General features: G+C 43.4%; 1 protein-coding gene and 8 long non-coding RNA genes across 25 annotated transcripts; 4 read left to right on the top strand and 5 right to left on the bottom strand.

Annotated features, from left to right (window-relative positions):
• The first annotated feature begins 69,871 nt into the window (after positions 1–69,871).
• On the top strand, positions 69,872–89,941 carry LOC309329938 (uncharacterized protein). 17 transcript variants are annotated; one of them, XM_081841189.1, is made up of 5 exons: positions 69,872–70,887; positions 71,131–71,184; positions 71,239–71,265; positions 83,471–83,571; positions 88,394–89,941. In XM_081841189.1, the coding sequence occupies exon 5, from the start codon at positions 88,569–88,571 to the stop codon at positions 89,721–89,723; it is 1,155 nt and encodes a 384-aa protein (XP_081697315.1). In that variant the 5' UTR covers positions 69,872–70,887; positions 71,131–71,184; positions 71,239–71,265; positions 83,471–83,571; positions 88,394–88,568; the 3' UTR covers positions 89,724–89,941. The 17 variants fall into 17 exon arrangements, with proteins under 17 accessions (XP_081697315.1, XP_081697311.1, XP_081697310.1 ...); XM_081841185.1 differs by having other exon boundaries at positions 70,996–71,319; XM_081841184.1 differs by having other exon boundaries at positions 69,872–70,941; positions 70,996–71,319.
• Positions 89,942–103,871: 13,930 nt separating this feature from the next.
• On the bottom strand, positions 103,872–107,843 carry LOC309330186. The gene is made up of 2 exons (XR_014151355.1): positions 107,327–107,843; positions 103,872–104,844 (listed from the first exon to the last, which is right to left on the bottom strand). It is a non-coding gene; the product is annotated as an uncharacterized lncRNA (long non-coding RNA).
• A 4,863-nt stretch (positions 107,844–112,706) lies between these two features.
• LOC309330109 lies at positions 112,707–116,743 on the bottom strand. Its single transcript, XR_014151268.1, has 2 exons — positions 116,570–116,743; positions 112,707–114,269 (listed from the first exon to the last, which is right to left on the bottom strand). It is a non-coding gene; the product is annotated as an uncharacterized lncRNA (long non-coding RNA).
• Positions 116,744–122,524: 5,781 nt separating this feature from the next.
• LOC309330179 lies at positions 122,525–232,722 on the bottom strand. The gene is made up of 3 exons (XR_014151349.1): positions 232,593–232,722; positions 219,448–220,132; positions 122,525–122,553 (listed from the first exon to the last, which is right to left on the bottom strand). It is a non-coding gene; the product is annotated as an uncharacterized lncRNA (long non-coding RNA).
• LOC309330123 lies at positions 178,767–181,411 on the top strand. The gene is made up of 2 exons (XR_014151287.1): positions 178,767–178,856; positions 180,416–181,411. It is a non-coding gene; the product is annotated as an uncharacterized lncRNA (long non-coding RNA).
• LOC309330155 lies at positions 194,099–197,726 on the bottom strand. Its single transcript, XR_014151321.1, has 2 exons — positions 197,657–197,726; positions 194,099–195,088 (listed from the first exon to the last, which is right to left on the bottom strand). It is a non-coding gene; the product is annotated as an uncharacterized lncRNA (long non-coding RNA).
• Positions 232,723–257,472: 24,750 nt separating the features above from the next.
• Positions 257,473–259,393, top strand: LOC309330099. Its single transcript, XR_014151257.1, has 2 exons — positions 257,473–257,721; positions 258,798–259,393. It is a non-coding gene; the product is annotated as an uncharacterized lncRNA (long non-coding RNA).
• A 4,887-nt stretch (positions 259,394–264,280) lies between these two features.
• On the top strand, positions 264,281–266,241 carry LOC309330110. The gene is made up of 2 exons (XR_014151269.1): positions 264,281–264,521; positions 265,539–266,241. It is a non-coding gene; the product is annotated as an uncharacterized lncRNA (long non-coding RNA).
• Positions 266,242–278,937: 12,696 nt separating this feature from the next.
• Positions 278,938–281,369, bottom strand: LOC309330128. Its single transcript, XR_014151292.1, has 2 exons — positions 281,275–281,369; positions 278,938–279,938 (listed from the first exon to the last, which is right to left on the bottom strand). It is a non-coding gene; the product is annotated as an uncharacterized lncRNA (long non-coding RNA).
• Between the last annotated feature and the right edge of the window lie 6,989 nt (positions 281,370–288,358).

The following is a 288,358-nucleotide window of genomic DNA, read 5'->3' as shown; positions in this document are numbered from 1 at the left end:
GGAGCAGGGGGTTGGATATTCACTTCCTGATATGCATATCAAGGCAATAGTTCTCCCCCCCCCCCAAAAAAAAGAAGAAGAAGAAGACAGTCATGATGATGCAACATTAAGCTTTATTCCAAAAGAGAGATGGGCAGAGAAGCAGTGGAGGAACAGTATGAGATTGTTACATACAATATACATCTAAGATGACAATCGACAACATGCACAGGAAAAAAATATGCAGGATGTGTGCGTCTTTCCCCACACCCACTCAAAGAGGTAGTTTGCAGTAGCATTGCCAACACTGTTGAGGAAGATGGTGAGTTTTTAAAAACTTCTTTTAAAACTTTTGAATTAACGACGAGCAGATCAAGGAGAAACAGGATAGGAATGTAACCACGCTTGATCATTCAGTGTTGCTGTATAGCTTCCTTCTTCCAGAGATGAAAGGGGGGAAAGTCTGGTGAGCAGTATTTCTGAAATCTCAGCAGAACATGCTCAGAGTTGTAGTTCGGTGTCTTGTTTCCATTTCCATGTAAATCCGTTGCAAGTTTCAGCATTTAACAAGGTCCACAATTGGAAGGAAGGCATTTTCTGCCATATCTTCTCCAGCCACCATAACCACCATAACCACCATAACCTCCATAACCTCCATAACCTCCGTAGCCTCCGTAGCCTCCGTAACCTCCATAACCTCCATAGCCGCAATACCCTGAACCATATCCTAGCCTGCCGTATCCTCCATAGCCACCAGAATATCCCAGACCTGGATAGCTACATGGTGAGATTTGGCCCACAGCAACAGGCTCAGAAGATGAAGACAGGATTGGTCCTGGGATGGACACGACAGAGGGAGGGGGCTGGATCACAACTTCTGACCCTGGGAGCTGACTGCTACAAGCTACGGAGCCATAACCACCACCGTAGCCAAACCCACCACCAAAGCCAGAGAGGGAGCCAGACCCATAGACTGGGACCAGACCACCACAAGATCCTGCACCACCGGATCCTGCACCACCATAGCAGGAGCCCACGCCACAAGGCACACTGCACACAGATCCACAGTGAGTCATCTTGATGTGTCGGGTGAAGATCTGGTGGGAAGAAGAAAATGCAACACAATATCAGTAAATTAGAAGTACATAACAAGAAGCAGGAAGCAGGAAGGAGCTGGAATTTCTTGCAAATTTGAAATCGGTGGAAGGAGATCAAAAAATTTGGAAAGGTCTGTAAGAGCACATATTTTGCATTCAGAAGACCTCAGTCTCGTAAGGACAGCCTGCTGAATCAGGCCAAAGCATTCCAGCATCCTGTTCCTCCACTGACCAACTAGATGACTCAATGGAAAGCTCACAAGAAGGACCTGAGCACTAGAGTATTCTCCCTTCCTGTGATTTCCAGCAACTAGTATTCAGAATCATTACTGCTTCTAACCATAGAAGCAGAGCAGAGCCATCATGGCTGGTAGCCCTCAATAGCCTTCTCCTCCATGCGTTTGTCCAATCATCTTTTTAAAGTACATTAAAGTTTTGGTACTAAGCATCTCCAGGCAAGATGATCTCGAGCAGCCTGACTGAGAAAGACCTTGTAGAAATCTGCTGCCTCTCAGTTTAGTGCTAGATTGAGGAAGAGTTGTATCCAATACACATCCTATTCCTTTGCAATGAATGGACATGAGTAATTTAGGCTCATTGGATGATACTCAGTGCTTGTCCTACTCAGAATAGACCCACTCAAATTAATGGTCATGGATAGGAGCATAGGAATCTGCATTTTATTGGATCAGACCACTGGCACATTTAACTCAGTGCTGTCTACACTGACTGGCAGTGCCCCCCCCCATGAATTCAAACTGGAGACATTCCCCATCCTACCAATCTTGAAGGATTGACCTCGGACCTCCTGCATGTAAACCAGGTGATCTACCACTGAGCTATGACCCTTTCTTTTTAGGTCCATTAATTGTAATTTGCCAACTACTGTAAGTAGAACTTAGTTGGTTACAACTCCAAACATCTGATTCCAAGTAATATACCACAGTATGTAGACTATATAGATCAGTAGAAGCTCAGTAGTGGAGGAAATGTTTTGTACAATGTACATAATAACATTCAAAATTGCCATATGTTGGATCAGAACATTGGTCCATCCAGCTCACTACTGTCTTGCAATGACAGCTCTACCTGGAGATGCAAGGAATCCAACTTGCGACTGAGCTACTGCCCTTCCCCTAAAAGTAAAGTGAGATACTAGTCCTCAGCATTCCAAATAAAAAGGTGATTTTAAATAATAACATAGGAAGCTGCTGCATATGGCATCAGACAGCTGGTCCATCCATCTCAGTATTGTTTTACATTGACAGGCAGAGTTTCAGAGATGGCATACAGCAGGGGAACACCTGGGACATTCCGAGCTAAATTCTCTCTTATGGACAACATGGAGAACATTAATGAGGAAAGGGAAGAAAAGAGAGTAAAATCACAAACACAGAACCTCATATATCAGGAGCAGTTGCAAGAAGAGGGCATCAGATCACACTCACCTGGTTCTCTGAGATGTAGAACGAAGCAAACAGTAGACAGGAGAGCGATCTGCTGCTGGAAGTGTACCGAGTTGCAAGCCCTTTTATACAATTTATTCTGGCTGTGTCTAGGGTGTGTGTACCACCCTCTCCTATGCACTTTGCCCTGATTAGATCTTGGAGGAGGGGGAAATATGCTGATGCATCATATTCCAAGTTGCTCTCAAGTTCTTTCACCTCCCTTTAATTCTTGCACCCATTAGACTATATCCCGTCCCATTGCATCAACAATGTTAACGCCCTGCTGTTTGGAGATGGGTCGCTCTTGCATCAGCAGGGGAAAAACAACAGCAACCTAATACATAAAACCACTTTCATTCCAGTGCCAAGGACTGCATCCAATTCTTTGCCTCCAGCATGAGAAGCTCACTGAACTTTTGAGATCGTCTGCTGTCACGTAGGCAAAGTTGCCAGTAAACTCAGGGTTACCGGCGAATGTTGCCTAAGGTGAAATCCGAAGAGGATTTTGGAGCACTCGCTCTGGCAAATGCACAACATATGCAACACATTCCAAAGAAAGCTAAGACGTTCCGGGGTTTATTTTTGTTTGTTTTTAAAATGGGGTAGCCAAATCCACCAAATATGACTGGAATAATGATGTTTTGGGCAGTTCCCTGGAGAGGCATGTTTGAAAGGAACAGGGCAGGAGAATGCACGAATTGGTGTCAATAATCAAATTTGCTTTGAGGGATTGGAGATCACATCCAGAAAAGGAGTGGTCTGGACAGCAAATAGTGGTTAAAGTGTTGGATTAAGACCTGGGAAAGTGCTGAGGTAAAATCCCCACTAAGCCATAAAGTAGGTGTCTTTAGGTCAATCACTGTCTCTCAGACTAAATGAATAAATGAATGAATAGTTCCATCCCATTTAGGTACCGCTGGAACTTAATCATATATCCTTCTGTCTTGTTCCATCTCTTGGCATGCCACACCATCCCATTGTACCAACTTTGTGAACGCTATTCACATAAAATACAAACTTTTCAGTATATTGAACAGTAGCGATAAGCCCATCTCAGCAATCCCATTTTCCCAAAATTGAAATCCAGTGTTCCCCATTTGTACATCATTGTGTAAATGTACATTCCTTGTGAAAATTCACCTGCACTTCGGTGCGAATTTCTCTCAGCATAAAGATCTTTTGGGACACTTTTGCAAAAGAAATTTCCTTCATTTAATGCAGTATGTATGCTGTTTTCATTATGGTATGCATTTTTATGCATACTTCATCCTAGCATATGCATTTCTGCCCACACTGCTTGGCTAGAGAACTGTACTGCAAAATTCACAGATTTCCAAGGACAGCTCATGTATTGCTTATGAACGTGTGAATTAGGTAGCTTCCCTTCCCATTGAGGCAGCTGGATGACCATTGTGAGAATGGAATGCTGGACTAGATGGGTTTTCTAGGTTTGCCTTTCAGCACAAAGTGACTTGAATTTCTGCCGTTTAGCCAGCACACCTCCCCTCGTGTTGCTCCCTAGGAACCGGTGCTCAAGAAGTCGTCTATCTCTAATCCTGGAGGTTTTATCTAGCCATAGTGGTTAATAGGTAAAGGGACCCCTGACCATAAGGTCCAGTCATGACCGACTCTGGGGTTGCGGCGCTCATCTCACTTTATTGGCCAAGGGAGCTGGCGTACAGCTTCTGGGTCATGTGGCCAGCATGACTAAGCCGCTTCTGGCGAACCAGAGCAGCAGACGGAAACGCCGTTTACCTTCCTGCTGGAGCAGTACCTATTTATCTACTTGCACTTTGATGTGCTTTCAAACTGCTGTGTTGGCAGGAGCTGGGACCGAGCAACAGGAGCTCACCCCGTCACGGGGATTCGAACCGCCGACCTTCTGATCGGCAAGTCCTAGGCTCTGTGGTTTAACCCACAGTGCCACCCGTGTCCCAGGTATGCTGGTTAATGGCTATCAATTAAGGCTTAGCTACTATCACAAAAGGCTCTGCATGTGGCATACCACTCCTGGCCTTTCACCTTTTGGGGCTAAAGAGTACGGCCTCGCGCTGACCATTCCAAAGACCCATGGGTGGAGCTGTGCTTTAATTAGATAGGTTCACCTTTAAACAAGAAACGAATCATAACTAGCCATTTTCACCAGCAAAATACAGATTTTCCTGCATGCCTCTTTTTGTGCACTAAAAGTACACTTCGGAATCTGGAGAAGTGTGCAGTCCAACTGAAAGCAAGTTGGTTTGTTTGACTTATATCCTACTTTATAACCAAGAAAAGCACTTTGACATGCTTTCAAACTGCTAGGTTGGCAGGAGCAGGGACCGAACAATGGGAGCTCACCCCGTCATGGGGATTTGAACCTTCTGATTGGCAAGTCCTAGGCTCTGTGGTTTAACCCACAGTGCCACCCACGTCCCTACTGCATGGCACTAGTTTTCAATAAAATCATTACAATCCTCCTTTTTCTCAAATGTCTAATCTAAGTGGTAGGATCTACAGACACATCAAAGAAATAGAAGCATGGGGAGCAATAAATTTTCAAGGCTTCAGGTGAAGAACATTCCCAGCTCTACTTGAGATTTCATGGATTGAACATGGTACCTTCTGCATGCAAAGCAGATGTCCTACCCCTAGCGGGCCCTTTTCTCTCTACTAGGCTTCAGACTGAGAACACTGCCCTCACTCAGAGCTGGCTTCAGGAACAAATCAGAGCAATGGCAACTTCTACTGCCCTCACTCTGGAGAGCTACATCCCTTCCCTCCACAATGGGCTAGATCCAGGGGACCATTTATCTGTTGTGGGTGGAAGGAAAGAAAAGGCAATGACTTGATGCCACAGGCTGAGAAACAAAACAAGCTTATTTAGGCAGATAGAACAAATATCAAATTATGAGGAATGCCAAGTGATTAAAGCACCCCAGATGCCGACGCTGTTAATCATAAAGGGGATTTAAATTTCAAAACAATCATGCAAATGGATTTGAGAGGCCTTAATTTGAGAGGCGTTGCCGTTGATCAACAAGAGGGTGTATGGCCTTGGGGGAAAGAAACTGGTTTAATTGTATCTCTTTTTTGCATGTACAACAGTGATAAATATTTTTACAAGACTCGTTGCAAAGGCTCCTGCCTGACACCTACCCTTTTGGGTGTAACTTCTCCTTTCATGAGCCGTTAAATGAAGGCACATTAAGATTGGAGCTACCTGGAGTCAAGAAAGAGTCCTGATACACAGACACACCTGCCCCCCCACCCCCGCCGCCACAAGCATTTCATTTAAGCCAACACCATTTCTCATCCCCAGAGTTTCACCTGAGAATCATGCCCCAAATGCCCTAGTCAAAAGTCATCTAGTCTGACCTCTGCAATATAGGAATCACAGGGTGTTTGCCTGGGGTGGTGGAGATGTCTGCTGGAGGAACCTACTTAATCTGCACTTCTTTAAAAAAAATGAATTTTATTTGTTTTAATTTTTAGAAAGTAAGGTAAAGGTAAGATAAAGAACCCATGACTATGGGGTTGCGACGCTCATCTTGCTTTCAGGCCAAGGGAGCCAGTGTTTGTCCACAGACAGTTTTCCGGGTCATGTGGTCAGCATGACTAAACTGCTACTGGCACACGGAGGACCGTGATGAGTGCCAGAGTGCATGGAAATGCTGTTTACCTTCCCACCGCAGTGGTACCTATTTATCTACTTGCACGGGTGTGCTTTGGAACTGTTAGGTTGGCAGGAGCTGGGATAGAGCAATGGGAGCTTAACCCACCCGAAAGTAACAACAAGTGAAATCATTAAGTATGCTGGAGAGCCAGTGTGGTATAGAGGTTAAAGTTTCAGACCAGGACATGAGAGAAACCAGGGTTCAATTCCCCATTCAGCTCATGAAGCTCATATGGTGAATTTTAGACCAGTCTTTCAGCCTAACTTCCTCACAGGGTTGTTGAGGGGATTAAACGAGGAAGAGAGGTTTGCCATGATAATCATCGATCATTTTTGAATCAAATTTTGCTCTCCGCAAAACAAAATCCTGGTATCACAACATTAATGTAATACACCCCCCCCCCTTTATGGCAAGAAGACAGTGGGAAGTTATCAAGATCCGTAAAAAAAATTTTGGTTTCTCCTTCCATCCCATCCTGAGTTGTTACTCTGAAAGCAAGGAATATGAAACATGCGAAGACGCCCAGAGAGAGGTGACTGCAAGTGAGGATTTCCCTGGAACAAAAAACAAAGACCAAAGGAGAAGGAAGTGATGGTATTTCAACGTGTTTCACAAACACTCATCACTACTTCATTATTCATAAAGTAATGGGCTGTCATTATTTTAATGGTTTGTAGACCAGATTGGATGCCTAAGTGATGGGTGGCTGAAATGTTTGCCACACATTCAGGGTACCTGCTCCCATCTGAACCCAAGAAAAACCTGGTACCTCAGGTCTATCTATGGTCCATCTGGTCCAGCACAATTACCTGAGAATAAGTGAGGATTAGTCCTAAGTGTGTGTGTGTGTGTGTGTGTGTGTGTGTGTGTGTGTGTAGAATCAAGACCACCAATCAGATTTGCTGCAATAAAATGTGTTACACACACACACACACACACACATTTACCATGTAGGCCTGCTCCCCTATACAGTGGTACCTCGAGTTACAAATGCTTCAGGTTACAAACTCCGCTAACCTGGAAGAGTTACCACGAGTTGAGAACTTTGCCCCAGGATGAGAACGGAAATCATGTGCCGGCAGTGCAGTGGCAACAAGAGGCCCCATTAGTGAAAGCACGCCTCTAGTTAAGAACAGTTTCAGGTTAAGAACGGACCTCCGGAATGAATTAAGTTCGTAACTAGAGGTACCACTGTATATTTGTCTCATTGCTTGACAGAATAATTGCATGGGAATGTTGCACAGGGGATAATGGGAGCTAGCAAGTACCCTGGGAAGGGAGTCCCATGGCTCATTGTTGGAGCAGAATGGACCTAGCTCAATCCCTGGCATCTCCAGCTAAGAACTTTAGAGCCTGCTGGACAAAGCCATTAGCCCATCTAGTCCAGCTTCCTGTTCTCACACTGACCAACCAGATGCCACAATGGCAAGCAGGAACTGAGTGTAACAGCAGTACTCATCTCTCCCATGGTTCCCAGAAACTGGTGTTTAGAAGCATTACTGCCTCCAGTTATGCTAGCCATCAATCATGGGTAGCAGCCATTGGCAGTCTTCTCCTCCATGAATTTGTCCAGCTCTCTTTTAAAGCCATCTAAATGGGTGGCCATCACTGCCTTCTGTGAGAGTGAGTTTCAGAGTTTAACTCTACATTGCATTAAGAAGCCCAAGCAAGTAAGAAGTCAAGCAGGTAAGGGCTGGCTGAAGGTAGACTGAACTTGTTGGGGCAAATGCCTCATTTATCCTAATCAGCCAACTCCTTCCATGTCTGCTGAATGGGGTCAGGAAATGCAGACCCCACAACTGTCCTGTTTTAAGTCGGATATCCCAGATCACAGAAGCCAATCCCAGCTTCTGTTTGGATCCCAGAATGTATGTCAGGGACTGTGCTGAGGAGGGATGCACTGAGGAAGAATGGTGAGAGTCACCCCCTCCTCCTGATCCTGATCCTGAATCCTTCCAGGTGAAGGAGGACAGTATAGATTTGGAACAGTGGTTTGAAGAGGGGCATAGTTCAGAAGGCAGAAGATGGGAAATACTGGATGGGGAACAGCTAGCAGAAGAAACTTTAGAAGAGAGAGAGAGTTAACAGATTCACAGTCTCTGGGTAGTATCCACCCCCCTTCCCCAAAGTCATGGAAAACTCAGAAAGTGTCAGAACAGAAAGCTCAGAGGCTAGAAACTCAGATTACAAGACGTAGGAGCGACATAGATTAATAGGGATGGAAGAGGGAGTGTCCCTTAATTGGGAGCACCACCATTCTGGGAAGGTGCTTTCTTTTGTCCTTCACTGTGTTTATTAAAGAAACTAACTGGTAAGAATTCCTTTAGTTTGATCTGCTTATTAATGACCATGGGGAAGTAAGCCGATTTCCCGAAGCCTGACAATGTCCCTTTCAAGAATGGCACCCTGGTGTGCGAGACAGCCTCTTGGATCACTTTCGCGAGCATCAAAAGGTTGCACCAAAGCTGCTCCACTCTTGTGTGACCCTTTCATGATTGCCTTCCAGGAAGGCACTTTGGCGATGCCAATGGGCGGTGCCAAAGCACCTCCAAGAGGCCGCAGCGGTGGTGGTGGGTGAAGGTGTGAGGAGGGAGGGGGTGTGCAAATGAGGAGACAGATGTGAGTGGGAGAACGATGGGGGCTGCAGCATGGTGTGTGTGGGGGGGTGCATCCCGATTTGCCCTTCTGAAATGCTGCAGGGCATGGAACTATATATATATATATATATATATATATATATATATATATATATATACTTATTGGAAGAAATGTGAAATATAAGGCATAATAATGTTTGTGTGGACTCAAAAAAACCTGTAGAGTGAAGTGGAAATGTGGAGAAGTGAATTTGGAAAAGTGCGAAACTCCCAAGAAACCAGAATGGACAGATTTGCCCATCCCTTCTTTTAAATAAAAGGTAAGTTCTGGAAGCATGTTGTAACAGAAATTAGTATTATTATTATTGGCAAACAAGTCTCCTTAGAGAGTTAGTTAAGTCTTTATGGTGCTACTGTTGATCTTATTTGTCAACAATTAATTCTATATCTTCTGGTTGCTGCTTGTCTCTCAAGAATGGGAGGATCCATCTTGTTACTCTTTGGACTCATGGTTAAAACAAGTCATATTTATTGCCATCTCTGAAAAACTAACCTCTAAGATATGTTCCATTGGAACAATATGAACCCTTCAGATTTTCTATCTGTTTGGGGACTATTTATGAATTGTATGACCAAACAAACATTCCTACCAGATATGATTTTATCTGGCAACTGTTCTGAATACTTGATGTATAAATATGAACCCTGTATCCCACCATGGAATATACTTTATGCCGTTCATTATTTTAAAACTTCTTCTTCTTCTTCTTCTTCTTCTTCTTCTTCTTCTTCTTCTTCTTCTTCTTCTTCTTCTTCTTCTGTATATTTACTCCTCTTGCCTTACGGCTGCTTTCATGGTTTATTTTATTTTGATGCTAAAATTAGCCAAGGGAAAATAATCTAGTGAATTGCCAGGTTTCTAATTTTTGCTTACCCGGCCAATTCATTTATACGGTTTACACATTCAGCCCTTAAAGATGTTTGTATTGGGAGAATGAGTTACTCTCATTAAACTAAAATAAAGCCAAGCTCCTCATGTACTCTGGGGATTCCAAAACACCTAGCAGAAAAGGTGCTGGGAGGGTTGTTAAATTAAAATAAGAAACCACTCAAATGACAGGCCGTCCATGGGTGTAACTGCATGCCTATTAAAGAAGGATTGCATGAGTTCCTCATAAAAGGCTGTGGGAAAGAGTAGTGGTGAGGCTTCTTCTTATGGGCAAAACAGCAGCTGGAATTTCATTAAGAGCTCATCCCATAGCCTCAAGGGAGCTTGAGTCACCACATAAAAACACCATCTTCCGAACACCATGGCCAAACTGTGTTGCCCCAGCACTACTCCAGATCCTTAGACTTCTCGTGCACCAATGTTATGTTTCCCCACCTCTGATTGGAGCTTGCAATTCCTTCCTTGGAAATGTAAACCTTGGGGACTCAATGGTCCACTCAAATATGAGGCAGATGCTATGGAATAGCTATCTCTTCCAGCATCCTGTTTGCATACTGGCCAACTGTGGCCAATGGGATAGCCACAAAAGCAGGACTTGAGCGCAGCAGTAGTCTCCCCACTTGTGGTTCCCAGTAACTGGTGCTCAGAGCCCTGATTGTCTGCAGCATGTTCAGAGGTAGACTGTCTTAGGACATGGAGGCTCTACTCTGAACGATCATGGTTGTTAACGTTTCTTTGTTGCCTATCTTTAGGTGCCAGGCAAAAATATTCATTTTCTCCCAGGCCTCTGGCTAATTAAACAATCCATGGCCTTTTAAACGGTGTGTGTGCATGTGTGAGGTTTTTGTTTGTTACTATATTGTGTATTTTTATATTGCAAGCCACCTTGTGTTCCTTGGATGAAGGGCGGTATATAAACTATTATTATTATTATTATTATTATTATTATTATTATTATTATTAAAGAAGAAATAATACGTCTGTTGGATCAAGTTAATGTCCCATCTAGTCCAGCATCCTGATCTCACAGTGGTCAACCAGATACCAGAATGGGAAGCCTTCACACAGGACCGGAGCAGAATAGCAAGTCCCTAATAATAATAATTATAATAATAATAATAATAATACCTTTATTGTCAATGTACAACATGTGTACAATGAAATTAACTCTGCACTAATAGAATCATAAAAATGTACAGTAACTGGTCTTTAGAAATGAATTGCCTTTGACAATGGAGACAGAACATAGGCATTTTGGTTAGTTGCCTTTCCTAGCCTTGTCCTCCATGTCTAATCCTCTCTTAAAGGGTAAAGGGTAAAGGGACCCCTGACCATTAGGTCCAGTCACGACTGACTCTGGAATTGCAGCGCTCATCTCGTTTTATTGGCTGAGGGAGCTGGTGTACAGCTTCCGGGTCATGTGGCCAGCATGACTAAGCCGCTTCTGGCAAACCAGAGCAGCACACGGAAACACAGTTTACCTTCCCGCTGGAGCGGTGCCTATTTATCTACTTGCACTTTGAAATGCTTTTGAACTGCTAGGTTGGCAGGAGCAGGGACCGAGCAACGGGAGCTCACCCCGTCGCGGGGATTTGAACCGCCGACCTTCTGATCAGCAAGTCCTAGGCTCTGTGGTTTAACCCACAGTGCAACCTGCGTCCCTAATCCTCTCTTAGAGCCTCCCAAATTGGTGGCCACCATCACTATAACTTCCTCTCGGCTCTTCTGGGAGAATGATGTTATCAATGGCTACTAGCCTTGGTACCTGGTTTCCTTTCCCCTTAAGTGCCCTGAACCCCTCCTCCAAAAATCCCTCCAAAATGTATTCACAGGGTTGGGTCCACTAATTGTGATGGACCTTGTCCACCTAGGGCTGTAGCGGGAGGCAGGACTCACCTGAAATGGGGTGGAAGAATCTTGCATCAGTTGTTGGAATGCAATGTTGGATCCAACATCAGGCTGCACAAGTCCTGCCATTTCACATACTTCAGCTGAGACATATTTTGAAATGGCAATCTGTTTTATGGCAGTTGTTATTGTGGTAGATCATTCCCAGAAGATGAACCAGAACATCAGAAGAACAAAACAAAATAAAAAAATTCCTTCCAGTAGCACCTTAAAGACCAACTGAGTTAGTTCTAGGTATGAGCTTTCGTGTGCATGCACACTTCTTCAGATACCTGAAGGTATCTGAAGAAGTGTGCATGCACACGAAAGCTCATACCTAGAACTAACTCAGTTGGTCTTTAAGGTGCTACTGGAAGGAATTTTTTTATTTTGTTTTGACCATGGCAGACCAACACGGCTACCTATCTGTAATCAGAAGAACAGCCAGCTGAATCAGGTCAAAGGCCCACAATGTCCAGCATTGTGTTCTCACAGTGGCCAACCAGATGGTCCAAAGGGAAGCCCTCAAGAAGCACTCACTCTCCCCCACTTGTGATTCCCAAGGTATCTTGCCCCCCAACACTAGATGGAGAACATAGCCATTGTGGCTAGTGACCATTGGTAGCCATATCCTTCGGGAATAGCCTGGTCCCCTTTTTAGTGTCAAGCTCTAATGCATGGAAGCTAAAATGCTTATATTGAAGCCTCAAAAATATCTCAGTTGTTTTGGGATAGCAGTGGAGCCCATAGGGCCCTCCAGGTGTTGGTGGACTCCAGCTCGCATCTGGCTCAACTAGCTTAACCAATTGTCAGGGGTAATGGGTGTTGTAGTCCAACAGCAGAGATCCTAGGGACTTAATTTCAATACGATTCAGCCAAAGACCTTCTAGTCGTATTCAGAAGCATATCACCTTTGACACTGGCCGTAGCACATAGAACATAAGGATCCATCTATTCCAGCATTCTGTTACTGCAGTAGCCAATCAGATGTCCCAGTGGGAAGAGAAACCCACAATCAGCAAGCTAACACAATAGCAATTGGCATTGGGAGACTACTGCCTCTCTGACAGTGGAGGTAGAACATGGTCACTGTTGGTAATAACCAACCACCTGGTCTTTAAATAAATGGAGAGTATGTCAGTAACAATGGAAGGGAGGAGATCCTGCCAAGCGATCCTTGGCACTAAGAATTAAGGAGGTTAAATGAGCATGACTCTATTTTCACCTATTAAAGCAATATGGGGAACCTCAGGTTCAGGGGCTGAATATGCCCACCAAGACCTTTCCATGTAGCCTTTTGGAACTCTCCCCAGATGATTCCTCCACTGTAGCAACACCCTTCCTTCACCCATGCCTCTCACTGTCCCTGCTTCATGATCTCTCTGAATCCCCCCCCCCCCGCCGCCTAGGCTGGAACATGTCATTGAACTCTGACAATGCATCTTGCTTGCCTGGATTTGGGATTTGAGGATAGTGAGCTGTGTGTGTGTGTGTGTGTGTGTGTGTGTGTGTGTGTTGTGTAGAAACTAGACTGCTGTACAAAGGCGAAATTGGCATAAATTCCCCACCTACTTTTACCTTTGGTTTCATCTGCCCCTGGTATGTGGCCCCTGTAAGCTTAGCAGGAGGGAATGTGGCCCCGGAGCCGGAATTTCTTCCCTTCCCTTGTGTTAACTATTGAAGGATAAGGAAGATAACTGACAGGCAAAAGAAAACCAGAAGGCAAATATTAAGATGCAACGGTTAAGCTTTATTGGGTAATAAGACAATGTGTAATCAGGCAAGCTGATTCCAACAGGACCAATTACAAGTTGAGAAGTAAGAAGGATGAGTTTCTTGTTGTTGCTTTTCGTTATCTCTCTCCCTGCCAAGAAGCAGGTTTAAAAGGGAGTAACAAACATCGCAAGATTGCAGAAAACCTTAAACACATGACATACACAGGGAAATGATAAACTGCAGCCATTGAAAGGAAAGTGGAAGAGGTATATCAAAGGGCTGCATTTCAGAAGACAGGAGCCCCCCCCAGCTTTCAAAGGGTGGTATCCAATGACAGTCCGTCTCATAGCAGACTGATTGAAATCAATCAACAAGACTCATTTAGGTCCACTGTTTTCAATGGGTCTGCTCTGAGGTGGACTTAGTTGGCTACAACACATAGACTTTGGGGGAGGTAGAGAGGTACTCGTTGTTTCTGAAATTACTGCGTGGGGGCTTGGTAGCCCCCCGTGGCTTTCCTAGGATTCCCAGCCATTTAACAAGGTCCACAGCTGCTGTAGCTGCATCGTCGGGAATAACCGGGATAAGAACAAGGATACCCATAACGGGATCTTCTTCCATATCCATATCCACAGCCATAGCCAGATCCATATCCCCCGTAACCACAATACCCTCCATATCCAGTGGCGCATGGAGCATTTTGTGCTACGGCCACCTGGTCATTGCTGGCAGAGAGGATGGGTCCCGGGATGGTCAGTGTAAATGAGGGAGGCTGGATCACCACTTCCGAAGATGGGATCTGCGAGACGCAGGATGTGTTGATCCCACAGAGGGCTGGGCTACAGCTGTTGTATTCACAGAGGGCCATCTTGGAAGAACGGGAAGGAATCTGAAACAGTACACAGGTTGGCAAGTTTAGATCTTGACGGAAGCACAACTTTTCACATGTTCCCCAAGAGTGAATTTTGTGGACAAATTCATGGAGGAACAGAAGGCTGCTCATGGCTACTAGCCGTGATGGCTATGCCCTACCTCCACAGTCAGAGTGTAATACCAGTTGCTGGAAGCTTCAAGAGGCGAGAGTTGCTCTTGGGCTTGGTTGGGTCTGCTTGCTTCTTTCCCACAAGCATCTGGTTACTCAGAATCCTGCACTAGACAGGGCATTGGCCTGATACATCAGATTTTTCTTATGTTCTTAAAATAAGTTTCCATCCTGGCTAATAATGTAGAGGGAGTCCTTCTAGCCCATCTTATCCAGCATCCTTTCCCCCATAAGAATCATAGAATCATAGAGTTTGAAGAGACCACAAGGGCCATCGAGTCCAACCCCCTGCCAAGCAGGAAACACCATCAGAGCACTCCTGACATATGGTTGTCAAGCCTCTGCTTAAAGACCTCCAAAGAAGGAGACTCCACCACACTCCTTGGCAGCAAATTCCACTGTCGAACAGCTCTTACTGTCAGGAAGTTCTTCCTAATGTTTAGGTGGAATCTTCTTTCTTGTAGTTTGGAACCATTGCTCCGTGTCCGTTTCTCTGGAGCAGCAGAAAACAACCTTTCTCCCTCCTCTATGTGACATCCTTTTATATATTTGAACATGGCTATCATATCACCCCTTAACCTCCTCTTCTCCAGGCTACAGTACAGAAGATCTAACAGTACAGAAGATCTAACAGGGCTCTTCTTATCTTTAACTCAAAACTGAGTTATGCATTCAGTGCTAACCTTATTGAGAGCAGACCCATCAAAGCCAATGGACACGACTTACCTAGGTTCCTTAATTTCACTGTGTCTACTCTGAGTTGGCTACAACCCTGAATTCTGAAAGTATTAAGTAAATGCTCACAGAAATGATTTCTGAAATGTTGCCCAACGCTAAGCTTTGCAAGAGCTCCTTTCAACATTGGTCAACAGAGGTTGATTTTGCAATAATGATGGACCAAGATTTTTTGGAAGCTTCTCTAGATACCTAGATGCTTATCCTGGCCTGACTTAGGAGAAGAGAAGGTGTGGACACTTGTTCAGACATATCACCCTGATACCATTGATTCAATATAGTTTAATCAGTGCTGTAGGGACATCACATATAACTGAATGGTTGAGGCAACTAGTGTGGTTGTGATTTTCATTTAAGAGAAAGTTTAGAGTAGGGTGTCCTACAGCTCAGAGGCAATGTGCATAAGAACCTTCTGATCAGGCCAGTGAACCTTCTGGATCAGGCCAGTTGCATGGTGTAACTGTGCACTGCTTAAAGAGGTACATGTTTTGCAGTACATGTTTTTCATGCGAAAAGTCACAGGTTCAATAAGCTTCGCAGGACCAGGACAGAATGTTATCTGAAACCTTGGAAAGCCACTGTCAGGGAATATACAATTCTTATTGCTTCAAATTCAAGGTCACGGGCCAACTACAGTCCAGTATACCATTCTCACAGTGGCCATTTAGACCCCCCTCCATGGAAAGACCACAAGCAGGACCCAAGTGCGAGAGCACCTTCCCTGCTTGACATTAATTAGCACCTGATATTCAGACGCATCCTGCCTCTGACAGTGGGGTAGAATGACGCCACCATGGCCAGCAGCCACTGATAGCCTCCTCCATGAATTTGTCTAATCCTCTTTTAAAGCTACCTAAGATGCCCTCGCAACAAAATTCTCAAAGGACCAGAATTTCAAGGAAGACAGTGTCCCAAGTGAGAAGCAGTGTCCCAAGTGAAGGCAAATATGCTTACCTGACTCCAAGGAGAAGGCAAGATGTAAGCTGTTGGAAGTCAAGGCGAAGCTGTTGGAGATGTCCTCCCACCAAGGATGTTTTTATACCATTTCTGTGGCACATGTGAGCTCTTAGTAATATGATGCCCCCATAATTAAATGCCAATTTCAAATCTGTTATCTGTGCAACTCTTCGAATTACTCTGAAGTTGGTGCTTACCACAGCATTTAGGGTTATATTGGTCTAGCATTGTCATAACAAGGTCATGATGTTTGCTTCACACCCAACAGGCCTTGTAAAAAATTCTGATGTCACAGGCAAGGATGAAGGAGTATCACACTATTTGGTTTAATTGGTGTCGTATTAAATACGTTAATAAAAAAAAAAGGTTCAGTCTCATTCTGTTCCCTGAAGATCCTTTGTTGGGAGTTTCCTTTCCATCCTGGATCTTCCCATGTTTCTTGCATGCTGGTGTGATCTGGTGTGATCCAGAATTTTTTGAACACCAGCTCCCATCATCCCTGGCCATGCCACTGGGAGGATGGGAGCTGTAGTTCAGGAAACATCTGGAGGGCCACCGGCTTACCATCCATGTTCTACACCTCTTCAAGTGCATTTCATACGTGATCCCTGATTGGTTGTGAACATGCTAGGACAGGTGTGGCTGGACTCCAACTCCCATCATCTGCCACTATTGACCTTACTTCTGAAGAGTGATGAGAGCTTGAGATCATCCACATTTGGGGTGCTGCAGGCTCCCCATTCCTGAACTATGCTATACCAAAAACAAATACATAGTTTTCCAAAACAATTTTGTGGAGTCCATGGAAACAACCAAACTTTTGACAATTATAAGGTTGACAAGAGAAGTAAGGAAAGGAGGTTTCTGCTAAAGGAAAGTGTTGGGCAATCTTAATGAAAGATGCAGCTGCTTGTACCTTGAGTAATAATTGCACAGCCGTTTTACATATGCTGATCAGGGCCTTGTACCATCCTCTTTGATATCATTTATCCTAAACAGGGCGGCACACAGCCTACACCCTCGAAGCTATAGTTATTTATTGCTTTACATGCCACTTAACTAAAGGATGACAAGATTACACTCTGTTGATCAAGCGATTGTCCACGAAGAGAGAATGTAAAAGGATGAGGCATTTAACCACCACAATGAAAAACAGGTGTTGCAATTTCGTAACTGCTTAGGCTACTGTTGCAGGAGCAACATGCTCTATAGATTGCAGCTACCTCCTGAGAGGTTGTCATAAGACAATAAGAACATAAGAAGCTGATGGATCAAGCCAATGGCCCATCTAGGCTAGCATCCTATTTTCACAGTGGCCAACCAGAAGCAAGCGGGGGATGACAACCCTCAAGCAGGACCCACGCACAAAAGCATTCTGCACTCTTGCTGTTTCCAGCAACTAGTATTCAGAAGCATTACTGCTTCCAGTGGTGGAGACAGAGCACAGCCATCATGGCTCGTAGCCATCAATAGCTCGCTTCTCTATGAATTTGTCTAATCTCCTTTAAAACCATCCAAGTTGGTGGCCATCACGGCCTCCTGTGAGTTCCAGAGTTTAACTCTGTGCTGCCATGACTAAGCTTTGTTTGTTTGTTTGTTGTTGTTGTTGTTTTAAAAAAAATCTGTCTTGAATCTTCCAACGTTCAGCTCATTGGATTCTAGGGGAATGTAGGTAATGCTGAAAGTCCTTCATGGAATTCTTCACTGAGTTCTAGGTCAGTCTAGGGGACATTGGATGTCCCTGAGTTCTAGTGTTAACCCATAGGCCAGGGGTGCTCTCCATGCATAGCTGAACTCCAGCTGCCACCAGTGCCACTTGACATGACCAACAATGATGTTGATGGGAGTTTGAGTCCAGCAACATCTTCAGGTTGGCAAAAGACTGATCTCACCAACCAATCAACCACATGTTGCAAACCCAGCTGGGACAGGTTTACTTGGAACTCAAGATGTATATTTGGGACTCATGGTGTACTTTGACAATTTTTTTGTTAGCAAACTATGGCAGTACTGAAGGGGAAACCTGTGGTGCTCCAGATGTCAGGCTACAAATCTCAGCATCCACAGTTATCATGGCCAACAAGGATCACAGGAGTTGTTGTCCAGCAATATCTAAGAGGGTAACAGATTGGGGGAAGGTTGATGTAACTGATCAAAGATCAATGGATCTACCTTCCATGTGGGACTCAGGAGTTACTCATGATATTTTCTGGCTAGGAAACTGTGGGAAATGCTGTAGTCCTCCAGATGTTGTTGGGCTCCAACACCCATCATGCTCAGCCAGCATGATCAATAGGGACAACTTGAGGCCCACTGGTTTCCTATGCTAGAGGGGATCCCCCCCCCAATTCCTAAATTCTCCTCGCTCTGCACTTAGATTTCAAGTTCTTATATTCTTGTGGGATTGTGTGGGGTTTAATGAGAATGAAGTAAAACATTATTTGAGGATGAGGTAAACCATAATTTGCAGAGGTGTCAGTGGGTGAAGGTTTTTTTGTTTTTGTTTTTTAATTAGAAGTGCCAAAACCTCGTTGGGTGTTATATACCAATGAAACTGTATGAAACTGTCTGAAAAGCTGTGACTTCTCCTACAGATTATCTTCCCTCTGGCCCACATTCTCATCCTCTGAGATCTAGGCAAGGCATTACAATTTGTCTCTGTGTCCTTGTCCCATTTACTGTAAACAAGTTTGATGCAAATATGTGTGGCTTTGTTTTTAATTGTGGACCATTAAAGGGGGACAGATTCCTGTCACATTTACAGGAACTGAAAGGGCTGAAGCTCAGTGGTAAAGCATCTGTTTTGCATACAGAAGGTCCCAGGTTCATACTCCAGCATCTCCAGGTAGGATGGGAGATACCCCCTGACTGAAACCCTAGAAAGCCATTGCCAGTCACTGCAGACAACACTGAGATAGACGAACCAATGGTCTGTTTCAATTTCAATCATCTAGCTGCCTATTTCTCTATTATATGCCGGCCCACTATTCAGAACAATGAGAATGAGGATCTTATTTACTTTTATGAGAAGGTAAAAGGTAACAGTGAAGAAGGACTGTATCAGTGATAGATCGCTTTCTTTCACGCAGAAAATTCCAGGTTCAGCCTGAAATCTTGGACAGCTTCATGAAACTTCTGGAGAACATCAGGTTGATGGAAGCAACTCTAGCTTCGCTTGACAGGGAAGGCAAAATAACTTCATATCGGCCATGTTACATATTCTAAAGTTTCAAGAGAGGTAATGGACATGTTTTGTACTTCTGTGTACCTGTTGTTTAGGGTACTCAGCTAAGGAGGGCTGTTACCTTTATGGAGGTGAAGTGCACCACTTGCTATTCGCTATTGTATTTAATGGATTACAGTGGTACCTCGGGTTAAGTACTTACCGTAATTCATTCCGGAGGTCCATTCTTAACCCGAAACTATTCTTAACCTGAAGCACCACTTTAGCTAATGGGGCCTCCTGCTGCCGCCGCACCACCAGAGCACGATTTCTGTTCTCATCCTGAAGCAAAGTTCTTAACCTGACGCACTATTTCTGGGTTAGCGGAGTCTGTAACCTGAAGCGTATGTAACCTGAGGCGTGTGTAACCTGAGGTACCACTGTATATATATCCAATGTCAGTGCTATTCAGAGTAAACCCATTGAAATTAGTGAGCACGACTAAGGTTTCTTCATTCCAGTGGGTTTGCTCTGAGAAGTTAGTTGAAAGCTTAGGTTTCAGTGACACCATGCCTGTGAGTTCAAGTTCAAGTCAGTAGGGAGCAGCAGCAGGCAGGGGCTAAAGCATCACAACCCTGCTTCTGGGCTTCCCATTGAGGCACTTGATTAGCCACCATGGGATTCGATGGATCCTTGACTGAGCAGGACTCTCATGTTCTTAACATAAACCCTCAGGACAAGAACCATCTTGTTCCTGTGTTTCTTACAACACCCACTCATGCTCCTGGGACGGAATAATGGTAGCAGTATCTCAGATTGCCGCAGTTTGTCCTGTGGACAGATGTAACGCTTGCCCCAGATTCCAGTTCTGGAGTAAACACTCAACTGTTCTCGTGAGTATTACGCAAACACAGGAGGTACTGATGGAAGTACTGTATCCAGGTCATAAGTAGTAACAGTTTCAAGCTGTTCCACTCAGCTTAGGCTGCCTCTGGAGTACCATTTCCAGTTCTGGGTGCAAAATTTTAAGAAAAAAACATTGATGAACTAAACCATGTCCAGTGGATGATGTCCTGGATGTCACAAGATCTGGAAAGAGCAGCTGAATGGCAAGAAGAAGAAGAAGAAGAAGAAGAAGAAGAAGAAGAAGAAGAAGAAGAAGAAGAGGAGGAGTAGTCTGGACTTGATATCCCACCTTTCACTCCCCTTAAGGAGTCTCAAAGTGGCTAACAATCTCCTTTTATGTCCTCCCCTACAACAAGCACTCTGAGAGGTGAGTGAGGCTGGAGACTTCAGAGAGGTGTGACTAGTCCAAGGTCACCCAGCTGCTGCATGTGGAGGAGCAAGGAAGCGAACCCCGTTCCCCAGATTACGAGTCCACCGCTCTTAACCACTACACCATGCTGGTTCTCTACAGGGGATTGGACTAGTTGATCCTCAGGATCCCTTCCAACTCTACAATTCTATGATTCTATGTCTATCCCAGAGAAGACAGGGTAAAGGGAAAGCATGATAGCTTGCTTCAAATATCTGAAGAGCTGTCAAGTACAAGGGGGAGAAGACTTGTTCTTTGTTCCTCCAGAAGGCAGGACTAGGACCAGTGTGTTGAAACTGGGTGATAAGGCTATGTTCTACCTCCACTGCGAGAGGCAGCATGCCTCTGAAAAGCAGTTGTTGGGAAACACAAGTGGGGATAGTTGCTGTTGTGCTTGGATCCTGCTTGAAGGCTTTCCAGAAGAGGCATCAAGTTGGTCACTGTGAGAACAAGATACTGGGCCAGATGAACTTACACACACAAACTTTTATTGTGTTAGCCAAAGGTCATGGCATCATCCAAAGAAGGGGGAGGGGAGACACATCAGTTGCTACATATGCATAAAACCATGGTCCGTTCCACCATAATTCCTTATCACACAGAATAAAATGTAATTCTCAAATAAATTATGCAGATTAGATCTCAGAGTCCCCTTTGCACTTGAACCAGGCAGAGGGCCTTCTCGGTAGTGGCGCCTGCCCTGCGGAATGCCCTCCCATCTGATGTCAAGGAAATAAACAACTATCTGACTTTTAGAAGACATCAGAAGGCAGCCCTGTATCGGGAAGCTTTTAATGTCTTACCGTGTTTTAATATTCAGTTGGGAGCCGACCAGAGTCGCTGGGGAAACCCAGCCAGATGGGCGGGGTATAAATAAATTGTTTCAGCTTTGGTGATCTTCTTATCTTCTTATTTCTTTTCAGAAGGAGTTTAAAAGACCATGTGTGATAAGGTGCTTGGTTTTGCCCTTCAAAGTCCCAGAAAATCTTGGCATCAGGCTATCTTGAGGTTACTGTTTCCCATATGGTCCACCCAGGTCACTGTGGTCTACTGGAGGAGGCCTTCCTGACTGTACAACACCCAGCAAATTTTGGTTGGATGGGGGTTGGAGGAGAACTTTTTTTGTTGTGATGCATTGCTTGTGGGTGGAGCTTCCTATGGAAATCAGGCAAGGACTTGTTGTGCTTTTGCAGGCAGTTAAATAACTTTCTTTTGACTCTGGCAGTTCTTGACTGTTGGAGGATGTGGCTATCAAAGGCTACTAGCCATCACACCTATGTAAGAAGCCCCCTGCTGCATCTAGTCAAAGGAACATGTAGCTTAGCATCCTGTTCTCAAAGAGGTCAACTAGGTGCCTAAGGGAAACCTGCAAGCAGAACCTGGATGAAGCAGTAGGGTTGCCATATTTCAAAAAGTGAAAATCTGGACATAAAGCTGTTGGGCTCTTTTAAAGTTTTGCCCAAAGTTATTGAGCTTTCTTTGGCAAAATAGCAAAAAAATAATAATCCCACTGCTTTTGAGGACATCAGCAGAAACAACACTGCCAACCACTGAGCCTCTTGGGCTTGCTGATCAGAAGGTTGGCGGTTCGAATCGCCGTGACGGGGTGAGCTTCTGTTGCTCTGTCACAACTCCTGCCAACCTAGCAGTCTGAAAGCACGCCCGTGCAAATAGATAAATAGGTACCACTGCGGCGGGAAGGCAAACGGTGTTTCCGTGTGCTCTGGTTTCCATCATGGTGTTCCGTTGTGCCAGAAGTGGTTTAGTCATGCTGGCCACATGACCCGGAAAGCTGTCTGTGGCCAAATGCCGGCTCTCTCGGCCTGAAAGTGAGATGAGCGCCGCAATCCCATAGTCGCCTTTGACTGGACTTAACTGCCCAGGGGTCCTTTACCCTTTTACCTTACATATGTCCAGATTTTCCCAGACATTTTACCAATTTCCACCCGGACACTACTCCGACTGCAGTATTCCAGGTATATCCGGGAAATTCCAGACATATGGTGACCCTATCAAGAACACCATCCCCACCTACAATTCCAGCCAACTGGATTTCAGAGGCATACAGCCTTCAACAATGGAAGCAGAACACAGTCATTGTGGCTAATAGTGTGGACTTTGCTGGCCACTTTTTGAGGGCTGAGTAGTATTTGAAGGGAAGCCCCTGATTGGACTTTGGGAATGTTCTTCTTGGCAATTCACACTGTTGAGTCATTCTAAACAGATTCCGGAATAGCATTTATTTAGTTTCACTGCATTTTAGTCTGGGCAGTTTGACGATGACTACTTCTTCTTCTTCTTCTTCTTCTTCTTCTTCTTCTTCTTCTTCTTCTTCTTCTTCTTCTTCTCCTCCTCCTCCTCCTCCTCCTCCTCCTCCTCCTCCTTCCTCTTCTTCTTAAATTTGTATTGCGGCAAACTGCCCATAGGTGTCAGTGTAGTTCACAACATAAAATCACAATATAAAAAGACATAATAAATACATAATAAAAACAAAAACAAGACCAACCCAACAATCCCCCCCACACACACATTTTCAAAGTGCACCAGATTGTAATCAGCCAAAGGCCTGCTTAAAAACTTTTTTGCCTGGCACCTAAAGGTCTATAATGATGGTGCCAGGTGAACTTCCCTGGGGATAGCATTCCACAAATGGGGAGCCACTGCAAGAAAAAGGCCCATTCTTGTGTTGAAGAGCTGGTTTAACACCTGAGGCATTACTGGGTTAAGGGCTGTCTTCAGTAGGCCCATGCAGAGGGCAGTTGGGTACATTTCTCCTGGGCCTCAGAGGGCTATCCAATGGGGTGAGGGCACCAGGGATCAGCTTCTGTTTGGGTTTTTGTATAACTTTATTTTATTTTATTTTTGGTTAATATTCTTTATTGATTAAAAAATTTGCATGTCTATACAAACATTATGTACTATCTCTTAAGTGTATTTCTGGTTTTTATGGAAGCCGCCCAGAGTGGCTGGGGAAACCCAGCCAGATGGGCGGGGTACAAATAATAAATTATTATTATTATTATTATTATTATTATTATTATTATTATTATTATTAAAAGGTAAAAAAATAAAATAGAAAATTATATAAAATAGAAAATTTATAAAGAAAGGAAAAAATAAAAAATAAAGAAGTAACAAAGATAAGAAACAAAGAAATAATAAAAAAGAGTTATTTACATAGTAAAAGTACTCGTCGACACAATCCTTCTCATTATACTGTTTGATATAACATTCTTTTTTACAGAGGTTTACATTATATATCATTTCTTTCTGCTTTGTATACATTCCTTTGATCTTTTTCTTTACAAATATCACTCAATTTCTGCTAATATGGAGTTATTTGTACAATAAAGTTTTACATAATTCTTAAATATTATCCATTCTCTAGTTGTTTTTTGTCTCGATATTCCTCTAACTGATCCCATCAATTTTGCTATTGTATAACTTTATTCTAACAGAATCCTGCCCTGAGCCTCAGACAAGTTCTACACGGTTCTGCTCTTTGGACACCTTCCTATGAACAGACTAGAATATTTGGAGGCTGACTGCCAACGTATAATTAAAGTGGGTCCCAAGTGTGGGTAAGTAGAAATGAATGACATCATTGCTTTTATCACATTGCAGGAGCAGGAAGAGGAAATAGAACCAAGCAAAGCATTTGGAGAAATCTCTCTGTGTGGAAATGCTAAAGAGGTTATGGCTATTTAGTTTAGACAGGAAATTATGACAGAAACTGTAAGGAGGGGAAAGCCCCACTGAAGCCAGTAGGACTAAATCCTGAGTAAAAATGCATAAGGCTGCACTGTTGGTAGGCTGAGGTCTTGGTACCATTCAGATACAGTGGTACCTCGCAAGACGAAATTAATTCGTTCTGCGAGTTTTTTCGTCTTGCGAATTTTTCGTCTTGCAAAGCAAGGATTTTGGAAAAGCTTCAAAAATCACCAAAGTCTTCAAAAACCTCAAAAAAGGCTACCACACTGCGTGCTATGAGTTGCTCCTCGAAGTCAAGTCACAACTTCACCCCCTGAATGCACCCTGGGTATTAACGGTTTTAAGAAAAAGGAAACAAACTTGCAAGACGTTTTCATCTTGTGAAGCAAGCCCATAGGGAAATTCATCTTGCGAAGCAACTCAAAAAACGAAAAACTCTTTCGTCTTGCGAGTTTTTCGTCTTACGAGGCATTCATCTTGTGAGGTACCACTGTATATTGGAGTAGAGCTTCCATCATCATCTATGACTGAAGGAGCATCTCCATCATTCAGCCCAGATACTGAGGTTCAGCTCCAAGGGCCTTCTGGTGGTTCCCTCACTGTGAGAAGTGAAGTTACAGGGAACCAGGCAGAAGGCCTTCTCAGCAGGGTACCCTCCCTGTGGAAAGCCTTCCCATCTGATATCAAGGAGATAAATAACTATAAAACTTTTAGAAGACATCTGAAGGCAGCCCTGTGTCGGAACGTTTATAATGTTTTGTGTTTTAGAGCATGGACTTGTAAGGAGGTGGTGATGATGGAAATAAGTTTTCTAATTGGTTGTTTGCTTCCATTTCTAAATCTACTACCCAGAAGCTCCCACTTTTTTCTTATCATATGCTGCCCCCTCGTGCCCATTGTAAGGCATAGCATGCCAGGGAAATTTACATTTGATTGGCCCAGTACAGAAGAGGAGCAAGTGACTTCATGCAGTTGCTCCACCAGGTGTCACACTGATACCTTCATTAGAAAGCCTGACAGCGCAATATGTTCAGATCACAGCAAAGGAGAAAAGGAAGTGTGGTGCATGGGTGTGTGATTTTAAAAGCCAGGATATTTCAGGTCCAAAATGTTTCTAAGTGAAATATTGGATTTTGCTATTGGAGCTCCAGCTGCAGAAGCACATCTCTTATCAGAGGTAGCCCTCCAGATGCTGCTGGAACACAATTCCCACAATCACCCTTGACCTTTGGGCATGCAAGCTGGAGTTGATGGGAGCTAGAGTCCCACAGCATCTGAGATGCCCATCTCTGCCTTAACTGGTGGTCATGAAGGCTTACATGTTAAATCTTTCTTGGAGATATGACTGCAATATAATCTGCATCATCCCGGACCACTGACCATTCAGGTGGGGGGTTATGGGAGCTGGAGCCCAACAACATCTAGATAGCCAGCAGCTACCTACCCCCTTGCCCTCTTTGGCACCAATGTTGCTTGTGTCTCTCACAGGTCCCACCATTGGAAGTCACAATATAGCCTCCACCCTCCATTGTGACCGTTCCAGGGCTGATTCCCTCTGCCAGCTGTGAGGCAGTTGCTGTGGCACCAACATATCATGTTATGGTAGCTGCTTAGCTCTGCCCTGTGGAGGCTACAGTTATGGAGGAAGATACCATTCCAGCTGCTCATCTCCTTGTTATTTCAGGAGGTCGTTGGCCAGCTGCTCTTATCAATGTAATCCATGAGCCACGTGCTAATTGCCTTTATGATTATGATGGTACAGATCAGGACTTGCCAATATGAACCAATCTCAATTGAAGTCGATGGGAACTAATCTCTTTATGGAAATGTTCTTTAACCTTGGTTTCTCAGACATTGGACTACAACACTGATCATCCCAAGTATATCCAATGGCCAAAGATGCTAGGAATTGTAGTCCACCAAGAGGTTCCATGCACACGTACATTTTCATCAGTTGATTACTTTCGTGCAAGGTTTCCCAAACTTGGGTCTCCAGTTGTTTTGGGACTACAATTCCCATCACCCCTGACTACTGGTCATGTTAGCTAGGGATAATAATAAATAATAATAATAATAATAAATTTTATTTATATCCCGCCCTCCCCAGCCGAAGCCGGGCTCAGGGCGGCTAACAACAATAAAACAGTACAAAAGTACAACACAAACAACACTCTAAAATCATTCATTATAAAATTAATTAAATTCAAGCCACTGGCCACCATTGGGCCAGAGCTCCGCGAAGATTGCCGAGGGAGGGAGTCAGGCTGGGCCCTGACCAAAGGCCTGGCGGAACAGCTCTGTCTTGCAGGCCCTGCGGAAAGATGTCAAGTCCCACAGGGCCCTAGTCTCTTGTGACAGAGCGTTCCACCAAGTCAGAGCCACAGCCGAAAAAGCCCTGGCTCTAGTTGAGGCCAGCCTAACTTCTCTGTGGCCTGGGACCTTCAAGATGTTTTTATTTGAAGACCGTAAGTTTCTCTGTGGGGCATACCAGGAGAGGCGGTCCCGTAGGTACAGGGGTCCTAGGCCATATAGGGCTTTAAAGGTTAAAACCAGCACCTTAAACCTGATCCTGTACTCCACCGGGAGCCAGTGCAGCTGGTATAGCACCGGGTAAATGTGATCTCGCAGCGAAGACCCCGTAAGGAGTCTCGCTGAGGCATTCTGAACCCGCTGGAGTTTCTGGGTCAGTCTCACGTAGAGCAAGTTACAATAATCCAGTCTGGAGGTGACCGTCACATGGATCACAGTGGCTAGGTCAGGGAGAGAGAGGTAAGGAGCCAACTGCTTAGCTTGGCGGAGATGGAAAAATGCTGCCTTTGTTATAGCTGCAATCTGCACCTCCGTGGAAAGGGAGGTGTTGAAGATTACACCCAAACCCTTAACGGACGGTGCTGGCACTAATTGCGCCCCCGCAAGAGATGGGAGTCCCCCCCCATCCCATATCGTCCCGTCCCAACCACAAGACCTCTGTCTTCAAAGGATTTAGCTTCAACCGGCTCCCACGTAACCATCCAGCCACAGCTTCCAGACATCTGGTCAGTGTGTCTGGGGCCGAGTCAGGATGGCCATCCATCAACAGATAGAGTTGGGTGTCATCGGCATACTGATGGCAACCCAGCCCAAAACTCCGGACAAGCTGGGCGAGGGGGTGCATAAAGATGTTGAAAAGCATCGGGGTGAGTATCGCACCCTGAGGTACTCCACACACCAAGAAGTGGCGCGATGACAATTCCCCCCCCAAGCGCCACCCTCTGTCCCTGACCAGAGAGAAACGAGCACAGCCACTGAAGGAATGTGCCCTGAATCCCCACATCGGCAAGGCCAGAAGTTCCAGAAGTTCGTGATCGACCATGTCGAAGGCTGCTGACAGATCTAGAAGAATCAGCAGCCCCGACCCGCCTCGATCTAGCTGTCTACGAAGATCATCTGTTAGGGCAACTGGAGCCGTCTCGGTCCCATGACCAGCGCGGAAGCCGGACTGGAATGGATCCAGAGCCGATGTTTCATCCAGAAACCCACCAAGCTGTTCAGCAACCGCTCTCTCAATCACCTTATCCAGGAATGGAAGATTTGAAACCGGGCGGTAATTGGATAGATCTAAAGGATCTAATGATGTTTTCTTTAAGAGCGGGCGCACCACTGCCTCCTTCAGTTCCCCTGGGAATGTCCCCGTGCCAAGGGACAAATTGATGATATCCCCCAGGAGGGCCCGCACCTCGTCTGGACATGCTCTAATCAGTCAAGACAGGCACGGGTCGAGAGGACAGGTGGTGGGCTTTCCAGCTCGGAGGAATCTGTCCACATCGGCTGGGGATATCCGGTCGAAGTGGTCCAATACTGGACCCGAGGACAGTCGAGGGGCCTCCAGTTCCTTTATTGTAAACAAATTGATGATGGGAGTTGTAGTCCAAAAACAGCTGGAGAGAAGTTTGGGAAACCCTGCCTTAGTGTATGTGTGTTTGTGTGTGTGTGTGTGTGTGTGTGTGTGTGTGTGTGTGTGTGTAGGAGACAATGATTGATCGAACTTCCATATCCACTCAGACACCAAGCTTTTTAATGGAATTAACTCACACATTTATTCGTCATTCTTTGTCAAGTTATGCAGTTCAGAAATCAAGTGTACACCAGGAGTGGCCAGAATTATGCCCTTCATATGCTGTCAGATCACAACTCCCATCATCCTTGATCAACATATGAAGAACATAAGAACAGTCTGCTAAATCAGGCCAATAACACATCTAACCATTCTCAAAGTGGCCAGCCAGATGACTCTTTGGGGAAGCCGCACCTAGGATTCAAGAACAACAGCCGTCTCCCCTCTTGTGGCTTCCAACAACTGGTATTCAGAAGCATTATTGCCCTCAACTGTGCATAGCCATCATGGCTAGTAGCCATTAACAGACTTAAACGCCATGAATTTTCCCAGTCCTATTTATGATGGGATGGTGGAAGTTGTAGTCTACCAAACTCTAGAGGGCACCAACTAGCTCAACATTTATTTTTGTCTTGTTTATTGTAGACTCATGGAAGATACCTCCAAGGATGCTGCATAACCCTGCTCAATGCACTGCAGTGTGCAACTGAAGCACAGGTGGTCATCCAGCCTCTGCTTAAATACCTCATGTCAATGACTCCACTACCTCCTGTGTCAGTCTGTTCCACTACAGATCATCTCTGCCATTTAAGGAGCTTTTCTGATTCACGATCTGCTTCCTTGAAGTTTCTGCCCATTAGTTCCAGCCCTGCTTTATAGAGCAGCATAAAAGAAACCTGCCCCAACTCATGATAACTCTTCATCTCATCCCATTCCTAAACTACCATGGGACTTTTCCCGTCACACCAGCTCTCACTTCCCACATTGACACCAGCACAACCAGAACTATGGAGGAAAACTAAGCAATGCCCAAACCATTTCACCTATATGCATTTGATGCTCAAAGAAGTCAAAACTGTGCAACAGTGTGACAAACCCTGTTTTTCAAAACTGCACCCCACATTGGTTATGGGGTGGGTGGGTTGTTGATAAGAGAAGATACACCTCATATTTCATTTTTTAAAAATAAATAAGACCTAAGACCTAATGTGTGCACATGTGTATGTGTTTGAACTGATAAAGTTCCATTGCAACTTCCTTTTCTCAGTTAAAGCTTACATTGAATCATCAACCTTTTGAGATATATAGATGATATAGTTACAGATAGGTAGCCGTGTTGGTCTGCCATGGTCAAAACAAAATAAAAAAATTCCTTCCAGTAGCACCTTAAAGACCAACTGAGTTAGTTCTAGGTATGAGCTTTCGTGTGCATGCACACTTCTTCAGATACACTGAAACAGAAGTCACCGGACCTTTCTATATAGTGAGAAGGTGGGGAGGGGTATTACTCAGAAGGGTGGTGGGAATGGGTGATTGGCAGATAGCTGCGATGAGCCTGTTGACGACTCTTAACGACTGCAATAGGTCTAACAGGAAAAAGCAAGGGGTGAGAAGGTGAAAAATGGCTTTGTCATGTATAATGAGCCATTTTTCACCTTCTCACCCCTTGCTTTTTCCTGTTAGACCTATTGCAGTCGTTAAGAGTCGTCAACAGGCTCATCGCAGCTATCTGCCAATCACCCATTCCCACCACCCTTCTGAGTAATACCCCTCCCCACCTTCTCACTATATAGAAAGGTCCGGTGACTTCTGTTTCAGTGTATCTGAAGAAGTGTGCATGCACACGAAAGCTCATACCTAGAACTAACTCAGTTGGTCTTTAAGGTGCTACTGGAAGGAATTTTTTTATAGATGATATAGATATAGATATAGATATAGATATAGAGAGAGAGATTAACCTAATGGATATATACGGTGGTACCTCGGGTTACATACGCTTCAGGTTACAAACTCCGCTAACCCAGAAATATTGCTTCAGGTTAAGAACTTTGCTTCAGAATGAGAACAGAAATTGTGCTCCAGCGGCGTGGCAGCAGCAGGAGGCCCCATTAGCTAAAGTGGTGCTTCAGGTTAAGAACAGTTTCAGGTTAAGTACGGACCTCCAGAACAAATTAAGTACTTAACCCGAGGTACCACTGTATATGCATATAGTCTATGCATATGTAGTGCCTTAAGAGATAACAGAAATGTATATTAAGGAGCCCCTCCCTTTGGAGGGGGCTCAGACTTTGGAAACTGATTCCTCTGAGTCAGCTTGCTGGCCAGTAAGCCAACATTAAACCTTTTGTTTATCCTCATTCGCTGCATAGAGTCTTTCTTCAGCCCCAAACGTTGATTTTTGCAATGAGGAGCCCTGCTGGATCAGGCCAAAAGTCCATCTAGTTTTGCATCCTGTTTCTCATGGTGGCCAGCCAGATGTCTATGGGAAGCCCCCAGGAAGGGCCCTAAGACACCAGCCCCCCCCCATTTGTCTGCAGGATCTAGCATCCACAGGTAGACTGCCTTATGACACAGAAGTTATGTTCTTAACTATCATGGATATTAACATAAGAGGAGCCCTGCTGGGTCTGGCCCATCTATTCAAGCAGACCCACAAGCAGACTTCAGATCCAGCAGCCCTCTCCTGAGTTGTGATTTCCATCAGTTGGTAATTCAGAGGCATATTACTGCCCCTGGCAGTGGAGCTAGAACAACCTGTATGGATGTTTCTTTTGGCACAGGATTAGACAGCCACAGATAAACACAAAAATTCTTCCAGAGGGCAACTCCATCACATCACCAGCTCCTCCCCATTTTCAGCTTTTCTTTTCATTTCATTTCATTTTAAAACCAAGGTGATTATAACTGCTTGTTTGGTCTACAACTCTCCCTGGGAATCCACTTATTATAGCAGGAAACTGCTTTGACCCTGAAGAAGTTCTACCAGACCTTTTGGGTCACACCTCAACATTCCTGGTATGTTCCAACTCTCCAACTCTCATTTTAGAAATTGCATGCTGAGTGGAATACAGTGGAGAAAAAAGTCTAGTTCAGCAACACTTATGATCGTAGCTTCCTTCCCACATCGCTTTGTGTCACCTGGCCTCACCCCAAGCATGTTTCTATGTTCTAGCCCTTCTTTATAGCCAATTAAAGGAACCCACAAACTTCTCCACCTGCTCTCACTGGCATTCCATATAGTCAGCACTATCACATTTATCATTAATTCTTTTATTATTTTCACTCCACCTTACTAAATAATAATAATAATAATAATAATAATAATAATAATAAATAATAATAATTTTTATTTATATCCCACCCTCCCCAGCCGAAGCCGGGCTCAGGGCGGCTAACAACAATAAAATAGTACAACATTCTAAAAACAATTCATTATAAAAATTAATTAAAATCCAATTGATGGCAACCATTAAGCTTAAGTTCTGTAAAGATTGCCAAAGGAGGGAGTCAGGCTGCGCCCTTACCAAAGGCCTGGTGCAACAGCTCTGTCTTGCAGGCCCTGCGGAAAGATGTCAAATCTCGCAGGGCCCTAGTCTCTTGTGACAGAGCGTTCCACCAGATTGGAGCCGCAGCTGAAAAAGCCCTGGCTCTAGTTGAGGCCAGCCTAACCTCTCTGTGGCCTGGGACCTTCAGGATGTTTTTATTTGAAGACTGTAAGTTCCTCTGTGGGACATACCAGGAGAGGCGGTCCCATAGGTACAAGGGTCCTAAGCCATATAGGGCTTTAAAGGTTAAAACCTTCACCTTAAACCTGATCCTGTACTCCACCGGGAGCCAGTGCAGCTGGTATAGCACCGAGTGAATGCGATCTCGCAGCGAGGACCCCATAAGGAGTCTCGCTGAGGCATTCTGCACCCACTGGAGTTTCTGGGTCAGTCTCAAGGGCAGCCCCACGTAGAGCAAGTTACAATAATCCAGTCTGGAGGTGACCGTCACATGGATCACAGTGGCTAGGTCAGGGCGAGAGAGGTAAGGAGCCAACTGCTTAGCTTGGCGGAGATGGAAAAATGCTGCCTTTGTTATAGCTGTAATCTGCGCCTCCATGGAGAGGGAGGTATTGAAGATTACACCCAAACTCTTAACGGACGGTGCTGGCACTAATTGCACCCCCACAAGAGGTGGGAGTTGCCCCCTCAATCCCATATCGTCCCGTCCCAGCCAGAGGACCTCTGTCTTCGAAGGATTTAACTTCAACCGGCTCCCACGTAACCATCCAGCCACAGCTTCCAAACATATGATCAGTGTGTCTGGGGCTGAGTCAGGATGGCCATCCATCAACAGATAGAGCTGGGTGTCATCGACATACTGATGGCAACCCAGCCCAAAACTCTGGACAAGCTGGGCGAGGGGGCGCATAAAGATGTTGAAAAACATCGGGGAGAGAATCACACCCTGAGGCACTCCACACACCAAGGAGTGGCGCAATGACAATTCCCCCCCCCAAGCACCACCCTCTGTCCCCGACCAGAGAGAAACGAGCGCAGCCATTGAAGGACTGTGCCCTGGATCCCCACATTGGCAAGGCGGTGGTCCAGGAGTTCGTGATTGACCATGTCAAAGGCTGCTGACAGATCTAGAAGAATCAGCAGCCCCGACCCGCCTCAATCCAGCTTCCTGTGGAGATTATCTTTTAGGGCGGCCAGAGCCGTCTCAGTCCCATTACCAGCATGGAAGCCGGACTGGAATGGATCCAGGGCTGATGTTTCATCCAGAAACCCACCAAGCAACCGCTCTCTCAATCACCTTACCCAGGAATGGAAGATTCAAAACCGGGTGGTAATTGGATAGATCTAAGGGATCTAATGATGTTTTCTTTAAGAGCAGGCGCACCACTGCCTCCTTCAGTTCCCCTGGGAATGTCCCCGTGCCAAGGGACAAATTGATGATATTCCCCAGGGTGGCCCGCACCTCATCTGGACACACTCTAAAGAGCTCCTTCTCTTGTCATTCATAGCTTATCTGCTCAAGAATAACAAAAGCTTCCAGTAGTGCAATGGTGAGTTAGAAGTTCAGTGCCTCTTCATGATAATTGCAGCCATGCTCCTTTCTAAATCTATGCAATATAATTATGTAATAATAATAATAATAATAATAATAATAATAATAATAATAATAGAGGCCAGAGTTAGAACCAGACAAACAACTTTAACCTTAGCCTCACAGACACGCAGATCTTCCGTTCCTACTCTGCCGGTGGCAGGAGAAGAAGAGACTGAGCAACTACAGCTGGAAGATATGGCTGCAGGAGCATTAGGTCCAACTCTAGAGAAAATCCTGGAAAAATTGGAAACCTTGGACAAGAAAGTAGATGAACAAACGGCTAAAATTGACCCAAACGCAGCCTGTTTAAACAAAATCACTGAACAAGTGGCTCTGAACGTACAAGCAATTGGACAGTTATCTGAAGCCACTGCAGAGAACTGCAAATTGGCTGAGGCAACTAGCCAAAAAGTTGAAAATTTAGAACAAGAGGTAAAGCCACTGTACAAACAAGTTGGTGAGCAACAGATGTATTTATCTATGATAGAACTGCGGAATCGGGAAAACAATTTAAGATTGAGGTCGATACCAGAGCTTGAACAAGGAAACTTAAGTGAGTTCCTGACCAAAGAATTTTCTAAATTTTGGCCTTTAGAAGAGGAAAAGGATTTCAAAATTGTGTCTGCCTTTAGACTTGGAAAGTTTGCGAGGAAAGACAAGCCCAGAGATTGCTTGATAACCCTGAGATCGAAGGAGGAAAGAGATAAAATACTAGGTCTACATTACGAAAAGTCACTGGACATCTTGGATAGAAGAGCTGAAATTTACAAGGATATTCCGAAACAACTTTTGGACCTTAGATCCACCTATCTTGAATTGGTCAAATTGTTGAGGAGTAATTCAATCATCTTTAGGTGGGAATTTCCTCAGGGCCTATCCTTCACCTTTAGAGGGAAGAAGGTTAAAATTAAAACAGCTGAAGATAGAGACAAATTTTTGATTGCCTACGGAGAGGACCTTCAGAAAGGGATTGAAATACCCTTGGGGCCTGGACCATTAGTCGTACCTCCACCTTCGGAACCTGAAGATCCAGAGAAAAAGATACCACCACCAGAGCAATAACAGATTTATTCAGGATGTCTCTGCAACTTTTGAGCTGGAATATTAACGGATGCAACTCCCCGGAAAAAAGGAGGAAGATATTTCACATATTGAAAAAAGAACAATTGGACATTATTTGTTTGCAAGAAACACACGTGACTAGGCTCCATAAAAAAGTTTTAATAAATAAAAGATTAGGCCAAGAATTTATTTCCTCGGACAGAGTGAAGAAAAGAGGAGTGGTGATCTATGCAAAGGAGAGCCTGTCACCAAAATTTGTATTCAAAGATGAGCAAGGAAGAATTTTGGCAATTGAGATACAACATCAAGGAGAGAAGCTTTTAATATTAGGAATTTATGCACCGAATGAGGGGAAATCGGAATTTTACAAGAAGTTGCATGAGAGTATGCTGGATTATCTGGACTATGACAACATCATAATGATGGGCGATATGAATGGGGTGGTATCAACCAACATGGACAAGTCACAAAGCCAAAATGTTACAAAAGATGGCAGACTACCTAAGACTTTTTTTTGAACTGACTGACAATATGGACTTGATTGACATTTGGAGGACAAAGAACCCCTTGGGAAGAGAGGGAACATTCTTTTCTGAAGCCCAACTGACATGGACAAGAATTGACCAAATATGGATATCTAGAGGTCTGGCACCTAAGACCAGAAAGGTGGAAATCTGCCCAAAGACCTGCTCCGACCATAATGCAGTAAAGATGGATATGAGATTACTACCAGCTGGCTCCTTCAGATGGAAGATGAATGACAATTTGTTTCGAGATCAGGAGATTACTAAGAAGGCCCAAAAAGCTTTCAAAGATTATTTCGAGATAAATTTGAACACGACGGTGGAAAAAAGAATTATCTGGGACGCAAGCAAGGCTGTGATGAGGGGGTTCTTGATACAACAGAATGCTGTTAAGAAAAGGACACAAAATGAGAAAAAAGACATTATTTTGGAGAAAATCAAAGAATGTGAGAAGAAATTAAGATCAAAACCGAAGTCACAGCCGATTCTGAGAGAAATTAAACTTTATCAAACACAATATTCCAAATTGATAAACCAGGAAATAGAGTGGAAAGTTAAACTAATGAAACAAAGAACATTTGAATCGGCAAATAAATGTGGGAAACTGCTAGCATGGCAGTTGAAGAAGAGACAAAAAATGAACACAGTTACAAACTTAGAGATTGAAGGAAGAAACATACAGAACCCTACGGAGATTAGAAAGTGTTTCCAGAGGTATTTCAAACAACTGTATACTCAAGGGCCGCAAGATGAAGCTGAGATAGAACAATTTTTGATAAAGAATGGATTACCAAAATTGTCACAAGAAAACAGATCAATCCTGAACTGCAAAATAACACGACAAGAGATTGAACAAGCCATTCAGAACATGCAATTGGGCAAATCTCCGGGGCCAGATGGGCTTACCTCCAAGTATTATAAGACATTGAAAGACTATTTGATACAACCACTGATGGAGGTAGGCAACGAAATTTTGGAGGGGAAGAAGGCGCCGGAATCGTGGAAAGAGGCTTTCATCACATTGATACCCAAACTGGAAACAGAAAAGACACAACTCAAGAATTACCGTCCCATCTCCCTTTTAAATGTGGATTACAAAATATTTGCAGACATTTTAGCAAGTAGATTTAAAAAAGTTTTAAATGAAGTAATTCATAAGGACCAGGCAGGCTTTCTCCCAGGTAGACATTTGTTTGCTAATACTAGGAATATTATCGACATTTTGGAACTCTTGCAAACAAACATTAATACAAGAGCTGTGTTAATTTTTATAGATGCAGAGAAGGCCTTTGACAATATTTCCTGGAAATTCATGAAGAAAAACTTGGAAGGGATGGGAGTGGGACGGGGATTCGAAAATGGGATAGATGCAATCTATTCAGAACAAAAGGCCAAATTGATAGTTAACAATGTGGTTACAGAAGAGTTTAAAATTGAAAAAGGGACACGACAAGGCTGCCCTATTTCCCCATTGTTATTTATTTCGGTCCTGGAGGTGCTCTTGAATATGATTAGAGGAGACCAGTTGGTTGAAGGAATCCGGGTCGGAGCGAAACAGTACAAACTTAAAGCTTTTGCAGATGACTTGGTTTTGACTTTACAGGAGCCAGAATCTAGTACGAAAAGAGTATTACAATTGATTCAAGAGTTTGGTCGGGTGGCGGGATTTAAATTAAATAAACAAAAAACTAAGGTATTGGGGGAAAACTTGACAGTTACAGAGTCAGAAAGGTTTCAGAAAGAGACAGAGTTAAACGTGGTTAAAAACGTAAAATACCTAGGGGTAAACATAACAGCAAAAAATTTGAGTCTATTTAAGGACAACTATGAGAAATGCTGGTCAGAAATTAAGAGAGACTTAGAAAGTTGGACAAGATTGAAACTTTCCTTGTTAGGCCGAATCGCTGCTATAAAGATGAATGTATTGCCAAAAATGCTGTTTTTGTTTCAAACTTTGCAGATTGTGGACAGAACAGAGTGCTTTCGGAAGTGGCAGAGAGATATTTCTAAATTTGTCTGGCAGGGCAAAAAGCCCAGAATTAAGTTTAAGATATTAACTGATGCGAAAGAAAGAGGGGGCTTTGCCCTGCCAGACTTAAGGTTGTACTATGAATCAGCAGCTTTCTGCTGGCTAAAAGACTGGCTGCTTCTTGAAGACACTGACGTATTAGATTTGGAAGGTTTTAATAATGCTTTTGGTTGGCATGCATATTTATGGTATGACAAGGTCAAGATTAATAAGACTTTCAAGAACCATATTGTCAGAAAAGCAGTTTTTAATGTCTGGACAAAATACAAAGACTTACTGGAAAATAAAACTCCAAGGTGGCTTTCACCATTGGAAGCTAAGGCCCGGAAAAGACTCAATATGGAGGCCAAATGGCCGAAGTATTGGGAAATACTAGAAAAAGATGGTGATAACTGGAAATTGCAGAGTCAGGAGAAAATGAAAGACAAAGTGCGAGATTGGTTACATTACGCTCAGATTAAAGAACTTTTTAAACTTGACAAAAAGTTAGGATTCCAGGTGGAAAAATCGAAGTTAGAAACGGAACTGTTAGAGCCTAAGACTAAGGTACTTTCAAGAATGTATAACTTGCTGTTAAAATGGAACACACAAGATGAAACGGTCAAATCGGCCATGATAAAGTGGGCACAGGATATTGGATATAACATCATGTTTGAGGACTGGGAGAGGTTGTGGAATACTGGGCTGAATTTTACTGCATGTAATGCTTTGAAAGAAAATGTTATGAAAATGATATATAGATGGTATATGACCCCAGTCAAACTTGCAAAAATATACCACTTGTCTGATAATAAATGTTGGAAATGTAAAGAAAATGAAGGAACATTCTTTCACCTCTGGTGGACCTGCCCTAGGGTGAAGGCTTCCTGGGAAATGATATATAATGAGCTGAAAAAGGTATTTAAGTATACCTTCCCTAAGAAACCAGAGGCCTTCCTTCTGGGTATTGTCGGCCAGAAGGTGTTAAAGAAGGACCGAACATTTTTTATGTACGCAACAACAGCAGCAAGGATACTTGTCTCTAAGCATTGGAAAATCCAAGATTTACCCACACTGGAAGAATGGCAGATGCAACTGATAGACTATATGGAACTGGCTGAGATGACTGGCAGAATCCGAGACCTGGGAGACGAGACAGTGGAAGAAGATTGGAAGAAATTCAAGATTTATCTACAAAAGTATTGTAAATTGTATGAATGTTAAGAAGGATGCTAGAATATAAACAACTTGGCACCAATAAGCTAGATGAAGTGAAATATGAGGTTAAGCTAAATTTAAGAAAAGACAAATTTTTGGATAATTTTCAGGTTATATTTGAACTTTTAAGATTTGAATTAAGGATATCTAAAACTAGAGATACAATATTGAAAATTAGATAATAAGAATAGAAATAAGGGGATAAATTTGCTGGATAAAATTTTATAGTCAGGAACGCAGGAGCGGGAGATGCGAGGGAGTCCAAAGAAGTTAAGAAAATTATGTTAACAGATGTGTTATATTGTATTGTTTATTGGCATTGTAATTAAAAAATCTTTTAATAAATATTATTTAAAAAATAATAATTAGGGATGTGTTGCAATGATCAATGCAGATCTCCATGTATTGCCTTTCAACTTGATTTACTATATTTTGTGCATGAATATGGGCAGATGATTTGGAGTTTTCCAATATCTTCTTTTCAAGTGACTTAAGTTGTTCCTTTCTTGAAGTTCCACAGTACATGAGAGAACTTGCACATCATTCCCTTGAAACAGGAGCGCCTTGTGTTTTAACATTCCTAAATGCTCAGCTTTGGAGCACATAGAACAACTCCTCCTTGGTGTTCTTTCAACACACCTTCTCCTGAGGGACCTTAGGAACCCATCTTCAGTGGCCAACTCTCACGCTGATTGGCTGCAATCAGCGCAAAGAGTGGAAAGACTTCTTCTCAGTGGCTAAAAAGTTCCCTTTTGTTCTGATCCCCTGCTGGGGATCTTCGGCTGCCTGTGACCCTGATCCACTAGATCCACTGGACCTCTGAAAGTACTTAGGTTGGTTTGCTGCTATGTGCAAACACACTGATTGCCCCTATCTAATAGGGGTAGTCTCTATGTTTTGGAGGAAGTGAAGTGGCTCAATGGTAGAGCAACTGCTTAGCATGCAGAAGGTACCAGGTTCAACACCCAACATCTCTAGGTAGGGCTGGGAAATACTTCTAACCCTGGATAGCAGCTGCCAGTTGATGTAGACCCCAGCTAGATGGACCCCAGTGGTCTGACTCAGTTTAAGGCAGCTTCCTGTGTTGCTATGCTCCTGGTTACTTGACATACATTTTAATGCCATAACACAGTAATAAAACATCTGCTTTGCATGAAGAGGGCTCCAGGTTCAATCCTCGGCATCTCCAGGTAGCTCTGGGAAAGAATTCCTGTCTGAAGCCCTTGTAAAGTTGTTGCCACTCAGTTTGGGAAATAATGAGCTCAATGGACTAATGGTCCAGGCTGTTATGGTCTGGCTTCTTATGTTCTGAAAAACCACTGCCCCCTTGCCTCTGACCTGCTATAGAGGAACATAGGGACTCTCTTCACAAGCCAGTTTTCCCATGCTGGATTTCCTCCTCTGAAGTGACCATGTCCAAGCATTAAAATCACCAATTGTGGTTCAGCTCAGGAATAGACAATGTGGTGTCTTCTAAATGTCCCTTTGTGGCATGGTGGCAAGGTAGAGATTGAAACCCTTTGCTTCTGTTTCTTATTAACCATGGTTTGAGGTGTTGTCTGAACCCTCTGTAGTTAATTGCTCAGTCTACTTCATTCCACCTAGATGAATCATATAACCATAGAATTGTAGAGTTGGAAGGGATTAATTCATTCTACTGCAGTATTTTCTCCCTCCCTCCCTAATCTTAATCCAATGAGCCAATTTAACAAAGTTAATTAAAGTCCAGCATTTAATTTCCCACTCAACTTCTGTGGACACCTCCGTTTCCCCTCAGTGTTGAGCTATGAAAGCTCTTGTTGCCAATTAAAATAATAGTGCCCCTATTTTCATTAAATGATTAGTGCCTTATGGGTTATTCAAAGCCTGCCTGGCCCATGGCAAGGTCTAGTGGAGTAGCAGAGTCATTGCTACATTCTCAGTCCTACACCACCTGGGGCAGAACATCTGAAACTGTCTTATACCAAGTGAGACCATTGGTCCATTGTCTCTGCTGTCTGGCAGCAGTTCTCCCTGGTTTCACACTCAGGGGAAATTCACAGCCATGCCTGCAGATTCTTGGGATTGAATTTGGGACCTTCTGCATCTAAAGCAGGTGCTCTACCATCATGTTACTGTCCTTAAGGCTCATTCACACTTCTTTTTGGTATGAGATTTCTTTCGCTCGTCCATGACTTCTAGGCATCGGTCCAAGTGGGGGTTATTTGGTTTTGCTGCTTTCCCTAGAACAAGCCTGTGGTTTAGCACTGAACCAGAGCAAAAGTCAATCCACAAAAAAGATTGGCATTTCTTCCAACTCAGCACTAAACTGAGGGGTTTCCTGGGGAAAGCAGCAGGACCCCAAAATAACCCAATACTACTTCTGGGACATGTGGGTTGGTTTTGATCCCAACCAGCTGTGTTGCATGTTCTATCCCCTTGGTTATGTGCTATGGAGCTCAGTGACATTGCAAGACCTGAGTGGGCTCTCGTTTGCATCCCACTTCCTTCATCTGCACATCTTGGGATCTATTTATTAGTCACAATCGTGACAGAATGCTGTGTAGTGTCAGATATAAGCTTGACTTTCTGTTTGTAGTATTTATCCGCATTTGTGTGGAGGAAGGACTAAATGCTAGGTGTGTGGACAATAAAACATGAGAAGACTGGAATTATGATGCAAAGCAAGCTTTTATTTATTGGGTTAGTTATTATTGTTGTCGTTTGAAATTTGGGTCATAAACTGGATTGTATCATTGCAAAACTGCTGGCTTTGATCTGAGTGAAAGGACATAGGCAGAGACCTAAAGGATGTTTCTATTGTCATGTTGGAGACAAAAAAAAATCTGTATCACAATAAGTGGCCACAGCATAAATCGTTGGCTCTGCCTTTAGAGAGAACAGTCCGGAGCAAGTAGAGAGCAGTTTAACAGAAGCAGGTACAGGATTGGTTTGCAGAAGTGCTGAGTACCCACTGATTCCTTCTGGGATTCTTCAGGGCTCAGCATTTCTGGAAGCAGAGCCCGGCAAAGCTTAATGATGCGTTTGTTGTGCCTGCATTGGTTCTTCACGTTCCACTAGAAGGTCCTCTCCAGGGCTTAGCAGGGTCCGCAGGGTCCACAGGGTCCACAGATGCTGTTCCTTCGGACGATGGGGTAAGAGAAGCTTCCACGCCTGGATCCGTAGCCATAACATGGCTGATAGCAGCTAGAGCCACGGCCATAGAGGCCCCCATAACCGCAGCCGCCATATCCGTACCCACCATAGCCCAAGCCACCATATCCGCCTTGTGGGTAGCAACCACGGCCACCGTAACCCCAGCCGCCATAACTTATTGGCTGGTAGCAAATACGTCCGCAACCCTGACCACCATAGCCCCAGCCTCTGGAACCAAAACCGCCATAGCTCAGTGGCTGATAGCAACCACTGCCATAGCTGTAGCCTCGCCCGTAACCTCCTTGCCCGTAGCCACCATAGCCACCATAGCAGCTTCCGGAGCTATAGCGGATTCTGCGCCCAGAGCCTCCATAACAACTTCCAGAGCTGTAGCCATGCCCAGAGCTGTATCCATGCCCAGAGCCTCCATAGCAGCTGCTGGAGGAGGTGGGTTTGCAATAACCTGGGTCACACTGGGATTGGTGCTTGAAGGTGCTCATGTTGCTTGGAGAAGGAGTTGGATCTGAAACAACACAGTGCAGAGCAGAGTCAACTTGGAGGAACTTCAGACTAGGTAGAGCGAAGTTCAGAAAGGGTCAAGTGTTGGAATGGAGTAACACTGAGGGTAGTGCAATATTGTGGGCTGGATCAAACTAAGGCCACATTCTCACCATAGATGTGAAAGCATTGTGGCATCACTTGCAACAATCACGGCTTCCTCCAAAGAATTCTGGGAGCTGTGGTTTGTTAAGGCTGTCAGAAGTCTGTCCCTTATTCCCCTCACAGAGTTCTGGGAGTAGTTTAACAAGCCCTCTTCCCAGGGAACTCTGGGAATTGTGTCTCTGTGAGGGGAATAGGGAGTCTCTTGACAATTCCCAGCACTTTTAACAAACCACACCTCCCAGAATTATTGGATACAATCCTGAAGGTTCCAAACCCTTTTGCCATTAGAGGGTTACAGACAACTGAACTACATTCAGAGTATACCCGCTGAAATTAATAGACATTACTATGTTAACTACATTAATTTACTTCATCTAATGTAGATGGATACAAACCAGGCAGGTATTAAGATGGTTGAAAACTGGAGTTGAGTTTTGTTGGAGAACTGCAACTCCTGCCAGCCATACCAAACACAGCCAATGGCCAGGGATGAAGGAAAATATATTTCAGCAACAGCAGAAGTGCCATATTCCCCAAACTGGAAATCCAGAGAAATTTACTCTAAGGCAAGAGGGAGGAAGTTGGACTCCACCTCTCATCATTCCTGGTATCTGGCAATGCTGACCAAGGCTGATAATTCATTTGTTATATCTCTATTGTCCCCTTTCCTCTAAGGAGTTCATGGCGGTGTGCATGCCTCTCTGCTTCCCATTTTATCCTCACAACAATCTACTGAGGTATGTCAGGCTGAGAGACAGTGGCTGGCCTAAGGTCACCTAGTGAATTTCCTGGCCAAGTGGGGACTTGAAACCTGGTCTCCCAGGTCTTAGTCCAACACTCTTCCTACAACACAACACAGGAGTCCAGCACCATCTGTTCTAAAACCTACAGCCAAGATATTTTCAAATAAGTAAATAGGACTAGGAGAGGAATCATTTGAAACAAAGACAAAGTCAAGTAATGTTCTTCTGAGATCCAACCACCACTGCCACATTAGGAAAACAATAGGGATCAAATAAAGCTCTGAAGCATCACTAAAAGACTGGATCACTGCAAGGACTTACTTGGACTTGTGAACGATGGAGATCAAGTGAGGATGCTGGAGAAGTGTTGGATGCCTTGCCCTTTTATACCCTGTCTGGGGCAATCTTTTGATTATGAGACATCCCTCGTGCACAGGATTTTCAAATCCTAATTAATTATCAGCCCAGGTAGGCCACGCTCACTCACACAGATGCAACATCCTAATTGCTTTAATTGTCTTTTCCTCCCTCCTTTGGGGCTATTAGTTTATCAAAGGCATCTCAGTGTCAACTCAGCATGCAATGCTCGTCAACACCCTCCTTCTCTTTCATATTTTAACAAGCTGGGGGATAGACATAATGCTACCCTTGGATGGCCATTGCTAAATTTTGGGTAGGGATGGTCATGCTGAACTGGGTGAACCCAGCATCCTACAAAACCTACTGTGGAAGAGCTTGACAAATCCAAGTTGGTCAGCCATGCCCTCCTTCTAGTCCACATGTGTCACAATTAAAAGCATGCATCATTTTCCTCATTGTATCTTGGTGTGCTTCATGTTGGTGTGCTCACACTACTTTTGACAAGGGATGTGCCATTGAACAGGAGTGACTTGTGATTGAGGAAAGGGTCCAATTTGGACCCACATGCGTGGGCCAAACCCCCAATGGCCCTTACCAACATAGTGGTATGCCACAAGCCAAGTCTAATTCATGATAGTTGTGGGTTTTTGTAGGCACCGAAAGAACCTTCTGATGATGACAGTGGACCAGATTACTATGGAAGGTGGCGGGCTCTTCTTCACTGGAGATATTTAAACAGATGTTGGATGGTCATCTGTCAGGGATTCTTTAGCTGTGATTCCTGCATTCTAAGGCATTAGACTAAATGGGGGCCCTTCCAACTCTTAGGAGTCCCTTCCAACTCTATAATTCTCTTATTCTGTAATTCTATCTTTCTTTTTCTTTTTCTTTTTAAAGAAGATAATGGTTATAATGGGAATGCCATTTTCTGGAATGAAATCCCCTCCACTAGATTTATGTTAAAGTGATCAGACCACACTACCTACCTTTAAACTACACCAACAAGATGGACTAAACCGATTCAAGCTCAAAGCTCTTAACAGAGCCTCCAAGTGTCCCTATTTTCCAGGGACAGCCCTGGATTTACAAACGCCATCCTGGTTTCTTATTTAATCCTGGAATGTCCCACTTTCCCCTAGGATGTCTCTATTTTCACCAGAGAAATGTTGGAGGGTATGGAGTTCTTTAACCGCCGAGCCATCTGAAGGCAGCCCTGTATAGGGAAGTTTTTTTTTTTTTTTAAAAAAAAATGTTTAATGTTTTATTATACTTTCATATGTGTTGGAAGCTGCCACTCAGTCAGATGGGTGTTATATAAACAATAATATTAATAAGATTATTATGGAATAGGGTGCTCCTATTTTCATCAGAGAAATGTTGGAGGGTATGCACCTAACACTAATGAAGAGTGAATTTAATACAGTCAAATTTGAAGTCTGGAAGATGAGAGATAGGCAATGTTCATACATTCGGCAGCCATGACTTATCTGAAGATTTTATAAAGATCTACCAGCTTCAGCCGATGAATGCAGTGGGGAGAGGAGGAGCTCCCTATCATTTGTGGGGTGGCCCAGCAAGGCTGCAGCAGGAGCTCAGGGCTTCTTCCTAAAACCAGCTTGCCCTCAGACCAAATCCAGTTGCCATATTATAGCATGGAGCTCAACTCCAGAAGAGATCCTATCATCACCATCATGTCTGATCAGTGCCCATCATAAACTTGGTACCATTTATGAGCAAACCATTCCCAATGTTGACAAGTGATGCCCAGGGATTACTCTTATACATTATATTAACATTGTCTCAATGTAGGTACATCTACATAGTGCATGCATATTAGATATCAAATCAAATCAGAGGTGTTGACTTAGGTGGCTTTAATAGGACTTTAAGAGGAAGAAGAGAGGTCTATCAATGGCTCTTAGCCACACTGGTTAAAAGGAAGCTCTGTATTCACGGTGCTCTTCTGAATACCAGATGTTGAAGAGGAACAACCAGATGGAAAGGCTGTTTCCTTCCTGCCCCACTTGTGGGTTTCCCAGAGGCATCTGATTGGCTGCTGTGCAAAAACAGGATGCTGGACTAGAATAGACCTTCGGTCTGATCCAGCAGGGCACTTCTTATCCATCCAGAATGGGATTAAAGGGCCCTTCTTTGTCAGCACCACAGGACTGGGAGAAATGTCTCCTCATTCAGTGTGTGTGTCTCCTAAAGGATGCAGCAATGCCCGTGCATCCATTGGGCTGGCATGGATAAGTCTAGCCATATCTTACAACCGTGATATCTCAATGGGATTCTCTACATTCAGAAGCAATCCACCTCTGAATATTTAATACTGGAAGCAAATGGAAGGGAAGGATATGTGCAGTCTTGATTGGCTTCTGGGAATCATTGTGCCAACCACTTTGCAATGCAGGATGGGCCTTTTGTTCTGATTCAGTAGGGATATTGTGTTTTTTTATGTGACATCGTTCCTATTCCCTGCTCCATTTCTCTTTTTTAAAAGAAATATAAGGTTGTGTCCAGATATAACCTACTGAGAATAGATGCACTGAATTCAACAGCTGTGGCTGACTGATCTCAGAAGCCCACTCCACAATAACCCAAAGCAGGGCTGATAGTGTAGCTGCCCTTGTTCTGTGGAACAGCATTCCTGTCAAGATATGTGAGGCACCCATAAGATCTACTGTTTCCAGGGGGTGAAAATCGAAGGCATTTTTGTTCAAACAGCCTTTTCCAGCTGGATAAATGGTTCCTTGACATTGGTGTCTATTTTGCATTGTTTTAGATTTGTATTGGGGACGCAGGTGGCGCTGTGCTCTAAACCACAGAGCCTAGGACTTGCCCATCAGAAGGTCGGCGGTTTGAATCCCCATGATGGGGTGAGCTCCCGTTCCTTAGTCCCAGCTCCTGCCCACCTAGCAGTTTGAAAGCAAGTCAAGGGCAAGTAGATAAATAAGTATCGCTCTGGCTAGAAGGTAAACAGTGTTTCCATGCGCTGCTCTGGTTCACCAGAAGCGGCTTAGTCATGCTGGCCACATGACCCGGAACCTGTCTGCAGACAAATGCGGGCTCCCTCGGCCTATAGAGCGAGATGAGTGCTGCAACCCCAGAGTTGTCTGTGACTGGACTTAACGGTCAGTGGTCCCTTTACCTTTACCTTTTAGATTTGTATAAAGTGTATCAGCTGTTTTTTTGTTTAAATCTTTTTCTTTTCTTTTATGTTTCTACTGTACATCACTTTGAGGCAACTGTAGCAGGTAATTCATTAGGAGTTGGACCTTTGGGTCCCTGGCAACTCTCCAGTTCTATGGAAGACTATGAGTCATGGGGGTGGGGGGAGAGATAGTGTGTGAATTCAGCAGTGCTTAATTTGTTTTTTTGCTTGTTAGTTTGTTAATGTTCTTAATATTGTTTTGTGGGTTATGAGGGCTGTAATGCTTTGTGAATTTTATAATAGTACTTGTGGTTGTGCCGTTCAGCCTATTTTCAAAACGTTCTTTTTGTTAATAGTGCTTTATAGAAGGTGGCTGTTTTACTGATGACTTGCAATTGTTTTACTGATTGTTTGTTAATTATTTTATATTATTTATGTTGTACCTAACTGTGATGCTCTACTATGTCGTTATTTACTGTATGGAAGCTGCTTTGTCACTTGTGTGAGCGAAATGTAACATACCCTCCAACATTCTTTGGATGATAATAGGGGCATTTCTCACTCTTCCCCAACTGACCCTCCTTGACCCTCCATTTTTTGTCCCCCCACTCACAAAGCATTTCCTATCAGAATAATGGTGAGTATCACCACCACTTCACCAACGAGAAACAGTACACATGCCCTCCACTGTCCTGAGAACACCTTTTAATCCTTGTGTTATTTTATTCTTTAGTAGATTTACAAAATAAAGCACACACCAATAAATACATTTTAGAAAGGGGGCAAAATTAGACTCAGATGCAGAATCAGATGCTGATGCTGATTTAAAAAGACTCATTGCACTCGACTCTGCTCCCATGCTCAATGTGTGTGACTTTTGGCCAATCACTGCCTTCCAGCCTAAGCTACCTCACAGTAATCTTGTAGGGATTAAATGAGGATAGGCAGAGCCACGTATCTATATGCAGTAGATTTTATATAGTAATAATTTATATAGTAAATAAATTATATATATATATATATTATAATTGCAGGTTTTGGTGTCCTCGGGTGTCTTCCCGTGTAAAAGTTGGGGTGTCTAGGCGACGTTTCGACGAGGTCTCACTCGTCATCTTCAGGCTGGTGCTTTCGGCTTCTTGTTACTGGAACAGAGCAGGATCTCAGTGTTTGAGTTCCTATAAATACTGTAGAGGGGGTGTGGTGTATAGCCTCCAATGTTCTGGGCAGAGAGGAAGTTCCCAGGCTAGTGTGCCTTTTCTTCTTTTGTTCCTTAATTACTTGAGAGATATCTTGAGTGATTTCTTGAGTGATATCCTGAGTACCACTTAGGTGGGTCATTAGGTGTGGATTAGTTGTTAAAGTCTTTGTGTCTTGACCTCTTGAACTTTGTGAAGAGTTTTCCTGAGAAGATGGCTGTACTGTACTTAGTTGTGCTGTACAGTACAGCCATCTTCTCAGGAAAACTCTTCACAAAGTTCAAGAGATCAAGACACAAAGACTTTAACAACTAATCCACACCTAATGACCCACCTAAGTGGTACTCAGGATATCACTCAAGAAATCACTCAAGATATCTCTCAAGTAATTAAGGAACAAAAGAAGAAAAGGCACACTAGCCTGGGAACTTCCTCTCTGCCCAGAACATTGGAGGCTATATACCACACCCCCTCTACAGTATTTATAGGAACTCAAACACTGAGATCCTGCTCTGTTCCAGTAACAAGAAGCCGAAAGCACCAGCCTGAAGATGACGAGTGAGACCTCGTCGAAACGTCGCCTAGACACCCCAACTTTTACACGGGAAGACACCCGAGGACACCAAAACCTGCATTCCTGTACCCGTGAAAATCTACGAAAGCATATATATTATAATTATATATACCATATAAATTATATAGTAATTTATATATACGATATAATTTATATAGTAATAGTAGATATTATATAGTAATAATTTTATTTGTATGCCACCTTTCCACAGTTCAAGCTATGCTCAAGGCAGCTTACAACATTTCGTTTCATTTTTTATTTAATTACATTTGTATATTATGCTTCATCCAAAGATCTCAGAGTGGTTCCCATGGCATAAAAATACAAGATAAGAACACAAAATGCATAATGAAAACACAACAAAACAATAACTTGCCATCCCACAAACACATTTAAAAGGATATAGGATGTTAATCGGCCAAAGGCCTGGTTGAAGAGGGACGTTTTTGCTTGCCACCTATCACGAAGGCGCCAGGTGGGCCTTCCTGGGGAGAGCATGCCACAGATGGGGAGCAACTACAGAAAAGGCCTATTCTCTTGCCATCCTCCTGACCTCTCGTAGAGGAGGCACATGAAGAAGGGCCTCCTATGATGATTGCAGGGTCCAGATAGGTGAAGAAATACATAACTGCCACATAATAATAGTAGTCATAAACAATAAATAGAACATCACAATTGGACTGAATAATTTCCACATGAATCTCAAGATCTAAAATAAAGATAATAAAATCCAGCAACAACCTCCCTCAAGCTACCTTGAGCACTTTGTATATGCTACCTTGAGCTTTGTGGAGAGAAAAGCAAGAAATAACTAAATTCAATTTCATTTATTTTAAGGGGTTTCCTCTGAGTAGGTCTTACCCGGATGCAACCTATACTGCTCATTCTTTCAAAGAAAAATGCATAATTCAATTTCAAATGAGGATTGCTTTGAGTGATTTGGAGGCCACATTTTGATACGGTTGTGATGTACCCTTGGCCCTTAGGCAGATATTAAATGCACTAAAGAAAAAGAAAAGAACAAATACATAAATTAAAAGGAGAAATGGGGTGGGGTGGAGTAAACCTATCAATATTTCTTGCAAGGTGAAAAAAATGCCACTTCTTGCCTTAAATCAGGCGATCTCCACAGGGGTTGTCAGGGCAAAATGCCCCCTGTGTTCCAGGCTGCCAGTCCCAAGTTATTTATTTATTTATTTCACAAATTTATAAATTGCTTGATTGAGGGGGAGGGGAACCCTCAAATAAATATATTGCTTAGCGTGTTGGACTAGGACTTGGGAGAGGCGATGAGACCTCTCAGCCCAATCTAAGTCGCAAAATTCTTTTGAGGATTAAATAAGGAACAAGAGAACCATAAACACCCCATTGAGCTCTCTGATGAAAGAAAGAAAGAAAGAAAGAAAGAAAGAAAGAAAGAAAGAAAGAAAGAAAGAAAGAAAATCTGTGCTATAGAACGTGTCGTTGCACACCATCAATATTTTTTTAAGGTCAAAGTTGTTATATTGCATTGAAATGTATAAATACAAGTTAACAACTGGTTCTTAATACGATATTTTGCACTGCCAGGGCTTTGAGTATCATATGATTCATGCACCGGAGATCTTTGAAGTCTTGGGGCCACGCCCTTTAATCAGGTAATCCCTGCCGCGTGTCTAAATCAGCGGGAACATGTGAAGTTGATCTTCCTCAAAGTGAACATTGACTCCTTGCTGACTCATCTGGTAACAGGATGGAGGAGTCCAAACTTCTAAAGTGTTGTCATTAAGGATGGAAATACTGACAATACTGACAATATATTATTTTTTCTTGCAACATTTTGGGGGGGTTATTATAGAATCATAGTTGGAAGTCATCTAATACAAGAATCACAGTTAAAGAATCCCTGACAAATGGACATCCAACCTCTGTTGGATGAGAGAGAGAGTCCAAAACCTTCTGAGATAGTCCATTGTACTCCTGAACAGCTCTTACCACCAGAAAGGTCTTCCTAATGTTTAGTTGGAATCTCTGTTCTTGTACCCTGAATCATAGGGATGCGGGTGGCACTGTGGTCTAAACCACTGAGCCTCTTGGGCTTGCCGATCGGAAGGTTGGCTGTTCGAATCCCCATGACAGGGTGAGCTCCCATTGATTCGTCCCAGCCCCTGCCAACCTAGCAGTTCGAAAGCATGCCAGTGCAAGTAGATAAATAGGTACTGCTAAGGTGATTCTGTGTGCTCCGGTTTCCGTCATGGTGTCCCATTGCACCAGAAGCCATTTAGTCATGCTGGCCACATGATCCAGAAAGCTGTCTGTGGACAAACACCGGCTCCCTCAGCCTGAAAGTAAGATGAGCGCCGCAACACCAGTCGCCTTTGACTGGACTTTACCATCCAGGGGTCCTTTACCTTTTACTTTTACCTTCGTTGAATCCATTGGTTTGGATTCTACCCTCTAGAGCAGTAGAAAACAAGCTTGCTCCATCTTCTATGAAATGTGACAGAATTTGGGACAGTATACTAGCATAAAGTTATTTCCTGCTGTTTTCATGGGGGAATTATAGGGGAACACAAACAAAGGGTGGCCAGTGATGATTGTTGTGCCACACCATACCCACTGGTTAGCACAACATGCCGACATATTGATCAAAAGCCACCCTTCCATAACACAACAGGTACTGCCATGTGAAAGGAATATTAGAAAACAGGACAGAAGAACTAACATTATAATCAGGAAAACTAATATAATATTCCCTGAGTCTCTATGCACCCTATGAGTCTACTTAGAATAACTCAGTTGGATACAATGCAGAATATTTAGAAGGTGTAAAGTGAAATTATTTGGCATACCTGTATGTTAGACATGCTCCTTAATTTCAATGGGGCTACTCTTAGTGGACTAAACGGGGCTACTCTTAGTGGGACTAAAGTTGGACACAACCCAAAGTGTCTACTTCCTGTGTCTTGTGTTCTTCCAAAGTCAGGTGTGTTTAATAACCTAACCACGATGACTTTGAGGATAGGGGAAATAAACTTGATCTGCAAAGACTTAATCTCCCCCTGCAATCTTCTTGGGCTTATTACAGAATAGCTGGGTCTCAGTACACATTCAGCATCATTTGCTATCTAGATAAGAAGTCATGGGTTGGGGAGAAAAGGAGGTAGTGCTCTAGTAATTGATGTTCAAGCAGCCAAGCAAGCATCAAGGTGGCTTCAGCTTGGAACTGGTCCCACGAGTGGAAAACAAGGAAGAAAACCTGAAGTACTGAGGAGCACCAGCACAAGTACAGTTGTCCCCAGACCTGTTATGCTGTTTAACAGTTCAAAATCAACCACCAAACCTGTGAAATGGGAGGTTGTGCTAAACAGAGTGTGTGCTCTTGTTTTTGCATAATTCCATCCATGCATTTGTAGTAGAGTGAGGCTTCGGTTCATGTGCTGTAGACTCAAGATATGGCTCCCTCCTCCTGTTGGATTCAACCTATGGTGCGTGAGGGTCCCTGAACCTATTATGAAAAGAGCCCTCATCCAGTTTTGTAAAGCTCAGCCCTCAAGAACAGGGAGAAAGAGGTTCAAACCTATCAGAAAGACTTGCAGAGCAGTGTCACTCATGGAGAAGATGTCGACCCAGTGTGAAAAAGGCAAATTCCATGCTACGGATCATTAGAAAAGGAAAACAGAACACTGATATTACAGTGCTATTATGCAGATTACGATGTTACCACGTTTGCAATGCTATGTACTGTTCTGGTTGCCTCACCTGAGACTGGATATTGCAGAGTTGAAAAGGTTCAGGAAAAGGCAACAAAAACAATCAAGGGGATGAAATTCACATATAAAGAAAAGTTGCAGTGTGGGGGACTTTTTAGTTTAGAGAAAAGGTATATAAAAGGTGAGGGATGCGGGTGGCGTTGTGGGTTAAACCACAGAGCTTAGGACTTGCCGATCAGAAGGTCGGCGGTTCGAATCCCCGTGATGGGGTGAGCTCCCCTTGCTCGGTCCCAGCTCCTGCCAACCTAGCAGTTCGAAAGCACGTCAAAGTACAAGTAGATAAATGGGTACCGCTCCAGCGGGAAGATAAACGGCATTTCCGTGTGCTGCTCTGGTTTGCCAGAAGCGGCTTAGTCATGCTGGCCACATGACCCAGAAGCTGTACGCCAGCTCCCTCGGCCAGTAAAGCGAGATGAGCGCCGCAACCCCAGAGTCGGTCACCACTGGACCTAATGGCCAGGGGTCCCTTTACCTTTATATAAGAGGTGACATTATAGAAGTTTATAAAATTATTCATGGCCTAAAGGAGGTAGAGACCTCTCCCACATTGCTAGAAGTCAATGCAGCTGAATGTTGGAAGATTCAGGGCACATAAAAGAAACCCCTTTTTCATGAAGCACATAGCCACATTTTTGAACTTGTTCTCACAGGAGGCAGTGATGGTCACACATTTGGATGGCTTTGGAAGAAGACTGGACAAATACATGGTGAAGGAGGCTATGAATGGTTACTAGCCAATGATGGTTATTCTCTGCCTCCCTGATTGGAGGCTGCAATGCTTTTGAAAACCGAAAAGCTGGAAACCACAGGAGAGAGGAGGTACTTTTGTGGTTGGTTACTGCTTCCTGGTTTTCCAGAGGTATCTGGTTTAGCCACTGTGAGAGCAGGGTGCTGGACTAGATGGGCCATCAGTCTGATCCTGCAGGCTCTTCTTACATTTTAATGTCAGCTGTTTTGCTGACAGACCGGCAGATGTACTGCTGTTACGAAGCTCAGAGAACTCAGTGGAACTCCAGGTCCAGTTTCCAAGTTGGGCTTGGAAAGACCCCTATTTGAAACCTTGGAGAGCACCTAGAGGTCAATATTCAATTTCCCAGTTCAATATTTGGCCAGTCATATAGTTCTTTATTCATGAATTCCTGGGGGCAGTGCTGGGTGTGTGTGTGTGTGTGTGTGTGTGTGTGTGTTTTGTGTGTGTGTGATTCTGCTATTATTTCACTGCTCCAAGTGTCTAAAGTGTTTTTAAACATTTTTGAGCAGTTTTTAATCTGTGGGGTTTCAAGTTTTAGCTGTCTTGTTTTGTTTTAGTTAGGTTGGGGTTGTTTTTAATGCTTAAAAAGGTAATGGTAAAGGACCCCTGAGAATTAAGTCCAGTTGCGAACGACTGTGGGGTTGCGATGCTCATCTCGCTTTACTGGCCAAGGGAGCCAACGTTTGTCCGCAGACAGTTTTTCTGGGTCATGTGGCCAGCATGACTAAGTCGCTTTTGGCGAAACCAGAGCAGTGCATGGAAATGCCATTTACCTTCCCGCTGGAGTGGTACCTATTTATCTACTTGCACTTTGACATGCTTTCGAACTGCTATGTTGGCAGGAGCTGGAACCGAGCAATGGGAGCTCACCACGTCGCGGGGATTCGAACCGCTGACCTTCTGATCGGCAAGCCCTAGGCTCAGTGGTTTAGACCACAGATGATTTTAATGCTTAATCTCTCTGTAATTTTAATTTTTTTTCTCCCTGTTGGTTTGTTTTTCTCCCTATTGGTTTGCTCTTTGTTCTGTAGTTGTTATACAAAAACTTGTTTTTATGGGATAGGTTCAGGACTGCCCTTGGAGTGGGCCTTAGCCAGCAGAATGGCTGGGGTAGGTTCTACACGGGGGGGTAGGGGGTGGGGTGTTGATACTCTGGGACACCTGATCTCAGTGATCACGGGCATGAAACTGTCATCTGAGCAGATGCAATGACTCCCTCAAATGTACACACCTTATCTGGACTCCAGAGTGAATGTGGGTTATGTTTTCCAATTGAATGGAAGCTGTTTTAGGGAAAACACAACTAACAGCAGTACAGTGGTACCTCGGGTTACATACGCTTCAGATTACAGACTCCGCTAACCCAGAAATAGTACCTCGGGTTAAGAACTTTGCTTCAGGATGAGAACAGAAATCGGGTGGCGGCAGCGCAGCAGCAGCAGGAGGTCCCATTAGCTAAAGTGGTGTCTCAGGTTAAGAACAGTTTCAGGTTAAGAACCGACCTCCAGAACAAATTAAGTATGTAACCAGAGGTACCACTGTATAGTTTAAAAAAACCTACAGGGGTTGGGCTGTGTCTAATTTCATGTGTACACAGCTTAAAACACCAGCAGCGGCAGCACACTGGAGCAGGAGTAAATGTTAAAGTGTAAACAAGCTAGCTATTTGAGGAAATGAATTTGATGCATGGATGAATGGATGGGGAAAGCCCCACAAAAGTGCAATTATAAGTGACCTATCTCCCAAGGATTTAGCCAAGCGGCGTTTTACAATCATGTATGTAAGTGATTTCTTCACAACTTCCTGAGGCAAGGAGTACCTTGGAGGAATGGTGTGTTGTGAAGAGAGGAAAACATTCCAGAGCACTGTCACACTCAGTCCGGGATCTTTTACCTGTCAGTGGATGATAATTATGTTTTCATAACAGCCTCATTTCAATCTCAGTTGGTTTCACTTGAAGCTACTCAGCCAATTGGAATCTGGAAGGTACCAGCATGGGCTCTGAGTGGTTCATGTGCTGGTGGTCCAAATCAAGAATGAACGTAACCGGTGAGAAACTATTGAAGAATGCCAAATCCACATGTTCTTATGTTCTGGATCTTTATCTCTTTATCTTTCACTTTCATCTCTCTCTGAGAACATCTTCCAGCCTTGCGTCAGGAAACTGGAACAACCTTCCAAACTGGAACAACCTCCTGAGGTTACTGTGAGGACAAATTGCACAGAATGTGCTTTGCATATTCAATTTATTATTGTCATTCCTTTTTCTCTTATCATTTAATGCCTTGCTGACGTCTTCATCCAGGCAATATCGAAATTGTTTGGCCTATTTTATCCTTACAGCAACCCTGTCAAATAGGTTAGGCTGAGAGACAGTGACGGACCTAAAGTCACCCAGTGAACATCATGGCTGCATGAACCCTTGTCTCCTAGGTACTAGTCCAACACTCAAACCACTTCACCACCTCTGGCTCTCATTCTATGTCTTCTACTGACTTAAATCCATTGGGAAATGCCTCTAAAAACATCAGTGTTTCAATAACTTGAGTACCACTTCATGTCTGAGTGGGAAATTGAGCTCTGGCCTCTCCCAGGTCTTAGTCCAGCCCTCCAACAACTACACCAGCTCTCACTTACCCAGTAAGACATATGGATGGTTGGATATGTGAATATTTATTTCGCCAGTCCAAAACTAGACGCTCACATGCCTGCACAAGTAATGACCTGGATGCATGTGCAAACTTCAAAGCCTTGTGAATAATACCTCGATCATCCACTTTAAAACTTGTTCAGAGGCTATCCCATTATATTCTCACAGCAACATGAGGTGGGTGAAGCTGCAGAGAAGTGTCTGATTGGTTCGTGTTCACCTTGCGAGATTATATAGATGGCTGGAGAGTTGAACATAGCCACAATTGACACTTTCAGAACTGATGTGCATACCACGCTTAGCACACTCATATACATGACAACGCACCTCACGGACATGGCAATAATATAATTATTACAATTATAAATGAACTGGCTAATGTTATAAATGTAGCACCTTAAAGACCAACTGAGTTAGTTCTAGGTATGAGCTTTCGTGTGCATGCACACTTCTTCAGATACACTGAAACAGAAGTCACCGGACCTTTCTATATAGTGAGAAGGTGGGGAGGGGTATTACTCAGAAGGGTGGTGGGAATGGGTGATTGGCAGATAGCTGCGATGAGCCTGTTGACGACTCTTAACGACTGCAATAGGTCTGACAGGAAAAAGCAAGGGGTGAGAAGGTGAAAAATGGCTTTGTCATGTATAATGAGATAAGAATCCAATGTCTTTGTTCAAACCAGGTCTCTCCATAGTTTTAAGTTTGGTGATAAGTTGCAATTCAGCAGCTTCTCTTTCCAGTCTATTTCTGAAATTCCTTTGTAATAGAACAGCTACTTTGAGATCTTGTATAGAATGTCCTGGGAGATTGAAGTGTTCTCCTACTGGTTTTTCTGTCTTGTGGTTCCTGATGTCGGATTTATGTCCGTTTATTCTTTGGCGTAAGGTCTGGCCTGTTTGTCCAATATAGAGAGCTGAAGGACACTGTAGGCATTTTATGGCATACACAATGTTAGACGATGAGCAATTAAATAGTCCCGAGATGGTATGTGTGATGTTGTTGGGGCCAGTAATGGTGTTGTCCGGGTGTATGTGGCAGCAAAGTTGGCATCTGGGTTTATTGCAGGCTCTGGTGCCAGTGTCTGTGTTAAGTCTGGTTATAGTATTATTGTGGGTTAGGAGTTGTTTAAGATTGTTTTGACCATGGCAGACCAACACGGCTACCTATCTGTTATAAATGTAGTACAATTATAATGGGATATGGACATTGCAGTATTTCCCTGTTTGCAATTACTGGATGTCCGATCACTGGAAGGTATTAATTGATTCCAGTAGGAAGCATGACCCCCTTCATGGATCACTGCCTTGCTGTGGTGAAGGGGCTTGAATAACTCAGAGAAGCTATGAGCTATGCCATGTAAGGCCACCCAAGATGGATCCATAGAGCCAAAAACATGGGGTGTATTTATTTCTCTGGTGATAACAGGGGCATGTTCTCCTTGATGTTGTGGTCATAAGGACTATAACAAGAGCCTGATGCCTCAATACAATGGCCCACCTAGTCCAATATCCTGGATGGATAATGAATAAAGTTGAAATATAGTAGGTACAAATGCAGACAATTCCAACAAGAAAGAAAAGTGGGAGACATTTAAAGAAATGACTGTGTATGCATAAGCAGATTACAAATGAGCTGAGATTTAAGAAGGGCATGTATAAGAAATGGGGGAAAACCATGAAGGAAGAGTATACAGTGGTACCTTGGGTTACATACGCTTCAGGTTACATACGCTTCAGGTTACATACGCTTCAGGTTACATATGCTTCAGGTTACAGACTCTGCTAACCCAGAAATAGTACCTTGGGTTAAGAACTTTGCTTCATGATGAGAACAGAAATTGTGCTCCGGCAGCGCGGCAGCAGCGGGAGGCCCCATTAGCTAAAGTGGTGCTTCAGGTTAAGAACAGTTTCAGGTTAAGAACGGACCTCCGGAACGAATTAAGTACTTAACCCGAGGTACCACTGTACATGATTAGCTAACAGTTGTAGAGAGAAGGCAAGGTGGGCCAAGGCTCAGAATAACCTCAGGCTTGCAAGAGAGGTTAAACATAATAAAAGGGTGTCTGCAGCTAAGTTTGAAGCAAGAGGGAAAACAAGAAGAAGACAGAGAAATCCTAGTGGGTGAGAAGATGGAAAGTGGAACTGATCCAGTGGGGCTCTTCTTATGTTCTTAGGTTTTGTACAGCCTCTAGAATGTTGGGAAACCAGAGAATAAATGTTAAATAAATATAGATCATCCTTCATCAGTGATGGAAAGTTAAATCAACAACTGAGGTGTCATTCCAACAGCACACCAATCTTATCATATTTGCAAATGACACATCTGGGGATGTGACAGGAGATTAGGAGGCTTCCTGATGGGGCAGCTTCATGAATCACCACAATATTAATATGGAGAAAGAGATTCCAACAACATCCTCTTTATATGACATTGCTAAGAGTGCCCTCGGGGCTGTATTGTACTGAAAATATCTCACAGCCCCCACCAAATCCTTGGTGTGTCAGTCTCAAGGTGGCAAAGGGAGTCTAGCTGACACACCCTGGAAGAAGAACCAGTTGCTCTTCTGAGGTGTCACTAGAGGGCAACTGTGCCTTCTAGTGTAGAGAATGAGATGGGAGAGGCTGTCTCTTTGGGAAAGGAGCAGAAAGTGAAGGAAATTTGGGTCCTACTTCAGGGATATGTAATAAAGCACTAGTTTTCAACTGCTGCGCCAGGATCCACTAGTGAGTCAATTAGAAAAGGAGCACTACCGCCAAGCAAATATATGGTAAAAAGATTAAGAATTGGGATCCCAAATGTATGTGTGTTAAAAGAGGGCCCTGGATCTGAAAAGGCTGAAGTTGCCTGCAAATTACTGAACTGTGCTGGTGGGGAAATTGTATGACTCCTTAATCTTCATCATCATCATCATCATCATCATCATCCTGGCCTTTGGCTTGGAGCCAATTTCATTCCCTCCCTCCCTCTCTTTTTTTTTCTTTTCCTTCTCCTCCTGCGATGAGGCTACATTTTAATATTTTAATGTTCCATTATTTTAATGTTGTATTTTATTTTTGTTTTTAAGTTGTAATCATTCATCTTGTTTTTATTATTGCTTGTAAGTCGCTCTGAGCCCGGCCTTGGCTGGGGAGGGCGTGGTATAAATAAAATATTATTATTATTATTATTATTATTATTATTATTATTATTATTATCTATAAACTTGATGTAGGGGAGAGGAATCCTAGCTTAGTGTTCTACCTCACATACTGGGTTTCCCCTGAGTGATCCACCCCCCTATCAAAAAACCAACTGCTTAATTCCAAGTCTAATCCAGAAACCATTGTTCTTCAACAATACTTATCCTTCAATACCAGGGCTGGATAACCTGTGGACTTAATGAGTCCCTCCTCATCTGGAAGCTGCCCTGAAAACTAGGGCTCATGGGAATTGGAGTAGAGGAACATTTGGAGGTTTTCTATCTCTGGCCTAAAACTTCATCTCTTGTCACCACCACCTGCCACACTCATCACACTACTAGAACTCAATAGGGTCATCAAAAGAAGTTGAAGAGTGGGAGTCTGAGGACAGACAAAAGGAAGCTCTTGTTCACAGTGCTCATTCATAAATTTAGTGCCACAGGAAATAGTGGTGGCCGCCAATTTGAATGGCTTTTAAAAGGGCTTAGAGGGACACGTTTGTCAGATTTGGCCACTGACAATTCAAGGGTCCTTGTAGTTGAGGTTTGCCAACATTTCTTAATGCTTTCAAGCATTTAAATGGGAGGTGGCCTTTCCTTTTTGGAATCATTTGAAGCAAGAAGAGCCTACTGGATCAAACCAGTTGCCCAGCTCTGTTGGTTAGCGCATGGTGATCATAATGCCAAGGTTGCAAGTTCGCTCACTGTGTGGGACAGCTGCACATTCCTGCATTGCAAGAGATTGGGGCTAGATGATCTTCAGGGCCACTTCCAACTCTACAGTTCTATGATTACATGATCTAGTCCAGCTTCCTGTTCTCACAGCGGCCAACCAGATGAATCTGGGGTGTCCACAAGCAAGAGCTGAGAACAACAGCACCCTCCTCTGACGGTGGAGGGAGAACAGGTTTAGTAGCAATTGGGAGCCTTATCCTACAAGTACAAGCATGGTGTAGTGGTTAGGCTTTCGGACTAGGACCTAAGGAACCAGTGTTCAAATCCCCACTTGGCTACAAAGCTCATTGGGCCACCTTGGGCCAGTCACTATCTCTCAGCCTAACGTACCTCATGGGGTTGTTGTGGGGATTAAATTAGGAGGTGGAGAACCATGTGTTCCACTTTGAGCTCCTCAGGGAAGATGGGATATAAATGCAATAAAAAAAGAATAAAGAACATGAATGTTTTCAGTGTCACATTCAATAGACCTCTGGGCAGGGTAATAATAATAATAATAATAATAATAATAATAATAATAATAATAATGGAAGCAATCTTGGGATAGGAAGGAATCAGATTTTTGTGACAGTTAGCAATTGTCATGTGCATCACATTTTCACATATCTTGCTGCTATTCACACACCGCAACCATATGTGGAACAAGCAAGTAGAAATGTAGACATGCATTTGCAATCCAAGCCCTGAATCATTTACATTTCTTTATTTCAGCTCTTATCTCTGCCTGTGCTTTTTTAATAAACTGTGCTGCAGAGATGCTTTGAAGATTACTGTGCTCTATTGACTATAAAGTTCTTTGATACCTTCTGGTATTGCTTTGAAACCGAGAAGTTTGCATTAAATCTGTATGGGGTGTGACCAGAATGCTACATTACGCAGGGCTTGGATGATCAAGTAATAATTTCAAATGAGAAGGGAAAATAATTACAGCAGTTTGAGAAGTTACACGTAGCATCTTCTGGTTGCCTGGATAATTAAGAGTTGTAGAACAAAGAGGCTGCTTCACAGCCCCCTAAGGGTGCATTAGGAACGTATATAAGAGTGTCAACTATGATTTTCACAAAAAAACCCTCTTCCTCTCAACTTCATCTACTCCTTGAAGTCGGTAAGTGCAATTTGACTTGATTTATTGACAAAAGATTTTAAAATGTTGCTTTGCTGTCTGAACACCTTGGGTGGGGAGTGGATTATGAAGACAATGTCCCTGAGATGTAGGATTGAATTGTACTGAAAATGGGTTGGCTTGCTCAAAAGTCCTCCTTCAGGTCTCGCCCACAGAGTAATCTTCATGTTACGTTGCAACAAACTCAACTATCAACCCATGGCTGTGTGGAAACCTTACCAGAGAAACTTTTGCTCGTCTCATCAATATTCTCATTCTGAAAATAAAATAAAATAAAATCCTCAGTGTTTCATTTGAGGGTGGTCAGATGGAAAAGAGGAGAGGGCTCCTGAACATTTTTGTGTTGAAGAGGGAGTTTCATTGAGAAGCTACACCTTATTCTAGTCCACCATCAAAGGTACAGAAGCCCTGTCTTCTAGCCACCCTAGGAGGAAACTTCCTAATTGCCTAGAATTTTGCTTTAGGGGGAAATGGAGTGTGAATTCTTGGATGACTGTAGAAAATGAAAATGAAGAAATAGACGAGTCCTCCAATTTCACACCATGACCTGAAGCCAAAAGGAGGGAGACCCATATATCCCCATGGTGTGATTTGAACTGAAAAGATCACTAATGATCTTCATACCGGCTTCCTGTGTACTTATTTATAGCGTTTTATTTATTTGAAAGCATTTCTAAGCAATGTAATGTTTCAAAAAAATTCTAAGTGGTGTACATCATGTCAAGCAAAACAAAAATCCATTATGAAAACAGTAAAGAAGAAAGTATAACAGTATTGAAAAGAAAATGAAACAGACTTGGGGGATTCAAAAAGATAACAAACAGTCTAATTTTATGGATCAGAGCCACTTGTACCCAAAGTTTGCTGTTTGTAGCCAATGGCCATTGCAATATAAACATAAAACACATACGTGTAAAACACAGAAACAAAGAAAAGCATAGGTTCAATAAGAGAGGGATAAATGCAGGTAAACAGGACTTACAGAAATGTTCCCTTACTGACTTACTGGGAAATCTATTATGGATCAGAGGGAAGAATATTCCAAAGTGCAGGGCCAAGTGTTGAAAATCCCAATTTTGGGGTCGCTGCCATTTGATATTCTGCAGGATGCAGTGCCCCCAGTTGAATTTCCACAGGTGATCTAAATTGTCCTATAGGTCTGTACAGGGGCAGGAGATCTTGCAAATACTTAGGGTGCACAATACAATCCCATTCCCATATATGGAGAAGTGGGTCCAATTCAAGTCAATGGGACTTACTCCATGGTAAGTGTGTCTTGAAGCTAAAAGGAAGTCCTACTGAACTCAATAGGAATAACCTGCCAAGAAGCCTTGTCAAACTCAGTGGGACTAATACCTGAGTAGACATGTATAGGGTTACACAACGCATTTAAGAAAGATTGTACTTCACATGTTTGGAACCATAACCAGAAATTTTACAGTGAGAGGGGAGCTCCTAAGGAAATCATTGCAAAATAGGTTAAACATAAACTGTAGAAGCTTGGCTTGTTTAAGATGCTTTAATTGCATTTCTACAATTGCAATTATAATGAGTAATAGTGGAGACTCCTGCTTGTCTGCTTCACCATATATTCATGTGGTGTGTTTTTTAAGGACCAGAATGACAGGGTCTTCAGGGAAGTGCAGGAGTAGAGCTGTAGTTTGCTGTGGGTTTGCGGAGTTGTTAGGCAACCTCTATATTCCCCTCACGGAGCTACAATATCCAAAATTCCCTGGGAAGAGGGATTGTTTGCTAAAAGACTCTAGGAGTGGTTAACTCTCTGAGAGTAGTAGGAGCCACCAAACAACCTTCAGCACCCTTATCAAACTAAAATTCCCAAAATCCTTTTGGGGGAAGCCACAATTGTTTTTAAAGCATCATTATTGTGCTTTGAATGCATTGTGTGAGTGTGACCTACGTTAGATGCAACCCAGACCTATGTTAGATACAACTGATTTTATTATTTGATTGTATGTATCTATTGACGTAACCTGCCATGAGATCAATGGACAAGGGCGGAATATAAAATATATTCAAAAATGAATTAAGCACCACCCAAATTAATTCTGTTGACTTTCTCCCTTCTATTACAGACCCACCTCCCCATTTAGAAAGATGATGCTCTATAGGCAATCAAGCTGCTATCAGCCTTGTTATCAACCATGCTACCAACCTTGTGACTATGGCAGTGGCACTGGCTATTCCAGTGGCACAAGCTGTGGCTATGGTTACAGTTCTGGCTGCGGTGGTTCTGGTGGCTATGGCTATGGCCCAGCTTGCATGCCACCGTGCAGTTACGGTTACCGGTACAGTCGCAGAGGGGGCTGCTATGACCCCAGTGCCTACAGGTTGGGGTACGGAGCTCGGCTCAACTCTCCTTCAAGAAGCTATGGCAGAAGCTATGGAGGAAGCTGTGGTGGAAGCTATGGAGGAAGCTATGGAGGAAGCTGTGGTGGAAGCTATGGAGGAGGTTATGGAGGAGGCTATGGAGGAGGCTATGGAAGAGGCTATGGCGGAAGTTGTGGATGGCCCTGCTAATCCCAGCAAGAGCACCCATGGGATCAAAGGCAGAGCAGCAAATCCAGGGCTAAACATGGTTTCAGAAAGGCTGAGGACCAACAAACTCCTTTCATTGGTTTCATGAGTGGTTTGGGCACTCGGCACTTCTGAAACACTGAGCCAGGACTCTCTTTCCCCCATGCTAAGGGAACAAAACCTGACAGCCATCATTTTCACCCAGTGACAATTGCATCTTTTTCAAGACTCGAGATGAAACTGACCCTTTTGCCTTTTTGACTTGTGACTCTACCTGGAGGGGTGGGCAGAAGCTGGTTGAAGGAAAAGGAAAGGCGGGGCTGAAAAGTTGCCCGTGTGGAATGATGAAGACTTCTCTCACTGTTACACTTTCATGTGCCATTCAATAAAACTCAAACTTACCAGCAAATTAGTAAAAATGCTTTTTTACTGTTTGTGTATACTTGATATATGGTTTCTCATTTTGACACAGGGCAGGGATTGTGGAAGTGCTTTTTTAAGCGGGGAGGGGTCAAAATTATAATCATGTTGCTTATTTTCCAGAAACACATTTGCCTATGCCATAAAGACATGGGATCGGTAACTTATCAGGACAGCGAGGAATGCTTCTGTTCAGGGTTCAAACCCAACAGATAGGTAGATGCCCTCTTCCATGAAACTCTCTCTCTCTTTTTATTTATTTATAAGGGATTGCCCCTAACTAAGTCCTACCCAGAGTAGACCCACTGAAGTTAATAGACATGACTAATTTAGGTTCATTAATTCCAATGAGTAGACATTCTACTGGAGTAGAACGTAATTGGATGCAACCCAAGATTTCTTACCTGACCTTCACCACAATGTCCCCAGGAAGATAGGAAGCTGCCTTGTTCCATCAACACTGACTGGCAACAGCTCTCCGGGTTTTGTGGCAGGATATATTTCCCAGCCCTTCTTGGAGACACCTGAGATTGAACCTGGAGCCTTCTCTTTGCAAAGCAGATGCTCTGTTTCTGAGCTATGGACCTTCTCCAGGGTGAGTTCCAATAATATAATTGACAATTATAAAAACAAATGTAAACAATTATATAAGAAACGTGAATGGAACAAAACAGCAACCGTATGCTATATGTGGTCAAATGCCCATCTAGTCTACCATCCTATTTCCCAAAGTGGTCAATGAGATGCACACAAGCAGGGTACTAACACACAAAAAACTCTCACCCCTTCTTCACCCTGAAAATAATATATACGTAGCCTTCTTGGCTAACCATAGTCATTTGATAGCTTTATCAACTTCCCTTTCCATTGTTCTTTAGTTGGTGTTTCTCCAGTCTTCCAATTTTGTGCAATCAACATTCTCACAGCTGTAGTGGCATCCATAAATAGAGTCCTCTTTTCCCACACAAAGGATTTTTTATTTCTCCCTGAATTCCAATCACTGGGAATCACAAGTGGGAGGACTCAGTGCTCAGGTTCTGCTTTCGGACTGACCATTAGGTATCTGGTTGCCCATTGTGAAGCCTCTGGCCTGACCCAGCAGCAGGGCTGTTCCTACCTAGATGACATTTGAGGTGGCCTCCAACTCATCATGATTCTATGATCAAGCAATTTAGTTAGATTTGTGGAACCCGCTCATCAATATTGTCATCTCGATGGGGTGTCAAATGCTCTGCAACTGAGAGGAAAGCAACAAAAGGAAAAGTTGAGGGCATGATGGAAAACAAGATTTTGTTTTTGTTTTAATTTTAGAGGAAGGAAGCTCAGGTAACCTCCTACCCAAACAAGTCTGTTATTACATGTGTGTACGTGCGGAGCACACACACACACACACACACACACACACACACACACACACATTGTGGCTAATGTCTACCCATTGGAAGTCTGCCCCTTCCAATAATGCCTCCTCTTGTATTTATAATATCTGTTTGTGCTGTAAAAGCCACAGGCAAAAGCTATCCATCTTCATCTTGAAAGGCAACAACTAATTTGTTTAGTATGCTCCTGGATCTGCCCCAGCACGTTGGTGCTGTTCCCACAGCCCCTGGGGCAAAGACACTCATGTTTACTTCAAAGTTCAGCATTATTCATTTGAATGCATATTTTACAGAAGCACAAGAACACAGGGTAGAGGCAATTATTCTACTCTTGTTCTCTCTCTTTTTCCATTTGCCCATTATATCCTCAGTGTCCTTGACTTCGTCTGCCCATTATTCTCCTCATTGCTGTCTGTCTCATTGGCTCATTGTGGCCTTTATTCCCTTCTCACTTTGGTTTCATAATATTTAAGCGTGTCTGCCAAGCTAGTGCTAAACATATTGCTCTGCTTTCCTTTGGTCTACATCAGTGAGGCCTGAATGTGGGGTCTTCAGCCAACAAGCACATGCCTGACTTTGGGGGAAAGGATCATAGAATCATAGAATCATAGAGTTGGAAGAGACCACAAGGGCCATCGAGTCCAACCCCCTGCCAAGCAGGAAACACCATCAGAGCACTCCTGACATATGGTTGTCAAGCCTCTGCTTAAAGACCTCCAAAGAAGGAGACTCCACCACACTCCTTGGCAGCAAATTCCACTGTCGAACAGCTCTTACAGTCAGGAAGTTCTTCCTAATGTTTAGGTGGAATCTTCTTTCTTGTAGTTTGGAACCATTGCTCTGGGTCCACTTCTCTGAAGCAGCAGAAAACAACCTTTCTCCCTCCTCTATGTGACATCCTTTTATATATTTGAACATGGCTATCATATCACCCCTTAACCTCCTCTTCTCCAGGCTAAACATGCCCAGCTCCCTTAGCCGTTCCTCATAAGGCATCGTTTCCAGGCCTTTGACCATTTTGGTTGCCCTCCTCTGGACCCGTTCCAGTTTGTCAGTGTCCTTCTTGAACTGTGGTGCCCAGAACTGGACACAGTACTCCAGGTGAGGTCTGACCAGAGCAGAATACAGTGGCACTATTACTTCCCTTGATCTAGATGCTATACTCCTATTGATGCAGCCCAGAATTGCATTGGCTTTTTTAGCTGCCGCGTCACACTGTTGGCTCATGTCAAGTTTGTGGTCAACCAAGACTCCTAGATCCTTTTCACATGTACTGCTCTCAAGCCAGGTGTCACCCATCTTGTATTTGTGCCTCTCATTTTTTTTGCCCAAGTGCAATACTTTACATTTCTCCCTGTTAAAATTCATCTTGTTTGTTTTGGCCCAGTTCTCTAATCTGTCAAGGTTGTTTTGAAGTGTGATCCTGTCCTCTGGGGTGTTAGCCACCCCTCCCAGTTTGGTGTCATCTGCAAATTTGATCAGGATGCCCTTGAGTCCATCATGCAAGTCGTTGATAAAGATGTTGAATAAGACCGGGCCCAAGACAGAACCCTGTGGCACCCCACTAGTCACTCTTCTCACTCTGGTGAGAACACTGGCACCTCCTTCCCTTCTCTCTTCACTGGTCTTATGAAAAAAAAGGTTTAGCCTCCCCTAACATTCTGCAGATGTTTTGCCCAAAGGAGGAACACCCAAACTAGCTTTTCAAATCTCCCTTAAGGTGACATCTCAGTGCCAAATGTAATTCCAGTTCTTGTCTGGTAGGTGTAATAGCGTGTTTCTTGTTTTTAAGTGTATAACCCCTATATAAAAAGGTATGGGCAAATGTGTCAGTTCCAGTTTTGCTCCATTGTTCACCCCACTCCCCTAACCTTAATTACAGTTTGCCCAAAATTCAACATAAATTTGTATTTAAAAAAAAATCCACATGGAAGTCATGCACTTTGGGGTCTGCATACCAATACTGGCTGGGTTCATAATAAAAAGTGGGTGGAGCAATATATATGATTTTTTTTCTTTCATAAATAGGCTGGTTTGTTCATGCACCTCTAGCCTTCATGCAGGCAAGCAAGACTGTGTTCAAGGACAATTCCAGCCAGGCAAAAGCACTAAAGGAAGGTGTGAAGCAGGGTCAATAGAGAGTGCGGCCTGGATAGAGAGGGTGCAGTGTGGGGAGAGTTTTGGGGGCAAGATGGAAAGGCTTAGAGGACCACATTCACACCCCTGAGGCAGTGATGGTCAACAACCTGGGTGGTTTTTAAAGAATATTAGACAAATTCATAGAGGATGAGACTATCGGTGGCTACCAACCACCATGATTATGTTCAGCCATGATGCTGCTGGGATGTCCGGGGTCATGCTGAAAAGGGCTGCACTGAGGAAGAATGGTGGGATCCACCCCCTCCCCCTCCTCCTGATCCTGAATCTTCTCAGGAGCAGGAGGACAGTATAGATTTGGAACAGTGGTTTGCAGAGGTGCAAATTTCAGAAGGCAGAAGCTGGGAAATACTGGATACGGAACAGCTAGGTGAAGAAACATTGGAAGAGAGAAAATTAACAGATTCACAGTCTCTGGACAGCATTCCTCCGCTCAGCCCAAGCTCAAGAAGAGCTCAGAAAGTGTCAGAAGAGAAAACACAGAGGCTCCAAGCTCAGATTACAAGTAGGAGTGACGTATATTAATAGAGACGGGGGGGGGGAGGAGTGAAATGAATTGGGAGCACTGCCATTCTGGTTAGATCAGGGGTCAGCAACCTAAGGCCCATGGGCCACAAGCAGCCCATGGGGGTCGTTTAAGTGGCCCATGGACCCCTGCCACCTGCTCGAAGACCCCGCTGCCCACTTGGTTGGTCCCATGAGTCATGCTAAACTGGCGCAGAGCAGGGAGCGCATTCTGTGATGCTGGCCAGCTTCCCATTGACTGCAGGAAGCTCTTGCAGCCAATGGGAAGCTGTGCATGCCTCCTCCACACCAGAAGGAGTGCCAGAAATAGTGTTTGTGCATGCATGCACATGCACGTGTGTGTGCATGGACTCCGGCCCAGTGCAGCGTCTGCGGGATCGTAAACCGGCCCAAGCCACAAAAACTTTGATGACCCCTTTGTTAGATGCTTTCTTTTGTCCCTCGCAGTGTTTATTAAAGAAACTAACTGGCAAGAATTCCCTTTAATTTGATCTGCTCATTTACAGCCACGGAGGATGAAGCCGATTCTCCAAAGACTGACATGGAAGCAGTGTGCCTCTGAGTGTCAGTTTCTGGGAATCACAAGTGGGCTGTTGCACTCAGATCCTGCTTTCAGACTTTCCAGAGGGATCTGATTGGTCACTGTGAGAACAAGATGTTGGAGCTTGTGAAGCAAGGCTGGATAGGGGTGCGACCAGGCCAGAGGGAAGGTACCGTATTTTTTGCTCTATAAGACTCACTTTTTCCCTTCTAAAAAGTAAGGGAAAATGTGTGTGCGTCTTATGGAGCGAATGCAGGCTGCACAGCTATCCCAGAAGCCAGAACAGCAAGAGGGATTGCTGCTTTCACTACACAGCAATCCCTCTTGCTGTTCTGGCTTCTGAGATTCAGAATATTTTTTTTCTTGTTTTCCTCCTCCAAAAACTAGGTGCGTCTGTGGTCTGGTGTGTCTTATAGAGCGAAAAAATACGGTATGTGGTCTGGTCCAAAGGGTTAGATGAAAAGGGAACATTCAGCCATGGTTCCTGGGGTCCTCCACCCTGGTGATAAAAGATGAACACAGGTAAATGCTTCACTGCATACTTTAATGATAATTAGAAAGTGAGGAAAGAACTATTCATTACAAAGCAGAAGACGTAATATCAAGGATACTTAAGAACATGATGTGTCATGATGGATGAGACCAAAAATATTATGAGCTTATTCAATCCATCACCCTGTTTCCTACAGGCTCACCATGTTCCCCAGAGAAATACACAAGGGTTGTGTGGAAAAGCAGAATACACTCCCTTGTGGTTAGTCTCCAGGAACATCTATTAATCAGAGATATGATGGGTTGCACACAACTAATTCCTACTCATAGTAGGTGGATTGATTTTGATGTTCATGCTCATTTATTTCAATGGGTCCACTCTTAAGTAGGAGTAAACTGAATACAGCCCATAGTCTCTGAACATAGAGGTGCAATTCTTAGCTATTCTGTTGAACAGCTGTGGCTAGTTCTCTCCTCCATGGATCAATCTAGATGTGCTCAAAATGCCATCTAATCTTGAATGGCCATCTCCTGACCTCTGGAATCCTTCCTTCCTTCCTTCTCACATACTGACCTATCTAACATGCACAGCCACCCTACCTAACTAACATACAAAGGTCCCTCTTGTGTCCTATAAATCATTTTCTTTCCAACAGTAGCCACTTGTCTGGATCATGTTGAGGGCTTCTTCTGACACCCCACCCTTTGTTCCATGATGAACAATCTCAACAAGCAAAAAGGGGGGGATTTCTTTCCCTCTTAGCAATACATATCTTCCTCATACCACCATTCACTGGCCTAAACCACATTCTAGCTATGTGGTTTAGGCCAGATGGCATATATGCAAATTGTTCTGGCCATTGTAGGATCTGCCTTCACCAGAAATTCCTGTGATAAACTCACGTCAGCTAAAGATCTACACATTACTGGCTGGATGCGGAGCAACTACAAAAGCTGCCATGATCCTGCTACTCAATATAATGTGCAAAATAGCCCTAAGCTGGTGGCCATCCCAGAAATGGTTTTGTGAAACAGTGGTTTTCATGGTTCCTATGTTGGGGAGAACACTTTCAAATAGTTTTGGAGGAGCAGATGTGAGCAGTGGAGACAGCTCACAGTGGAGCAGTGGAGACAGCAACAAGAGCATTCTTCTAAATGTTGAGCTGCAATTATATTTTCACTGTCCCAGCAGAGTGCTTGGAGTGAACTAATTCTGATTTAACCAATTCATTGAAACTAGTTGAAAGGAAATCTCTGAATTACACACTGTGTGTGTGTGTCCATTGCATTTGTCATTTATAACTACATGAAAAGTGCTGCTGCTGTTTCAGTGCAAATGTCATAGTTGTTGGAGGGAAATAAATAAAGCAAGTGTTCACATCACACTGTGTGTTTTGATGTTTCCTTACTCTTCTTAACTATATCTTATCCTTTGGCCACATCCACACCTTACATCTGAAGCACTGTGATACCACTTTAAACAGTCATGGCTTCTTCCAAATGATTTGCGGAAGTGTAGTTACAGATAAGTAGCCGTGTTGGTCTGCCATAGTCAAAACAAAATAAAAAAAAATCCTTCCAGTAGCACCTTAAAGACCAACTAAGTTAGTTCTAGGTATGAGTTTTCGTGTGCATGCACACTTCTTCAGATACCTTCAGATACCTTCTGAAGAAGTGTGCATGCACACGAAAGCTCATACCTAGAACTAACTTAGTTGGTCTTTAAGGTGCTACTGGAAGGATTTTTTTTTATTTTTTTGGGGGGAAGTGTAGTTTGTTAAGGGTGCTGTGAGTTTCTTGGGAGACCCCTATTCCCCTCCAAAGTCCCCTGGGAAGAGTGAATGATTGTTACGTTGCTCTGGGAATTGTACCTCTGAGAGTGAGAGAACCTTCCACAAACCATACATCCTGGGATGCTTGGTGGGGGCATGACTCTTAAAGTTGTCTAGCAGTGCTTCTAATGTGTGTTGTGGAGATGGCCTTTAGCACAGCAGCTTGTGAAAGCGGGGGGGGGGGGGATATGCCAAGGAACATGTGAATGAATTGTGAATCGAAATAAAAGGGGTGTGTGGAACTGGAAATGATTTTTCTTTTTAGAATGAGATTTCAAAGTATTGGTTCTTCAGTGATTCCCTGTCCTCTTAGCTCTGCTCACAGAGGTTGATGTTGTGTGTTGCTGTTTTTTAAATGCCCGCAAACCCCAAGTATCCTCAGAACACAGTTTGAAAACCACGGTACAATACTTATTTCCCCCTCCCGCAAAAAGAAACAAGCAGAATAATTTATGGGCATCTCTGGGATGCTCAAGACTAGTAAGGAGAAAAATGTGTATATACGGTATTATATGCAGTGGCTATATAATAAAGAACATCTAGAATAGCCTTCAGCAACCTGATGCCCTCCAAGTGTTTGGGAGTACAATCCTCAACAGTCCCAGCTGGCTAGGACTTATGGGAGTTGTGGTCCAAAACATCTGGAATGCACCATGTTGGCGAAGGATGATCTAGAACCTGTCCTCCATTCAAAGGTGCAAGAAACTTAATTCTTGACTTTCAGAAGTACTGAAGACACACACAAAAACTGACTTCATTGAAAATAATCTGGGAGCCCATGTTCTTTGAAAGCTGTTCTCAGTCATTACAGATCGTTTGTTCCTATTTGTGTTGTGTCTTCCTGTCTTGAGGACAATCCTGTCCCAATTTAGCATGGGGAGGAGTTGCTACGGCGGTATCTCCGGTATCCACCAGAGTGGCAGCAGCTTCCTGAAGAGCAGCCATAGCTTGGTGAGCAACAGCTGGAACTGTACCGAGGCGAGCAGCAGCTGGAACTGTAGCGAGGTGAGCAACATCTGGAACTGTACTGAGGTGAGCAGCAGCTGGTACTGTAGCGAGGTGAGCAACAGCTGGAACTGTAGCGAGGTGAGCAACAGCTGGAACTGTACCAAGGCGGGCAGCAGCTGGAACTGTAGCGAGGTGAGCAACAGCTGGAACTGTACCGAGGTGAGCAGCAGCTGGAACTGTAGCAAGGTGAGCAGCAGCTGGAACTGTAGCGAGGTGAGCAACAGCTGGAACTGTAACAAGGTGGGCAGCAGCTAGAACTGTAGCGAGGTGAGCAACAGCTGGAACTGTACTGAGGTGAGCAGCAGCTGGTACTGTAGCGAGGTGAGCAACAGCTGGAACTGTAGCGAGATGAGCAACAGCTGGAACTGTAGCGAGGTGAGCAACAGCTGGAACTGTAACAAGGCGGGCAGCAGCTGGAACTGTACTGAGGTGCGTAACAGCTGGAACTGGAGTTATAGCCAGTAGGGCCACAGCTGAATCCAGATCCACAGCCATATCCAGGGGGGTAGCGGCAGCCAGAACTATTCCCCGAGGGGCGGCAGTAGCTTCTCACCCGGTTGCCTCCCCAATTCGAGCTGTATGGATTCCAGCAATCCTGGGGTCTGTAGCAAGTCATCTTCTTGGTTTGGAGGTGGATCTGGAATGGTGTAAAAGAAAGCGAAATGAGAGGAAAACCCTTTGCTTGTAGAAACAGCATGGACAGATGTCTCCCACATTTCTAGTTCTTATGTTCTTGTTGTTATTAACCAGAATAACAACAACAAGAAGAGGAACAACAGGAGCAGCAGCAATCAAGCCCACTCCCATTTGCTGTGCAGGTTCACCAATTACTTCAGGGCTGAGAAGGAAGTGTCTCTGTCAACTCTTAGACTAATGTATGCCTTGGAAATAAGTTATCCACAAGGTTTGGTTTATCCAATTGCCTTGATGCAGTTCTCAGCTCAGTGAGATCAATAAATACAGAGGTCTAGTTATCTAATATATCTATTTTCTTTCTTTCTTTCTTTCTTTCTTTCTTTCTTTCTTTCTTTCTTTCTTTCTTTCCTTTCTTTCTTTCTTTCTTTCTCTATAAGAGCAAAAGTGAGGTATGTAGAGTTGTAGATAGATGATATTAAGGCTACCATATTTTAAAAAGTGAAAATCTGGACACTAAAGTTGTTGAGCTCTATTTCCCCCCACAAAGTTTTTCTTTGTTTTTTTCTTTTCTTTTCTTTTTTCTTTTGCCAAATCAATACATCCAAAATGGGCTGCCATACACTCAGGCTCTCCTGGACATTTTGACTGATTTTCGTAAATTTCGCCCGGGCATCATTTTTGGCAGATGAATCCTGGGTATGTCCAATAAATTCCTGACGTCTGGCAGCCCTAAGATAGTTCTGTAGATCTACTTATCATCTACCTAGCATCTAACTGCCATCTATCAATTATTACTCTATTTAATTAAATGTGGAGTTAATTGAGATTATTGCAAATGGGGACAGCATGGGTTTATAGCTGAGCCAATGTGGAAGGACAGGGACAAGAACCAGACTGTGATAGCCAACTAAATTCTGCTCACAGTAGATGCACTTCAGTTAGCCATCTCTATTCATTTCTGCTGGTCTACTCTAGATGAGACAAAGGACTTGTCCACACTTAGTTTTTGCTCTGCTCTTTCCAGGCAAATGTCTGCACTTTACAGCTGCATGTCCCAGCATGCCTTTGTTTGTTTGTTTGTTTGCCCCAAACTTTCCCCACAAAAAAACTGCAAATGTCAATTAAAGCTGAATTGAAACAAATGTCCATTCAGGTTTTCCACAGATTCGTGTTTGCTCCAATTGAGCTTTAAAGAGTGGGTTTCTGCAAGAAAAGCTCTGGAGCAGGGGTCAGCAAACTTTTTCAGCAGGGGGCCAGTCCACTGTCTCTCAGACCTTGTGGGGGACCAGACTATATTTTGAAGGGGGGGTGAACGAATTCCTATGCCCCAGAAACAACCCAGAGATGCATTTTAAATCAAAGGGCACATTCTACTCATATAAAAACACATTGATTCCCGGACCATCTGTGGGCCGGATTTAGAAGGCGATTGGGCTGGATCTGGCCCCCGGGCCTTAGTTTGCCTACCCATGCTCTGGAGCAAAATAAAGGGCACCTGGATGCAGGGCTTTAAATCATGGACCATGCCTGGAAAGAGCAGAGGATAGGTAAGAGTGGATAAGCCACAAGGTAAAAGGGAAATGTAAAGGACCCCTGGATGGTTAAGTCCAGTCAAAGGTGACTATGGGGTTGTAGCACTCAGCTCACTTTTAGTCCAAGGGAGCCAACGTTTGTCCACAGACAGCTTTCTGGGTCATGTGACCAGCAGGACTAAACTGCTTCTGGCGTAACAGGACACCATGACGGAAACCAGAGTGCAAGGAAACACAGCAGGGGTATCTATTTATTTACTTGCACTGGCATGCTTTCGAACTTCTAGGTTGGCAGGAGCTTGGACAGAGCAGCGGGAGCTCACTCCTTCGCAGGGATTTGAACTGCCGACCTTCTGATTGGTAAGCCCAAGAGGCTCAGTGGTTTAGATTACAGCGCCACCCGCGTCCCATCAGATAAGCCACAACATTGCATGCAGCTCTGAAGCTGCAATCCTACACTCACTTACATGAGAATAAAGCTCAATTTAGTCACATTAGCTTTGAGTAAACACACTGTGATTTCCCTACCCCATATCTTTCTTTGAGTTTGTTATCTGATGGTGTTTGTGTTTGTTGTTCATTAATGTATCAGACACAATGAGGAGGAGGAGGAAAATGACAACAATAAACAACAGCAACAGCAACAACAACAACAACAACAACACAGGCAACTGAAATTCTCTTGTTTTGAATTTCAAATTTCCTCCCTTAATTCCTCGCCACAATTCCATTCATCCTTGACGGTTCCCCTTTCCCTAAAATCTGTTGGCCCCACTGCCTCTTAGCTGATTTCAAGAAGGTATCTCACTATGGTGCAAACTTAGGTCCATTGATTTAGTTAAATATGTTCTTCACGTGTCTCTGTGTAAGATAAATCAAAAGTGGACTTACCTGGATCACGGTTGATAGAAATCATCGAGATGTTTCTGAGAGTTCTCAGCGATGCTGACCTTTCTTATAGAGTTTCCCTTGGGTGTATAGAGTGTACATGTGGATGGTTAATAAACCGGAAGGCCAAAATTAGCACCCACATATTTTCCCTTATTTTCAGAAAGATAATTTGGTTTAGGCTGGGCTCACCATCACACCCTTGCAGTCTCTCTAATTTTAAGAAATTAAGTGTCATTTGTGTTCCAGGAGTCCATATATTAGACTTATGAGCTGCATTAGCCAAACAGATGGCTGGCTCCAAGGTATATGTGACCCACATATCATGCCTATTGGGCTTTTTACTACTGGAGAGGCTTCCAGTGAGGATCCTTGTTTCACTGAAATGGAAGTTACCCATAGCTCCAAAGGCTATGTGTGGTGCTCCATAAAATGGTGGACTACATCTCCTATTGTTTAGTGGCCATTGGTCAAGGGGCTTAGCGGAGTTCCCGAAAGTATCTGGAGTGATACCATATGTTAGCTACCTCTGTTTTGACTCATTAATTACATGCTAAAACTTTATAATATTTTAACTAGGATTTATATATTGTAATGTTTGAAATACGAATTTGGTATTGTTGATTATTAAGTGTTTTTTCTCTTCTTTCTTTTTCTTGTTTCTTTTCTTTTCCAGTCTGCATTTTGAAGAATGCATAGATAAATATTTTTATGTATTTTTATGTATTGTTTCTATTTCTTTTTTCTTTTTATATTCTTGTAATATTTAATACAAATTAATTTAAAAATTAATTACCGTATTTTTCGCTCTATAACATGCACCCGACCATAACATGCACGTAGTTTTTAGAGGAGGAAAATCCGTAGGCATGCCACCCATAGGCATTCCCTCCATAACACACACAGACATTTCCCCTTACTTTTTAGGAGGAAAAAAGTGAGTGTTATGGTGCAAAAAATACGGTACATGGTGACATTTGAGGAACCTAAGAAGTCACAGAGAGAGAGTGAGAAGTGCCCAATCAGAACCAAATACCTCCTATCTGAGTATCATGTTCCTTACCGAGGTTAAGCAAACATCTCAGGTAAGCTCACAAGCAGGATAGGATGACAGTGGAAGCTGGTTCATCAGGGCAAGGGGCCACTGCCCCGTGAACCTCAATTTGCCCTTAGCCAGCTCCCACAAACTGTCTGCCTTCTTACTTACAATCAGTCCAGTGAATGGTCTGCCTGCTGGCTCCATCCTCCTTAGTGTCACTGTTGCCCTTGTAGAACTCAAGAAGAGGAAGGTGGGCACAACACTCAGATCAGGTGGGTCCACCTGTCATTGGCTCTGGCTCCAGAATTTGTTGGCTTCCATGCATTCCACCCCACCAGTCTCAATAGACACCAACCGCCACTGAATAGCCTTCAGCTGCTGTTCCCCTCAGCCCCCAAATCCCTGGTATTAAAAAATTAAATAAAAATACACTGCCACCAAACACTGAAGTTCATTCATTCTTTATTATTATTATATACACCCCACTTTATCTCCAAGGACCTTTAGGCGATTTCCCCCATTTTGTCCTCACCACAATCCTTTGAAGCAGGCGAAGACTCAGTCCATGTCATATACAGTGGTACCTCGGGTTAAGTACTTAATTCTTTCCGGAGGTCCTTAACCTGAAACTGTTCTTAACCTGAAGCACCACTTTAGCTAATGGGACCTCCTGCTGCTGCCGCACCGCCGGAGCACGATTTCTGTTCTCATCCTGAAGCAAAGTTCTTAAGCCAAGGTACTATTTCTGGGTTAGCAGAGTCTGTAACCTGAAGCATATGTAACCTGAAGTGTATGTAACCCGAGGTACCACTGTATTTAAAACATTGTAATACCACTTTAAACAAGCATGGCTTACCCCAAACAATTATAGGAGATGTAGTTAAGCCATTGCTGTTTAGAGTGGCACCTTACTACTACTACTAATAATAATAATTTATTTATAGCCCGCCCATCTGGCTGGGTTTCCCTAGCCCCTCTTGGTAGCTTCCAGCAAAATATTAAAATACAATAATTCATCAAATATTAAAAGCTTCCCCAAACAGGGCTGCCTTCAGATGTCTTCTAAAAGTCAGATAGTTGTTTATTTCCTTGACATCTGACAGGAGGTTGTTACACAGGGCGGCTGCTACTACCGAGAAGGCCCTCTGCCTGGTTCCCTGTAGCTTTGCTTCTCGCAGTGAGGGAACCGCCAGAAGGCCCTTGGAACTGGACCTCAGTGTCCGGGCTGAGCGATGGGGGTGGAGACACTCCTTCAGGTATACCGGGCCGAAGCCATGTAACTGTGGATGTTGCATAAGAGATAGTGAACGACTCAAGGAGACCCAGTGAGCTTTGTGGCCGTGTGGAGGATTTGAACCCTAGACCAACACTTTAATTACTGGCTCCATTTAGCCAATGATCATTGATAGACCGATACCCCATAAATGTGTCAATTCTCCTTTTAAAACCAGGCCATCTAAGCTTGAGTCCATCACATTAATTATGTGCTATGTGTGAAGATGTTCTTCGTTTTGTCTAATCTTTGGGATCAGTTTTGAGAACATTGACCTTTTTCCTTCTGGCAGGATTTGCTAGAATCTGAATTTTACCCTAAATGTATGTGGACCAAAGACCAAACAGCTTTCCCAACCCCACCCCCCAGACTTGAGCATTTACATTCCCATTACTTAAAAGAAAACTTTCAAAGAGAACTAGAAGAGAGAACATCAGGACCTTGTGCCTCACAAATTGCTGCTGAAATTAGCAGTTTCTCGTTTCAAATTGGTAGCTGCGTGTATGCATTTTGGTCACACCTGCAGTGCTTCATGGGTTATGTAGTCATTCCCTTTAGCTTCTCTGATGACCCCCTCCCACTTCTTTATTGATTTGATCATATTGACATGTACCTTTTCAATGAAAATAGACCAACATTTGGTGCTTGTGAAGGAAGGAGAACTGCTGTCCCACCCATGCCCTGTTTGTGGGTATCTAATATTTATTTTGGGAGAAAAGCAATGACAAACCTAGACAGCATCTTAAAAAGTAGAGACATCACTTTGCCAACAAAGGTCCGTATAGTTAAAGCTATGGTTTTCCCAGTAGTGATGTATGGAAGTGAGAGCTGGACCATAAAGAAGGCTGATCGCCGAAGAATTGATGCTTTTGAATTCTGGTGCTGGAGGAGACTCTTGAGAGTCCCATGGACTGCAAGAAGATCAAACCTCTCCATTCTGAAGGAACTCAGCCCTGAGTGCTCACTGGAAGGACAGATCCTGAAGCTGAGGCTCCAATACTTTGGCCACCTCATGCGAAGAGAAGACTCCCTGGAAAAGACCCTGATGTTGGGAAAGATGGAGGGCACAAGGAGAACGGGACGACAGAGGAGGAGATGGTTGGACAGTGTTCTCGAAGCTACCAGCATGAGTTCAACCAAACTGCAGGAGGCAGTGGAAGACAGGAGTGCCTGGCGTGCTCTGGTCCATGGGGTCACAAAGAGTCGGACACGACTAAACGACTAAACAACAACATTTATTTTTATTTGGCTAAAAATCACCTCATTTTTAATAATAATAATAATAATAATAATAATAATAATAATAATAGAGTGGAACCTTGGTTTCCCAACTCAATCTGTTCTGGAAGTCAGTTTGACTTCCAAAACATTCGCAAACCAAGGTGTGGCTTCTGATTGTCTGATTGGCCCTGGAACCAATACCGAGAGCCGAATCGGACGTTTGGCTTCCAAGAAACTTTTGCAAAGCGGAACACTCACTTCCAGATTTGTGATGTTCGGGATATGATTTGTTTGGGACCCAAGCCATTTGGGAACCAAGGTACCACTGTAATGAAACATTAGATTGTGGGGTTTAAGAAATAAATGCATGTACATTTGCTTCTGATATTTGTTGATCAACCAGTCCCCAGTGATTGGTTGTTCTGCAGTCCTAAGGCAGAGGTTGAAACGTCATTCTAATTAAATCTTGTGTCTCCATTATTGACTGGAAAAGGCAGCCAACCTTCATTAGCGAGAACAGAATTGAATCCCTGGATTATGCTTCTGAAAGGGCCAGACATTTACTTTGTCATTTTGACCATGCCAAATATCAACTAATTACCACTTCAGTGGGTGAAGGTTATGAAAAGATCCTCTTAATACCACATGTCTAGAAGGCATCGCCCCTGGTGATGCTCCACATGTGCAATGAACTGTGTTATTTCACTAATAGCTGGTTCCATTCCTTTTGTACACCCGCTTCAAATTATATGATGGAAGACTATGAAAAAGGTTGTTCTACCCAAACCATCTCTCGTCCTTCCATAAACCAGGCCACAATCGTCATGGCGATCTTCCAGATTTCCTGAATAAAACTTAAATGGGAGAAATAAGAAAATATCTTAATCCTTAGCCTTCTATCATCTTAAAGTAAAGGCAACACATTACATTAATTGCTGCCATTAATGTCATATTGGATTAGGACTTTTCCTTAAATCCCCATGGATATTTTTCTTCTTCTAATGCCTATCTCACTTTGATGTAAAGGAAAGATGTGTTTATGGGATTTCTTTGCTGGCTCCACTATATGAACAGTTCTCAACTATCAAATGCATTCTTATACATATTATTATAGTATATAATACACTCTGGAATTCCTAAATTAGCAAACACATAAAATATATACATGCAACAATTTCATGTTAATATAAAATTATGCTGCAGAAATATAGGACTTTTTTTACAAAATATGTTTATTTCTTTTTTATTATTATTAAGGTTGCAGAAATATATATATATATATATATATATGGATAAATTTATTGTTTCCCTTGAGTATACATTGATTCATGGGTCCCTAGAGTTTTCAGAAATACGTTCCAAATATCATTAAATTTATCCATGCATAATCTTTGTCTGAAAGTGATCCATTCATTGTCACAAGAGTTGCGACAAGAGTTGTTGTCGCTGATCGCAAGAGTTGTCATGTCATCTATTCATTGATTGAAGGGGACCATATTTTTGTCCTTCCAATGTATCAACATCAATCTTTTTGCAGATGCAGAGGTTCAAAGAATCCATTTGTGTTGACTGATTCTCAAGCCACATATACTAGATAGTTTAAGATGTTATCTTCAACAATTTTCAACTCTTTCTCCACAATAATATTTATACATCCCAATATTCCCCCAAATTTACCAACATTGTATAAATATATATGTTTCAAATAAACATTTTCCTTATTACATACACCTCCAACACCATGTCATCATTGATAGGCCCTGTGTATGCAATTATGATGCAGTCCATTAACTCAAAATAAAATCTTTCGCTATATGAGAAATAATTTATATATGCATCATTATACATATTATTATGTAATATATAATACACTCTGTGATTTCTAAAGGACCAAATACATACAACAATTGTATGTTAATATAAAATTATGCAGCAGAAATATAGGGACTTTTAGACACAATGTTTTTATTTCTTAATGTTTCTATACAGCTTGATTTTAACAAATGAAGAAGCACTCAAAGCAATTTACAAACAGAATAACACTGAAAATATCAGTAAAATAAATAAATCTCGGTTATAAACAGCAATTTAAAACCTTTAACAATAATTAAAGTCAATGCAGAGCAAACAAAAAACAGATTAAAACACATGTAAACTTTCTAGATATCTAGGCAGGCTAGTTTTAACAAAAATGTTTTTAACAGATGCCAAGAAGAGTGCAGTGAAGGCATCTGCCTAATGCTAATTTTCAGGTTGTTCTGAAGAATGGATGCTGCCGCCCTAAATGACGAATTTCTTGCAAAGGCAAAATGGATATCATTTGCAACCTGGAACAGTGCCAGTTCTACAGTGGTAGAATGGGACAGGTATATTGGGTGAGGGGATCTCACAGGTAAACTGGTCCCAAGCTGCTAACATCTTGATAACATCTTGAACTTTGAGGATATATGTGATTTTCTGCATATAATTCTGTCACATTCTACTAGTCATCCATTTTAAAAATAATACAGTGGTACCTCCGGTTGTGGACGGGATCCATTCTGGAGCTCCGGTCGGATCCCGAGGTTTCTGCAACCAGAGGGACCGCTTCTGCCCATGTGCACACGGCAAAACACTCCTGGGTTTGCTGCTTTTACAACCCGAAGTTAGCATTACGTAGGCCGAGGTGCTACAGGCATTGAAAAATGTCAGTGAATTTGGATATAGGCAGACATTCAATAAAATAAGTGGTCTACTGCAAGCAGAGCCCAAGTAAGTCAAATCGCTCTACGATTCTGCATTCTTTAGCTGTGGTTCTTGCATTGCAACAGGTTGGGGTCCCTTCTAACTCTAACAGTTATATGATTCTGGGTTGGAAGAGTAAAGTTCCATGTGGAAATCTGCTTAAAATGGATTCCTCTTCCAACCTTCATGCTGGCCATATGTGTGACAACCTCCTCTTCTGAGGGATGGGGAAACATGCTCGTGCACCACTGTTGTGTATTTCTTTCTCCCAGTTCCGGGTCATTGTTGGTTGCCTCCAGCCATCTAAAGTGGTGGCTGGCCCACAGCAGTATGGCAGCATTCAGAGAACACTTTGTTCCATTTCCCCAACATTTCCTTACCCATATGTGCCAGCTCCTAGGGGCTGAGACACTGTTGCCCACCCCAATGGTTGTGGTTTTTTGAGGGTCTGGGCCCCTTAATGTTCAGAGGGTGTTCAGTTCCATCTCCTGGCTCCTTGCAACATGACACACATGATGTCAGGATGTTGCCTTAGGCCCCTCTCAATCATCTTGAGAAAATGGCACCTCTGTCCTTACCTGCTATTATTATTATTATTATTTTGCATTCGCACAGTGTAAAAGCCACTTCTGGAAATGTAGCAGCAGTTCAGCACTCCTTTCTGTGTTAACTGCTTCCAGAAAAACAAAACAAAACTGTTTGCAACCCCATTGCCCTGGAAAACCATGGGGTGGAATTTGAGGATATTTGAAGACATGCAGTTATTTCCCACCACTTTCATGGGTGAATCATGAGGAAGTGTTCCTATGTATAAAGGGTGGTGGATGGTGACATGTCCAGAATGACACCTGCTGTTGTGTCTCACCACGTCCACTGCTGTGAATGACATGACAGTACATCGATTGGAAAGCCACACAGCTTCATTATGCACCAGGTAATGTAGTGCGGATGTTCAAAACCAGGACAGAAGAGCTAAAATTATAACCAGGGAAACTAACACAATAATCCCCACAACTAAATGTGCTCTTGGTCATTGATACGGATGGGCAGAATAGCCCTTTCTGTTCTGTTTTGTTGGTGCTCAAATTTAAGTCTGTTACATCCCATTTTTCTTACTGATCTTTCAAAAAACAAACAAACAAACAAAAAACACCCACACACAAACCACCACAACCTGCACAAGGCCCATTTTATGTTCAGATGTTCTTCTGAATACAGTGGTACCTCAGGTTACAGACACCTTGGGTCACAAACACTTTGGGTTACAGACTCCACTAACCTGGAAGTAGTACCTTGAGTTAAGAACTTTACCTCAGGATGAGAAGAGAAATCGCGTCCCAGTGGCGTGGCAGCAGCGGGAGGCCCTGATTAGCTAAAGTGGTACCTTCAGGTTAAGAATGGATCTCCGGAATGAATTAAGTTCATAACCAGAGGTACCACTGTACCAGTTCCTGGAAATTGCAGGAGAGCAGAGTGCTCTTATGTTCAGGTCCTGCTTGTGGACTTCACCCAGGGACACCTGTTTGGCCACTGTGAAAAGGTAAAAGGTAAAGGTAAAGGACCCCTGGACGGTTAAGTCCAGTCAGAGGTGACTATGAGTTTGCGGCACTCATCTCGCTTTCAGGCTGAGGGATCTGGTGTTTGTCCACAGACAGCTTTCTGTGTCATCTAGCCAGCATGACTAAACTGCTTCTGGTGCAACGGGACACCTTGATGGAAACCAGAGTGCACGGAAATGCCGTTTACCTTCCCGCCACAGTGGTACCTATTTATCTACTTGCACTGGCGTGCTTTCAAACTGCTAAATTGGCAGGAGCTGGGACAGAGCAACGGGAGCTCACCCTGTCATGGGGATTAGAAGCGCCGACTTTCTGATCAGCAAGCCCAAGAGGCTCAGTAGTTTAGACCACAGCGCCATCCATGTCCCTATTGTGAAAACAGAATGCTGGACTAGATGGGTCATTGAGCTGATTCAGCAGGGCTCTTAGGTTCTTGTAATGGCTATGTTCTGCCTCCACTGTCTTCTCTTAAACAAGACACCAGAAACATCCAACTCCACCCATCTACAACTGAGTCGAGTGCCACCTAGTGAATAAACTATTTACTAATGTAGAATCATAAAATTGTAGAGTTGTAGAGGTATCCCAAGGGTCATCTAGTCCAACGCCTGGCAATGCAGGAATCACAACCAAAGCACCCAGGGCAGAAAGAAAGTCCACAACTCCCTTCCTGATGCTGAATTGGAATCTCCTTTCTTTTAACTCAGAACCATGATTTCAAGTTCATCAATCACCAGCATCTCCGCCTAGGGCTGGGAAAGATCCTTTTTGAAACTATGGAGAGTTGTTGCAAATCAGTGTAGGCAATACTGAGCTATATGGACCAATGTTCTGACTAGATATAAGACAACTTCCTAGGTTCCTATATTACATCTTATAGAATGCCCTCCCCATAAAAGCTAAAGGTAAAGGGACCCCTGACTGTTAGGTCCAGTCGTGGCCGACTCTGGGGTTGCGGCACTCATCTCGCTTTACTGGCCGAGGGAGCTGGCGTTCAGTTTCCGAGTCATGTGGCCAGCATGACTAAGCGGCATCTGGCGAACCAGAGCAGCGCATGGAAACGCCGTTTACCTTCCCACCAGAGCAGTACCTATTTATCTACTTGCACTTTGACATGCTTTCGAACTGCTAGGTTGGCAGGAGCTGGGACCGAGCAACGGGAGCTCACCCCGTCGCGGGGATTCGATCCACCGACCTTCTGATTGGCAAGTCCTAGGCTCTGTGGTTTAACCCACAGCACCACCCATGTCCCTCTTGTTATAAACTATAATGTCCAGGTTGTGGCTTTGAGGCTTACCTTAGCATCAAGCTAAGAGCTTTTGAAGAGATGCCTTCCAAAAAAAAAAAAACTTTTGAAGAGATGCCTTCAAAAAAGTTACCCTCTTGTTTTCTTTACTTTATTTGATCTCCTTTGTGATACCTGGTGCAAATAATGCATGTTAGCCAGGGATACATCTCCCAGAACTCCTGTCTGTTTGCATGGATTTAGGGAAAGTATTAATAACATAGTGCAAATACCTTCTCCAGCGAGTCTAAAATTACAAGGGTAGAGAAGCATGTTAACTGCAAATTAATAAGGTGCAAAAGCACTAAACCAGTATATGAGATTAGTATGAACACTGGGTTGACATCTAATTAGATTTTCTTTTTGTAGATGAGGTCCCTTAGGCTGTGTGAAGATCTATAAAAAAGAACTCCTGGGTGAACAGTATTTCAGAAAAAGATCTCATCTGAAATATCTCTTCAGACATCAAGGTAGGCCCAAGTTGATTCATGCTTTTAAAATTTGTGAACTGCTTCTGTGCATATATATATATATATATATATTTTAACTGGGGGTGGGAGCCAAGGTTAATTGGGGATGGGTCATAAGTTAGTAGCAGAGCATATTGGCATGCTTTGCACAAGAGATATTCCGGCCTTCCATTTTTTATTTTTTATTCTAAGGGAGCAGGTAGCAAGAAAGACCTTGGATGGAGACCCTAGAAAGCTGTTGAAACTGCAGGGATGTCAAAGAATTCTGACAAAAAGAGAAATAGAAGCAGATGATATAAAAATAAAAATAATAAAAATTGTCCAGTAGCACCTTATATAGACCAGCTAAGTTTGTTCTGGTATAAGCTTTCATGTGCATGTACACTTCTTCAGATACTCTGAAACAGAAGTCACCGGACCCCTATATATAGTGAGAGGGTGGGGAGGAGTATTTCTCAGAAGGGTAGTAGGAGATGGGTGATAGGCTCAATGGGTATGGTAAACCTGTTGATGACTGTTAACGACTGCAATTAGTCCTACAAGAAAAAGCAAGGGATAATATGCAAATGACCAAAAATAGCTTTAGCATATGTAATGAGACAAGAATCCAATATCTCTATTCAGACCAGGTCTCTCCATAGTTTTCAGTTTGGTAATAAGTTGTAATTCAGCAACTGCATCAGATCAACACGGCTACCTACCTGAATCTAGAAGCAGATGACGTTTGCTTTATCATCCTATACAGTGGTGCCCCGCAAGATGAACGCCTTGCAAGACGGAAAACCCGCTAGATGAAAGGGCTTTCCGTTTTGGAGGCACTTCGCAAAACGAGTTTCCCTATGGGCTTGCTTCGCAAGACGAAAATGTCTTGCGAGTTCCTGCGGGTTTTTTTCCCTTCCGCCCCCTTTTTCTAAGCAGCTAAGCCACTTATCAGCTGATCCGCTAAGCTGATAAGCCGCTAAAAGCCGCTAAACCGCTAATAGCGCTAATCCGCTAAGCTGTCAATGGGCTTGCTTCGCAAGACGAAAAAAACGCTATACGAAGAGACTCATGGAACGGATTAATTTCGTCTTGCGAGGCACCACTGTATCTGAAACAGAGATTAATCCAGGGAATAGGATTGATATTCGTTATTGTTGCTGCTTTCAAACCGTGAGCAATTCATAATGGATTAGGTTTCTCTTTCCCGCTTGCCTTGTGTTTCTCTTGCATTGAAATAAAGGGGGTGGAATAACGTATGGACAATGTAACTTGCGTAATTAATGGTGTGCATCATGTAATTCCACCGCAGTGGACAGTGAAATGAGTAATGTTGGCTTTGACAGAAGACAAATGGCAGAGGAATGGTAATGGTGCTTTGCCCGGAATATCATGTCCAGTTCTGGGCACCACAATTTAAGAAGGATATGGACAAGCTGGAACATGTGCAGAGGAGGGTAACCAAGATTATCAAGGGTCTGGAAATCAAGCCCAATGAGGAACGGCTGAGGGAACTGGTTATGTTTAGTCTAGTAAAGAGGAGACTAAAAGGAGATAGGATAAAGGTAAAGGGACCCCTGACCGTTAGGTCCAGTCATGGCCAACTCTGTGGTTGCAGTGCTCATCTCGCTTTGTTGGTCGAGGGAGCCGGCATACAGCTTCCGGATCATTTGGCCAGCATGACTAAGCCGCTTCTGGCAAACCAGAGCAGCACACGGAAACGCCGTTTACCTTTCCGCCACAGCGGTACCTATTTATCTACTTGCACTCTGACGTGCTTTCGAACTGCTAGGTTGGCAGGAGCAGGGACCGAGCAATGGGAGCTCACCCCGTCGCAGGATTCGAAGATGATCAAGGGTCTGGAAATCAAGCCCAACGAGGAATGGTTGAGGGTACTGGTTATGTTTAGTCTAGTAAAGAGGAGACTGAAAGGAGATAGGCTAGCCATTGCCAAATATCTAAACAGCTGTCACATGGAAGATGAGTAAGTTTGTTGTTTCCTGCTCCAGAGGCTAGGAACTAAACCAATGGATTCAAGTTAGAAGACAGGAGTGTCTGGCTAAACAGTAAGAGTTGTTCAACAGTAGAACATACTCCCACAAGAGGTTGTGGACTCTCCCTCCTTGGAGGTTTTAAAGCAGAGGTTGGATGGCCATCTGTCTTGTATGATCTAGTTGACATTCCTGCATTGTAGGTTGAACCACATGATCCTTGGGGTCTCTTCCAATTCTACGATTCTATGATTCCATGGAACACAGAGCAGAAATGGAAGCAATGCATCCTTACATTCTGGTTGCCAACCAGAATAGATGTACTAATGAGAGGATTAAGTGCAAAGTAGCCGCAAGTGCTCATGTAGAAGGTTCTAGGCAATTTAGTAGCAAGTCTGTTAATCCATTGGCTGCCTATCTTGTGGATTCATCCTTCCCTCCAAGGCTGAAGGCTTTGGAAGGTAAAATGTCTCATGGAGAATCACAAGGGAATGAAGCAAAGTGAAGTGTAGAGCAGTGTTTTTGAACCACTGTTCCGCGGCACACTAGTGTGCCACAAGATGTTGCCTGGTGTGCCGTGGGAAAAATTGAAAAATTCAAAAGATTTAAAAATAAAGTATTTCATAATTTTTCATATTTCTGTTTACTTACTATTTCATAATAAAGTAATTATAAAATACTTTCTTTGTGTTTATTTGATTCCTATTCAAGAGAATTACTTTATATATAGGCACAGAGTTAATTTTTTAAAACATTTTCTAATGGTGGGGTGCCTCGTGATTTTTTTCATGAAACAAGTGTGCCTTTGCCCAAAAAAGGTTGAAAAACACTGGTGTAGAGAGTCCTCTCAAAAGTGAAAGTGCTGGTCAGCTAAACTTCACCGACAGCAAATCTTTAAGCACTTTTATTTATTTGTTTATTTTTAAAATGCTTATCTTGGCCACTTTCCCCTCTAATGTAGATCTTCATTCTCTGAGCTGGAGAGCTGATTAACAAGGTACAGGTTTTTAGCTGCTCGAAACTATACTGTCTTACTTGTTTTTAACTGACCCCATGTTTTAAAACAACTATCTGCAGCTGCTACTTCAATCGCCTCATTTTAGTTTGAATTGTATTGCGATTGTATGCTATGATATGCAAGGTTCCTTGTGCGGTATATGCATCTCCCCCAAAATATTGTGGCCTACGTACACATTTATAAATACTGTTGCATGCGTCCTCATCTCAGAGCTGCGAGAGAGTCCATTGGTTCCAGCACTTACCCAGAGTTCAGTTTCCTTGGAACGAAGGTCAGCGGAGACTGTGGTGCCTTTGGGGTATAGGGTTTTATTTACACATATACAACCTGAACGTAGGATAGAGGGGCTCACAGCATTAGCCCGCCACAGATCTTGCCTCCACAATAGGTTCCCAGGGACTTCCCACAGCTTTGGATTCAGCACAGAGCAAGGCAAGCTTCTGTGTCTCCAGTTTCCAGCATCACACACCAAAACTAGGTCCCCTGGCCTATTGTTCTCCTTCCTAGGATGATACAGCATCCAGTCAGGTCAGATGGGAAATGCCTACCCCATCCTGGAAGCATGTTCAGTTGTCCCCAATCTCTTCTTAGCTAACTCTTAGAGATGCTGACGAGGCCAGCCAAGGCCAAGAACTGGGCTGACTGGTTCACCAGGTTTCCACTCATAGATGCTAAATTCACAAACACATAATCAAAGGACTGGAAGGGGCCCATGGATATCATCCAGACTGACCCCCCCCAAAAGCCCCACCTATAATACTATGTAGAGTTGTATTCAGTGTTCATCCTATTTAGTGTAAACCCATTGAAATTAATGGGCCTGATTTTTATGGGTAATAGGGCAGTTAATAAAAACTTTTTTTAAAAAAAAATGCCTGCTCCAAAGTTCTTATCTTACTAGACTAGGGATTATATAGCTGTATCTGAAATTTCATGCATATCAGTTAATATATTGACCCTGCTCCACTGAATTGAAAGTTCGGCTTTCACAACATAGGAAAATGGCCAAGTAAACAGCTATTTTCATGGAGGAGGGTCAATATATTAAGTGATATGCATGAAATTTCAGATATCGCTATATAATCCCTAGTGTAGTAAAATAAGACCTTTGGAGCAGGCATTATTTTTTTTAAAGAAAAAGTTTTTTATGAACCGCCCTAATGGGTACATTAATTTCAAGGCAGCCACTCAAAGGGTGAACAAGAGCATAGATTTTTATCTGTGTGTGAAAGAAGGAGGAGTGGTGGTGACTCCAAGGGGACTCTTGCCAATGCTCTCTGGCCCCCACTAGTGTGCGGGCCCTCAGAGGCTGCCTGGCTGCAGTAGCATGGCATGGGTTGCCAGTGCCTGGGACCATGTGGAATTGAGGAAGGGAAATGGACACAGTATGCATGCGCATTCAACTGCCTAATGACATCCGTGTCACCCAGGAGATCACAGCCGTGGAGATAAGAATAGAGAAGTCATTATGTTGTCTGGAGAGGTCACTTTCTGGTTCACATGGAAGAAGCCGTTTTCAGCTGAGCTCAGCGACTGAAGCACACAGCTGTATTGAGGCAGTACCGGGTGTCGAAATTTTGCACCCCTAAGAATTTTGCACCTGGGGCAACTACCCCAGTGCCCCCCACCATGCTATATCTCTGTCTGGCTGCGCCAGTAGTTGCTGCCAGTTCTGAAAAATAGGAAGTTCTTTAGGAGAAGGAGGTGGAGGGAGTTAGAAGTAAAAAAAGGAAATTAATCAGGCGGCAAAGAGGAGCACAACGACTTGTTGCTGGTCCTCCCCTGAACTAGATAAGTCCCACCAATGATTTGTTCTGCTTTTTTTGGGTTTCAGGTGTGCCTCTTTCCAAGAAAGATGATTGGCATCAGTCTTCTAAGCAACTACCCACCTGGTGGCCTTCAAATGATCCACACACCACAAAGCATCAGTAGCTCAGGCCCTAGCATCTCTCATACGAGCTGCTACAGACCCTATCACGGTGGCAGCAGCTGCTACAGACCACAAGGTTATGGTTATGTCTCTGGCTATGGCGGAAGCTGCAATAACCCTTGTGGCTACAGCGGGCAATCTAGTTATGGAGGAAGCTGCTACAGGCCACAAGGTTATGGTTATGTCTCTGGCTATGGCGGAAGCTGCTATAACCCAAGTGGCTACAGCTGCCAATCTAGTTATGGAGGAAGCTGCTACAGGCCACAAGGTTATGGTTATGTCTCTGGCTATGGCGGAAGCTGCAATAACCCTTGTGGCTACAGCGGGCAATCTAGTTATGGAGGAAGCTGCTACAGGCCACAAGGTTATGGTTATGTCTCTGGCTATGGCGGAAGCTGCAATAACCCTTGTGGCTACAGCTGCCAATCCAGTTATGGAGGAAGCTGCTACAGGCCACAAGGTTATGGTTATGTCTCTGGCTATGGCGGAAGCTGCTATAACCCAAGTGGCTACAGCTGCCAATCTAGTTATGGAGGAAGCTGCTACAGGCCACAAGGTTATGGTTACATCTCTGGAAAATCCTGCTATGGACCACGTGGCTATAAATCCCTCTGCGGTTATAGCGGAAGCTGCTATGAACCGTGTGTCCATAGTCCCCTCTACAGTTACAGCAAAAGCTGCTCTGGGTCACATGGCTACGGTTACAGCTCTGGCTATGGCGGAAGCTGCTGCGACCCATGTTATGGCGGAAGCTGCTACAAGCCACAAGGTTGTGGTTACCTCTCCGGCCAAGGCAGCAGCAGCTGCTACAAGCCACGTAAATACAGCAGTGTCTGTGGTTATGGCGGAAGCTGCCACGAACCACATGGTTATGGGTACCGCTGCGGTTATGGCGAAAGTTCCTGCGACCCGTGCTATGCTCCCAGCTGCCACCAGCCACACTATGCCTACCGGCGCCGTTACAGCTGCCGATCTGCTTCCAGTGACCCATGTTACTACGGCTCATGATCATCATACCCATCCAGTCACTGGAGGCATGACAGTGGCAGCTCTATTGGTTGTGGGCCATGCTAAATCCAGAAGAAGAAAAAATCTCCAGGAAGACCAAGAAGACTCAAGATATTTGAAAGCATTGCTGAGCTTAGTACATATTGTTTCTTCTGAGAAATGCTCATCGCCTCCGAAACACACACGCACACCTACAATTCAAGTTGGAGTGAACCCAAAGTTTTGATGTCTGGAACCTTTGAAAATTAAGTTTTTTTGTTTCTCAAAGTTCCCAGTCGCATAACCTTACAAATTGCTTTGCAAATCACACCTTGGTGAGCCAAACTTTGTTATCTGTATGTCATTTTCCTGCATTCTTTTTATCCACACCCTGTCAGTAATGTTACGAGCAGCTACATTCTACATTCCACACCCTTGTTTCCAATAAAGCTTTGCATCGCATAAGATTGCTTGTCTTCTCCTGGATCCTTTCAATCATGTGTGGGGATGAGATTAAGAAATGCCATTGACTTGTTTATGAATCAATAAAAAAAGTTAATGCAGGGCACAGTTGAAGTATGGAATTCTTTCCCACAAGAGACAACACTGGCCACCATTTTGAATGGCTTTAAAAGAGCAGTAGAAAGAATAATAATAAAGGAGGACAAGGCCATGCTCCACCTTCATAGTCAGAAATAGTTTCCTTCTGAGTACCAGTTTCTGGGGCTCACAGGTGAGGAGAGTTGCTGTTGTAGTCAGGGCTTTCCACTGACATCTGGTTGGCAACTGTGAAAAGAGTGTGAGACTAGATGGACCATTGACCTAAACCAGCAGGTTCTTATTTTTTCCCCAGTCTCAAAATGGGGATGAGTGGGATTTGCTTCAATTCACATTTCAATGTGTGCCCGCCTAATGTGTACTTCCCAAATGAATATCTGAGCTAAAAAAAACCTATAATTAGAAATTCACACTTCCACAAATTTGGTTGGCAATTTTAGTCTGAGCACTCTCTTGACAATCTTGCGATACTAAGGGTAGTAGACCAGTGGGTTCCTGTGCCAAATCTGTAATTCAGCAGAGGGGAATTAGCGTCTAAGTGCAATGAAGAATTTGGAACACAGGATGGAACAGGAAAAAAATTGCCTTAGGAATTTAGATTGAACAGCTTCTGTAGATCCAAAGTGAGTGTCTGGCCAAATCTGAGCCCCATATAATAACTAAGCTAGGGGTTTAGCTTTAAACACTTCAAGGGGTGGTGGTAGGTGACTGACACCTCTTTAGAAGAAATGATCAGCAAAATGCTTAAGACTGATTGCCATAAGCTAAGTCATGCCCATTAACATTAAGGGTGCTATTCTGAGGATGGCAAAGATTATAGATAGATGATTAAGAAATTAGTGAATTGTACTGAAAACTAGAAAAAAAGAAACTGAAATGGACAGAGTGCTGTATGCAACATTATAGTGTATACAACATTATAGAGTAGACCCATGGGAAAGGATGGACTTGAATTTCAATGGGTCTACTCCAGGCATGGCCAAACTTGGCCCTCCAGCTGTTTTGGGACTACAACTCCCATCATCCCTAGCTAACAGCACCAGTGCTCAGGGATGATGGGAACTTTAGTCCTAAAACAGCTGGAGGGCCAAGACTGGCCATGCCTGGCCTACTCTGTGCAGGATGGAACTTGGATACAACCTAGATTCTCCCATGCACGGCAGAAGCACCCAGAAGCAGCAAGAAGGACCTTTTCTGAAGAATCAGGCTAGAAGTAATTAATTTTGTTTCCTCCTGACCCATGACAAGCCACATGAAAGGAGCAAGCAGGGTGTTGTCCCTTCTATTACACCGAGATTGTGATCTGGCATTGTAAACAAAGAAGCCTGGGTAATTACAGGGATTTCAAAGCATGGCCCTTCTGACAGCCTTGGGTCACCGATGAATGAGCAGCTTCAACCACAGTTCATTGCTAGGTGTTTACCTTGCAATGCTGGCATGGAGACTCCAAATAAAAAGGGGGCAGCATTTTGGATTTAGGACAATGGCATCAAAGATTCCATGACTACGTGATATTTCTCAATATGGAGTCAGACTATTGCTCCATCTAGCGCAGACCTGGGGCACCTGAGTTCTCCAGATGTTGGAAAATGCAAGTGGATGGATGGCATTTAAAATATACAACAGCTAGCTCATAAGGAGGAACGTCTCTTACTGATGAGTAAATGCAGCAGTCTTCCCCCTCTCCAATGGGAAAGGGAAGCTATTTAGATCAGGAGTGGATAATCTGGTCCCACTAGATGTTTTTCTTAGACTCTAAGACTCTAACTCCCATCAGTCCCATCCAGAATGCCCAATCATCAGGGTTGGTGGGGACTGAAGTCCAGCAACATCTGGAGGGCCACAGCTTCCCCATCCTTGCCATAAACAGCTTGTGGTGGGATTATTTAAAGGGCCACCTATGTCTATATGAATTTGTGTGGGCCCACAGGGATCTTTCTTATAGGCTAATCACTAGAATCCATCCAATCCATGGTAGGCACAAGAGACATAACCTTTTCAGTGGTGGCCCCATCCCTATGGAACTCTCTCCAATGAAAGATATGTGTGTGTCCCTCTCCAATTATTTTTGAATAGGTCTTAAATACCTTGTTTCCCCAAGAAATTCATATCCAAATATGGTTGCTGGTGTATACCAGTTCTGGAAAACCTGTGGCCCTCCAGTTTTGGTTGGTCTCCCAACTCCAATCAGCAAGCATGCCCAATGGCCAGAGATGGTGGGAGTTCTAGTTCAGCAACATCTGGAGAATCAAAATGTTCCCCACATCTGATCTATACTTTTATGTGTTGCTGCCTTTACCTATGGTAGCATTGTGTTAGATGGTTAATGTCTTGAATTAGTTCTGATGGTTGCACAAGGAGAAGGTGATGACAGAGGATGAGATGGTTGGACAGTGTTATCGAAGCTACCAGCATGAGTTTGACCAAACTGTGAGAGGTAGTGGAAGACAGGAGTGCCTGGCGTGTTCTGATCCATGGGGTCACGAAGAGTCGGACACGACTAAACGATTAAACAACAACAACAATAACGTCTGCACCAGATTGACACCAAAGAATCACCTTTCCTCTTAAAGAGTTTATCAAAAGCAGAAGACGATTCAAGGAACTGCTGTGTTTTGGATCAGTTGAAGTTCCTGAGTTGTCTTCAAGGACAGTCCCACACAGTCAAAACAAAAAATTCCTTCCAGTAGCACCTTAAAGACCAACTAAGTTAGTTCTAGGTATGAGCTTTTGTGTGCATGCACACTTCTTCAGATACCAACCTGTTACTGCATGCACACGAAAGCTCATACCTAGAACTAACTTAGTTGATCTTTAAGGTGCTACTGGAAGGAATTTTTTGTTTTGACTATGGCAGACCAACACAGCTACCTATCTGTAACTAGTCCCACACAGAGCACATTGCAATAATCCAGTCTGGATTATTTTGAGGGCAGTTGGAGAAATTTCAGATAGAATCTCTTAGCGATTCCATGCAACTTTATCCATTTCCACTGGACTTAGTGCATCAAGTATGGGTGTTCCCAAGTCGCAGTTGCTAAGCTTCTATTGAAAGCACAAAATTAGTGTGTTTCAGAGGAGTTCACCTGCATTGTCTCATCTGAAAAAAAAAAAAAACTGCTCAGAGAAGCTCAGCTGCCTTTGCAATTACTTCTAACTGCTGTAATTATGCTTATTAAAAATCCCAGTTTCTTTGTTTGAGTTGGTTCCTCCCCTGCTCCCACCCCAGTGCAAGCTACCTGGAGAAGTAGTTTCATACCATGACTCTCTTGTAGAACATGTCTGTGTGTCAGTGTCATAAGACACATAAAACCTCCTGAGGATTTCTGCTTGTTTGTTTGTTTAAAGGGGGAACTAAAGCCCAGAGCTGTGTTGTTGTTTTTATGAAGTTTTTATGAAGTTAAAGCTGTAAAAAAATGTCAGCTTTGATTACACAGTTTCAAAGCCTGCATGGGTCCAGTTTTAAAGCATCTGACTTGCATGCAGAAGGTCCCTGGCGTCTCCAGGTCTGGTTGGGAATGTATCCAATCTGAAACCCTGGTGAGTTGCTGTTGGCCAATACAGACCAAGCTAGATGAACCAATAATCTGACTTTGTATAAGGCAACTCCCTAAGTTTCTCTTTAAGTCAACCCTTCACCCAGAACCCTGGGGGATGGAATCGTACTGTATTTCTAGAAGAAGGAGTGTTTTCCATGGGGTAGAACACATGCTTGGCCAGCAGAAGGCTCCAAGCCAGGTCGAATCACCTGTAGGGTATCTCCAGATAGGGCTAAGGATGTCTCTATTCTGAAACCTGGAGAGCAGCTGTTGGACAGTGTTGGGAATACACATTGGATGGACCAATGGGCCTGAGAAGGCAGCTCGTGTTGGCTTCTTACCCAAAGTTCACCTAGCTGGAAGGACATAATCTCTTCCCCGTCTTTTACTGGGGAGCCACCACTTGCCCAGGCATCTAGGCATGAATCCTCACCTGCCTGTACTTTTTAAAATGGGGTAAAGTTGGTTAGCAGTTCCTCCAATTATATATCAATAAATAAAACCATTTCCCCAATGCTTGGGACTCATGAGTCTGCTTTGCAGGTGTGTGGGCAGTAGGCCTTTGGTTTTATCCAGCGGAATTTTGGGGGAACAGGGAATTCCATATGTCAGCCTTGAACTGGTGGCTTCCCCTTCGCTTGCCTTGGGCTTCGCTTGCCTACCACCTTCATCAGGAGATAATGACCCCATCTGGGAGAGGTTTCAATTTCTTATTCTTTAGAACAAAGGAATCCCATGAAGCTTCACAAACACTCATTAAGGTTACACACATGCAAAGTGGCGCATTATATGGTGAGAGAGATTGTGGCCACACCTTCCTGCTGCATTGCTCAATATGCCCCATTTTACAATATTTTATAGCATAATCCTATATTCATATACTGAGTAAGTTTAATTGGACTTCCTCCCAGTTGACTATAGCTTGGTTTGTGTTGTTATTTTTTTGTTCTTGTTTTTAGTATGTTTTTTGAGTTTTTAAATTACATTTTTATGCTGTGAACCACCCTGAGATCTATGGATGAAGGGCGGTATACAAATTTTAGAAATAATGAACAAAGGTGTGGAATAGGAGGTTCGCATTTCATCGGAGCAATGTTGGAGGGTATGGGCTCAGGACACATGGCTGTATTGTGTTCAGGGATCTGCATCAGAATACACAGTTAGCTGCCCTCATACTTCTTTGTGTCAATGGAGTCCTCAGAACCCAGGGAAGCGTCCTAACCCAAGTCTCTGCAAACTGGGGGTGGCTAACCCGTGTGCCTCTAGATGTTGCTGAGCCACAGGTGCCATCATTCCTGACCATTGTCCATACTGGATGGTTCTGATGGGAGGTGGAGTCCTAACCACATCTGGTTGGTTACCCATGAAATGATAGTTCAGAGATAAACCTTCCATCACTACTAGGCTGCCTCAAGGTGCCTATCAGCCTACGCTGTGCTTCTCCCCTGATAACCACATTGAACCAATGACCCGATTAGGTGCGCCCTCAATTAGCCAAATCATCCTCAGTTAAGTAATAGAATTTCTCTAATCCTGTTTTTTTAAAAAGCCATCTGATATATATTGTCACTACATTTTGTGGGACTTAATTACGTAGCACATGAATGCAGTATTCCACATGCCTAGCCAGAGCTAAGTCCCATTCAATTAAATGCGGGATACTCCCAGGTAAGTGGGACCGTAGCTGCAACTTTCATCAGCTTATCAGTAATACCACTGAAGTTGCTTTGAAGTGGTTGAAATGCTGATGTGTAAGTGTAAATATTTCCCAATGTATTCAAGTCAATGGAAGGACATACCATGAGAGACAGTGGTGGTGCAGTGGTTAGAGTATTGGACTATTAGCTCGGAGAGCAGAGTTCCAATCTCCACCCAGTTATGAAGTTCTCTGAGTGACCCTGAATCAGCCAGTATCTCAGCCTAAGCTATCTCATGGGGTTGTTATGAACATAAAGTTGAAATAAAGAGAGTCATACACACTTCCTTGAGCTCCTTGGAGTAAAAGTGGGACAATCATCAGCATTATACTACTACTGGAGAAAGAGAGGATAGGAACATTGTCAGGAAAGAGACAACAGTGGATAGAAGGCCTCTTTCTGTCAGGAGTCCAGGTTCCCAGCTCGATAACGCAGTAAGCATAGGTAATTAAAAAGGAGGATTTATTGCAAAAACAAACAGATAGCTCAGGACGGCTCCAACAAAGCCTCTTGCATTATTACTCAAGATGACCCTTCTGAAAACTATTTCTGGAGTCTACGGAAGATATTGAACTTACGACCCTTGTGTTTCTTCTTTTGCTTCCTATCTAGCAGCCCTCCCATCCACTGACTCTTCAGACTTAATGGATCAGCTCCAACCTCTTCCTGTTCTCAGAGGCTGTCTCTGAGTTTGTCCGTGCCTTTTTGTGCTTCCTGTGAGCTTTGGCTGTGTTCTAGCCTGCTCTCAGCTACTGCCTTAGCAGCCTGCCCATCAAGGTCAGTCAGAGCTGAAGTCTGCAGCTGTCGGCTTTCCCCTTCCTGACTAACATCTAAGCCTCTCTGTTCCAGGCTGCTTTCTGCAGTCGGCTGCAAACCTTCGCTAGGAGTTGGCTCATTCCTGACACTTTCTAAGGATCATTGTCAGATGGCAGTGCATAGATTCCCCTTCTAATCAATGCACTCCTCCTATTGGAGCAGAAAAGACAGTGCACCAGAAGTCCAACGTGACCCAAAAGGCAAAATCTAAATACATATGATATCCTTGCTCAATTTTTATCTTGTGGCGTGCATCTCAGAAGGTAAACACTGGCAGCTGGGAGGATTTGTTCTTTCAAATAGATTTAGGCCGTAAGACTATCAGAATAGTTCAGCTGGATCACTCTACAGGGGGCAAGAAGGCAGTGGGCTCTCCCCCCCCCCACTGCATTCTTCTCAACAAGTGGAATTCAGAGGTAGAGTCCCCCAGAAACTGGAGATTTAAGTTACCATGTCCATGTGGCAGACCTGTCCTTATCCACAAATTTGTCTCATCTCCTCCTGACTCCGTGTAAGTCAATGGTTATACCTTCCTCACCACCATCAACAGCTCATCTCTTCTCTATCAACAGGGTTGCTGTGGGGGGTTAAAGGAGGAGGAGGAGGAGAGGCATGTATGCCACGTTGAGCTCTTGGGGGAAAACAAATCATAAATATATGTGAAATTTAAAACAAACAAAGAGGATCCAATCTTATGGGCCTGGCCAGCATAAGGAGGTCCACCGATTGCCTATGTCGCCTTAATTACTCAGTAGCTATTATTTGTTCCTTTCTCAAAGCTTATAAGTCACAGAGCAACTCCTTATTCCCTGGGATGCTAGGAGGGAGGAAAAGAGATGTCACAAACAGGCCAGTGAACAAAAGTTGCTGCAAAGTATCTATGGCCCAACCCTCTGAGGAGGGAATACCTCAAGCCAGGTATCTCGCAAAACCTCATTATCACAGGTGCTCCGCTCTCGATATTCCAGATCATTTGCTGTTTGGCAGATAGGCATTAAGCACAGCGATGATTCATTCACCCCCCCCTCCCTCTCTCTGTCTCTCTCTCTTTTAAAAATGCTGTCATCTGACAAAGCCGGGGCAGGCATCTGAACATGACTTGATAAGCTGCTGTTGACAGGCATTCATATCCCATGACAAGGAACAAACCATTACAGGGATCTTGCGAAAGCACTTCAAAGATCCTTCTTTCCCTTTGCTGGGAATCCAACCAGTACCTCTCCCTGCCTCGAGGGTGTAATTATATCCTGCTTTGCATGCCTTGCAGAAAAAAGGGCAAGCAGTAGTTATGACAATTACTCAAGGCTAATACTACAAGGCTTGTTTTGAAGAAGCAAAGAAGAGTGGCAGAGATGAACGCTCTCTCTCTCTCCCCCCTCCAGTCCATCTCACCCCAGAAAAATTGAGTCCATTGAATATTTTAAGAAACTGTCGTAATTTTAGCCTCATGTTGCTTGGCTGCTCATTCCACACTATGAATAAATGCAGACATCCCCCCCCCAAAAAAAATGTTCTTATTTTCCAGGCACACTCCTGGATTTACATAAGCTGTCCCAGTTTCTGACTTGATCCCAGAATGCCCCACTTTTCCTTAGGAGGTCCCTAGTCTCATCAGAGAAATGTTGGAGGGTATGGAGATATGCAACCCCCGATCCAACTTTAAAACCTTTAGAAAACATCTAAAGATAGCCCTGTTTAGAGAAGTTTTTTAAATGTTTTATTATGCTTTTATATGTGTTGGAAGCCCCCCAGAGTGGCTGGGGCAATTTGTTCAGATGAGTGGGGTATAAATAATAAAATTTATTATTGCTGTTATTATTAGGGAATAGGATGTCCTTATTTTAATCAGAGAAGTGTTGGAGGGTGTGTAAGAGAGAGAGAGTAGCCATATTCACACCATACATTGAAAGCACTAATATCCCCTTCAGACAATCATAAGGTAAAGGTAAAGGGACTCCTGCCATTAGGTCCAGTCATGGCCGACTCTGGGGTTACGACACTCATCTCACTTTATTAGCCGAGGGAACTGGCGTACAGCTTCCAGGTCATGCGGCCAGCATGACTAAGCCGCTTCTGGAGAACCAGAGCAGTGCACGGAAACGCTGTTTACCTTCTCGCCAGAGTGGTACCTATTTATCTACTTGCACTTTGACATGCTTTAAAACTGCTAGGTTGGCAGGAGCAGGGACCGAGCAACGGGAGCTCATCCCGTCGCGGGGATTCGAACCGCCGACCTTCTGATCGGCAAGTCCCAGGCTCTGTGGTTTAACCCACAGCGCCACCCGGATCCCTCAGAAAATCATGGATTTCCCCAAAGAATTCTAGGAGCTGTTGTTTGATAAAGGTGCTAAGAATTGGTAAGAGGCCCCTACTACCCTTGGAGAGCTATAGCTCCAGGAATTCCCTGTAAAGAAGGGTGCTAGCCATGATGGCTATAAAGGTAAAGGGACCCCTGACCATTAGGTCCAGTTGTGACCGACTCTGGGGTTGCAACGCTCATCTCACTTAATTGGCCGAGGGAGCCAGCGTACAGCTTCCGGGTCATGTGGCCAGCAGGACTCAAGCCGCTTCTGGCGAACCAGAGCAGCGCACGGAAACGCCATTTACCTTCCTGCCAGAGCGGTACCGATTTATCTACTTGCACTTTGACTTGCTTTTGAACTGCTAGGTTGGCAGGAGCAGGGACCGAGCAACAGAGCTCACCCCGTCGCAGGGATTCGAACCGCCGACCTTCTGATCGGCAAGTCCTAGGCTCTGTGATTTAACCCACAGCACCACCCGTGTCCCATGATGGCTATAGTTCACTGCTATCGTTCAAGAAAGTTTCCTGGGAATACCAGCTACTGGGACTCACAACTGCAGAGAACTACTGCTGTGCTCAGGTTCTGCTCGCAGACTTTCCAAAGGCCACTGTGAGAAGACAATGCTGTACAAGAAGGGGTCAGCAACCTTTTTCAGCTGTGGACTGGTCCATTGTCCCTCAGACCTTGTGGGGGGCCGGATTATATTTTGAAAAAAAATATGAACAAATTCCTATGCCCCACAAATAACCCAGTGATGCATTTTAAATAAAAGCACACATTCTACTCATGTAAAAACACGCTGATTCCTGGACCGTCTGATGGCCGGACTTAGAAGGCAATTTGGCCGCATCTGGCCCATGGGCCTTAGGTTGCCTTCCCCTGCTGTACAAGATGGGACCCCTTTCACCTAACCTAGTAAGGATTGTCTGATGTTCACCTGTTAAGGATACAGTATCATCTTCGCAATAATTCGCTATACTTAAAATTAACCTGTTTTAAAAGGTTTATCTAGAATTACAAAACCATACAGAACCTCACTGAGCCTTGTCCAAATCTGTCAAATCAAACGCAGTCATCCAGATGATTAAATCAGTATTACAGGCTTCGGGCTGTGACTTATTTGTTTTTCTTTCCTAATTGGCCTTCCGATACATGGGTTTATGTCAATTGCGCAACCTGGCATTTCAGTTTCCTTACTCGTACATCCCAAGATGATTTAATTATTTCCTGGGTTCAGGTGTGTGTGTGTAAGGCTTGAAAGTTTCAGCAGAAAGAAAGAGGAAACCACACCATGATATCAGTATTGTAGTCCTCACAACCATAGCATAGCATCCAGGGACTCAGCTACGTTAGTCAAAAGCAACACATTGAATGCATTATAAACATGCAATGCCAGATGGCACCAGAGAGCAAACAAATTTTCTATGCGATTTTTACATAGATTCCCCTCCTTTCTTTTGTGATAACTATTTAATTTCTGACTTATTTATAGCGGGGGGGGGTGTTCTGTGTGTAAATCCACCCCAGGCCATTCCTATCATTTGGAATGTCATGGGGTTCTCCATCCCTTAGAGAGGTGGCCTCACTCACAATGTAAAATTGTAATTATGGTGAAATTAGCACATCATTTAAAATCTAGACAAGGACTATAATTTTCAGCCTACTTTTTTGTAAATATAGCTTAGCATCATTTTATTACTTATACAGCCAATAGTACATTTTCCATACAACCTCACATATTAGGCATTTGACTTGACTGACATGTAATATTCTGGCGCTTTTTAAAATTTCAGATGTCACTCCTGATGTAGCCAGTGTAGACTATGGTGATCTAGATGGACCCAAGGTCTCACTCAGTTTAAGGCAGCTTCTTGTGTCCCCAAATATCTAATCAACCAAATCAGCCAGTCCTTCAGATATTCTCATACTGTCTCAGACCCTGCCATAAATAACCTAATAGTGGGAAGATAAAAGACTGTTTATGTATGCAACAACTGCAGCAAGAATTCCTTTAGCCCCAAAATGGAAGCAACGAGAAGTACCAATGAAAGAAGAGTGGCAGATGAAGATGATGGACTTTGCAGAACTGGCGAAGCTGACAGGGAAAAATCCAAAACCAGCAAGATCAAATATTCCAAAAGGACTGGAGTAAATTTATACGATAGTTGAAAGATTGTAAGCAATTAACATCACTAGCAGGGTTGTCTGAAGACTTGTAACGAGAAATTTTCTGTTTTTCTATTTTCATTTAAATTTTGAGCCATTTTGTAATGAGTGCAATTAGAATTGGGAAACGTACAAAATGCAATGATATAAAGGTTAATTTTGAAAGCCGTGAGGTGGGAGGGAAGGAAGTTGATAGGCTCTAAAGAGCCAGAGTATATATAACACTAAATAGTATACAGGCAACTCCCTGATTGTGTGAGGGTTGCGTTCTGGATCATTGCGTGTTTGTGAAATCCCGCGTAATCAAAATACCCATTGAAGAAGCCTGCAAGCACCCCATTTTGGCCCTGCCCCATTCTGTCCCTTTTTGTGATGTTTTGGGGTCACTTTCAGGTTTAGTCTGATGTGTGTGTGTGTGTGTGTGTGTGTGTGTGTGTGTGTGTAGTTGTGCACATATCAGATGCACCTAAAACGGTCACTGCCTGCATTTGTAGTAGTCGTAGTATTGATGGTAATAACAAATTCACTGTCAATTATATCATTTTTTACCCAAAAAATCCCAAAATTGGGGAGACACCAAAAATCTAATCGGAGTTTCTGTTAAAGCAAGATGGTGAGTGGTTGGTTGGAAGACCCTGAGTGAGAGGCAGGGAAGGCAAGGTCCCAGGGTGAGAGACTGAAAGAAGAAAAGGAAGGTCCTAGGTGAGAGCTGGGAGGGTCTACGTCTTTCTGTGCATAGCTGTCAACTTTTCCCTTTTTAAAAGGGAAATTTCCTTATTCCGAATAGGATTCCTCACAAGAAAAGGGAAAAGTTGACTGCTATGTTTCTGTGTGTGACAAGGGTTAAGGGCTATCTTTGAGAGAGGACTCTGTATGTTCTTTCTTTCTTTCTTTCTTTCTTTCTTTCTTTCTTTCTTTCTTTCTTTCTGTTTTTGTTTTGTTTTTATGTAGATTAGCTCCTTTTATTTCATTGTATTAGGAAAAACCTTTAATAAAATATGGGTGAGGGAATAAAATAAAAAAAGCAGGTGTGAATAAACTTGACCCTCCAGATAAGGGGTAGGCAACCTAAGGCCTGGGGACCGGATGAGGCCCAATCACCTTCTCAATCCAGCCCGCAGACGGTCCGGGAATCAGCGTGTCCTTTTATTTAATGTGTCCTTTATTAAAATGTGTCCTTTTATTTAAAATGCATCTCTGGGTTATTTGTGGGGCATAGGAATTTGTTCATTCCCCCCCCCCTTCAAAATATAGTCCGGCCCCCTACATGGTCTGAGGGACGGTGGACCGGCCCACAGCTGAAAAAGGTTGCTGATCCCTGCTCCGGATATTGCTAAACTACAATTCCAATCATCCCCAGCCATTGGCCATGCACGCTGTGGTCGATGGGGATTGTAGTATACTAGCAACAAGGAGAAGGTCCCGCTCCTGTAGCAAAGCTTTAAAAAGTGGAAATGTGCTGCTACCTTGTGGAAGATGAGAGTACTCCTCAGCACTTGTATGTTTATTATAAACACAAGTGGGACCTGTAAACAAAGCGTCACGCATACAGTGTGTGTGTGTGTGTGTGTGTGTGTGTGTTTGTGAATTTTCCAGGAAGCATTTCCGAAGCCCTCAACCACCGTCCCTGCCTTCCCACACTTCCTAGTCTGAAAAAGCACAAATGGAGGGACTGCAATGTTTTGCTTTTCCCAGTTTTAAGTGAAGCAAAGACACCCAGGAAGGCTAAAGCATACAGACCACTGCTTAGATGATTTCTAGAACTGAGTTAAAACAGTGAAGAGGGTTAGAGCATCTTCACTGTCGAGGGAAGACTAAGGGTTGTATCCCACCAGGTTCTACTCAAAGCAGACCCACTGAAATTAATGAGTCAATCATGCCCATTAATTCCAACCAGTCTACTCTGAGTAGGACTAGCATTGCCTACAACCCTACATTCTCCAAGGTTTTGGGGGGTGGATACTTAAAATTGTGCTATAAAACAAAGCATCAGAATTTGGAGGATATTAGAAGTTATTGCAGTTTATGGCCACCAGGAGGCAATGATGCCTACCTACTAAGAACTTGATGTTATGGATCAGAGCTTCTAAGAGTCTGAGGGATGCTATGGAGCCAAAAGGCTCATCCGTCTCAAAATCTGCCTTGTGTGTTACTTGCTCCATCGTTTTTTGCAGATGAACCGCAAGATTTTTCTACGGCAGACAGATTTATGTAAGGCAAAAACCCAACTTCCTGCTAATTAGCAGTAACACAAAAAAAGGTTTTTGGAATTGGTTACATGGCAACTTGCCTGGCAGTGTAGTGACGTAAGATATGATAGCCACCCTCAAGCTGGTGCCTTCCAAATGTTGTTAGACTACAGCTCCCATCAGCTGAAGGCTGAGGTACAATCAGGCAGATGGCTTCTCAACAGCCTTGGGGGTAGCTGGTGCAAATGTCTTTGTCTGAGAGGAGGAGGACCCTACAAACAGTGGTACCTCGGGTTAAGAACTTAATTCATTCTGGAGGTCCGTTCTTAACCTGAAACTGTTCTTAACCTGAGGTACCCCTTTAGCTAATGGGGCCTCCTGCTGCCACCATGCCACCGCCACACAATTTCTGTTCTCATCCTGAAGCAAAGTTCTTAACCCGAGGTACTATTTCTGGGTTAGCAGAGTCTATAACCTGAAAGCGTCTGTAACCCAAGGTACCACTGTATTGAGTTGGGATGGCTTCCCATCCCCCCTATTCTTAAGTGTAATACCATAAGAAGGGCCTGATAGATTGGGCCAATGGTCCATCAAGTCCAGCATGCTGTTCTCACAGTGGTCAGCCAGATGCTTGTGGTGAACCCTCAAGGAGCACCTGAGCACGAGAGCACTCTCTCCTCCAAAAACTGGTTTCCAAAAACTGGTACTCAGAAGCATTACTACCGCTAACCGTGGAGGCAGAGGAAGGTCATCTTGGCTAGTAACCATAGATAGCCTTATTCTCCATGAACTTGCCCCACTTTGTCCACTGTTGCTTAGTCCGAGTGTCTTCCCTAAGCCTTTTAACCAGGGAAGACTTTAGCAGAATGCACCATAGATTCCACTTGGGCCCTTTTTTCCCATCCTGTGACCACTTAACTTGGGAGAAAACCCAACAGAACACAAAAAGATTTGCTTCTGAGGGAACATCTGTAGGATCCTGCAGTTACCATAATGTGTTTCAAGCTATTGCATTGTATCAAACACCAATAGCATAACTCCACTCCCTCAAATTGAAACGAAACAAGGGCATGTCACTTATCCCAGTACTTGTCATTCACAGGACAGAACAGAAGGAGGCAGAAGCAAGCCTGTTTCTTTATTATTCTCATTTATTTTGAATCAGCTGGTGCATTTATTTACTTCTGCTAGGGATGTGCACAGCCTTTTTCAAAGGACAAGAAGGTGGGGTCTCTATCCTAAGCACCTTCCCATCTAACATTCAGCACAAGGGCCACAAAAGACAACTTGAAGCAATCCATCATTCTTGCGTGCTTCATTGTATATCTTCACATGAGTAAAAAGCCCAGAAACTTTAAAATCCAAACAAGGAGTCTGGAATATCCATGGGATGGTGGTGGATAGGTTTCTCTGTGGCTACACCTCTGTACATATATTCTTCTTCTTGTCCCACTAACCTTGTGGTTCCCAGTGAGGACTATGGCTCAGTGGTAGAACATCTTTGTAGCTTGCAGAAGGTTCTGTGTTCAGTCTCTGGTATCTCCAGGTAAGGCTGAGATTTGTACCCTGTTTGAAAACCCCTGGAGAGCCGCAGGTGATAAACATAAACAAAACCAAGCTTGATGGACCTCGGTATAAGGCCAGGCCAGATTATTTTAAATAGCACACTTTCAATTTGAATTTTGCATGGTTAGCATTTCTGGTGGGGAGTGGGAAAGAAGACTTTAGAAAGATTGTCCTTTATAGCTTGTTTTCACTGGATGTTCCTGCCCAGTTAGACTCTTGTATACCTGTATGAGAGGAGAGGTGGCTTCCTTCGAAGAGTGTAAGATTTTCCATGAGTGGCTTTTCTTCCCTTAAAAGACTCAGAAGTCGGTAAGGAGGAATGAACAGCCCTGCGTGGCCAAGAACTTATGTCACACAGGGAACCATAGCAGGGTTGATGTTTAGCGGTGGCTACCTCTTTGGAAGCATTCGGAATTACCGGAACAACCACATGGATGAATGGCGGTGTTAACATGACATCTGAGTTGCGAAGCCGGGAGGAATGCGTGACACTGAGTCTGTAGCGAGCCATGTTGGTGGAATAACCAGAAAAATCTACAATGACAGCCACAACAAAAATGCAGAGAATTAGATTATATCATTTCTATAGTGTTTTTCTTTTAAAGTATTTTTTAAAAAGAAAAGGTTGTTTAAGATGAAGAAAAAATAGAACACAATAGAGGTGACATGATAGAAGTTTGTAATATTATGCATGGCATGGATAGAGAAAAGACACATCTCTCACTCTCTGATTCAGGGACATCTGATGAAGTTGAACACTGGAAGGTTTGGGACAGATCTGGCTTCTTTGATTCCCATAGAATCATAGAAAGCCACTTCCGAACTTGAGAGGAGGTGGGGTTGCAGGCCCACCCCCTCCCCACGCACGCGGGGGCTCGCTCTCAGCCTCCGCGAGAGCAGAGGAATCCTTAGGCGCGTCACCGTCCCGGCCAGCCAATCGGTGGGCCGGGGAGGCATGGCCTTGCACATTTAAGGCTGGCGTGCCTGGGAACTTTCCTCTCTTCCCCGTTCCAGCTGCTGCGGTTTCCCATCCCACCCTCCCTTAGTTTTTTTTAGCCCTGACCTTGCTATGGAGTCCGGTTGGTCGCCGCAAGGGGCCTGGTAGGAATTTTTCCACTTGGCAAATTTCCAACCATTTGGTTTTTTTCGCCTACCTCGTAGCAAACGTCACAACTTTCCCGGTATTGGCGGTTAGGCATTGGCAGGGGTAATTGCTATGCAAATGAAGGGGGGAAGGAAGCACCATCACTTTCCCCCTAAGTGAAGGGTAGTCCGGTAAAGGACTCTGGGGGGCGTTGCCCTGTCCGAAGCCTATGGAGGTGTGGGCCTAAGGCACGCCCCCAAGCGGTGACACCCAAGGGATCCTAGTTGGCGTACTTCAGCAGGACTCCCCCGGCTGGTGGTTAACCCTTCCCGGTCTTCATGCAATTGGGCTGAAGCTGGGTAGTCGATAGGAGCCAATGCCTAAGGCCGATACCTCTCAATTCCTGTAATCAATAAAGTTGTAGCCTTTTATGCCCATTAACCTTAAATAATGTGACCTGTGTCTTCATTTCTCAAGGGGGGAGGGGACTTGCCACGCAACTGAAGAGTTGGAAGGGACCCCAAGGATCATCAAGTCCAACCCCCCGCAATACAGGACTATGAGGTTGTCCCATACGGTGATCAGACCTGCAACCTTGGCACTGGTTAAACTTTGGAATTTGCTCCCGCAGGAGGCAAGAGTTGGCTCCAACTTGGAAGGCTTCAAAAGAGGATTAGACAAACTGATGGAGGCAAGAGAAGGATATCAGTGGCTACTGGACATAATGGCTAAGCTTTGCCTCCACAGGCTCTTCATATGTTTTGAAACACAAACAATGGGCAAATTGCCCTCACACATTATGCAGGTTCTCAGTCATCTGTGCAATATAAGCTGTTCACCAAGCTGAAATGCTATAAATCACCAATGCTGTTCTTTATTCCTTTCTGCTCTTTCATGCTATTTCTGTCTGGGGTTTACCACTGCACAATTATTTATTATTTATACACCACCCATCTAAATGGATTGCCCCAGCCACTCTGGGTAGCGCTCGCTCTCTCTCTCTCTCTCTCTCTCTCTCTCTCTCTCTCTCCCCCCCCCACACACACACACATTAAAAAAAACTTTCCTATGCAGGGCAGCCTTCAGATGGCTTGGTGGGGGGGTCACATAACTCCACATAACTCCATAACATCCAACATTTCTCTGGTGGAAGTAAGGATGTCTTGTCAAACCCTCCCGCTTTCATTGAAAATTTCAATGAAAATAGGGACGTCCTAAGGAAAAGCAGGTGGTGTTGTGGGTTAAACCACAGAGCCTAGGGCTTGCCAATCAGAAGGTCAGCAGTTTGAATCCCCGCAATGGGGTGAGCTCCCATTGCTTGGTCCCAGCTTCTGCCAACCTAGCAGTTCGAAAGCATCCCAGTGCAAGTAGATAAATAGGTACCACTCCGGTGGGAAGCTAAATGGTGTTTCTGTACGCTGCTCTGGTTTGCCAGAAGCGGCTTGGTCATGCTGGCCACATGACCCAGAAGCTGTACGCCAGCTCCCTTGGCCAGTAAAGCGAGATGAGTGCCGCAACCCCAGAGTCGTCCGCGACTGGACCTAATGGTCAGGGATCCCTTTACCTTTAAGGAAAAGTGAGGCATCCCAGGAACAAATCAGAAACTGAGACAGCTTCTGTAAATCCAGGACTGTCCCTGGAAAATAGGGACCCTTGGAGGGTCTGCAATAACTAAACAGAGTCCTGTTGGATCAGACCAAAAGCCCATCCAGTCCAGTATCCTGTTTTCATAGAGGTCAAGTGGATGCTTGTGGGAAGCTGACAAGCAGGACCAGAGTACAACAGCGCTCTCTCCACTTGTGATTCCTGCCAGCTGATATTCAGAGACACATTGCCTCTGACAGTGGAGGGAGAACAAGGCCATTTAGTCAATGTTCATCCTTGACCAGCTCTAAAGTGCAGGCAAGAAAGAAAAACAATTTAGGGTCTTACCTAGTGATTGAAGAGAAGCGGGTTACATCTGTTCCAGCCAAATTGCTTGCTGACTTAGGAATGACAGACACATATATACAGCCTTGAATAATAACACACCATCCAAAGGAGGGCTCTGAGCACAACTCAAATTGCTCTAAATTAATGTTTTCATCTTCTTTGCTGCTGTTAGCTCATCCCCCGCAGAATGATGTTTAGACTCCTGCCCAATGTGTATAATTTTGTAATGGAATGAGCCTGGAAACAGACCAGCAACCTTCAGTCTCCAAACTCCAGGGTGCGTTTAAGTCAGTGATCTGTCTCTGACCTTAGATACTGCCTTCAACCATGAAGGATGAACATAGCTGTCATGACTGGTAGCCATTGACAGCCTGGTTCTCCGTGAATAGGCTTACCACCCATGAAAAATGTACACAAAGGTGACTTGCACCCAAATGTGTGTGAATTTCCTAAAGGTATGTTGGTTGCAGTGGCATAGCGTGGTTTGCCAGTGCCCAGGGCCACACAGAGGGGTGGGTGGGTGGGAAACGGATGGAGTACACATGCACATTCTTTTTTTATATATAATAATTTTTATTCATTTTCCAAACATTTTTATACAATCAGCTCATATTTAATCACTCATTCATCAATTTTTGACTTCCCTCAGTTTCTCTGCCAATCTTTCGTTAAAATTTCTATTGTTAATGCATTTCTAAACTTATTATTGCCTTTAACCCTTCCTCTTCCATTCTCCTACTTTCTTTTTTACAATATTTCTTAATTTTTCACAGAGTCTCTTCAAAACCAACAAGCGTTGTCTGTACATCACATATGCTTTTCAGATATTCTGTAAATCTCCCCCAGTCTTCAATAAACTTTTGGTCTTTCTGATATCAAATCTTCCCAGTCAGTTTATCCAATTCTGCGTATTCAGTCAGTTTCATTCTCTATTCTTCCACTGTTGGAATTTCTTCCTGCTTCCATCTTTGCGCCAGAAGTATTCTTGCTGCTGTTACTGCGTATTGGAAAAGTTTACAATCTTTCTTGCTAATTACCTACCAATCCTAATAGGAAGGCCTCTGGTTTTTTAACAAATGTATATCTCAACATCTTTTTCAGTTCATTATATATCATTTCCCAGAAGCCTTTCACCCTTTTGCACTCCCACCACATATGATAGAAAGTTCCTTCTTTTTCTTTACATTTCCAACACTTGTTACATGTTTTATACATTTTAGCCAATTTAACTGGCGTTATGTAACATTTATAAACCATTTTCATTACATTTTCCTTCAACACAGTACACGCCGTAAATTTTAACCTCTCATTCCATAATTTCATCCAGTCATCGTATTGTATTTTATAATCGAAATCTCTGGCCCAATGTATCATTACCGATTTTACCTCTTCATCTTTTGTATGCCATTCCAGCAACATTTTATACATTTTAGACAATTTTTATACTCATTATTCAGTACCTCTATTTGAAATTTTGATTCTTTTCCTTCATATCCACACATTTTACAATCTTTTTTAAACATTTCATTAATCTGATAGTAATGCAACCAATCATAAACAAATTCTTTCACCTCTTCATAAATTTTCATTTTCCATTTCACCCCCTGGAGTACACATGCACATTCAACTGCCTAATGGCATCTGTGTCACCCAGGAGATCATAGCCGTAGAGATAAGAAAAGAAGAGTCGTTCCATTGTCTGGAGAGGTCACTTCCTGGTTCTCATGCAGAAGCCATTTACAATGGAGCCCAGCGATGGTAGTGAACAGCTGTATTGAGGCAGCGCCGGGTGTTGAAATTTTGTACCCCTAAAAATGTTGTGCCCAGGGCAACCACCCTTGTGGTCCCCCACATGCTACGCAACTGGTTGGTTGTGTGAGCATCTGGACCCCACACATTTGGGTCTGACTCTTCACAGTATTGTCCAGTGACTTTTTTCTTCTTCACAATATGGTCACTCGTGTGAACAAAATTTGGCACAGCGTGCCGATATATTGATCAAAAAGCCATCATTCAGTAACATGTACTGCAATGTGAAAGAAACAGTAGAAGATGGGACAGAAGCGTTTTATCAGGAAAACTAATGCAATATTCTGCATGTCTTAATGCACCCTTGGTGCCATGCATTGTGTTCTTGGGGGATCTAGAACTTGAGGAGTAGACGGGGGTGGGTCTCATGATGCCAGTGCTGAAGATAGCTTTGAGGGAGCCTCTGGTGAGAGGTCTCCTCAGGAGCCCCTACAGCTGCGATATGGGGCTGCCTCTCTCCGTCTGGATGATTCCCACATTAACAATTCAGTTCAATGTCTGGGATTCAGCTGGATCTGGTGAACAGCCCTATATGTGATGCATATGGTGCTATAATGTGTTCTATCCTGCAGTAATGGATATTTGAGTTCTCACATATCGTGCCGCATGGGCTCTGTACTTCGGCAACTGTGCTGTGCATCTTGGGCCATTTCAAAATGATTTCTTCCTGTTGTTGTTTGTCTGCATTTTTATTTTCTAAGAGCTATAATCAGCACGAGGGACAGCAGTTTGCAGCAACAGTGGAATTATTGGGCGAGGGATTGCTGGAAGGTCTGCTCCAAGGGAGGATGAAAGAATTTCATAATATATATATATACTTAATTCCACACACCCACAACACCCACATCCCAAAAAAAGTTCCTGTTTACAGAATGGATTGGTTAAAAGTTTTTATTAAAAAAATGTTTATTGGGGGAACAAGTTAGTATCAATTGCTGCTAACCATGGTGGATATAATTTCCCTTCCTGTTACGGTCTGGTCTACAGGCGATCGAAGTCCTAGCTGAGGACGTCAGGACCGAGGGCAAGATGGTGGGGTGGGAGCAGGAATGAAAGTCCAGAAGCCAGGGGTCTGAGGGTCAGGAAGCAGGGAGTCACGAAGTCAAGGGTCCGAGGGTCGAGAAGCAAGGAGCCAAACGCAGCAAGGCAGAAAACATGTTGCTGTGGCAAAGAGCTGAAGGGAAACGCTGACCTTATATCTCTTCCTGGCTCTTGCCACCAGGTGCAGTGAGTTACCAAGTGGCCTCACCTGTACGGCTGTGCCTTTCCTTCCCAGAACAAACTTAGGAAGCCCCCAGTCCTGCAAAGTCCTATTGGTCCCAGGGCCTGGCTCCTGCAAGGCACTCCTGACACTTCCCTGTTGGAGGGAGACTGTCTCTGAATACCATTCTCTGGGAATCACAAGGGGGTAGGCGTGTCAGCTCTAGGGGAAAAAGGTATCAACAGCTGCCTCGATATTCCTTAGCAGGGGGCTCACCCTCCTTTCCTGCCAATATTGAGGGGGTGGAGGGGACCGAACTGCTGAGCCAAGTGTGGTGCAGCCTCAAAGGCAGGGTCCTCCTGAGCGCAAGAGAGGAGGAGCTGCAGCTATTGAAGCTGTGCCTCTGCAAGGCCTCCTCCCAATGATGCAGCCCGACATCACGGGCCACACCACATACTGCGCTGCTGTCCCCCAGTCTTCAGCCCAAGATGGTTTCTCTGCAAACGGAAGAGGGGGAGAGAGCCAGTGTGGTGTAGTGGTTAAGAGCGGTAGTATCGTAATCTGGTGAACCGGGTTCGATTCCCCACTCCTCCACATGCAGCTGCTGGGTGACCTTGGGCCAGTCATACTTCTTTGAAGTCTCTCAGCCCCACTCACCTCACAGAGTGTTTGTTGTGAGGGAGGAAGGGAAAGGAGAATGTTAGCCGCCTTGAGACTCCCTAGGGTAGTGATAAAGCGGGATATCAAATCCAAACTCTTCTTCTATTGCATTTAGATTCTGCTCCTGGGTTTCCCACAAGCAGCTGGTTGGCCACTGTGAGAACAGAATACTGCTCTAGATGGCCTTTGGCCTGATCCAACAAAGCTCTTCTTGATAGAATCATAGAACTGTAGAGATGGAAGGTATGCCAAGAGTCATCTAGTCAGGGCCATCTTTAGCATATGCGCCGCCAGGGTGCAAAGATCTGCCCAGCACCCCCAAATTAACTTATATTGAGCTTTTTGGGGGAGGAGGGGGAAGCCAAAGTTGTTGACCTTTCTTTAGGGGGAAAATCACTCAACTGTAAAAATGACACAGAAGGGAAAAAAACTGCTTTTGTTTCCTGACTCGTCGGGAATATTTGATGCTGCAGAGTAACAGAGCGATGGAGGGGGGGGGGGACTTCTGCTCCATTGCTTTTCACTGTCGCTGATCGAGAGGGACCAGTATACAGTAAGTATACATTTGGCGCCCCCCAGAATTTGGTGCCCGGGTGCCCTGCACCCCTTGCACCCCTGGGTAAAGACAGCCCTGCATCTGGTCCAACCCCCTCTTAAAGGTAAAGGTAAAGGGACCCCTGACAATTAAGTCCAGTCGCGAACGACTCTGAGGTTGCGGCGCTCATCTCGTTTTACAGGCCGAGGGAGCCGGCATTTGTCTGCTCCGCAGACAGTTTTTCCGGGTCATGTGGCCAGCATGACTAAGCCACTTCTGGTGCAATGGAACACCGGCACCAGAACAGTGCACGGAAATGCTGTTTACCTTCTCGCCGGAGCAGTACCTATTAATCTACTTGCACTTTGAGGTGCTTTCGAACTGCTAGGTGGGCAGGAGCAGAGACCAAGCAATGGGAGCTCACCCCATCGCAGGGATTCGAACCACTGACCTTCTGATCAGCAAGCCCAAGGCTCAGTGGTTTAGACCACAGCGTCACCCACATCCCTACCCCCTCTTAATAGTATCTTAATATATCTGTCCCATCTTCTTGAGATGCATTTCCAACACTTTCCGCTTGAAGACAGTGTGATGAAACCCATGAATCTTCAAACTTGCTAATCCTGCTAACCAGGAATGCACACTTTGCTTAGGGCACATTAGAGTATGGGGAAGAACATAAATGCATTTGACCCAGTGCCAAGTACAACATTGCTATTGCTTCTAGCTGCTGGAGAGAATGAAAATCACTGCCATCCTCATGCCGCAACCAGCTCCTTCCTTACTGTATCCTGCAGCTTGTAAAAAAAACTGGACAGCAAAGTTCTTGCCCCAGGATCCACACAGCACTTTTATAGCTGATACTTTGGCAAGATATTTCTCAGTTGCTTCATACCTCCATTCAACACTGGTAGCTGCGGCCTGCAGCCATTATTGGACTCCAAATCCCCTTGGCCACATCTGCTATGGCTAATAACCAAGGATGATAGGAGATACAGTCAAGAGCCGAGTCCAGTTCATGACCAGCAATGGGCCATGATGCCTGTTAAGAACTTTGTGTTGTGCTCAAAACCATTACATATCTCTTTTCAATAACCAGAATATGTCATCCTTCCCTCAATGCAGACTATAAGATTTGCAACATGTTGTAAAGTAAAAGCCAAAGACCATGTGAATGATGCAAACATACATTTTAATATAATATTTAGGCTTGGGATAAACACCAGTTCGGTAAGAATGACATATGGGATAGAGAAGGATCAATGAAATACAATATACACAAAAGAAAAACCAAAGAGAGGGTTCAGCATCATTATTGATAACAAAGTCTCCTGCCAGGAACCAAGAGTCTGTAGGTAACTATTGCTCAATAGCTACTTCAGAGGACTTCTGATAGCATTATAGGTTCTCTTCAAGACAGTACATTGGCTCTGGCCCAGACTAGGTAAACTCAGATTCCAGTCCAAATTCCATCAATTTGTAAGACAGGACTGATCCTCAAATCTATGTGGTTTCATCTACCTAAGTTAGACAAGTTCCATTGCAAAGTCTTGTGTCCAAGGCAGTGCTTGGTGTTGGATCTGTGACAGTTGTTTCACACAAGCTTGATGTCGAAGTCATTGAATGGTGAATCCTGACTGGTCTTGGTTTCTGTTTTCAGTGGGGATTTATTCCAAAAGTGAGCACAGTTACTGAAACTTCCACAACTTTCTGGTTAACAGTCATATGCATGGAAACCACATAGCTAAATGCTGCCATCAGATTCTTGGCAGGGGCTCCATTTTCACAGTATCATGAAGTCAGAAGAAAAGCAAAGGGTTGCATCCTTTGTTAACCCTGCTCAGAGTAGGCCCATAGAAATAAATGGGTTTGACCAACTGGTCTATTAATTCCAATGGGTCTATTCTGAGCATGATTTGGTTAGATCTAACTCAACATCTCTTATCATGCATTCAGGGATGTTGGGCTGAGCTCATCTTGGTGGGTTAGACATTGAGCCTATCAAAACTAAGACAAAATGGAGATGGGTCAGGACTTGGTCAGGAAGTCTAATCCATGACTAGACTTCCTCAAAAAGAACCTGAACTGCATCCTTTTGTCAACCATTAGAGCTCCTGTCTACCATTAGAGCAGCACTTAATTTCATTTGCCTGACGTTACGGAATGAAGAATTTAGCATATTCAACTGTGACAGAAAACAGGGGAACTGAATCAGATACGGAGGAGGTGTGGAAAGGGATATATAGCTCAGGGGAAGAACTTGGTCAAAAAGACAACTGGGCATGATTCCCACCCCCCACCCAGAGCTACTGAGCACCCATAGCTCACTGCAACAAGTTGGGTGCTCAGCATCTCCAGGATCTATGCCCGTAACCATGGGTTGGTATCTAGCCATTCATCTTCCTGCTGGCTCTTCTTCTCATAACCAGTTGGGAGCATTCTAATACCTTCTGTAACTGTAGGAGCTGAAAGGACGGCTGGAGAGACCTGGCAGGTTGTATACAGAGCCAGACTCGGAGGCCTCTGAAGGAAGAAGGGCTGGGTATCTGCTCCCACCTAGCATGCCGTAGCCAGCACATGGGTTGTATTGCTCAATGCCGAAAACTTGATTGGGGCAGTACATCTCTGGTCCTGGGATGGTCACCACGAAGGGTGGAGGCTGGATCGTCACGGTTGATGGTGGGCATTGAAAGGCGCAGTTATTGTAGCCAAAGGAAGACATCTTGAGGTTCAGGTTTCTAGAAGGCATCATTATTATTATTATTATTATTATTATTATTATTATTATTATTAATCTGTCACATATACCAAATGGCTTTCTAGTGGTTTAAAACTCTAAAATAGGCTTCCTCAGCCTCAGTCCTCCATATGTTTTTGAGACTACAATTCCCATCATCCCTGACCACTGGTCCTGCTAGCTAGGGATCATGGGAGTTGTAGGCCAAAAACATCTGGAGGGCCGAGGCTGACGAAGCCTGCTCTAAAATCAATCCATAAGTAAAATATACAATAACATTAAAACAACCTTAATTATAACATCCAATACTAGGGGCTGTCTTCCTTGCACAATCTTCTCATCAACCACACCTAGCCCTTTGCCAACTGCTGTTTTCCCAGACCTTTGATAATATTTTTTATTAGTTTTCCATTTCAATCCAATAATAGCCTTATTATGACAAAAACGGAGGTATAATAAAATTACTAATACCAATTGTTCAAATACCGAATTATATCATTTTTCATGCTAGAAATGATGATTTGATGGTTTTCTTTATTTCTGCATTCCAAAATCTTGCTAATTTCAAAATCTTACTAATTTCAATTACATTCTGGTCATAATAATAATCCCTTATACAACAGCTGCAATATCAATAACTTCTATTTGTGGTGACACATTAAATGATTTATAAAACTACAAGCGAGGAACTAAAACTATATCCTTGTTCTTCCTGTGTGTGTCCCCACACCTGACCAAACCACTTTCCCTCTACAGCTCACCCATCCCCTCAGTCCCTCCCCCTCTCGCACAGCTCACCCAACTCTCATACCTTTTCATGAAGGGGGAGGTTTTGTTTTTTTATAGTGACTAGCTAAACCACTGTGTAATGTGCCTCCCCCCTCCATTAAACAGTGTGCCTGGACCTGCCCATACTACTTCCCTTGCCCACCCGTCTGCTTGCCTTCCTGCCATTTGCCACACTGTGATTGGTGTAGCCGCCTGCTGGCACCCAAGCAAACTGCAGTGTGGCAACATTTTGCACTTTTATGTTTATAGGAAGAAAACAATCCATTTGAAAGGATAAAACTCTACCACTGAATTACAGTCAGTGCTATTTTTCTAGAAAGAGAGGCGCCGGAACTCACAATGAACGCCTCCCTTGTTCTCTTATAATGGCGCAATGGCGCCCTCCTGAGAGACGCCAAAATTGAGTTCCGGTGAGTTCCAGCTGAAAAAAGCCCTGGTTACAGATGCTCCTCTCAAAATAAGGAGGCCAATCCTCCTGTTTCTCAATAAAGGACTGTTTTAAATAGGAACATAGCAAGCTGCCTCATGCAGAGATACAGCATTGGTTCACATAGCTCAGAATTGTCTACAGTGACTGGCTGTAGCTCTCCAGGGTCCAGATAGGGACCAATCCAAGCCATTTCTGATATAGGTTGTGCTGGAACCTTCTGCATGTTAACCACAGAATCACAAAATTGTAGAGTTGGAAGGGACCCTGAGGGTCATCTGGTCCAACCACCTGCCATCTCAGCTAGAGCATCCATGACAGATGGCCAACCAAGCTCTGCTTAGAAACCTACAGTGTCAAACAACTTCTACTGTCAGAAAACTCTGCCTGAGCTTTCTGTTTAGTCGAACTCTCCTTACTTGTAGCTTCAATCCATTGGTTCAAGTTCTACCCTCCAGAGCAGGAGAAAACAAGCTTGTTCCCTCTTCCATGTGACAGCCCTTGAGATATTTCAAGATGGCTATCATCTCCCTCAGTCTCCTCTTTTCCAGGCTAAACATACCCAGTTCCTTTAACCGTTCCTCATAAAGCTTGGTTTCCAGACCCTTGATCATCTTGGTTGCCCTCCTCTGCACACATTCTAGCTTGATCATGACACAAGCTGCCCTATATCAAATCAGATCATTGGTCTATCACTGACTGGAAATGGCTCTCCAAGGTTTCAGAAAAGGGACATTTCCAACGCTACCTGAAGATACCGTGGATTGAAATTGACCTCCTGCATGCTCTGCTATAGCACTTCCCTTAAGCAACATATTTTACAATACTCCATTCACTGTTATCTTTCAGGTGAGCAATGAAGAAAAGGAGACTGTCTTCTCCAAGAGCCCTTCAGACCCCAGAGATGAGCCTGGCTCTGAATTTTCCTTCAGATGAACCTTCACCATCAACTCTAAATATATTTTAAGAGTTACAGGAGCTCCTTCCGATGGCACAAAGCCAACTGAGAAGGACACACACAGAGAGAGCGAGAGCGAGAGAGAGAGAGAGAGAGAGAGAGAGAGAGAGAATGAAATTTATCTTACTGGGTTCTCCAGAGACACACGGCAGAGCAGAGGGGTCGAAGCAATGGAAGGAACTGATGGCTGAGTCCAAGCCTTCCAGCAACTTTTATACTGTTTCTCAGTTAGCCCAGAGGGCATGAGGCATCCTTTCTTCCCTCTATGCTATGCCAATTAATTGCCAATGATATGTCACTTAGTGTGTCAACACACCCAAAATGACTCCAATTATTTATTGCTTACATCTGATATTTGATTTGCCCAACAGGAGAAAGGAGAAATTTTTTTTGTCATGCATGCTGCTTTTTTCCATTAAGGGATAAAGGTCCCAGCAATGACACATAGATGGACTTAAGGTGCTTCTTTGGGTGCCCTTGGATGTTGCTGGAGAAATGCTGAGCACGGACATATTTGGGAAACTAGAGGATTAAACTGGGGTTGTGCATCTGTGGGGGAATTGGGAAGCAAATTAGAGAAGACTAAGGGACATGATAGACCACATTTGCAATGGTAAAGGTAAAGGTAAAGGACCCCTGGATGGTTCAGTCCAGTCAAAGGTGACTATGGGGTCGCGGTGCTAATCTTGCTTTCAGGCTGAGGGAGCTGGCGTTTGTCCACAGACAGCTTTCTGAGTCATGTGCCTAGCATGACTAGACCGCTTCTGGTGCAATGGAACACCGTGACAGAAACCAGAGAACATGGAAACACCGTTTACTTTCCAACAGCAGTACCTATTTATCTACTTGCACTGGCATGCTTTTGAACTGCTAGGTAGGCAGGAGCTAGGACAGAGCAACGGGAGCTCACCCCATTGCAGGGATCCGAACTACTGGCCTTCTGATTGGCAAGCCCAAGAGGCTCAGTGGTTTAGACCACAGTGCCACCCGCGTCCACATCTGCACCCTACATTTAAAGCAGTATGATACCACAGTCACAGCTTCCCCCAGGGCAGAAGCATCAGCTTCTCAAGAGGATCAAGGGGGCAACGTGACATACTGACATCACATGCATGATGTCATGTGATGTCCTCTGAATACTGAGGTGGCCTGGCCCCCTAAATATATATATATATTTGGGGAGCTGAAACTGCCTCAGCCCGTATGAGTCAGTGCCCTTGTTCCTGGGAACTGTGTAGATTGTTAAGTGTGCAGAGAGTTGTTAGGAGGAGAGCATCATTTGTCTCCCAGATCTACAATTCTCAACATTCCCTCTGAAGATGGGTTGATTCTTAAAGCACTCTGGGAATTGTAGCTACGTGAGGGAGAACAGGGACCTCCTAACAACTATCAGCTAGATGGGCCATTGGCCTGAACTGGCTGTCTGTGTCCCTATTTAGGCAGTCCTCTTTTCAGAACCATGAGGACCGGGTACCTTGTCCTAAAAAGGAAGAAAGATTGTAGCTCAGTGGTAGAACACCTGTTTTGCATGTAGAAGGTCCCAAGTTCCTTCCCCAGCATCTCCAGGTAGGGCATGGAAAGGCTACCCATTTGAAGCCTTGTGGAGTCACTGCCAGTCAGCAGAAATAATAGTTAACTAGTTGGCTATGATTCTATGATTACTGTTCTGATTTGAGTCCTACATTGATTGATCCTGTAGGCATCCTACTGTGGTACCAAAAAGGGTTTTGAGGGAGGAAGCAAAGCCCTGAGTGTCTCTATCTCATCGTTCAGATCACACTGAGGTCCACCTCTGAGGGCCTTCTGGTGATTCCTTCACTGCAAGAAGTGAAGTTACAGGGAAACAGGCAGAGAGGGCCTTCTCGGCAGTGGCACCTAACACCACAATGCCTTATTTTGTTATACAGTGGTACCTCGGGTTACATACGCTTTAGGTTACAGACGCTTCAGGTTACAGACTCTGCTAACCCAGAAATAGTACCTCGGGTTAAGAACTTTGCTTCAGGATGAGAACAGCACTCATGCTCTGGCAGCACGGCGGCAGCGGGAGGCCCCATTACCTAAAGTGGTACCTCAGGTTAAGAACAGTTTCAGATTAAGAACGGACCTCCGTAACGAATTAAGTTCTTAACCCAAGGTACCACTGTACAATGTTTTGAAGAAATCTGAAGGCAGCTCTGTATAGGGAAGTTTGTAACATTTGATGTTCTGTTATGCTTTTATATTTGTTGGAAGCCACCCAGAGTGGCCGGGGCAAGCCAGTCAGATGGGTGGGGTACAGATATATTATTATTATTATTATTATTATTATTATTATTATTATTATTATTATTATTATTATTATTATCATCCGGGGACATATGTATGTGCATTCCATTGCTGATCATACCAGTGGTTCAACCACACCAATAGCACACTTCAGCCAGTGGTCAGATAGTATAACCAGGCAACACTATAGGATTTAATTAGATAATGGTTTGTCATTTCCATATCCCATAATCACTACCACAGAAAGGTGATGAGCTGCTTGCTGTGCAAAGTTTTCATTTGCCATCTAGCTGAGTTTTTAGCCATCCCATATTGCTACAGGGAAGGTGGGTTTGGCAAAGATCCTGATGTCCTTACAGAAATGCTTTGTTGCCAGCTGTCAGGGACTGGACGGAAGGGGACAAGATGGAGAAGGAATGGTGGAGATCGCACCTCCTTCTCCTGAAGCTGCCAGAGAAGAGGGAAGCAGTATTGAATTACTGAAGTGGTTTGAGGAAGATCACAGCTCAGAGACAGGTGAACAGAAGAGCTGGGAGGTGTTGGAAGAAGAGATAAGGAAAACTGAGAGATCAGCCAGCTGACATGTCATCACTGGAGAGTATTTCTGAATCCCCTACTCCCAGAACTCGGTGGTCGTTGAGAGTGCAAGAGTAAAGGACTCAGAGACAATTAACTCCTGTGGGCTGCTCTAAAGGGAGGTGCTGTTACTAGGAAAGGAAGGGGAGAGGAGCTCGGTTGGAGCAACGCCATTAATGGAGACAAACTTCATTCCTTGTCTCCTGCTGTGATGATTGAATAAACTCATTAGTAAGATTTCTGCTTTGATATCTCTGCTTCTTGCTTCCACCAGGGATGAAGGAAAGAATTCCACAAAGCTTGACACCAGCACACCAGAAGGAAGACTCAAGACGAAGATTATGGGGAATGGGTTATATTTATCAAATATAACAAATTAGAGCAGGGGTCAGCAGACTTTTTCAGCAGGGGGCTGGTCCACGGTCCCTCAGACCTTGTGGGGGGCTAGATTATATTTTGAAGGGAAAAAATGAATGAATTCCTATGCCCCACAGTTAACCCAGAGGTGCATTTAAAATAAAAGGACACATTCTACTCATGTAAAAACATGCTGATTCCCAGACCGTCCGCAGTCCGGAGTTAGAAGGAGATTGAGCCGGATCTGGCCCCTGGGACTTAGTTTGCCTACCCATGAATTAGAGGGTGTGTGCATACTCAAACCACATTTGTTGTTTAGTCGTTTAGTCGTGTCCAACTCTTTGTGACCCTCTTGGTATACGGATGGAAGATTGAGGTGAAATTGTGATGTTGTTGTTGTTTAGTCATTTAGTCATGTCCAACTCTTCGTGACCCCATGGACCAGAGCACGCCAGGCACTTCTGTCTTCCACTGCCTTCCGCAGTTTGGTCAAACTCATGCTGGTAGCTTCAAGAAGACTATCCAACCATCTCGTCCTCTGTCGTCCCCTTCTCCTTGTGCCCTCCATCTTTCCCAACATCAGGGTCTTTTCCAGGGAGTCTTCTCTTCTCATGAGGTGGCCAAAGTATTGGAGCCTCAGCTTCACGATCTGTCCTTCCTTCCAGTGAGCACTCAGGGCTGATTTCCTTAAGAATGGATAGGTTTGATCTTCTTGCAGTCCATGGGACTCTCAAGCGTCTCCTCCAGCACCATAATTCAAAAGCATTGATTCTTCGGCGATCAGCCTTCTTTATGGTCCAGCTCTCACTTCCATACACTTCCATACATCACTACTGGGAAACCACATTAACCAAATCAAATATGTCCAGGCAGGAGCATTGCAATGAGAGGCAGGGATTCTTTGCCTCCCATCTCCTAGTCCTGCACATAATGACATGCTGTAGCCACACAGCAAATTTGGGCAAAAAATCACCCTCCCATGTTGAGTGTGTGCTGAGTGTATGGACCAGACAGGCACACTGGTATTATCAGTCACAAAACCACAGTTCCGTAATGCAACAGGTACTGTAGTGTGAAAGGAACATTAGAAAATGAGATAGAAGCACTAACATTTAAATCAGGAAAACTAACACAACAGTCCCCACCTCTGAATGCACCCAGAGAGAAACTCATCTTAAACCTTCCCCCAAAATCCATCAAAGAACTCTCCTCAACAACAAGCTAATGGTTTTGCCTCGAATTGCACTCGGGGGGGGGGGGGATCAGTTGTTTATTTGTTCATTATTTTTAAAATTTCTATACCACACTTCACCCAAGAATCACAGGATGGTTTACAATATAAAAACAGAAAAATACACACTGCTTTTTTTCTGGGGGGACGAAAGGTGATGCATACTCCTGAACATTTTGTGAATCTTTGTACTTTGTACTTTTGTCCATTAACTGTATTTATTTTTCCCAATTTGAACTATAAAATGGTGATTTTCTTGAGTCAAAATGAGAGTACCCTTAAATATATTTTTTTAGAAAAAAATTACTGAAAATACATAACAGTGACAACAAAAACAATGATTTCCCACCACACACACACACAGAGAGAGAGAGAGAGAGAGAGAGAGAGAGAGAGAGAGAATTTAAAAGGCCACCAAAGGTTATTTGTGGGGCATAGGAATTCATTCTTTTTTTTTTTCTTTTCCAAAATATAGTCTGGCCCCCCAGTAGGTCTGAGGGACAGTGGACCCGCCCCCTGCTGAAAAAGTTTGCTAACCCCTGGCTTAGGTGAAGAGGAATGGTTTTGCCCTGTTGTAATGTAATGAAAGCTACCAGCATGAGTTTGACCAAACTGTGGGAGGCAGTGGAAGATAGGAGTGCCTGGCCTGCTCTGGTCCAGGGGGTCATGACTAAATGACTAAACAACAACAACAATGTAATGAAAGTGCCTGGCAAGCTTCCCTGGGGAGAGTGTTTCACAAATGGGGAACAAACATGGAAAACGCCCATTCTCATGTTGCCACCCTCTGGAGGGGCACACAAAGAAGGTGCTTTGATGATAATGACAAGGTCCAGGTCAATTCATGTGGAGAGAATTTCCCCCCTCTCAAATGAAGCAAGGAATTGGCAACTGCACTACATAGCAGTTTCAAAGCTGCAACCCAAGTGTGGATTTTGTGGGGCAGTTGGACAAAATACCTTCAAAGGCATTTTTAAGCTAACATTCCTCTTTGAGGTAGAGCAGCCAGTGATGCAATAGGCTTTGCTAATGCAAGTCATTAGCAGCTGCTTGCAAAGCACTCAATGCAAAACTGCCTTTATCAAGGGATCCATCTTTGCCTCTCCCTCTAAATCACATCAGTTTTCCCCCCATTGTGATATGCTCTGATAGGTGGAACCCTTTTGATGTCTGATTTGCATGTGATGCTTCTGTGGATTCCATTCAAACACCCTTTGATATTTAATCTGAATGTATCTGATTCCCCAGCTGTGCTGTAATACTGCTTACAGCAGGCATTCTCCAGTGCTGGTGTGGAAAATAGGGACATTCCAGGATCAGCTCTGAAGCCAGGGAGGCTTTCATAATTCTGGTGGTGTCCCTGGAAAATTGGGACACTTGTAGGGTCTGGGAGTTCAATGCGCTATACTTAGGTCTAACTCTGAAGACAGTTTGGAAACTTCAGCTAGTGTGGAATTCAGCAGCCAGGTTGTTCTCCAGAACAAGATGGTTTGAGCATATTACACTGATCCTGTTTAGGGAAGTTTAGGGAAGCTTTTAATATCTGAAGGACTATTGTATTTTAATATTTTGTTGGAAGTCTCCCAGAGTGACTGGGGAAACCCAACCAGATGGGTGGGGTATAAATAATAAATAAATAAATCATCATCATCATCATCATCATCATCATCATCATCATCCTGGTCCGACTGCACTGACTACCAATTAGTTTCTGGGCCCAATTCCAAGTGCTGGTTTTGACCAATATAGCCTTAAACGGATCAGGACCGCAATACCTCAAGCACTGCCTCTTTCCATATGTACCTACCCGGACCCTGAGATCATCTTCTGAGGCCCTCCTTCATGTGTCTCCTCCTTGAGAGGTCTGGAGGGTGACAACTCTTGAATGGGACCTTCTCTGCAGTAGCTCCCCATCTGGTGGAACTTCTCCCCAGTGAAGTTCACCTGGCGTCATCAGAATACACCTTTAGGCCCCAGGCAAAAATGTTCCCTTTTAACCAGGCCTTTGGTTGACCTGATTGGCATCCTATAATATTTTGACATTTGGCTCTTTTGTGGTGTGTGTTTGTTACTGGGTTACTGTTTTTAATTTGGTTTTATATATTATGATCTTTTCTTTGAACTGCCCCGAGACCTCTGGTTATATAAATCCAATTAACAACAACAACAACAAAAACAACTTTTGGAGGGCCACGGGCTCCCTGTCCCTGATTTACATCTCTGTAAGCGTGAGTGGCACTGTGGGCTAAACTGCAGAGCCTAGGGTTTGCTGATCAGAAGGTCGGCGGTTCGAGGCCCTGCGACGGGGTGAGCTCCCATTGCTTGGTTCCAGCTCCTGCCAACCTAGCAGTTCGAAAGCACGTCAAAGTGCAAGTGGATAATTAGGTACCGCTTTGGCGGGAAGGTAAACGGCATTTCCGTGCACTGCTCTAGTTCGCCAGAACTGGCTTAGTCATGCTGGCCACATGACTGTACGCCGGCTCCCTCGGCCAATAAAGCGAGATGAGCGCCGCAACCCCAGAGTCATCCGCTACTGGACCTAATGGTCAGGGGTCCCTTTACCTTTAATTGCATTTAATATGTGACCCCTGATTGATTGTGATATATTCCTACAGCAGTGATGCAGGGAGCTGGTTCCCAGTAGAAGGTCCTGAACTAAACCTCCCATCCTCCATGACTAATGGCCATGCTGTCGGGATGTTGGGCATGCAACATCATGCGCCATGCAATGCCATCCACCCCCTTCTCCAGAAGCTGGCGCCTCTTTGAACTGGTGTGATTCTTACCCCAATCCAATTGACGGCACACAATGTATTTTGGAACTGTGTCAGCTACACTGAGAAACGTTGTTGAGAGACTTACTGCTGTGCTTACTCCCAGAGTTTGTTTGCCTGCACAGGTGCTGCTTGAGTGGGCGTCAGTTTATGGTACAGAAGCGAACCTGGTCCTGGGATGCTTCAGTCGTTTGGAAACCTCCTTATGAAGATTTGATCCACGTAGGAGTTTAATCGAGGTGGATCCTGGTTTCAGGGACTGTCGGCCGAGGGGTAGGGTTCACAAGCCCTCAAGGTTCCTTTGTTCTGCAGAAGTAATGCAATGAATCACTGCAAAGTGTTGTTAATTAGTCAAACTGCAATTAATTGGGATTAAGTAGGGTGAGCAACCATTTCTGATTCTCCTAAACCGGTGAGGAAAATCCAGTGGCGTAGCATGGGTTGTCAGCGCCCGGTGCAAAGCAAGTAATTTGCGCCCCCTAGAGTGAGTGAGCCAGGTAGGGGCAGAGAGCTGCGAGTGCGAGTGCCCCCCCCCCGATGTTGCGCCCGGTGCGGCCAGCCCCCCTGCACCCCCCACGCTACGCTACTGGGAAAATCACCAAGAGGTCCTGGATGAATGAAGAAAGTTGAAATCTGTGAACAGAAATTTTCTGTGTACCACCCTGAGACCTCTGGGTATAGGGTGGTATATAAATTCAATAAAATAAAACAAATCCACCTTACGTCGAGTTGGCACATTGGCCCAGCTTCCTGAGTGTTTTCTGCACTGGACAGGTGAGAAATTAATACTGGTTAACATTTTAACTAAGGCAGATATACTGAAACTATATGAGAATTGGAATGTAGCTATCCTTCGATACGTCACATGTCTCCAAGTTCTGCATTGAAGCTCTCCAACCCCCCCCCCCAAAAAAAAAGAATCCTAGGTTGCATCCAAAGTTGGTCCAGCTTAGAGTAGAAATGAATTGAATTGACTCACTTAGGTCCATTGATCTCTACATACAAAATACCCACTGTGGACAAAATACACAATTTTATTACCTACTGTTATTGCTGCATTTCTATCCCACCTTTCCTTCAAGCTCAAGGCGGTCCACATGGTTCTCCCTCCCTCCCTCCTTCCTCCCACTCTATTTTATCCTGTGAGGTAGGTAAGGCTAAGGTACTAATGTTCATGTAGGCATCTGTATAGGACTAGCATTTATAGGCAATATGTTAAAATGTAGCAAGGACAATGAGTTCCTCAGACCACTGCCTAAGAGTCGTTGGGTCTTTATCCTTTCAGGCTCAAAGTACCTGATTGACTACAAGGGCTCACAAAAACCATTTTTGTTGTCCTGGTTCTGATAGAAATATAGTTTAAAAGCGCATGTTGTTTAGTCATGACGCCATGGACCAGAGCACGCCAGGCACTCCTGTCTTCCACTGCCTCCCGCAGCTTGGTCAAACTCATGTTCGTAGCTTCGAGAACACTGTCCAACCATCTCGTCCTCTGTCTTCCCCTTCTCCTTGTGCCCTCCATCTTTCCCAGCATCAAGGTCTTTTCCAGGGAGTCTTCTCTTCTCATGAGGTGGCCAAAGTCTTGGAGCCTCAGCTTCAGGATCTGTCCTTCCAGTGAGCACTCAGGGCTGATTTCCTTCAGAATGGAGAGGTTTGATCTTCTTGCAGTCCATGGGACTCTCAAGAGTCTCCTCCAGCACCAGAATTCAAAACATCAATTCTTCGGCAATCGGCCTTCTTTATGGTCCAGCTCTCACTTCCATACATCACTACTGGGAAAACCATAGCTTTAACTATATGGACCTTTGTTGGCAAGGTGATGTCTCTACTTTTTAAGATGCTGTCTAGGTCTGTCATTGCTTTTCTCCCAAGAAGCAGGCGTCTCTTAATTTTGTGGCTGCTGTCACCATCTGCAGTGATCATGGAGCCCAAGAAAGTAAAATCTCTCACTGCCTCCATTTCTTCCCCTTCTATTTGCCAAGAGGTGATGTGACCAGTGGCCATGATTTTTGTTTTTTTTGATGTTGAGCTTCAGACCATATTTTGAGCTCTCCTCTTTCACGCTCATTAAAGGGTTCTTTAATTCCTCCTCACTTTCTGCCATCAAGGTTGTGTCATCTGCATATCTGAGGTTTAAAAATACATGAACATCTGCAAACATCAGTGATTTTGTCGGTACAAAATTGATATGGACAACAACTTTTGACTCAGTTAGGCATTTTCAGCATTAAGCCTCCAACATCTATCAGTATTGGACAATGCCTTCCTGTAGAGACATTGTTAGAGTCTAAGATACCCAAAGCATTATTCTTTGCTAGAGCAACCATGTCCGTTTGTGCTGTAGTTTGCTCCCATTAAGTCTTCTTCTTTGGTTAGCGTGTGGTGCTGATTAACGCCAAGGTCACAGGTTTGGCCCCCGTATGGGACAACTGCATATTCCTGCATTGCAGGGGGTTGGATGAGATGATCCCCAGGGACCCTTCCAGCTCTCCTCCTCCTCCTCCTCTGCCATGTCACCATCATGCTTTGGACTCCAGCTCTCATCATCTCTGTCTATTTGCCATGGTGACTGAGGATTCTGGGAGTTGTAGTCCAACAACATAGGGAGAGCACCACATTTACTTACTCTGGTTAAAACAATCAATGGCTTCCTGGACGGTGCTTCCACTAGACAGCCATTAGCAGCCTGAAAACTCATTCAGAGTGAGTTACCAATGGTTTGGTTGGAGGACAGGTGATAGAGGCATGGTGATGATATTATTATTATTATTATTATTATTATTATTATTATTATTATTCAGGTAAGAGCCTGGCAATTTTGGAACTCAGATGGAGATGTTGGCTTCTTCTCAACATTCTGGGCATAGGGGACTTTTAGCCCTCGAGATGTTGCTGAGGTACAACTCCCATCAGCCCTACCAAGCATGGCTAATCGTGGTGGATGGAGATTCAGGGACATCTGGTGGACCAAAGTTTCCTAACACCTGATTTATGCAGGCTCCTTGCCTGTGGATAATTTTCAGCCCTTTGGTGCCATCTGCTGCCCACACTGGGTCATTTTTCAGTGGTAGAGCAACTGCTTTGCCTGCTGAGAACCAGAGGTTCAACCGTCAGCATCTCCAGGTTGGACTGAGAGAAGATGATCCCGAAACCCTGGGAAGCCATTGCCAGTCAGTGTAAATGATGGATAGTTAGATGAATCTTCTTCTTCTTCTTCTTCTTCTTCTTCTTCTTCTTCTTCTTCTTCTTCTTCTTCTCCTCCTCCTCCTCCTCCTCCTCCTCCTCCTCCTCCTCCTCCTCCTCCTGCTCCTCCCCCTCCTCCTTTTACAATGGCAACAAAAGAGCAAGGGAGGAGACTGGGAAAGGGGAACAGGGAATAAGAGACTAAGAACTTATCCCCACCATCTCAAAATGTGCCTTGTAGGTTGGCTTTTCCTTCATTTTTAAAAGGCAGGAACCACATGACTTTTTAACTTATTGGATGTATATGATTCTTTTCTAGAATAAAATCCAGGTTTCAGCTAATTGGCAGCAATGCAAAAAAGTTTCCTAAATTGATTACATGTCACTGTGCCATGTAATGTATATCTGTATATCTGAAGGAGTGTCTCCACCCCCATCGTTCAGCCTGGACAGTGCTGAGGGCTTTCTGCCAGTTCCCTAAGAGCAAGAAGTGAAGTTACAGGGAACCAGGCAGAGGACCTTCTCGGTAGTGGCGCCCGCCCTATGGTACGCCCTCCTGTCAGATGTCAGTGAAATAAATAACTATATAGCTTTTAGAAGACATCGGAAGGCAGCCCTGTATTGGGAAGTTTTTAATGTTTGACGTTTTATTATGTTTTTATATGTGTTGGAAGCTGCCCAGAGTGGCTAGGGAAACCCAGCCAGATGGGTGGGGTACAAATAATAAAACTTGTTGTTATTTAGGGTTGCCATTTGTATGGAATTTGCCGGACATATCCAGAATACCGCAGTCTGCAGCGGTGCCCAGGTGGAAATCAGCAAAAATGTCCATGGAAATCCGAACGTATGGTGACCCAGGTTGGAAGTTTTGTTTTTGCCAAGTTCCCATAAAAATAGCACAAAAACGTCTTTTTGTGTGTGACAACTTTTCTGTCTGGATTTTCACTTTTTGAAATATGGCAACCCTATTGTTATTGTTATTAGTTCATTGTTTTGCTATTGTTATTATTGTTATTTAGGTGTTGTCATCTTTCCCTACACCTCATTCTTAAATACTGTGGTTTCCCAGGTTTCTGAATATGCTCCCCTGGACCACAAAATATGGGGGATGCCTGTCATCCTATATATAATATTATGGCAAGATTGTTCAGTTCGTTTAGAACGTTCTTATCTATCCTCTGAATAAATGCTGTGAAATGAGAGTTTAGTAGAAAATCCTCTCAATTAGTAAATCTCTCTCCAAACAATGAATCATATTAAAGTCATCTCAGACATTGACAATTTGTCTTTCCACCCAAGATGTTTTAACAACACACAGCTATAAATTCCAAACTTGATAGAATTGCTGCAGTAAAAAAACCACACCAATGTCAGGTTGCCTGTCCTCAGACGCTCTCTGAAATCACAGTGCTGCACGTATTGTTCTTTAAGAATTTAAACACCTTCCATTCTTGAAAGGAAGTGTTGTGTAGTGGTTAGGGTGTTACTTCAGAAAGGAAGGCATCTGGATTCAACTTCCCACTCAACCATAAATCTTGCTGGGTAACAATAGCTAGTTACCCTAAGAGCCCACCAACACTATACATTTAAAGCAGCATCATAACACTTTAGATAGTCATGGCTTTCCATAAAGAATCCTAGGAACCTGCCATTTGTTCAGGGTGCTGAGAATTGTTAGGAAACCTCATTCCTCTCCCAGAGTTCCCTGGGGAGAGAGGTCATACCCTCCAGCATTTCTCTGATGAAAATAGAGATAATCAAATTACTTTAATAGTGGCTGAATTTTTGAGTGATGTCCATGTAGAAAGACTGGGCCATTATAAAGAGATTTAGTGGTTCTTAATTGATTGGTGATATAGTAGCAGTGGCGTAGCGTGGGTTATCAGCACCCGGGGCAAGGCAAGTAATTTGCGCCCCCTAGCCCATGGATTTGCGCCCCCTAACCCGTGGATTTGTGCCCCCTAACCCGTGGATTTCCCTAACCCCCAGATGTTGCGCCCGGTGCGGCCGGCCCCCCCTGCACCCCCCATGCTACGCCACTGTATAGTAGTATTGTATTGTATTACTTATGTAAATTGATTTTCTCTGGAGTTTAAGATCTGACTGGGACAAACTTTGTTATGTTGAGCTTGTATTTTGCACAATTTGTATACAGTGTCTGTTTGATAATATGTGGTTTGCTATGCCTAATAAAGGATGTGTTGTTGTTGGAAATAGAGATGGCCTATTCCATACCCTCCAACATTTCTCAGATGAAAATAGAGATGGCCTATTCCATACCCTCCGACATTTCTCAGATGAAAACAGGGGCATCCTAAGGAAAAGCAGGACATTCTGGGATCAAATCAGAAACTGGGATAGCTTCTGTAAATCTGGGACTGTCCTTCGAAAATAGGGACACTTGGAGTGCTAAACCACTGTTGGAATTGTAACTGTGAGGGAAATAGGGGTGTTCTAATGCAGGGCTGCTATACGTCCAGATTTTCCTGGACATTACCAGAATTTCAGAGGTGGATGTCCAGGGAGAATTTTATTTCTGAAAGGTGGTGATCTTTTTTGGTGGTTTCCTAAAAAAAGGCTCAACAATTTTGGGGCCTTCCTAAAAACAGCTCAACAACTTTTGGGGTGTCCTGGTTTTAACTTTTTGAAATACGGCAACCCTACCTAATAGCTCTCATCACCACTAACAAACTACAGTTCCCAAGGTTCTTTGGGAGATACAATGACTGTCTAAAGGGGGATTATCAGAAAGAATGATACTTTTAGGCTCAGCAATTAGCTTTTCAATGTCTAACCCAATTCAAGATGAGTCAGCAACTTTAACCGCCCCCCCCCCCCATTTAGATGTAATAACAAATAGTAAAATAAAATCTGAATATGTGAGATGGACAAATCAGTCAATTTTGGTTTCTTTCAGTTTCTCATTTTTCCAGTCTAAAATTCAGCTATTCACATTTCCAGCAGTTTTGTGGCACTTAAAAAAATAATAACTTTAAAAAATCTTGTGAAAATTCACCAGCAATTTATTGCAATTTTCTACCAATGTACACATTCTCACTTGCAGTTTTTCCTAACCTATGCATATTTTTTGCAAGGGGTTCCCCCCCCCAAAAAGAAAATATAATGCATTTTCATAGCTTATTTATTTAAATAATTATAGACTGCACTTTATATTTAAAAATATGGTAAGGTGATGTGCAACAGACAAAGTTACTTTGATCAAACCCTATGGAAAAACATAAGAAATTGCATCACAAAATAAATAAATAAATAAATAAATAAATAAATAAATAGCATAAATAAAAACTGCTTGGGGATTCGTGTTCCAATGCTCTGTTTTAATAACACTGTTGTTCTTTAACATTATTTCATAATACATGCATTTTATGCACACTTTCCCCTAATATACACATTTTGGTCTCCATTCCTTGGCAGCAGAAATGGGTGATGGACTAAACCATGGGCAGGCAACCTAAGGCCCAGGGGCCGGATGTGGCCCAATCACCTTCTCAATTCGGCCCGCGGACGGTCTGGGAACCAGCATATTTTTACAAGAGTAGAATGTGTTCTTTTATTTAAAATGCATCTCTGGGTTATTTGTGGGGCCTTCCTGGTGTTTTTACAAGAGTAGAATGTGTTCTTTTATTTAAAATGCATCTCTGGGTTATTTGTGGGGCCTTCCTGGTGTTTTTACATGAGTAGAATGTGTGCTTTTATTTAAAATGCATCTCTGGGTTATTTGTGGGGCATAGGAATTCGTTCTCCCCCCCCCCCCAAAAAAAAAATATAGTCTGGCCCCCCACAAGGTCTGAGGGACAGTGGATCCCCTGCTGAAAAAGTTTGCTGACCCCTGGACTAGACAAATCCATGGAGGAGAAGACTATCAGTGCCTACTTATGAATGGTGCATTTTGAAAGATAATTGCTTGTTGGCTCACTTGTTGGTTCCAGAAGTGTGAATTTGTTAGTTTCCAACTGAAATTCATACAATACTCAATTTATTTTGCATTCCTATTTCAAGAAATGGGGAAGGGGATGTGATCCTCCATTGCCTGGGAAGCAAGAGATCATAACTCCTTCTTTTGGGAGCAGGTTGAACTTCCCCTGACTCTGTTGACCTCACCGCTGAACCACCATTTAAGAATCACAAGCAATTGCACACCCAGGAAATTGGGCTGCGATGTGACGAAGGCTGTTCTGACTCTGACGTGGACAAAAGAATCACTTCGGGAGCATTCGACCCGCAGGAAGGACCCCACCTATGGGGTGCACGGTGATGAAGAGCCAATGAGCAAAGGAAGGTGAACAGCTACAAATAATGAAATCACTTCTTGAAACAACTTTTGGGTGTTGCATGTAGAAAAATGTTGTTCGCAGCTAATTAGAGCTTAATGAAAAGAAAGTGCACCTCCCCTCTAGGATGATATAAAAAGCCAGAAGATCCTGAGCAAAACTATCAACTTCTCTCGACTCTTGAGATATCCCACTCGAGTTCTTCTCATTGCAGAACCTGGTAAGTTTCGCTTATATACTTCCTAACTTTGCACAGAACCTCTTGGTGATTTCTCCCCTCTCTAAATTTGCCTTTGCCTTTCTTTCCTCCGGGTTGCTGTTGGTTCATCGATTTTGAAAAAATGGCTTTATCCCATGTTTGTCCTACTCAGAATGGACCATTGACGATCATGGACATGAGCCACTTAGGTTCATTAATTCCAGGGGGTCTGATCTTAGATGCAACCCAAAGTCATCCATATTCTCGGCAGAGGATCTTTCCTATCTTTTGCTAGTTGCCAAAGGGTAGAAACTAAATGTGCATTTTGGAGAGTGGAGCTCTCTTGTGCTGGGGTCCTGCTTGCAGGTTTCCCATAGGTATCTGGGTGACCACTGTGTGAACAAGATGCTGGACTAGATGAGCTATTGGCCTGATCCAACAGTGCTCTTCTGGTTTTTCTTATAGGAGTAGACCAAGGATGTCTAACTGGTCGACCACGATTGACTGGTCGATCCCTGGGAGGTTTGACCTGAACCCCCCCCCCAAAGGGATAGATCACTGCCAGTTTTATTCTGTGAGTAGATCACAGTCTCTTGGGAGATGGACGTCCATGGATTAGACAAATTCATGGAGGATAAGCCATAATGGCTGTGTTCTGCCACCGCTGTTGGAGGCAGTATGTCTCTGAAAATGAGTTGCTGCGAATCACTAGTGGGGACAGTTGCAGTTGCATTCTGGTCCTGCTTACAGGTTGCCCGGATAAGTTGGGCCTCATCCAGTTGGCCAGTGTGGTGTAGTGGTTAAGAGTGGTAGACTCGTAATCTGGTGAAGCGGGTTCGCGTCTCTGCTCCTCCACATGCAGCTGCTGGGAGACCTTGGGCTAGTCACACGTCTCTGACGTCTCTCAGCCTCACTCACCTCACAGAGTGTTTGTTGTGGGGGAGGAAGGGAAAGGAGAATGTTAGCTGCTTTGAGACTCCTTTGGGTAATGATAAAGTGGGATATCAAATCCAAGCTCTTCTTCTTATTATTATGTTCTCTCAGCAGTTCCTAATGTTCCCATGATCTGTATTTCTCAGATCCTAACTCCCACTCTAATCTCTTCCTTTAGATCCAGGCACCACTCCTGCAAAGATGTCTTGTGGAAGGAACGAATGCTATGCCAGCTGCCCTGCCTCCACCGTCACGATTCAGCCACCTCCCTTTGTCCTGACCATCCCAGGGCCAGCTCTCTACTGCCCTGACCAACCACTTTGCATCGAGCAGTGCAACCCTTGTGCTGCCATCCAATCCAGTGAGGAGGTAGCTCGTGGTGGATACAGCTCCGTCTCCACTGGTTACACCTCCTCAAGCCGCCAGTCTCAGAAGTCGCTGCCCAGAACCCAGAAGGAAAGCAGCTCTAGCCGACGTTTCTAGACCCAGGAACCACAGGATGAAGATGATGGAAAGCGGAGAATTTGGAACCAAGAGACGGGATCTGTTACAGATATTGGGTTGTCTCCAGTGATGTTCTTCTCAGAGTAAACCCATTGAAATTAATAGATCTAAATTTGTCATGTCAGTTTATTTTAATGGATCTAAGTTAGCCATGTCCATTAATTTTAATGAGTCTACTTTGAGGAGACCTTACGTAGGGCACGGCCCATTGATGTTAGAAATCCATGCTCACCATGTATAATGTGTGTGTTACAGGCCTTTTTTAAGTTAAAGAAAATCTGTTTCTGGGAACATTGATTTACACCTGCCAAGGAACATCAGTGTGTCACAGAGAGACTCTGGATCATAGTCTAAGCATTGCATTCAGTTCATTTGGGGTACTGATGAGACTTTTTTTGTTCCATTGTTGCCTGAGCTGAGTATGTACTATAGAAAACACCAACACTGTGGCAGAAGAGTATGGTCAGAGATGGTTGAGCAGGCCATACTTGAAGGACACGTTCCCACAACTACTGATATTCTCACTGAGAGATCCCTGATAAGCTTCTAAGGGACACCCATGTTCCTCAGAAGACAACTTCTTGCAGTCTATTTCCTATGTCATAAAAAAAAAAGCAGTCTCAACTCAGCAATGTGCAGGCGGACCTCCAGCTTGCAGCAGCAGCAGCAGCATGCTCAGTGCTTTCTGTGTTTAACAGCTATATCTGATTTTGTACCCCTGTGGTACCAGATGTTTCACTTTTCTTTCAAAATAAAGTCATTTCCTGCATCAAAAACCCAGTATTTCCTCCGACGGTCATTTTCTCTTACTTACTTTTAACCCAGGATATCATCTTTCCTGGGGAAATGAATCAAGTTCAGGGCTGAAGGACATAAGCATGGTCTTGTTCTCTCAGATCAAGGATTCATGCACTGTCAGTGTCCCATAATGCAGTGGTGGCTGGTGCCCAATGGGGCGGCAGAGAGACATAGATGGAGCCAGAGACAATGAGAGGCAGAGCCACCCCATAAGTAAGTTTGCAGGCAGTTGGGGACTGGGTGAGGGCAGACTGAGGTTGGTGGGGCAGTGCCCTGATTTTCCCTAATGGACCAGCCACCACTGGATGCATTGAAAGGTGGGTTCTCCTTCGCTGGAGGCATTTAAGGAGAAGCTGGATGGCCCAATCCATCAGGGATGCTGAAGTAGAGCATTTACTGCATCCAAAGAGATTGTCAGGGATTGGACTCAAGAGGGAGAGAGAGAGGAGGAGGAATGGTGGAGATCACCGCCCCACTTCCCCTGACTCTGCAGAAGGAGAGGAATGCAGTATTGAATTACAGCAGGGCTTTGAGGAGTTTGAGGGAAGTCACAGCTCAGAGACAGGCGGACAAAAGAGTCGGGAAGTGCTAGAAGAAGGGTGTATGTGTGGAAGGTCAACCAGCTGACACATTGTCACTGGAGAGTATTTCTGATCCTCCTTCCCCCAGAACTTGACAATCATTAAGGGTGCAGGAACAACAGAATCAGAGACATTTGACCACAGGTGGCCAACGTAAGGGAAAGTCCTGCTGTGTGGCAAGGTCCCAAACCTTCCCGGGAAGTGGAATAAAGACACATGAAACAGTATTTTTGGTTAATGGGGGGGAAAGGCCACAACTTTATTGGTTACAGAAAGTGAGTGGTATTGGCTTAGACATTGGAAACCACACAACTATATCGGACTCCTCCCCGTCTGCAGGAGTCTTGTCAGGGTTAACCACCAGCAGGGAGAGCCCTGATGATGCACATCAACTAGGGACTCCCTCAGGGCCGTGCCATAGTCCTAGCCCCCGTCTGGGGCTTTGGACGGAGACCACGCCCCCCTGAATCCTTTAATAGACTACCCTTGAATTAGGAGGGGTAGGTGATGGCCACTACTTCCCCTCCCCTTCAACCGAATACTCCAATGCCTAACCGCCAAACCTTACAAAGCTGTGACGATTTGTTACGAGGTAGGCGAAAAAAGCAAATGGCCAGTGCCAATTTGCCAAGTGGAAAAATTCCTACCAGGCCCCTTGGACAACCAAGACAACCAACCAAGGTCCATAGCAAGGTCAAGAAATAAAAGAGCCTAACCTAAGGGAGGGAGGATGAGATAACTGGCAGAGCAGGGAGAAAAACAGGGGCGAGCCCTCAGCCATGGGCAGTTTAAATAGCCCGCGCCACACCCCCGGACCGTCCAAACTGGACGGCCTAAGGCTGATGTGGCCGAGGACCATCCAATAGCGAAGGGGCGATCCTGCTCTATGCGTGTGGGGAGGGCTTGCTCCCAACCCACAACGACATCTTCCCAGAAGCAGGAAATGGCTTTGCTAGGAAGCAGGGGGGTGGAGCCCAGCTTTGAGCAACACCATTGTTAAGGCTTGTTGCGCTCTTTTGTCTCTCGCTATTAGGATTGAATACAAATCTTTAAAAAGAACTCTATTTTGTTTTCTCTTAAAAAAAAAAAAAATATTAAAGTTTTGAAAGTTACAGAAAGAAAAAAGAAAAAGAATCAAACATAACAAAACCATACAATACAATATAAAAACAAAAATACCACATATACATAACAAAAATAAAACAAAAGTAATTAAAAAAAGAAAAAAGAAACACAACCAATACCTTCAATGTTATTAACTTTCTTTTACTTGTTTCAGCGACCTCCTCGCACCTCCCTTTTTTTGTATTCCACTTCGATTAATTGTTTCAGCAAATCCTTTCCATCTTCCTCAAACTTCTGTCCTATCATTTAACTTAACAAATTCTAACATTATTTTTTCCTTTAATCCAATTACAATCTATTATACTTAATTCTTTATAACATTTCTGCTAAAGCCATGTAACTTCATTCCAACATCTTTCTAACATTCCTTAATTTTACAATATTTCTGTAGATAATCTTTAAATGTCTCCCAATCTTCTTCCACTGACTCTCTATTTTGTTTTCTCTGCTCTTGCTACAACCGGGGGCTGGGGGGTAGCTTTCCTGAAGCCTTGACAGAGCCTTGACAGAGACACAGGCACCTAACACCACAGTGCCTTAATTGGTTATACAGAACAGTGAGTGGTGCCTCTTGGAGCTTTTAAGGCACAAGCACTGGGATATGGCATGTATTTTGGATGTGCCCTAAAATTAGAAAATGCTGGGAAGGAACAACACTGGAAATTGAAGTAAGAATGGACTGCATTTTCCTTGGGTCATCTATTTTTACTATTTGTAGATGCTAAAACTGATAGAACACAGGGAACTGATACATCTCTTAACTAATTGGTTTTGGTGGGCACTGTCCCACTGGGAGACTCATTAAGAAGACTCCTTGAGCTATATTAGCATCCCACCCCTCAAAAAAGGAAGGAAGGAAGGAAGGAAGGAAGGAAGGAAGGAAGGAAGGAAGGAAGGAAGGAAGGAAGGAAGGAAGATGGACCCAGAACGAATGGCAGGCTTGAGTTTTGTTCCTATCCTCCTCCTTGCTGAGTCATAGGGCAGCAGTGAGCCTTTGATGGCAGGTACTAATTGGGACTGAGGGTTGATAGAGCAGTGTTCCATTTCTTTAAATGGGCAAGTCTCCACTGATGTAGCCAGAGACTGCTGGGGCTCATCCAGAATCTCTTTTGTACCCTATCTGTAGGCATAGGTCCAGGACCTAAAGCTCCATGCCGGAGCATTGCTTGTTTGTTTGTGGTTTGATTTTGATTATTTGATATATATATATATTGTCCTGGAGCTTTCCTCAGGTTTTGCAGTGAAATGTGGATTTTCCCAGGAAACAAACAAAAACAAACAAACAAGCAAACAAACAAACAAAAACACTCAGATACAGAACTTTAAAGTACCTGGGCCTGAAAAGCACAGTGGAAAAGGAAATCTGGATAAGCCCTTAGATCATGGTTAGGCAAACTAAGGCCTGAGGGCTGGATCCGGCCCAATCGCCTTCTAAACCCAGACTGCGGATGGTCCGGGAATCAGTGTGTTTTTACATGAGTAGAATGTGTCCTTTTATTTAAAACACATCTCTGCATTATTTGTGGGGCATATGAATTCATTCATTTTTCCCCAAAATATAGTCCGCCCCCCCCATAAGGTCTGAGGGACAGTGGACTGGCCCCCTGCTGAAAAAGTTTGCTGACCCCTGCCTTACATACAGCATTCTAGAATAGCCCTTTGATCCAATTGAACAAGACGGTGCCTATGTTCCTCAGCAGGGATAGCCAATATGGTGCCCTCCAGATATTTCCTATACTACAACTCCCATCACCCACTGCTGTTGACCATGATGGTTGGGGTTGGGGATGATGGGAATTGTAGTCCACATCTGGAGCTCACCCCATTGGCTATCCTTGTTCCTCAGCATTTAAATGTATCGCTTCCATTTTCCCAGAGGAGACCCACTTTTCGATTAAAATTAACATGAGCATATGTAACAATAAGGAAAACAGGGATGATGATGATGCAATAAAAGCTTTATTTTGAAAGGGAAGGGAGATCCACAGTTTGAAGTCTCAGGTTTGCACAAAACATCAAAATCAAAAACAGCTATACATTGAACTCATGGAACAGTTATAAGACAGTACATCACCATGTTGCTACATGGAGGACCATCTGCCTTCAGTGGTTTTGAAAGTGCCATGTGCAATGGAACTTGCTTTCCAATTTCTGGTTGTTGTTTTTAAATTTACATAAATAGCCCACAACAGTGGTTTACAAATGGTGACATCCTCAAAAATTTAATCAGGATTTTCACAAGGAGATCTATAGATGCTGGCATCTATAGTTTACCCATGTTTGTCTCCCCACATCTGTAGCCATTGAGGAACATTGCCTCCATGTGAGCCCTAGCAGAGCAACAGGACCTCATCAGGGCCCAAGAAGAACCGAAGAAGAATGCTCAATGATGCAATACTTGTTCTTGACAGATGCACAGGCAATTCACAGCAAGGTAGAACAGGGCCCTTGAAGGTTAAAGGTTTTGAAAACCTCTAGCTTATAACACAATGGTTGTACATGTTCAACATACATTTCTAGAAACTATGCCTACAAAATCAGTGGAGCCATTCTCTTGATTTCTTAGTCCATGCTCCTCAACACAATCATTCTGTGGATAGAGGTCTTCAGAGCTTCAATATCACTGGCAAGAGTTGCATCCACCCTCAAATCTTTTGGAATAGATGCTCGTTGAGCTCAGACCAGAGGCTGGACCACTGTAGAAGGAGCTGTATCCACCACGCCGTGCCCCCTCGTGGTATGGAATCATACGAGCGCAAGGGTTGTATTGCTCAATACCAAAGGGTTGGTCAGGGCAGTAGAGAGCTGGCCCTGGGATGGTCAGGACGAAGGGAGGTGGCTGAATTGTGACGGTGGAGGCAGGGCAGCTGGCGAAGCATTGGTTCCACTGGGCAGACATATTTACTGAACTGGTTGTGTGGATCTGAAAGAAGACATCAGGGCGGGGAGTAGATAAAAGTGTACAAGGGTGAATTGAATCTCAAAGAATCCATGTTCAAATTTCCAAAAGACATTCAAGAATCAACAGCAGTTGGGAGGTATACAGGAAACATTGGGGAAGGAACTGGTGACCGGACTGCAATAGTGCATAATTCACTGATGGAAGAAAAATGATGAGCTGTAGCCAACAGTTCTACTTAGAGGAAATCCATTTTAATTAATGGAAATGATTCTCTCAGGTCCATTAATATCAGTGGACCTACTTTGAATATAACTTAGTCGGATACAGCCCAACAAAAATAAAGAAAATAAACTGGAATATTATGTTGAATATTAGAGGGGACCTAATCAATATTTCAGTACAATCATAGATCTTATTATTGAGACCCGCTCTGGGACCATTTTCTGAATAGTAGATATGAAATCTATTAGATAGATAAGCATTAGTATTCTCTCTCTCTCTCTCTCTATCACGCACACGCACGCACGCACACACACACACACACACACACACCCCTTCAGTTATTCTGAGGCTACAATTCTCATAAGCCCTGATGGCCATGCTTGCTAAGACTGATGGGAGTTGTAATCCACAACTCCTAGAGGGCAAAAGGTTGGCTACCCCAAAAGAGAGGGAGAGAGAAAACCAGGTAGATGACAAATCAACACATTACTAAATGATAACTTGAGAAAGAAAAAATCAAAACCACCAATACGATTTGCCCAAGTATCTCAGCTAAGCTTACCAGTTTCTGCAAGATCTCAAATGGAGTGTCTCTGTGCTGAGGGAATCTGATGAGGTTCCTCAGTGTTCTCTGGGTTTTTATATGGTTCCTGAGAAGATGATGCATCAGATTCTAATTAATTTCCATAGACAATTTTTCCTTGAGTAACACTCAACTGGTTTCAAGGAGTGACGTCGTGATTCGTAACTCTTCCTCCTCATTGTTGATGTTTCACCCCATTGCCTCATAGGTGGGGTCCTGTTAGTGTTATGGGTCAAGTGTTTCAAAGGTGATTTGGGGTGTTGGTTTTATTAGTTCCACAAGTACAACTGCAAAAAAAATACACACAAGAAAAACAAAACCCAACAACATTTTGTGGTTCTTTTGTTGGAGTGGGATGGAATAACACCTGAAAAAATCTCAAGAGGAGAGGAAAGTGTTCTGTGAAGACTAAATATATTTATTGCAGGTGATGGCTGCACATAAACATAGCCAACAATGTGATTGTATCAAAATGGTTATAAAATCAGACTCTGCACCAGATCTAGAGACTTAGCTTGACTATGTGTATTTATATACAAGAATGGCAGAACACATGGTTCTTCCTGATACAGTTTCAGATCTTTGAAGAAAATAAAACAATCAGTGATATGGATAGTAGCAGTAATAGTAAATCTCTCTCTCTCAACACAGATATTTTTGATTGCTCACTTACGCAATTGGTTGTTCTCAGCGCACATATTATTATATCGTTTGTAATTGTCTTGTGTTCCTGTGTGTGTGCACATGTGTGTGAATTCTTTCCACTTTCCCCCTTGTTTGTTGACATTAGCAACTGATAGAGATTAGGGAACAGTGCTAGTCATTTCCCCAGGGACATCTGGTTGGCCACCGTGAGAACAGGATAGGCCTTTGGTTTGGCTGAGAAGGGATAGTCTTATGTTCTCAATGGTCTAAAGATAAGGCTACCAAAAATTGTGGAGCTCAAATCCCCCATCTGGTGCAGGATGAAGTTTTCAATGTCTACTTGCCATGATCGCCATGCCCCCTCCTCCACAGCTGGAGACACTATGCCTCTGAATATCATTTTCTAGGGAGCTTGAGTGGGGAGAGTGGGCTTCTCATAGGAGCAGCTGTATTTCCTCTCCCTTTCTCTCCCTTTTCTCCCTTCCTTTTTTCCTTTGTCCAGTCCTCCTTCCTTTTCTACCTCTCCCACTTTCCCTTCCTTATCTCCTCATTTCTTTACTCTTTCCTTCTTCCATTTCCTCTTTCTTTCTTCCTCTCTTCTTTATTTCCCCTTCCCTTCATCTTCATTTTCCCTCTCTATCTACCCTTCATTTTCCCTTTCCTGTTTTTTTCTTTCCTCAGTTTCTCCTCTTACCTTTTTTCTTCCTTTGTTCTTCCCCTCCTTTACTGATTCTTCCTTCCTTCGCTTTCTAATTACAGCAATTGTTTTCTGTTCAATTACATTTCATAAGCAAGGCAAAATATATCACTGTCATCTATCTCTATCTATCATCTATATCTATCTATCAATCTATCTCTCATCTATCTCTATCTATCTATCTATCTATCTATCTATCTATCCATCTATCTAGAGCTAAATGGGAAATCTTACACATTTCCTAAAGAGTGCAGAGGCTGTAACTCATTGCACATATTCTCATGAGTTGAGGCCCTGGAATGCAACCAGGTCTTCCTACATCAAAGCTCAGAAACCATGAGGGTGACCCACACGTTTTGCTTTTGGGGAAGTTGAGGTGCCTGAAACTTACTCCCAAGTAACTGGGTAAAGGCGGTGCAATCTTACACTGCAATCCTAAGCATATTTTACACAAAAGTAAGTCCCACTGAGTTCAGTAAGATTTACTTTCTGGTATATTCCTGATCATTCTCATAGTTTCCATTATTATAATTATCATCATGGTCACTATCTTTATTATCTCCTGCCTTTTCCCTTGACAGGAACTCAAGGCAGCACACAGCTGAAATTTTATTTCAGTCCATTTATCTATTGAAGGTGTTGTACACAACCCTTTCCCTCACACATTGCTTTCTTTACAACAATCCTGTGAGGTGGGTTAGGCTGAGAGGTTTTAATTTGCTCAATGTGACAGGTGTATAAGTGTATTTGACCGCAGGAGAAGCTCTCTGATGTGAAACAAAATGTCCCTATTTTCACCTGAGGAATGTTGAAAGATATGGAACATAGGTCCTTCTTGCTTTCTCATGGCATGAATGTGACCTTAGAGAACCCAAAATGGACATATTTGCCTGTACCTAACTGCACAGGAAACACGAAATGAAACCATAGATCCCTGAAGTACTGTATCACTGGGGTGTTCCTGGTACACACCCACATTCCATAGATCAAAAGAGGGACTCCCTTGGTATTTGCAAGACTTTTGTGCGCATACCATAAAAGCCTGAAACACCACCTCTCAAAACTATGACACATGGCTGAAGGCCCTTTCTCCACCCACAGCACGTTGCATGGATTTTCTTTCCAATTTCTGTTTCTCTCACATCTCTGTCCTCTTGACTTGCCTTCAATGGGCGCCAGTTTCCGTAGGAACAGAGGAACAGTATTGTCTACATTGACTGGGAGTGGCTTTCTGGGGCTTCAGGCTGGATCCTTTCCCCAGCCCTACCTTGGAGATGCCAAAGATTGAACTTGTGAACTTGTGCGTGCAAAGTAGATGCTCTACAACTGAGCTATGGCCCTTCCCTGAAGCAGCATGTATTGCGATACAAGCTTTGAGGTACCCTCCCTTCACTGTTATTTGCCAGGTGAGCGATGAAGACCATTTATACTATGCAGAATTTTTAGCTTTCAGATTTATTACCTATCAGTTGCTATTTTTAAAAAAGCACACAAACCCTCCTAACTGTTGAAGGTCATATCAACACCACACATTTTAAACAGCCATGGCTGCCCCAAATAATTCTGGGAACTGTAGTTTATTACAGTCAGTGAGAGTCATCAGGTTATTTCTATTCCCCTCACATAGCTACAATTCCCAGTGCAGTGGAATGATAAATACTGCTTCACCAGGAACTTCTGCAGGCAAATGTACTGTTCTGCTTTGCTTTGGACCACATCAGCGAGGCCTAGAGGGGGGTCTTGTCTTCTTGGCAGCCCAGGACCTCCATACATTGGCTCCCAGGATGTTTCCAAGCACAATTCAAAGTGTTGGTGCTGACCTTTAAAGCCCTAAACGGCCTCAGTCCAGTATACCTGAAGGAGCATCTCCACCCCCATCGTTCTGCCCGGACACTGAGGTCCTTCTGGTGGTTCCCTCCCTGCGAGAAGCCAAGTTACAGGGAACCAGGCAGAGGGCCTTCTCGGTGGTGGCACCCGCCCTGTGGAACGCCCTCCCACCAGACTTCAAAGAGAACAACAGCTACCAGACTTTTAGAAGACATCTGAAGGCAGCCCTGTTTAGGGAAGCATTTAATGTTTGATGCATTACTGCATTTTAATATTGTGTTGCAAGCCACCCAGAGTGGCTGGGGAAGCCCAGTCAGATGAGTGGGGTATAAATATATTATTATTATTATTATTATTATTATTATTATTATTATTATTATTATTACTTACAAGAAAGGAGATTCTGACAAAACATCAGGAAGAACTTTCTGAAACAAAGAACTGTTTGACAGTGGGAACGGGCTCCCTTGGAAGGATGTGGGCTCTCATTCATTGGAAGTTTAAGCAGAGGTTGGGTGTCCATGTGACATGGATGCTTTAGCTGAGATTCCTGCATTGCAGGGGGTTGAAATAGATGATCCTCAGAGGTCCTTCCAGCTTGACAAGTCTTTTACTATGATTCTATACCCTTCTCTGAGTTCAAGAACACATTGCAGCCAACGTGTGTGTGTGTGTGTGTGTGTGTGTGTAGCAGGACAAGTGAGGGCATGTGGTCAGGGGAGAGCCAGATAGTGAGACCTAGAAAGCTGCATTCACACACACACACCAGGCTTGAAGTGCACCAATCTGACCAAGAGGAATTGCAATAATTCCTTTTCAGTAGACTCTTTCTGCTAGCCTCCAGGGTGTTCTGCGTGGAACTGTATTTAGCGAACCACAACAAATTGCTAGGGCTTGAAATGGCTATAATTACTCCAAGTCATTTTCTGCGGCCATTGCTTAGTGAATAAATAACGTTCCACCTCAAGCCAAGAAACAACGTTATTCCCCAAGGTTTGTTTACTTTCTGATCCTTCTGTTTCCAGAGAGGGTTGATACAAGCCTTGTCAAGAGCATCCAGTTGTGACATGCTGGGTCATTTATGCAAAACTGATGGCAGGTACACATGTTTAACTTCCATTACGTCTCTGGCATCAAAGGGGAGACTCGATGGGCCACTTGCCAGCCATTATTTGTAACCATCATTAGCAAACATCATTTGTAATCACTGGCCTGCTTCCAGAGGGCTGTTTCAGACATGCCCGAGAGGGCTAGACTGGCCCGGTTAGATTTCTGTAAGACTATGAAACAATTCAAGAATGTGTATGGTACATGTGGTACATGTGTTGAGTTAAGACCATATGGCACATCAAAAGAGGGAGAGAAAAAGATCATAGTGGGTTTTCTCAGGGTGTGAGGCTGAGGAATGTGGGAAACCTCTCAGGTGAGAAGAAGAAGAAGCATTTGGATTTGATATCCGCTTTATCACTACCCGAAGGAGTCTCAAAGCGGCTAACATTCTCCTTTCCCTTCCTCCCCCACAACAAACACTCTGTGAGGTGAGTGGGGCTGAGAGACTTCAGAGAAGTGTGACTAGCTCAAGGTCACCCAGCAGCTGCATGTGGAGGAGCAGAGACACGAACCCAGTTCACCAGATTATAAGTCTACCACTCTTAACCACTACACCACACTGGGGGAATCAACTCTTGGTATATGGATGGAAGATTGAGGTGAAATTGTGGTGTTGTTGTTGTTTAGTCATTTAGTCGTGTCCAACTCTTCGTGACCCCATGGACCAGAGCACGCCAGGCACTTCTGTCTTCCACTGCCTTCCACAGTTTGGTCAAACTCATGCTGGTAGCTTCGAGAACACTATCTAACCATCACATCCTCTGTCGTCCCCTTCCCCTTGATCTTTCCCAACATCAGGGTCTTTTCTCTTCTCATGAGGTGGCCAAAGTATTGGAGCCCCAGCTTCACAATCTGTCCTTCCAGTGAGCACTCAGGGCTGATTTCCTTAAGAATGGATAGGTTTGATCTTCTTGCAGTCCATGGGACTCTCAAGAGTCTCCTTCAGCACCATAATTCAAAAGCATCAATTCTTTGGCGATCAGCCTTCTTTATGGTCCAGCTCTCACTTCCATACATCACTACTGGGAAAACCATAGCTTTTACTATACAGACCTTTGTTGGCAAGGTGATTTCTCTACTTTTTAAGATGCTGTCTAGGTTTGTCATTGTGAAATTGTGATAGAGGGACATATATAGACACATAATAAAAAGAAAATATAAAATACAATATTCATGAGGCTTAAAACACAATTACAGTGGTACCTTGGTTCCCGAACGGCTTAGCTGACAAACAAATTGGCTCCCAAATGCCACAAACCCAGAAGTAAGTGTCCCAGTTTCTGAACGTTTTTCGGAAGCCAGACGTCCTATTCGGCTGTTGGCATTGTTTCTGGGGCCAATCAGCCAATCAGAAGCTGCACCTTGGTTTTTGAATGTTTTGGAAGAAGAACGGACTTCCAGAACGGATTGAGTTCGAGAACCAAGGTACTACTGTAGTTACATGAGGATCATGAATGTTGCATTATATATATATATATATTACATTATTCTTTTCCTTTGATATGTTGTTTTTAAATAGTTTTGAGTTTTATTGCTTAATATGTTAAAAACCTTTAATCAAATTCTATTTAAAAAAGAAAGAAGAAATTAATACATTTAAATTCTACATAAAAATTAAAATACATCTTAAACTCAATTACACTTCTATTAAATCATGCATAGAACAATGTTGTGAATTAGTATCTTTGTTGTTGTTATCTTTGCTTGAAAAATTGGAAGTTAAAACAAAGAGAAGGTAAAGCCAAAATGAACTTATTGCCCGTGTTCCATGAGTGGAAAAGATCTATTAGCCGAAGAGTAAGCCTTTTGCCTTTTGATATCTTTGAATCATGGAAATCTGGCTTCTCCAGATCCTGATGAGAATTATGTCTGAGTCTAGATCTATGTTAATCACAATACCACCTCCTTAGTCATTGGATACATAAGTGACCCCCAAGGCACAGTTTGACCCCTTCTCTCCTTTGGTAATCCTCACAGACCTCTAGCCCAATGGTTGCCATTAATTTGACTCTGAATTGATTTTAGAATGAATTGATTTTAGAATGTAGTCCAATTAACAGATTGTGATTTTATGTAAACTGTGTTATTTTTACTGTTGTTAGCTGCTCTGAGCCCGGCTCCGGCTGGGAGGATGGGATATAAATGAAATCATCATCATCATCATCATCATCATCATCATCATCATCATCTGTGAGTTTTGTTTCTTTTCAAAATCCTTAGCTGTTTTTCTCCATCCACCTCCCCACCCAAAAAATAAGAATAATAACCGGCCTGGTCATCTCTGCTTTGAATAAGATTGAACTTGGAAAACAGCAACCCCCCCCCCCAAACCGCATTTGAAAAAAAAATGACCCATAGCAATTTCCGCAGACAGAACCCCACCTAAAAGCTGAAACATTAACAGTCATGAAGAGAATAGTGAAAACACTCCTTGAAACTACTTGGGTGTTAACTCACGTGGAAAACATGTATTTGGCAATGGATTAGAACTTTGTGAAAACAAAACGCATCATCTTCTTGGAAACCGTCTATAAAAACCCTGAAGAAACATAGCAAGAACACTCGATTCCTTCAACACAGAGACACTCCACTCGAGTTCTTTTCACTGCAGAGTTGGTAAGTCATGATGGAATACGTTTTAAGTTCTATGAAACCTATGGGCAATTTTGGGTTTCCTTCTCTCCAGCTTGCCTTTTTGTTAATTAAAACATGAATAAATTCTGACTTATCAGAATAGTTCAGCACCTAATATTTGTTCTCTCTGCTGGTTAGTAAGCGGAAATGAAGAAGAAGAAATAACTCTATCAGAGCCACTTCTTTTTCTGATGAGGTGCTCTCCTCTTTGTTCCAGATTTATTACCCATTTTGAGGAGGAAGGTATCAATACTCACAGAGTATTGATGATTAGATGCTACTAGTAATACCTTAGGATGGTGGTGATGCTCGCACAGAGTCTAGGGTTAGTTGTCTATCATTGAGTGGAAGGTGAGCATCAATGAAATGCACTCAAGGGAGTGTAGATTTACCAATAATTATTAGAAATAGCTGGTCAAGTTCTTGATGGCAGGTTTCCAATAGGTAATAATAATAATAATAATAATAATAATAATAATAATAATAATAATATTTATACCCCACCCATCTGGCTGAGTTTCCCCAGCCACTCTGGGTGGCTCCCAATCAAGTGTTAAAAACAATACGGAATTAAATATTTTAAAAAACTTCCCTAAACAGGGCTGCTTTCAGATGTCTTTTAAAGATAAGATAGCTGCTTATTTCCTTCACATCTGATGGGAGGGCGGTCCACAGGGCGGGAGCCACTACCGAGAAGGCCCTCTGCCTGGTTCCCGGTAACCTCACTTCTCGCAATGAGGGAACAGCCAGAAGGCCCTCGGCGCTGGACCTCAGTGTCCAGGCTGAAAGATGTGGGTGGAGACACTCCTTCAGGTATACAGGACCAAGGCCGTTTAGGGCTTTAAAGGTCAGCACCAATATTGTGTTCGGAAACGTACTGGGATGGAACATGTGCTCCAGTAACTTTTCTTATTTTTATTTTTTTAAAATAGATTGTATCTAATTAAGTTATATTGAAAATAGGCCAAATGAAATGAATGGACCTAAGGCAGGTGTAGCCTTTGGATTCTTTGAACTACAAGCCCCTTTTCCTTGGCAATTGGCCAAGGTGGCTTGGGTTGGTGTGAGCTGTAGTCCGCAGCATTAGAAGGACACCATCCCAGACCTAAATTGTCCCTGTTAGATAATCAGTGGGCCTATGCTGAGTAGGACTAAGGTAGACTGATGTTGGCTTTGTGGAGGATAATGGTATCAGTGGCTACTGGCCACAATGCCTATATTCAGCATCCATTGTCAAAGCCAATATACCTCTGTGTGCCAGTTGCTGGGAACCACAAATGGAGTGATTTGCTATTGCACTCAGGTTCTCCTTTCCAGCTTCCAATTGCCAGCTGGTTGGCCACTATAAGAGCAGGTTGCTGGATGAGAAGGGCCAATGGTCTGAAACAACAGGGCTCTTCTTATGTCCATTACCTATTTTGTTTCATCAGTACTATACAATATAGGGATGTGGGTGGCACTGTGGTCTAAATCACTGAGGTTCTTGAGCTTGCCGATCAGAAGGTTGTTTGAATCCCTGCAATGGGGTGAGCTCCCGTTGCTCTGTCCCAGCTCCTGCCAACCTAGCAGTTTGAAAGCACGCCAGTGCAAGTACATAAATAGGTACTGCTAAGGTGTTTCTGTGTGCTCTGGTTTCCATCACAATGTCCCATTGCACCAGAAGCGGTTTAGTTATGCTGGCCACATGACCCAGAAAGCTGCCTGTGGACAAACACCGGTTCCCTCAGCCTGAAAGCGAGATGAGAGCCACAACCCCATAGTCGTCTTTGACTAGACTTAACCATCCAGGGGTTCTTTACTATACAATGTGGCCTTAACCCCTTATTAGATTGTTTGTTTTTTCACCTCTGAAGATTTGCACATACATAAATGCCTGTTGGTGAACCTGAACACTGTGAAATTCATTCATTTCTTAATCATGTGCGCTTCATCCATTCCCTACTTGTATGTGTCCCTTCAGATCCACGAAACCAGTTCAGCCAAGATGTCTGCACAATATAACCAATGCTTCGCCAGCTGCCCTGCCTCCACCGTCACGATTCAGCCACCTCCCTTTGTCCTGACCATCCCCGGGCCAGCTCTCTACTGCCCTGACCAACCCTTTGGCATTGAGCAATGCAACCCTTGTGCTCGCATGATTTCCTACAATGAAGGTGCAAGCCGTGGAGGGTACAACTCCCGTCTGAGTTCTGCAAGCATCTATTCGCAGAAATTCCAGTCTGGACACCAGAGTGGATGCAGCCCGTGCCAGAGATTCTAAATCCCAAAACCGCTGTCCACAGAATGTATATGACAAAGAAGACAGAGAAAGAAATGAATATGTTACATCCACTGAATGTATAGATGTGCTTTCTAGAAATGCATGTTCAACTTGTACAACCCCTGAGTTGCAGGCCAGGGATGAAAACTTCTATCTTCAAGAACCCGTTTTCGCATCTACTGGGAAACTCAGCCACACCTGTCATCCACCGTAGTCCAACACTTTGGATTCTGAGTCATGCTCTAAGGGCAAGAATTTCACTGGTGTGGCCTCACTCCTGTCCTGTTTGAGCTGAGAAATGTGGCATACATGAAATCCAATGCTCCTCTGTAGCTACAGTTGTAGGGGAAGGTGTGTGGGCAAGCCTTCACCATAGAGACTTGTCCATTGCTGCTCACCTTCTCAGTTCCAAAACAACCATTGTAGGCTGTTTATTAAAATGTAGTGACATTGTTTAACAGGCTTTTCAAATAGTACACTCTACTGAATGTTTGCAGGTGTTAGTCCTCTGTGTTGTTACAGGTTGCTTCATGTTACCATAAAAAACACCACCACCACATTTCAGTGTCCTCATTGTCTTGTTAACCTGCCTTGCTAACCTTTGCACATCTGTATTCAAACTGTGGGATTGTGTGCCTCTTCTCTTTCAAAATAAAGCCTTTACTGCATCAAAATTCCTAGTTCCCTGCTCTTCTTTTTCATACAGTGTTTCTGAGGTAAAGCAGGGCTACTACCACAGCCCAAATATAATCTGTCTGTGTTGTGTGTGTGTATAAATTCCTGGGTGTGTTAAAGTAGGTACTTTTTTTTAAGCATCTAAGAGCTGATCTAAGAGCTGAATATAGGGATGGGGGTGGCGTTGTGGTCTAAACCACAGAGCCTAGGGCTTGCCAATTGGAAGGTCGGTGGTTCGAATCCCTGTGATGGGGTGAGCTCACGTTGCTTGGTCCCAGCTCCTGCCAACCTAGCAGTTCAAAAACACGTCAAAGTGCAAGTAGATAAATAGGTACCGCTCCAGCGGGAAGGTAAACAGAGTTTTTGGTTTCCCCATGCTGGCCATATGACCTGGAAAAACTGTCTGCAGACAAACATCGAAAGAACAACAGGTCTCCCTTCAAAAACAATAATTGAAACTAATGGCACCTTTAGAGACACACACATAAAAAGCTGGTCTCAGAACCTGCCTGGATGATACCACCAAAATTGAATAAAAAGCTATGAATAAGGTTATAATTAATGAAAAAAACCTCTAAGGAAATTTTAAAAAGAATGCAGGCATTAAAAATTAGGTTAGAAGAAGCAGAAAATAAACATTAAGGCAATATGATTGGAGTCTGCATTGAATTAAAGAAGAGACTGAAGCAGAATACCTTTTAAAAAAAACTTTGGCAAATTTGCTTAATTCAATAGTACCAATTTTATATATTATATTGTATGAGATAGAGAAAGCCTATAGGGTCACAGTGGATGGATACCACATTACGGCCTCACCCAGATACATTGTTCAGTGCTTCTCCCACTTTAACAAAAAATGAGGAAATAACACAAAAGTTTTGTCAGCTTGAAACAGTCACATATGAAGATCCATCAATAGTATTACTGGAGGAGCTGCATTGCACCTTGGCCAAAAATAAATTACTGAGTAATATGTGATTCAGAGGTTAAACAAAATTGCTGTCTCTTGAAGAAAATTGGTCACTGTAGAAGTATTAGTTTGGCCCTTGGGAACGTTCAACTCTACTTCACCTTTCCGTCTGGTGCTGGGGCAGTGGATGTGCTGGACTATTGCCCTATCTCAATAAAGGACTGGATGAGAGCCAATAAACTGAAGCTCAATCCACTAAGACTGAAGCACTGCTAACGTGTGGTTCCCCAGACCAGATGGACGGGAGGTGGCCTGCTCTTGACAGCAGCGGAGCAAGCCGATCGGGCGTCTGGGGCGGTGTGCCCAGGGGCAAGGGCAGATGCCCATGGGGCCAGGCCAGCTGGGTCAGTACGCTCCACAGGGCCTCCAAGGAGTCTGCCTGCCTCCTCCCACTGAGCCGCCCTATAGCTAGGGAGGAGGCAGCAGGCAGACCACTTGGGGCAGCACAGAACCTGCGGGCATCCAAGCCACTGCATCACTCCCAGGAGAGATGCATGGCTCGGGCACGTGGCAGGCCCCATGGTGAGTGCCGCCCAACATTTTGTCACCCCCCTCAGTGTTGACACCCGGGGCGGCCCTCCCTCACCAAACACCCCTTCCTCCGCCCCGACTCTTGATGGTGTTTTACACCCTCTGAAGAAGAATTGAGCCTATAAAGCCTCATGGGATTATTGCTGAGTCTGGATAGGTTCATATGGAGAGAGGTGGCCCCAGAGGTGCCTTCCTCTTTTAACACATTTCTCCCTTGTGTCCTGAGCTTGAGTGTCTTCAAAGCCCATGACACCTTTGGTAAAGCCTGTTCTCCAATTGGAGCATTTGCAGGCAAGTGTTTCCCAATTGTTGATGTTTATACTACATTTTTTTAAAAAAAATTGCCTTGAGAGAGTCTTTAAACCTCTTTTGTTGACCACCAGCATTACGCTTGAGACCCCTAGGACAATAAGAACATAGCTTTTTGCATTGCCCCAGTGGCCTAGTACTTGGCTCCTTGTTTCTCAATGGCTCTGCACTTAGCTAGCCAAGCCAGCTTGGTTTGCAAAATCCAAGAATTTCTTGCCTGGCACAGTTCTACAGCTTGTATTTTCCCTTCATATCCCAAATGTTATCTAAATTCTACCATTTATTAATTTCTACCATTCAGTAAAAAGACTCTCCTACCCCAGATCTATGAAATGACAAATAACGTATAAGGAGAAAATTATGGAAAAGTATGGAATTAAATCAAATCAGGTTATTACAGTGGTGCCCCACAAGACGAATGCCTCGCTAAACGAAAAACCCGCAAGACGAAAGGGTTTGCCGATTTTTTAGTGGCTTCGCAAGACGAATTTTCCTATGGGCTTGCTTCGCAAGATGAAAGCCCATAGGGAAATCTCCGGGGACAGCGGGGAAGTGCAGCACCTGTCCTGAAGGCTTGCGGTGGGAGGTCTGGGAACAGAGGAGAAGGCGCGCAGCGATTCTCCTCTGTTCCCGGGGCTTGCGGTGGGAGGAAGGTTTTTCCTCCCCACCGCCAACCTTCAGAACAGCCTTCTGAATGTTGGTGGTGGGGAGGAAAGCCCTCCTCCCACCACAAGCCTTCAGGACAGGTCCGGGAACAGAGGAGAAGGCGCGCAGCGATTCTCCTCTGTTCCCGGGGCTTGCGGTGGGAGGAAGGTTTTCCTCCCCACCGCCAACATTCAGAAGGCTGTTCTGAAGGCTGGCGGTGGGAAGAAAAGCCCTTCTCCCGCCTCCAGCCTTCAGAAGAGTTCCCCGCAGGGCTCCCCAAGCTGTGAATGTCTGCCCCGCGCGAGGGGCGCTCTGCTTAAGAGTGCCTCTCGTGCGGGGCAGCAGGCTGCTATCCGCAGCTTGGAGAGCCCTGCGGGGAAGTCCTGCAGGGCTCCCCAAGCTGCAGATGTCTGCCCCGCGCAAGGGGCACTCTGCTTCAGAGCGTCCCTCGCGCCGGGCAGCAGGCTGCTATCCACAGCCTAGGCAGCCCTGCAGGAACTCTTCTGAAGGCTGGCGGCGGGAGAAGGGCTTTTCTTCCCACCGCCAGCCTTCAGAAGGCTGTTCTGAAGGCTGGCGGTGGGGAGAAAAGTCCTTCTCCCCCTGCCAGCCTTCAGAAGAGGTCCGGGGACAGACTGTCCCCGGATCTGGTCTGAAGGCGGTCTCCCTAGGAACGGATTAATTGATTTTCAATGCATTCCTATGGGAAACTGTGCTTCGCAAGACGAAAAACTCGCAAGAAGAAAAAACTTGCGGAACGAATTAATTTCATCTTGCGAGGCACCACTGTATATTCATCCCCCCCCCCCCAGTTATGGCTCCCAATAAACAACTATGTAAATATGTAAATGGAAAAACAGTCACATTTATTTAGTTTTAATGCTAAACGTTTTAGGATTTAGAAAAGAATGGGTTTTAAAAATTAGCACAGAATGCAGGATGAGTACTTCAATCAGATGACTGCATCATCTGATTGAATTTATGAATGAAGATTCCAGACAGACAATAGATACTTTTATTTAGTGTGCTAGTTCATAAAATGTATACACTGCTTCACTGTAAAAAAAAAACCCTCTCTATGCAGTTTACAAGAGATAAAATAATAAAATTATCAATAAGAAAAATTAACAACAATTTAAAACTTTCAAAAAGTTAAAATAAGAATTAGAACAACAAGTCGTGAACTCAACCCCACTAACAATGTGTCATTTTTAAAACAAACAAACAAACAACAACCCATAAATTTTATTACCTGTGTTGGATTGAAAGCAGTTTTACATCAGCATTTTTAAAAGTTATGTGTAAAAGGAGCTAAGAAGTAGCCCCACGAATTTCCCCCTTATTGCTGTTACAATATCATCCAAGGGTTTTTAAAAATGTGTGTGACTTATGGTATAGCTCACTGGAGGGAGAAAAAGTTATGCAGCCTAAAAGATTTTAAATCATAAGGAGAACCTTTAACAATACCTAACAATACATGAGATTGAAAAGGAAGTGGATAATATTCTGATACCATGCTTCCCAGGAAACCAGATTCAATCTTTAGTGTCAAAGATTGTTATTAAAGATCAAAGAAATAGAAACTTAGTTAGATTTGAACAATTGCTTATGGAAAACAGGAGAATTGCAAAGGGATGGTTTCAGTAATTTATAAGTTATTGTTAAACCTTGGAGGGAGGGCCGCATCCACCCCCTGCAAGCTTGAAGTTAACCAGTCTAGTAAAGAGGATTTGCAAGAATTCCTCTTGATCAGACTTTTTAAAATAATAGTAATAATAAGACCTCTTAACTTTTTCTGCCTGTCTCCCAAGTGTGATGAACCAATTCTCTCTCTCTCTCTTCACACAATAATTAAAGAACGACAAATCTGGAGGACCCTGAAATTACAATAATTATTCTTAGTCATTTCCCATGTCCATTACTTAGCTAAGCATATTTAAGAAATAATGTTATGCCTCAAGTCAAGAGTCATGCCTCAAGGCTTTGCTTACTTCCTAATCTTCCTTCCAGGAAGAATTGATGCAACCTTTGTCAAGAGCATTCAGCTGCGGTGTGCTGGGTCATTTATGCAAAACTGATGGCAGGTGCGCCTGTATAATTGTAATTAAGTCTCTGGCATCTAAGGGGAGACTGAAAGAGTCACTTTGCCAGGCCTTATTTGTAACCATCCTTAGCAACCATCATTTGTAATCATTGGCCTATTTCCAAAGGGCTGTTTCAGGCAAGCCCGAGGTCTGGACAGGCCTGGTTAGGTTTCTGTAGGACTGTGAACCAATACAAGAATGTTTCATTGGTTAATCATCACCTGTATTTAGTTTATGGCATCTCTCTCTGTCTCTGTCTCTCTCTGTGTGTCATGAAGACTATGGGCTACATCAAAAGAGAACAAAAGAAAAACATAGGATCACAAAGCCAATTCAGAGGGAAATCTTTTTTCGCCCTCCTTCAGACTGAGCCAGCACTTTTTACCAATGCTGCTTCAGAAATCACCAAAGGATGCTTTCATAATCCTGAAGAAAGATGTCCTGAGAAGCTCACCCTTCTGACACAAACCCAATATACAAGGTGTGACCGGAAAGTTCAGTGCATAGTCACAGAAATCGGACAGCAAGAAATATTCAAACATACAATCAGCATCAGAAACCCACAAAACACTCACAATTGTGTACAGAGATGAAGCTGTAACTTGAAAGACAGTGTGTGAGTGGTTTATGCGTTTCCGTGAAGGACAGCAACCATCGATGATGACCCTTAGTCTGGCAGAACGGTGGCAAGCAGAACGGCAGCAAATGTAGTCAGAGTTTGTGAGTTATTGATGCAGAATCGGCATTTGTCCGTCCGAATGATGGCAGAAGAATTGCATATTCCACGTGAAATCGTTACCGAGGTTTCTGAGTTGTCCCACCCTCCATATTCTCCCAATCTGGCCCCACCGGATTTCTTTCTTTTTCCAAAACTGAAATCTTCACTGAAAGGGCACAGATTTTCCAACATTTCACATGTCCGAGCTGCTGTGATGAAGGAACTGAAAGCAGTACCAAAAGAGGACTTCTCCAGAAGATTCCAACAGTTGTACGAACGTTGTCAATGGTGCATTGTATCATAGGGGGCCTACTTTCAAGCCCTGTAAGGCATGTATGTTTGAATATTTCTTGCTGTGACCATTCAATTAACATTGCTGTCACACCTTGTATATATTGGTCTGAAACATGACACATTTAGAGCCTCAAATAAACATTTAGCCCTTGGCACCTTGCTTGTTAAGTCTGTCCAACATAGGCATTCCCTAAGATGTGGTAATGTTCCCGGGAACTCACATTCCCTTCCTTCCCAAAATGATTCCAGCCAATTTGTTGCTATTCCAGATTCATCCATTTCCCAAACAGGCATATTAAGCACCACACATTCTTTTCATATGACCAACCCACCTCCCTCTTCAGTAAACCATCTTCCAAACTAATGGGAGTGACAGAGACATTTCATGGCACAATTGATAGCTTCCGTTCTGTGGAATATCTGTTTCCCAATATATGAGCCATCCGGGCCAAGACTGCAATTAAGGCAAACCCAGTATTTGTTGTGAGTTATTTCAAATGATTACCCGAAAATATTAGCCCAAGAACTGAAGTAAGACCTCAGATCAGAAATGTCCATGTTAGAACATTTCTATTAAGTCACTGGGATCAGATCCCCCCCCCCCACCATAGGAGTCATTTAGAGCAGGGGTTGGGAATTTTTGGCCCTCCAAAAGTTGAACTACAGCATCAACATGCCTAGCCATTGGCCATGCTTGCTAGAGCAGATGGGATTTGTAGTTCGGCAACATCTGGAGGGCCAAAGGTTCCCCACCAGTTTCAGAGCTTCCTACATGGTAGAGTATGGAGATTAAATAATCATCTCCATTGACTTTCAACCAGAGAGTAACATGGTGCAAACCTGTGTATCTATAGCACCAGAAAACTTTATTTGTCTGATATTTGACATTCTCAAGAACATTTACTGCTTGGGGGAAGGACAAGTGTGCTCCAAAAGATTTTTATTTCCTTTATTTACTTTCATAGGTAAAGGTATAGGGACCCCTGACAGTTAAGTCTAGTCGCGAATGACTCTGGGGTTGCAGCGCTCATCTCGCTTTCCTGGCTAAGGGAGCCAATGTTTGTCCACAGACAATTTTTCTGGGTCATGTGGCCAGCATGACTAAGTCACTTCTGGTGAAACCAGAGCAGCACACGGAAACACATTTACCTTCCCACTAGAACGGTACCTATTTATCTTGTACTTTGACGTGCTTTCGAACTGCTAGGTTGGCAGGAGCTGGGACCGAGCAATGGGAGCTCACCCCGTCGTGGGGATTTGAACCGCTGATCTTCCAATTGGCAAGCCCTAGGCTCTGTGGTTTAACCCACAGCGCCACCCTTTACTTTCATATCCATGGGCAAATTACAGGATTACATCCCTGGATTCTTAAACCCCTGTTCATCATTTTAATGTGGCTTCTAAAGTTTTATTGCAGATCATGTTTCACCTCCCACACACTTGAGTGTGAATGATAAACAAGCAGGTCCTCCTCCTCCTCCTTACAGATGTACAAGTGACTGACAGGGCTGGAGAGCAGTTTTAGTTTTCCCCCGTGCCATTGCTAGCTATATTTGATGAGCAAAATTCAGATGCAGCGTGTAAAGCGATGATCACAATGCTATCAGCTACAGCTAGATGGGTGGTAGCAAGAAATTGACTATGAAGGAAGAGTTTGAGAACAAACACCAAAAAACAGCATTATGCTTTCATGGAAAGAGTGATAAGGCAAAAACAAGCAAATGTGGAACGTGATTTTGTAGGACAGTGGTATGGATTTGTTCTATGGTCAACAGCTAGTAAAACTTGGATCTCAACACCAGCTTCACAATAATTTTCCTAAAAAGTCTTGACAGGCTAAGAGGAAACAGTGGTATATAAACTATCCCCTAAGTACCGTATTATTAAAATAAGAATAATGACACAAAAGGTAGTCTTGTATATCAGACAAACCCAACCAAATATGACTTGTATGTACTGATTTATTTTTTTACATAATGTTGTTGTATATTATAAATAAAAAAAGGTTTTTTGTTGGGGTTTTTTGAAGATGTTGGTGCTGACCTTTAAAGCCCTAAACAGCTTCAGCCCTGCATACCTGAAGGAGCATATTCATCCCCATTGTTCAGTCTGGACACTGAGGTCCTGCTCTGAGAGCCTTCTGGTGGTTCCCCACTGTGATAACTGAAGTTACAGGGAATCAGGCAGAGGGCCTTCTCGGTAGTGGCGCCCACCCTGTGGAATGACCTCCCATCAGATGTCAAGGAAATAAACAACTAATTGATTTTTCGAAGACATTTGGAAGCATCCCTTGTATAAGAAAGTTTTTACTGTTTGAGGGTTTTTAATATTTTGCTGGAAGCTGCCCAGAGTGGCTGGGGCAACCCAGTCAGATGGGTGACAGAAGAAGAAGAAGAAGAAGAAGAAGAAGAAGAAGAAGAAGAAGAAGAAGAAGAAGAAGAAGAAGTGTTGTTGTTGTTTAGTCGTTTAGTCATGTCCGACTCTTCGTGACCCCCTGGACCAGAGCACACCAGTCACTCCTGTCTTGCACTGCCTCCTGCAATTTGGTCAAACTCATGTTGGTCAAACTCATCATCATCATCATCAATTTATTTATTTAATTTAGGCTACCATCCAAACTCACCACCAGTACCACCACTGGAGCTTTATTGAGTGGTGGAGTGATTGCCACATCAATAGTCCCAATAAAATTGCCATTCTTGAGTTGATGCAACAAAGGGGCCTGGTGCCTATACATCACAACTCAAGATCCAATGGAACCCAGGCCAGTTCTACCCCACCTCCAGAATGCCCATTTTGGAGCCTTCCCCTCCCTGCTGGCAGCAGGCATCCTGCCAGCAACACTCCCATCTACCAGCTTAGCCAGGAGAGCAGGGTGGAGGGCAGAGTTGGGCAGATCTCTTGATTTTGGTTTCAGCTTTGCATTCTTCCAAAGATTACAGGGCAATAAAGCTTTAAACCTTTTCATTGTTGTATAGCACTTGTCCTTTTATCATCCCTGAAGAATGATCCTGTGGTTTGTCTAGAGCCTGAACAGCCCTTTGCACGTGCTTGAGGTTGATGCTTAAAAGCTGCAAAGGATTTCCATCCTGAGAAATAGTTTTTGTAACATCCTGGCAGCAACACTCCCATCTGCCAGCTTAGCCAGGAGGGCAGGAAAGGGCTAATCAGTCAATTTTGTTTTCTCTCAGCTTCATGTTAATCCAGTCTTCAGTTCTCCACATTTTAACACCAGTTTTGCATTATTTTTAAATGTCCTGGGGGGGGGGGAATCATTATTTTTAAGTGATTTTTTTTCATAATACAGTGGTACCTCGGGTTACAGACACTTCAGGTTACATAGGCTTCAGGTTACAGACTCCACTAACCCAGAAATAGTACCTCAGGTTAAGAACTTTGCTTCAGGATGAGAACAGAAATCGCGCGGCAGCAGCGGGAGGCCCCATTAGCTAAAGTGGTGCTTCAGGTTAAGAATAGTTTCAGGTTAAGAACAGACCTCCGGAACGAATTAAGTATGTAACCAGAGGTACCACTGTATACAAATGTCTATATGGAGTTTTGTCTAATATGCACAGTTTTGTGGAACAATTTTCTCCAATTTTCTGCTTTTTTCTATGCTCTTTTCACTAATAAAAACATTTGAACGGGTGGGGGTGGTGAATTGTTTTGGTATATGCCACTTATTTTTAGAAGAAAAATCTAAGCAGCTTACAAGTATCATAAAACATTAAAAATCAGGAATAATAAATACATTAAAGGATATGCAAGACCCGGAAGCTTAAAGAAATGAATTCATGAAATAATATGCATATGAAAAGAAATGTCATTATTACAAAATCCACAGTTGAAATCACAGATTCTGTCATCTTGGCATATAATATATCAATCAATTAGTAGTTTATTACAGTCAGGGTAAAATATAGAGCCCAACTGACATTATACAGGAAATGCAGTTTCCCCAGATAAAGCAATAAAATTGGTCATTTCATTTCTTACGTGCCTGATATGCTTAGTGATATATGAGCTGATATTAAATAAATGATGCATTAACAAATTTTCACCTGAATACCTTAGCAAACTAGTTAGAAGTGAGTAAATTATATGGCATGCCATACCACAATATTAGTTACAATACACGTGTCAGAGTCTCAGTGCCTCCTACATTACATGGACACAATCTATTAGAGAATGGAATTATTGAAAAACTGCTCTGAAATTTGGAAAAAAATGAAATCTTTCTAGTGTAAATACTTTCCAAGCTCATATTCTTACATAAATCAAATAAGAAGCTGGACGCACCATAACTCAGCAAAATCCCATGTTCCATGGGGGAACAAGTTCTACTAGCCAAGGAATATGTATATATTTTGTCTTTCAATATTGTATAATGGTTGACAGCTGGTCAAGCAAAATCTCCAAATTTGGACCAGGGTTGAACACAATCCAATTCTATAATCCAGGCATAGGCAAACTGAGCCCTCCAGATGTTTTGGGACTACAACTCCCATCATTCCTGACCACTGGTCCTGTTAGCTAGGGATGATGGAGGTTATAGTCCCAAAACATCTGGATGGCTGAGTTTGCCTATGCCTGCTGTAATCCTCTTGATGAAGCCACCTTGGGTTTTAGATATATGGGAGTTGTTGGTTTTTTCCTTAGTTTCCATATATCCTTCTCCTACGCTTGAAATTCCTCATCTGTTATATGCACCAAAGAAGAGTCACAAAAGACTCGGTCAGTTCTGTTTAGCATAAGATTGAACTCAAAAAGCACCAACACCCAAAAGCGCTTTTGGAACAATTGACCCAGGGCAATTTCCACACGTAGGACCCCACCTATAGGGTGAAACATCAACAATGAGCAAGAAGAGTTATGAATGGTGAAAACACTCCTTGAAACTACTTGGGTGTTACTTGTAGCCCAAACATTTTTTTTAGCAATGAATTAGAACCTTATGAAAATAAAAGGCACCACCCTCTTGGTAACCATGTATAAAAACCCCCAAAAGACACAGCAGCATCACCAGATTCCTTCAGCACGGAGACACTCCACTCGAGTTCCTTTTACTGCAGAGCCTGGTAAGTCATGCTACAATAATTCATGCAATTATTTTGCATGAATTCTTGAAAAATATCTATTGATACTTGCAATACCTCCTGACAATCTTATATTTACTTTCTTAGAACCTGCCATTTGTTAATTATTCAGCATTCTCATGCCTTGTTACGCTGCCTTTTCTACGGGGATATACGTTCGGTATTTATTACCCCTGCTATGCAAAAATCTCCAAATGAATCTGAACTTCAATGTCTAAAATCCCTGGTAGAGGACAAGGATCCTGAGATCACATTAAGGGTAGTCAAATTCTGTGTGATTGACATAAAACTTAGGGAACAAGCTGTGCTATCACAATGATTAAGGCCTTAAATGATAATTTTAGGTTATATCTTAGTGACTAAGTTTTAATTTATATATTTTTAAATATATATATATATCTGTATTGTCCCTGTTGTACCTAACTGCAAATTCAAATGTATCCCTATCATGTTTTATCACTTCCTTGATATTGTATGTGGGCTGGAACTGGTCTGTGACCGAAATAATAAATTCAATTATTCAGCATTACTGTATATATTTGCGATCTTTTCTGGCTAGCAGAACTAGAAGTGGAAATTAAGAAGAGAAATAGACCATAGCAGAGCCATTTTTCTCAGTTGACATGCTCTGTTCTTTGTTTCAGCTTTCTTACCCATTTTCAATTTGTACAAAGGGAAGATTAAGCTGTAGAATGTTGTTAATAAGCCCATATAATGTTTGGAATGTCTTAGGATGGTGGTCTAGGGACAGTTTTGTATTATTGGGCAGAAACTGAACACTGATTCAAGGTAGTGGAGGGGGCGTAGATTTACCAATAATGATTAGAATTAAATGTCCTTGCTCTTGGTGGAAGGTTTCCAATAAGCTGTATTAAAAATAATGATGTTACTGCTATTTTAATTTTTTTTATGGGTTGTATTCAACTAAGGGAGAGTAGACCAACTATTATGAATGGACCTAAGGCAAGGGTAGCAAACATATTGCACTCAAAATGGTTTGTACTACACCTCTGATTGTCCCTGGCTATTGGTCATGTTGGGTGGGGATGATGAGAGTTGAACTCCACAACACCTGAAGGATACCATATTGGCATTCCCAAACAAAATTATTCATGTCCATTGATTTCCATGGGTTTACTCTGAGTACAACTAACATTGGAAACCTGGAAGATAACTTTATTAATGGCCAGAAGCCACAATGACTGTGTTGAACCTCCACTGTCAAAGGCACTTTACCTCTAATTGCCAGTTGCTGGGAATTGCAAGTGGGGTATTATACAACCTGGCTCCCATTCATCACTATATTTTTCTGCCCACCTCTGAAGTTTCATATGTTTTTAAAGGTCTGTTGAGGGACCTGAACACTGTGAAATTATATTATCATTGACTATTGTACACTTTGTCAACCCCGCACCTGATGTTTCTCCTCAGATCCACACAACCACTTCAGCAACGATGTCTGCCGAATATAACCAATGCTTTGCCAGCTGCCCTGCCTCCACCGTCACGATTCAGCCACCTCCCTTTGTCCTGACCATCCCTGGGCCAGCTCTCTACTGCCCCGACCAACCACTCTGCATTGAGCAATACAACCCCTGTGCTCGTATGATTACCTCCAATGAAGGAGCAGCCTTTGGTGGATATGGTGCAACCTCCCGTCTGAGCGCCACAGGCATCTATTCTCAGAAAATGCAGTCTGGAGGCCTGAGCGGATGCAGTCCATGCCAGCGATTCTAAACTCCAAAACACAGAGCACAGAACGAATATTGTGAAGACCATGGAATAAGAAATCAAAATGTTAGATCCAATGAAAATTCAAGTTGTTGAAATGTGTCTCTTGACTCTTTCAAAATAAAGTATTCACTGCATCAAAACTTCCAGTTTCCTGCTGTTGTCATATATTTCACATATATACAGTGGTACCTCGGGTTACATATGCTTCAGGTTACATACTCCGCTAACCCAGAAATAGTACCTCAGGTTAAGGACTTTGCTTCAGGATGAGAACAGAAATTGTGCTTTGGCGGCACGGCAGCAGCGGGAGGCCCCATTAGCTAAAGTGGTGCTTCAGGTTAAGAACGGTTTCAGGTTAAGAACGTACCTCTGGAATGAATTAAGTGCTTAATCCAAGGTACCACTGCATCAAGCTTCTGTTTAAAAGTGAAACAGAAATAATCTATTTGTAGGGAACTAAATGCTAAAATACACAGTTTCTTGGAAGCCCCTAAGAGCTGATAGCAGATTGTAGAGCTGGCCCTTTCGTTAGACAGCAAAGCAATTGCCTCAGGGGAAAAGTGGTGGTTTAAAACACCATCAGAAGTTTGAATAAAGCAGTGATGAAGGAACACAGAGGAAAACCATGGCTTTAAACAATAGCAGAGATCTGAATAAAGCAGGGATGGAGGACCATTGCAGAACTTTACAGAATTAAACAATAGCAGAATTTTGAGTAAAGTAGCATGGAGTAATTGAGGATTCTGCAAACTTTATTTCTCTCACACATGTGTGCTAGAGATGCGGGGACAGAGGTAATGAGGAAATAAACTGTCCCCTTTCTCACACTTCAAAACTTTGTTGTTGTTTAGTCATTTAGTTGTGTCCGACTCTTTGTGATCCCATGGACCAGAGCATGCCGGGCACTCCTGCTCTGGTCCATGGGGTCAGACATGACTAAACGAATAAACAACAACAATTTGGAAGTAAGTTAGCGTTCATCTCATCTGAATGTCTTTAAAAACAAAATTGCAAACTAATGTGGAGACGTGTTTGGAAGGATGAGAACCTGTCAGGCTTCCAGGAACTGGCTTCCTACCCCATGGCTGTAGATAAGCAGAACAAAGGAAAAGGAGTTTTCTTACCAGTTAAAAACTTTAATAATCACAGCGAGAGGAAAAAAACCACACATTTCCTAGTAATGGCGGTGCTCTTAATTCCCACTCCCTTCGGTCCCAATGAACCTATGTCACTTCTATGTCTTGAAATCTGAGCTTGTCCCCTATGTGCTTTCTGTTCTGCCACTTTCTGAGCCCTTTTAGACCTTGGGGAGGGCCGTGGAGGAATGCTGTCTAGAGACTGTGAACCTGTGAACCCTTTCCCTTCCAGTGTTTCTTCTCCTAGCTGTTCACCATCCAGTATATCCCAGCTTCTGCCTTCTGAACTATGTCCCTCTGCAAACCACTGTTCCAAATCCATACTGTCCTCCTGCTCCTGGGAAGATTCAGGATCTGGAGCAGGAGCAGGGAGAGACTCCCACTATTCCTCCTCAGTCCAGCCCTCCGCAGCATGGTCCCCGAAAGAAACAGATCTGCTCATTCCTGCCCTCCAGCCAGCTTTGCTGGCTAAACCTGCAGGTGGGCGTGCAGCTGGCAGGGTACTTGCTGGCTGCAGGGAGCAGAAGGCTCCAAAAGAGGGCATTCTGGAGGTTTTCCATAGATTCATAGAATCGTAGAATTGTCAAGTTGGACGCCCCACGAGGGTCACCTAGTCCAGCTCCTTGCAGTCCAGAAATCTTTTGCCAGTGGGGAGAGGTAATGTGGGCTGAAGCCCAGTGGGTCTTGAGCCAGTCTCACTGGTATCACAGTGCCAGGTTTGATTGCTGTGCCAGCTCAAGGATGGCGGAGTTACTGCCCCCTTCTCAACCTCAGTGCATTTGGATGGCAGAGCGACACTTACTCCACCAATCAGTAAAGCCTGAGTGGTAGTAGTGTGGTTTAAATGGCAGGCTAAATTATCTGAGTAAAATAATCTTTTCTATCCATATTTGAGATAGACGCTTCTTTTATGATTGTTGTTTCATTAATGTTTGAGAAATTGCAGAAATTCCTGAAATAACCACTGAAGTCTCCAGAATTAGCCCCGTTAAACAAGGTGGATTGTCATTTCAAACCTCTGACTGGTTGTCATCTTGCAGCTGCCTGGCTTGCTGTTGCACAATATCGGAAGAACGTAAAGGGCTCCATGTAAGCTAATTGTTATAAACTGGTTTGGTGAGTTGCTCTGGTGGAAAAATGAGCAGTGAAACTGCATCTGGCTAAAGGAATGAAATAAAAAGATTCTTTTGAGGCAGAGGGGTGCTGATATATTGTGTATGCAAGCAAAGAGGAAACAAAAGACATCTCCCAGAAGCATAGAAAACTTTCTGCCTGCTATAACATTGCCATCTTGGATTTTGATACTTCCTAAACTGATGTTTTTTTGTTTTGTTTCATTCATTTTACCTTACACTCACTTTGTATCCTCTCTGATATGAGGAGGGGATAGTTCTATGCTTTTAAAATTGAGTCAACATGTTTCTCTGGAGCAGTGATGTTTGTATCTGGTATTAGTAGCAGTACTATTTAGAAACTGCCTTTAGAGAGCTTTTGGTAGCATGCATACATTTTAAATGAAAAAGCAAATGCCAGTGTCAAATTTTAAAGAGGGGGAAATTGCTCTCTAGGGGTATAAACTGCTTAAATTGATCTGGGTTGGAGAAACATGATCCACAATGAAACTTTAGGAGCCGTGTTGAAACAATGAATAAGAGTTTAAGGATCCAGGGCTGTAAATCTTGTAATTTGAACGTGTATCTGAGAGTAAATAAATCTTAATGAACACATTTGGCACTTTCCCCAAACAGCCAAAATGCTTAAGATTTAAAGAAAGAAGAAGAAGAAAAAGCTGAGATGAATAGAGTCTTTTGATGCCAAAAAGACACCCAAGTAAGCACCAGGTGATATTTCCTGGAAATAAGTCAATGGGTTGAACTAGTTACTTACTGTATTTGATCACCATCCTCTGCCCCATTGGAAACTCTAAGACAATGCTGGGGAATCTTTGCCTCTGCAATTGTTGCTAAACTACAACTCCCATCCACTGTAGTAAGCAGGGACAAAGGCTAGGGATGATGGGAAATGTAGTTTGGCAACACCTGTCCTAATATGATCCCTTATTAGACAAAATATGATCCCATTGACTTAATAGAAATAGCAATCATATCCTGGGCTAATCTAGGAATAGCTCAGCTGTGGTCTTCATTCAGACCTTTCCTCAGTATTGTTGGTATTCATCAGAAATCACATGAGACAAAAAACTGGGGTTCCCTTAATTGCTGTTTTGTCCTAGATAGCTCATACCTTGGGAAACAGAGTTTCCAAAGAACGGATTCTACCAATTAATGTGATGTCACATAAAACAACTCTTTTGCACCCATTAGAAAATACTAAATGCAGACCCTCCAAGTGTCCCTATTTTCCAGGGACAACCCCAGATTTACAGAAGCCGTCCTGGTTTCAGATTTGATCCCTGAATGTCCTGCTTTTCCTTAGGATGCCCCTATTTTCATCAGAGAAAAGCTGGAGGCAGTGCTAGTGCGAGAGCCAGTGTGGTGTAATGGTTAAGAGCAGTAGACTCCTAATCTGGTGAACCGGGTTTGCGTCTCCGCTCCTCCGCATGCAGCTGCTGGGTGACCTTGGGCTAGTCACACTTCTTTGAAGTCTCTCAGCCCCACTCACCTCACAGAGTCTTTGTTGTGGGGGAGGAAGGGAAAGGAGAATGTTAGCCGCTTTGAGATTTCTTCGGGTAGTGATAAAGCGGGATATCAAATCTTCTTCTATATTCATCAGAGAAAAGATGACGGTAGTGCTATTTTTTCTAGAATTTTTCAGATTTGATCCCGGAATGTCCTGCTTTTCATTAGGACATCCCTATTTTCATCAGAGAAAAGCTGAAGGCAGTGCTATTTTTCTAGACAAAGAGGTGCTGGAACTCACCATCATCCCCCTTCCTTTTCCCCTTAGAATGAAAATGGCTCCTCCCTGAGAGGTGCTGGAACCGAGCTCCAGTGAGTTCCAGCTGGAAAAAACAACCACTCTGGTTGGAGGGTATGGAGTTAAATGACCACCAAGCCAAGGAGACAAGTAACTATGCAATCTTTACAAGACATCTTAAGGCAGCCCTGTCTAGGGAAGTTTTTTTTTCTGGTTTAATGTTTTATTATGTTTTTATTAATGTTGAAAGCCACCCAGAATGGCTGCAACAACCCAGTCAGATGGCTGGGGTATTATTATTATTATTAAATAAGACACCCCTATTTTCATGGGGGGGGGACAGCTTAAATCAGCCTTAAATCCAGAACCAACAGAATTAGAACCTTACTTTGCTTTTTAGGAAAGGGTCACAGCTCAGTGGTAGATGTAATGCAGAAGGTCCCAGGTTCTATCCCGGACTGGGAATGTCCTCTCCTTGAAACCCCAGAGAACATCTTCCACTCAGTGTAGACAATGCTCAGCTAGATGGACCAGTGGTCTGACTCAATATGAGGGAGTTCCCGTGTTCCTGTTATTGCTGTTCTGTGTTGTGGTTTATTCATTTTCCCAGTGGAACACCTTCTGGGATGGAAACCAGAAAGATCAAATGACACCACCAAGAAACTGCAGGTGTTGATACAATAGGAAGTTTTATTATTGTAATTGAGAAGCTGAAGCAAGGAACCATTCCATAGTATCAGGTGGCACCCAAATGCCAATCCAGAGATGGAGGTTACTTAAATGCAAACATTACTAATGAGAAAGCAAAAGATTGCAGCCAAAAGATTGGGAGACATATGAGAAGTCCATCAGATATCTGCAAGTGACGGAGCTACATAATTTGTTGGGGGTTTTTGTTCCTTTTTTATAAAGGAAATGGCACACAATAGTGCTTTTCAGATTGGGTGGAATCTTGGGTGAATCAGAAGCTGAAAATGATATCACCTGCTCTGTTCTGGCTAGGAGTAGGATTGGATGCATGTGAACTTATGCTGACAAACTCAGAAATTCTTAACATCCCAGTTATGAATGCAATTTTATGATTTTTTTTCCATAGTCGTCTTCGAATGTTCATTCTGTGCCTGAGTTGAGGGTCCTTAGAATCTTCGGCAAGGGTTGCAGTCACTTCTGGGTAGCGACAGCGGAGAACATAGGCTGGGGGAGATGGCTGCACCTGCGGAGATGGGGGCAATTCCCTCGCAGCACAGAGCGGGAGCACAAGGGTTGCATTGATCGATGCAGAGAGGCTGGTCAGAACAGTGGAGAGCTGGGCCTGGAATGCATATAGTGAACGGTGGTGGCTGAATGGTGACGGTGGAGGTAGGGCATTTACTGTAGCACTGGGTCTTTCCACAAGACATATTTGCTGAATGGATCTAAAGAAAAGCATTAAAATAACATAAGAAGAGTCTGCTGAATCAGGTTAATGGCATATCTCGTCCTGCGTCCTGTTCTTCCAGCGGCCAACCAGAAGCCCCTATCTGTATCCCACAAGCAGGGCCCAAGCACAACAATATCTTTTTACTTCAAACAGTCATGACTTCCTTCAAAGGATCCTGGGAAATGGTGGTTTGTTATCAGGTTCTGAGAGTTGTTAGGAGCCCTCTCTTCCCCATACAGTACTATAATATTATAAGTGATTTGATTTTCCTCTTCCCAAGAAATGCTGGCAGGGGAAAATGTTCCCCCTATTAACTCTAAGCACCTTAAAAAGTACAGTTCACAAGTTTCCTTATTTTTCACGAGATATTATAGTGCTATAACTGTATAGTGCTGATAATTTAGGGTCAGATAATTTCATTGGAACTAATATGAATAGGGTTTAGTTGACTGAATTCTAGTACTTTGCAATGAACAGTTTGCAATGTGTTAAAAGTTATTGTCATGGGATACCATCCCCCAGTGACCTGGTTATTAACGAGTTATTGCTACTCATTACATGACAGTGTAAACCCCACCCATTTGCTAAACTACCTGAACCAATATTCTTGAATTTCTGCCCTCCCTTCCACTCAACAGTACCCAGACTCAGGTGTCCCCTGGCTCCCCATGGGCACCAATACCAACCAGAGGATGAGATGGTTGGACAATGTTCTCAAAACTACTGACATGAGTTTGACCAAACTGCAGGAAGCAGTGGAAGACAGGAGTGCCTGGCATGCTCTGGTCCATGGGGTCATGACGAGTCGGACACGACTAAACGACTAAACAACAACAATCCAAGTCATAGGGGATTCCTTACAGGGACTCCCCAAAAAACTTCAGACATTGAGCATGGATACATTAAAATCAGTACATCAAAATCTAGATCACCTTGCCCTCTAAAACAAAGTAATCCTGCTGAATCCCTGCCTGCTTTGACCTCAGCATACATCTTCACATGTCCCTCCTAGGTCCTACCACCAATTTCCATCTTGCAGTATCCCACAAAAGAACCACCAAGAAAATTATCATTCAGTGACTAAATTTATCCCCAAAAGCTCTTGGAATTCAAAGATTCTGAATATGCTAGAATGCATCTTGGTTAAACTTACCTGATTCTTCAAAGAGCAGGATTCAACTGGAGTGTCTCAGTGTTTGGGGAGGCTGATGTTGTCTCCTGACATTTCAGGGCTTTTTATACCATTCCTTTCCAGAAGGTCCCAATTAACTGCTAGCGTCATGTCCTATAATATAATACCCATCCTGTTCCAAAGTCTGAGTTCACCATCCATACTCATTTGTTCTGCCTGGTGTTTCATCCCATAGGCAGGATCCTCCCTCCGGAAATTGCGAGGATCCAAATGCTTGCAAACCTGACTTTGGAGAATACTGAGCTAAAACAGCCTTCCTAGCTCAACAGCTGAATTTCATGGAATCATCCCATTGGAAATGACCCCAAGACTCATCTAGTCCCAAACCCTGCAATGCAGGAGTATGCAAGTGGCCCAAAATAAAGATACATGCCCATTCACAGTGATGGGATGTCTCCCACCACAACCACGGGTTGGCATGAGACAGGCCAGCTGGCACTGCATAGCTCTAACCTCCAACATCATGCTCCACCAATGCATCCCCTGCCTCAACCACCTGAGCCAGACACCTCCCTCTGCTTAGGGATAGGACCGACTGTTCTCCCTGGTATATCAGTTTACAGTCAGGATCCCCCTCTGAAAATTGCTAGGGTCCCCTGCCTTAACCACCTGAGCAAGACATCTCACTAGGGGTAGGAGCAGCTATGAACATGCAGAAATTCACCTTATTTGGTGGAACTCCCCCATTGACACAAGTAATGGCAAAGATGATGTTGGGAAGCTTTTTGCATCCCATCTCGGTTGATTAGAGTGCAGTGCTGATAGCCCGAATGTCATGGGTTTGACCCCCATACAGGCCACGTGCATGTTTTTGCATTGCAGAATGTCGGACTAGAGGACCACTGTGGTCTCCTCCAACTTTAAAATCCTATCGTTCCTTGATTCTATGAAATTGGGCTGCTTTAGCTCAGTTGCACCCAAAGTCACGTTTGCAAACATTTGGACCCCAGCAATTTCCGGAGGGAGGATCCCGCCTATGGGCTAAAATACCAGGTGGAACAAATGAGTATGCAGAGTGAAATCACACTTTGGGAGAACCTGGATATTGTATGATGGGACAAGATGCTAGCAGTTAATTAGAACCTTCTGAAAAGGAACAGTATAAAAAGCCCTGGGGTGCAAGGAGACACCATCAGTCTTCCTCAACACTGAGACGTACCAGTTGAGTCCTCCTCCTTGAAGAATCAGGTAAGTTTGGTTAAGATAAATTACAGAATGTTCAAAACCTTCGCATTCCAACAGCTTTGGGGGGAAAGTAGATTTTAGTATTTATACTGAGCACAGAGGAGGCAGGGGTTCAAGAGTATTATTTATTCTGTACTCTGGAATGTCTATGAACATCCCAACAATGCTATCATACCAAATTTAAATTTGATGAATCTTGAGAATGTGGTGTTTAAAAGGTGCTTAGAGTTACTAGGGGGTCCATTTCCTCCTCTCAAATTTCCCTGGGAAGAGGAATTGATTGTTGAATCTTCTGCAATGTACAGTTACACCACTGTCACACCATATTAAAAATAATGACTCTTGGGAACTGTCGTATTTTGGGAGTGGTTAGAACTGTTGAGGCAGCCATTTCCCCCTCACCAGGTTCCCTGGGAAAGAGGGACTGCTTGTTAAATCACCCTGAAAACTGAAGCTCAGTGAGGGGGAGAATGGTCGCCTAAAAATTCTCACTAAATAACCATTTCCCAGGTTACTTTGGTGTTAAGTAGAAATCTGCAGGTTGAAATGTATACAACTGATGGGGCCTTAGCCATGCTCCTTAACTTGAATAGGTGTGCTCTGCATATGACTGGCATGAGCAACTATCCATGGTAGTAGGTTTGTCTATATAAATAAAAAAAGTAGGACTAGATGGACCATTAACCTAATCCACTAACCAGATCTATTGTTATTTTAATTTCTTCAGATCCATTCAGCAAAGATGTCCTGTGGAAAGAGCCAGTGCTACAGTAAATGCCCTACCTCCACCGTCACCATTCAGCCACCACCGTTCACTATATCCATCCCGGGCCCAGCTCTCCACTGCTCTGACCAGCCCTCCTGCATTGAGCAATGCAACCCTTGCACTCCCGCTCTGTGCTGCGAGGGAATAACCCGCATGGGATGTGCCTCCATCTCCACTGGTGCAACTCGCACTTTCATCTCCCCCAGCCTCTGCTCTCCACTGTCGCTACCCAGAAGTGACTGCAGCCCTTGCCGAAGATTCTAAGTGCCTGGCATGAGATGCAGAACGTAAATTGGAAGAAATTCATGGAACCAGAAATCAGGAAATGTAATTGAAAACGGGGATATTTATAATAGTTTGAATTTGTGGGAATGGGGTTGTATGTCCTGCTCAGAACAGTCTGGCTGAGATTAATTGACATGGTGTACTTGGCAGCATTAAATTCAATGGATCAATGCATATTAAAATAATTGTGGTCATTCAGTTCATTTCTATATTGCTTTATATTTTGAAGGGGGAGAAATCAAATAGTTTTACATTGAAATATAATATCAATCCATTCAGAATAAATAATTGCAGAAGAAAATCTGATATAACATACACATTCAAAGAAACATAAATAACAGCAAAGTCATGTATTAAATATTTCAAAGAAAGCATTATGAAAGGAAGTTAGATATACAGTGCACCATTAAAAGAGCAGAATTGGCCTGGGAATAAAATATTATCTCAAGTATGAAGCACACTTGCTGCTTTTGCTGCCAGTCCTGCCAATGCCTGTTCATGGTGGGTGGTGGCTGTGGAAGTTCAGGTTTGATGTACCGGGTTCTTCACTCAGAAATAGCCCAGATGGGCTCTCACCTCTTCAGCAGTCTCAACTTTTGTAGCTCTGTCCATCAGGGCCACACCTTCCTTAGCTGAGTGAAAAAATTCTTCTTCTTTGGCGATCACTTACAGCCGACTAAGATTTTCTTCCATGAATACAGTTTTAACAATGAGTCGATAAGTGACTGTAGAGGCCAATTCTGGACCCACATGGCCTTCCACAGTGGGGACATTGGTTTTGGGGTGGGGGTTGATCACAGTGAAGATTTGCCAAGCATCCCTTCCTCTTTGCACTTTTCTCCCTTGCGTCCTGAGTTCGAGTGTCTTCAAAACCCATGACACCTTTGGTAAAAGCTGTTCTCTAATTGAAGAGCTCACAGGAAATGTTTCCCAGTTGTTGGTGTTTATAGTACATTTTTAAAAAAGATTTGCCTTGAGAGAGTTTTTAAACCTCTTTTGTTGACCACCTTAGCAGGGTGAAAAAATTCTTGCAAGCTAGGGAGCAGGTGTTCCAGATGTTCTCTTGATAACAAGAACAGAGCATCAAACTGCCCTGAAAATGCTGAGACAGTTTCAAAAGCCCTTAAGCCATCATAGCTTCTCAATATGTTGAGTTCCGAATTCCAAATTTAGCGTAACTGCAATTTTGCACTTGGGTCCTTTAAGAGTAGCTTGGCTCCCCATCTTCTGTCCCTGTCCATGGATACAGTGTGAAAAGGGGAGGGGGGCTAAGACACTCCTCATCCACTTGGAAGGGTGCATTATCTCGGCTTTATGTATTTCCTTAAAACAGACTCGTTCATTTTCATATGCCTGCATCAAGGTGTTTGGAAGGGAGACCTGCAATTGAATCTGGGGAGGAAGAAAGTGGTGGAGCCCCAGCCTAACCCAGTTAGTCTTTTCATCTGTCCCTGTAATATTCAGAGGGTTTGAACTCAGTGGGCCTTACTTCTGAGTAGACATGTATAGGATTGTATTGTAAGGTGCCCAGCCTGCCAATTTGCAAACCAACAAGGTTTATCTCAAACTGTTAACAACAAAGCATGGATCAATCCTGGGTGTTTTCTATCACTCCTTTTATTTAAATTATGCCGGTTCTCTTGGTTTTTAAAACAGCACAGCAGGACCTTTGGAGGTGTCATAGAATAATAGAATCTTAGGGTTGGAAGGGACCCCAAGGGTCATCTTGTCCAATCCCTTCAATGCAATAATTTCAGCTAGAGCCTCCATGACAGATGTCCATCTGACCTCGGCTTAGGAAGGAGAGTCCACAACCTCCAAAGGAAGACTGATCCACTGTCAAAAAGCTCTTACTGTCAGAAAGTTGTTTTTTTTCTGTATGTTTATTCAGAATCTCATTTCTTGCAACTGAGTTTGCAATTGGTTTGAGTCCTACCTTCCAGAGCAGGAACCATTTATAGTAGATCATGATGGAAAAAGAATCTGCAGTAAATTCAGGTGTTTGGATAGTGATATTTAGAATTGGGATAGTTAAAGGCAAGACCCTTCATAACAGCTGCATTATCAGGAGTTTGTGTTCCGGCCGTGTCACCTAAGCAGTTAGGAGGTTTATAAATTTACAGTAGCACCTTGGAAAAAGGAGCTGCATACTAAATTTCTCTGAAAATTTGAAATGAACACCACCGGTATTTCTCATATATATATCTTCTGTGGGGAAAAATATCCTTTCCTACTACTGATTGGGTCAGGCATCAAAGAGTGCAAAGATTTGGTGCTGAGAAATACTGGATACACTTACTAAATTAGTGAATGGCAGGCTTGCAAGAACAGGAATCAAGATCACTTGGGGAAATTCCCAAAAAAGGCAGGGGATTTGTAGCCAAACTGCACCTTTCTGCAATGACAAGAGATCCAACTAGTGTGTGTCATCATCGAGGCAATCTCTTTTTTTTTTTTTTTTTTTTTTTGCATTTTGAAAAAAACTTTATTAAATTCAATTATATATACAATGTATTCGAAGTTTATCCTTTCTTATACAGTTTGAACTTCCTTCAGCGGTATTGACATTCATTCGCATTTAAATCTTATTGTCACATTTCCTCTTTTATATTGCCATTCGTACCTCCTTTAAATATTATTTCAGCTTAAACAATACTTGTTGACCCTTCACACAGCCTCTTTGAACCCCACTAACGTTGTATTTACTGAACATTTATTTTCCAGGTAACTTACAAATTTTCCCCAGTCTTCAATAAACGTCTGATCTTTTAAATATCTTATTTTCCCTGTTAATTTATCTAACTCGGCATATTCTGTTAGTTTTGTTCTCCATTCTGCCACCGTTGGAATTTCTTCCTGTTTCCATCTCTGAGCTATCACAATTCTAGCTGCCGTAACCGCATATTGGAAGAGTTTATAATCCTTTTTCCTAATGTCCTTTCCAATGATGCAAAGTAAGAAGGCCTCTGGTTTTTTCACAAAGGTGTAACCTAACATCTTTTTTAATTCATTATATATTTCTTCCCAGAAATTTTTAACCTTTTTACACTCCCACCATTGATGGTAGAAGGTCCCCTCCTTTTGTTTGCATTTCCAGCATTTGTTATCTACTTTAAACATCTTGCCCAATTTCACGGGTGTAATATACCACCTGTATTGCATCTTCATCACATTTTCCTTAAGTAACATACAGGCCGTAAATTTTATATTTACTTTCCAGAGCCTTTCCCAGTCTTCCATTAATATATTGTGCCCGAGATCTCTTGCCCATTCCACCATCACTGACTTCACCTCCTCATCCTTCGTATGCCACTCTAGTAGTATTTTATACATTTTGGAAAGATTCTTAACTTCACTACTTACTATCTCCTTTTGAAATATAGATTCTTTTTCCTCATATCCCCTTTCTTTCATCTCCAACTTAAAAAATTCGTTTATCTGAAAGTAGTGAAGCCAGCCCTGAGTAAATGATTTTATCTGGTCATAAGGTTTTACTTTCCACTTTCCCCCTTCCTTTATAACCATATCTTCAAGCTTCCCCCACTTTTCTTCCATGTTAACTTTTTTAACACTCATTAACTCTTGTAGGGAAAGCCAGTGTGGTGTTTTCGGCTCTAATATGTTCTTATATCTGTCCCAGACCTCTATTAGTGGACCCTTAAAAATGTGACTGGTAAACCCCTTATGAACCCTCTTTTTGTCCTTCCATAGGTACGCATGCCACCCGAATTTGTTGTTATAGCCTTCCAAATCTAACAACCCTCCGTTTTCCAGCCTAACCCAGTCTTTTATCCAACAAAGGCATGTCGCTTCATAATAAAGTCTCATGTCTGGGAGGGCGAAGCCCCCTCTTTCTTTAGCGTCCGTTAACAGCTTATATTTAATTCTGGGCTTCCTCCCTTCCCAGACATATCTTGAGATGGTTCTTTGCCATTCTTTAAAATTCTTTGTTCCCTTTAAAATGGGGATTGTTTGAAACAGAAACAGCAATTTAGGTAACAGCATCATCTTCACCATGGATATTCTACCCCATAACGATAATTTCATTCTGGCCCAAACCTCTAAATCTTTTTTGATTTTATTCCAAACCGGGACGTAATTATTTTTGTATAAGTCAATATTTTTGTTGGTAATCCAAATCCCTAAATATTTTATCTTTTTAACGACTTCAATTCCGGTTAATTGTTGTATTGTTACTGCCTTGTCCTGATCCATATTTTTTACAATCATTTTTGTCTTAATCTTATTCAATTTAAAGCCTGCAAGTTTACCAAATTCCTCTGTCTCAACCAGAAGAGCTTTTATACTCTCTAAAGGTTCTTCCACCGTAATAACCACATCATCCGCATACGCTTTGATTTTATATTCGTTTGCACCTAATGTTACCCCCTTGATTTTTTTACTTTCTCTTATTACATTTAATAGTACTTCCAAGACTGTTATGAAAAGTAACGGAGAAAGTGGACAGCCCTGACGGGTTCCTTTACTAATTTTTATATCTTCCGTAGTGACTCCATTAACTATTAATTTCGCCTTCTGCTCTGTGTAGATTGCCCCTATACCATTTAAGAATTCTCGGCCCATATCCATACCTTCTAGATTTTTAAGCATAAAATCCCAGTTTACATTATCGAAGGCTTTCTCCGCGTCTATGAATATTAAACTCGCAGGTTTGTCACACCTATCAGATAGAAATTCAATAAGATTGATTATATTTCTGGTGTTATTCCTTATTGACCTTCCCGGGAGGAAGCCTGTCTGATCTTCGTGTATCATCCTTATTAATATCTTTTTGAGTCTTTTAGCTAGGATTCCAGCGAAGATCTTATAATCTGTGTTCAGTAGGGAAATAGGTCTATAATTCTTGACTAAGGTCAAATCCGTGTCTTGTTTTGGAATGATTGTAATGAGGGCCTCTTTCCACGACCCGGGCAATTCTCCTTCTTTTAAGATATTATTCATTACTTCCATCAGTGGCGTAGTCAAAATATCTTTCATTTCTTTATAATAACTCGATGTAAACCCGTCAGGGCCTGGAGCTTTCCCTCTTTTCAGGTCCTTAATCACTTCTTCTATTTCTGATCTTGATATTGGGGCATTTAACTGTTCTTTTTCCTCTGTCGATATTTTCTTTACCATCTTTTCATTTAAATATCTTTCTATCTTTTTTTTGTTATTTTTTTCCTTATGGCTGTACAGATGTTTAAAGAAGTCTGAAAAGCCTTTTCTGATTTCTTTCGGATTGGTTGTTTCTTCTCCATTTACTACTATTTTGTTAATTGTGTTTTGTTCTTTTCTTTTTTTGACTTGCCACGCTAGCCATTTACCTGACTTGTTGGCAAATTCAAAGCTCTTCTGTCTCAGCCTTCTGATATTCCATTCAATCTCCTTGTTTATTATAATTGCGACTTGTGTTTGCAGATATTTTATCTCCTGTTTTACCCTTTCATTATTCGGCTTTTGAATTAATTTCTGCTCGTTCTCTGTAATCTGTCTCATGATCTCTTTTAATCTCTTTTCCTTATTCTTTTTTTTCCAGACACTTTGTTGAATAAGTAGACCCCTCATTACCGCCTTGCTGGCGTCCCAGACCATGCTTGTTTTTACCCCTTTACCCATATTGTCTAAAAAGTACTCCTCTAATTTTTTCCTGATTCTTACAACAAAATTTTGATCGTCCCATAGACTGTCGTTTAATCTCCTGGATACACTTACTTAATTAGTGAATGGCAGGCTTGCAAGAACAGGAATCAAGAGCACTTGGGGAAATTGCCAAAAAAAGGCGGGGGATTTGTAGCCAAACTGCACCTTTCTGCAATGACAAGAGATCCAACTAGTGTGTGTCATCATCGAGGCAATCTCACTTGGGCTGCTCTGTGCCTACAGTTGAAAGGATGATGCATTTTCTTGTCACAAGGCTCTAATTAAACACCCAAAGTGTTCTCCAGCATGCAACTGCCAAGGCTTTTTAAGCAGTGTTTTCATTTATTTAGCCATTCACCCTTACAGTATGTCCCTGTTTGTTCTTCCTCATCTTTCACCTCGTACGTGGAGTCCTCCCTTGGCAAGTTGCTTTTTGGCCAAAGGATTCCCAGAAGTGACTTTGAGCAGGGCTGAATCAACGCAAACTCTGGAATGTCATGTGCCATGTGAACGCAAGTCGAGCCAAGCTGGAGAGGGCTGTTGAGCTTCTACTTTCAGGCTTCCCAAGGGGAATTGTGTTGGCCACTGGAGGAACAGCGTTCTGGACTTGATGGGCCGTTGACCTGATCCAGAAGATTTTCCTTACATTCTTAGGAACCAGTCCAAAAGCCCCTTTGTTCCACCTTCCTCTTCTCACTTTGGCCAGCCAGATGCCTCTGGGAAGCCTACACACAAGGCATGAAGTCAACGGCCCCATCCCACTCTTCTTCACCAGCAACTGGTAGGCAGAGAGACCTACTGCCTCTGAAGCTGAAGGTCATATGGCCATGGCGGTCAGCAGCTACTGATGGTCTTCTCCTACACACATCTCTCTAATCCAAATGTTAATGGGATGTTACAAATTCCTGGAGGATAAGGCTTCCAATAGCTACACATTACAATGATTATGTTCTACCTCCACCATTGCATGCAATATACCTTTGAATGCCAGTTCCTGGGAATCCCAAGTGAGGAGAGATGATGTTGTGATGAAGTCCTGCTTCTAGGCTTCCCATAAAGAACATAAGCAGCACCCTCTAGGATCAGGCTAATGGCTCATCCAGCAGCCTGTTCTCACAGTGGCCAAGTAGATGGCCCAATGTACGCTCGTGCTCCACTTCTGTTTGAGAGTTTCCCACAGGAATCTGGGTGGGCACTGAGAGAGCAGTATGCTGGACTGAATGGGCAATTCATTTACACAATGAATTACATCCCCCAACACAAATGAAATGTATGGCCATATACCTATTTTTTAAGCGTGCTACACAGAACTTCACCATACTAGACTAGTGTGAGTTTCCCCACATTGCCCAAACACCTAGGCAATGCCCGATCTCACTCAGGAAAGAAGGACAGGTGCCACAACAAAGAAGAGTAAAATGTTTGGGCAGATGCCGCTTATAAAGTCTGGTCCTGTTCTGTTGGCCTCCATGTGGCTATCCCTGCTCTCCCCCTAGGTAAAACCATTCAAGTGGCAAATTCATTTTCTCTTGAGGGGTGGGGAGAAGCTTTCACAGCTGAGACACTAAACAGAGGAACACACACACACACACACACACACACAAACACACTGAAAATGTGTGTATCAATCTATGATGACAGAAATAAATCACCCCTCTTTGGGTATGACTAAGTATACTTCTGGCTATACTTGCCTACCCACTCTGACACACTGGCAAAGTTGGCAAATGCTGTACGACTTGTCATTTATTTTTCCAATCATCCAATTGCTATTTGGGGGGAAAAGCAAACCAAACCGGAAGCACTATGGAATGTTGAATCAATTGTAGTCACTGTATCAGTGCTGTATCTCTTCGCATTTATTCCGGAGGCAGAATTGGCATCCCTGCAACAACAGAAGAAAAAATATTTCTATTAGAATTCCCAAGTAGCTCCCTACCTCTCCTCAGGAGGCCTTCATCTCCTTTCTCAGTTTTAACAATGAGCCTTGTTCCTTCCTCAATAGAACAGATCAATATTCAACTAATTTCCCAGTTGAGGAGCACCGGGGACTTAAAGAATATCAGGTATGGAAGGTTCTACCTGCAGAAATAACATTCAAATATTCAGATCCACTGGAATTAACGGACCTAAGTAAGTCATGTTCCTCAGTGGGTCTACTCTGAGTAGGACAAAAAAATGGATTAAACTGAAAGTTATTATGAATCAGTTAGTTAAGTCCATTGATATCAATTGGTTTACCTCAGAGTAGTCCAGTATGAGAAACAACCCATAATTGTTATGATTAAGTTAGTGATTAGTGCCGGACCTGAGTTCCTGTGAGTTCAACCTGAGAAAAGCCCTGGGTGGGACTGACATTGGATTCAGCCTACAATCAATTTCTTAGCTGGATGCCCTGGCAAGCTAGTCAGAAGAGGGGAAATAATATAGCTGTCAGGGACTGGGCAGAGGAGGAATGGCGGAGACCACCTTCCCAGCCTGACCCTTCCAGAGAAGAAGAAGACGGTACAGAATTGCAAGAGGGGCACTATTATACCACTTTACAGAGTCATGTCTTCCCTCAAAGGATTCTGGGAGCTGTAGTTTCATGAGGGTGTTGAAGGTTCTTAGGAGAACCCTATTCCCCTCATACAGCTGCAGTTCCCAGTGTCCCCTGTGGAGAGGCATTGCTTGTTAAACCACTCCACAAAATGTAGCGCTTTGCAGGAATAGTGGTCTCCTAACATCTCTCAACTCCTTTAACAACTCTCAGCTTCCCAACACTTCAAACTCTTTCAGCTGTTATGCCACTCAGGAAAGGACAAGAGGCTTTGCCAATTCTGCTTCGGGGGATATCAAACTCAAGAGGCACCAACACCCAAAACCACTTTTGAAATGCTGGACCCATAGCAATTTCCAGGGAAGTGACCCAACTATGGCGTGCAACATCAATAACAAGGAAGAAGATATGTGAATCATAACATCACTCCTTGAAACTACTTGGAAGTGACTCAAGGAAAACTGCTATTAGGAATTAATTGGAATCTTGTGAAAATAAAACTCATCATAGTCTCAGGATACATAGATAAAACCCCCAAGCGGACACAGCAACATTGCCAGATTCCCTCAGCACGGAGACACTCCACTCGAGTTCTTTTCACTGCAGAGCTTGGTAAGGTATGCTATAATTCATTTTAACTCAAGGTCTTTTGGTAAACTTGAAGGTGGAAATGAAAAAGAAAAAGAAACTCTGAAAGTCCATTTCTTTCCGGTTAAGATGCACTGCTTTTTATTTCAGCTTTTTAACCCGTTCTAAATGTTTAGGATGAAGCTTAAGGCACAGAAAGTTGGTGATCAGTGCAGAAGGGACACCTTAGTGTGTTGGTGATGCCTACTCAGAATCTATGAATAGTTTTGTATCATTTAACAGAAGGTGAACAAGGTAGAAGAGGGGCTGTAGATAATAATATTAAATAATAATAGTTTTATTATTTATACCCCAGCCATTGGCCAAGATCTTGATGGCAAATCTCCAATAAGCTATCTATATCTATATCATCTATATCTATATCTATATCTATATCTATATCTATATCTATATATCCATCTATCTCTATCTCTATCTCTATCTCTATCTCTATCTCTATCTCTATCTCTATCTCTATCTCTATCTCTATCATCTATCTATCTATCATCTATCTATTGTGCTACATTTAGTTACAGTGGTACCTTGGGTTACAGATGCTTCAGGTTATGCATTTTCGGGTTGCGCACCATGTCAAACCCGGAAGTACTAGAACGGGTTACTTCCAGGTTTCAGTGCTCACGCATGCACAGAAGCACTAAATTGTGCTTTGCACATGTGCAGAAGTGACAAATCACGACCCGCAGGTGCTCAGATGTGGCACTGCTGGTTGCGAATGTGCCTTCCATACAGATCACGTTCGCAACCTGAGGTTCCACTGTATCTTGTTTTGTTTTTTATGGGGTTTTATCCAGCTATATACTATATAATCATATTACTATATAATAATAGTTTTAATATTTATACCGCATCCACTGGCCAGGATCTTGTTGACAAGTCTCCAATAATCTAGCTAGCTAGCTAACTAGCTAGCTAGCTAGCTATCATCTATCAATCATGTTACATTTAGTTACCTTGTTTTATTTTTTTAATGTGGTTGTATCCAGATAAGTTATATTCAAGGTAGGCCAGTTGATATAAGTGAACGAAAGGCAGGGGTAGCCAATGCAATGTCCTTCAGATGCTTTGACCTAGAACTCTGATCTTTCCTGGCTATATTGATCAAGTTGGCTGGGACTGATGGGACTTGTAGTCCCGAACACCTGGTGCAGACATTGCTGGCTATCCCTGAACTAAATTATTCCTGCCCATTGAATTCAGTGGGCCTATGCTGAAGGAGACTGAAGCTGGACACATGGAGGATAATGTTATCAATGGCTACTAGCCACAATGACTAGGTTCACCCTCCACTGTGAAATGCAGTATAACTCCGTTTAGCAGCAGCTAGGAATCACAACTGGAGAGACTGGCTATTGTAATCAGGTCCTGATTGTGGGCTTTCCATTGGTGCATCTAGCTGGCCACTACGAGAAGCTGGCCTGGATGGGCCTTTGGTTTTAAAATTTCTGTTGGAGAACCTGAACACTGTGAAACTGCATTACTGTTTACCCTTGTACACTTTGTCCACTCTCCACCTGATGTGTCCTTTCAGATCTATACATCCACTTCAGCCAAGATGTCTTCCAGATGGAACCATTGCTACGCCAGCTGCCCTCCCTCCACCATCCAAATTCAGCCACCTCCCTTCCTCCTCACCATTCCTGGGCCAGCTATCCATTGCCCCGACCAACCTTTCTGCATTGAGCAACACAACCCTTGTGCTCGCATGATTCCCTACCATGGAGGGGCACACCATGGTGGACATGGCTCAATCTACAGCCGTCCAACCTCTGGTTTGAGTTCAACCAGCATCTACTCCAAAAAATATGTGTCAAAAAGTGAGGGTGGATGCAGCTCTTGCCAGTTAGAATAAACCCTGAAGCCACCAACCACAGAATGAATATGAGGAGGACCACGGAGCAAGAAATCCAGATGTTGGCTCCACTGTAGACATGAGTTCTAGAAATTTATGTTCAAATATACAACCTTCTAACTTAAAGGAACCCCTTTCACATCTGCTTAGGCAGTCACCTGCGCATGTCCTCAACGTGAGTTCAGCACTTTGGACTCTGAATCACTTTCTAAGCCGGGAACATTGTATTCTCGTTGGGCATTGATGAAACCTGTGGTGCCTCACTATTGCCCTGTTTTAGCTGAAGAGGTGCCCTATTTTAAATGTAATGTTCCACTGTGATTGCAATTGAAGGAGAAGAAGAGTGATAAAGTCTTCATCGTGTGGGATTTGTCCATCAATACTCATCTAACAATGTTAGGCTATTATTATTATTATTATTATTATTATTATTAAAAAATGTAGTTGTGTTGTTTAAGTTCTACTCAATGTTTGCACGAGCTAGTCCTCCATGTTGTATCATGCTGGTCCATGTTTCCATTTAAAACAAACAAACAAACAAACAAACACACTATCTGTTTTTGATACTGCATGTCTTCATGTGGAGTCTGATTTGGCACTCTGTGTTACCTGAAATTCAACATGTGGAATTGTGTGTCTCTTCCCAATCAAAATAAATGCTTTACTGCATCAAAACTCCAGTTTCCTGCTGTGTTCATGTATTCCTTTTGATATCCAGATTCTCATGTGCCGATACTTTTAAAGGTGAAAAGTAACAACTTGATTCCCCTCCCTCCCCCCCCCCAAAAAATTAACAATATGTGAAGTCCTGTGAAGAACAGTGTAACGACCATCTTTCTGTTGGAAGTCGCACGGGAGATGGGAGACAGATGTTGATGTTACTGGTTTCCTGTTTCTTTGTCCAGTTATTCACTGACTCTCACAGAGTGCAGATGCATATTCTTTTCTGTCCTGCGTAGTTAGAAATAAACATAGCAAAGTAGCTCATATTTCTAGCTGGTCTTCTGCTGTCAGGGTACTCTGCGTAATGAGGGAACGTGCCTGAAGCCTCATTAAAGGCTTAGGGCCTTAATCACTGTCGGAGGAGAGCTCGATAGATTCCAAAGTACGTCATGGGGGAGAGCCATTTCAGCTCAGTCGTGAGGAACCTCCGACACTTTCCTGGTCCTGGTTGGTGTCATCTGGCCTCCCACTCGCTGCATAACCCTTTCCTCCCTCATAAGACATGCTGCTCATCACAACACAAGTCTTATTGGGATATGCCACTGTGCCAATATATCTTCTGCAATAAAGAGTCATTTTAGAGTTTCCTATGCAGCAGAGTGTGATGGTTTAATAAGGAGGGAGGAGTTCTTCTCCAGGGAATATAATTTGATACTTACTTAGAAGACCTTGCTTATCCTGCAATGGAGGGTATGACCCGTACCAATGGATTCAAGTTCCAAGGAAGGAGATTACGTCTAAACATTAAGATGAACTTTCTGATCGTAAGAGGTGTTTGGCAGTGGAACGGTCTCCCTCGAGGGGTTGTGTACTCTCCTTCCTTGGAGGTTTCTAAGCAGAGGTTGGGTGGCCATCTGTCAGGGATGTTTTAGTTGAGATGCCTGTGTTTCAGAGGATTGGACCAGATGATCCTTGGGGGGGTCACTTCCAACTCTGCAATTCTATGATTCTAAGATTTCATTAGGCCAAGCTTCTAAAATTCTCCAGCACGTTCGCCATGTGGAAGAAAGAAGAATTCCTCTTGAGCAGACTTTTTCTGCACGTCTCCTGAGCGCAATGAACCAAGTTAGTCTCTCTCTGTGCAGTGCTGTAATTTGTGAATAGTAATGCATTTGCCTGGACCTGTAATTACTATAATTATTCGAAGTCATTTCCCATGGCCATTACTTAACTCAGCCGAGTTAAGGAGTAATGTTATACCTCAAATTTAGAGTCATTAAATAATGTTATACCTAAAGGCTTCACTACTTGCCTGATCATCCTCCTTCGAGGAAGGGATGTTGCAAGCTCTGTCAATCACATCCAGTTGCAGCATGCTGGGTCATTTATGGAAAACTGATGGCTAGTGCACATCTATAATTTTCATTATGTCCCTGGCATCTAAGGGGAGACTGAAAGAGCCAATTTGGCAGGTGTCATTGTAACCATAATTAGCAACCATCATTTGCTAATCAGGTCGGTGGGTGAGCAAAAGAGAGGAACCTGCAGTGTGCAAGAAGCACCAAGATTGGGTGGGCAAAGGAGCAAGAGCTGGAGCACTTGGGGGATACTGAAAGCAGGCGGGTGGGATGGATACCCTGCTTTCTCCTCCCAGAATGTTGCAGCATATGCTCTTCACTCATCTCATCTCCCTCATGGCTGGGAAGAGGAGTTTGGAAGTTTTTGCTTTTCCTTCACTGTGTTTGTGTCAGGGATTTGACAGAGGAGAAATGGTGGAGTCCGCCTCCCCAGCCTGAACCTTCCAGAGAAGAGGAAGACAGTTCAGAATTACAACAGGGTTTGAGGGAGGTCACAGCTCAACGGAAGGTGAGGAGGAAAGTTGGGAAATAATGGGAGAGGAGGAGCAGGAGGAAAAGCAGCTGGCCGACACATTATCACTAGAAAGCATTCCAGATCCACCCTCCCCCAGAACCCAGCTAGCCTTAAAAATAGGAGAACAAAAGTATCGGAGACAAATGGCCCTAAGTGGCCACCGTAAGGTGGCTGGTGGTGTTGAAGATTGAGGAATTGGAGAGAAGGGGGAAGGAGATTTATTTGGAGCAACACCATTACTCAAAGAGGCTGCATTTCTCAGTCTCTCTCTGTGAAGATTGAATAAAATACTTTAGTAAGAACTTTCACTGTCTTATCTGTTCCTGGCAATCTACTGTGTGGGGATCGGATTCCCTGATGCCGGATGGAACATCTTCCACTCAGTGTAGACAATGTTGAGCTAGTTGTGTGGGACCCTGAGTGCAACAGATGGACCAGTGGTATGATTCAGTATGAGGCAGCTCCCGTGTTCCTGGTATTCCTGTTCTGCATTGTGGTTTATTCATTTCCCCAGTGGAACACCATTTGGGATGGAAACCAGAACGATCAAATGACACTACCAGGAAATTGCAGGTGTTGATACAATAGGAAGTTTTATTATTGTAATTGAGAAGCAGAAGCAAGGAACATTTCCATAGTTTCAGGTGGCACCCAAATGCCAGTCCAGAGATGGAGGTTACTTAAATGCAAACATTACTAATGAGAAAGCAGAATATTGCAGCCAAAAGATTGGGAGACATATGAGAAGTCTATCAGAGGGGTATGATGTTCATCAAATATCTGCAAGTGACTGAGCTACATAATTTGTGTGTGGGGGGGGTTTCTATAAAAGAAATAACACACAATAGTGCTTTTCACATTGGGTGGAATATTGGGTGAATCAGAAGCTGAAAATAATATCAGGTGGCCTGTTCTGGTTAGGACTAGGATTGGCTACACGTGAACCTATGCCGACAAACTCAGAAATTCTGAACGTCCCTATTATGAATGTCATTTTCTGATTTTTTTTCCCACAGTCGTCTTCGAATGTTCATTCTGTGCCTGAGTTGCGAGTCCTTAGAATTTTCGGCAAGGGTTGCAGTCACTTCTGGGTAGCGACAGCGGAGAACAAAGGCTGGGGGAGATGGCTGCACCAGCGGAGATGGGAGCAATTCCCTCGCAGCACAGAGCGGGAGCACAGGGGTTGCATTGATCGACGCAGAGAGGCTGGTCAGAACAGTGGAGAGCTGGGCCCGGAATGGATATAGTGAACGGTGGTGGCTGAATGGTCACGGTGGAGGTAGGGCATCTGCTATAGCACTGGGTCTTTCCACAAGACATCTTTGTTGAATGGATCTAAGGAAACAGATCAAAAGAATGTAAGAGCCTGCTGCATTTGATTATGGCCCATCTAGTCCCACATTCAGTTCTTCCAGTGGTCAACTACTTTCCATCCTGCAGTGTCCCACAAAGGAACTGGCTAGTACATCAGCATTCAATGACTGAAGTTTCCCCTAAAGCTATTAGAATTCAAATATTTTGAATACACTAATTCATATTGCCTAAACTTACCTGATTCTTCAAAGAGCAGGACTCAACTGGAGCGTCTCAGTGTTGAGGGAGGTTGATGGTGTCTCAATGCATCTCAGGGCTTTTTATACCATTCCTTTCCAGAAGGTCCCAATTAACTGCTGGCATCATGTCCTATAATATAATATCCATCCTGTTCCAAGGTGTGAGTTCACCATCCATACTCATTTGTCCTGCCTGGTGTTTCATCCCATAGGCAGGATCCTCCCTCCAGAAATTGCTAGAGTCCAAATGCTTGCAAACCTGACTTTGGAGAATACTGAGCTAAAACAGCCTTCCTAGCTCAAAAGCTCAATTTCATGGAATCATCCCGTTGGAAATGACCCCAAGACTCATCTAGTCCCAAACCTGCAATTCAGGAGTATGCAAATGGCTCAAAATAAAGATATATGCCCATTCACAGTGATGGGATGTCTACCACCACAACCACGGGTTGGCATGAGACAGGCCAGCTGGTACTGCATAGCTCTAACCTCCAACATCATGCTCCACCAATGCATCCCCTGCCTCAACCACCTGAGCCAGACACCTCCCTCTGCTTAGGGATAGGACCAGCTGTTCTCCCTGGTATATCAGTTTACAGTCAGGATCCTCCCTCTGAAAATTGCTAGGGTCCCCTGCCTTAACCACCTGAGCAAGACATCTCACTAGGGGTAGGAGCAGCTATGAACATGCAGAAATTCACCTTATTTGGTGGTGGAACTCCCCCATTCACACAAGTAATGGCAAAGATGATGTTCAGAGGCTATTTGCATCCCATCTCAGTTGATTAGAGTGCAGTGCTGATAGCACCAATGTCATGGGTTTGATCCCCATATAGGCCACGTGTATATTTTTGCAGTGCAGAATGTTGGACTATAGGACCCCTGAGTTCCCTTCCAACTTTAAAATTCTATGATTCCTTGATTCCATGAAATTGGGCTACTTTAGCTCAGTTTCACCCAAAGTCACGTTTGCAAACATTTGGACCCTAGCAATTTCCGGAGGGAGGATCCCGCCTATGGGCTGAAACACCAGGTAGAACAAATGAGAATGTGGAGTGAAATCACACTTTGAGACAACCTGGATATTGTATGATGGAACATGATGCTAGCAGTTAATTAGAACCTTCTGAAAAGGAACAGTATAAAAAGGTCTGGGATGCAAGGAGAAACCATCATCCTGCCTCAACACTGAGACAACTCCTCATCCTCGTTGAGTCCTCCTCATTGAAGAATCAGGTAAGTTTGGTTAAGATACATTACAGAATGTTCAAAACCTTTGAATTCCAACAGCTTTGGAGGGGAAAGTAGATTTTAGTATATATTTATTGAGGTCAGAGGAGGCAGGGGTTCAAGAGGATTATTTATTCTGTACTCTGGAATTTCCATGAACATCTCAACAATTTAAGCAATATCATACCACATTTAAATATGATGACTCTTGAGAATGTGGTGTTTAAAGGGCGCTTAGAGTTACTACGGGGGGGGGGGGCATTTCCTCATCCAGTTCCTTGGGAAAAGGGATGATTGTTGAATGAATGAATGACTCTAAGTTAGGCCACATTAAAAATAACGAATCTTCGGAACTGTAGTACTTTGGAGTGTTTAGAATCAGTAAAGCACACAGTTCCCTCTCAGAGTTTTCCATTAAAAAACTACCATTACCCAGGATTCTTGGGGGAAAGCCATGACTGTTTAAAGAAATAAGATGCAGCTTAAAATGCTCAGTATTGATGCGGCCTTACTCATGTCCATTAGCTTGAATGGGTGCGCTCTACATAGGACAGCCATAAGTGACAATCCATGGTAGGCTTCCCTAAAGGAAAAAGAAGGTTTTCAGCAGGTGCCAACAACAATACTGCAAAAGTTTTTACCATCAAGGTGCAGGGATTTCCAGAGTCATTGACCATGCTTACTTTAATCTATTCTGTTCCACACCCTGATATTCTGAAGGAAAATGCTATCAATTGTGTTGAACCACAATGGCTGTCCTCAGCCTCCATGACTGAAGGTGGAAGTCTTTCTGAATATCAGTTGCTGAAAACCGCAGGAGGGAAGAGGTCTGTTGTGCTTGGGACCGGCTTGTGGGCTTCCCAATGGGGGCAACTGGTTGGCCAGTGGGAGAACAGGATTAGATGGGCTATTAACTAATCCAGCAGGTTCTTCTTATGTTCTTCTGATGTGTTTCTTTAGATCCATTCAGCAAATATGTCTTGTGGAAAGACCCAGTGCTATAGCAGATGCCCCAACTCCATCGTCACCATTCAGCCACCACCGTTCACTATATCCATCCCGGGCCCAGCTCTCCACTGCTCTGACCAACCCTCCTGCATTGAGCAATGCAACCCTTGTGCTCCTGCTCTGTGCTGCGAGGGAATTGCCCGTGTGGGATGTGCTTCCATCTCCACTGGTGCAGCCATCTCCCCCAGCCTTTGATCTCTGCTGTCTCTACCCAGAAGTGACTACAGCCCCTGCCGTATATTCTAAAAACCCGCACCCCAGGCACCATGGGGCACCACATAGAACGAACATTCAAAGAAGACCGTGCAAAAAGAAACCAGAACATGGCATTCAAAATTGAGATATTTAGAAATGTTCCATTTGTAGGCCTAAATTCATATGCATCCAATCCTACTCTGAAGAGGCCAGCTGATATTATTTTCACCTTCCGAGTGACCCAAGATTCCACCCAGCCTGAAAACTACTATTGTGTGCCATTTCCTTAAAATAAAGGAATGGAAAAACCCAACAAGATATGTAGCTCAGTCACTGGAAGTCGGTTGATCAACTTCACACCCCTGTGATGGACTTGGCATATGCTTTCCCATGTTTTGGCTGTATTTTTTTTTTGTTTTGTTTTGTTTTGTTTCCTTATTAGTAATATTTGCATTTAAGTAACCTCCATGTCTGGATTGGCATTTGGGTGCCACCTGAAACTATGGAATGGTTCCTTGCTTCTGCTTCTCAATTACAATAATAAAAAATTTCCAATTGCATTAACACCTGCAGTTTCCTGGTGATGTCATTTGATCTTTCTGGTTTCCATCCCAGATGGTGTTCCACTGGGAAAATGAATAAACCACAATGCAGAACAGCAATACCAGGAACAGGGGGGCTGCCTCTTCTTGATTCAGACCACTGGTCCATCTAGCTCAGTATTGTCTACACTGAGTGGGAGATGTTCTCCAGGGTTTTAAGGAGGGGACATTCCCAGATTCAGGTAGGGAGCTGTGTTGGTTTGACGCAGTCTATATATATACATATATATATGTTGGTCGGTTTAAGCCTTCGTGTGCATGCACACTTCTTCAGATACACTGAAACAGAAGTCACCAGATAGATATATAAGTCACCTTATATATAGTATTAGGATGGGGTGGGGTATTTCTCAGGAGGGTAGTGGGAGATGGGTGATTGACTCAATGGGTATGGTAAATCTGTTGATGACTGTTAACGACTGCAATTAGTTCTACAGGAAAAAGCAAGGGATAGTATGCAAATGATTAGCATATGTAATGAGACACCCTGCCCTCTCACTATATATAAAGTTTGGTGACTTCTGTTTCAGTGTTTCTGAAGAAGTGTGCAGGCACTTGAAAGCTTATACGCAGAACAAAGTTAGGTGGTCTCTAAGGTGATACGGGACATAGAACCTGGGACCTTCTGCATCAGTTCTACCACTGAACTATGACCCTTTCCTAAAAAATAAAGCATTTCAGCTCATTGTCAGGATCCGCCCTGTGGAACTTGCTAGGTTCCGAACATTTCTACAAGTGATTTGGAGCAGCGCTGAGTCAAAACAAATTTTGTATGGTCACAGTCCAATTTCCTTCTCTGCAAAAACACCTTTGCCAATGCTTGGGAGAGTGGGGTGGGTGTGTTCAACCTAGTCAGGCAAAGTTCCACATGTGTACAGCCAGCCCTGAACTCATCATGAAAATTCATCAAGCTCTTCAAATAAATATTTTTGCATGCAATGTCACGTAACCTGCTGAGAGCATATAGTTGACCATAGAGTCAGGTGCTACAGAGGACTAGTTCCATGCAGTCTGCATAAAGATAATTATTTTCAGGTGCTTTTACATTCCCCCCCCCCCATGGCACTTGCCTTTAGAATGTTGTAAATGATTTAGAACAGTTCTTCTTTCTTTTTTTAATTGTGCATCTCTTTGCCACCCTTTGGGAAGATGGGCAGCATGAAAATTCACTAAAGAATGATAAAATTATTATTACTACTACTACTAATAATAATAATAATAAACACAACATTTTCTGGAAAGCAATTTCCCCTTATAGAGTGCATGTTTGTGTTATTTTCAGCAATATGTGCATTTATAGGAACATTCTATTTTCACATGGGCATTTCTGTGCACATTACTCAGCTGGCGAACTGGATTGCCAAGTTCAGGGAAGTGTGAATTTTGATGGATTGTTTTGTTTCAGATCATATATTGTGATCATAGTAGGTTCACCTTTAAATGTGAACTGGAATTTCCCGCCCATCCCATGAAGTATTATTTTCAAAATGTATAAACATGACACATTATTAGGGGCTGTGCCTTGCCCACCTCACTTGCTAACACACTACTTTTTTTCAGTTTGTTTTTACAAAAAGTCCTCATGGAAATTCATCAGTAGTTTGTGGTAGATTTCTCCAAATATGCACATTTTTGAAAGGCAATATCCTATAATATAATTCCTTTTTGCAAGTTAATTTCAGTAAATCAACTCTAAGCATAATTTAGAAAATTTTCATGCAGGTTGTTAGTTGTTATGAGTGCGAGCTGCCTTTAAATGGAAAGCTTAAGCCCCCCCCCCATAGATACCTTTCATAACAGCTGCATTATCAGGATTTTGTGGCCTAACCGTTTCACCTAAGTAGTTAGAATGTTTGTGGATATTCCATAGCATCTTAGGAATTGGTGCTTCCAGCTAAATTTCTCTGAAAATTTGAAATGTACACCATATATATATATATATATATATATATATATATATATATATATGTGCTTTCGTAGATTTTCACGGGTACAGGAATGCAGGTTTTGGTGTCCTCGGGTGTCTTCCCGTGTAAAAGTTGGGGTGTCTAGGCGACGTTTCGACGAGGTCTCACTCGTCATCTTCAGGCTGGTGCTTTCGGCTTCTTGTTACTGGAACAGAGCAGGATCTCAGTGTTTGAGTTCCTATAAATACTGTAGAGGGGGTGTGGTGTACTTTAACAACTAATCCACACCTAATGACCCACCTAAGTGGTACTCAGGATATCACTCAAGAAATCACTCAAGATATCTCTCAAGTAATTAAGGAACAAAAGAAGAAAAGGCACACTAACCTGGGAACTTCCTCTCTGCCCAGAACATTGGAGGCTATACACCACACCCCCTCTACAGTATTTATAGGAACTCAAACACTGAGATCCTGCTCTGTTCCAGTAACAAGAAGCCGAAAGCACCAGCCTGAAGATGACGAGTGAGACCTCGTCGAAACGTCGCCTAGACACCCCAACTTTTACACGGGAAGACACCCGAGGACACCAAAACCTGCATATATATATATATATATATATATATGCATGCTGGGTGGGATATCCTTTCCTACCTCTGATTTGGTCAATCCTCAAAAAATGCAAAGATTGGTTGTTGAAGAATCCAAATTAGGATTAATAAATTAGCGAATGGCAGGCTTGCAAGAACAGAAATCAAGATCACTTGGGGAAATTGCCCAGATTTCACAACAGTAAGAAAAAAAGGCTTTGTAGCCAAACAACAGCGTAACACCGTTCTGCAATGGCAAGAAATCCAACTACTGTGTGTCATCATTGAGGCAATCTCACTTGGGCTGCTCTGTGCCTTCAGTTGAAAGAATGATGCATTTTCTCGTTATGAGGCTCTAATTAAATGCTCAAAGTGTTTTCCAGCATGCAGCTGCCAAGTTTTTTCAAGCATTGTTTTCATTTCTTTAGCTCTTCATCCCTACGTAGCTGTTTGTTCTTCCTCATCTTTCACCTCGTACGTAGAGTCCTCCCTTGGCAAGTTGCTTTTTTGGCCAAAGCATTCCAGAAGTGAATTTGAGCAGGGCTGAATCAACACAAATGATGGAATCTCCCACGCCATGGGAATGTAAGAAGAGCTAGACTGGAAAGTGCTCTTGAGCTGGGAATCCCAAGTGGGGAAAAAGATGCTGCTTCTGGGTTTCCTATTAAAAATATGAGAAGGGTCCTGTTGGATCAGGCCAATGGCTAGAGTAGTATCCTGTTCTCAAAATCTCCACTCAGACACCAATGGGAAAGTCTCAAGCACAACCTGAGCACAGTTGCACTCTGGGAGATCTGCTTGGCCTCTCTGGCAACAGGATGCTAGACTAGGTGGGCCTGGTCCAACAGGGCTCTTCATATTTTATTTTATTTTTTACATATATACATCCCAGCGCACGAGAAATGTAGGGCCATGTCCCTATTTGTGCTACATGGAAGCTTCACCATTCAGTGTGAGTCTTCCCAAATTGCCTAAACAACTGGGTAATGACTGTTCTCACCCAGGGAGAAAGGGTTATTGTGGGGATTAAATGAGGAGGGAAATTACCATGTACCCCACCTTGAGCTCCTTAGTGGAAAAGGTATGATATAAATGAAATAAGTAAGTAAGTAAGTACAGTGGTACCTTGGGTTGCAGACGCTTCATGTTACGTGATTCCGGTTTGTGCACCGTGCTGAACCCAGAAATACCGGAATGGGTTACTTCTGGGTTTCGGCACTCGTGCATGCGCAGAAGCACTAAATTGTGCTTTACACATGAATTGTGACCCGTGCATGCGCACACGCGGTGGTGCAGGTTGCAAGCGTGCCTCCCACACGGATCACATTCACAACCCAAGGTTCCACTGTACTGTAACTCATCCTGGAAACTCATGGTGAAAGGCAGGTAAGAAATCTAATGAACAATAATAAAAGTGTGATAGTTCTGTTAAGAAAAAGGTTTTCAATCATAACGATAGTAATAGTACACATTAATACAGAACTGAAGCAAATGAGAGTTTTGAAAAATGAAAAAACTAGAAGAAACCAAGACTGATGGATCTACTCCCTATGAGAATTAGGATTGATGAAGAAGGAGCGGAGGTTACTTTTATTACTTTAGTGAGAGAGTAATATACTTTCTCACATTTCCTGGGCATGTTTACAGACACAACCTGTAGCCTTGCAACAAAGGACTTGAAGAAAACTCCTCCCTGTTCTAGACACCGTGTTCTAACTCCATGGGTCCTTAAAATCTCTCTTTCATCCAGTGTTGCTGGTATAACTCAATAGTCCCTTGTACTCTGAAACCGTGTGAATCAATCTATTATGACAGAAACAGATCACCACTCTCTAGCTATGACTAAGTATACTTCTGACTATACGTGCCTACCCACTCTGACACACCCACAAAGTTGACAAATGCTGTACGACTAGCAATTTATTTTTTCCAATTATCCACTTGCTAATGAAAAAAAAAACACAAAACAGTAAAGCACCACAGGATTCTGACTCAACTGTACGCAATGTATCAATGTTGTATTTCTCAGCATTAATTCTGGAAGCACAATTGGGCATCCCTGCAACAATAGAAGCACAATACATCTTAGATATATTCCTATTCTTTTTTAGATATGACCTGTTGTCTTAATTCAACACACGAAACTCACAAAATACACTAAATACACCTTCTTGAATTGTTTCATAGTCCTACAGAAATCTTTCTGGGCCTGCCCAACCCTCAAAGGCTTGTCTGAAACAGCTCTTTGGTTGTTGGCCAGTGATTACAAATGATGGTTACAAATCAGGCCTGCCAAATTGGCTCTTTCAGTCTCCTCATAATGAAAATAATGAAAATTATAGATGTGCACTAGCCATCAGTTTTCCATAAATGACCCAGCATGCTGCAACTGGATGCGATTGACAGAGCTTGCAACATCCCTTCCTCGAAGTAGGATGATCAGGCAAGTAGTGAAGCCTTTAGGTATAACATTATTTAATTACTCTAAATTTGAGGTATAACATTACTCCTTAACTCAGCTGAGTTAAGTAATGGCCATGGGAAATGATTTCAAATAATTATAGTAATTACAGAACCAGGCAAATGCATTACTATTCACAAATTACAGCACTGCACACAAAGAGACTAACTTGGTTCGTTGTGCTCAGGAGACGGGCAGAAAAAGTCTGCTCAAGAGGAATTCTTCTTTCTTCCACATGGTGAACGTGCTGGAGAATTTTAGAAGCTTGGCGTAATGAAATCTTAGAATCATAGAACTGCAGAGTTGGAAGTGACCCCCCAAAGCTCATCTGGTCCAATTCTCTGCAATACAGGCATCTCAAGTAAATCATCCCTGACAGATGGCCACCCAACCTCTGCTTAGAAACCTCCAAGGAAGGAGAGTACACAACCCCTCGAGGGAGACCGTTCCACTGCCAAACACCTCTTACGGTCAGAAAGTTCATCTTAATGTTTAGACGTAATCTCCTTCCTTGGAACTTGAATCCATTGGTACGGGTCCTACCCTCCATTGCAGGATAAGCAAGGTCTTCTAAGTAAGTATCAAATTATATTCCCTGGAGAAGAACTCCTCCCTGCTTATTAAACCATCACATTCTGCTGCATAGAAAACTCTAAAATGACTCTTTATTGCAGAAGATATATTGGCACAGTGGCATATCCCAATAAGACTTGTGTTGTGATGAGCAGCATGTCTTATGAGGGGGGGGAAGGATTATGCAGCGAGGGGGAGGCCAGATGACACCAACCAGGACCAGGAAAGTGTCGGAGGTTCCTCACAACCGAGCTGAAATGGCTCTCCCCCATGACGTACTTTGGAATCTATCGAGCTCTCCTCCAACAGTGATTAAGGACCTAAGCCTTTAATGAGGCTTCAGGCACGTTCCCTCATTACGCAGAGTACCCTGACAGCAGAAGACCAGCTAGAAATATGAGCTACTTTGCTATGTTTATTTCTAACTACGCAGGACAGAAAAGAATATGCATCTGCACTCTGTGAGAATCAATGAATAACTGGACAAAGAAACAGGAAACCTGTAACATCAACATCTGTCTCCCATCTCCCGTGCGACTTCCAACAGAAAGATGGTCGTTACACTGTTCCTCACAGGACTTCACATATTGTTATTTTTTGGGGGGGGGGCGGAGGGGGGAATGAAGTAGTTACTTTTCACCTTTAAAAGTATCAGCACATGAGAATCTGGATATCAAAAGGAATACATGAACACAGCAGGAAACTGGAGTTTTGATGCAGTAAAGCATTTATTTTGATTGGGAAGAGACACACAATTCCACATGTTGAATTTTAGATAACACAGAGTGCCAAATCAGACTCCACATGAAGACATGCAGTATCAAAAACAGATAGTGTGTTTGTTTGTTTGTTTGTTTGTTTGTTTGTTTTAAATGGAAACATGGACCAGCATGTTACAACATGGAGGACTAGCTCGTGCAAACATTGAGTAGAACTTAAACAACACAACTACATTTTTAATAATAATAATAATAATAGCCTAACATTGTTAGATGAGTATTGATGGACAAATCTCCCACGGTGAAGACTTTATCACTCTTCTTCTCCTACAATTGCAATCACAGTGGAACATTGCATTTAAAATAGGGCACCTCTTCAGCTAAAACAAGGCAAAAGTCAGCCACCACAGGTTTCATCACTGCCCAATGAGAATACAATGTTCCTGGCTTAGAACATGATTCAGAATCCAAAGTGCTGAACTCACGTTGAGGACATGCGCAGGTGACTGCCTCAGCAGATGTGAAAGGGGTTCCTTTAAGTTAGAAGGTTGTATATTTGAACATAAATTTTTGAACTCATGTCTACAGTGGAGCCAACATCTGGATTTCTTGCTCCGTGGTCCTCCTCTTATTCATTCTTTGGTTGGCTGCTTCAGGGTTTATTCTCACTGGCAAGAGCTGCATCCACCCTCACTTTTTGACACATATTTTTTGGAGTAGATGCTGGTTGAACTCAAACCAGAGGTTGGACGGCTGTAGATTGAGCCATGTCCACCATGGTGTGCCCCTCCATGGTAGGGAATCATGCGAGCACAAGGGTTGTGTTGCTCAATGCAAAAAGGTTGGTTGGGGCAGTGGATAGCTGGCCCAGGAATGGTGAGGACAAAGGGAGGTGGCTGAATTTGGATGATGGAGGGAGGGCAGCTGGCGTAGCAATGGTTCCATCTGGAAGACATCTTGGCTGAAGTGGATGTATAGATCTGAAAGGACACATCAGGTGGAGAGTGGACAAAGTGTACAAGGGTAAACAGTAATGCAATTTCACAGTGTTCTGGTTCTCCAACAGACATTCTAGAACCAAAGGCCCATCCAGGCCAGCTTCGTGTTCTCGTAGTGGCTGGCTAGAGGCCCCAGTGGAAACCCCACAATCAGGACCTGATTACAATAGCCACTCTCTCCACTTGTGATTACTAGCTGCTGCTAAACAGAGTTATACCGCATTTCATAGTGGAGGGTGAACCTAGTCATTGTGGCTAGTAGCCATTGATACCATTATCCTCCATGTGTCCAGCTTCAGTCTCCTTCAGAAATCAATGGGCAGGAATAATTTAGTTCAGGGATAGCCAGCAATGTCTGCACCAGGTGTTCTGGACTACAAGTCCCATCAGCCCCAGCCAGCTTTATCATTATAACCAGGGACAATCAGAGTTCTAGGTCAAAGTATCCGAAGGACATTGCATTGGCTCCCCTGCCTTTGGTCCATTTATATCAACTGGCCTACCTTGAATATAACTTAGCTGGATAAAACCCCATAAAAAACAAAACAAGATACAGTGGAACCTCAGGTTGCGAACGTGATCTGTATGGAAGGCACGTTTGCAACCCACAGTGATCGCAACCAGCAGTACCGCAACTGAGCACCTGCGGGTCGTGATTCGGTGCTTCTGCGCATGTGCAAAGCATGATTTAGTGTTTCTGTGCATGCGTGAGCACTGAAATCCGTTCTGGTACTTCCGGGTTTGGCGCGGTGTACAACCTGAAAATGCATAACCTGAAGCGTCTGTAATCCAAGGTACCACTGTAACTAAATGTAACACGATAGATAGATAGATGATGATAGATAGATAGATATAGATAGATAGATAGATAGATAGATAGATAGATAGATAGATGATAGATAGATATAGATAGATGATAGATAGATAGATAGATGATAGATAGATAGATAGATGATAGATAGATGATAGATAGATGATAGATAGATAGATAGATAGATAGAGATAGATAGATAGATAGAGATAGATAGATGATAGATGATAGATAGATAGATAGATGATAGATATAGATAGATAGATAGATGATAGATAGATAGATTAGATAGATAGATAGATAGATAGATATAGATATAGATAGATGATAGAGATAGATAGATAGATAGATAGATAGATAGATAGATAGATAGATAGATAGATAGATGATAGATAGATAGATGATAGATATAGACAGACAGATGATAGATAGATGATAGATAGATGATAGATAGATAGATAGATAGATAGATAGATAGATAGATAGATGATAGATATAGATGATAGATAGATAGATAGATAGATAGATGATAGATAGATAGATAGATAGATAGATAGATAGAGATAGATAGATAGAGATAGATAGATGATAGATGATAGATAGATAGATAGATGATAGATATAGATAGATAGATAGATGATAGATAGATAGATTAGATAGATAGATAGATAGATAGATAGATAGATAGATAGATAGATATAGATATAGATATAGATAGATGATAGATATAGATAGATAGATAGATAGATAGATAGATAGATAGATAGATAGATAGATAGATGATAGATAGATAGATGATAGATATAGACAGACAGATGATAGATAGATGATAGATAGATGATAGATAGATAGATAGATAGATAGATGATAGATATAGATGATAGATAGATAGATAGATAGATAGATAGATGATAGATAGATAGATAGATAGATAGATAGATAGATAGATAGATAGATATAGATAGATGATAGATAGATAGATAGATAGATAGATAGATAGATAGATAGATAGATAGATAGATATAGATAGATAGATATAGATAGATGATAGATATAGATAGATGATAGATAGATAGATAGATAGATAGATAGAGATAGATAGATATAGATAGATAGATAGATAGATAGATAGATAGATAGATAGAGATAGATAGATAGAGATAGATATAGATAGATAGATAGATAGATGATAGATAGATAGATAGACAGACAGATGATAGATGATAGATGATACATAGATAGATAGATGATACATAGATAGATGATAGATAGATAGATAGATGATAGATGATAGATGATAGATGATAGATAGATAGATAGATGTAGATGATGATGATGTAGATGTAGATGTAGATATAGATATTGATTATAGATAGCTATTGGAGACTTGCTGTCAAGATCCTGGCCAATGGATGGGGTATAAATAATAAAACTATTATTATTTAATATTATTATCTACAACCCCTCTTCTACCTTATTCACCTTCTGTTAAATCATACAAAACTGTTCTTAGATTCAGAGTAGGCATCACCAACCCCCTAAGGTATCCCTTCTGCACTGATCACCAACATACTGTGACTTAAGCTTCCGCCTGCCAGATTTAGAACAGGTTAAAAAGCTGAAATAAAAAGCAGTGCATCTTAACCGGAAAGAAATGGACTTCCAGAGTTTCTTTTTCTTTTTCATTTCCACCTCCAAGATTACCAAGAGGCCTTGAGTTAAAATGAATTATAGCATACCTTACCAAGCTCTGCAGTGAAAAGAACTCGAGTGGAGTGTCTCCGTGCTGAGGGAATCTGGCAATGTTGCTGTGTCCGCTTGGGGCTTTTATCTATGTATCCTGAGACGATGATGAGTTTTATTTTCACAAGATTCCAATTAATTCCTAACAGCAGTTTTCCTTGAGTCACTTCCAAGTAGTTTCAAGGAGTGATGTTATGATTCATAACTCTTCTTCCTTGTTATTGATGTTGCACGCCATAGTTGGGTCATTTCCCTGGAAATTGCTATGGGTCCAGCGTTTCAAAAGTGGTTTGGGGTGTTGGTGTTTCTTGAGTATGATCTCCCCCAAAGCAGAATTGGCAAAGCCTCTTGTCCTTTCCTGAGTGGCATAACAGCTGAAAGAGTTTGAAGTGCTGGGAAGCTGAGAGTTGTTAAAGGAGTTGAGAGATGTTAGGAGACCACTATTCCTGCAAAGCGATACAGTTTGTGGAGTGGTTTAACAAGCAATGCCTCTCCACAGGGACACTGGGAACTGCAGCTGTATGAGGGGAATATGGTTCTCCTAAGAACCTTCAACACCCTCATGAAACTACAGCTCCCAGAATCCTTTGAGGGAAGACATGACTCTGTAAAGTGGTATACTAGAGCCCCTCTTGCAATTCTGTACCGTCTTCTTCTTCTCTGGAAGGGTCAGGCTGGAAAGGTGGTCTCCGCCATTCCTCCTCTGCCCAGTCCCTGACAGCTATATTATTTTCCGTCTTCTGACTAGCTTGCCAGGGCATCCAGCTGTGAAACTGCTTGTAGGCTGAATCCAATGTCAGTCCCACCCAGGGCTTTTTTCAGGTTGAACTCACAGGAACTCAGTTCTGGCACTAATCACTAACTTAATCATAACAATTATGGGTTGTTTCTCATACTGAACTAATCTGAGTTAGACCAGTTGATATCAATGGACTTAACTAACTGATTCATAATAGATTCCAGTTTAATCCATTTTTTGGTCCTACTCAGAGTAGACCCATTGAGGAATATGACTTACTAAGGTCCATTAATTCCAGTGTATCTGAATATTTGGATGTTGTTTCTGGAGCTAGAACCTTCCGTACCTGATATTCTTTAAGTCCGTGAGCTTCTCAACTGGGAGGTTAGTTGACTATTGATCTGTTCAACTGAGGAAGGGACATGGCTCATTGTTAAAACTTTGAAAGGAGATGAAGGCCTCATGAGGAGAGGTAGGGAGCTCAAATTCCAGTCCGCTACTTGGGAATTCTAATAGAAATATTTTTTCTTCTATTGTTGCAGGGATGCAAATTATGCCTCTGGAATTAATGCTGAGAGATACAACACTGATACAGTGACTACAATTGATTCAGAATCCTATAGTGCTTCCAGTTTGGTTTGGTCCCCCCCCCCCCCCCACAAATAGCAATTGGATGATTGGAAAAATAAATGACAAGTCGTACAGCATTTGCCAACTTTGCCAGTGTGTCAGAGTGGGTAGGCAAGTATAGCCAGAAGTATACTTAGTCATACACAAAGAGGAGTGATTTATTTCTGTCATCATAGATTGATACACACATTTTCAGTGTGTGTGTATTCCTCTGTTTAGTGTCTCAGCTGTGAAAGCTTCTCCCCACCCTTCAAGAGTAAATTAATTTGCCACTTGAATGGTTTTACCTAGGGGGAGAGCAGGGGTAGCCACAGGGAGGCCAACAGGCCAGTCTTGTAGGACCAGACTTTATAAGTGGCATCTGCCTAAACATTTTACTCTTCTTTGTTGTGGTGCCTGTCCTTCTTCCCTGAGTGAGATCAGGATTACCTAGGTGTTTGGGCAATATGGGGAAGCTCACACTTATCTGGTATGGTGAAGCTTCAATGTAGCACATTTAAAATATAGGGATATGGTCATACATTTTCTGTGGGGGGTGTATTTATTTGAAAGAATGGCCCATTCAGTCCAGCATTGTGCTCTCACAGTGCCCACCCAAATTCCTGTGGGAAACTCTCAAACAGAAGTGAAGCACGAGAGCACGAGAGCTTGGCCTCTGTGAGAACAGGCTGCTGGACCAGGTGAGCCATTAGCCTGATCCTAGAGGGTGCTTCTTATGTTCTTTATGGGAAGCCTAGAAGCAGGACTTCATCACAACATCATCTCTCCTCACTTGGGATTCCCAGGAACTGGCATTCAATGGTATATTGCATGCAATGGTGGAGGTAGAACATAATCATTGTAATGTGTAGCTATTGGAAGCCTTATCCTCCAGGAATTTGTAACATCCCATTAACATTTGGATTAGAGAGATGTGTGTAGGAGAAGACCATCAGTAGCTGCTGACCGCCATGGCCATATGACCTTCAGCTTCAGAGGCAGTAGGTCTCTCTGCCTACTAATTGCTGGTGAAGAAGAGTGGGATGGGGCTATTGACTTCATGCCTTGTATGTAGGCTTCCCAGAGGCATCTGGCTGGCCAAAGTGAGAAGAGGAAGGTGGAACAAAGGGGCTTTTGGACTGGTTCCTAAGAATGTAAGAGAAGTCTTCTGGATCAGGGCAAAGGCCCATCAAGTCCAGAACGCTGTTCCTCCAGTGGCCAGCACAAATCCCCTTGGGAAGCCTGAAAGCAGAAGCTCAACAGCCCTCTCCAGCTTCGCTCGACTTACATTCACATGGATGTGACATTCCAAAGTTTGCGTTGATTCAGCCCTGCTCAAAGTCACTTCTGGGAATCCTTTGGCCAAAAAGCAACTTGCCAAGGGAGGACTCCACGTACGAGGTGAAAGATGAGAAAGAACAAACAGGGACATACTGTAGGGGTGAACGGTTAATAATCATAATATAATAATAATTTATTATTTGTACCCCGCCCATCTGGCTGGGTTTCCCCAGCCACTCTGGGCGGCTTCCATAAAAACCAGAAATACACTAAAATATCACAGATTAAAAACTTCCCTGAACAGGGCTGCCTTAAGATGTCTTCTGAATGTCAGGTAGTTATTTATCGCTTTGACATCTGATGGGAGGGCGTTCCACAAGGCGGGTGCCACTACCGAGAAGGCCCTCTGCCTGGTTCCCTGTAGCTTTGCTTCTCGTAATGAGGGAACCGCCAGAAGGCCCTCGGCGCTGGACCTCAGCGTCCGGGCAGAACGATGGGGGTGGAGACGCTCCTTCAGGGGGTGGAGACGCTCCTTCAGGTTAAAGAAATGAAAACACACTGCTTGAAAAGCCTTGGCATTAGAGCCTTGTGACAAGAAAATGCATCATCCTTTCAACTGAAGGCACAGAGCAGCCCAAGTGAGATTGCCTCGATGATGACACACACTAGTTGGATCTCTTGTCATTGCAGAAAGGTGCAGTTTGGCTACAAATCCCCCGCCTTTTTTTGGCAATTTCCCCAAGTGCTCTTGATTCCTGTTCTTGCAAGCCTGCCATTCACTAATTAAGTAAGTGTATCCAGGATTTCTCAGCACCAAATCTTTGCACTGTTTGATGCCTGACCCAATCAGAAGTAGGAAAGGATATTTTTCCCCACAGAAGATATATATATGAGAAATACCGGTGGTGTTCATTTCAAATTTTCAGAGAAATTTAGTATGCAGCTCCTTTTTCCAAGGTGCTACTGTAAATTTATAAACCTCCTAACTGCTTAGGTGACACGGCCGGAACACAAAATCCTGATAATGCAGCTTTTATGGTCTTGCTTTTAGCTATCCCAATTCTCCTGCTAAATATCACTATCCAAACATCTGAATTTACTGCTGATTGTTTTTCCATCGCGGTTTACTGTAAATGGTTCTTCCTCTGGAAGGTAGGACTCAAACCAATGACTTCTAGTTGTAAGAAATGAGATTCCAACTAAATATACAGAAAAAAACAACTTTCTGACAGTAGGAGCTTTTGGACAGTGGAACAGTCGAGATAATGCACCCTTCCAAGTGGTTGAGGAGTTTTCTAACCCCCCTCCCCTTTTCATACCTTATCCATGGACAGGGACGGAAGATGGGGAGCCAAGCTACTCTTAAAGGGGCCATGAGCAAAATTGCAGTTAAGCAAAATTAGGAATTTGGGACTCAGCATAAGAGTGAGAAGCTATGATGGCTTAAGGGCTTTTGTTGCTGTCACAGCATTTTGGGGGCAGTTCAAAGCTCTTGTTATCAAGAGACATCTAGAACACCTGGCCCCTAGCTTGCAAGAATTTTTTTAACCAGGCTAAGGTGGTCAACAAAAGAGGTTTAAAACTCTCTCAAGGCAAATCTTTTTTTTTTTTTTTTAAAAAAAGAAGTATAAACACCAACAACTGGGAAACATTGGCCTGCAAGCTCTCCAATTAGAGAACTGCTTTTACCAAAGATGTTGTGGGTTTTGAAGACACTCGAACTCAGGATGCAAGGGAGAAACGTGCTAAGAGGAAGGGATGCTTGGCAAATCCACACCATGATCAACTCCCGCCCCGAAACCAATGTCCCCACTGTGGAAGGATGTGTGGATCCAGAATTAGCCTCCACAGTTACTTATGGACTCACTGTTAAAACCGTATTCATGGAAGAAAATCTTACTCAGCTGTAAGTGATCGCCAAAGAAGAAGAATAATTTTTTCACTCAGCTAAGGAAGGTGTGGCCCTGATGGACAGAGCTACAACAGTTGAGGCTGCTGAAGAGGTGAGAGCCCATATTGGCTATTTCTGAGTGAAGACCTGGTACATCAAACCTGAACTTCCACAGCCACCACCCTCCATGAACAGCCATTGGCAGGACTGGCAGCAAAAGCAGCAAATGTGCTTTATACTTGAGATAATATTTTATTCCCAGGCCAATTCTGCTATTTTAATGGTGCACTGTATATCTAACTTCCTTTCATAATACTTTCTTTTGAAATATTTAATACATTACTTTGCTGTTATTTATGTTTCTTTGAATGTTTATGTTATATCCGATTTTCTTCTGCAATCGTTTCTTCCAGATGGTTTGATATGATATTTCAATGTAAAACTACTTGATTTTTCCCCCTTCAAAATATAAAGCAATATAGAAATGAACTGAATGACCATAATTATTTTAATCTGCATTGATTTATTTAATTTAATGCTTCCAAGTACACCATGTCAATTAATCTCAGCCAGAATGTTCAGAGCAGGACATACAACCCCATTCCCACAAATTCAAACTATTATAAATATCCCCATTTTCAATGACATTTCCTGACTTCTGATTCCGTGAATTTCGTCCAATTTATGTCCTGCTTCTCATGGTGCCTGGTGTTGGCACTCAGAATTTTCGGCAAGGGCTGCAGTCACTTCTGGGTAGCGACAGTGGAGAGCAGAGGCTGGGGGAGGTGAAAGCGCGAGTTGCACCAGTGTAGATGGAGGCACATCCCATGCGGGTCATTCCCTCGCAGCACAGAGCAGGAGTACAAGGGTTGCATTGCTCAATGCAGGAGGGCTGGTCGGAGCAGTGGAGAGCTGGGCCCGGGATGGATATGGTGAACGGTGGTGGCTGAATGGTGACGGTGGAGGTAGGGCATTTACTGTAGCACTGGGTTTTTCCACAGGACATCTTTGCTGAATGGATCTGAAGAAACACATTAAAATAACATTAGATCAGGATAGTGGATTAGGTTAATGGTCCATCTAGTCCTACATCCTTTTCTCACAATGGCCAGCCAGATGCCTCTTCTCTCCTGTGCTTTTCAGCAACTGGTATTCAGAAGGACCACTGCCTCCAGTTAAATAAACATTGGTCAATGATGCTTGCACTCCCTGCCCATTGGTGTTCAGAACATCTACTATATTGTTTTTGACACATGATGAAAAACTTTTTTTTATTTATATAGACAAACCTACTACCATGGATATTTGCTCATGCCAGTCATATGCAGAGCACACCTATTCAAGTTAAGGAGCATGGCTAAGGCCCCATCAGTTGTACGCATTTCAACCTGCAGATTTCTACTTAACACCAAAGTACCCTGGGAAATGGCTATTTGGTGAGAGTTTTTAGGCAACCTTTCTCGCCTTCACTGAGCTTCAGTTTTCAGGGTGTTTTAACAAGCAGTCCCTCTTTCCCAGGGAACCTGGTGACGGGAAAATGGGTGCCCCAACAATTCTAACCTCTCCCAAAGTACTGCAGTTCTCAAGTGTCAGAGCCACCCTGGGTCCCAGCTCACAAGAGACCAAAGTCCAGTCCAAGCTATATACAAAAGGTTTTATTGAAGATCATTGTCGTCATTACATCCAAACTCCGTGGCTCCGCATCTGTTACCCTTAGATGTTAGAAGTCCCCTCTGAGTCCGTCCCTCCCCTGCACCAATTTAAGAGGCTTGTACTGCTCCACCTTTTCCTCTCTTTCCTTTTCCGCAGGGTCTTCCTGCCCCCCTGTCTTCCCTCTTTCCGGGACTCCCCAGAGGCTGAGTCTTCTCCCGCCTGCTCCCCCCTCCTTCGTGCTTTGGCACCAGGCTCCTCCTCAGAGCTCTCCTCATTTCCGCGCGCCTCTATATTTGAACTTGGCGCGCGTACGTTGCCTCTGACCTTCCTTTCTACAGTTACGCTGCTCTCGGTACTACACTCCTCCCTTTCAGGCAGGACGTCTTGCTCCGAACTCCTCCCCCTTCCTCCTTCCTGTCCTGCTCTTTCTGACACACTGGCAACTCCCCCCCCTCTACTCCGTTCCGACGGGGGAGCTGGTCCCGCTTTGCCACTCCCACTGGGGATTCCCTCTTCGTTCCCCTCTCTCTGACTGATTCCCTCTCTATTGCCCCTTGGCCTGACCAGGGGGGCTCCCTTCTGGGAATCCTCTGATTCGCTAGACGGACTTTGGGACAACCTCGGCTCGTTGTCGTCCTCTTCCTCCTCGCCCTCGCTCTCTGTCTCCTCTCTCCCTAAAACCCTGACATCCATCCCCCCCCTCGAAGCCCCCCCTTCCCCCCTTCCGCTCATCGGGTGCAGGTTGTGGAAGCTGCCGCTCTTCGGAGGCGGACGCAGGATACAGATTCTGCACCTCCATCTCCTCTGTTTGCAGTTCGTTGTACGAGTGTTCGAATTCGGGTTCTTGACCCAAGGTGTTCTCTTCTCCCTCCTCCATTGGTACCTGGTCCGGTGCTGCCTGCCAAGGTCCCGTCAGCCATTTCCTGCGCCAGTCCTCCTCTGGTTGCTCGTCCCACCAATAAGAGGGTTCTGTGTCCACCCCCGAACACGATCCCCTGGGCGAGTTGGAGTCCGGCGACCTTTCTTCAGCTGAAGAAAAGCCGTGGAAAGTGCTGCCTGAACATGTGGGCGTAAAGAGCCAGTCATCAAAGTACTCGGCTGGCATGGGTCTATGAGGGAAAAGGGCATGGAACTCGTCTTTTAAAAGAGGTTCGTCTAAGGCGTAGCCCGGCACCCAACCATTGGCACTGACTGGGGCACCCTCTCTGACTAGAAAATATTCTACTCCCTCTTGCCCCCATCTCGAGTCCAGGATCTCTGTGACCTCGTTGAGTGGTTCGGCCCTAGGCGCCCTCTCCCTCTCCTGTGACTTAGTGTGTTGTTGCGTGACTGTGTCAGACTCCTGAAACCTGTGCGGTGCCTTGTAGGGAGTGAGCACCGATCTATGAAAGACCGGGTGCACTCTGGAACCTTCGGGGAGGGCTAGTCGAAAGGCTACAGGGTTGATTTTAGCCTCCACCTGGTACGGCCCTAACTGCCTGTGCCCCAGCTTCTTCTTGGCCAACGACTTGGCTGGCATCGCTTGGGCCGCTAACCACACCCAGTCCCCCACCTGGATCTCCTCTCCCGCTCTCCTGTTTTTGTCAGCCTGCACCTTATATGCTTGCTTGGCCAGCTCTAAATGTCTCCGCAACTCTTCGTGCACCTCCTGCAGCTCCGCTGCAAACTGGTCGGCTCCTTGCGGCACCCCCTCTCCCGGTGCCACGAACCCCGGGAAGGTTCTGGGGTGACGACCATTGTTCGCGAAAAATGGCGTCACCCCCGTGGACGCGTGCTTCGTGTTGTTATAGGCAAACTCTGCCATCGGCAGGTAGTCCACCCAAACTGCTGGTCGCTGGTTGGCGTAACATCTCAGGTACTGCTGCATGATCGCGTTGACCCTCTCAGCTTGGCCGTTGGTTTGTGGGTGTCTCGCCGACGTGAGGTTGATCTTGACGTTCAGGATACCTAAAAGCTTCTGCCAAAAATTGGAAACAAACTGGCGCCCCCTGTCGGACAGGATGGACTGCGGCAGCCCATGCACCTTGAACACGTGATCGATGAAGAGTTTGGCAGTCTGTTCCGCCGTCGCCACCTTTGCGCATGGAATGAAGTGCGCCATCTTGGTGAACAGGTCCACAACCACCAGTACCGCCGTCTTCCCCCTGGAGCTGGGCAGGTCAGTAACGAAGTCCAGAGCTACCCTCTCCCACGGTTGCTGTGGCGTTTCCAGCGGTTCCAACAGCCCCGCTGGCTTCTGGTGTACTGGCTTGAACCTCTGACAAGTGTCACACCTGGCGACGTAATCCGCTACCTCTCCACGCATCCGGGGCCACCAAAAGTCTCTTGCCACCAGTTCTATTGTCTTCTCCTTACCGAAGTGGCCCGCACTGGGGGCGTCGTGCAACTGCTGCAGAACCTTTGCGCGAAGCTCGTCGCTTGGCACGTAGAGGGCACCTTTGCGAGTTAGCAGCCCGTCGCGTAGTTGGAACTCTTCGCCACTCTGCACACCTCTGCGCAATTCCTCCATCTTGGACTGTGCGAACTGATCCACTTGCAACGCGCGTCGCACCGCGTCCAGATCTACTGTGGCGGCAGCGCACGACCACGCCTGCGGTGCGAAAATGTGCTTGGCTGCTACAGGCGCCGCTTCATCGAGATATTGCGGTTTCCTGGATAGCGCATCGGCTATAACGTTGGAATCTCCTGGGACGTACTCTATCCGAAAGTCGAAATCCGCGAAGAATTCCGCCCAGCGCATGTGCCTCTGGCTTTGGAGCTTCGCCGTGCGCCAATACTCTAGGTTCTTGTGATCCGTGCGGACCTGTACTGTGTGCTTGGCTCCTATGAGGAAGTGTCGCCACGCTTTGAAAGCTGCGTGAATGGCTAACAGCTCCCTGTCCCATATGGTGTAGTTTTGCTCCGCTTTGCTGAGCTTTCTGGAGTAAAAGGCACCGGGTCTCCAGTTTCCATGTGGATCTTCTTGCAGGAGTACGGCTCCAACCGCTCTGTCTGACGCGTCGGTCTCTAGTCGTATGGGCTTGCCTGGATTCACGTGCAGCAGCTGCTCCTCGGAGGCGAAAAGGCTTTTAAGCTTCTGAAAAGAGCGCTCCGCCTGTTCCGTCCACACGAACCTCTTTTTCTTGGAACTGAGAGTGTCCGTGATCGCTGCCGTCTCCTTTGCAAAACCTCTGATGAATTTGCGGTAGAAGTTGGCGAAGCCGATGAATCTTTGGACTTCCTTCCGATTGCGAGGGCTCTTCCAGTCCAACACCGCGCGGACCTTGGCGCTGTCCATGGCCAGCCCCTTGTCGGACAGCTTGTAGCCTAGGAAATCCACGTCCGTCACATCAAACTGGCACTTCTCTAACTTGGCGTAGAGCTTGTTCTCCCGTAGTCTCTGCAGGACTTCCTTTACGTCCTTCTCATGGGCCTCCTCCGTTTCCGAAAAGATCAGGATGTCGTCGAGGAAACACACGCATTTCTTGTAGAGAAGTCCCGCTAGCACGTGATGCATAAATGCTTGGAAGACGTGAGATCCATTTTGGAGACCAAATGGCATAACTCTGTATTCGTACGTGCCCAGAGGCGTGAACATGGCCGTCTTCCACTCATCGCCCTCCCGGATGCGTATGAGGTTATACGCTCCACGCAGATCCAATTTGGTGAAGATCTTCCCCTTCCTTACGGTTGCCAGGAGATCATCTATCTTGGGCATGGGGAAGGCCTTGGGTTTGGTCTTACTGTTTATGAATCGATAGTCCACAATGAGTCTTTTCTGGGGCGTGTCTTTCTTCTTTACAAAGAAAACAGGACTGCCCCCCACCGCTTTCGATTCTCGGATGAATCCGCGCTTCAAATTGTGCTCTATGAACTCCCTGAGTTCTTGCATCTCGTCCTCAGACATGGAATACAGCTTTGCAGTCGGCAACTGCGCCCCTGGCACCAGGTCGATGGCACAATCATAAGGCCTGTGGGGCGGCAACTGGTCAGCTTCCTTCTCGCAGAAAACCTCCAGGAACCCCTCGTACTTGCGGGGTACTGCCTGCACCATGCCAAGTTGCAACTGCTGCTCAGCTCCCTCCTCCTGGCTGGACTGGATGCAATGTTGAGCACAGTACGATGAGCAAAAGGTGATCTGCCGTTGGTACCACGCTACAGCAGGACTGTGTCTCTCCAGCCAACTCATGCCTAATACTATAGGCGTGTCTGAAAGGCGGGTGACATTGAAGCTGATGACTTCTCGATGATTTCCAATCCTCATCACCATGGGAGGCGTCTGTTGCACAACTTGTCCTCCTAGCAATTTCCTGCCATCCACCGTGACTACGTTCAGAGGTGTTGTCGCTGGCAGAAGCGCTATGCGATGCTGCTTGACAAAGTGCGTCCCCACAAAATCTGCGTTGCTCCCAGAATCAATCGTGATGGGGACTTCCAGGGTGGTTCCATTCGGCAACTGAAGTGTTGCAGTGAGCTGCACCGCTGGCTTGGGTGGTAAAGGGTCTGTGCGTTGCAAAAGCGCTGGGGACTGCTCTACAGATTCGCCTGGCTGAGCCCCAGCAGCTCTGCTTCCAGCCAGGCACTGTCGTTTCCCTGAGGTTGCTCTGCTTGCATCATTTCTGCTGCAACAGTTGCTAAAGCTGCAGTGTGTTTCTGCAGCCTCTGGGGACACTCTTTCGCCATGTGCTGTGCACTGTCGCAAATGTAACACTTCCTGGTCCCTCTAGGAGGCTTTGCCTTCACTGCACCGGAAGCTGGGGCTCTGGCTGTTGCTTGAGCCTTAGCACCACCAAGTTCCATGGGCTCCTCCCCCTGCCTTCCCAGTGGCGAAGGATGTGACTGACTGAACTCCCTGGGGATGAAAGAAGACGTCCTCGCTGGTGGACGCACCTGACGTTCTTCCTCAGTGTGCCAAGGACGTCCCTCGTGCCGTATCCCAATCGCCAAAGCCCTCTGCACAAGCTCCTCCAGGGTCTGGGGTCTGTCTCCCCTGGCAAGTTCATCCTTAATGGGACCGCTGAGCCCCTCCCAGAACAAATCCCTCACAGGTGCACAATCCTTCTCCCAGCTTAGCGCAGTCAGTAAAGCAAAAAATCTAGAATGGTACTGACGCACAGTGGCTTTGCCTTGCCGCAATCCAAAAATTTCCCTGCGTGCAAGATCCACATCTACAGTAGACTGGAAGCAGGCATCCATCGCTTTAATGAATTCATCTGCATCGCGGCGGGCAGGGCCATCTTCACGCCACAAATTGCGCAACCAGTCTCTGGCCGGCCCATGCAAGTGAGAAACAATAAACCCCACTTTCTCCTCCTCATCTTTAAAGTCATGACGAAGCAAGTGCAATGCATACAAAACGTCTGCTCTGAAACTGGGGTAGTGCTTCAGGTTCCCATCGAAGTGGGTGACTAGGCTGCCCCCCCTCCGTCCAAGTCCAATCCCCTCTGATCTGGACCCTGGGAACCCTTCCCTGCTTGCACGTTCCCACCTTGTTTGCAGGTCCTGGCAGCGCTTCTCCATTTCGTCATGCTTCTTCTGAGACGCAAGGACTGCAGCAGTGAGTTCGGAAACTGTAGTTCGCAGCGCTGTCAACTGCTCCTCCGCAGTCATGGCTGTCACCGTTCGTGAGCTTTGCAAAAAAAAAATTTTGCGTTCTTTGGAGGGGACTTTCTGTCAGAGCCACCCTGGGTCCCAGCTCACAAGAGACCAAAGTCCAGTCCAAGCTATATACAAAAGGTTTTATTGAAGATCATTGTCGTCATTACATCCAAACTCCGTGGCTCCGCATCTGTTACCCTTAGATGTTAGAAGTCCCCTCTGAGTCCGTCCCTCCCCTGCACCAATTTAAGAGGCTTGTACTGCTCCACCTTTTCCTCTCTTTCCTTTTCCGCAGGGTCTTCCTGCCCCCCTGTCTTCCCTCTTTCCGGGACTCCCCAGAGGCTGAGTCTTCTCCCGCCTGCTCCCCCCTCCTTCGTGCTTTGGCACCAGGCTCCTCCTCAGAGCTCTCCTCATTTCCGCGCGCCTCTATATTTGAACTTGGCGCGCGTACGTTGCCTCTGACCTTCCTTTCTACAGTTACGCTGCTCTCAGTACTACACTCCTCCCTTTCAGGCAGGACGTCTTGCTCCGAACTCCTCCCCCTTCCTCCTTCCTGTCCTGCTCTTTCTGACACACTGGCAACTCCCCCCCCTCTACTCCGTTCCGACGGGGGAGCTGGTCCCGCTTTGCCACTCCCACTGGGGATTCCCTCTTCGTTCCCCTCTCTCTGACTGATTCCCTCTCTATTGCCCCTTGGCCTGACCAGGGGGGCTCCCTTCTGGGAATCCTCTGATTCGCTAGACGGACTTTGGGACAACCTCGGCTCGTTGTCGTCCTCTTCCTCCTCGCCCTCGCTCTCTGTCTCCTCTCTCCCTAAAACCCTGACATCAAGAGTCATTGCTTTTAATATGGTGTGATAGTGCTGTAATTGTACAACACAGAAGGGGTCAGAAATCTTAATGGAAGTCCTCTGAGTAGGATTTAGTTGACTAGATCGCATTACATCACAAAGAATACAGTATATTATGTTAAAAGTTATTGACATGGGATATCTTCCTCCATAGCCTGGTTATTACTGAGTTATTCCTATTCATTACATAGCAGTCTAGACCCCACTCACCTGTGAAACCACCTGAATTATTAGTATTGCCTCTCTGCCCACCCTTCCACTCAGCAATACCCAAACTCTGCTGAGCCCTGGCTCTCTGTGGGCAGCTACACCAACCTGAAGCTTAACATAATCTGCATAGCCGCCACATTTTGTGTTCCTTCGCCTCTACATTGCTAGAATGTTCATGGACATTGCAAAGTACATCATAAATAATCATTTTTGACCCCTGTCTGCCTTGACCTCAATCTATATTATCCAATATAAAAGAAAAAAAAATTCCTTCCAGTAGCACCTTAAAGACCAACTAAGTTAGTTAGTTAGTTGGTCTTTAAGGTGCTACTGGAAGGAATTTTTTTTCTTTTATTTTGTTTTGACTATGGCAGACCAACACGGCTACCTACCTGTAACTATATTATCCAATATACATGTTGGCTCTGACCAAACCCTCTATCCTGCAGTATCCCTCAAAGGACATGCCTAGATTCTGTCACTGGACTTCTCCCCCCCCCCCGGCAAGCAATTAAAATTGTCATTGATTGCCATTCATGCAAGTCTTATGCAGAGCCGACCTGTTCAAACTAATGCACATGACTAAGCTCCCATCAATTCTATACATTTTAACTTCACTACTACTTTACTACTTTAAGCAGTCAAGGCTTTCCCCATGGTAGTTTCTTAATGGGTGCAGAGAGTTCTTAGGAGCCTAACTTCCCCTCACAGAGCTTCAATTTTCAGAGTGATTTAAAAATCAGCTCCTGTTCCTAGAAAACTCTGAGGGGGAAATAGGTGCTCTATTGATTCTAAACACTCCAAAGTACTATGGTTCCCAAGATTCATTATTTTTAATGTGGCCTAATTTAGAGTCATTCATTTATTCAACAATCAATTCCTCTTCCCAGGGAACCTGAGGAGGAAATGGACCCCCTAGTAACTCTACACCTTTTAAGCACCACATTCTCAAGATTCATTAAGTTTAAATTTGGTATGATAACATTGTTGAGATGTTCATAGACATTCCAGAGTACAGGATAAATAAGGCTCTTGAACTCCTGCCTCCTTTGAGCTCAGTATAAATACTAAAATCTACTCCCCCCCCCAAAAAAAAAGCTGTTGGAATTCAAAGGTTTTGAACATTCTGTAATGTATATTAACCAAACTTACCTGATTCTTCAAGGAGGAGGACTCAACAAGGATGAGGAGTTGTCTCAGTGTTGAGGCAAGATGATGGTTTCTCCTTGCATCCCAGGCCTTTTTATACCGTTCCTTTTCAGAAGGTTCTAATTAACTGCTAGCATCATGTTCCATCATACAATATCCAGGTTGTCCCAAAGTGTGATTTCACTCCGCATACTCATTTGTTCCACCTGGTATTTCAGCCCATAGGCGGGATCCTCCCTCCGGAAATTGCTAGGGTCCAAATGTTTGCAAACGTGACTTTGGGTGCTACTGAGCTAAAGCAGCCCAATTTCATAGAATCAAGGAATGATAGGATTTTAAAGTTGGAAGGGACCCCAGGGGTCCTGTACTCCAACATTCTGCAATGCAAGAATAGGCAGGTGACCCTTATGGGGATCAAACCCATGGCATTGGGGCTATCAACACTGCACTCTAATCAACTGAGATGGGATGCAAATAGCCTCTGAACATCATCTTTGCCATTACTTGTGTGAATTGGGAAGTTCCACACCAAATAAGGTGATTTTCTGCATGTTCATAGCTGCTCCTACCCCTAGTGAGATGTCTTGCTCAGGTGGTTGAGGCAGGGGACCCTAGCAATTTTCAGAGGGGGATCCTGACTGTAAACTGATATACCAGGGAGAACAGCCGGTCCTATCCCTAAGCAGAGGGAGGTGTCTGGCTCAGGTGGTTGAGGCAGGGGATGCATTGGTGGAGCATGATGTTGGAGATTAGAGCTATGCAGTGCCAGCTGGCCTGTCTCATGCCAACCCGTGGTTGTGGTGGGAGACATCCCATCGCTGTGAATGGGCATGTATCTTTATTTTGGGCCACTTGCATACTCCTGCATTGCAGGGTTTGGGACTAGATGAGTCTTGGGGTCCTTTCCAAATGGGGGATTCTATGAAACTGAGCTGTTTTAGCTCAGTATTCTCCAAAGTCAGGTTTGCAAGCATTTGGACCATCGCAATTTCCGGAGGGAGGATCCTGCCTATGGGATGAAACACCAGGCAGGACAAATGAGTACGGATGGTGAACTCAGACTTTGGAACAGGATGGGTATTATATTATAGGACATGACGCTAGCAGTTAATTGGGACCTTCTGGAAAGGAATGGTATAAAAAGCCCTGAGATGCACTGAGACACTATCAGCCTCCCTCACCACAGAGACACTCCAGTCAAACCCTGCTCTTTGAAGATCAGGTAAGTTTAACCAAGATGCACTCTAGCATATTCAGAATCTTTGAATTCCAACAGCTTTTGGGGATAAATGATCGAATGTTGATTTTCTAGATATTGTTGTGCTTGGGGCCTTCTTGTGGGATACAAATAAGGGCATCTGGTTGGCCGCTGGAAAAACAGGACGCAGGACGAGATATGCCATTAACCTGATTCAGCAGACTCTTCTTATGTTATTTTAATGCTTTCCCTTAGATCTATTCTGTAAAGATGTCTTGCGGAAAGACCCAGTGCTACAGTAAATGCCCTACCTCCACCGTCACCATTCAGCCACCACCGTTCACTATATCCATTCCGGGCCCAGCTCTCCACTGTTCTGACCAGCCTGTCTGCGTCGAGCAATGCAACCCTTGTGCTCCCGCTCTGTGCTGCGAGGGAATTGCCCATGTGGGATGTGCCGCCATCTCCGCTGGTGCAGCCATCTCCCCCAGCCTTTGTTCTCCACTGTCGCTACCCAGAAGTGACCCTTGCCGAAGATTCTAAGGACCCTCAACTCAGGCACAGAATGAACATTCGAAGACGACTATGGAAAAAAAATCAGAAAATTGCATTCATAACTGGGATGTTAAGAATTTCTGAGTTTGTCAGCATAAGTTCACATGTATCCAATCCTACTCCTAGCCAGAACAGAGCAGCTGATATTATTTACAGCTTCTGATTCACTCAAGATTCCACCCAATCTGAAAAGCACTATTGTGTGCCATTTCCTTTTTTTTCTTTTTAAGGAACAAAAAAACCCCAACAAATTATGTAGCTCAGTCACTTGCATATATTTGATGAAAATCATACACCTCTGATGGACTTCTCATATGTTTCCCAATATTTTGGCTGCAATCGTCTGCTTTCTCATTAGTAATGTTTGCATTTAAGTAACCTCCATGTCTGGATTGGCTTTTGGTTGCCACCTGAAACTATGGAATGGTTCCTTGCTTCTGCTTGTCAACTACAATAATAAAACTTCTTATTGTATCAACACCTGCAGTTTCTTGGTAGTGTCATTTGATCTTTCTGGTTTCCATCCCAGATATTGTTCCACTGGGGAAATGAATAAACCACAATGCAGAACAGCAATACCAGGAACATGGGAGCTGCCTCGTATTGAATCAGACCACTGGTGTATCTAGCTCAGTATTGTCAACATTGAGTGGGAGATGTTCTCCAGGTTTTCAAGGAGAGGACATTCCCATTCAAGGATAGAACCTGGGACCTTCTGCATCAGTTCTACCGCTCAGCTGTGACCCTTTCCTAAAAAGTAACATAAGATTCTAATTCTCTTGTTTCCCGATTTAAGGATGATTTAAGTGATATCATGGGAAGGGAAAGCTGTTTTTTCCCCCTGGTGAAAATAGGGACGTCCTTAATAATAATAATAATAATAATAATACCCCAGCCATTCTGGGTGGCTTTCAACATTAATAAAACATAATAAAACCTTGTTGTTGTTTAGTCATTTAGTCGTGTCCGACTCTTCATGACCCCATGGACCAGAGCATGCCAGGCACTCCTGTCTTCCACTGCCTCCCGCAGTTTGGTCAGACTCATGTTTGTAGCTTCGAGAACACTGTCCCACCATCTCGTCCTCTGTCGTCCCCTTCTCCTTGTGCCCTCCATCTTTCCCAACATCAGGGTCTTTTCCAGGGAGTCTTCTCTTCTCATGAGGTGGCCAAAGTATTGGAGCCTCAGCTTCACAATCTGTCCTCCCAGTGAGCACTCAGGGCTGATTTCCTTAAGAATGGATACGTTTGATCTTCTTGCAGTCCATGGGACTCTCAAGAGTCTCCTCCAGCACCATAATTCAAAAGCATCAATTCTTCAGTGATCAGCCTTCTTGATGGTCCAGCTCTCACTTCCATACATCACTACTGGGAAAACCATGGCTTTAACTATACAGACCTTTGTTGGTAAGGTAATAAAACCTTAAACCTTAAAAAATAAAAACTTCCTTAGACAGGGCTGCCTTAAGATGTCTTGTAAAGATTGCATAGTTACTTGTCTCCTTGGCTTGGTGGTCACTAAACTACATACCTTCCAACCAGAGTTGATTTTTTCCCCAGCTGGAACTCACTGGAACTCAGTTCTGACACTTTCATTCTAAGGGCAAGAGGAAGGGTGCTGATGGTGAGTTTCAGGACGTCTTTGTCTAGAAAAATAGTACTGCCTTCAGCTTTTCTCTGATGAAAATAAGGATGTCCTAAGGAAAAGCAGGACATTCCAGGATCAAATCTGAAACCAGGACTGCTTCTGTAAATCTGGATTGTCCCTTGAAAATAGAGACACTTGAAGGGTCTGCATTTAGAATTTTAAACTGCATGATTAAAAAAACAAAACACCAAAACAAAACTAAGTCCTTTCCACCTTTCTTATGAAGCCTTACCAACATACACATTCCCAAATATGTGGCAAAGTTCCTGGGAACTCACATCCCTTCCTTCCTGAAATGATTTTGGCCACTTTGTAGCCATTCCAGACTCATCCCTTTTCCAAACATGCATGGTTCTCATCACACCGTTTTCCATACTGCCAACTGCCCACCCCAATAAATGATCTTGCAATCTAATGGGTGCAAAAGAGTTGTTTTATGTGACATCACATTAATTGGTAGAATCCGTTCTTTGGGAACTCTGTTTCCCAAGATATGAGCTATCTAGGACAAAACAGCAATTAAGGCAACCCCAGTTTTTTGTCACATGTGATTTCTGATGAATACCAACAATACTGAGGAAAGGTCTGAATGAAGACCACAGCTGAGCTGTTCCTAGATTAGCCCAGGATATGATTGCTATTTCTATTAAGTCAATGGGATCATATTTTGTCTAATAAGGGATCATATTAGGGCAGGTGTTGCCAAACTACATTTCCCATCATCCCTAGCCTTTGTCCCTGCTTACTACAGTGGATGGGGGTTGTAGTTTAGCAACAATAGCAGAGGCAAAGATTCCCCAGCATTGTCTTAGAGTTTCCAATGGGGCAGAGGATGGTGATCAAATACAGTAAGTAACTAGTTCAACCCATTGACTTATTTCCAGGAAATATCACCTGGTGCTTACTTGGGTTTCTTTTTGGCAACAAAAGACTCAATTCATCTCACTTTTTTAAAAAATAAAAAATAAAAAATAAAAATCTTAAGCATTTTGGCAGCTTGGAGAAAGCGCCAAATGTGTTCATTGAGATTTATTTACTTTCAGATACACATGCAAATTACAATATTTACAGCCCTGGATCCTTAACCTCATATTCATTGTTTCAACGTGGCTCCTAAAGTTTCATTGTGGATCATGTTTCTCCAACCCAGATAAATGTAAGCAATTGATAGCCCTAGAGAGCAATTTTTCCCTCTTTTAAAATTGACACTGGCATTTGCTTTTTCATTTAAAATATATGCATGGTACCGAAAGCTCTCTAAAGGCAGTTTCTAAATAGAACTGCTACTAATACCAGATACAAACATCACTGCTCCAGAGAAACATGTTGACTCAATTTTAAAAGCATAGAACTATCCTCTCCTCATATCAGAGAGGATACAAAGAGAGTGTAAGGTAAAATGAATGAAACAAAACGAAAAACATCAGTTTAGGAAGTATCAAAATCCAAGATGGCAATGTTATAGCAGGTAGAAAGTTTTCTATGCTTCTGGGAGATGTCTTTTGTTTCCTCTTTGCTTGCATAAACAATAAAGCAGCACCCCTCTGCCTCAAAAGAATGTTTTTATTTCATTCCTTTAGCCAGACACAGTTTCACTGTTCATTTTTCCACCAAAGCAAAACCGGTTTAGCTCACAATTAGCTCACATGGAACCCTTAACATTCTTCCGATATTGTGCAACAGCAAGCCAGGCAGCTGCAAGATGGCAACTGGTCAGAGGTACGAAATGACAATGCACCTTGTTTAATGGGGCTAATTCTGGAGACTTCAGTGGTTATTTCAGGAATTTCTGCAATTTCTCAAACATTAATGAAACAACAATCATAAAAGAAGCGTCAATCTCAAATATGGATAGAAAAGATTATTTTACTGAGATTATTTAGCCTGCCATTTAAACCTCACTACACCTAGCAGTTCTGAAGCAGAGCTGGCTGAAGGGCGGGAATGAGCAGATCTGTCAATTTTGGCTGCACTGAGGAGGAATGGTGGGAGCAATTGTTAAATCTTTGCTCTCTTTGCTGGTTAGCAGAATTGGAGGTAGAAATGAAGAAATAGACTCTAAAAGAACTGTTTTTTCCCCTCCTGTTGAGATGCTCTCTTCTTTGTTTCAGATTTATTGCCCAGATCTTCAGGAGGAAGATTAAGCCACAGAATGTTGACAATCAGCACAGATGCTGTTGGAGGTACCTTAGAATGGTCCTGATGGCCACACAAAATCTGGGGATAGTTGTGCATCACTGAATGTAAAGCACTGATGGAAGCTAGCAGTGAGTGGGTGCAGTTTTATAAATAACAATGAGAAATAACCTGCCAAGGTTTTCCCCAATAAACCATAACGTTTAACAAAGTGTTTCAGTTAATTATGTTGCTCTCTTTTTATTGGGTAGTATCCAACTGAGTTATAATCAGAGTAGACTGACTGAATGGACTTAAGGCAGCGGTAGCCAACATAATGCTCTTCAGATAGAATCATAGAATCATAGAGTTGGAAGAGACCACAAGGGCCATCGAGTCCAACCCCCTGCCAAGCAGGAAACAAAACAAAGGATACTTTGGCCTAAAACTCTGATCATCTCCAGCTAGTGGCCATGCCGATGGGAGCTTTAATCCACAACCCTTGGCTCTGTACAGCCAGTAAATTGGGACTCCCAAGGCAGAACCCTCAGAAAAACTCGCACCCCCCAACCCTATGCTTGCAAGTTCAAAGACTTAAATTGGATCGGATTTACAATTTTACTAACAACAGTGATTTTCACCCTTAACCCACAAATCCTTTATGGGTAGTTAATAGATGCAGCTTATATTCAAGTATTTTATTTCTCTCTCTCCCCCCCCCATGAATTTTAAAGGTGTGGCTTATTTGTGGGCGTGGCTTATATTCGGGCCAATATGATATATTATAAGATGGGCAGGGTTTTCTCAGTGCATAAAGTATTGATCTGATGTGCAGAGATTTTTCCTATTCTGATTAATTCAGGGGTGTTCTAGAAAGGTTTCTTTCTTTGTGAAAGAAGCAAGCAGAAGATTGTGATGTTTTGGTTATTTCTGTTGGGAAGCTGAGTACAGCTGGTTTAGACTGGTTCTGTTATCTCTTTCTATAAAGTTAACTATAATAGTCAAGCCAGAGGTGCCTGGGTCTTACTCTCTAGCTCACTTTCTTTGTTCTAGTGTTGTTTCTGCATGCTATAGTGTTCAGGTTTAAGTCTTACTATAAGTTCTTGTCAGTTTTATTGTAAGTGCTGCAACTGGATTTCTTACAGACTGTGGCCAATCCTGAATGTATTGGGTATGTGATCGTTCTGCTCATTTCGCCTTCAGCAAGTAAAAGTTCTGCTAGATGAAGTACAATTGCCTCTGGTCTATTTTCTTGGGAATCTCTGTTATGTATTTCAGATTTTTTCCTCCACAACGTATGTCAGGGTATAAATATTATTATAAGAAAATATATTTATACCCTGCCCATCTTATAATAAATATATTATTAGATGGGCAGTGTGTGTGTGTGTGTTTGTGTGTGTGTGTAAATAATTGTCCAAGGCTGTTGAAGAAGAGAAGAATTTGGATTTGATATCCCGCTTTATCACTACCCGAAGGAGTCTCAAAGCGGCTCACAATCTCCTTTCCCTTCCTCCCACACAACAAACACTCTGTGAGGTGAGTGGGGCTGAGAGACTTCAGAGAAGTGTGACTAGCCCAAGGTCACCCAGCAGCTGCATGTGGAGGAGCGGAGACGCGAACCCCGTTCCCCAGATTACGAATCTACCACTCTTAATGACTACACCACTGTTGAAGCTGTCCCCCATGGCTTGGAAGCACAGCTCATATCCAAAAGAAGCCATGTGTATGTTTATTAATTTTCCCAGTGGAACTCCACCTGGGATGAAAACAGAAGAGATGAAAAGACACCACCAGGAAACTGCAGAGGTTGATGAAATAGGAAGATTTTATTGTTATTATTCAGAAGCAGAAGAAAGGAGCCCTCTACAGTCTGAGGTTTAAGGTAGCATTGAAATGCAAATCCAGACATGGAGGTTACTAAGATGCAAGCATTACTAATAATGGGGGGGGGGCAGATTGCCACCAGAAGATGGGACAACATACTGCAATATCCTCAGAGGTGTGTGATGATGGTGAACAAACATATTCAAGTAACTGGTTACATATGGGGTTTTTTGGGTTTTGGAAATAACATACCAAGGGGGTAGAATCTCAGTTTCTCCTTGCGGTAGATGTTTGGCTTTGCAACATATGGGTTGCACATATTGTGCATGGAGTTCTAGAATCCATGGATTTTACCCAACAAAATTTTATGCACACTTTCAAGAAACAGTTGAAGAGAGGTGGGGTCTTTACCAAAAGTGTCCACTAGGTAGGAATATAATCTTTTTTAAAAAATGTATTGCTGCTGATTTAAAGGACAATTAATACATCATCATCATCATCTTTCTAAACTGAATGGACCCATTGAACCTAATAGTGCTAAGTACATAATGTAAATTAATTTCATTTGGCCTGTTCTGTGAATTTGGATAGCTCTGTTTGTAGAGCATGAGAATCTCACTTCTGTAGTTTTGAGCCCAATGTTGGGTGAAAGATTCTTGCATTGCAGGAGCTTGAACTATGTGACCCAAGTGGCCCCTCCAACTACAATTCTAGGATGCTATGAGCAAAACTAAGATTGGATAACATACAACATCATGCATACAAGTCGAACAATTCTGAATATCTCAGTTTTGAAAGCCATTTCCCGATTTCTTTTTTCATGTTCTTCTTTGAATGTTCATGTTGTGGCACCTGGGGGTTGGGGTGCTTAAAACTTGCGGCAAGGACTGCAGTCACTTCTGGGTAGCGACAGTGGAGAGCAGAGGCTGGGGGAGGTGAAAGCGGGAGTTGCACCAGTAGAGATGGAGGCACATCCCATGCGGGTCATTCCCTCGCAGCACAGAGCAGGAGCACAAGGGTTGCATTGCTCGATGCAGGAGGGCTGGTCAGAGCAGTGGAGAGCTGGACCCGGGATGGATATCATGAATGGTGGCGGCTGAATGGTGACGGTGGAGGTAGGGCATTTACTGTAGCACTGGCTCTTTCCACAGGACATCTTTGCTGAATGGATCTAAAGAAACACATCAAAAGAACATAAGAAGACAAGGATTAAATGTAAGGTATTGGTTGTGTTTAGAATAGATTTATGAAAGATTTAGAAAACTTATTTTTTTAAAATGAATATTTATTAGGATTTTCAATAGCAAAACCAAAACAAAAATAAACAAAAAAGATGACAAAAATACAAAACTTAAAAACAATTAAAAACACATAGAATTTCAATTGCTTATTTTCCCTAAACTTGTTTCTCAGACCTCCTCACACCTCCCCTTCTTGTATTCCAATTTAAATTATTAGCTCAGCAAATCCTTATTACTTATTTCTCAACTTTACTTAATAATTTATTTTAACATATTATTATTTTACTTTTCCTCTTTCTTCCATTTCCTTGATTTATTTTTGCAAACCTTATCTTCAGAGACCAGTTTTAAGTTATCCAAACTTAAACATCAATACTTATACATCAGTACTCATTCTTAAACATTTTTCCTAATGTCGACCAAACTTCCCTTCCATGACTTTTCCAGTTTTCATACCAATAGCAAAACAATAGAAAACTTATTGATTAGAATATTTGTGTGAGATTGTATGGGAAAAATACAGAATAACAGATACAATCTTGCTTAAAATGTATATAGGAAGTGCAGTATAAGCGATGGAAGTCAACCAATGATTTTTAAAATTCTCTTCATATTGAGATATTTGTAGAATAAACTTGGAAGAAATTCTTCCAACTTTTCTTCTTCTTTTCTCTCTATTTTTTCTTCTTCTCTTCTCTTTTCTTCTTTTTTCATATATATGTGCTTATTTGAAATATGTATGTATGTATGTATGTATGTATGTATGTACAGTATGTATGTATTTGCAATATTTTGCTTATATTTTGTAACAATTATGTTAAATAAATTTAAAATTTAAATTAAAAAAAGAAAATAAGAATAGCCTCCTGAATCAGTTTATGGCCCATCTAGTCCCACATCCCATTCTCCCAGTGGCTAGTCAGATGCCCCTATGGCAGTGGTTTTCAACCAGTGTGCCATGGCACCCTGGGGTGCCTTGGAAGATGGTCAGGGGTGCTGTGGGCAACACTGGCCTCTGTCCCTCTTTCCCTCTGCCTCCCAAAGGCTTGCACAGCTCTTTGTTGCAGCAGCCCTGGCTATAAGCTCCATAGGCAAACAGTGCCTCTCGGAGAGCCAGTGTGGTGTAGTGGTTAAGAGCGGTAGTCTCGTAATCTGGTGAACCAGGTTCGCGTCTCCGCTCCTCCACATGCAGCTGCTGGGTGACCTTGGGCCAGTCACACTTCTTTGAAGTCTCTCAGCCCCACTCACCTCACAGAGTGTTTGTTGTGGGGGAGGAAGGGAAAGGAGATTGTTAGCCGCTTTGAGACTCCTTAAAGGGAGTGAAAGGCGGGATATCAAATCCAAACTCTTCTTCTTCTTCTTCTCTGGGGTGGCTGAATGCAGCTCAGAGAACAGGGACGGCAGCAGTGGTTGCCCAGAGGACTCCCAAGGAGAGAGGAGAGGAGAGGAGGCCTCCGCAAGGGAGGGTGTGAGGAGGCCTCCGCAAGGGAGGGTGTTCAAAAAAGGGTGAGGGGCTGCCAGTTCTGCAGGCAAGGGGTGACATAACTGGGCTCTTGAGCTCCACTGGGGTGCTGCAGAAAGAATGTAGTTGGTCAAGGGAGCCATGGACTCAAAAAGGTTGAAAACCTCTGCCCTATGGGAAGCCCACAAGCAGGATCCAAGCACGATAGCTCTATTCTCCCCTGTGCTTTCCAGCAACTGGTATTCAGAAGACCCACCATCTCCAGCCATGGAGAAAGAGCATATCCATTGCGTCTGGTCAAAGTTGATAGTCCTCTCCTCCAGACAGTGGCATCACAATGGGGGGTGGGGTGGTGGTGCGCCCCGGGTGCCATGTCTGCAGGGGTGACAAGAAGGCACCCCACAGGGGCTTGTGGGAGAGCGAGCAGCCATCGCACCACCGCAGCCACATGTGAACGATCCTCCATTCATGGCTGCAGCCACGAGCAGAGGATCCCGGCGCCGGTGGCAAACCACTATGTACAGCACATTTGTGGCATCGCAAGCATGCGCTGTATGTAGAGACACCGCACATGCACTGTACTTAGTAGTTTGCCATCGGCACCGCTCCAGTGCCATACGGACAGTGTCTGGATCCCTCCATCGCCACTTCAGCCGTGAATGGAAGATCCTCCGTTTGCAGATGCAGCCGCTAGCAGAGGATCCTGGCATGGTCCGTACGGCGCTGGAGCGGCACTGCCGGCAAACCGCTAAGTACTTCGCTTGTGCAGCATCAAATGCATGTGCTGTACAAAGTGACACTGCACATGCGCTGTATTTAGTGGTTTGCTGCCGCTGCTGCTACAGCGCCATATGGATGGTGCTGGGACCCCTCCATCGCTGCTACAGCGGTGAATGGAGTATCTTCCATTCACCGCTGCAGCTGCGAGCAGACGATCCCGGCACTGTCTGTACAATGCTGGAGCGCCACCGCTGGCAAACGCTATTATGTACAGCGCATGTGCAGCATCACTACATATGGGGCATGAATTGTATGTCGTGACACTGCATATGCACCCTACGTAGCGAGTCTGCCCCGGGTGTCACGACACCTTCATTCGCCCCTGCCTCCAAAACATCGGGGAGAGGAACAGAATAGACTTAGATAAACATGGATTATTGACTCTGGAACTCACTGCCCCTTGATGATATTAACCTTCGCTGTATTGTTTTTGGCACCAGCTGAATACCTTCTTTCTTTAGCCAGGCCTACCATGGATTGTCATTCATGCCAGTCCTATGCGGAGCAGACCCATTCAAACTAATAGACATGACTAAGGCCTAATCGGCTCTATACTTTTAAAGTTGCATCTTACCACAAATATTCATGCAATCCCCTGGCTCTCTGTGGGTACCAACACTAACCAAAAGCCTAATATAACCTGCATAGCAGCCACATTTTGTGGTGCTTCCCCTTACACTGCTGGAACCTCCGTGGATATTCCATCATCGTGTCTTTTTTTATTCATTAAAAAAAGTACATGGCTGCAGAAATGGTTTGTCACATGGAAATACTTAATTATTCTTTATTAAAATCATTTATATATTGTTTCACTACTGTGGTCTTTAAGCCATGTCCAAAAACTGCAATACCACAAAGGTAAAAGATATTTAAAAACTGTAAATTTTATTTGTTGATAAATTTGCCTGCTGGAATTTTTAGACTGTGTTCAGTGAGCGTCACAGGTTCAACAGGGAAGAAGGCTCTTCTGGTCTCAACTGAAAGGGAGGAGCACAAAATTCAGCCCATCATACTGCAAGTATAACTCTTGGGATATATGAGCTGTGGATCCAACCCATGAGATACCATTACAGTGACTCCACCAAAGACTACAGTGATACTTTTCTTTAAAAAGGCCAGTCACTATTCAATGTGCTAAAATCTAGAGCTCCTTGCCCTCTAAATTAAACAAAGTAAACCTCTTGGATCCCTATTGGCCTTGACCGCAATATATAACCTCAAATGTCCCTGCTGGATCCTACCATAAGCCCCATCCTGCAGTATCCATCACAGAACCTGCCTAGAAAATCACACCCTACGGTTAGCCCTTCCCCCAATAAAGCAATTACAATTCAGAGATTTTGAATATTCTGCAATGCATCTCAGCCAAGCTTACCTGATTCTTCAACAAGGAGAACTCGACTGGTGCGTCTCAGCGTTGAAGAAGGCTAATGGTGTCTCTGTCCATCCCAGAGCTTTTTATACCAAACCTTTTCAGAAGGTTCTAATTAACAGCTAGCAACATGTCTCATTATTTAGCATCCAGATTATCCCAAGGGGTGATTTCACTCTGCGTACTCATTTGTTCCACCCTACAGGCACGATCCTCCCTGAGGAAATTGCTAGGGTCCCAATGTTTCCAAAAGTGACTTCGGTCAGCGCTGAGTCAAGACTGCCTTCCTAGATTCACAGCCCAATTGGATGGGCTGTGAAATGCTTTCCCAGCCTCACCTTTGCCATTGCGTGTGGGGGACAGCGGAGTTCAACCAAGTCACGTGAAGTTGCGCATTTGCACAGCCAGTCCTTAAACAGAGCCAGTGTGGTGTAATGGTTAAGAGTGGTAGACTCATAATCTGGTGAACCAGGTTCGCTTCCCCGCTCCCCCACATGCAGCTGCTGGGTGACCTTGGGCCAGTCACATGTCTCTGAAGTCTCTCAGCCCCACTCACCTCACAGAGTGTTTGTTGTGGGGGAGGAAGGGAAAGGAGAATGTTAGCCGCTTTGAGACTCCTTCAGGTAGTGATAAAGTGGGATATCAAATCCAAACTACTACTACTCCTCCTCCTCCTCCTCCTCCTCTTCTTCTTCTTCTTCTTCTTCTTCTTCTTCTTCTTCTGAGGGAAGCAGCTGGCTCAAGTGGTTGAGGCGGAAAGATACCTTAGTGGAGCATGATATTGTAATATAGAGCTGCACAGTGCTACTTCACCCATCTCATGCCAACCAACGGTTGTGGAAGGGGTCCCATCACTATGAATGGGCATATCTCTCAAATTTGGGTTCTCGCAGTCCCCACCCTTTCCCAATCTTTATTTCATTTTTCCACATCAGCTTGCAAAGTTCTTTTCTTTTCTTGCCAAATGTCCTCCTGAAAATTCATCAGCATTGGGGTGTGCATTTCTCTTCATATAACCATTTTGCAGTTTCACCTAATGCCTCCTGAGAGCATCTTCTTCTTCTCTGGCAATCACTTGTAGTCACATAAGATTGTCTTCCATGAACACAGTTTTAACAATGAGTCCATAAGTGACAGTGGAATCCAATTCTGGATCCACACGTCCTTCCACAGTGGGGACATTGGTTACCGGGAGGGAGTTGATCACATTGTGGATTTGCCAAGCATGCCTTCCTCTTAGCACATTTCTCCCTTGTGTTCTGAGTTTGAATATCTTCAAAGTCCATGACACCTTTGCTAAAGGCTGTTCTCCAACTGGAGTGCTCGCAGGCCAGTGTTTCCCAGTTGTCGGTGTTTATACTACATTTTTTAGATTTGCCTTGAGAGAGTCTTTAAACCTCTTTTGTTGACCACCAACATTACACTTTCCATTTTTAATTTCAGAATAGAATTCCTGAGAGCACAAAGAGGATTCGTCACTATTATTTTATTCGTACTCGTATTATTTCGTAAAGATTGTATACATTGCTTGATTGTAAAAACAAAAACCCTAAAAGCAGTTTACAAGATGAGAAAACAAGAAAATCAAGGGGGGGAATTATGTCAGTACTTTAAAACATACAAGATGATTTTTTAAAAATGCATTTTCACCTAAAGGCTGCTAAATGGAAAGACAGATGCTTGTTTATTTTTACTTCATAAATTTTATATATCGCTTCATTGGAAAAAAGAAAGAAAGAAAAAGAAACGCAAAAGTGGTGTGGAAGAAAACAAAAGAAGAAATTCAGGGAGGAAACATTTACAACGGACAAAACAATGAGTGGAGCAAACTAGTCTGCAGTCCCTGGTAAAAATGGCTTATTCATTTACAGTGATACCTCAGGTTACAGGAGCTTCAGGTTGCCTTTTTTTGGGTTACAGACCACCAAAACCTGGAAATACCGGAACTGGTTACTTCCGGGTTTCGGCGGTCGAACATGCGCAGAAGTGTTAAATGACGCTTTGTGCATGTGCAGAATTGCCAAATCGCAACCCACACATGCACAGACACACTGCTGTGGGTTGCGAATGTGCATCCCGCACAAATGACATTTGCAACCTGAGCGTCCACTGTACAGTGGTGCCCCGCAAGACGAATGCCTCGCAAGACGGAAAACCCGCTAGACGAAAGGGTTTTCCGTTTTGGAGGTGCTTCGCAAAACGAATTTCCTATTGGCTTGCTTTGCAAGACGAAAATGTCTTGCGAGTTCCTGCAGGGGCTTTTTCCTCCCCCCCCCCTTTTCTAAGCTGCTAAGCCACTTATCAGCTGATCTGCTAAGCCGCTTATCAGCTGATCCACTAAGCTGCTTAACAGCTGATCCACTAAGCCGCTTATCAACTGATCCGCTAAGCCGCTAATAGCACTAAGCCGCTAAGCCGCTAATGGGCTTGCTTCGCAAGACGAAAAAACCACAAGACGAAGAGACTCGCGGAACGGATTCTTTTCGTCTCGCGAGGCACCACTGTATTTGGAAAATCAAATGCCATGGGATGAATGAGAAGTTCATTCCAGTTCATGTTTTGCTATTTCTGAAAACAATATGTGATCGAAAGCACAGCAGTTCTTTGAGATTTGTGCTTCTTTGAATTTTGCAATGCAGTCCACCAGCCAAGTGATGTGTGCAAAATTGTACACACTAGGGTAAAATGTGCCTATAAATGCATGGAGAGTGTCAAACAGAATTTTGTGAATATATAGTAATGCCAAGACTCATGGCAATGATAAGAGGACAAACAGAGCAAAAATTGATTGAAGAATGAGAATGTGTAAAGGAATATATGAAAAAACATTGTTCTGGGATACATATATCAATATGCAATGAATGACGTTCACAGGGTAGAAAGGAGGAGGAATTAGATATAAGTGGGTAAAAACAAAATAATACTAAGAACACAACAATTAAAATTAGATTGAGAGAAGGAGGTCATACATGGGTGAGGGGAAGTCTTTATGTACTTTTTCATTTTTTTCTGCTTTCTGTTTTCTTTTTCTTTTCTTTATTTTATTACCTTTTCTGTATATTTTGATACTGTTTACTCTGCTTGTCTGATGTTATTGTAATTAACAAAAATAAATTTATTTATTTTTTTTAAAAGAGATCCCTTCATTGGAGGGAATTAGATGCCCCTTCCAACTCTACAAGTCTCTGATTCAATGGTTTCAAGTTGTCATGCTCCCCTAACACATCCTCCTTTATCAACCACTTGAGATAGCCATCTCCCTCTGCCTACTCGAGTAGGACCCTGGCAGGGAGATGGAGGCTGGCTGGGACCAAAAATGGTTTCCAAGCCACACATCTGACCTGGAGTCCATTTTTGGTCCTGGCCAGCCTCCATCTCTTTGCCAGGGTCCTACTCGAGTGTAGGCTGACCTCCTGACAAATATGACCTGCTGTGCAGAAGTTCACCTGACTTGGTTGAATTCCACCAGCAAGGGCAAAGGGGATGTTGGGAAGCATTTCACAGCCCATCACATTGGGTTGTGGGACTAAGAAGGCTGTTTTGACTCAACGCTGACCCAAGTCACTTGGAAACATTTGGATCCTAGCAATTCCCACAGGGAGGATCCCACCTATGGGTTGAAGCACCAGGCAGGACAACCGAGTACTCAGAGTGAAATCACACCTTGCAACTACCTGGACATTAAATGAAGGGACGTGATGCTAGCAGTTAATTAGAACCTTTTTGAAAATCAATGGTATAAAAAGCCCTGAGATGCAAGGAGATGCCACCAGCCTTCCTCAACACCGAGACGCACCAGTTGAATCCTCCTTGTTGAAGAACCAGGTAAGTTTGGCTGAGTTGCATTGCAGAACGTTCAAAATGTTTGAATTCCAATTGCGCTTTTTTTTTTTTTTTTTTGCGGGGTAGAAGAGGTTGTCATATAATGCTATTGGTCTAGGTAGTTGCTGTGAGTGATCCTGCAGGATATAAGGTGGTGGTAGGAACCAGGAAGGACATGTGGAGAGAGAGAGAGAGAGAGAGAGATCAAGGCAGGCAGGGATCCGAGAGGATTCTTTTCTTTATTTTGGAAGGCAAGGGATCTAGACTTTCACATACTGAAAAGCCACAACTGCCCAAAGCCTTTTGTCAAAGCTTTCCCTCATATTACTGCAGTCATCGGGGGAATCTCTGTAAGGGAGCCCCATGACTTGGAAAGCTTATATCCAGAAAGGGTCATACATTCATTATTACGGTCCCAATTAGTTTGAACTCCCTTTCAACTGAAGTCAGGAAGGCTTCCCTTCTGGTAGAGCTTCTGGTACCATAGGAGCCAACTCCTAGGAGTGGAGGTCCCACTGTGCCCCCCCCCATAAAATATTTGAGGGAGTGCCCACCACAAAGTTGATGGCCTTTGCCCTTCAAATGGTGTGTGTATGCTGTGATCAAATATGTGTAGTGGAATTTACCTGAAACCCCCCCCCCCCATATTTTATTCAAGTTGGCACCCCAGCAGTCTTTTCTTATGATGTATTGATGTGTTTCTCTAGACCCAATCTGCAAAGATGTCCTGTGGAAAGGCCCAGTGCTACAGTAAATGCCCTACCTCCACTGTCACCATTCAGCCGCCACCGTTCACCATATCCATCCCGGGTCCAGCTCTCCACTGCTCCGACCAACCCTTCTGCATCGATCAATGCAACCCTTGCACTCCCGCTCTGTGCTGCGAGGGAATGACCCGCATGGGATGTGCATCCATCTCCACTGCTGCAGCCATCTCCCCCAGCCTTTGCTCTCCTGTGCCAATACTCAGAAGCGACTGTAGCCCTTGCCGGAGATTCTAACCAGCACCGCGACACAGAGAATGTATATTTGAAGAAGACCGTGGCGAAAGAAATCAGGAAATGGCATTCAAAATTGAGATATTCAGAACTGTTGAGCTTTTATACATGAGGCTGTTTGTATCCTTTTCCCATCAGAATACACTAGCTGCAATTGATTGTCATGATGTACTTATCATTAAATTCAATGCGTCAACTTAATAATAATAATATTTCAATTAATTTATTATTTGCCTTTTAAACCACCGTATCAAGGCAATTTTTATACGTGTTAATGGAAACAGTTAAGAAACACAAACAGAACAAAAACAAGGCTGAATCCCCAACTAGTGGACTCTCATGGTAAATGCCCATTTATCCAGGTGGGAATGCCAGCCTCTCTTCAACTGTTTTTCGAAAGTGCTGATGTAATTCTGTTAAATACAATCCATATTTTTCGGAACTGTGTGCTCAAAATGTACAATGCATATGTTGTAAGCTAGTGGTTAATTTCTGCCCCCATCCTTCTGCCTTCAGAAGAACCTTATTACCACGTCTGCCATGGGACACTATTGTGTTCCTGACCGTTCTAGGTCCTGCTATAGGGGAAACATGCAGATCACATACTGAGAGTTGTGCAATGATCATATGACCTCACAATTGCCCCAGCTAAGTTGAGGCTGATTTACAGCAAATGGGGAAAACACTGCAAGTTACAAAAATGTGTGAGCTGGAATAATTATGGATGTTTTTCTCCACTCACCTCCTCTTTGAGAAACTCCACGTTTAAGCTTTTGAGAGACTTGAGGTTCCACCAGATCTGAAAGCTCCCTTTGTTTGTATTTCCTTTAGAAAAACCCAGCACACACGTTACTCAGTTAATTGAAGAGGTCCGATAACCATTGCACACCTTTGAGGATCTTGCAATATGTTTTCCCATCTTTTGGCTGTTCTCTTTTATTTTCTTATTAGTAATGCTTGTGTTTAAGTAACTTCTGGATTTGCATTCGGGTGCCGCCTGAAACTTCATATTGTGGAATGGTTCCTTTCTTCTGCTTCTGAATTATTATAATAAAGCTTCCTATTTCATCAACCTCTGCAGTTTCCTACTGTCATTTCATATCTCTCTTTCAGCCAAGATGGAGTTCCTATGGGAAAATGAGTAAAGCACAATGCAGAACAGAAATATTAGGTGTTGTCTTATACTGAGTCAAACAAATTGGTCCATCTAGCTCAGTTCACACAGAGAGGCAGAGGCTTTCCATAGTTTCAGGCAGGAGATATTCCCAGCCCAAGCTGGAGATGCCAGAGGTGGAACCTGGTACCTTCTGCATGCAGAGAAAAAGCTCTATCACTGAGCTATGGCTCTTTCCGTTAAAAAATGAAGTAAGATTCTAGTCCTCATGGTTCTGAATTAGAGGCCAATTTATATAGGAGTGACTTTGAAAGAGGTTTAAATAAAACCATGGTGGATGGGGGCTATTGATGGCTACTAGTCACAGTCAGGGAAGTAATGTTTCTGAATAATAGTTTCTGCAAGCCACAGGAGGGGGGAAAGTGCTCTTGCACACAGGTGTTGGTGCTTACAGGTTTCCCCCATGAGCCACAAGCCTGATCCAAGAGGTTCTTCTTGTGTGCTAAGGTTCTTAAGTAATTTATACAAATATGCATATGCTATGGTAAAATGCACCTATAAATGCATATATTTTTGAAAATAGCATATAAAGATACATTATATTAAGTGAAGTTGTTTTGCAAGAATGTCATTTTATTTGTTGAATTTGCATCCCGCAAAGGATCCCCGGTTGGCAAACAGATAGGCAATTTGAAAACGAAACAAAAACATTCCAGAACAGCTAAAACATTCTAATAACAATTACAACGAGAAAGAATCTAAACGCATCTAAAGATAATTTTCTTTTTGCAGGCAGCATGCAACTAGTCCTCAGTAGCACCTATGTTTCAGCTCCCAGCTCTCAGCAGCTAGTAGGTGAATTTCCATACAGAAACTTGAGGAGAAACACACACTAAAATGTGGGTGAATTTTCATGAATATTTGAAAGAAAAGAACTGAAAAGAACTGATGTGGAAATGTGGAGACATGAACTTTATACTGGAAATATGAGAAACAGGGAGATTTCCTAATCCCTAAACACACCCCTCTTTAAACAACGAAGTCATCCATGGTGATCTACAAACAGTATGGCTATGGATCTCTTGGCCACTAGATAGCAGCACTGTGTAAGGAAGTTGAGTTTTGGCTGATGTAGCAGCTGCAAAGGACCACTTCCTTTCCACAAAGTGCTCTGGGGATGAGTGAACTTTTCCCTGAGCTACTCCTTGCTTAATCCCTTGATCCTATTGGCCCTGCCTTTCACTGTTGTCAGGGTTCGGTCCTACCCAGACCTCAACCCTGAAATCTCCTCAGGTGAAGATCAAGGTGATCCAGAACTCAACGCCCTGGTGCCCTGCACCACTAGCCTCTATGGGTAAGGTGGGATCTTAGTCCTGTTCATTAGCTTCAATGAGTCTACTCTGCATAGGATTAGCATGCGGGACAACCCATGGTAAAAAGCAAAAAGCAAAAGAATTTCAGCTGGTGGCTGAAGAGGGATTGATGGGAAAGCGTGCTCTCCTTCATGGAGAGCACGTGTTGCCTTGGGGGCCGCCAGGACACTCCAAAGTTGGGGGGGCGGGCTAATTGATCGTTGGCCACTGATGTGATTGGGGCTTCCCTTGTTGTTGGGAAGAAGTTAATGTTGCCATTTATTGATTGACAGCCAGAAATAGTAAAACTCCTTGCACGAGGCTAGGGCTTCCTCTTTTCGCCCGTGCATTGGATTGCCCATCCCTCCCTCCCTAAAATAGAGTTGTTTGCTTTGATGTTGCTATGCCTGTCATGGGGTCGTCTGCTTTGGAGCGGGGGCCTGGTAGGAATTTTGTCCATCTGGCTGATTGGCTGGGGCCATTTGGTTTTTGCCTACTGCGTAGCAAATTGTCACAACTTGTAAGGTTCGCAGTTAGGCATTAGTTTATGGTTTGGTTGGTTGAGGGGCATGAATTGGCTGTGCCTGCCCCTCTAATGCTGCTGCTGCAAGGGATTCCGTTAAAGGAATTGGGAGCTAACTATTGCTTGTCCACTCTGTCAAGGGGGCTCGGGCCATAGCAATAAGCTCCTGGTTGCATTTGGGGTGAGGGCAGGTTCCCTGCTCCGCGTAACCCCCAAGTGTATTCCCCCATTCTGACTTTCGCATCGTGCGGAATGTCAGTCTGTCCCCCATGGTGGGGGCAGATAGTCGCAACCAATGCCTACGCAACCACTCACAAAATTGTATTTTAATAAAGTTGTGGCCAAAATTATGCCAAAAATCTTAAACAAAAATTTCTGTGTGATGTGTGAGTTATTGGGGTGGACCTGGGGACCTTGACATGCAACTGTAGCTCTGTGTAAGGGTAGTTAACTATGAACCCCCAAATTTGGGATCCTTTCCAAACCTGTGCCAAAGTTGTGCAGTAGTTTGTTTGTTTTTGCAGCGTTCTGCGGTGAAAACCCTGCGTTTTGAAGCACCCCACAAACTGAGCAATTGATACATCAAAAACAGGGTTCGTACTTAACATTAACTATGAACCCCCAAATTTGGGATCTCCTCCAACCCACTGGTTGTGGTTGTTTTGCAGTGAAAACATTTTGGGGTTTGTAGTTAACGGGCCCCTCTGCAGGGGGCATAGGACTCTCCCAAATTACATCCATTAATTTTAGTGGGTCTGCCTTGAGTGCCGGCCACAAACCCATTCAAGCAGCCTGCAGCATTCACAGGGGAGGCACCAATGCATAGCTGTCAAGTGTCCCTTATTTGGTGGGACAGTCCCTTATCCCACCGCCATGTCCTGCTGCTGTCCCTTATTGATGAGGCTTCATTTGGCTGCTGGCTGGGCTTTCTGTCTTTGGCTCAGAGGGGCTCAGACGTTGAACATACCTGTGCCTGGAAAATCCCTTATTTTGGCTGCTGATCCCTTATTTTCAAGGCTGCCGGTCCCTTATTTTTCAAATCTGTAAGCTGACACCTATGCACCAATGACTGGGAGGCCTCTGTGCAAATCAAAGAGGAAGAAAGCTCAGAAAAGTAGGAGGTGATAATGGACTGCTCAAAGAGGCAAGCGGCTAGATTGCTTTGTGGAGGTTCAAAGCGGAGCAGTGATTAAGATCCCAGGCATCAGCAACTGATACCAACACAAGAGGAGAAGATTGTGATGTTGACACAGTCCCTGAGTCACATCAGGTTGACCTGAAGGGCGATTCCTTCTGATGAAAGGGGTGTCCCCTGAGCTTGTGCCATCAGAACAGAAGGCCAGTCCCAAGGGTGGAGCTTCTACTTCAAAGGCAGGTAGGCCAAGGTGATAAAGCAAATGGTCCTAAACAAGGCAATAAATTTAACAATGGTGTTAATTTGATGATGTGCAATGGCAACAAATGTTGGCTGGTTGTGAAAGTGGAGGTCACTCCCTCTCCACCTCAAGGGCACATTAGGTAGCTTCTTCATAGAACTGTAGAGTTGGAAGAGGCCCCCAGAAATCATCCAGGCCCAACCCTCTGCAATGCAACAATTGAAGCTAAAGAATCCCTGACAGATGGCCCTGCAACCTCTGTTTCGAAACCTCCAACCAATGAGAGTTTGCCTCCTTTTGAGGTTGTCAATCAATCAATCAATCAATCAATCAATCTTTATTACAGTCCAGAGACCCAACAAATTGTTACAAAGCAGACAGACAGCCTACCTCCAGGTTAAACTAGCATTTTGTTCTGACTTAAAGATAGGGATCATTGGTTCTTGCAACCACCGATAAAAAAATCACCACTGCTAATGTTCTAGCATTTGTCCAGTCTTCCAATAGGAACCTGACACAGTGAGCCTCTGATTTTCCCGGGAAAGGTACCGGCAGGGGTAATATCAGTTCAGCCCTGGCTTGCTCATATTTCGCACAGTGCAGCAAAATATGTTTTAGAGAATCAATGCCTTGAGCACACGAGCAAAGTCTGTCCTGGTAGGGAACTCCTCTTAACCTGCCATCAAACACTGCAGAAGGAAAGACGTTTAGTCTGGCTTTGGTGAATAACCTTCGATAATTTGGTACTGTCAGGTTTTTATTGTAAGGTGTTAACTTAAAGACATGCCCATATTGTACTCCTACTGCCAGCAGACTACAGACTGTGTGTGATCGAGATCGCAAGTCACTGTGTGTATGAGCCCATAGTCTTTGCATTAACGTATTTAGTTAGACAAAGGCTAAGCTAAAGAATCAGATAGCCCTGCAACCTCTGTTTCGAAACCTCCAACAAATGAGAGTTTGCCACCTTTTGAGGTTGTCCATTCCACTAACCATATAAAAGTTCTTCCTAATGGTTAGCTAGACTCTCCTTTCTTGCAAGCCAAATCCATTGATTTAGGTCTTGGAGCAGGAGAAATAATAATAATGGGCTCAGGGCAGCTAACGCCAGTAAAATTACAGTAAAAACATATAAAATAAAAAACCAATTTAAAATACAAGTTAAAATGCAGCCTCATTTTAAAAGTAGCCCATAGGCCAGGCAGAACAGCTCTGTCTTGCAGGCCCTGCGGAAAGATGTCAAGTCCCGCGGGGCCCTAGTTTCTTGTGACAAAGCATTCCACCAAGTCGGGGCCAGTACTGAAAAGGCCCTGGCCCTAGTTGAGACCAATCTAATCACCTTGTGACTTGGGACCTCCAAAATGTTGTCATTTGTGGACCTTAAGGTCCTCCGCGGGGCATACCAGGAGAGGCAGTCCTGTAGGTACATGGGTCCTAGGTCGCATAGGGCTTTAAAGGTCAAAACCATAATAATAATAATAATAATAATAATAATAATAATAATAATAATTGCACCCTGCCCATCTGACTGGGTTGCCCCAGCCACTCTGGGCAGCTTCCAACATATATAAAAACATAAAACATAAAAAGCTTGCTGCATCTTCCATGCAACAGCCCTTCAGATATTTGAAGGTGGCTATCAAATCACATCTGAGCCCTGTCCAGCCCAAACTGGAGATGCAGCTGAATGACCTCTGAACATTCTGCATGAAAAGCAGATGCTCTAACATCAGGTTACAACTCTTCCCCATCTTTCCCTTGGCCCCAGGAAGCAAAAAAATGTCTCAGGCTGGACCTGCTCATAAACCAAGCCCACAAAACATCCCCTACCTGTGGCAAGATACGGCAGCTTTGTTGTCCCATCAAATTTCTTCCCCAACGGGATAAATTTCAACACCCGCTTGCTGTAAAGCAACAAATTGATGGGCATTAAAGAAGAGAAAAGGTAATTAAACTGTGCATTTCCATATGGTTAAGAACTTCCTTCCGGCTCCTGAAACAGATGCTTTCAACAGTAATTATAAATATCTGCCTCATTTGTCTTCATAGCCTTTGAGGATATGTCTGTGGCTTTTATTATCTATAATCTGAAAAGCTAATTTTTTTAACGACAATAAGCCAGGCCTGCTAGATTTTGACTCTCCATTAGTACTGTCATGAAACTCATTGGGTGTGGCCTTGTGCCAGTCACGGCCTGCCACCCTAACCAGCCTCACTGGAGAGTTGCGAGGAGAAATTAGAAAGTATGAGAGAGAGCAATGCACACCCTTTCTTGGTTCATTGGGAGAGACCCAGGGGGGTGTAGTGGTTAAAGACAGGGGTTCAAACACCCCACTGGGTGTGACATTATTTCACAGTCACATTATTTCAGCCTAGCTGACCCTCTTGGGCTTGCCGATCAGAAGGTCGGCATGGTTCGAATCCCCGCGATGGAGTGAGCTCCCATTGCTTTGTCCCAGCTCCTGCCAACCTAGCAGTTCAAAAGCACGCCAATGCAAGTAGATAAATAGGTATCACTGTGGTGGGGAGGTAAACGGTGTTTCCGTGCACTCTGGTTTCCATCATGGTGTCCCATTATGCCAGAAGTGGTTTAGTCATGTTGACCACATGACCCAGAAATATGTCTGTGGACAAACGCCGGCTCCCTCAGCCTGAAAGCGAGATGACCGCTGCAACCCCATCATCGCCTTTGACTGGACTTAACAGTCCAGGGGTCCTTTACCTTTTACCTTTACCTACCTCCAAGGGTTGCTGTGAGAATAAAATGGAGAGTGGGGTGTGGAAAGAATCATGCATGCCATCTTGAGCTCCTTGGAGTGAAAGGTAGGATCAAAAAGAAATTTAAAAATAAAGGGGGGATTAAAAATGATTGATTTCCAAGCATGAAAATGTTAAAAATGCAGTATACACAAGGAAACTTAGAATTGTAACATTGGAAGGGACCCTATGGTTCATCTAGTCCAGGCATAGGCAAACTCAGCCCTCCAGATGTTTTTGGGACTACAACTCCCACCATCCATAGCTACCAGGACTATGGGTCATCTAGTCCAGGCATAGGCAAACTCAGCCCTCCAGATGTTTTTGGGACTACAACTCCCATCATCCATAGCTACCAGGACTATGGGTCATCTAGTCCAGGCATAGGCAAACTCAGCCCTCCAGATGTTTTCGGGACTACAACTCCCATCATCCCTAGCTAACAGGACCAGTGGTCAGGGATAATGGGAGTTGTAGTCCCAAAACATCTGGAGGGTCGAGTTTGCCTATGCCTGATCTAGTCCAACCCCCTACAAGGCAGGGATCCTGCCCACAATCATCTCTGTGGGCTGAAACCACCAACCTTCTGGTTAACAGCCAGATGCACTGATTCACTGCGCCACTTGAAGGGAAGAATAATGCCAAATTCCAGAGTTTGACACTGTGTACTGCGAGAGCCAGTGTGGTGCAGTGGTTAGGGTGCTGGACTAAGGCCTGAGAGACCAAGGTTCAAATACCTGCTTGGAGCATAGCTGTCAACTTTTCCCTTTTCTTGCGAGGAATCCTATTCAGAATAAGGGAATTTCCCTTAAAAAAAGGGAAAGGTTGACAGCTATGCCATGAAGCTCACTGAATGTGACCTTGGGCCAGTCCCTATCCTTCTCAGCCTAACCTACCTCACAGGGTTGTTGTGGGGAGAAAATTGGGGAGGATAAAGATGTATTCCACCCTGAGCTCCTTAGAGGAATGGTGGGATATCAATGCAATGCAATGCAATAAAATAATAAATAACTCATTTCTTGTTCAGGGATCCATGAAATAGGGGACAGGTTTCCAGTTTGCAGGTGTGTCTGTTTGTCAAGAGCTCCCTTGTGCAATTAAGATAGGCACTCTAGTTTTCTCCCAGTATAGCAGACAGATGTCTTCCTAACCTATCAGGAAGAATGTAATAACCAGCAGCATTTAATTAATAGCAGAGGAGTAATTAGCTGTCGGTGTGCCTACGCCTCTCAACTTAATACCAAAACAAAACAAAACAAAAATCAATGAATCTTCTTCCTTATTTAACCCTCCCAATGTTTATGGCATTGGTTCTATCGAATCACGTTTAAAACCAGCCCTTTCTCAGCAACAGGTGAGAAGCATCTGAAATCTGGTTACCAGAGCTGGTCAGACCGCACAATTTTGAGTCATCCTCCGGCTTTGTAATTCAAAAGCAACACACACCCCCAGCTAGTTTCTTTTTAATCTCTCTTATGTTTGAGAGGATGTGGAAAGAGAGGAGGTGGGTGGATGGAAAATGAATAATCATTCCTTGGGAAAACTTCGGGCAATGGTTTGAAACTGTGCCAAGCCACACCGTCAGCAGGAAACCTGGTGCAATGGGATGTTCCTTTCTCGGTTTCTCTCTTTTTGCTTTCTCTTCTAAGCTCAGTTTTCCACATCGCTATGTAAGCATAGGATTATTATTTTCTTAAGTGCTCATGAAAATTCACCATGAACATTGGAAGGATCAGGACCAAGAAAAAGAAAGTGCTTCTTCATTCAGCACGTAGTTAAACTAAATAATAATAATAATAATAATAATAATAATAATAATTGTACCCCACCCATCTGGCTGGGTTTCCCCAGCTACTCTGGGCGGCTTCCAACAAAGACCAAAAATACACAAAAATATCACACATTAAAAACTTCCCTGAACAGGGCTGCCTTCAGATGTCTTCTGAATGTCAGGTAGTTGTTTATCTCTTTGACATCTGATGGGATTTCCTCCCTGCAGGAGGAAATCATAGCCACCAACTCAGATGGCTTTAAGAAAGGATTGTACAGATTCATGGAAGGGAAGGGTACTCACAGTTGGAGGTAGCAGTGATTCTGAACAATAGTTGTTGGAAGTCACAGGAGGGGAGAGTCCTCTTGTGCTCTGGTCCTGTTTGCAGGTTTCCCAGAGGCATCTGGTTGGCTACTGTGAGAACAGAATGCTGGATTAGATGGGCCTTTTCCTGCTCCAGCAGGGTCTTCTTACGTTCTTATGGAACCTCCAGCTGCAGAGGCAGTCTACCTTGTAACCACTAGGTGGTCCCTTTGGAACCAGTCAATGAACTAAATAGGCCATTGGGATGACCCAGAAAGGCTCTTCTTACATTCTTATATCAGTGACTTTTTAAAAAAATAATTTTCTCCTACTATCTGCATTTGTATATGCAATTTTGCATGTCACTTTCACTAATATGCACACCTTCCCCTGGTAAGTGCATTTTCGTACACATTGCTTGGCTGGAGAACCGAATTGCAAAATTTAGATACATGAGGATTTCAAAGGACAGCAATGTTTCAGATCCCATTCTGTTTTGAATTGAACTTCCCTCTCGTCCCTAGATGTACTACTTCAGACTCAAGAGCCTTTTGGTCCAAGAATGGCCCCTGCCTCTATGGGGGCTTGCTTACAATTTGAAGAACTTCAACCTCATTACTCTAAAACAGAGCTTTCCAAAGCTTTCATGTTGGGTCCCTAAATCTGGTTCTGTGGTTTATTCAAAAGGTGGTTGTTCCTCACCTGAGTAACAAACAAGGTGGTGCAGAGGTGAATTCTTACCACAGTGACACACTTTTAAGACATGCATTATTTCGTGACACAGTAATTCAGTTTTACTAGCAAACTGGAGGCTAAACTAATCCCCTTCCAGACCCGGGAGGAGCGTGGGGAGTATTTGCGTGACACACCTAAACACTGCAGCCAACACACTAATGTGTTGTGACATACAGTTTGGAAAGTTCTGCTCTAAAACAATATTGTAAGAGATTAAACTGGTCCTAGTGAACAGTCTGAGCGAATGGTCTGAAGGCTCTCTAGCGTGGTGTAGTGGTTAAGAGAGGTGGTGTAGCTCTCCACCGTGGTGTAGTGGTTAAGAGAGGTGGACTTGTAATCTGGTGAACCGGGTTCGCTTCCCCGCTCCTCCACATGCAGCTGCACCTTGAGCCAGTCACACTTCTCTGAAGTCTCTCAGCCCCACTCACCTCACAGAGTATTTGTTGTGGGGGAGGAAGGGAAAGGAGATTGGGTCTCAAAAGCGGGATATCAAATCCAAACTCCCTTCTCTCTCTGATTTACTAGGCATTATGTTTGTGTTCTCTAACCATCATCGGAGGCAATATGCCTCTGGATAGCAGTTGCTAGGAATCACAAGTGTGGAGAGCTGCTGTTCTTCTGCTTGTGGGTTTCCTATTGGAGAGTCAGGGCTCCCACACTTCTCTTTCTTCTCCCATCAAGTCCTCCTGAGACCTGGTTCTCTACCCCGCCCTTCCCACCTAGCACATCCAGAGTTCGGCTCACCTCAGCAGGTTATGGAAAGAGACAGATGACACTGAGCATAAACTGCCACAAACTGCTGGTATGCGAAAGGGTGGAGTCCAAAGGTTTGTGACACCAGGGTTTCCATGTCCCTGACAGCTGATCATTATGATTTTCATTTTCCTTGCATTGCACAACTACTTCAGTCACCTGAGCTTTGATTCTCATGCGAAGGCATTGATAAATCATAGTGTAATTAGGAGGACTGTATGCAATGTGTAGGGATGCAACCTCGCCATCAACTAAATGTTTGCTCAGAATGGAATTTCCTTTCTATTTCCATGGAAGAAGGGAGGTGTTTTCTTCTTCTTCTTTCCATATATTTATCAGTTCAAATAAAATATACCCTATCTCATTTTTTTCCAGGGAAACACAAAGCACCTGAAACTGGAATAGCCAAACCTGTCAATTTTGGTTTCTCTCAATTTCTTCTTTTTACCAGTCTTAGTCTCTGTTTATTCCTTTAAAATAAAGACCTCTCAAGATGCTGTCGGCATTTTAGTGCATATATCTTCTGATATCATTATCACCATCATCTTTATAAGCAACTTGGATGAAGGTATTGAGGGGATGTTCATCAAATTTGCAGATGACACCAAACTGGGAAGGGTAGCTAATGATGATGCAGAAGACAGAATCGGGATTTAAGGTGACTTAAACAAATTGGAGAACTGGGACCAAATTAACAAAATGAATTTGAATAGTGCACTTAGGCAGGAAGAACCAGCTGCACCAATCTAAGATGGTGGGGGACACCTGCCTGCCAGTAATACATGTGAAAAGGATCTAGGTGTCTTAGTAGACCACAAGCTTAACACCAGTCAACAGTGTGATGCAGCAGCAAAAAACAAACAAAAAAACATGACAAACCTAATGCTGTTCTAGGCTGCAGCAACAGAAGTGTAGTGTCATGGTCAAGGGAAGTACAGTGGTGCCTCGCAAGACGAAATTAATCCGTTCCGTGAGGCTCTTCGTATAGCGGTTTTTTCGTCTTGCGAAGCAAGCCCATTGACAGCTTAGCGGATTAGCGCTATTAGCGGTTTAGCGGCTTTTAGCAGATCAGCTGATAAGCGGCTTAGGGCTTAGGAAAAGGGGGGGAAAGGGGGAAAAATCCCCGCAGGAACTCGCAAGACATTTTCGTCTTGCGCAGCAAGCCCATAGGGAAATTCATTTTGCGAAGCACCTCCAAAACGGAAAACCCTTTCGTCTAGCGGGTTTTCCGTCTTGCGAGGCGTTCGTCTTGCGGGGCACCACTGTAATAGTACCGCTTTATTTTGCCTTGGTCAGACCACACCTGGAGTCCTGGGTGCAGTTCTGGGTGCCACAATTTGAGAAGGATATTGATAAGCTAGAATGTGTGCAGAGAAGGGCAACCAAAATGAGCAAGGGTCTGGAACCCAAGCTTTACGAGGAATGCTTAAGTTGGGTGTGTTTAGCCTGGTGAAGAAGAGACTAAGAGGAAATTTATTGTCATCTTTAAAACATTTCAAGGGCAACCACACTGAAGATGGAGCAAGCTTGCATTCTCCTGCTCAGGAGGATAGGATCCAAACCATTGGCTTCAAGTTACAAGAAAGGAGATTCTGAGCCAACAACAGGAATAACTTTATAATGGTAAGAGCTGTACCAGAGAGGAACAGACTCCCTCAGGAGATGGTGGACTCTCCTTCCTTGGAGGTTTTTAAGCAGAGGTTGGATGGCCATCTGTCACGGACTCTACAGTTCTATGATTCTATGATTCTATTACCCACCTTTCACTCGCTGGTCCCAATGAAAGTTGCAACAATTTAAAATTCAAATTAGAATGGGATGTCACTTCCAGGACATTTGGTAGGTATATGATTGGAATATACCCAGGTTTTCATGTTGAGGGCCCATGATCCTTTAAAGTGGAAGTGCCAGGGATTGAACCAAGTTCCTTCAACTTCAGAAACAGGAACTTGGCCTTCCAGATAATGTTGGACTCCAATTCCCAGCAGCCCAGCCAATATGGACAGTGGGCAGAGGTGTAGGGGGTTGAAGTACAACAGCATGTAGAACAGGTTCCACACACACACACTCATCTTCATGAAAGGGTTGGAGTCTCCTATTGAATTTGTACACCAAAGAGACAGCAATAACAACAACAACAACAACAACAACAACAACAACAATGCAAAACAATATATCAAGATGATTGGATGCAGAAAAAAGTTTTATTTAAAAGACATCAGAAATAAACAGCAACTATGAGTTTCAGTCCACAGTGTGAATTTCCTGAACACCACTTTGAAATGCATGTTACAGTGTCCATTTTATTTTGTTCCTTGAGGGTGTCTTAAGTCCCTTCTCAATGCAAGGATGGGAGAGAGAGAAATCTGCATTAGAAATAAATGAATTTCATACTTGCTCTGGTAACAGATTGGGAGGACATAAATGAAAATAAGCTGGTTAGTTGTGCCTCATTATAAACTGGAATATATAAAGCAAGCCGACTTGTGGAATTTAGTAGAGGGACAGGGGACCCTGTGGCACTTTGGATGTTGCTGGACTGCAACTCCCATTGTCCCAGGCCATTTGGCAATACTGGCTGGGGCTCATGGGAGTTGGAGGCCACCAATATCCAAAGGACTATGGGTCAGCCACCCCTGTATTGGAAAACCACATTAATCTTATGACAAATTTGTATGCACGCTTTTAAATTTCACAGGACTCTTTGCAACACTCAGAACATGCAGCAGGTTTTCACTAGTTTTCAAGGTGGTCCACTCATGAATCTTGGTTCTTCTCAACAGTTCCTGATTCCATGTATGCTCATCTGGATTCAGTAGCGCCTGTAGTTGAATGGGTGGCATAGCAGGGCACCGTGGGAGTTATAGCTTGAAAACCTGGAACCTGTAGTAGCAGACAAAGGTCCCAACCGTCTACTGAACCCATCATAGGCACATGGATTGTGATGTTCAATCTTCAGTGGCTGATTCTGGCAGCAGAGGGAAGGTCCTGGGATGGTGATGACGAAGCGTGGTGCTTGGATCATCACTGTTGACACAGGGTACCTGAAATAACACTGCCGACTTCCGAAATACATTTTGGATGGTGGAGAGATCCTTCTGAAAAGAACAGATTAATTATAAGCACGAATGTTTCAGATGTTTCTAGGGTACATGTTGGTTACATTGAAATCTTATACTTAGTGCAGTTCCATGAGATGGATGGAGCTGAGTTAACATCATCCATTAAATGCAAAAGGTCTCTGGATCCACCTATCATTGGCTCAGGTTCTACCTACTGTTGGGATCCCTGCTCTCTGCCCCACAGGTCCTAACGGGTACCAGTTACCACTGGGGAGGGAGTGAAATCACTGTGCTAACCTTGGACAAGAATAAAATAGGGACATGACAGGATAAGACAGAATATTGTAAAGTTGAAAAAAGATGCAGAAGGAATTTGATAAGAAACACATACAACAGTTAGCTAACCCAATGCAGAGACGCAACGAGAGGGAAAAGAATTAATGAAACAGGAAGACATTTCCCCAAATGGAAGCAAATGGAATATTCTGATGCTAACAGAATACATGATTTGGAGAGACCTACCTTGTTGCTTCAGATGCAAGGTGCAGAAGAATTAGTGGAACTGGTAGCAACCATCCTGAAGTTGGAGCTTTTTATACACTTTCCTGGGACCAGTGACTCCACTGAATGTCCTAGCCCTGGTGCCAGCACAAAATTGCATCACTGGGCACACTGGAAATGGCAGGAATTTGTTCTTCCTCAGATTGTGAGTATTGCTTATTCACAAACTCAACATAAGGCACATTCTGCCTTGTTTTAAAAAGGCTGCACACTGCTTCCGCAACTGCAAACCTGGAATTAAGTTGGCTCTACTCTTTGTCATCTTCCTGCTGTGTGCACAGTCAGCGCATGGGCCCCAAGATTTGCCTTGTATCCATGTATTATTATTATTATTATTATTATTATTATTATTATTATTATTATTATTATTATTAATATTATTATTATATCCCAATCTTTTGCTGCATCATTCTATGCTTTCTCTGCTTCGATCGATGATTCAGATTTTGTGCCACCCTATGTAAAATGAAGCTTTGCATTTCCCCATTCAGTGTAATGGGGAATCTAAAAATGGGTATTGTTGGACAAAGTGTATAAAATTTATCGGCCTGGGATGAATTAAGCCTGTGATATTTTACAGACAAATAGGTTCAATGGCTTTTTGTTCAGCAGATACAAAGGTGTCACTTTCCTCCGTGTCCACTCACAACAGGAAGGAAGTGGGTTTGCCTCTTTCTTACTTTAAAATAATTAAGAGGTGTGTATTCTTTCTTTCATTCTCATTTTTTAAAAAATGCATCTTCATGGCAGACTTTCTTTCTGGTGCTTGTTTGTGTCATTTGATAGGCTTTACCGGCCTCTGAATAGGCCTTTGTAGGTCTCTGATAGCCTTACAATTTGAGGTTGTCTACAATGCATCTTCTGGAGGTCTGAAGAGCTCTCCTTGATTGCTGTTTGTTATATTGCAATATAATATTGGGAAATGTGAGACGAGGATAAAAAATAAACGGAAAATTAGCAGACAAGCTGAGGGAAGTTCTGGGGAAAAGGGTTTAAGTTAAAAATGGACATATAATTTTGTAATTTTTTTTTTTTTTTTTAATGGAAAATCTAATAAAAAATATTTATTAAAAAAAAGATTGCTGTTTGTTAAAGCAGAGCAACAGAAGATTTTATTTTATTTTTAATTATAATGGTTTGTTTTAAATTTTAGAAAGTGCTTCCAAGTGTCTGGAATATCATGGTTACTATTTCCTAGGCTCAGGTGTTTACATGAAGCGCAATCATCGCAGGGTTAGCATGCAATGAAAATCACAGCACCCTACAATGGTGATTGACACATCTGTTTATAAAACACCCTCATCCATTGCTCAAAGGAAACAACACCCTTTCAAAGCATCCAAGGTTTGCCACCGTGGGTGCCGTAGCTGTGCTTAAATGGATCCCCATCAGGCAGATCGGAACCAAATTTCCCCCTCCACCCTTGCATTCTTATAGACAAATTCATAAACAACAGGCCTGTCAATGGACACTAAGAACTATAATGTCTCCCTAGAACCTCCTTGTACAGAGGCAGAACATCACCAAATAAACACCAGTATGGAAACGCACGTGGCGCTGTGGGTTAAACCACAGAGCCTAGGGCTTGCCGATTATAAGGTCGGCTGTTCGAATCCCCACAATGAGGTGAGCTCCCGTTGCTCAGTCCCAGTTCCTGCCAACCTAGCAGTTCAAAAGCATGTCAAAGTGCAAGTAGATAAATAGGTACCGCTCTGGCGGGAAGGTAAACGGTGTTTCCGCACGCTTCTCTGGTTCGCCAAAAGTGGCTTAGTCATGTTGGCCACATGACCCAGAAAAACTGCGGACAAACGTCAGCTCACTCAGCCAGTAAAGCGAGATGAGGACTGCAAGCCCAGAGTCATTCTTAACTGGACTTAACTGTCAGGGGTCCTTTACCTTTATGGAAACAGATAAGAAGCCAAGTGTGGTTGCTATAGAACCTGGGAGATGTACGCAAGCCATCTTCTGAACTAATTGAAATTTCTCAGTAGTCTTCAAATGCAGCTCCACATATGATGCATTGCAGTAGCCAAGTCTGAGTGTTACCAGGGAATAGAGGGTAGCCAAGGAGCATTTCAGATCCAATATAGATGCAATCTGGGATACAAATGTTCATTTCAGAGGCTTATTGAAAAATGGAAGGTCTTCAGTAGGTGCTGAAAGGATAGTAGAGAAGCTGAAAGAGAAATCTATAAAAACTGGCTGGGGTAAATTTCATTGATGAACTGCTTCCAATGAAACACCACCACAACAAATGTGTGTGTGTGTTATTATATCAAATTCAAATTCAATATAGAATCATCCTACTATTTTTTTGTTTTTTAAGTCTGCATAAAAGGCTTGTTGGACACCAGCAAGACATCTCATGTATTGAAAAGTGCCACCATGCTAAAGGCTCAATCCCTACATTGTATTGAATGAACCTCCTGATGAGATGATATCTGCAGAGGTCTTCTCATGCAGACCACAATGGTCAGTTGGGTATATAGCAGGACCTAGAGTAGCTCACCCACAAAGTTTAACTGGTGTAAGGATGAGGACATTTGTAATCCGAGACAGTGGGCAAGAAGTGCTGGAAGGTTGTGCTGTCACACTCACCCACAACTACAACAATGTACTTTTCACTGTTTAGTGATAAAAAAGCAAACAGGTATTTTTTAACGAAACAAAACAAAATAGTAGCTTATGTAACCAGATATGCTTGCGTACAAAAAATGTTTTAAGAAACTGTCAGAAGGAATGTAGTGGAGGTGCCTGCCCCATATCATCTCAAGGTGGATCAGTGGTTATCCAAAGTGCCAGATCCAAAGGGGGAGGCAGAATATATCCATTAGGGTTACCAGTCATCGTTAGACTTATGCTCCATGCTCAGCACAGAAGGAAATCCTTAATCTCCCAGTGGCAAAACTGTCTCCTTAGATATTTCATCCCAGGGTTATATGATGACGAATGCTGAAGAAGTGGAATGGAGTCAAGTCAAACAAGACTGTCAAATGAACTGGTCAAAATAAGTCCATGTTTCACTTAAGGAAGCTTTGTATTCTCAATATTTTGGTAGCTAAAAGGCTTTTCTTGCATTCTGAACAAGGACTCCGTGTTCATCAATAAGCAAATTAGTCATCAGCTTCATGGAGCCATATAATGAATGCACAGTTATGACATATGTTTAAGTGATGGGTTGGGTCCTTTAAACCTCGCTCTCATTAGATTATCCAAGGTGGAGTCCATACATGGTGAACACATCAGAACTGCTGACATAATGTCTTTGGTATAGTGTCACAGCTACTTGTCCTCTAAAAGCGTGTAAAAGCATCTATGGATGCGGGGGGTGTTATTGGATTTCAACTCCAGGCAGCCCCAGCCAGCATAGACAACGGTCAGAAATGATGGGAAACTGTAGTTTAGCAATGTCAGGAGGACCACAGGTTCACCCATACCTGAATTAGTGTTTGAGCCCATATGGAACAGATGGGAACCCTGTGGAGCCCTCAAGATGCTGAACTCCCATCAACCCCAGGAAGTATAGCCAATAGTCAGGGATGGGATATGTAGGGATATGTAGTTCCACAAAGTTATTGAACCCAGATCCCATCAGCCCAAGTCAATATAGGCCAATGGTGAAGGATGAGGGGAGTCATAGCACAGCAACATCAAGAGGGCCACTGATTCATCAGTTATGTCCTGCTTTGGCAATCAGAGGGTCTCCAGGATCTCAGGCAAATGTCTTCCCCACCATTTCCTTCCCGAAAGATCCTTTAAAGGTGTAACCTTCAACTGTAGAATCGTTGAAGTTGACAACCTCTAATAACATCCCCCTGGCGATACCGAGATCAAACACTTAGCTTCCTACATGATCAGTACATACTCAATCACAATGAGCTGTATCCTCTCCCACCAGGACAAATGGAGCAATCACAAGTTAATCCCTGTGATTGGCTTTTGGCATTTGGCAAAGGTGCTGCACCATTTAGTTGCACCATTTCCTGCTCTGTGATTGAACTCAACCTTCTCCTTGTGAGGTCTTGGTGAGAACATCAAGCACAGAGGGGGAGGTTACAGAGAACCACAAGATAAGAAGGGACAACCCATGGACTGCCTCTGTGTTTGTTGTAAATTGCAGACATGGAGCTGTATATCCATAGTGTTTGGGAATGTCACTGTGATGTGGGGAGTGTTGCCATATTTTAGAAATGTGAGGATTATTGGCGGAGATCATTGTTATCATAATGTCACATCTGGGGATGAATTCCAGGAGGGGAGTTATGGCTTAATTCATTGACTCCCAGGTTGAAGTCCAAAGGAATCTGGCAGCAGGTGATATGGAAATGCCATCCTTTGCCTGGACCCACTACTAGTCAAAGTAGACAACAATGAGGTAGATGGTATGTTGGTCAATGCAGTAGCAGAACATCTTTCTTGCATGCATACATTTCCAGGTTCTATTCATGACAAACTGTGAGGACGGCACTTTTTCACACACTCAACCTGACCTGACCTGACTTAATTTGTCTAATTCTTTCCTGTACATTCTGGACAACATCCATTAACTGAGGGCCTCTTAGCCAATTCATTCTCCACCTTTTAAAATATAATCAAATATCCTTAATCCTTCTCTGAATTATATTTACAGTGGTACCTCGGGTTACAGACGCTTCAAGTTACAGACTCCGCTAACCCAGAAATAGTACCTCGGGTTAAGAACTTTGCTTCAGGATGAGAACAGAAATTGTGTGGCGGCAGCAGGAGGCCCCATTAGCTAAAGTGGTACCTCAGGTTAAGAACAGTTTCAGGTTAAGAACGGACCTCCAGAACGAATTAAGTTCTTAATCTGAGGTACCAATGTATCTGGCTTGCTTAGCAAACTTGCCAGTAATCATTAAAGCTTGTTCTGCAACAGGATTTTTGGGGGGTGGGGGGTGGGGGAGATCATTCCTTCAAATACAATATTTCCCCCAACTTTCATTTTAAGAGAAATCATGGTGAGGGACTTGAAGGATTGGGGAGAGTAATCAACAATTATCATCCAATGGACTGCAACCTCTTGATCAGTCGGGGGGGGGGGGAATATGCTTTTCGTGGGGGTCTTCTTTTGCCCTAATCAAATATAAGCTACGTCAAAATATTTCCTGCACACAATTTAGATAAAACATTTGCTAAAATAAAAAAACCCTGTATAATCACAGCAAACCAGCATTACATAGAACCAAGCTGTATTCACAGTTTTGTGTGAATATTTTCAGCTTTGCTAGGAAGAAAACACACACCTCCACTTTCAACTAATGGTCAACTCTAGCTAGCAAACAGGATATTCACTGCCCTTCCCATTGCCCTCAGTTCCGCTTTGTGGCACCATCATATGGGCACCTGTTAAGTAGGGTTGCCATATTTCAAAAAGTGAAAATCTGGACACAAAAAGTGTTGAGCTTCTTTAGGTAAAGTTGGTGAGCTGCTGCTGCTGCTGCTGCTGCTGCTTCCTCTTCTTCTTCTTCTTCTTCCTCCTCCTCCTCCTCCTCCTCTTCTTCTTCTTCCTCCTCCTCCTCCTCCTCCTCTTCTTCTTCTTCTTCTTCTTCTTCTTCTTCTTCTTCTTCTTCTTCTTCTTCCAAAGTTTTTCAGCAATTTTTAAGGGAATTCACCAAAATCTACACTTCAGATGTGGGTTGTCATATGTCTGGATTTTCCCGGACATATAAGCGATTTCCACCCAGATGCTGTTTCCAATAGCCAAATCCTGCAAGTGTCTGGAAATTTCCAGACGTATGGCACCCCTACAAAAAAAGCTGAAGGTTGTGTTGCGTCCACTCAAAATGATTCAGTCAGTTGTGAATATTCCCAACTGTAATGGGAGCAGCCTTTGTTTTCAATGATCCTTTAAAATAACCAAAACCCTCCAAAAAAACCCTCTGCCAGTAAAGCCTGATGCTCTGCCAAATATTTCTTGTTTTTATTTTCCCCAAACATTTTCCATCAGTTAATTAGCTGCTTGGAGAACCACTCTCCTTCTTACTCATCCCCCCCCCCAAAAATCAGAAGTCAATAGAATGATGTTAAGCTAACGTACAAAACAACTTCTGTATACATTTTGTGGATATCCATTTTATACAGGAAGAACTACCGTACTTTTCCATGTATGAGACACCCCCGTGTATAAGACACCCCCTATTTTGGGGGACTAAATTTAAATAAAATGAGGGGAGATTGCCCTTATTTTGCTGAGCTTTTTTTTTAGGGGCAATGGCACGCATGCCATCACCCCAGCAGGGCCATTGCCGGGGGTTGGCAAAGTAAGCAGCCACTCCCCTCATGTATAGGATGACCCCAGTTTTTTGACTTGATTTTTGAGTCAAAAAACTTCGTCTATGGTATTTTGAAGGTCCTCTTGAGACACACTGTTGGGTTGAAATAAACGACAGACGAGTAGCAGGTGTCATATGGGAGGCATCCTCTCGAGCATGTCTCGAGGAGTCTCTTTTATTGAATATTACAGCATTGCCACATATGTGCTTGTTGCTGATTGGTTAGCACAAGTACAAAGCAAAGGTTACATATAGGCATTAATAATAATAATAATAATAATAATAATAATAATAATAATAATAATTTATTATTTGTACCCCGCCCATCTGGCTGGGTTTCCCCAGCCACTCTGGGCGGCTTCCAACAGAGATAAAAAATACACTAAAATGTCACATATTAAAAACTTCCCTGAACAGGGCTGCCTTCAGATGTCTTCTGAATGTCAGGTAGTTGTCCATCGCCTTGACATCCGATGGGAGGGCATTCCACAGGGCGGGCGCCACCACCGAGAAGGCCCTCTGCCTGGTTCCCTGCAACTTGGCCTCTCGCAGTGAGGGAACCGCCAGAAGGCCCTCGGAGCTGGACCTCAGTGTCCGGGCAGAACAATGGGGGAGGAGACGCTCCTTCAGATATACTGGACCGAGGCCATTTAGGGCTTTAAAGGTCAGCACCAACACTTTGAATTGTGCTCGGAAACGTACTGGGAGCCAATGTAGGTCTTTCAAGACCGGTGTTATATGTATTATATATTAATCACCAATAGACCAAAGGCTGGGAAAGGGAACACAGAATTGGACAGGCGTGAAAACCTCCTTGTTAAACTATTACCAATGATTGATATAGCAAGACCTGTTCCATAGATGTGGTCAGCCATGTATTAAGAACAGGTCAGAATTGTTTGTATGAACTAACTATGAACTGAACATCCTAGGAATATCTCAGCTTGGAGCGGTTTGTGCAAAAACATGTGCAGAAACAAATACTTTCCTTCAACACACACCTACAAATTCCGTCAGATTGGCTTTGATTACCCTCACTGACTACACTATATTTATTTCAATGGGTCTACTCTAAGACTTAATTGGAGGTGTTGTATATGTACCAGCAGAATACCAGACTGTCAGTGACCCAACACAAATACTTTCACTGGAATGTTAACCAGACATCTAGGTTTTATTTATTTATCCAATTACTGTAGTGTCATGAAATTTAAAGGCCCCATAGGGTGATCATATATATTTATATATATACTAACCACATTGTGTTGAGCTGGAGGAAAACTAATTCTCACTGCCAGGGAAGGTCATTCCCCTGCTTACGACTGCTAATCACTAACAGGGAGGGTGGCTGTTTAAAATAAATTAATATTTCCCATAAGAAAACAAATTAAGAAATTCACAGTCAGTGTGTCTCCTCTGCTCCAGGCTATGGAGCTGAGCATATAAAAAGCTCATCCTTTGGGGAGTTTTTCAGATCAACCATCTGCTAAAACATCTCCCTTCAAGAACTGGTAAGTTCCAGGGGGGTTATATGGAAAGCTCTATGAATCTTAAGAATGATGGTATCTTATTGACTTAAGGGTGGACTTTCTGGTTTTGCTGCTGTTCTGGGATTATGGGAGCTGCAGAATGGATGGTTCAAGATACAAAAAAGTAACCCAAAGCTGAGGTCTATTCCTTTACTCAAAAGAAGTACTAGTCAAGATGCAGCCAAGGTGAATGTAAGATATAGCCAAGATGAAAACTGCCTACAATTTCTCAAAGGTTTTCTTCCCTCTGTATGTTGTGGACCCAACTGCTATTTCTCTGTCCATTTGCTATGGCAACTGGGACTGATTGGAATCAGAGTCTAAAACATCTGGAAGGAACCATGTCTATGGCTGTAGGATGAGGTGAGGACATAGGAAGGTGAAATAATTGACAGTACCATTCCAGAGTGCAAGTAGGGCATGCAATTATTAAATGCCCCTGTGTGTAAAACAGCAGCAGCAACCTCTTACAGGTGGAATATTAGAACCAAAGGGAGAAAGAAGGGCAACTTTCCCCTTGATGTACTAATGCTCTGCTTGAGTTTTCCCACAAAAATGGTACCTCCAACAGAAGTGAGGAATGTATTCTACCATCTCAGCTTTCTACTATGTGTAGCTATATTATATGCTTGCTGCTAAATGAAAGAATAATTGCTTGAGATGCTATCACTCTGAAACATATGGTCTTACCCTATATAGTACTGTGTCACCTTCTTACTCCATCTATCTCAGCATTTTCTTCACCAGGAATGGAGTTGGTGTGATCCTCCAGGTGTAGTTCAACTCCATTCCCATCAGTCTCTGCAGGCAGACTAATAGTCAGGGATGATGGGAGTTGTGATTCAGCAGCATCTGGAAGGCCCCAAATTGGCTACCCGTATTCTAGCCCTTATACAGTATAGTTGAAGTGGCAACTGACAGCCTGACACCACATGCAGACATTGGAGTTTCCCCATCCAGTCCATGGGACAATGAAATTTTCAAATACTTAAAACTTTGATTTAATTCTAGTTCCAATCCTATGCTTTCAGATTACCCTCCAGTCCTGCAAAGATGGCCAATAGGAATGCTGCTGGACATAATGAGTGCTATGCCCAGTGTCCTCCTTCAACAGTGACCATCCAGCCACCACCTTTCATCCTGAATATCCCAGGGCCTGCTCTCTACTGCCCAGACCAGCCTCTGGCCATTGAGCAGTCCAACCCCTGTGTTGGTGCCGGTGGTGGCTATGGCGGTGCCAACCATTCTCTGTATGCTACTGGTGGCTCCAACCTCTGCCACCTCTACTCTCGGGCCCTGCCCAGCAGCAACTACAGCTACAGCTGCTATCGGTATTAATAACCGTGGGAAGATGAGGATGAAGCAAGAAGACAAACTACTGATCGTTCGCTGAATGGTTGAGCATCCATAGTAGCCATGTGGCTTAAGGTTTCAAGTGAGGATGCTCAAAACCCTCTGCACTTCAGTCGCATCCCAAAGCTTTCTGATGCTGCACTTTTGTGTCATGTTCATGCCTACTTCTCCGTGTATGTTGACAAGTCAACGGTGCTTACATCGTTTTCCATGTATTCACCCAATGCCTAATGGTTATTTACAGTTAGAAAACGGGGCTGAGATAGTCCAGTTGGGATATACCATTTGCTATTGGACTTTAAGCTTCATTTTGGGAGATTTCCATGGGGAAAGCTGCTTGTGTTCAGGAATGCCGTCTGAATTTCAAATCTCCCCTTAAGATTTGAATGTGTTACTTCTTGCCTTTGCTCATATTAAAATGTTATTAATATGGCATCTCAACAACGTCTTGAGTCCTTTCAATTCACTACTAGTAAATTTACCATTGTGATGGGTACGTGTTGAGGAAGGGCTTTTATACTGCAACAAATCTAGTCACATCCACACCATACATTGGTGGCACCCTCATCTGTCTTATTTATTTATTTATTTATTCATACCTCGCCCATCTGGCTGGATTTCCCCAGCCGCTCTGGGCGGCTTCCAACACAATATTAAAATACAATAGTTCTTCAGATATTAAAAGCTACCCTAAACAGGGCTGCCTTCGGATGTCATCTAAAAGTCTGGTAGTTGTTTTTTCCTTTGACATCTGCTGGGAGGGTGTTCCACAGGGCAGGTGCCACTACCGAGAAGGCCCTCTGCCTGGTTCCCTGTAGCTTCGCTTCTCGCAGTGAGGGAACCACCAGAAGGCCCTTGGTGCTGGATCTCAGTGTCCGGGCTGAACAATGGGGGTGGAAACGTTCCTTCAGGTCTACTGGGCCGAGGCTGTTTAGGGCTTTAAAGGTCAGCACCAACACTTTGAATTGTGCTCGGAAACGTACTGGGAGCCAATGTCTTTCAGGACTGGTGTTATGCAGTCTTGGCAGTTGTTTCCTGTCACCAGTCTAGCTGCCATATTATGGATTAGTTGTAGTTTCCGGGTCACCTTCAAAGGTAGCCCCACCAGTAGTAACACACTTGTAGCTTCCCAAAAGAATCCCGGGAATTCAGGTTAGTTAAGGGTACTGACCTTACAGACCTACGATCCTGATACTTTTAAAAAAGTGCTTTTCAATGATCATCCATCACTGTCGAAGTGAGGAGGGGAACACAGCAAGCTGCATTGATACACCTAGCATAGGATTTTCAGCACTTAACTGTATTACTTCTGGAGGGTCTCCGGAGGAGAGAGAGGACATTCCCATAACATGCTATCCCTGGAGATGCCAGAGACAGAGCCAGGGATGTTCTGTATGTATAGAACTTTCTCTACCATTACATAGAAACTGCCTTAACCATAGTCAATACACTGGTCCATCTAGTTCCACACTGATTGGCAATGGCTCTCCAAGGTTTTGGACAAGAGTCCCTCTTAGCCCTACCTAGCTATGTTGGGTTTGGAACGTTGAACCTTTCACATGTAGAACATATGCTGTACCACTGAATGATCCCCCCACCCAAGAAATGAAAGAATGCTGTCTTAAACCAACCCAGTCTTAGTATTGTCAACAATGACTTGAAGGATGGCTGAAAGAGCTCTTCAGGGTTTCAGACAAGACTTTGCAGGACTTACCTGAAAATAACCTGAACTGAACCTTGTGATCATTTCCTTGGAAAGCATATGCTCTACTACTGTGCCATGTCCTTCGGTTGGATTGGAAATTCAGTTATCCATGCATAGAGTATACTCCATGATGAATCTATGACATTGAGCTGTAGTTCATCATTGTTCTTGAACTCCAAGTCCCACTAGCCAAACCCAACATGGACAATGGTCAGGGATGAGAGGAGTTGTAGTATAGCAACATCCAGAGGACCACTGGTTCTGTGTCCCTATTTTACTCAGAAAACCAGGGAGTCTCCAGGGTCTGACAAATGTCTTTTCCAGCATTTCATTCCTGAAAGATCCTTCAACATTGCAATTTATAACTGGATAATGTGTAGTATAAAACCTCTGGTAAAGCCTGAATACTCAAGTACCTGCCTGCACAGCACTTATTCAGCCATACTCATTACCCTATATGTCCTTCCCCACTAGAACAGAGTCACTCCAGTATAATTCTTGTGATTGGCATTTGGCTACAGGGCCAAGCCACTTAGTTGCACCATTTTCTGCTTTGTGACTGACCCCTGAACTCCACCTTCTTCTTTTGAGGTCTTTGGTGAGAAGCAGGAAGGGGGCTGTTTCAGATATCGAGGGACAACCCATGGACTGTTTCTGTGTTTGCTGCTAATTGCAGACAGAACTGTATATCCACTTCGTTGGGAATTTGTAGGTAGTGTTGTTATCTTTTTAAAAGGTGTGGATTATTAACAATGGTCATTGCTATCATAATGGATAAATTCCAAGAGAGAAGTCATGGCTTAGTTGGGTGACTCTCCGACTGAAGTCTAAAGAAATCTGGAAGCAGGTGATGTGGAAATACCACACTCTGCCTGGACCCTGGGCAACTCGGGTTAAGAACTTAATTTGTTCTGGAGGTCTGTTCTTAACCTGAAACTGTTCTTAACCTGAGGTACCTCTTTAGCTAATGGGACCTCCAGCTGCCACTGCACCATTTCTGTTCTCATCCTGAAGTAAAGTTCTTAACCCAAGGTACTATTTTTGGGTTAGCGGAGTCTGTAAGCTGAAGTGTCTGTAACCCGAGGTACCACTGTATACATTCCACTCTGCAGCAGAAATCCACATTGCCAGTGACCCCACACCAAGGCTTACTGGAGCCAAGTTACAGGGAACCAGGCAGAGGGCCTTCTCGGTAGTGGCACCCGCCCTGTGGAACACTCTCCCACCAGATGTCAAAGAGAAAAACAACTACCAGACTTTTAGAAGACATCTGAAGGCAGCCCTGTTTAGGGAAGCTTTTAATGTTTAATAAACTATTGTATTTTAATATTCTTTTGGAAGCTGCCCAGAGTGGCTGGGGAAACCCAGCCAGATGTGTGAGGTATAAATACATATTATTATTATTATTATTATTATTATTATTATTATTATTATTAACTGGACACCTAAGAAAAATATCAACTAGAGTTGTAAAATCTAAAGGATTCATAGGGTGTAACATATATACAAACCATATTGTGTTGAGCTGGGAAGAAACTAATTCTCACAACCTGGGAGGGTCATTCCCATCTCCCTTACTAGTTGATAAGTAATCAGCAACTGGGAAGGTGACTGTTTACACCAAACTAAGGTGTCTCCCATTAGACAACAGATTGGGAAATTCTTAGTTCTTGTTTCTCATTTCCTCCAGGCTGTGGAGCTGAGCAGATTGTTGCACTACATCTCAGTCTTCAAGTGGTGAGAAACTCCAGGGGTTGCAGGTGCTTACTCAGGGTTTCTGTTTCCTTTTGGAAATGAGGCACAGCGGAGACTGTGATGTCTTTATGATACATGGTTTATTTACATATATATATATATACAACCTGGGCCTATGATGGAGGGGTTCACAGCATTGACACCCCCAAAGTGTCTTGTTTCTCCCATGGCTGCAGCCTTGGATTCAAATGGAAATCAAACATTACTCTCTGAATCTCTCTCCCCAGAAAACTCTTGCATTGAGCCCAACCAAAACTATCCAGTTAGCTGCAAATGTTTTCAGCTTCACGGAAAAGGTTTTTGTTTTCAACCACTGCTGGTTTGGAACCACTGCTGATAAAGATTTATGATGTGCCCAAGATTTCCTGTATCTCCGCCAACCATTTCTCATCAGTTAAATAGAATCCCAGAGAGGCACTCTCATTGTTCCAAAATTTGGTGTGTGTGTTTTTTTAAAAAAAGAACAAAATGTTGAGTTTAAAAAAGAAAAATAGTATAAAGCAACAAAGAATAATATTGGGGTGGAGTTGTCATTGCAGTGGGAATAAAATTAACAGAAGGTTCAATAAAGCTTTGCATCATTTTCATTCATTCATGTAGAGCAGGGATGATGGGAGTTGTAGTGCAAAAACAGCTGGAAAACCAAGTTTGGGAAACCCTGATTTTGAGCATTAGTACCTGGCTCTTCAAGGGACGCGGGTAGTGCTGTGGGTTAAACCACAGAGCCTAGGGCTTGCCGATCAGAAGGTCGGCGGTTCGAATCCCTGCGACGGGGTGAGCTCCCGTTGCTCGGTCCCTGCTCCTGCCAACCTAGCAGTTCGAAAGCACGTCAAAGTGCAAGTAGATAAATAGGTAAACAGTGTTTCCGTGTGCTGCTCTGGTTTGCCAGAAGTGGCTTAGTCATGCTGGCCACATGACCCGGAAGCTGTACGCCAGCTCCCTTGGCCAATAAAGCAAGATGAGCACCACAACCCCAGAGTCAGCCACGACTGGACCTAATGGCCAGGGGTCCCTTTACCTGGCTCTTCAGCCAAAAAAGCTTCCAGATTGACCTATGTAATCAAAACAAGATGGTCCCTACCTGACTTACAATCTAAAAGAAAAAGAAGAAGAAGAAGAAGAAGACACACAAGGGAAAGGGCAGAGGGAGGGAGGGAAGAGCAAAATCAAAATCAGGCACCATTTTATTAATGGTTGTTCCTGTATTGATCATCTGGCACAGTTGAGGGACAGGATGTGCCTGAATAAGCTGGGCCTCAAGAAAAACTGATGGAATGAGCCTTCTGCTTCCTGTCTCTCCCACTGGCCTGCTGGATTGGCTGCCCCCAGTTGAGAGCTGAGGGCAATAAAAATAGATTCCATGAAATGACATTTTGAATATAAGAGTCACATATCAATCAGATATCCCCATCACCTAGAGGTATGTTTCTTTGGGGGCCTGTGCAATGTGTCATGTTTATTTTTAAAGCATATAAACAGAGAACATGCAACATCAAAATGGTCTTATTTCATAACTCCTCACAGAAGCTTCCTTTCATGGCTTAAATGCTCAGACAAGGCAATGTCCTATACTCTCTCAAACCATCCACCCCATGTTTGACAATTTTGAGTCTGGCTGAAGAGCCAACAGCTCCTTGTGAACAAAGATGCTGTCATGTTGTACGAAATGAAGTCAGTGGAATACAGTTGGGATAATGTATGGACCACCTTCTCCATGTATTTCATAGAGATTTGTTTGTGTACATTAAGTTCTGCTTTGATGGCCTTCTTGAGATGCCCATCTGTCAGTTCAATAAGATTGGGCACGATTGCAATGCATATTCATTCCAATGAGTAGGACCTTTGGGAGGTGATCAAAAGGATTCATGGGGTGTAACATACATACAAAGCATATTGTGCTAAGTGAGAGAGAAACTAATTCTCACTACGTGGGAGGGTCATCAAACTCGATTGCTAGCTGGCTAGTAATCACCAACAGGGAATGCAACTGTTTACAATAATTGAGGTGTCCCTGATATGACAATAGATTAGGAAATTGGTGCCTCATCTCCTCCAGGCTATAGAGCTAGAGTATAAAAGGCTCCTCCTTTGGGGAGTCTTTCACACTGATCCTCTTCTGAGACATTTCTCCCTTCAAGAACTGGTGAGTTCCAGGGGTCTTCTTTGGGAGGTTGTCATAGAGAAGCACTCTGTGAACCTTAAGACTGGGGGGATCTCATTTGCTTGTGGTACTTTTGAGGTTTTCCTATGCAACTACCCCACGGTAGTGTAGAATGCATGGTTAAGGAAACAAGAAAGCCAAATGTGAACCAGAGGCCCCTGTGATTCCTTTACTCAAAAGAAATCCTAGTGGAGAAGAAGCTACAGTGAAGGTAGGGTATTGATGAGATAAAAAACTCTCCTCAAATTCTCAAAGGGTTTCATTCAGATGTTCCCTCCAAATGTTGTGGACCCAACTGCCATCTTCCTTGTGCATTGGCTATGGCGACTATGGCAGATTGGAACTGGAGTCCAGAACATCTGGAAGGATCTATGTCTATGGCTGTAAAATGAGGTGGGGATATAGGAAGGTGGAAAAAAATGCATCATTTCAGGATGCAAGTATGAGATCATTTTTTTGATGGTGCCCATGGTGTGTGTGTGTGTGTGTGTGTGTGTGTGTGTAAAAGCCTGCATGCACAATACCTGCACTACAGGAAGAAAGAAGATCTATAGACTTTTTGCTTGATACACTAATGTTCTGTATGCAGGGAGATTTCCTATAAAAAATTGTACCTCCATGTGAAGTGGTGAATCTCTTCTACTATTTCATCTTTCCAACATGTGTGGCTCTGTCAGAAGGTTGAAACTGCATGAAAATGTAAATACTAGAGATGCTCACACAAATAAACATATAGATGAACAGCTACTGAGTTGCACCATTGGTCAATCTACAGTAGCTCAGTATTGTCTTCACCTTGTGACCCTCCTGATGTAGTTGGACTCCATTCTCATCAGTCACACCTAGTATGACTATTAGTTGAGGATGATGGGAATTGTGATGCAACAACATCTAGAAGGCATGACATTGGCGACCTCTGTTCTAGCCCTTGTATATTTGAGCTGCAAAACTGCCAGGATACAATATACCGGGGCTTCAGAAATCTTGCTTACAAAACATTGAAATATGCAGATACTTAAAACTTTGATTTAATTCTGGTTCCAATCCTATGGTTTCAGATTACCCTCCAATCCTACAAAAATGGCCAGTGGTGGTAGATACGACCAGTGCTATGCCCAGTGTCCTGCATCTACAGTGACCATCCAGCCACCACCTTTCGTCCTGAACATCCCAGGGCCTGCACTCTACTGCCCAGACCAGCCTCTAGCCATTGAGCAGTACAACCCCTGTGCCCGAGGTGGCTATGGAGGTGGCTATGGTGGTTCCAGCGCTCTGTATGCCAACGACTTCTCCAACTTCTACACTCGGGCCTTGCCAAGCAGCAACTACAGCTACACCAGCTATCGGTATTAACAACTGTGGGAGAACGAGAACAAACCAGAAGATGTAACAGAGATCCAGAAATGTCATTGTTTACGAAACAATTGAGCTTCCGCTGTGTCTAATTGTTATTTGCAGTCAGAAAAGGGGGGCAAAGCTAGTCCTGTTGGGATTCAACATTTGCTATCAGACTTTAATTTCACCTTGGGAGATTTTCATGGGGAAAGCTGTTTGTGTACAGGAATGCCGTTTGTTTTGCAAAAGTGCCTTTGTGGAATGTGCTGTTTCTTGTCTTTGTTCATATTAAAATATTATTAATATTGCATCTTAACAACTGACTGGCTCATTTCAATTCATACCTGGTAAAGTTGTTGTTGAATTGGTGTGAACAGCAGAAAAGGTTTTATGCTGCAATTACTCTCATCACAGCCACACCATACACTGAAAGCACCCTTATATCACTTTCCCAGTTCCACTTGGAGATGCCTTGAATTGAGCGTTGTGATCTTTCGCTTGCAAAGCAGGTGCTCTACTAACGAACTATGTCCTGCCTGTGAAACTTGGAAAGGAAATATATTTCTCTATACATAGGGACACAGTGCTCTCCACGAGGAATCCTTGATCATGAATTCTAGTTCATTGATGTTCTTGAATTCCAAGTCCCACCAGTCAAAATCAGAATGGCCAATAGTCAGGGTTCAGAGGAGTTGTAGTACAGCAACATCAGGAGAGCAACTGGTTTCCCCCAACCTTGAATGAAGAGTTGAGTCCACACACCACAGATGTGGAATCTGAGCATCCCTCTAGATGTTGTTGGACTACAACCTCCATCAGCCCCAGCCAGTATGACCAATAGTCAGGAATGATGTATTACACCAATATCTGTAGGTCCACTGGTTCCTTGACTTTGATCTACTCTGACAGTTTGGGGTCTCCAGGATCTATCCCAGTCTTATCTGGGGATCCCCTGAATTGAACTTTGTGGTAATTTGAAATTCTCTACCACTGATCTATATCCTTCCCTTGAAACATGGAGGAAAGATGCATCTCTCCATGCATAGAGACATATTGCACACCACGAAGAATCCCAGTGAGTTGTAATTCATCAATGTTCTTGGATTCCAAGTCCCTTTAACTCCAGCCAGCAAGGACAATGGTCAAGGATGAGGGGAGTTGTAGTCCTGCAATGCAGGGAGGGCTACTAGATCTGTGCCATGTTCTACTCTGACAATGAGAGGATCTCCAAGGTCTCAAGCACACATCTTTCCCTGCATTTCCTTCTTGAAAGGTCCTTTGAAGCTGCAGCCTTTAACTGTGTAAACAGCGTCCTATGTTCTTATTTGAGAAAGTCCACAGCTCAGTTGTGGTGTGCTTGCTTAGCATGCTGAAGGTGGCCAAGTAGGTCTGAGAAAGGATCCTGTCTGAAGCCCTGGAGAGCTACCGGCACTCAGTATAGATTCAGGGCTAGATGGACCTATGCTGTGACTCAGTATAAGGATTTAAGCTTGCTTCCCACATTCCTAAAGGTAGCTTTTCTTCTGTAGTCCCTTGCAGAATCATAGAATCATAGAATCATAGAATCATAGAATCATAGAGTTGGAAGAGACCACAAGGGCCATCGAGTCCAACCCCCTGCCAAGCAGGAAACACCATCAGAGCACTCCTGACATATGGTTGTCAAGCCTCTGCTTAAAGACCTCCAAAGAAGGAGACTCCACCACACTCCTTGGCAGTAAATTCCACTGTCGAACAGCTCTTACTGTCAGGAAGTTCTTCCTGATGTTTAGGTAGAATCTTTTTTCTTGTAGTTTGGAACAACCAATTGTATCAAATGGTTGTGAGACATTTGTTGTACAAACACTATAAAGAATCATCAGAAGGTAACCTCTGCTTCATTCTTAACCACACTAAACATGGTCAGTCAAATGGCCATGATAACCACCAAGAAAGACCAGAATACAATAACCATGACCAACCCAGCTATGAGATGCTGCAAAACAGTTCCTTCATATTCCCAAACTGCTGACTAGCTAACCCCACGCTGTAAATTCTAGTAAAAACATACCCTCCAAGTGTCCCAATTTTCCAGGGACAGTTCTGGAATTACGAAAGCCATACCAGCTTCTGATTTGATCCCGGAATGTTCCTATTTCCCCCGCCAGAGCCGTAGCCACTGAGCTCAGGGAGGAGAATGAGCTGGTGCGACGGTAGTAGTGGCCGTTGCAAGGGAGCACCCTGTGGCTTCTCTGTGGCCACCGCTGCTGGCCTTCCTCCTTGGGCAGGGGGAAGTGATGATGATGATGATAATAAATAATAATAATAATAATAATAATAATAATAATAATAATAATAATTCATTATTTATACCCTGCCCATCTGGCTGGGTTTGCTCAGCCATTCTGGGTGGCTTCCAACAAAATATTAAAATACAATAGTCAGTTAAACATTAAAATCTTCCCTAAACAGGGCTGCCTTCAGATGTCTCCTAAAAGTCTGATAGTTGTTTTTCTCTTTGACATCTGATGGGAGGGCATTCCACAGGGTGAGTGCCAGTACCAAGAAGGCCCTCTGGCTGGTTCCCTGTAACTTGGCTTCTTGCAGTGAGGGAACTGCCAGAAGGCTCTCAGCGCTAGACCTCAGTATCTGGGCAGAACGATGGCGTTGGAGACACTCCTTCAGGTATACTGGACCGAGGCCATTTAGGGCTTTAAAGATCAGCACCAAAACTTTGAATTGTGCTCGGAAATGTACTGGGAACCAATGTAGATCTTCAAGAATGGTGTTATGTGGTCTCAGCGATTGCTCCCAGTCACCAGTCTAGCTGCTGCTTTCTGGATTAGTTGTAGTTTCTGGGTCACCTTCAAAGGTAGCCCCACATAGAGCACATTGCAGTGAGAAGTATCCCTCTTTTCACCTGAGGAATGTTAGAGGGTATAGCAAAAGGTGAGTTTCAGAGGAAAAACAGCCTTCAGAGGTGTGAGGTTGGACAGGACTTTTAAGGCTGCCATTGTCTCCAGTTCCTATTGACATGTCCCGCACAGAAGCTCCATGCTAAGGTTCTTCATGTTCTTGCTGCTATTGACTGAAGTGCCCCGTTGAAGTGTCCTAACTGTTCATAGGGTCTTTCTGTTGGGATACTGCCGGGGAGACGGGGGCATCAGGCAGGCCCCCAGCTGGCTCCAGCCACCGGCCGGCAGCTGGACGATCACCAGTCTCCCTTGGAAACAGCATCAATCAGTGACATGAGCCTCAGATATCTTTAGAGACCCATGCACAATCTATCAGCAGAGTGTGTAAATCTTCTCACAGCGGAAGAGGTGGACAGAGAAATGTGTAAGCATAGTGTACAGAATTTTATTCAGCATAGTTCAGGAACAGAGGGAAACATGTCTGCTACCCTTCGTCTCCAGCAAAACAGCAGTAACACAAAAGCTATATACAAATGGAAGTTCCCAACAGATCTGTGCTGGAAGTAAATAGGCATGTGACACACAACAGACATGCCTGTACCCTTTTAAGGTGAATCGGAACTATAACCTAACACTTTCTTTATCCCTGCATATGGGCTGAAGAAAAAGCTCTACCCCCCCCCAACTCACACAAATATGACCTAACCCAATTGTCCCAATTCATTCCTGTTCACTTTTAGGGCATCACCCATAAACTGAATCCATCTTCCTCCCTTTTGAAGATAATCTGGCATCCTTAATCCTTTCTAAAGTGATACTTAACTAACTTGCTTAGGAAAGCTGCCGATAAACGTGGGAACTTGTTCTGCTACATTTTGGGAGGGGGTGGTGAAGGGATAATTTCTCCAAATATAACCCCCCCCCCCCAGCTTTCATTTCAGGATGGATCTGGGTGTTTTGAGGGGTGAGGGGAGTAGGATAACAACAATGATCTAATGGACTTCAGTCTTTTGATCTATCTGAAGAAAAATATTTCTGCATTCTTTTTAATCTTCTTCTGCCAAGGTTAAATATAAACAAGATCGCAATATATTCTGTGCACATTTTGTCTGAACTTTTTTTAAACAAATTAAAAGTCATTATTGCATAGAGCCAAGCCAAGACTATTCACAGTTTTGTGTGAACATTTTCAGCAGAGCTTACATCTCCATTTCCAAATATTGATCAACACTGCTTGAAAAATAACCACCATTTCCATTGCCCTCAGTTGCCCTCAATTTCCTTTTGTGACTGTCAAAAAGGGTATGATTCCAAAAGGGTATGATTCTGTTGAGTCCACCCAAAACTATTCACTGACCTGCTAATAATTTCACCTGCACTGGAAAAGGAATTAGTTGTCTTTGATTTTTCATCACTGCCCATGAAAATTAATGCTGTGTCAAAAAATCATTTCACTTCCCCACCTCCATTCATCCATTCTCTATATGTACCAATGTCTTGGGGGCAAATAAAATAAAATTATACAGTTGGCATAAAGTATGCACCAAGTTCAGAAAAGTTTGCCATAAGATCTACTTTAGAGCTACTGTTTGGATGTCCACCTGTAAATTAAATCAGATAGGCAGTTACATGGATTAGGGCCTTATCTGTGGGGGCACCTCACAAGAGAACCTATGGAGCTCTGTCTCAGCTGTGATTAGAAGGGACCCCTTGCTTGTTCATTTCAAACAGGCCTTGAAGACTCGCTATGGTGTTGCAGTATTTGGGGGTTAATAAGCAAACCTGGAAATACAGAAAAATTGAGCGTCAGTGCAGTACAGTGGTTAAGAGTGTCTGACAAGGACCTGTGAGACCCATGTTTAAATTGTCACTCAACCATGAAACTCACCTTGAGCCAGACATTGGCTTTCACCCTAACCTACCTCCCAGGGTTGTTGTGGGGGTTACATGAGGAAGCAGAGAACCATATATGCTACTTTAAGCTCCTTGGAGGAAAAGATGAGATATAAATGATACTATGGTTGCCTCCTAAAACATCCTCAGAGTAGGAGTAGGCCCGCTGAAATCAATAACCATGCCTAGCATAATTTGATTTGATTTATTTCCATTGGTCTGCTCTGCAAAGGACTGAGCAAGAGGCGATTCATTCATTCCACTATGCACCAGAATGTCATGCTGTTGCGGTGACCCAACACCAAGTGTTTCATTGGTGTGTCAACTGGAAACATTGTTCATTGATTTATCCCTATAGAGACATAATATTTAAACAATCTATAGGGTGTAACGTATATAGCAACCACACCACATTGACCCAAGTAGAATCTGTCACTACCTGGGAGGGTCTTCTTTTCTCGCCTTACTCGCCGACTTGTAATCACCAACAGGGAGGGGTAACTATCTACAATCAGTTGAGGCATCTTCCATATGACAACGGATTAGGAAACTCTCTATGGGTGTGTGTCAGCTCCTCCAGGCTATGGAGCCAACAGTATAAAAAGCTCATCCTTTAGGTAATCTATCAGATTAATCCTCTGCTTGTCCCTGTGCGAACTGGTGAGTACTAGGGGCTTTCTATGGGAGGCCATCGTAGAGGAGCACTATGAATCATAAGAATGGAGGCATTTCATATGATTGGAGAGGGACTTCTTTGTTTTGCATCCATGCATGGTTAAAAATACAAAAAAGTTGAACGTTGAGCATGAGGTCTTTGTGATTCCTTTGTTTCTTAGTAAAGTGTTAGTGGAGATGCAGCTGACATTATTGCAAGAGAGCGCTGAGCTGAAAATGAAACCCTATTTCCCAAAGGTTTTCTTACAGATATTCCCTCCAGATGTTGCAGACCTAACTGCCATATTCCCTCTCCATTAGCTATAGTGGCTAGGGCTAGTTGGAACTGGAGTCCAAAACATCTGGAAGGAACCATCTCTATGGCTGTGGAATGAGCTGGGCAAGTAGGAGTTTGAAAACATAGGGTGCGAGTAGGGGATCAAATGTTCTTCCCCTATGAAGCAGCCTTTCATTATTTCCATTTCATTCACAAGCCACTTTAGAGGGTTTTGAGCTATGGTTTCAGAATGAGGTAAGGACAACAAGGTCAAATAATGGACAGTACCATTTCAGGGTGCAAGTCGGGGGTTGTATTTTTTTCAGTGTTCCGCTATACAACACCCAATATGAAGAAGACTAGCACTACAGGGAGAAAGAAGCTCTACAAACTTTACCCATGATGCACTAATAGTATCTCCAGCTGAAGTGGTGGCTCTATTCTACTATCTCAGTTTTCTACCATGTGTTTTCTACCATATGACTATCTAGTTGTAGCTGGACTCCAGTTCCTATCCACCCCAGCCAGCATGAGCAATAGTCAAAGATGGAGGGAGTTGTGTTTCAGCAACAGCTGGAGGACACCTCATTTTCTACTACTTTCTACTCTTGTAATATGGGTGGGGAACTGTTGACTCACAGCTTGGATGCAATCAGTGAAGCCTCCTCATCTAGCCCACAGGACACTGAAATCTGCAAAGGGCTTAATACATTGCTTTCATTCTAGATCCAATTCTGTTGTTTCAGATTACCCTCCAATCCTGCAAAAATGGCCAGTGGTGGTAGATACGACCAGTGCTATGCCCAGTGTCCTGCATCTACAGTGACCATCCAGCCACCACCTTTCGTCCTGACCATCCCAGGGCCTGCCATCTACTGCCCAGACCAGCCTCTAGCCATTGAGCAGTACAACCCCTGTGCCCGAGGTGGCTATGGTGGTGCCAGCGCTCTGTATGCTAGCGACTTCTCCAACTTCTCCTCTCGGGCCCTGCCAAGCAGCAACTACAGCTACAGCAGCTATCGGTATTAACACACTCGGGGAGAATGAGAACAAAGCAAGAATATGTTCCAGTGATCCAGAAATGTCATTGTTTACCAATTGGTTGAGCTTCCACAGTAGCCATATATATATATTAAGCACTAAAATGAGGACACTCAATATGCCTATCTGATATTGCACTTCTGTCTACTTATATGTGTATGTCGACAAGTTAACAGTGCTCAGGTCATTTTGCGTGAAGTATGTAATAGATTCACCTAATATTTGATCCTTATTTGCTGTCTGGGATCTGCCATTTGCTAACAACCTTTAATTTTGCTGTCAGAGGGTTCCATGGGGAAAACTGTTTGTCATCAGGAATGCACTTTGTTTTGCAAATGTGCCTTTGTAGAATGTGCTCCTTCTTGTCTTTGTTCATAATAAAATATTAATAATATTGCATGTCAACAACATCTCGGCTCCTTTCGATTCACAGCTAGCAAAACAACCATAGTGATGGGTGCAAGTGAAGGAAGGGCTTTTATAGCACACATTGGACTCTGGTCACAACACATTGAAAGCACTGTCATAACACTTTAACAGCAATGACATCCCAAAAAGAATCTGGAAGCTGTGGCTTGTAATGTGTGCTGACCTCTCAGATCTGCTACACTAGTAGCCAAAACTGTGGAGAAAGTGTATTTCCAAGGTTTGATGGCTCATAACACCACTCTTTTTAGGAGTAATACAGTAAAATTATCTTCTAATTTCTTCATAACTGTAGCCTTGTTCACTTAATAGTACTATTTTACATCCCTTTCTGGGTGACCAGTCACCTCTTTGCACAATTTCTTTAATTTTATTACTCTTTACAAGCTCACTAAATGAAAGAACACAAAGCAAAACAAAAAACCCAACCAACTTGATAGCAATCACATCACACACTGACAAATGTCCTTATTTATGTTGTAATAAATAATCCTTCATTAAAGTTATTGCATTACATTCTTCATTAAATTATCTTTCCAGTGATATATAATTTTATGGAATTAAGTGGTGTTTTATATGTAAATTTATGGAATTTTATGGAATTAAGTGGTGTTATGAGCCAGCATTGGCAAAACAAGATAACACCTAATGGCTCTCTAAATAACCTTTTTTCTGGTTATTTGGCTATAACATTTGACAGAATACAGATAATGCCAGAAGAGTTTAACATCATTATTTACTGAAGAGTTCAGTAACAGGGACCATGAGTTTTGTTCAAACTGTCTTTTTTTCATAGCCAGTAGGGCTTTGTACTCTTTTTAAATTTTTAAATAAGTTGGAGGTAGATAATTTAGGCCAGCGTTTCCATAGGCCAAATAAGAGTCCCTTAAAGCTTTCTTCTCCAAGATTTTGGAATGCAGAAAATAAAATAAAAAACCAAAGAGGAAGCCATCAAATCTAGCACATGAGGAGGCCACTTTAACTAAAATGTATAATTCAGTATATATTTTTGTTTTTAATAAGTGTATTAATTCAGGCTTCCTCAACCTCGGCCCTCCAGATGTCTTGAGACTACAATTCCCATCATCCCTGACCATTGGTCCTGCTAGCTAGGGATCATGGGAGTTGTAGGCCAAAAACATCTGGAGGGCAGAGTTTGAGGAAGCCTGTATTAACTGGATAAAATTGGCATTGTTATAATAAGGCTGTTATTCGAATGATATCGGAAAATCAATGGAGCCCTAAACTAGTGCCCTCTAAATTGTCTGGACTACATCTCCTGTCAGTGACAGCCAGTAGGGCTAATGCAGAGTGTTTATGGAAGCTTGGTGCATTTATTTATTCCATCACATTTATATCCCACCTTTCTTTCATTATGAAAACCAAAGTAGCAGGCATATCCCAACCTATCGGGGATCACTTATTAAATGCCTTTAAAGGTAAAGGGACCCCTGACCATTAGGTCCAGTCGTGACCGAGTCTGTGGTTGCGGCGCTCATCTCGCTTTATTGGCCAAGGGAGCCGGCGTACAGCTTCCAGGTCATGTGGCCAGCATGACTAAGCTGCTTCTGGCGAACCAGAGCAGCGCATGTAAACGCCGTTTACCTTCCCGCCGGAGCGGTACCTATTTATCTACTTGCATTTTGACGTGCTTTCGAACTGCTAGGTTGGCAGGAGCAGGGACCGAGCAATGGGAGCTCACCCCGTTGCAGGGATTCGAACCGCCGACCTTCTGATCAGCAAGTCCTAGGCTCTGTGGTTTAACCCACAGCGCCACCCACATCCTTAAATGCCTTTATGGGGATGTAAAACATGGATGTGGAGCCAATTTTCTTCCAGAGGGTGTTGGACTCCACTTCCCATCAGCCCCAGCTAGCATGCTCAGTGGTCAGAGATGATAAGAGTTGCCATTCAGTAATAACTGGAGGGCCATGGGTTCCCCATCCCTGATTTGATATGAAATGAGTTACATATATAGCTCACCTTCCCTTCAAGGAGCCTGAGGTGGCACGCACAGTTCTATCCCTCTTCATTTTATTTTCGCAACAATCCAGTGAGGTTGGCTTGGTTGAGAAAGAATGGCCACCCATCCAGGCACTGACCAGACCCAGACCTGCTTAGTTTCAGGAAGATGATGACTTTGCGTCCCTTCACAGCATACCCTACACCCACATTAGTGGGTCAACTTGAGATATTAGAGACGAATGAATATATAGTGGTACCTCGGGTTAAGTACTTAATTCGTTCCGGAGGTCCGTACTTAACTTGAAACTGTTCTTAACCTGACGCACCACTTTAGCTAATGGGGCCTCCAGCTGCTGCCGCGCCGCTGGAACATGATTTCTGTTCTCATCCTGAACCAAAGTTCTTAACCTGAAGCACTATTTCTGGGTTAGCGGAGTCTGTAACCTGAAGCGTATGTAACCTGAAGCGTATGTAACCCGAGGTACCACTGTATAACACAGGAGGGTTGCCCTAGGGGAGGTTTATGGTTATCTAAGACATATTTTTTGCCTCATCTACGACATAATGGATAGTGAAACTCATTTTTTAAAAGCCCACTCCAAATTCATAGCAGGTTATTGCATTGCGTCAAAGCATGACAAAGAGTCCCATGGCCTACGGAAAGTTGTAAGTAGTTGCATGATGTTGACACACCAAAATTTCAATGCCTTTCACAACTGCAGGCTGTCAAGGCAAAACTCAAAGCCAATTCCTGTCAGCAGGCTTCAACAACTGAAGAATAAAAAGTAGTTTGATAAGACCCTCAAACGTTATTTTGGTGTGTGTGGTGTCTCTGCAAATCTTACCCAATGAGAGAACTGTACACATTACCTGAAATAGAGCTCTCACTCAGCCTGTAGCCACCTCTCAACTGCCCTGCCTTCTTCAATACAACCAGTCAGGGGGTAACTAATCAGATTCCTCCTTCTGGGAGCCAGTGTGGTGTAGTGGTTAAGAGTGATAGTCTCGTAATCTGGTGAACCGGGTTCGCTTCCCCACTCCCCCACATGCAGCTGCTGGGTGACCTTGGGCTAGTCACACTTCTCTGAAGTCTCTCAGCCTCACTCACCTCACAGAGTGTTTGTTGTGGGGGAGGAAGGGAAAGGAGAATGTTAGCCAATTTGAGACTCCTTAGAGTAGTGATAAAGCAGGGTATCAAATCCAACTCTTCTCCTTAGTCTTTGTGTTGCCCCTTGTCGAACTCAACGAAGAGGAGGAGGATGTGGACAAAACTATAATTCTTTGACTCCAGCTGCCCTCAGCTCAGGCTCCACCTACTGTCAACCTCCCCTCTTAAACTCTTTCAGAATATCCCTGCACAGCTTGTGAGGGAACAGATGGTGGAGCCAGACCCAATGCAGATTAATCTAGTCGTCTGCAATTCAACACATTTTACATAACTGGGGCAGCATGGCAGCAAATTCCATACAGTCCAATTCCACAGCGTTGCAGTGAATTCCTGGTAGGAGGAAACATCACAACAGAGTGAATGACATGCTTCCGCACCATGCAAATCTTGGTCAAGACATTGATCTGGGATGGAACCCTGTAATTGTCTCTCCTCATGTGGTGCTCTAAGGTGAGTTTTTGCCACATTCTTCAGCAGTAGTAGCACTTTACACCAGAATGCGTCAACCTATGCAAAAAGGATTTGGGAGAAATTCAATCCATTTTGCATTTAAAGGGGAACTTACCTAATTTGCACAGACCCAAACCCAACAATTTTGCAATGAGGTTTCCAGCCCAGTAACATGGGTAAAAAAATCACACAAGTGTGTATATAAATACACATGTTTATCTTATCTTCCTTTCTTTGTTTTTAATTTGATCAATGCATTTCAAAACTATATGAAGGTAATAAATGAAAATGAAAACCTTCCCCTTCCCTCTCTGAGATAAGAGATGAAGTCTGCACATAGATCTGAAGTCCACATCAGGGAATCAAGTTTCAGGAATACATAAAGAATAACACAAAAAAAATAGTCAAACAAACTATTAATGATGATGATGATTAAATAATAATAATAGTTTTGTATACCACCCTTCATGTGAAGATCATAGGGTGGTTCACAACATAAAAATACAAAATTATTTTGGTTTTTCCTTTCCATTTTGCTCTTGCTATCTAATCCTTTTGTTCACACATATTTGTAATTTCTATTGTCTTTTCCCTTAATTAATTAATTTGATCACGGTCATGTAAACACTGTCATATAGACAAACAATTTTTTAAACAACAATAAAACCCTAACAAGTTTTTACACAATAAATTTATGCAATATGTCCATTTCAGGCACATGTTGTACACCTTTTTTATGAGGAGTTCCAGTAAAATAAGTCAAAACCACCCCATCCTTTTGTAGTCGAAAAATGGAGAGGGGGCACAAAATGTGTTTAAAATGCTTTTAACAGGTCAGAGTGGAATGCAAGAAGGTCAGAGAGGAACAGATGAATGACTGAGGACCAGCAAGAATGGGATCGGATGGAATTAGCTGCTCAGCCCATCCCTAATTAGCTTGCTTACTTCCTGGTACTTCCTTGCTATAATTGTGAAACAGCTCTGGCATGCAAAGATGTTCTTCTAGGGCAGCCTCTGCCAACGTGGCACTTTCATTGATGGCTGGAGTTTGTCATTCAAAACATCGGGAAAGCACCAGGCTGCAAAAGAAGCCAAACTTCCTGAGAATCACTGAACATTATGTGCTTTTGTGGATATTTGAAAAACAAGAATTTGAAGGACATACCATGAGATAATTACAATGATTGGCTATGATCTGGAACATTATGTATACTGGAATAATGGGCTGTATCCAACTACATTATACTCACAATAGGCCCACTGAAATGAATGGACCTAAGTTAGTCATAGCTATTAATGACAATGGGTCTACTCTGAGTGCAACTAGCACTGAACCAACCCCTACAGTGCCATCACTGCTCCAGATGCCCTTCCTGTGCATTCCGATGGTTTATGAACAATGCAATGCAAGATTTAAATGTCTAGGATCACGTTTCATTTTCATGAACTATGAACTATTATGTTGTGTTATTTATTGCATGTCTATTTCAAGTTATTCTCTAAGGAGCTCAAAGTGGTGTATTTGATTCTACCCCTCCCCATTTGATCCCCACAACAAGCCAGTGAGGTAGGCAGGCAGTAGTTGACCCAAGGTCACCCAGTGAGCTTCATAGACATGTAGAGATTTAAACCCTGGTCTTTCCCAGGTCCAGGTCTGACACTCTAAATGCTACACAACACTAGCTTGTTTGCTCCCACTACTGAACATTAAAAAAAATTAAACATTTTGTGCCCCCTCTCCATTAAACATTAAAAAAGAAAGTCTTCCTGTTTCATATTCCCTTCCAAAGATCATGTCCCATTTGCCTTCCCCATATATATGTTCCTAGACAAGGTGACTTCCAGCCACCATGAGATCTAGGAAGATATTCTTTTATTTGCAGTCGCTTTCCCAAAAGGCAAGCTTCTCTCCTCAGCCTCTGGAAGGAGTGGCATAACAGAAGCCCAGATTTCTGTGATTCAGCCTTTCGGCCTCTCTCTGGTGATAAAAATCTGCAGCTGTAAAGATGTGCGCATAATAATATGCTCTGGAGACAGGTGAAGGCCTACTTAATACTTATGGAGAAGCAGCTAATTAATTACGGTAATTTGGGGTGTTGTCAATGTGGTAACGTCATGTTGTCAGCTTGTTAGGACATGACCATAGAGAATGTTTGGGGCTAGGTTTTCTGGGAGGGATGTAGATGAGGCAGCAATTTCTCCAGGCAGCATTCTGGGATTTCCTTTATTTCTTTATTTTAAATATCTCTATGTCACCTTTCCAGGGCACAGGTTCTCCCAAGGCAACTTATGAAACAAAACACAATACTATGCAACTCTGAGTGGAATAGGGAGTCTCCCAATCCCTCTTAGCACCATTAACAAACTACAGCTCCCAGAATCCTTTGGAGGAAACCATGACTGCTTAAAATGGAATCACACTGCTTTAAATGTATGATGTGGATGCGGCCTAAATCACTGGCGTCCATAAATTTTACAGAGGCTACTCTGAGTAGGACTACCTTTGGACACAACCCGAAAAGTCCCAGGCTACCACATTCCAATAAAACACAATAAATACAATTGAGGTATGTGTGTGGAATAGAAGAATTTAAACCAGTGGCTCCCAACCTTTTTGGTATGGCGACCCCTAGGTCCATAGTTACTTGGTATGTTGACCCATCAAATTATTGTCACATGAATTTTGAACCTTAGGTCTGCCACCAGCACCTAGAGAGCTGCTCCCAAGTGTTGACATATAAGACTCGAGCTTTTCCGGCATTCAGCTAGAAGTGCCAGCACAGCATTATAGCACACCAATGAAACAAAAACCTGTTAGGTGATTTCATCATGCCAGCATGATTAAAAGCAATAACAATTTTGGGTTTACTTATAAAGCCAGTGATCCCTTTGCAGAGGCCTGTGATCCACTTGTGGATCACAACCCTCAGGTTGTGAGACACTGATTTAAAGCCACAAGAAATTGAGATAATTAAATCATTCAATTCAAAAATCAGGCCAGCGACTCAACTAAGAGCAGAGCAGAGTGAAAAGGTGCTCAAGGCTAATTTTAAAGCCAGAATGGATGCAGTGAAATATAGCTGTAGGATTCCAATCTGAGCTATTATGAGCGATTAATAACTCAAAATTGGGAGACCTGAGAAGTATCATCAAGAACACAATGGCAAGAAAAGTTGACGAACTATGCAGAGCTAGCCAAGTTAATGGACAAACTGCATGAAAAGGACAATAGTGACTTTGAAAAAAAACGGGAACCCTTTACAATATATTTGCAGAAACAACTGAAAGAAATGGTCTTCCTGGCAGGATTTAAATAAACATATACAATTTTATTTACAGAGAACAAGAAGTACAACAGTGTGATAACACAATATTGTATATAAACAGCAGAATGTACCATCTGATGTAATAAACCAGAGGGAAGTCAACAGGGAGCGGGGAAATTGGAAAATGTATGTTTAGCAATGATATTGGATACTTGTTTTGAGAAAAGAAAAATAATTTTAAAAAATATTTTATTTTTTAAAAAATAGGATTCCAATCTGCATGGTTCTGAATGAACCAGTGGAAGGAAGCAGCCTTCCACTACATCAGACCATTGGTCCATCTAGTTCAGTGTTGTTTACACTGACGGGCAACAACTCTTCAGCATTTCATTCAGAGGTATGTTCTCAGACCTCTGGAGATGCCAGGGATTGAACTCAGGACCATCTTCGTCCCATTCTACAGATATGGGGATTGATTCTGGGAGCCTGGAGCAATGAAAGTCAGTAAGACCACACCCCACATAATGCATTGCGTTGTATCCAAAATACGTCCTGCTCAGAGCAGGCCAATAGAAATGAATGGACATACCTAAATGAGGCCTATTAATTTCAATATGGCTACTTCAATTGGGTTGGACAAATCTGTCAGGTTCATATTCTCCCGGTTTCTCGTTTTTCCCTATCTTCAATTCAGTTCTCCACATTTTCCCAGTATTTACAATGTCTATAACTAAATGAAAATTTATCATGAAAACTCATCAGCATTTTAGAGCAGATAAGTGCAGGTTCCTCCTAAAAGACACATCTTTTGCATGCAATTATGATACCACTTTAAACAGTTGTGGCTTCCCCCAAATAATCCTGAGAAAAGTAGTTTGTTAAGGGTTCTGAGATGGGTTAGGAGACTAACTGTTTCCCTAACACAGCTGCAATTTCCAGAGAGGTTTAACAACCAACCCTTCTTCCCAGTCAACTCTTAGAATTGTAGCTCTGTGAGGAGAATATGGAAATAGGTGAGCCACATGGGACAAATACAATGAGGCAGACAGGCATGGGGAAAACACTTCAGGAAGGAAGCCTCAGCAAAAACCACCCTCATAATGACTTGTTGGTATTCCTCATCCAGCTGAAGCTGTTTTTGCTGTGACTGGGTGAGAAGTCTCCAATGAAATTACTTGAACAGAAGTCAAGCCAAAACTTGACAGCAATTATGGATGACTGACTTTGGCATCCCCCACTGGCAGCGGAACAGATAAAAAGAAATACTGTACATTCCACAGTGAGTGATTGCAAGTCATGTTTGACACCTGTTTTGAAATGCGCCTTCTGATCACAGTAGCATGTTTGTTAAAAGCCCATTGGAGAATGTAAGGGGAGTGCCAAGTCAGATTTATATGGGATATCATGAAAAGCTTTCAGTACTGTTTAAAAGAAAGTTTTGTAAAAATAAATAAATCAGGAAATATATTGGGGGTGAGTGTGTACAACTAAGTCCTCCTCAGAGTAGACCCATTTGAATCCATAGCCATGACTAATTGGGACTTCCTTTCAGATAAGCCCCCTTTCTACTGAACATCTGAACTGAGACTTTGAAAAAAATAAAATCCAGCAGCAATTTTAATTAATGCTTGATTTTATAGCTTGAACTGATTTTGTTGTGTTGTATCTTTGTAAACCATTTAGAGACTGATATAATTTAATGGTATAGAAATTTATTTCCATAAACAAATAACAATACTAAGTAGGACTTAGTTTTATACATCCCTCTTCTTTCTATATCATGGCTTCTCAACCTCTCAAGACATTAAAATTTGCTTCAGAGAGTTGGGTTGGGAGAACTTCATAGGAAATATGGAGGGTAGGAGTAGAGGGATGGGTTTTATGAGGCTGATAGCCCACAAATTACTCTTTCTTTCTTTCTTTCTTTCTTTCTTTCTTTCTTTCTTTCATTGAAGACACTTTTTCTTGTCTCTGGATGCACCCACCAAAAGCATGAGGACCCTGTCAGATGATCTTTGAGGAAAATGAAGGATGTAGTGATCATTTTGATAATGATCTTTCTGGTGCCAATTGAGCCAAGGAAATACAAGATTATATGTCATATATGCGAATGTGGTTTATTGTTTCATCAGGAAAGGAAGCTGTAGGGTGTAACTTGTGTGACTTACTACCCTGAGGTTTGTGAGGAACTTGTGCGTGTTACAAGAATGGGCAATTAATTGCTGTAATTTGAGGTGTTCCCCACATGGAAAACACTCGGCTGAGAGGCAGGTCCCTGTGAAGTCGCTCCTTCTAAGGCTGCATCATGCAATGCCTGATTCCAGCGTCTGAAGTCATTCTACATAGCTCCTCCTGTTTTAGCAAAATTTCAGTATTGCCTGTTGCTTAGTCCTGATGACTAGAAAAGGAGAACAGAAAAACTGGCTTGTGGCACTCTAGTCTAGAGTAAAGATGGGCCGATCCAATCTTCAATCCAATCCACCACCCACCTGCTCAGTGCAGGAATTCTGCAACTACAGCATTCTTGAAAGATGGCTGCCAAGAGGCTGAATGTTCCAGCTCTTTTTATTATTATCAAACATTTTTATTAAGCAATTTCAACAAATTCTCAAACCATATAATCACATACAGTGGTACCTCGGGTTAAGTACTTAATTCGTTCCGGAGGTCTGTACTTAACCTGAAACTGTTCTTAACCTGAAGCACCACTTTTGCTAATGGGGCCTCCTGCTGCTGCCGCGCCACCGGGGCCCAATTTCTGTTCTTATCTTGAAGCAAAGTTCTTAACCTGAAGCACTATTTCTGGGTTAGCGGAGTGTGTAACCTGAAGCGTATGTAACCTGAAGCATATGTAACCTGAGGTACCACTGTATATTACCCCTCTTTTTTCCCTACCCCCCTTCCATCCATCCCTCTCCCCTGAGGGAATTCCCTCAGCTCCTGTCTCTGATTTCTCTACACATATTATTCTCTGCATGCTCTATACGTATCCTTACATTATCTGTCTACCATGTTATCAACCAATAAATTTGTGAATGTTTATTCAAAACCTGCCAAAGAGTCCAGTTCCTTTTGTTGTCTTTTTAGATAACTTGTAAAAAGCTCCCATTCTTCCTTAAAGTCACAGTTGTCCTTGTCCCACAGTTTGTATGTCAATTTAGCCAACTCTGCGTAGCTCATAAAATTTTCTTGCCACTGTTCTTTCGTTGGGATTTCCTCATTCTTCTATCCTTGTGCTATCAAGACTCTTGCCGCTTTTGTAGCATACATAAATAAATTCTTTGTTTTTCTTGGCTGATCTTGTCCTACAATCCCTAATAAAAATGCTTCTGGTTTTTTTTACAAATGTCATTTTAAACATTTTTTTTTCAATTCATTGCATATCATTTCCCTTTTTTTTAACTTCTCTGCATTCCCACCACATATGATAAAAAGTCCCTTCTTTTTCTTTACATTTCCAACATATGTTTGACCCAGTTTTATACATTTTTGCTATCTGTACTGGTGTGATATACCACCTATACATCATTTTCATATAATCTTCTTTCAAAAGAGAACAGTCTGTAAATTTCAAATTTACTTTCCACAATTTTACCCAGTCCTCAAATTGTATATTGTGTCCTTTATCTTGTGCCCATTTGATCATGACCAATTTGACCTCCTCATCTTTTGTTTCCCATTCTAGCAGAATACTATATGCTTTCTTCAACAACTTCTGCTATTCTTCTATAACTTCCTTTTGAAATTTGGAAGTTGTATAGCTAAATCCTTTTTTATTATCTTCCTTGTACATCTCATGTAGTTGTCTATAGTGCAACCAACTCTGAAAATGATCTTTAATTGCCTCGTAATCTTTGAATTTCCATTTCCCTTCCTGATCCTTCAGCAAATCTCTATATGTAGGCCACTTCCCCTTTTTGCCAAGCAGTTTGAGTAATGAAGCTTCAATTGGTGATAACCACCAGGGTGTTTTTGCTTCTATTAGATATTTATATCTCTCCCACACCCTCATTAGTGATCTCCTGATTATTTGATTGTAAAATCCTTTGTGCACTTTCCCTTTCCCATACCATAAGTATGCATGCCATCCAAATCTGTTATCGTGACCTTCCAGATCTAATGCTGTTTCCTTTTCCAGTTTTATCCAGTCCCTAATCCACACCAAACATGCAGCTTCATAATACAATTTGAGGTCTGGGAGGGCAAAACCGTCTCTTTCTTTTATATCTGTAAGTATCTTGTGTTTAATCCTTGGCCTTTTGCCCTCCTCCAAAAAAAACCTTAGAAATATCCTGCTGCCATTTTTTTTACTGGGACTATCTGAAAAAGAAAGAGCATTTTTGGCAATACATTCATTTTTATCGCTGCTATTTTTCCTAGTAGGGAAAGGTTCATTCTACTCCATATTTCTAAATTCCTTTTTATCTCAGACCACACTGTTTCATAATTGTCTTTGTAGACATTTATATTTTTTGCTGTTAACCATATTTTACTTTTTTATAAACTTCTATCTCAGTACTGTGCATCAACTCTTTTTTCTCTTCTTCCTTCAATTTTTTTTTACTAATAACTTAGTTTTCTTTCTATTTAATTTAAATCCTGCTGTCAGGGAACTGCCATTGGAGAGTCAGGTGGTGGAAGGGCTCACAGAGGCTAAGAGACCCTCGGATGCGGAGGAAGGAACCAGCAGGGGGAGAGGGAGAGTTCCTGCAGAAACTCAGTCGGAGGGATGGCTCCAAGATGCTTCCAGTGAGAACAGCACGGAAGGCTCAGGACCGCCGCTGGGGACGCCGACTCCGCGCAGGAAACTGTCACGCCGAGAATCCGGAAGGAGAGTTTCCGTCAAAGAACTCTTATGTTGGCGCAAATTCCGGAAATGCCCACTGACGGATTCTGCCAGCGATTGAGGTAGCCATGCACCCATGGCTCCGCGGACTGGGAGAGTTTAGAAACTGATTGCATGAGTTTAGAGCTCAACCATTTACGCACAAGCAGCCCCCTTAACCCATAACACCTGCCACTTCCCCAAATTCTTGAATCTTTTCTATCATTCTAGGAAGAGAATTTTTTTGATCCTCCACTGTAATTACTAAATCATCAGCATATGCTTTCAATTCAAATTCACTTTTTCCAGTTTTTATCCCTGTGATCTCTTTATCTACTCTTATAGTTCTTGCATGTACTTCCAGGACCAGAATAAACAACAGCCGTGATCGCGGGAATGTTCCAGCTCTTAACAATTAGACATGTTCTTCTAACATTCACCATAAACAAACACACTCTTGCAATTTCATCTAGCTTCTGCGAAAACGTTTGGAACAGCTGTAGTACTCAGATGGGCCTTTCTACATTGAGGTTCTTTGCCAACCAATTTCTACTTACTTTTTCAATGTTTTTACCATCATATTGTGTTTTTATGTTGCAAACCAACCTGACCTGTCGTACTTATACAAAAGCGCAATTTGCTACTATTTAAACAAATAAATAAAATAAATATTTCCGACTGTGCTAGAAATCTTAAATGACTGCATAAAATCTACCAACTAAAGTAGTTTGCATTAATGTCATCTGCTTTGTTGTTTGACTCTATTTATTTTAGGTTCTTTGTTTCCGTTCTTGAAAAAGCAAACTGATTGATTGAAAGGTACTTTGAAAGCCATTTCTTATTTAGAATGAAGACCCCAAGGTATTATGAAGGTAGATGCTGCTGTAACTGTTCTGAAGCTAAGCTACTCAAGATCACCTCAGTGACTGGAAAGGAAGCAATGAGATAACCCCACCCAGTGCCACACTTCAATTCAGCCATAAAAGAAAGAGAGGAGATAAGTGTTTTGGGATGCAACTGAAATTTTAATATGAAAGCAAAGAGGTACAAATAGTGAAATCAAAAGTGCAACTAGAATGCAGAATGAAAGACACCATGTTCCATAATAGCTTGCTTCCATGAAGCACAAGGGTGGTAGAACATGGTGGAAGAAAACCACAAATCAAATGCTATACAATGCATATTCAGAAATGGGAGCATTCACAGAAATGGGGGCATTCTTTATCTTTTTTTAGTGGAGAAAGATCTTCTTACTACCATGCATTGAGGGAATGCATGGATAACTTTCAATCAGTCCCCATCCCATAATATTGCTTCCTCAGAATGACTTGAATGTGCAATTCCTTGTAGAAATGGCTGGGTGCACCCACAGTTCTAAATCTGGTGCTCAGATCAAGTGGCCTGCAGATGGTGAAGCATTATACAAGGATTTTAAATTCAACCACAATAGGCAACACAGATAGTATGCTTAGAATTAGAATGTAGGCATAATCAGTATGTGATAAGCATAAGGAAAGCTTGCATGCATCTTATTTCAAGAAGGGCTCAGGTGCCACAGGTCATGACTTGTCCAAGTTCTGATGCTGGGTGTTCAATATTTCAGGTGGGAGTGGTGAGAACCGGTCCAGTTCTTCTTTCCTTCTCTTACTTTCTTTTTGTTTGTACCACCCTTCTTCCATATATATCCTTCTTTGGACTTGATTTAGAACTTGCAACTATCATAGATGCATGGGCTGCTTGGCATGGCATGAGAGTAGAATTCGGACATGTTGGAGCCACCACTGGCATACCTAGAAGATCTGCCGCCGCCATATCCATAAGCACATGGGTTGTACTGCTCAATGCACAAAGGCTGGTCAGGGCAACAGAGAGCTGGCCCTGGGATGGTCAGGACAAAAGGTGGTGGCTGGATGGTCACTGTTGAAGGAGGACACTGGGCGTAGCAAGGATCCTGCCACATACCAGAACGACGGCCAGCAGACATCTTTGAGGTTTAGAGGTGGATCTGAAGGAAGATGGAATCAGCATTATGCAGAGTTTCCAATACAGATATGTTGTTTGAGACATACACTGGTTATGAACTCAATAGTTTCTTTCTTTCTTTTTCCTTCCTTCCTTCCTTCCTTCCTTCCTTCCTTCCTTCCTTCCTTCCTTCCTTCCCCCCTCTGCCATAATACTACAATCTGAGACCACACAATGAATCTGATTAGCAGAAGATTCAGCGTAGATGAACTCTACAATTCTAGCTGAACCAGTTGTCTGGCTCAATCAATGTAAGACCCATAGCCAAATAATAAACAACCTGTGTTGTGAGCAGGAAGCCCCTGCTCCAAACACTGGCAACGTCTCTGTAAAGGGCCCAAGCTGGAAAGTATAGGAAATACCTTTGCCTGACGCCAGCAAACCTGACATGTTAAGGTACATAGTTCAACAACTTGCAAATTTCCTCTTTGTACAAGCGTCAGTTTCCTAGTAGAGCTATGCAGAAGGAGACAACTGCCACCCCCACTCTACCACAAAGGTTTGAGGTCTACTGGAAAGGAAGCTACATAACATTGGATTCTTTAAGCCAATGTCAAGCTTCAATAAAGTACAGTGGTACCTTATGTTATGGACAGGATCTGTTCCGGAGGCCCGTCTGTAACATGAAAATCCCGCAACTCAAAGTGCCACTTCTGCACATGCGCGAGTGACGAAACCCGGAAGTAACCCATTCCGGTACTTCCGGGTTGCCATGGGGCGCAAGACGAAAACACACAACCTGAAGCGGACATAACATGAGGTATGACTGTACCTAATTTATTTATTTTATGATTTATCATGATAATTTTGTATACCACCCTTTACCTGTAGATTTCAGGGCAGTTCAAACATAAAATTGCAATATAAAGAACCGACAAAATACATAATAAAAATAAGAACAAGAACAAACCAACAATCCCCCCTCCCACAACACGTTTAAAAGGGCATCAGCTGTCAATCAACCTAAGGACCTATGGCCCTCCACCATCCTTTACCATCGTCTGTATTTGCTGTGGCTGATGTTGGAGAGTTGGAGTCCAACCAGATCTGGAAGGCTTGCAGGTTCCTCACCTGTGTTGTAACCCCAGAGAGTTGTTGCCCATCAGTGTGGCCCAACCCATCAGAATGCGGCAGCATGCAAAGCAATGATATGCATTCCAAGATTATCTGCTTGAAAGCCTCACACAATGGTGCAAATCCCCAAATCCCCCACTTATCCTTTAAAACCAGCAGCTACTAGCAGAACGCCCACATAACCTTGGTACACCAATGAGATCCAGAAGATGTCCCCACTGTTCCAGAATCCAAAATGGACTTACCTAGTTCTCTAAGCAGCAGAAATGAGAAGAAGTGTTTGGAAGAACCCTAGATGATGGCCTTTTTATACTGTTTTGTAGCAGGAAGTAGATTTCGTTGCAGGAAGCATATTCAAGACGTCCTATTATTTATTTATTTATTTTGTCAGCGGGTATGATGATGAGCCGGTAAATTGCCATAAGGAACACCCTGGTTTACTGTAAGCAGCAGACACACTTTCCTTGTTAAACAAATATTGATAGATAATCACATCACTGTCGTCATATGTTTCCCTCAAGCTCAGTATGCAAGTGTTCCACATCTTACACCATACTAGCTGCTGCAAGGATCTGGAGCAACATTAGGAAGTTTAGGGAACTTGTTTACATTTGATGTTTTATCGTGTTCCACAGGGTGGGTGCCATTACTGAGAAGGTCCTCTACCTGGTTCCCTGTAACTTCACTTCTCGCAGTGAGGGAACTGCCAGAAGGCCCTTATAGTGCTGGACCTCAGAGTCAAGGCTGAATGATGGGGGTGGAGATGCTCCTTCAGGTATACTGGGCCAAGGCTACCTTCTCTGTAGTGGTGCCCGCCCTGTGGAATGCCCTCCCATCAGAAGTTAAGGAAATAAACAACTATCCAACATTTAGAAGACATCTGAAGACAGCCCTGATTAGGGAAGTTTTTAATGTCTGATGTTTTATTGTATTTTTAATATTCTGTTGGAAGCCACCCAGAGTGGCTGGGGAAACCCAGCTAGATGGGCAGACTCCTTCAGTCCTGTGTTTGTAAGCAGGAAGAGTAATGCCTGATGTTATGCCTTAAAGCAGGATGGGAAATGATTCCAACCTCAGCTAGTTCTGCTGGATCTCTCAGCAGCTTTTGATACCATTGCCCACAACACCCTTCTGGACTGGCTAGAGGGGCTGGGAGCTGGTGGCACTGTTATACAGTGGTTCCACCCCTTCCTCCTGGGCCATGTCCTGAATGAAGTGTTGGGAAATGAGTGTTCAGACCCCTGGAATCTCACTTGTGGGGTGTCTCAGGGTTCCGTCCTCTCCCGCATGCTTTTTAACATCTATATGAAGCCTCTGGGAGAGATCATCAGGGGGTTTGGGCTGGGTGTCATCAGTATGTGGGTGATACCCAGCTCTACCTACCTTGGGTGACACCTGGCTTGAGAGCAGTACATGTGAAAAGGATCTAGGAGTCTTGGTTGACCACAAACTTGACATGAGCCAACAGTGTGACGTGGCAGCTAAAAAAGCCAATGTAATTCTGGGCTGCATCAATAGGAGTATAGCATCTAGATCAAGGGAAGTAATAGTGCCACTGTATTCTGCTCTGGTCAGACCTCACCTGGAGTACTGTGTCCAGTTCTGGGCACCACAGTTCAAGAAGGACACTGACAAACTGGAACGGGTCCAGAGGAGGGCAACCAAAATGGTCAAAGGCCTGGAAACGATGCCTTATGAAGAACGGCTAAGGGAGCTGGGCGTGTTTAGCCTGGAGAAGAGGAGGTTCCCTGGAATCTCACTTGTGGGGAGTCTCAGGGTTCCGTCCTCTCCCGCATGCTTTTTAACATCTATATGAAGCATCTGGGAGAGATCATCAGGGGGTTTGGGCTGGGTGTCCTCAGTATGTGGATGATACCCAGCTCTACCTATCTTTCAAATCGGAACCAGTGAAGGAGGTAAAAGCCCTGTGTGAAAGCCTGGAGACAGTTGGAGGATGGATGGCGGCTAACAGATTGAGGTTGAATCCTGACACGACAGAAGTACTGTTTGGGGGAGACAGGGGGCAGGTGGGTGTGGAGGATTCCCGGGTCCTGAATGCGGTAACTGTGCCCCTGAAGGACCAGGTGCACAGCCTGGGAATAATAATGGACTCACAGCTGTCCATGGAGGCACAGGTCAATTCTGTGCCCAAGGCAGCTGTCTACCAGCTCCATCTGGTACACAAGCTGAGACCCTACCTGCCCACGGACCGTCTCACCAAAGTGGTGCATGCTCTGGTTATCTCCTGCTTGGACTACTGCAATGCGCTCTCCATGCGGAGAAGGTGAACCTGGAAACTACAACTAATCCAGAATGTGGCAGCTAGAATGGTGACTGGGAGCGGTCACCGAGACGACATAACACCGGTCCTGAAAGACCTACACTGGCTCCCTGCATGAGCTGAGGCCATTTAGGGCTTGGTCAGCACCAACACTTTGAATTGTTCTCGGAAACGTACTGAGAGCCAATGTAGGTCTTTCAAGACCGGTGTTATGTGGTCTTGGTGGCCGCTCCCAATCCCCAGTCTCACTGCCGCATTCTGGATGATTTTTAACATTAAGAAAGGGTTAAGGAATGGTTTCCATAACTTAGATGGACACATGGCATCCTACTTTTAATAACACATTATGAATGTTAATGCGCTGCAGAGCAACCAGCAACCAGCAGTAGGGAAACAACATTTTGATGGAAGAAACAAAGGGAAGAAACACTTTTAATTTATAAGTATGCCCTGTGACATTTCACAACAGTATATCCAATATCATTCTGAGAATATTAAACTGATCGGTCTAGATCGAGCCATGGCCTTAATGGTTTGACATTCACCGTGGTGCACATGCCCGACCTTCAGTGCAAGTTGACAAGGGAATGATCATACTCAAAATGCTTTGGGAATTTTACCCCAAGGACTTTGCTTTCCTCCCCAGACTAGAGGCCAGATTAAACCCATGACTAAAAAGCCACTTCAAGCAATGGCTCCCTACAGTTTGAAGTAGGTGAAAAAGAGGAGTCCCATGCCAGTTCTGGGTTTTCTTCCAAATTCCATTTTTGGGGTGTTGAGTTGTGGCAAATCTACTCCAACCCTAGAGTGGGAGCAAAATTATTCAGACAGCGCTTTCAAACTTTATACTCTTTGTGAACTAACTTCCACCAATGTATTTAATAGTTTTGAAACTTTTTCTCTTTAACACTGTCTTTTTAAGTGTTGTGATGTCTTATATGAAGGTGCAATTTGTAAACATTTAAATCAAGAAAGTGAAATATATCATCATCATCATAAATTTTATTTATACCCTGCCCTCCCCAGCCAGAGCCGGGCTCTGGGCAGCCAACACCAGTAAAAATTACCGTAAAAACATAATAGGGACAAAAAACCAATTTAAATGGAATTATGCTAGGAATGGTTGTTGAAGGACAGCATAAAATCTATAAAATGAAGTGATCTGCATAGATGTTATATGTTCTGGTGTTTGAGTCGATTTAGTTTAGTTTAGATTTAGTTTAGTTTAGGTTCTTTGTTTTTGTTCTTTAAAAAAAGTGAACCGATTGAGTCAAAGGTACTTTGAAAGCCATTTCTCATTTCGAATGAGGATCCCAAGGTATCATAATGGTAGATGCTCCTGCAACTGTGCTGAAGCTGAGTTGGTCAAGATCAGCTCAGTGCCTCGACAGGAGGCAATGAGAGAACCCTACCTAATTCCACACTTCAATTCAATCATAGAAAAAAGAGAGAGGAGATCAATGTTTTTGGATGCAAATAGAAGTTTAATATGAACCCAGAGAGGTATGCATAGCCCAAACAGAAGCGCAAATAGAATGCAGAATGAAATACATTATGTTTCATAATACTTTGTTTCCATAAAATACAAGGCTGATAGAACATGGTGGAATAAGATTGCAAACCAGATGGTAACCAATGCATGTTCAGAAATGGGATAGTTGACAATGAGGATTCATTTTTGCTTTTCTTCTTTGGTTTTTTGAAAGGGAGGGATCTTCTTCATACAATTCACCAGGGAATTGAGAAAAGGATCCCGGGGAAGGTGTCCTATATATAACCCACTCTGGCTAGCATTCCCAATTCAGAGTAAAAATTCAGAATGGATAATACTCCCTCAGTCCCCATCCCATAATATTGCTTCCTCAGAATGACTTGAATGTGCAATTCCTTGTAGAAATGGCTTAGTCAACCCACAGTTCGAATTCTGGTGCTCAGATCAAGTGGCCTGCAGATGGTGAAGCATTATACAAGGATTTTAAATTCAACCAACTTAGGCAAAACAGATATAATGTGGAGAATTAGAATGTAGGCATAATCAGTATGCGATAAGCATAAGGAAAGCTTGCGTGCATCTTATTTCAAGAAGGGCTCAGATGCCACAGGTCACGCCTTGTGCCATTTGTGATGTTCAATATTTCAGGAGGGAGTGGTGGGAACTGGTCCACCTCTCCTGTTTTTCTCTTGCTTTATTTTGGTTGCCGTCCTTCTTCCATGCATATCCTTCTTTGGCCTTGATTTAGAACTTGCAGGTAGTGTGGCTGCTACTGTGGGTGCCTGAGCTGCTTGGCAGGGCATGACAGCCACCACTGGCATGCCGAGAAGATCTGCCCAGAGGGTATTTAACACATGGGTTGTGCTGATCAATGACAAGAGGCTCCTCGGGGCAGTAGAGCTCTGGCCCTGGGATGGTCAGGACAAAAGCTGGTGGCTGGATGGTCACTGTTGAAGGAGGACATTGGGCATGGCAAGAATCACGCCAGATACCAGAACGACGACCGGCAGACATCTTAGAAGTTTAGAGGTGGATCTGAAAGAAGATAAGAGTCAACACTACGTCAAGCTTGAGGTGCTGGTTAAGAACCTTAGGGGAGCCCTGCTGGATCAGACCAAAGGGCCATCTAGGGTAGAGGTTTATCAATTGAAGGTTTTCTTCCTTCACAATTCTAGAACATGGTTCCTTGCAGTGAAGCTTTCTAGTTGCCTGACTCAATCTATTTAAGTCCCATAGCCCCATGATAAAGCAGACATGTTATGCACATGAGGCCTCACGTCCCAATAGGAGCAAGTTCTGCTTTAAGGACCTATGGCAGAAAGGCTGGGAAGGACGTCCACCTAACACCAGGAAATCTGATGCATTAACATCCATATTCCAATGGCCTGACAACTTCTTATACATGGTAGCCTCAGCTTCCTGATAGAGCTATGTATGTAGAAGGCAACAGTTGCCATCCATACCTCCACTCCAAAGGTTTTGAGTTCCACTGAAGAGGGAGCTAACTACGTTTGGGCTTTCAACCCCAATGTCAATCTCCAACAGAGTCTCATCTATGCCTGCACTCCAGGACTACCTATCTCAACATCAAACTTCAGCAAAGTATCTCATTGATTTCCAGGGCTTCTTTTGACCTGGAACTCAGTTCCAGCACCTCTCAGGTGGGCACCATTGTCGTTACAAGAGAACAAGGGAGGTGTTTGTGGTGAGTTCTGGCACCTCTTTTTCTAGAAAAATAGCACTGGCCGTGCCCATAAATCAGTGGTGAGGAATCTGTGGAGCTGCAGAGGTTGCTCAATGGCGGCTCCTAACCAAGTATAATGCATCCACATCCAAAGAAAGAGAAGCAATGCAAGCAAGTTAGCTTGAAAACCTCACACAAAGGAGCAAATCCGTGAACCAACTTATCTATCCTGCAGATGGACTCCTGTGTAACCTCTGCATATCTAGAAGATCCAGAAGCTGTGCCCATTGCCCCAGAACCCAAATAGACTTACCTAGTTTTCTGAGAGTCAGAAGCGAAGTGTTTGGAAGAAGCCTAGTGCATGGGCTTTTTATACTGCTTGGTGGCAGGAAGTTTATTTAAGACTTCCCTGTTTTTCTTTTGGGGGTGGAATGGATATAATGAAGAGCTGACATATTGCTATAGGGAACACCACAGATTTTTTAATAAAGAGGTGACACCCTTTCCTTGATAATCTAATATTCATTTATGGTCACCGCGTTGGCATGTTATGTTTCACCCAAACTCAGTATTAAAGCACCACACATATTTTAACATAGGCCAATGTGCCAAAAACAGCACTTGATCTTCACAAAGTTGTTATTGAAACTGGCACATCATGCTCAGCACGTGGTTCCAGGACATAGCCAGTGTTCGTGGCAATCAGGATAGAAACATTGCTGATACCCTGATACCACTAAGTGTCTACTAAGGTCTCTCTTTGTGGAAGACCTCTGGGAAGATGGGGATCTGGAAGAATCAGGATAAACAAGGGGAGGACATACTATAGGAAATTTATACTATTAGCACATCTTGAATTTTTCAACTTTCAAATTCCAAAGATAAGGCATGCTAAAAAATTGAGAATTCAAAAGATGTTTTGGTTGAATTAATATAATTTTATTCTGTTTGGTAATTGAAAAGTGTGTAAGATTTCATTAAAAAAAGATTTCATAAAGGTACCCCTGATAGTTAAGTCCAGTCGTGAACGACTCTGGTTGCGGCTCTCTTCTCGCTTTACTGGCCGAGGGAGCTGACATTTGTCCGCAGACAGTTTTTCCAGGTCATGTGGCCAGCATGACTAAGCCACTTCTGGCAAACCAGGGCAGCCCATGGAAACGCCGTTTACCTTCCCGCCGGAGCGGTACCTATTTATCTACTTGCACTTTGACGTACTTTCGAACTTCTAGGTTGGCAGGAGCTGGGGCCGAGCAACGGGAGCTGACCCCGTTGTGGGGATTTGAACCGGCGACCTTCTGATCGGCAAGCCCAAGAGGCTCAGTGGTTTACAGCACAGCACCACCCGTGTCCCGTAATATTTCATAGAAATCATTAAAAAATTATTGCCAAGTACTTGCAGTTATATGTTATTATTATTATTTACTTGTTTAGCATTACTTGACATTTTCAGAAGGTAAAATTCAAATTATCCGGTTTTCCGAAAGGAGTTCATGTACTTCTTCATCAGACATAGACTTACCAAGCTAAATGTTGTCCACTCACAAACATAATAGTAGACTTGAATTCCTGACATCCCCAAACAACAGATTTTTCAGAGCCCCTCACTGAAAAAAATGGCAAAAAATACGTTTTACCCCCTAAAATGACATACCATAGAGAATTCATCCCCATGACATATACATGCAGGTCCTGCTACTGGAATGCTTGTTATCCACAAATTCAGATCTCCAAACGTAAAAATGATGCTCAATCCTCATTACATTCTTCGTTGATTCATTCAGAGTTTGCACACCTCCTAACTTGTTTATTAGTTTTTTGCCATTTGGGGGCAGAAACCAGGGAGAAAGGGACAGGGAATTTTACCTTCTGAAT

The sequence above is a fragment of the Podarcis erhardii genome, assembly GCF_964252035.2.
Source record: "Podarcis erhardii genome assembly, chromosome: 15".
Lineage (NCBI taxonomy): Eukaryota > Metazoa > Chordata > Lepidosauria > Squamata > Lacertidae > Podarcis > Podarcis erhardii.
This window is presented reverse-complemented; position numbering and strand designations above follow the sequence as displayed.

Excerpts from the sequence above, each read along its gene's own strand:
- LOC309329938 (XM_081841189.1), top strand. The coding sequence starts at position 88,569 with ATGGTTATGTCTCTGGCTATGGCGGAAGCTGCAATAACCCTTGTGGCT.